General features: G+C 35.6%; 13 protein-coding genes across 25 annotated transcripts; 6 read left to right on the top strand and 7 right to left on the bottom strand.

Annotated features, from left to right (window-relative positions):
* The first annotated feature begins 28,706 nt into the window (after window positions 1-28,706).
* Window positions 28,707-30,935, top strand: LOC113492409 (V-type proton ATPase subunit e-like). Its single transcript, XM_026869888.1, has 4 exons — window positions 28,707-29,029; window positions 29,596-29,643; window positions 30,062-30,149; window positions 30,822-30,935. Exons 1-4 carry the CDS (start codon window positions 28,851-28,853, stop codon window positions 30,855-30,857), a joined length of 351 nt encoding a protein of 116 aa, XP_026725689.1. The 5' UTR covers window positions 28,707-28,850; the 3' UTR covers window positions 30,858-30,935.
* A 9,854-nt stretch (window positions 30,936-40,789) lies between these two features.
* LOC113492087 (Usher syndrome type-1G protein homolog) lies at window positions 40,790-55,836 on the top strand. Its single transcript, XM_026869384.1, has 9 exons — window positions 40,790-41,152; window positions 45,989-46,132; window positions 50,420-50,641; window positions 51,216-51,442; window positions 52,562-52,722; window positions 53,245-53,423; window positions 53,601-53,720; window positions 54,053-54,183; window positions 54,615-55,836. Exons 1-9 carry the CDS (start codon window positions 41,130-41,132, stop codon window positions 54,884-54,886), a joined length of 1,479 nt encoding a protein of 492 aa, XP_026725185.1. The 5' UTR covers window positions 40,790-41,129; the 3' UTR covers window positions 54,887-55,836.
* Window positions 55,837-55,961: 125 nt separating this feature from the next.
* LOC113492088 lies at window positions 55,962-104,776 on the bottom strand. 2 transcript variants are annotated; one of them, XM_026869386.1, is made up of 7 exons: window positions 104,293-104,776; window positions 84,606-84,735; window positions 62,077-62,182; window positions 60,582-60,724; window positions 60,121-60,218; window positions 59,469-59,634; window positions 55,962-57,737 (listed from the first exon to the last, which is right to left on the bottom strand). In XM_026869386.1, exons 1-7 carry the CDS (start codon window positions 104,416-104,418, stop codon window positions 57,634-57,636), a joined length of 873 nt encoding a protein of 290 aa, XP_026725187.1. In that variant the 5' UTR covers window positions 104,419-104,776; the 3' UTR covers window positions 55,962-57,633. The 2 variants fall into 2 exon arrangements, with proteins under 2 accessions (XP_026725187.1, XP_026725186.1); XM_026869385.1 differs by lacking the exon at window positions 59,469-59,634 and adding an exon at window positions 58,481-58,646 and having other exon boundaries at window positions 104,293-104,718.
* A 184-nt stretch (window positions 104,777-104,960) lies between these two features.
* Window positions 104,961-107,977, top strand: LOC113492086 (nudC domain-containing protein 3). Its single transcript, XM_026869382.1, has 5 exons — window positions 104,961-105,205; window positions 105,378-105,802; window positions 106,506-106,691; window positions 107,116-107,231; window positions 107,774-107,977. The coding sequence occupies exons 1-5, from the start codon at window positions 105,093-105,095 to the stop codon at window positions 107,948-107,950; spliced, it is 1,017 nt and encodes a 338-aa protein (XP_026725183.1). The 5' UTR covers window positions 104,961-105,092; the 3' UTR covers window positions 107,951-107,977.
* Window positions 107,978-108,937: 960 nt separating this feature from the next.
* Window positions 108,938-110,311, bottom strand: LOC113492085 (zinc-type alcohol dehydrogenase-like protein SE_1777). The gene has a single exon (XM_026869381.1). The coding sequence runs from the start codon at window positions 110,080-110,082 to the stop codon at window positions 109,051-109,053; it is 1,032 nt and encodes a 343-aa protein (XP_026725182.1). The 5' UTR covers window positions 110,083-110,311; the 3' UTR covers window positions 108,938-109,050.
* A 1,670-nt stretch (window positions 110,312-111,981) lies between these two features.
* On the bottom strand, window positions 111,982-114,272 carry LOC113492084 (zinc-type alcohol dehydrogenase-like protein SE_1777). The gene is made up of 2 exons (XM_026869380.1): window positions 114,040-114,272; window positions 111,982-113,162 (listed from the first exon to the last, which is right to left on the bottom strand). The coding sequence occupies exon 2, from the start codon at window positions 113,113-113,115 to the stop codon at window positions 112,084-112,086; it is 1,032 nt and encodes a 343-aa protein (XP_026725181.1). The 5' UTR covers window positions 113,116-113,162; window positions 114,040-114,272; the 3' UTR covers window positions 111,982-112,083.
* A 394-nt stretch (window positions 114,273-114,666) lies between these two features.
* Window positions 114,667-127,877, bottom strand: LOC113492082 (TBC1 domain family member 16). Of its 2 annotated transcripts, none has more exons than XM_026869378.1 (7): window positions 126,443-127,877; window positions 121,977-122,173; window positions 121,393-121,909; window positions 120,862-121,006; window positions 120,281-120,387; window positions 118,928-119,109; window positions 114,667-118,527 (listed from the first exon to the last, which is right to left on the bottom strand). In XM_026869378.1, exons 1-7 carry the CDS (start codon window positions 127,318-127,320, stop codon window positions 118,334-118,336), a joined length of 2,220 nt encoding a protein of 739 aa, XP_026725179.1. In that variant the 5' UTR covers window positions 127,321-127,877; the 3' UTR covers window positions 114,667-118,333. The 2 variants fall into 2 exon arrangements, with proteins under 2 accessions (XP_026725179.1, XP_026725180.1); XM_026869379.1 differs by having other exon boundaries at window positions 121,393-121,894.
* A 551-nt stretch (window positions 127,878-128,428) lies between these two features.
* On the top strand, window positions 128,429-148,448 carry LOC113508721 ((E3-independent) E2 ubiquitin-conjugating enzyme). The gene is made up of 26 exons (XM_026891806.1): window positions 128,429-128,776; window positions 129,916-130,143; window positions 130,981-131,223; window positions 133,024-133,138; window positions 133,745-133,876; window positions 134,320-134,453; window positions 135,064-135,221; window positions 136,235-136,357; window positions 136,832-137,033; window positions 137,470-137,595; window positions 138,057-138,157; window positions 138,755-138,890; window positions 139,212-139,298; window positions 139,784-139,937; window positions 140,455-140,621; window positions 141,089-141,178; window positions 141,560-141,799; window positions 142,137-142,242; window positions 142,323-142,431; window positions 143,038-143,127; window positions 144,718-144,821; window positions 145,188-145,423; window positions 146,245-146,442; window positions 146,647-146,797; window positions 146,995-147,353; window positions 148,365-148,448. The coding sequence occupies exons 1-26, from the start codon at window positions 128,552-128,554 to the stop codon at window positions 148,446-148,448; spliced, it is 4,098 nt and encodes a 1,365-aa protein (XP_026747607.1). The 5' UTR covers window positions 128,429-128,551.
* Window positions 148,449-149,240: 792 nt separating this feature from the next.
* LOC113492081 (transmembrane protein 104 homolog) lies at window positions 149,241-158,574 on the bottom strand. The gene is made up of 5 exons (XM_026869377.1): window positions 158,295-158,574; window positions 157,679-157,891; window positions 155,690-155,949; window positions 153,256-153,467; window positions 149,241-151,548 (listed from the first exon to the last, which is right to left on the bottom strand). The coding sequence occupies exons 1-5, from the start codon at window positions 158,370-158,372 to the stop codon at window positions 150,788-150,790; spliced, it is 1,524 nt and encodes a 507-aa protein (XP_026725178.1). The 5' UTR covers window positions 158,373-158,574; the 3' UTR covers window positions 149,241-150,787.
* Window positions 158,575-160,589: 2,015 nt separating this feature from the next.
* On the top strand, window positions 160,590-176,947 carry LOC113492080 (protein Gawky). Of its 8 annotated transcripts, XM_026869369.1 has the most exons (17): window positions 160,595-160,867; window positions 161,026-161,057; window positions 161,788-161,889; window positions 162,426-163,437; window positions 163,619-163,723; window positions 163,882-164,010; window positions 164,103-164,287; window positions 164,375-165,387; window positions 165,466-165,729; window positions 165,975-166,131; window positions 166,362-166,484; window positions 166,835-166,972; window positions 167,146-167,306; window positions 167,575-167,734; window positions 167,859-168,206; window positions 168,283-168,402; window positions 168,480-176,947. In XM_026869369.1, exons 4-17 carry the CDS (start codon window positions 162,651-162,653, stop codon window positions 168,735-168,737), a joined length of 3,948 nt encoding a protein of 1,315 aa, XP_026725170.1. In that variant the 5' UTR covers window positions 160,595-160,867; window positions 161,026-161,057; window positions 161,788-161,889; window positions 162,426-162,650; the 3' UTR covers window positions 168,738-176,947. The 8 variants fall into 8 exon arrangements, with proteins under 8 accessions (XP_026725176.1, XP_026725177.1, XP_026725170.1 ...); XM_026869376.1 differs by lacking the exon at window positions 161,026-161,057 and having other exon boundaries at window positions 160,593-160,867; window positions 163,063-163,437; XM_026869373.1 differs by lacking the exon at window positions 161,026-161,057 and having other exon boundaries at window positions 167,868-168,206.
* Window positions 176,948-181,208: 4,261 nt separating this feature from the next.
* On the bottom strand, window positions 181,209-211,051 carry LOC113492079 (cytoglobin). Of its 3 annotated transcripts, none has more exons than XM_026869367.1 (4): window positions 210,987-211,051; window positions 195,334-195,494; window positions 184,325-184,550; window positions 181,209-182,199 (listed from the first exon to the last, which is right to left on the bottom strand). In XM_026869367.1, the coding sequence occupies exons 2-4, from the start codon at window positions 195,486-195,488 to the stop codon at window positions 182,059-182,061; spliced, it is 522 nt and encodes a 173-aa protein (XP_026725168.1). In that variant the 5' UTR covers window positions 195,489-195,494; window positions 210,987-211,051; the 3' UTR covers window positions 181,209-182,058. The 3 variants fall into 3 exon arrangements, with proteins under 3 accessions (XP_026725168.1, XP_026725167.1, XP_026725166.1); XM_026869366.1 differs by lacking the exon at window positions 210,987-211,051 and adding an exon at window positions 209,941-210,095; XM_026869365.1 differs by lacking the exon at window positions 210,987-211,051 and adding an exon at window positions 198,070-198,226.
* A 6,286-nt stretch (window positions 211,052-217,337) lies between these two features.
* On the bottom strand, window positions 217,338-221,762 carry LOC113492077. 2 transcript variants are annotated; one of them, XM_026869363.1, is made up of 5 exons: window positions 221,682-221,762; window positions 220,861-220,894; window positions 219,147-219,461; window positions 218,385-218,610; window positions 217,338-217,640 (listed from the first exon to the last, which is right to left on the bottom strand). In XM_026869363.1, the coding sequence occupies exons 1-5, from the start codon at window positions 221,737-221,739 to the stop codon at window positions 217,515-217,517; spliced, it is 759 nt and encodes a 252-aa protein (XP_026725164.1). In that variant the 5' UTR covers window positions 221,740-221,762; the 3' UTR covers window positions 217,338-217,514. The 2 variants fall into 2 exon arrangements, 1 of the variants encoding a protein (XP_026725164.1); XR_003400475.1 differs by lacking the exons at window positions 217,338-217,640; window positions 218,385-218,610; window positions 220,861-220,894; window positions 221,682-221,762 and adding an exon at window positions 220,062-220,351 and having other exon boundaries at window positions 219,393-219,461.
* A 10-nt stretch (window positions 221,763-221,772) lies between these two features.
* LOC113492078 (deoxyhypusine hydroxylase) lies at window positions 221,773-226,777 on the top strand. Its single transcript, XM_026869364.1, has 4 exons — window positions 221,773-222,127; window positions 224,409-224,726; window positions 225,248-225,437; window positions 226,233-226,777. The coding sequence occupies exons 1-4, from the start codon at window positions 221,848-221,850 to the stop codon at window positions 226,351-226,353; spliced, it is 909 nt and encodes a 302-aa protein (XP_026725165.1). The 5' UTR covers window positions 221,773-221,847; the 3' UTR covers window positions 226,354-226,777.
* Window positions 226,778-243,072: the final 16,295 nt, after the last annotated feature.

Below are 243,072 nucleotides of genomic sequence, written 5' to 3'. Positions count from 1 at the left end.
AAAGTTACAGTAGAGTAAAGGAGTGGTGAAGGATGGGCCTGGATGCTATTTAATGCCAAAGCAAAAATAATTAAGAAAATCGGTTAATCCAGTCGGAAGGTCTGAACAAGCATAAGAAAAATACCGTCAAATTCAGAACCTCCTGGTTTGAAAGTCGGTCGAAAATTGTCACTATCGTGAAGGCAACTAAAGGCTTGCCACCAACTATAGAACTAGAAATTCTAATATTTTAGAAAGATGACGGATAGTTCTATGAAGCAGTCTGAGATAGTGCCGGTGAAATAGATACCTATAGACTGAGCTCAGGCTAACTGTAGAGACCATGTCAAACAAATGACTGCGCACACGGCGAAGAGAGGTGTCTCCTGCACGAATACTTACAACGGTCTTATTCAATGTGTACTAACAGGCCTCCAATTCTGCTATTTTACAATTATTTTATTTATTTATCATTATTACATAATAGTGCTTAACCCTGGTGTAATATATATGTTCTAAACAGTTTGTCTGCGGACTCAGGTGAGGTAATGGCTGATGAATGAATGAAAATCCTACACAATAATCCAAGCAGAATTGGGGCTCTGGTAGCTTCAATGAGATGGAAGAAGTCAAGTTTCTCCTCTGTGAAGTCCAGGTAGGGCTGATGATACCAGGCCAGATGATAAAGGCAGCCCCGGAACAGAAAGTGACTAAAGAAAGAACATGATTGAGTCTTAGTCAGTAAAAGTCTGACATTATCTTCCGGTCAATCCAAAGTTGAAGACGTCATATGATGATTTTTTCTCCGAAAAAAAGGTGATACTAACGGCTAGTACCTACTAAATATATATTAATAGACAATGACTAGCTGAACAAGAAACGTGTAGGTATGGTATTAAGTCAAAAATAATATAATCAATACATTTATGGCAATTAAGTTATCTGAACTTGTGACTGTTTCATTATATTAAATGTTTATATGACAGTCTAGCATATAATAAATGTTTATATATGCGTATATGTCAGACCACCCACGTTTGAATAAACAAGAATATGATTAGCCTAGAAAATGAAAGGTCAAGATTGAGAAGGTCGAGATTTATTGAAACTTAACTGTTGCCTCGCGGTTTTGGCCGCTTGAATGTCGGTTATAGCTACAAAACTTTAAGGCAGTCTAATACAAATAGCGGAATGTGGTAATTAAGGGAGTTAGCCAAGTTCATACAAAATTAAATCGAAGTCGGTTCATTCGGGATGTTTGAGCGTGAAGAGAACACACACATACACACGCTCACATACTTTCGCATTTACAATATTATTTTATTTTGCTAATATCAGTGTGACTAGATTTGGCTCACGGCTCTACACACGTAGATGTCGAAAATGTGTGAACCGTCCACTGGTAACAGTTAACTTATCCTATATGTTAACTTGATCTGGTTCTATTTATATTATTCCGGATCTTAGCTATCGTACATTTACCGTTTATCAAAATTAGTCCAGGATTTTAAGCGCCAACTAGTACTTAGTGATACACAATCACTCACTAACGAACTCCTATATTACGTACTTAGTGTGACTATTGTGTTATGTGATCATCACATCATAGTACCTAATATACATTTGATACTAATGGATAAAACCCAGATTAACAGGCTGCAATAACGTAACCACAGTCACCTACCTCCCGGTACGTAATAGGCAGCGGCCATAGACAAGTGCACCATAAATCACGTCTCACCCCTCCCCCCACGTGACAACTGATTGTGCACTTGAATTACAAACCAGTAATCAGATGTACGTGGAACAATGGGGCAGTTGACTTTTTTAAGTCTAAGGTGGTTCTTTGGTTTTCGATAATTCACACTAATAAGGATTAATGACAAATGTTGGCCATATTGTTACAAATAATTTTGTACATGTTCAGAAAGAATCTGTTTCATTATAAAGTTATATGTAATAAAAGCTTCAAAATTCCAAATTTCGCAACAAATAAAGTAACTTCCTAATTTCAGAAAGCCTAGCGCAAGTTATAAATATCACTTCCTAAAAACAATGCAACTAAAATCGTAACTATAACACACCCACACTTAAGTTTTTTTCGAGTAAAACGAGATATAATTGAAATTTCGTGCTTGTCACCCTATGATAAATTTTGAATCACACAGGTAGAGTAGGCACTAAAATGCCTCTACATTCCATTTCACAGCAGACACTTGCTTTGCTTTAGTCACAAATACGGTTTATTGATAAGTTATTTACTACATAAGCTTCACACCCAGAGTTCATGCATTAGTCCATGAAGGACCGTTTTAAAGTTCTTTTCCCAACGGGTAAAAACGGAACCCTTATGCAGAGGCTCTTCTTCCTTCCTGACAGTTGAAATTTTCTCACATGATGCACTCCACTTGGCGCTATAAACAAGAAAGACTAAATAAACTTCGACGTTTTGGTTCAGACATAAGTACATTTCCTGGAGATTGTCAAATAATTTGAGAGTGAGTTAGAAACATTTTTTTTGTCATCAAACCGATTCGTTTATCTTTAGCCTAATTTTATGGAAGCGTCAACTAACAACTATAGCAACATTTGTATGGGGCTCTCAGTATCGCAAATACGAGTCGCACTTGACTGTTTTTAAAGGTATAGGTAATAGTCAGGTGCGTCATCGTTGACACTAGAGCTGGGGTGATGATCGATGTTCGGCTCCCCCGTGTTTAACATTTGTCGTGTTAATGGTGACCATTGTTATGCCCTTTTAAACAGTGAACTTACTTTGCACTATAGATTAGACGGTTCAATATTATTTTGTCCATTAAGTTACATGTTTTTCTTTTATATACATATATGTTATTCTTTATTAACCTAGATGCGATCTGTTTTCCATATAAGTTTGCTAATTCAATGGTTATAAATGTAGGTACTTTTTTTGTGAAAATATATTCATAATCTAAGTTATAACTGTATTTCGTGTTTATTAAAATAAATGAAGTGACTTTTATCAAAAAACATCTCTACAAACGCAACTAATTGCATCATGTGTCACAATCAGATATATTGATCGACAAAAGTAGCGACAAAAATCATAAAAGAGATTCATTTTCAGTATGCCTCCATGAATGACCCTAATTGCGCGGTTTCGAAATGCCATTCATACGAAGAAAAATAAACGCAAGAAGTAAATCTCAATGACCAATCATAACAAATCTAAGATTTAACACGAAGGGTGAATAAAATAAAGAAACAAATGACAGCCAAATCGAAGTCGTCCAATCTGCACAACTCCTTCAAATTTCCGTCCGTCAAACGAACGTTTTATAAATATTGATAAAACAAGATGGATGGAGGCCACGCGCGACTCCAATTGATTTAAAATTAAATACACAATGTTTGTTACGAGTATGATTGATGTTCAGGCCTGGGAACGGGTTAGGGTGACCTGCTAAATGGATTTTTTGCACATTTCCATCACGGTCCGGTTGAAACTGTTGAAAGTCATTAGAAAAGGGTTTGAGGGATTCTCGTCTCGTTAAGTTGCGTTTGCTGTATGAGATTCAGATTTGTTTTTGATAATGTAATGAAGGTTTCCCTCATACATTTTCAAAAAGATGAAAGGTTTTTTTGCTTCCGAATAGACCTGCGTTATGAATGTGTGCAAACAAATTAACATACAAAATTTGTAATGAATGACCGAAAGATAGGACACTTTTGCCAAAAATATTTTTTCATTTACGAAAAGACCGGAGTATATATTGTGGAGACGAATTTACAGAAACACCACTACATCGGTAAAAACGAAAGGTAAATAATAAATAAATATATAGAAAATGGAACCTAAGACGTACTCGAACCCGAACTACGCAGAAGTTTCAAGAAAACCATACCCCCAAACCCTTTAAACTTCACAATCCACACAATAAGTCAATACAACACTCAAAGATGTTACTAAACCCCTCAAAATCATACATACATAATTAGCCAACACAGGCACTGAACACTGTACTCGACTCTCAAAAAGCGGCAGATTCATAATCTTGTTAGCACTCAAATTTGCATTAATTAAGGCGTTGAGGCCTCATAGTTGTGTCTAAACTCTGTGGGTGGGGGGTGTAGGGTGGGGATGGGGGGAGTTAGATAATATTCAAATGGTACATGTAACGACGCGGCTGCCGCTTGAGCCTTGCCGCCCGCAAGCAATATAGATGGTACACTCGTTGACGTAACTGTTTTATACATGTTTTAATGTGTAATTGTAGAGTTTTGTCTTTGTTTTGTTAAAGGTACTCTAATACATGTTGAATGTCAAAGTTTACAATAGAATGAAGTTTAAATTGACGGGCTAGTTTATTAAATTCTAAGTCTTAATGTAGATATAGTTCATTCCAAAATACGCATTGTGGAGTTAAATAGTAATGAAACAAAGTCATAGTCGACTAAGTTCCTAGAAGTTGTAAAACTGTAAAAATATAAAAAAGACAAGAATTTAATTTAATTCTTACCTCACCATTCCCGTCACTTTTTCTTAGTTTCAGCAACAAATGCCTATCCATTGCTTAAAGCAACATTGTGCAAAGAAGTACAAATTAAAACAAGCACGATACTCCATTACAAATACCTTACAAGCATCTAGTTCTATCACCTTCATTGCAAAACAGTAAAATCTGCCAACACTTGTGTGCTCACCAGTACTCGAGAGAGAGCACCGAGGGTGCGCTCGACAATTTCCTCGTCGGGTAATTCACTAGGATTTAATTTAAATTAGTTTTGGCTTGGCTTAATAGCTTCCCCCCATGCCCGGGCGTGGACGCGGAGGAGGGGAAACAGGGGAGTGGGGTTGCTGGAACGTGGCGCCGCTCCAAACGAGGTATTCTGGCGCTGATCGACTGCTCTCGAGCTTGCTGGTGACTCTATTGATAGGGTTATGTCAATTATCTCTAGTTGTATTAATTATCTCAATAATTAATGTGCTTGCAGATGCATATAAGATTCTGAGTAGACAGATTACCCTTTCAAGGAGTCTTTACAGTTTTAATTACAAAAAAAGTTAAAGGAAAGATAGAGTTGATTGTTTTGAAATACAGGAGGGACACCAAATACCATTATGAATGCAATTATAAACTATTTCCGTTCCCATTTACAAATACTAAAACAAAATTCATTTCAAAATCAATTCCAGATTAAAGTACAGAACAAATTATCTAAGTGTAAGTACAATTTTGTAGAAGGCTATCAGATTCCACTGCGGGGCAAAGGCTCTATCCATCCTCTATTATACGACATTGACAGTTTACATTAAACCCTCTTTATACATTGAACATGTAAATAAAAGCCAATAACAATAATACATTCTTCAAAACGTTCCTATTACAATCGAGGTAGGTATTCAGAATAGGGCCGCGACGTCCTCCGACTGCCTCTGAGAGGCTGTGGCGCGCCCACCTAATTATTTGTGTCGACTTTAAAACGCCGCCAATTATATTAACGCCCTGTTACACACTGATAATAACTGCTGCCAAAAGTTTTCACTGTAAATAACTTATTTAATCTCTAAATCTTGTTTCGGAATATGTTTAAGGTGATATGAATAATTGTTGTAAAGATACCTATACCGTCAAGGTAAATGGTCATCTAAATTAATATGAGTAAGAAAAAAAAAGTAATAGAAAAAAAATCATAACTTTTACGTGTTGTAACTACTTAAAATATTTAAATAGAGTCGCTATTTCATGATATTGAAACCAGTAGGATACAACCTCACGTTTTTGCTCGAAGGATTCAGCTAGTTTCGGGGCAATATGGTGCTGAAATATAAACTCATGACATTCAAAATAAAATAAACTAACAGATATTAAAAACGTAATTATTCCAATTATATTGTTTAAGGACCTATTCCAGAGGACCACTGCACTTACTATGACCTTTTAACTAGTATTAAACAACGACAGTTAACCACTAAAGATAGAGACAGCGCTATGCACTGTGAAATACCCTGTCTTAATCACACCTCGCCAACAGTTTCCGTCGAGCACTCACAGTACCGGCACAGCTCTCAAAACATGAGCAAACATTAAAACACCAATTATTATTATTTTAAGTGTTGTACTCATTTTACTTTAAATGTTGCGCTTTTGAAACTTTGAGCTCGTGAACAAATTAACTTAAAAGGACGTTTGTAATTTAGTCCCTTGTCGATATACCAGCAGTAAAGTCGCAGTTAAGTGTTATGAGTGGAATTAGAATGATTATGTTAGACTATTTCATTTAGAATTAAGAGAAACTACATTACATTTGTGTTTCATGATTCGGTACCTATGATATATGATAAGCTATGTTTCTGTTACGTGTTGCGGGTTCGATACCCGCGTAGGTCTAGAATTTTGTATTGCAAGCCATCCACAAATATTGGTCCTTTGTGCATGTGACTTGAATGTATGTGAAATCCCCCGCGGCATAAGGATAAAATTTATTATAACCAAATATTGAAAAAAAAAAAGATATCCTACACCTGTAAAATTAAATTTACCTCTGGACATGTGCACTACATGTCCGGACGTAAATGTTAACTACTACAGGATCCAAACAAGGATAAAATTAAACAAATGCCGAAAAAATCGTTGCTTAAATAGAAAACAAGATACTTCTATCACAATATCGCAACATATTCTAAACTTAAAATCCGAACCCATCTTAACAGTTAACCCCGCGTCCGCCGCCGGGTCCACATGGTCCCTAGTCCCGACAGATGCGATCCACGTTACGACACGTTTGGGACGACATCTCGCGAGACCGACCTTATCACCGCACTGTGATTATACCATTCAATAAGTGATGGTGATGTATTTTCAAATTAATTATTTAAGAATTGCTGGGTTAGGTGACATCTGGTGAGGTTTTTAAGTTTGATGCGGTTTCTGTTTTGCTGCATCATGAGATTCACGAATGAAAATAAAGTTAGTTTTCACATTTTCCGTGGCATTATGTCTTTAAAATTTTGTATATCAATAGTCTTATATACTTTACTGATAAACGAATTTCATTAACAGTGTCTCGGTGAGACTAAAATTACTGACCCCTAATTGATAAAAGCTTTTGATAAAGCAGAACTCATTGTTGTGAAAGCGAAACAGAGTGCTTCCGTTGTTTTTAAAACCTAACTTAAGTAGCAACTTATACCTTATCAATTTACAAACCATGCTCTATCATAAAAATGACATTACAGTTTATAAAAATGAAGTAGAAGCGGAACTTCATTTAGGCTATGAACTCACAATCGTCCAATATATTTTTACGAGCCATCCATCAGTGTTTACTGTCGCCTCATTGTGATGCGACGCTCGTAACCCTAAACGTTAAAGACGTTACATGTTGTGAAAAGATTCAAAAGAAATGAACTTATAACTAGACCATTTTATTATTCATTTACGAGTTTTATGAATTGAGATATGTCGTTAAGTTGTAATTTAATAAACAGTTTCGTTGTTAATCAAATAGCTGAAGATGTTCTGAAGAGGTTGTATCTAACCTTGTTGCGTTTTCGAATAATTTTGATGAATTGACTGGAAACCGACTCCAGCATAGTTGGGAGAAGGCTAGGCCGATGATGAATTGCTATAGTAAGATGCATGTCTAATATTAAAGAATAGACAATTATGTATGTATTAGGTTTTAAAATATAAAATGACATCTGCCTATGAATATCCCAATGCTGAAGAAGGATTGAGCTTTTACCCAAGTTTACCCAAGTTTTGAAATTCCAGATTCTTAAATATTGATATGAATGTTATACACCTATTTCTAAACTAACCTAAAAGTGCTAAGTGAAAAACACTATTAATCGGGTCACAAAAAAATTAACAGTGTGTACACAACTTGAGCAACAACATACATTGAAAAACATATGCGTAAAATATCCAATATGTATTCCATGATAACATTAAATGAATAAAAATACTCAGAAACGTGTTTAAACAATTTATTACTACAACAATATTAACTAACCCTTTCTACATTTTGATAACCAAAATAACCGAATAACGTGAATGACAGGTGTCGTGTTAACAGCTTTTATTACGTTAAATAAAGATATACATAGATAACATTTCGGTAACCGCTAAAAGAACCATAAACAATAGTGTTGCCAGTCACCGCGACACCGCGACACATGTTTCAATTATTCTTATCAGTTATCTCTTTTCGGGCCCATTTAGCCCATCTCTATTTATAAATATCAAACACCATTACCGTACAACACTTGAAACGTCTAAATAACTCCTGTTACAAACGCCAATGGAATGTAAAACAAGGGTCGATGAACGTAATTTCAATAGCGTACCGTTTAAAAGATTATCTGTTCGTATTCAGCCGCAATCGACACCAACTTTTGTTGTAATTGTCACATCTGCCAAAATAGTCGGCCCCTGTTGCTGTGGGGTCGGTCCGATCGACCCGGCCGCCGCGAGTCAAGGGTTATGCTGACATTTGTCACAGTCCTGTTCAAATTAAGAATGGTTTTGCTCATCATTGCGGTCTTCAAATGTTTTGTTATTACGCTACATTGGTCTGAAGCGCGAGGTTGTGTATAATTAAAAAATAATAATAAGAAAAAGTCACGAAACTATTGTAGCATTTTCACACTCAGAAGATCGCATAAAGAAAGTACGTTGAAAAATACGATCATTCACGATTTGCACAGAAAATATAGCAGAAAGCTAACATATATACTCGTCGCACTATTCTCTAGTAAGTAAATCTCGTACAACTAACCCCGCTTAGAGGAATAAGTACAAAATCCAACCCTTTAGTACATACATAGTGGTTACGTCGTATTTATATTCAAGGCATGACTCTGCCTTACAAGCAGCGACGAAGTAGAAGCGTAAAAAAATAATAAATTGTCGGGAGCGCGGGAAAGCGCGGGAAATGATGAAATATGGCGGCCGCAGCCGGTCGACCGACGTCATTAACGCCCGTAAATTTTATCTTTGAAGAAAAACAATGTAGGAAAAAGTAGGTAGCTATGTAGGTTTACATAAAGTAGTATTTATTGGAGCTAGTATTTTTATGGACTATGTATATTTACGGTTACGTTAACTGTTGTCATTAATAGGTTTTTTAAAGCTAGGTAATTAACGAATGCGATAATAACGTGAAAAGTTCCGCGTATCTCCTTAGACACGACTAAGAATTGACAATACCATTTTGTCATATTCTATCACAAGAATTATTATTGCTTAAAAACTTCACATTGAATCCAATTAGGTACCTATAATCAAAACTCACCATTCAAATGATATTTAACATACATATTTACTACGACATAGCGCACCCTATTTACTATAATATACATTTTCCGCTAGGGAGCCACAAGCTTTAAGTTTGTGAAAAATCCCGCCAGAGGGCGTTCCGTAGCTAAGTAGGCTTTTCATGTCCCCCGTACACCGCGTTTTATTTATTTTTCATCGCCTCCGGCACCCCGATATAATATCAACCATTTTGTTTATTTATATTGCATGCACACAAATGCAGCTATTATTTTTTTATAGAATAAGTAATGGAATTGTGCATAGGTAATGTTTTATAGGTATTTTTGAAACTCTGGCTGATTTATCACTTTTTAAAATATGTGTTGAGTGTGTAGACTGATGACTAATACGTGAGTAAATTGATCGCGAGTAACTCGCTTTTCTGTTTTTAATGGTTTTGTTACAAGTAGGTTAACGATGTCGGCGTTTAAATAAAAATATTTACATATATTATAATCAAATTAGTAGAAATCTCTATCTCTACTCATATTGTGAATGTTAATGTAAGTTTGTTTGTAACGAAACAATACTTAAACGATCATCATGAAACTTTGCACACAATATACTCTTAGAGTTTTAATCAACTTAAAAAAAAACTGTCAACTTTATTCTTTTCTTCTCTACGCTGAAATTTTATACCGAGAAAAACGGGTAAGAAACTTCTAAATTTAAAGAAGACACGTTGTACCAGGCTAGTAAAGTTCCGGTCTATAATAGTAGGAAAACATCAAAACTAGTTCACAGATCACACGCGAACGTAAAACCGTATTGAACCCACGTTCCGCTTACATCACTAGTGTTTTAGTAAACAGATCTCTGTAGCGATGACTCTCAGGATGTGGTTATGTTGCAGTGAACTAGTCAAGTAATTACACAAAAAATGTACTTAAACCTATAGAGGTTTAAGTACATTTTTTGTCTAATTACACATATATATCTATATGTCTATAGAGATATACAGTGAAATGAGAACGATTACTCAACAAATTTATGACCGTATCAACATTGATTACCTTCTATCTTTATTTGTGGTAATAAAGGAAGCAGAAATCCATCATCTGTGAAAATTGAATCTGTCTTCCTGTTACGATTCATAAAATACAGGCTGGTGACAGAAAACAGACGAACAGCGATGATTTCCCTCCGTGACTTTTCCCACTTTTTTTATAAGCTCACTTTTTTTGTTTACCGCTTGGATTTTTGCAACTCAATTTTGAGGTATTTGCCGATAACCTAGCAGGCTGAAATTTTCAGGGTAGCTTCAAACCCGATGACAATGCAATTTACAACTATAAAAACGGCTGACCAATTTTAATACAATTTGAATGAAATTACATATAAAAACGTGGGTTTTTAGATTTTTTAAATCTATTAACCCTTAACCCTTTGAGTACAGAACACTAAAAAAACGCACGCAATAATTTACATCTTAATATGTACAGGACACATGCTACACGGTTGATATCTACTATTTTCATATCGCTCTAGGTTCTAACTTCTGACTATCCTGACCCACTATTGCATATCGCCCTCCGCTATTTCGTTTGGTCATTGACTATCAGCTCGTGTCCAATCTGTCTCCGTTTGATACGCAATCCTTTGAGGCCACAAACTATCTCACATACGACACATACACACTTACATGTGTATATGTAGGTATGTTTCATTTGAATGTTTGAGTAAAACGCTTTCATTTCCTTGATAAGTTTTTTGGAATTTGGATGAGTTGGGTAGGTACGTACGCAAAACATGTAAATAAAATAAAAACCAGGAGAGTAAAATCTTTCACCCTTACAACTTTTGTACCAATTTTTGTCAAGCATTTTTAGGAGCATTCGCAAATAATTCAGCTTAAGTACAATTTTTTTTTTATTGAAATCGCTCAATGCGTTTGGGAATTCAAACTTCGACACTCCTCTTTTTGCGTCAGAGGTTGCAATTGCACACAAGATACATTCTTTCAAGAGCTATCTATGGCGTATCCCTCAAATTTATTGAACTGAAAATCCAAAATCACATCACTTATGTAAAATACACATAGTGCCTGGTTGGAAGAGTGGTAAACGCCGCCAAAAATGTGATCCAAAAATGTTTTTCTGAGTCTGGGTGTCTTTTTGCATGTGACTAACATTTTGACTTTTTCTATTCGTATTTTTGTTTTCTAATACGTCAACACTTTTGTTTTAGATAGTCCAGATCTTATCAACATCTTAGTATCGTACTACCACTACAAGGGATGTTAAGGAAACGAATACATGAAACAGAAATTTCAAGTCTTAGGAGACTAACTTATGAACCACCTAACAAAGAACCAATTTGATTACAAACACAAAACACGAAATATTACAAATCATTGCGCAAGCTCAACAAATCATTGTCAATAATTGTTATTTAACACCACAACACAACGCAAGCTGTGTCTAATCCTTTTGTCTAATTTACGAGTCTCCGATACCAACAAACGTATCTTTAGGATCAATCAGTAATTAAAAGGGGGGTTGTACAGTCGCCGGCTAAAGTGCTAAGGCTGGTTCATCCCCGCCACGCGGCCGCCACGCGCCGTGCCATTACATACACATTAAGGAGATATTTGGACTATTACCGGACTGTTATCGAGTTATCTTTGGGATCGGATCATCCCGGATTATGCGGAGTCTGGGAAACTTACACACTACCGTGAACCGTGTCGGGTTACTTCGATAAAAGTGTACGTTACATTTAAATTCAATCTGTTTAACCAATAAAGTGTGGGTTTTTGCAACCATTTGTGGAGCACTAAGTTTTTCAGCAGCTATTTGATTTTATTAATGTTTCGCTGGTGTAAATAGCGAAGAAAAACGAGTAAGGAAGATTCGCTAAGAATTAAAAAAAGTGTCACTGTGAGAATGACAATCGAGGTTTTTAGGAATGATTAGGTAGAATATATAACTACAGAATAGCATTCTATAAATTACCAAGAAAGCCATATAATACAATAAAAACGACAGTCATAACACCACTTTAATAAGAAACATTGCTTCCGATCCCTGACACCATCAAATTACAAACGGCGAAGGGGAGGACTCACTTAAATATGAATCATTTCATTATAATGCCGTATTCAATCCGAGTAAACCTCACTTCATGTTGTTATTACAACAAGGGGAGCGTACAAACATAAAAATGTATTATACTCGTGCGCATAAGCCCCGTGGAGACGATAACTGACACTTAATACCATAGAGCGTGACCGCATTACTCTGTGATCTATGGTCCGCGGAATCTGTGCGCGCTACTTTATCTATGAATCGCCAACGTCGAACTGTCAAAAATTGGAGGGAAACGAAATCGGTTTTGTGCAAAAGTGTACTTCCAAATTATATAGGCCACTTTGTTCCTTAACACTTTGAGTTAAAACGCATTTTTGGGAACAGGGAATTATTTTTTTTCTGTTTGTTTACATGCGGATGTAATATCTACATGTAGAGACGTAAGACAGAAAGTTGAATGAATTGTTGTGCTTTTGGCTGGGTATGCGAGGGGAGGCCGAGGTTTTATGAGAACAGCAAATTCGGCACGTGTCAACCGATGGAATTAGCCGTAATACTTGCATTAATAAAGTGTGAAATTGCCACCGGCGGTCGGTGTTTATTATAATTCTCTATTAGGCGTTTTTTGAGCTCCGTCCCCCGGGAACGACTTGCAATAAGCCGAATTGGATTGTTCTTTTGCGGATTAAGTGTATTTAAAGAATTTCGTCTCCCCTAACACTTGGTGACGTTCATTCATTCGTTATAATTAAACAAATTATCGTGTAAACTGAAGGCGAGTGCACCCACTTCGGAATTTCCACTTAATTCTTGGTGTTTTTATTTGTATTTTTTAATTACGTCAGCGGTGCCCGGTTGCGTGACGGGAGATACCTGCCTACAATGGACGAAGCGTTGTATTTAATTCCGGCGTGGTTTTACGGTCACAGCATTTTATTGATTGCTCCGGCCAGTGAGCCGCGACGCCCCGGACTGGATAAACAAGGGCTAAAAAAAATAATAAAAATAAAGATGGCGAACAGGCACCGCCTCCTGCTGCGACTGTGGCTACCGTTTCCAAATGTCATTCTCAACTGTATCGAGTGGTGATGCAGGGAAGTGAAGATATCGATTATCTATCGATGCAACTAAGAAGGTTTTATATCAATATCTTCAACTACATACTCCAGTCGCAGTTCATATTGCAAAGTCAAGTCAGCATTCTCAATAGACAACAATGCAACTACCGTGATATTTATATCGATTTTGAATAATACATAACATAACCATTCAGGTTGAAATACAATATTAGATTTATATACGATTGAAATCGATAGTTTAATAGCTCCGACCTCAAAGGCACACGTAATAGCATAACATAAACTTCCATGCCACTATAAAGCTTCATAATTCACAATATAATCGACTATCGATAAACGTCAAGCCCTTCAATTTTCCACGGCCAGCCGAACCAGTAAATCGAACGTAGTTTTTTTCAGTCAATCGTCTTTCAATTCTAACTTTGGTGATATCGTATCGACTTATTCAATTTCGAGGGGCATTCGCATTTGTCGTGGTTCGATCGTTTCCGATGATTTTTTTATCGATTTCGATAGTAGCATCGTCCGATTGGTCACGCGCATTCCTTCGGTTTGAAAAGATGGTGATAGAATTTCCTCGACCGTTGTCAGGTGCACTGTATAGTCACGTTCTCGAGTTTTGACTTACCGAAGTACCAAGTAATGGCGGTAATAGTCAAAAACGACAAGTGTGTCACATTGTTATTTCGGTCTACCAACTTGAGGTATTGACGACTCCGTTAGTTTAATGGATTTTCTATGCTCATTAAAACTTTATGTTTCACGTAAACAGTTCTAATAGTTTCTTACCGACATAGTTAGGTATTCGTAAATGTATATTTTTAGTTAGAGCAGCTATTGCTCTCGGCTTATTTAATTTATTATATGTTGTACCTATTTCTAAACATACCAGGTTCAGAATTATTTAAAACATTCTGATAACGTCATCAGACACTCATCGTTTAATAAAATGGAGTATCATTTCAAGCTTACTTACTAAAGCTATTTATAAACACATAACCTCAAAAACCAACAAACAACTGCAGTCAATCAACAACAAAATAAATGTCAACATAAAAAACCAAATTAATGTAAAAAAATATATAATCATTGGCGTACAATTAAGGTAGTTACCGTCACACCGAGGGGCATATCAATTCCATGTATTTAGCGGTACCGGCGTTGTGTTGTGTTGAAAACTATTAATTAATGTGCGCAAGAGTCTGTCCCCCGCCGCGGCGGATCCTGCGCGCGGCAGGGGGCACGTCCTTCATTGTAGGAACACCATGTATACGCTTGAGTTATGAACTTCACACCTGCTAAGGATTTTGATTATAAATGTTTTAATACTTACGATAATGTCTTTATACGTCGGCTCTACAATATTTTCTTTTAATGTTCGCTTGACATGCTCGTTTCAACAGACGAGATTGCTTTTGATTCTTATTTGTACGAGGACATGTTTTCGGTAATTCGTAACTTGTTTCGATGAAATATATTTAATGTAAAAATGTTGTTAGTCATTCGATTATATTTTTACTTGACGCTCTCTCAAATTTATTTTTCTAAACTTTAGTGTTTTTTAGTACTATTTTTCACAAGCCTGGTGTTAACTTAAAAACCATTAACAAATTTGGATTATTTAAATACAGACCGCATGGTAACACTACCAGTCACAAAACCAAATCTTCCCAATTCCACAAATTGATTTGAAACTTATTTAGTCCGTATCAAATGGGTCGGTATGTCAGGATGAATGCTGGCCTACCTTTGTCATTCCACATCAGACGAAGGAACATTGACAAGGTTAAAAGAAAAAAAAATAGCTTTCACACATTAACATGTTTAATTAATTGGTTACAAATGATTTCAAAATACTTTGAATTGGCAGCTTTTTCTAAAGTTTCAAGAAAAAAAAAACCTTTTTTTTTCGTTGTCGTTTATTGTGAAACAAAACTTTTGCAAGGACACATAAGCTTAGTTGTAAGAGCAGTAAAGGGTATCATTACGAGTAAACGTGCCTTTAACTGCCTTATCGGGGACTTAATCAAGTCCTCCGTAATCTACAATGCTTGGTGTTTGTTTGTTTGTTGTAACATCATCATAATCGGCAGCCTAGCTTTTCCAACTATTTTGGGTCGGCCTCCAGGCTAACTACCATTAGGATATAGCTAATTACCAGTGTTTTACAAGAAACGACTGCCTATCTGACTTTCTCAACCCAGTTACCTGGGTACGACACGAAGATATCTTAATAAGTTTTAAAAATAACCTTCATTAACACTTCAAAAACTAAAATTAAATACATCTCGTGATCTAAGTCGATAACAAATCGATACACATCGTAAATTAGACTCGTATTACCAAAACAGTAATGCAAAGGGCAACGAATCAGCTAAAGTCATTGGAACGGAAGCCGCAAGCCTCTAAAATAGGACTCGATAAAACACAACAAACTAAAACTAACCTTATACACTAAGAATTAAAGTTTCATTTCAATTGGTAAGTTTGAAGACCAAGTATTGATTCATAGGAAGTTATGTCTATCAAAGAATCATAATGATAGTAATATATATTTAATTGAATGTGTTAACTTGATTTATGTGACGTTTTAATTTACAGTTATTAACTATAAAGTTCTTTAACGTCGTTTTGTGCTTACTCCGTTCCACGGAACAAGTATAATATAGAGTTAGTTTATTGCTTGTCCGTTGTAAAAACTGGCGAGTTTAAATTACTCGTAAAATTGAATTCTGTGCTTGTTTTTTTTTTATAAATGCGGACAACATCACATACATTGTTCTGAACCCAAAGTAAGTTGCTGAAGCACTTGTGTTATGGAATTCAGATACAACGAAGGTACCACAAACACCCAGACCCGAGCCAATGTAGAAATGTGATTTGGAAGAGTCTAAATAAAGGAAATCTATTTATTTAATGTCTATAAACAATTTAACTCTTCAGTCAAAAGATATTAAGTGTACGCCCGATATTTTTATCTGTAAATTTTGCAAAAACATAAATAACGCATTTCCGCATCTGCTTTTCAGACAAGATACAAGTGTAAGCTAAATAGTTATAGCAGTTAAAAAAATGATTCGATCAGTACCAACGTTGCAGAAACAGGTTTTGGGGGAAACTTGCTATTATCACTACGAACCTGCAAAAACAATAGTAGTATGAAAAAATCTAATTGGTTTCTGTACTTGACAATGACAAATGAATCTCTATGACATTTAACCATAATTTTCTTTGTAACAGTTAGGTACTACAATGCAAAAATTAATATAAAAAATAACCAAACGTATTGGTGTATTGCGGTAAATGAAGATGATGACTTTTTTTTGTTTTCAATGTCTGACTTACAGTTTAATGCATAACAATGGCTATCTATTTATTTTTTTGGTTCCAAAAAAAAACATATATTATAGTGACCAAATTACAGCGACACAACGACGAGTGACGTCACAATTGTGTATATAATTAACAAAGCCCTTACGTTACAAGCCCTCTCAACTTTAAAGCAGTTTGTCATGGTCAATTTTTGCTGTTCAAAAAAGGATAAAAATACGTGTCTCATTTTTAAATTTTGAAACTGTGGACCTAAATAGATTATTACTTATTATATCCAGTTATCATCCCTATTTCTTCGCCTAATTTTAATTCATAGATCGATACATCGTTGTTATAATGGCCGGTAGCGGGAATCATTAATCAATCGATAATTAACACGAGTACGCATAACATTCACACTCCTCTCAATTAACTAAAAGATCAAGAGAGATAAAATGTAAATTTTTCAACTCCACACGCATCTTTCAAATCTTACATCCCTTTCTCACACACAACTTCAACCATATCCCCGTCTCCCTTTTCAATACAAATGTTTGACACTTCTTGATCGTTTTCAGTTGTTTCTGATATCCTTTTTTATTTACATCATCCATCCTTTTTACTCGTGTTAATTTGGGAATATGTCCATCTCCATTTTTTTATAACAAACGAGCTTGAATAAATAAAACATGAAGAAAGTTTTTAATATTTATTCGAGAACGCAATGAAGTTATATTTCGGCATTTATTAATCGTGTTGATGACTTTTTTCTCTTAAAGGGCATCGCGTTGTTAAACTGCCTGATAGAATGTAATTATTTCATTATTTAGCACTTCAGGCGGCAGCTTAATTAAAATAAAGTTTATTTTTATTTCTTTTTCTTTAATTTATCAACCTTTTTGTGTAGCTCACGGTAATTGGGTACAATATAAGGTTTGTAGTTGAAGTCTTAATTAACGTCATGTTTTACACAATTGCGAACAATAATTACTGGTAAATAATTGAAACGTAAAATGTGGATAGCTGTAAATTCCAAATAAAAATAAAAGTGCTATTTTGGTATTAAGTTTTTTATAGAATCTTAGCTCTCTTTCTGCATCGCATAGTGCAGAGGATACAGTAGGTACAATAATCTATATTTAATTGCTTTCTAGCGGTTTGTCCCAAATTACACGCATCAGTTATCATTCCCGCAATACCAAAGCGCTTTTACGGGTCCAAACTTGCAAGAAACCTAATAGATCTAGCAAAATATAGACAATCACATAATCTACTAAGAGATAGATAGTCCAAACTTGCAAAAACTCCTTAGATCTAGCAGAGTCGAGACATATACTAATACATATACATAAGTAGTCTAGCAGCTAGACTAGAAACGTGTAGGCCACCACGACGATCACCTATCTCCCTAATCAAAACACCATTCATCATTGACATATCTTAACAGACTGTTTACGCGATCGCAGCGATCGCACAATATTTAGGTCGCATTGAATGAACAACTGAATGAACGAGATAACACAGCTGTGATTCAATGAACATGAATAATAATTAACATTATGTTATCGATTTACTGCACAAATCATTAAGTGTACTGTTTTATTGTCCAATTAAATTTGTCGGGATCGCTTTATGCGGTAGGGAGGAAAATATTTGTATGAAGGATTGCAACGCATTGCATATACCGACACAAAAACGCGGATGACGTAGCACGGCGGTTCAGGTTTAGTCATGTAAAAGTCTGACACTATCCATGCTGACCCATGAGTGGGTGTCCATGAGGATTCCCCTACCTTACCAAAAAAGGGACGTAAATATGTATTTTCAAAATTTTAATTTCTGATTAAAAATCAAGGTATTTTTAAGTACTGCCTCACTGCAATTGGAATTGCATTTAACCATATACTAAATTACTGATGTAAAATTTATTTGATTTATATTAGTCATAAAACATTTTCAAAGAAACCTATGTGTACATTATACGTGTAGGTAATGTAACTGTGACTTGTGTCTTGTTTATAATGTAAACAGTTTTCCAATGCTAAAAAAATGATATTTTTTATATTTCTTAGCTCCATCCTTCATAAACCCATCATGCGCGGGCGCATCGATGTCAAAGGAGCTGTTGGTTACTGCCAAGTTATCGTAATTTCGTATTCGACATCTCGCAATAGGTTATCAGCTGTGAGATCCATTCGGAGCGCTGCATCCGCTCCTATTGATAACGCTATCTACAAATAAACGCAACTCGAAGTATTCTGTGCTTAGAGTTTGTATATGCAATGTGGTTCAGGCGAAATACTGCATGATTGTATGTAACCGTTATAATATTTGATACTAATTTATAGGTGTTCCTGCAACAGGCTTTTTCCATTTACGGAATTTCGAATCAGAATTTTTCCTCAATTGGAAAAAAAAATTCTCATGCATTTTTCATTTGCCGTCTGCAGTGGTATTTTAGAATAATCAAGCAACAAAATGTACCTTGTTTTGTATAATGACGTTCCATGTATCGAATTGTACGAGCGTGATGTAGATTTCATCCCAACGTAGACTGTAACTATGTATACCATCTGAGAAAAGAAAGTCTATTCCTGAAAACTCCAATACTTTTAGAAGTTTTCAAATTTAGAAAGTAAAACTCTTTTTACAGACTACTTAGTTGTGAAGTAGTATAAGGCACGTAATTACACCACATTAAATGGCATCCCGCAAAAAAAAAACAATAGTCAAGTTCTACTAAATTCTAAATTCAAATCAAGCTACACCAACTTCGACAATTGCATAGTAATACAGGCATACCCGCAGGTAACATCGAATAAGCAATGATAAAGGCAACACTTTGAATATTTCCACTCTTACATTTCAATTTTAACGACATCATTAATTCAGCGGTAAATAGTCGCGGCGCGAGTAACTAGCGGTTTAACAGCGCTGTGTGTCCTACAAAAGGCAACATTTTACGACAAAACCTTTAAAACTTAGTTACAACTTAATAAGTTAGAGGTTATTGCCTTCTCTTATACAACTCCGTGTGTCAGACTGAAGCCGCTGGTTTTGACGCCCCACCGCAGTGCAACGTTTTAACATAACACTGATCTTGAAGTTGTCATGTTACTCCTTAATACTAGACGCATTTCCGCGGTACCCCCTGCGTTGATACTTCATTTTGATGCAGTCGATGTTGTACAGTTTGCTGGTCAAGAAAACTAGATATAAAATTATGGCCTATAATTATGTCTGATGCTTCATATCCGTAAATCTAACCTAGGTAGCAAGTTATTGCAAAGACGAGCCTCAGTGGGGGTGCTTAAAAAATAAGTTTTAAAAAAGACTTCATAAAGATGTTCAATCAAAACAACAGAAGGTTAGCTAAAATCACTTGAAAAAGGAGCCATGTAGGAGTATTACCGAAAACTTATAGTAAAGGGCGAAAGCCTGCAAGTAGCCCCTAGTTGTTGGTTGAAAAGGTAGGGGCTAGTCTACCTACCAACGTGCAGTATAAATCAGCTGTCGTTACCAAAAACAACTCTATACCTGCTAAAAATTGCGCCCATAGCTACAAAAGGGCCGAAAAACAATAGCTACAAAAGCCAGACTATCAAAACACTGCAGACTACATCTTCCGCTGACTGCCCAGCCATACTCCAGCATAAATCGAACTACACGAGTTTGTCGGGCCCGCGGGCTTTTTGATCTGGCGCACTCGCTTAAGTTATGTGTCCCCAGTGAGCGCGGCCCATGATACATGCGTGTGTGCGTGTGTGTGTGTAAACATGAAAATTAAATCGTTGTATGTGCGATCAATTATTTCCAACAGTCATTTGTTTTGGCTGGCACTTGTTTGTGATTTGGACTGTACTTGTTTTTTTTTGTTTATTATTTCGGATGTAGGTGAGTGAGATTTTTGGATTTAATTAGTTTCAACTAAAGTGGTTAGGGGCTCTGTAATTAAACGATCCAATGATAATGAAAGCTTTATTACTATAGCTAAATGTCTTAGTTTCCTGATCGCATGAACTTTTAGTTTTTTTTTGTGGTTACCACGATTCCTGCCATCAGTTTTGTATATATCTTCACTGGTGAATGGAGTAAACTTTTGTAATGCTTAATGGAGTGCAATTTTAAACAAAAAATTGATTGGCTAAAAACTTAATTGTTCAGTAAAGTAGTAAACATTAAAGACCGCTGTATTTCACTTCAATATAGCTGAACCCTGACTTAACTACTTCATAACATTGAGATGTAAAGAATATGTTGAAACGAAGAACCATTTTAATAGCCTGTGTCAGAGTAAACAGCTGGGCGAAGGCCTCCCTCTTTTTCTTCTCAATCTTTCGTGATTTCTGGCCACATGTGCCTTGTATATCTTAATTAAATAAAGTTAATAAAATTATATTTTTCAACACACAACTTCCACAGAAACAGTTTGGCATCAACAAAAGAAAAGAGCAAACCTAATGCAGTTACAAATGATTTAGTTACGTTACGAATAAAATAGAAGCGGTGCAATAATACGATAAAACTATTGGTATATTTCTTGGTCATATATCATGTTTATGGGCCATTCCGCTCGTACATTTCGGCAATTGCCTGAATTATTGTACGCCGTAGTAGCGACGCAGCCGAACGTTGTCTATTGCTCTTCACTGATCTATACTTGTTATTTTTCGTAAATAACTGACTTATTTGTTTCCTTACAAGTTTGCTTTTGTATTTTATATAGAATTTAAGGTTTTTGACCTAGAAGATAAAATATAATAAAATAAAATCTTGACGTTAAAAACTTTCACGACCACATCTTTTAAACGGCTCGACCAATTTAGATGAAACTTTTTGTCTAAGAACACTTGCACGTAATTCACATTTAATACAACACAAACTAAATTAAAATCGCTCAATCCGTCCGGGAGCTATGATGCCATAGACAGGCAGACAGACACTTCTAACTTATAGCAACATTCCTTTTGCGTCGGGGGCTAAAAAATAAATTTCAGAACATGTACTTTCTTTAAATGTATTGTAAAGTAAGGGAAACTTTGATCTATGGTAAGTCTGACTTAAACAACTGCATGAAGCATTCGTGTAGGCACTGTAAAATTCAAATGTAACGATACAAAGACGAATCAAAAAATATGTACGCAAAGAAAATTGATAATACTTTAACTTGTTGTTACTTTTTACAGTTACTTAAAAACGATGCTAGAATAGATTCCCCTTAGACCTTCGAAAAAAAAATCTATTGTGCCTATAATCTATTGCTTTGTAAAGTTACATAATTAAGCCAGCTGTAATGTTTTGCCTACAACCTAGGACTTTCACTTACATTTCGAATAAGTAATTGATAAAATAGGTACCTAATTTGTATGCATCTATATATATTTTTCTGTACATTTACTTATTTTGTTGTTTTTCTTTTTTAAACAAAATCCAGCGTCCCAGACAATGACAAAACGTTTATCGGCAAAGTAAATAAATGTTTATTAGGGTTGTCTCATCAACAATTTGTTTCAGTCATAAATACACATTATGATTACTAAGCTTAAAAAATCGAAAAAAAACATGAACGTTCTTAAATAAGTCTTATTTTATAGTAATCAATATGCAATGGCTACTGCCGATTTCGTTGATTAATTTTGATAACTATTTATTCAATAACAGTTTTGGGTACTCACACGTAATTATCGAGATAGCTGTTATGAGTAAACCGTTATTAAATAAATATTCAAGTGACGTCCACAAAGACACCCAGATTTAGAACCAACATTTCTGGATCACACAAACGCTTGTCCAGCGCAAGGATCGAACCCGCGACATGTCGCACATTGGGCTTAGCGTGATGACCTCAACTTCCAGCCATCGTGCTATCACAACATGTAAAACGACATACAAATCAAAGAAAATTTCCTCCTAAGTAAAGCACAACCCTAGCGAAATCAATAACAATATTCTTCTGTTAATTCATTATAATAATTAGGCAACTGGCGACAGAGTAGTGATAAACACGATGTTCCACTAATGCGGAGCACAACAAGCTGAGGTCAGAGGTGCCCAGATAAAAACACTGTATTAATTTGCTGTCTTTACCGTGACAATGTGACCGAATATTCGTTATTTTTTGTTGATTTTTTTGGTGTTTTTGATGACGATTCCCGAATTACGGCATTAAATCTTTGTGTCGCAGGGAGTTGGACAACTCCCCGCGGTCGGTGTATGAAGGATTCCAACGCATTGCAATACACCGACACAAAAGCGCGGAAGACGTAGCACGGCGGTTCAGGCTTATTCAGTAAAAGTCTGACACTCACTCACTTCCTCGTCTTAACAAAAAAACGGAGTTGGCCAAACATTTAAGTCCCATGTAGGTACTAAGGCACCCAGACGCAGAACAAGCACAAAATTAAATGCTTGTCTTAAACCTGCGACACCGGGGGTTTGCCCCACTGAGGTTTGGTGTGGTGACCTCAACCACTCAGCTTTCTGTGCTTTACATATATTTTAAAAGACAATCAATCTCTCTTGAATTTTCGAAAACTATAGGAAAATCTTCTTCCTGTCTTGGCGCTAACATTTTCTGGGTATTAAATAAGATGAAACCCTTATCATTAATTGCAGCTATCTCAATTTTAATAAAATTTTGAGTGATGATGCAACTTGAATTCTTAAAGTGAAGTCACGTTTTAGTTGAGGTTTAGTGTTTATTGCATTTCGTGTAATCTTCCGAGTAATTCGAGTAAACATATTTAAAAATAAATGTTGAAGTAAACATGAATATCACGAGCTCCAAACAGATTTTTTCATGCTAAAGAAAGCTGTCAGAATCTGAATTTTTAAGATGTATCATTGGTAGAAAAAGTTTATTACGGACAGACTAAAAGACACAAAGAAATGGATTTTTACCTAAGTTTTTAATAATTAAAATAAAATGCGGACAACATCACATACATTGTTCTGAACCCAAAGTAATTTTGCTAAAGCACTTGTGTTATGGAATTCAGATACAACGAAGGTACCACAAACACCCAGACCCGAGACAATGTAGAAATGTGAATTTTTACATTGACCTGACCGGGGATCGAACCCGGGACCTCAGATCTAACGACACCTTGAAACCGGTGCGTACGCCACTCGACCACGGAGGTCGTCATTTCAATTCTTGATCATGTATTTCCAAAACTAGTTAAAGTCCGCGAAAGTCACTTTAGGTAAAGTTCGTCTAATTATAATTGCAATTATCTTGATTTTTTATTAAATATTAAAACAGAACGAAACTAGTATTGTTAGAAAGCCTGCTTTACAATAAACGTCACTTTCGGGTAGAGTTCGTCTTCTTGCAATTATCTTGAGTATAAAACTGTGGTCTTCAATGTAAAACGATTTGCCGGGAAAAAATAAGAGAGGATGAAAGTAACAAATTATATGACTCATGTAAATTAGTCATATCTGAAAGATAACACAAAAAATGTCTTCCAAAAAAATATCATCTGATATTTTGCAGTTTTCTGGCACACAGTTTCAATTGTCTTCCGCGTCAATTCGTAACCGATTGCCCTCTACAAAGGAGTGAACCGTCTTTGTAACGCCGGTCCCTACGATAAGCTATCAAACTAATAAATTATTGAACTTGTCTTTTTTCAAGTAACCGACGCTGATAACATGTTTATTGAATATTAACGCTTTCGGCGCAATTATAATTTGAGGTTGGACAGTTTTTTAGGTCGCTCTCAGGTCAGCTGTTAATCTTATGTTAGGAACTTATTGAGTCATTGCCTCAATTTTTGCTATGATAATATCGTTATTTAGGTTTGGTGTTAGGGCAATGAACTTTTGTTTATTAGGTCTGGTGATGTCAGCTGATTGGAGTTGTATGCGAACTCTTTGGAAGGCGGCTCGTGGTTGGTGACTGTTCAAATGTATTTTGTTTCTAGTAAACGAAGAAAGAGAAGGACTTTGTTAGTTTGTAATTAGTACTGAAGGGAAGTCGCTTTGTATAAGCAAAGGGTACAGAAGAGAAAATCCTTTTTGTTGGTAAATCAACTACAAATCGCAAATATTTCCAGTTCCAATCTTCTCAGTAACTATTGACAGTACGTAAGTGATTTCACTATCTACCATCACCAATCACCAGTTGGTACACTTGAGGTAAGCCGAATAGTACTTTTAGTGATCAAGTGATTATCTAATAAAGCTTTCTCAAGTAAAAGTCGATTGCTAACGAGGAACTATGAGGAACGAGCTGAAGACGGCTACGGCTATCAGAATATAATGACTTCCTTTTAGGTTATATAAGCAACCTGACATATGTACTACTTGGTTGGTACAGACTCTTGTCAAATGGTGAGTAAATCTTTTTTTAGAAAATGAGGAAACTCTTGAAACGAATTTTTAAACTGATTATTCTTAATGAAAGAGCTAAATTCTGTAAGACATTTGTAAATACGCGATATTTAATTTTGATATATAATAGGTATGTCTTGTCTTCCCTGAGATGGATCTTCCCTTGTCTTTGTTACAAAATATAATCGTGCATGTAAGTATATGAACGTTGGTATTTGGACCATAAAGGCGTTGTGTGAAAATGTTTGAAGTTTTGTGGATACAAGTTCTTACCTTCGGTACCCTACGCGAGCCGTAGGTTGTCAGTATTTAAAAAAAAGGTTTTTACATGAGCAAAAGTTATTTTGGTGTACGAACCCTCTTCATTCTTATAAAATTAAAGTGTGACACAATGAGAGTTGCGGTAAAGAATCCTTAGCTTTGAAACTTATATATTTTTATAACAAGAACCTAACTTTAACTGACAAAAACCTGCATCAAATAAAAAGTACTGAAACACGAATTGCATCAATACAAACTTAATAAAATTATGGGACAATATTACAGCTTAAAGCTTAAGCTTACACGTTAAAACTTACAGTCCAAAGTTCTGAAGTAATGAACTAAAAAAAAATCAATTAAGAACCTCCTCTTTTGCAGTTGGTTGAAAATGGCATAATGTCTGAAACCGAAATGCACTTTAAATTGTGTCAACTTCAAAACAACTACTAGTTGGGCAATTCCCATAAACCATTCTTAATAACAAATGAAAGCTCTACTAGGACACTTAAAATATTTCACATCACATACATATAAACTGAAGACATACAACCAGCAACAATCCTTCACCATAGACTTTCTCCAGGAAAACTCAATCCAACGTTATCTTTGCGTTGCGGTTTCAAGGCGTGAAATTCTAAATAAGACGCGGGTGCAAGCGGGCGCGAGGCTGGCTATGATTTGTGGCCACCGTTGTTCTATTGTTTACCATTGTGCTTCCGACGTTACAACGTTGCTTAATATATGCTCTTTCCTGATTTGTTCGTTATTTTATTGTCTCTTTTGTTGAGTTAATATGCTATTTTTTTAATTTTTTGAGTGCTTTTTTTAGGGGATGGGCTATTTTTTTACCATATAATTGATTGGAGATGTCCTGGTGGGTGACGTCAATGAGCATTCAATAAAAAAAAACACATCAGTAGAAACAGTGTTTTCCTCTGCGATTCCATTTCTAAAGAAACCCGGATCACGACATCAACTTGCGAATACCTACAGAACTTTCGCAAAAATCATCACTTTTTTAAAACCACACCCTTTAGCTTACACAACAAACCTATTTCCAATGCAATAAATAAACGAGTGCAAACGGACATAAATAAAACAATTTAAATAAATTCCGTTCATAAACGGTCATTCGAGTTAATACTGATAAAAAATACGCTAGGCACGTCCTGGCCAAATACCAGCGAAAATAATTTAAATAAAGAATGGTAACGGCATTGCAGGGCGGGAATGTATGCGCCGCTCAGTGTTGCCAACCGAATAAAAATAAATCACACGTGATTTATTCTAGCTGCGAAGTCACATGCTATGTTCCGGGCCGTTGCAGCTACCGAGCGCTATGTATGACAACTCTCTTGCATATGTTACCGCATAGAATTTTGTATTCAAGGAAATGTTGGCGACTTTTGTTTTATTTACATTTGTGGAGCAGCTTGCAAGTCGACGATATTGCATATTTAACTCGTAGCTAAAGTATCATTGTAGAATAAATCCATGTTCTTAACATTGTGTTAGTGTTACGAAATTATAATAACAATGCTTTAATTTCCGAAACTTTTGAGTGCCTTAAATTATGTTATAAAATGAGTAGGTACAAAAGTGCCCTAACGATGGATGACGGAGCTATTCCAAAATTAAATTCAAATCATGCAACATCGCCACACCCTCCGGAAATTGAAGCTAGCGACGTCGCTTGACCCGCTCTGTCAAACTGACAGCTGTCAAAACGCCCGCCAGCCTACGAAATCTTCGTCAGGCAAAGGCAAAGGCGTCCTCTGACCGTGAAGATTTTCGATAAAATGGAAATTATTATGAAACGAGAATGGAGAACTTTGGCAGTTTGAATTTTCATTTAGAAATAATACATTCATGCTTCTATAACTTTAAAGTATTGAAATATTTTTATTACATTGGTGAACTTATGTACGACGTTTATGGTCATATTATGTCACAACAGTACCTTTTTCCTTTCGCAACATGTACATTTTATCGAATAATAGATATTAACAAAAGTAACATCGGAAATTGCTATTAATTAATTGAACCGGCTATAAAGCAATAAAGAAACAAAGTCTAGATGCAATCTCAGTACCATCATATAAATTCCCAACCACTTTGGAACAATATCAAACAAGCCATTAGTCCAATCTGTCTTAAATCTAACAAATAACTGTACAAGTACTACATAAAATAGAAACTTAAAAATCAATTCATGACCTTTGAGGTCAACTGGCGGAGATCTGGCTGATATGGTCTGTGGTACGGGGAAATGCACCATAAATGGCCATCAGTGCGCATCGATATTACCAATAAATTCTTTGCTATATTTCCCCGTACCAATAGATAAGGTTCTATGATGCTGTGCGCACACGACTCTTCCTTGAGCCGGCAGAATATAGAGATGGCTTCTCGCGTTAGCTACAAAAAGAAAGAAAAAAGACATGACTAGTTACAACTTGTAGTATCGGGCTTTAAGTTTAGTAAGATCGATAACAAAACAGAAAGAATATGTTTTTTATGGAGAAAATTTTACATTTTCATGTTTGGATAAAAATCTTTTTAGAGTTTCAGTACATTTATCACCCATAACTCAAACATTCTGGAAGTTAAAATTGTTATGTTTTTGATTCCTTACAAGTTTATTGATGAAATTTCATATTTCTTTGACAATTGATAAAAGCTTACACAAAACCCCGCTCCATACTTAGTTCGCTGGTCCGAAGTAATGAAGACATACTGTTTTGGGCCCCGCCCTCGCTAAGCGGATAATTGAGTCATTATAGGTGCGCTCGCGCATACCCGCTCTCGTGCTATCTGCGATCGGCGATAGCGATTCCGATCCAGCCTCGGGTACCGCCGTGACGTAAGCTAAAGCTGTCTTACTTGTGTATCATGTAATCATGTTTTTTCGTAACGCGATGGGTAGAGTAAGATGTGTTTTTTTGGTGAACTACTGGTTTACTTTCCGGTTTCGTGTCGTCAAAATTTTCAGTCTTACGTTTGTCATGTGTATTTTCATAACTCTTTCATTTGCCGTTGCCATTGAGTATGTATTTTTTTTTCTAGACATCAGATTGCCATGTGCCTTTTCCAAAGCGCAAGACCATCACTTACTTATACCATATTTTTAAAACTGCCTGCATTTTTGTCTAATTATCTACGAAACGTAAATAAGAAAACTCTTTCAACAATTGTTGTGGTAAAACTTGCGTGTTTTAATCTTTAACCCTCGTAAATGTATGTGAGATAGTAAATCCTCAAGCCAGCCCCTGTTACAACAATTTTACAATAGTCAGTCTTAACATCTAACGAAATAGAAAAGATGTCGTTTAAAAAGTATTTACTCTGCAGTTGACACACAATTATTTTCATACATCATTTTCTTCTTTGTGAACGAAAAAAAAGTAATAAAATAACTCGACAGATCTGTCATATATCACATTTTCAAGCGTCAGAAACTTGTCTGTGAGGAAAGATTCAAATAATACGCAAAACTTAACCTCGTGATTACATTTTTTATCGTTGGCTGAATTTGAAATAGTTAAGTAAAAATGAGTTACACGCCGAATTACCCGACGGTCAGTGTGAGTCCGCAAATGCCTGAACCAGGGGCGAAAACCATCACCAAGGAGCAGAAGACGTACTACAGCCCAATATACATGATCAGTGCCCTCTTCATCGCTATATTTGTTATAGGACCGCTGTTCGTGCGTCAAGGACCAAACACGGCGTAAGATATGTTATTAGATATTGATTTTTGTTGCGTGCGGTACTCTGAAAAGCTCATGTTTCTTTGCTCAGGCTAGTAGGGATGCTACTTTTTCAAAATTACATGTTCGAGTATGTACCTAAGTTCAGTCTTTTCTTAATTATTGTAAGACTACTCTCAAAGTCGAATGCACAAATAGCCGAGTGGTTTATGTCACCACGCCAAACCCCCAGAGCACGACGTGTCGCGGATTCAATCTAGCAGGACAAGCATTTGAAAGATTCACGAATGCTTGTCTTGAGTCTGGGTTTCTTTGTGCATGTTAATTGAATGTTTGTGAAACCCCCGCGACACAAGGTCAAAATTCCTGAGTGAGAGAGTAGTTTAAAAAAAAAACTAGGTTGAAATCGCCAACTAAAGATTACCGAGCTAACCGGCTGTGAACTAGATTGATAGATGATAAACTTTCAAGTGGCAAGAGAGACATACTGCATGCGAAAATATTACCTGTCTACGTATCACTTTTCATGAGATGCAGGCTAGTGACGGACAGCAGCCGAGTACTCAATTATTTCCTTTCTTTTCAGCGTGACCAGATGTTGCATCATGTTATCTGCGGTCATGTTATGGTTATTGTAAGTTTAATCCAATTAGTATTTCGTTCAATTTACTTCACTATTCTCAAGATTAGATGCTAGCCGGTATAGGTCACCATGAACCCTAGTTTTGCGTGTTTGATCGCGATATAGGACAGACCTTTGAACAATCTACAAATGCTTGTCCTGAGTCGTGTCTTTGTACATATGACTTGAATGTTTGTGAAACCCCCTTGAAAAAAATAATATGAATATGAATTCCGAGAGTTCTGTAGGTATATGTAATTAAATGTACAACCTGTTGTCAACAATTTGTTCATAAGTACGATTTTGTTAGCTTTTGCTGCTCATGACATAAATTAATCTAGAGCAGCAATGGTCAGTAACAGTTTTCACCTACCTCCCAATTAAATTATATTGCCCCTGTATTAAGCATGTGTTAATGTTCTGGTTGCAGCTGGGTCACCATGTACATAGCTCAGATGAATCCCATGATGGGGCCGCGTCTCGAGAACGTGACGGCCGCCTGGCTTGGACATGTGTGGGTGAGTAACTTTATACATTTACAATAAAATAAAAATAATGACTTTTTACTTCATACAGGATTTGAAACTGCGACTCCTGGCTAAACACACCAGTCGCTTTGCCGAATAAGCTAATGAGGTCGCTGACAAAAAGTTTGAATTTGATTGATGATTGGCGATAGTTTATACATTAGACTCATCACTCAAGTATATCATGATTAGCCTATCCTTTTCCCAACTGTTGCGGTCGGGAAAGTTAGAGAGGTCTGCAAAGAAGTTGGATTTCTTAGCCTAGCAGTGAGATCTGAAACAGGCTTTATATATAATACTAGCTGTTGCCCGCGACTTCGTCCCCGTGGGTAGAAGATATAAGTTATGATTTATACCCGCCCTGTTTTTTCACATTTTCCATTGTATCTTCGCTCCTATAAGTCGCAGCGTGATGGTTTATAGCCTAAAGCCTTCCTCGATGAATGGTCTATTCAACACAAAAATAATTTTTCAATTTGGACCGGTAGTTCCTGAGATTAGCGCGTTCAAACAAACAAACAAACTCTTCAGCTTTATATATTAGTATAGATAGATATTATGTAGACACCCACACCTCGACTGAAGTCTGTTAAGTGCGAAGTACTAAAAACATTTTTTGCCACTAATATTATTATGATTTAAACCATGAATATTCTGTTCCAGGGAAAACATCCCAAGAGTATAGATAATGAACTGTAAATGAGGATGAGTTTTGGTTTGTTCTATCCATATTCTTATACGTAGCCTTACTTAGATATTATTATTAATATACCTTCCTTAAAATAAAATATTTATAATTTATTTTGGTGTTTTATTTTAAGGACTATCGCTATGGACAGACTTATATAGTTAAATATTAGAGTTAAGATTTTAATTATGTAACTTCATAGGTTTACTCATGCTCATATTAATTTAATATTTTAGCTAAAAATCTAATTTAACTAAGACATGTTGCCTATCTATCTATCTAATTCAATGACATGTTGTCATTTGGCAGGCCTGTTGGTCTAGTGGTTAGTGACCCTGACTGCTATACCGGAGGTCGTGGGTTCGATTCCCGCCTAGGACAACTGTTGTGTGATGAGCATGATCATTTGTTCTGGTGTCTGGGTGTAATTTATCTACACTATGTATGTATTTAGAAATATAGAAATATGTGAGTTGTCCCAGGATATATTATATTATTATAAGGTCCTTCTTGGAACAGCCCACTTAATTTTGGGTATCCGCTGCAACATTTTTTACGAGAAAAGTAAAAAGGCCGGTTTTCAGCTATAACAAATTGTGTGTTGTGTCAAAAACTCCCCAAGTACACTATAGTGCAACAAAACATACATACATACACACATCGTACGATAGGTATACAGTAAACAAAACGCAATCAAAAAGTGGAAACACCAAACGAATTGTAATCGCACACGCCCCCGAAACAAATCTGTGGGTATCGCGAAAGATCAAAATAACATTTGTACCGAAATCATTTATCAGCGCTGATTCTCTTTCCATTTGGCGTCCCCCTGCCCACACTGCCGCCTCGTTGTGTCATTACGTGGTGAGGACACACTGATAGGAATAGCGGGTAATAGTTGCTAAGTAAGGTGGTTGAGCAAAGAAAGGTCGCATTTTAGTGCCAGAAAACGGTAGAAAAAAAATTGTTAATACACGTAATGAGAAATAATGTTTATTGGCAGCATTTTTGTAATTTTTGTAAGTGTATCAATTTTGGCACTACTTTGGTTACTTTTCCCATCGAGCTTTTTGTGGTATCGTCACATACCTACTATTGATTATTAATGATTCAACCTCAGACCGTGTATCTTGGTGAATAGATTGATGAAGTGAAAACTAATTCTAAGTTCGTATCCGCACTGGTAGTGGCAACTAGGCTCATAATATTTCAATGGGATTGTTTTTACGAAATCTCTTTCGCGTCACAGTCGCCGTACAAGTGCAGCCGCAGTTGCAAATCGCTACCGCCTATGCGTGCAGTCTTACCCGGGCCCTAACGTGCTCAGACTAATGTGTTTCAGGGGAATAACATCTTTGTGGGGACTTAGTCATTAATACTTGTTGGCGACGACATTTAGATTAAATTTTAATATTTGTATTAACTCTCAATCCTTGTTATGAATATCTAAATATGAAATGAATTGATAGATTTCAGAGAACACGCTACGAGTAGGTCATAATGAACTGAATAGAACGGGACATTGTAATGACTTCGAAAGATATTAGCTTATATACTGTAACGATGTATGTGCAACTGATTTCTTTAATAAATGTGTCTCATTCATATCTGTTGGAAACTCATTTATTGCAATAGAAATTGCAAACGAAAACTCTCAGTACAAAATACCTGTGCCCAATTTAGAGAATCCGAAGAAAAATAAAACGAAAGTCTTTACCACAACACAACACTCATCCATAAACAAAAGACCCTCGCCAATAAAATAGGTGCAATTACAAAAATCCCCGAAAATCCCTTTACAAGATCATCCCTAACAGTAACTCAATTGTCGCGTTCGCTGTTTGTCCGATCTATTTTTTGCTCGGCTCCAGAATTCACGCCATATTGCCAACCACCCCATCTAAATGATAATTCGAGGGCCCTTCTTACAATAAAAATTATTGCGGCCGGTTTATTTTATTACACTTTATATTGTGTTCGAATACCTACACAGGGGATTGCGCTTCAAAAAATAGTTTGCGCCGCAAAAATAGGCTTTACGGTGAAGCTATAAAGAATATAAACTTTTCAGGGTTTCCGAATGCTGGGAGTTTTGTTTGCATGTCCAAACTTGTCACAAATGTCGTATTCGGCAAATGGACAGTGATTTCCCGTTTACCCTTTGACCAATTCGGTTACGATTCGTCGTATTTACATTTCGTTGGGTGCGTTTCTATATAAATTGTGTTTTTTCAGTTTATAGCCGAATTGGATTCGGACGTATTTTGTGTATTGCGACTTGGAATAATAAAATACTTTTTTGTAAAGAAGGAAATTGGGAAATCTTGTACAAGACTTTCTAATCAAGCAGCTGTGCTCTACAAGTTTATTCATCTTAATAATATTTATTATAATTGCAAAAAGTGTTATAGAAATTAAATAGATCTTTATAGTTTCATACAAAAAATATACAATTATCTACAAGAGAGCCTCAACGTACAAAACGTATGAAAACATTCTTACATCGACAGATAGTTCCAATAACAATTATAATTATTGCCACTGGTACCTGATTAACTGCATGGCATGTTTATTAAACAAGATAAAGACAGCCACAACATTTTCACACATCTGCACTCCTCTATAATTAGTAGCAGATGTTTATATTTTAACGACGTACAGTCGTCCGCAGTGTTGACATTACAAACGGTTCGTGCGCCCCGCGAACACAACCCAACATAGCTGATGGGTGTACCATAATAGTAATCAAGCACAAGACAAAGCCACCCCACCTTATCTCCCTTTCAGATCGCAATCAGTGCCGCCATGTTTGATGCCATTATGAATCAAATTCCCGCCTTTTTACTTTTTTTCCATTCGCTAGGCACCGGCGTCAGATCTCACAGCCGATAAGTTCTTTATTATCCTGGATGATTTTTTAATCTGTGCACCTACTTGGCGGTTTCGCATTAACGTATTGTTAGTATTGTGTGGGGAAATTGCGAGGTTCGGAGAACAATGGCGTCGTCGTTCAAATGTGATGACAGACGCGCTTAATGTGCTGGGTGATTAACTACCTATGTCCTATGTAATTTACTAACGCCTGCTCTCAATGTGCGATCCTCCATCTTAGATGTATGATCAGCTGTCTCATTAACAACGTAACGTCGCTTTTATTACGTCCATTTTTTTTAAATTTGAATACGGACTTAATTATTTATCTGCTGAACTTCTAAGCTACCCTGAAGAATCCATGATTTCTTGCGTTTTCCGAATAGCACCGATGAGTATACTGGAATGCGATATATGCTGGAAATAAGTAATTAGTCAGTAATTATTATTTCGAAGCGACGTGTGATTACCTAGTTGTTTAGGTACCTGTGTAATTATAGTGTAAAAAGGTCTTAAGTCTAATAAGTAATATTTATTGATGTCCAAAATAATTGCCTTTCCTGTCAGTTCCAACATTAATTAAAACGTTTTTAAATTGATTATTGAAATTAAAATAGATTTATGTTGTCTATATTAACCAATTAATGATGATTCAGATTTTTTAAATTGACAGTTCTTCAACGAATAGTTAAAATTTATTTTCCTAAAATGAAAATCGTTACATCACTTACCATTTTGTGATTTGAAACAATCTCCAATGGCTAAAGTAACTATACTTTAAAGTAAAAACAAAAGAAAATACATAAAACAAGAGAAAGTCCACGTTCGTGAACCACCTTAGTTATGTGTAAGAGAAAATTAGAAAAACAACACTGACCGACACCTCTACCATGAGCCTTTAAACAAAAACTGTTTCAGTTTCAGAAGCGGGACAGCGCGCTACAAGGCGTAGAGCGATAACTCGCTTTCACAACGACGATAATTGACGTTTAGAGTTTCATAGTACGCAGGCAGGACTCACAAAGTTGGGACTAAGTAGATTTTCCAATTTGAAACTCGTTACTCGGGACTCGACTCTTTTTCACTTGGACTGCCCGCGATTTATTGTGAAACTTGTACGGACGAAGAAAGTTCAGACAAGGATGAAAATTGTCAGCGTTCGTTATTTATAACCTGGACTCTTATGGTTTGTTACATGTTGTTTTGGAAAGGAATGTCGTTTTAATTATATTTGGTTTGGTGAAAACGAAAATCTAATATGGTAATTTGCCTAGAGGCCAAAAACACGGAATTTAAGAATACAAGAGTGGTTGAAAGTAATTTTTTGCCACAACTTTTTGTCTACCTGCATTATTGTTTTTCCAATGAGCGTTTTCTAATTAATGTCGAATGTAGGTATGCATTTCATCCTTATATTTAATTTTAGATTTTCAAGGCACTGTATCAGTCCAAATAAATCACATTCACAAAACCAAGCGCTCTGTAACACAATATAAAAGTTACCATACCTCCCTTTATTTATCCAAAACTCACCGATATTGCAAAATAAACAGTCTATGTAATTATTTGAGCAGCACTAGCGGCGTAATGGCGGCGCTTCCTGTGGGCCGCCATTAGTGGCCATTTCCTGGCGACTTCCGGGCCGGCAGCGCCACCTCGCGGTACTTCCTAACAGTCGCAAAGGCGTTAAATGCTTACGTTACAATTTCATTGGGAACGTAATGACGATGTTATCGGCGCCAGTTATAAAGGCTGAATGCTGAATGCTTGGAATGTGAACACAAATTGATACGAACTGCCGAGCATTGTATTTATTTTAATCTGGAATTTAGTTTAATTCTTCTTTTGAAAGAGGTATAAGTAAATAGGATTTAAATGATACCTAATCATGTCTTTAAATTATGAATCTGAAGTAGTTTCTCAAATAACTCTCGCTCTCTTTTTGAGGTCTCTCCTCATACTACTTCCATTTGGAAAAAGATCATCGGTTTAAATAATAACAATTTTGCAGGTTAGTAACTCTTGTGATGAACACTAGATAATTCCGTATCAGATAAAAATCAACAAATGCGAGTCGCCTAAAGAACTAAAGATAAACAAGACAGGTAAAGTTACACCTAGACTAATTACCTACTATATCTTGTTAAAAGTGAATGGAAAATGGCCTATGTAAATAGGCTGTTACAAGATATTGATTTGACAAATTATTCTTCAAGTTATTTTCTTTAAACATTGTCTGCGAAAATTTCTACTGTCTCAATTTCTGAGATGCAGTCTGGTGGCGGACAGACGGACAGTCAGCGGAATCTCAATAATAAGGTCCTGCCTTTTCCCATTCGGTACGGAAACCAAAAAGGGTCTAACTAAGTGGTAATAGGTAAATAAGTATAAACGAATAGGGAATTATCAAAAAACTTAAAAGCACAGTCATTGGCTCGAAAAGTAACGAATTAATAGGCTTTATACAAAGTGTTAAGTGGCGGAAACGGCCTTGATTAGGAACAGGGCGATTCGTCATTCACTGATCACTCAGAAATTTAATGGAGACATGACAAACCAATACAAACTTAAGTCTATGTGTTACATTTACTAGCGACATAATTACTTAGCTTCAGTTGACCTTGTTAAATACTTGATTATATTTATTTGCAAAATCCAGTCGGTTTTGCTTATGCTTAATCTAGCTAAATTTATTATAGTAACGTGTTTGACGTATTGCGGTTTTATAAATAAATATTATTAAGTAAGTATATAACATAAAACTAAAGTAAAATTAATTACCAACATAAACGTCCCGCACTCGTCGGAACATTTTTTACCGTCAATACACAGCTTTTCCCGCCTTTTCACCTAAATCACGTGTTCAAGGCAAAAAAATCAAGATGTCTGCCACGAGCGGGACGCAATCACCCGATGGATCGGCGGGAGACGCGCGGAATTTTAAACGATCCTTATTTTTATTATATTATCTGTGCATTCTCGCCAAGTTTGAATTCGGAGGAGGTCGCTCGCTACCTATGTAGCGCTTAAACGCGAATCGATCATTTTGTTTGCTGTGTTATGACAACGATGAGTATGTGTTTTTTTATTATTGCTTTTAGGGTAAGAATAAAAGAACACTACTCATAAAACAGACAAAGAGCGCTGTTTTAATTACCACCTACTTCTACTACTTCCTACCTATCGCTTAATCATTTAGGGATAAATACACTCGTAGTATTGGTTTTATCCCTTTACCCTAACCACGAACCCGTGCCCGAACATATTGTAAAAAACAATATAGCACAGGTAAGCGATGTAACGACAGCATTCATTAGCGTAAGTGGCCACTACAACTGTTGAATCATGCTCAACGACGCTAAATGAGCAAAACCACAAAATGCGAAAATGGCGATGGCCGCTTCACCATTATATTGATTTCGACGCCATTAAAACGAACCGGAAATTAAAAAGAAATAAAAACATATTGCTTTCCCGCGCGCACCGAACTTTACCCAATTTGTACACGTTCTGTTTTCGAACAAGCGATTTTTTTATATCCCAAAATGACTTAACACCTCAGTGTTGCATGCAAAACTCAACTTAATGTTGCAAGTTATAAAAACGAATATTGTATGGTAGGAAATTCAACAGAGATCATTATAAAATTTGGCCAATACGTGTAATATAGGGTAGGTAGATTTTATTTGGCATGCCATTATTGTCAGCGTGATATGATTATTATATTATCGGGCGATAAACGGGCATAAAAAAGATATATCGTGGCGAGGCAATCATCTCGAACGAGGATTACGACGTTATTACAGTGTATCATGTGGATTTATTGAGAATGTTCCCGGCTAATTAGATTTGCGAAGGAATATGAGTTACGGATGCAGTAAATCACGGGATTTGTACAAACTATTCACAATGATTGTGTACATGCACATTGTTGTTTTACATCTAGTGTTGTATTATCTGTTTTTTGCGATGAACGCGATGATTATTGAATAATTATTGATAGATATTTGATCTTGGTCAAGCTTGATTAATTATTAACAACGTAGATTTCTTTTTCACCCACCGTAATATGTTTTTTCGTCCAAAATATTACTTAGGAAAGATTATCTTTTAATACTGGTGTAAATCTGAAAATTTTGGTAAAAGGACCTGTGTTATTGAGCCAAGCCAATCTTTGACCAATGAAATTAATAAACAAGACTCTCTTTAAAAAACGAATCCCAGACTAACTAAGTTTCGCGGGAGGATTCACAAACTTTCAAGTCACATACACAAAGATACCCATACTCATTCTTTCTCTTTTTCTCTTCCTTAACAGCAGATCAGAACATTCGACCCAAAATTGAAGGTTTATTTAGATTTAAATCCTTATTAAATAAAGTACAATTAATTCCGTAGCTCAATAGAAAGCTATTGAACGTCGAACAAAGCTCGCAAGTGGTTCATAATCAGTGTGATATGATTAGGTGAGTGTGATAGATTGCTTTCCAAAGTGCGTAATGGTGCAAGCAACGAGAGGTACATGCGAAACACATTATGAGATAACCACTAATGGATGGCAAATATTTGTCACCGAAGCAATCAAAGCTTTGGAAGAAACTTCGGAATATAATCCGGTACAATGACGACGGAAAATGAATAAGGTATTTGTGAGCAAAGAGGTTTAGGATTCAACGTATTGATAAAGTTGTTATACGACTAAAAAATAACCTCTATTTGAGACAAAGGATTAGAAAATAGAAAATAAGATTTTTTTTCGGAGTTAAAAGTTTGTATGTTTATGTAAATGTAGGTACAATGAATGAGGAGATTTCGGGTCTTGATTTAAAGTCGTTAACAAAAATAGACAGATGACAAATAGAAAAATAAATAAAAGCATTAAGTGGAAATCCAAAACCCACTCTAAAACACAGGGATTTCTTAAAATCGTCTCTAAATTATAAGAGTCAAATAAATCATTAAGAGCCATTTTCGATCCAATCTTTGTTCCATAATGTCACTATGATCACTATGGCTGCTATGATCTACTGAAAGTTAAATCTAGTTAAATGACCAGATGAAAAACCTCATTACGTTTAGAATGTAAAATAAATTTATGTTAATGACATTTATGTACATAATGTAGGCGGCAGACATTTACACCCACATTTCCTGAGTAATAGGGGCACCACGCCATCTATCGGGCACAAAACAAAACTCGTAACTAATGAGAATTTTCTAACGGAAAATTCCCATTCTACTGTAATTTTATGAGTAGAAATTTTTAAATAGAACGAGTAGGTACATATTCATGTGTCACAGTTAGTCGTCCGTATCATTTATTATACTAGACCGATTTTAGACTAATTGCGTTATTCAATAACTTAGTCAATACAAAGAATAATTAACATATTTTTCAGTTTCTTAGTAGCAATGGAGATTAACAAAAAAAAAATCGGATGTCTTACAGAAAACAGGCTGAACAGTGAAGTAAAATATTGTGCAATTGGGACACATACTCTCACTGATCAATATACATCCTCTATTTCTGACGTCAAATCGGTCAAAAATACCGATTTCGTCATATCGATTTCGATTTTCACTAATCTAGTGGAAATAGTTAAACGTTCCGTTAAGTAGATCGCTATGTTATTTTATCGGGCGTATGATAATTTTATCCGGCACTTGAGGTATACACACATTAATTCACTTTTAGGCGGGCTTTTTGCGGCCCTTTTTATGATAATGGATGACAATCTCCTACAGCGTATCAGTCGACTATTATTTTATCGAACTATGCTTTCAATGTACTTACGGGAACGCGATTTCGATGATACTGATTCACTTTATATCTGGCGTTTAATATCGTTCTAATCGCGGTGGCTTAGCGGTTACTTGATTGGGTTTTGTGGACCTATTAGTGACGATAATACCTAAGTACTTTCCAAAATATTCTTTCTTTGCGACTCCAGTCATTTTAGTGGGAGCGCATTTCTTCCTCACAAAGAGGAGCAAGTGCCTAAAGAGTCAGTCTTGCAAGATGAGTATACACCGGGGCTTGCAGAAGGTAGCTCTCCGTGGAGGAAAACGATTGTTTTTTTTCTCTACAGGTAAACCGATCAGTCGACTATCAGTCACCACCTCTGGAAGTGATACCGTCACCATAATGAAAGGAAGTAAACTCCCTAGGCATACACCGCCACTTGTTAACAAAGACAGTCATACTTTAAAATCGCCACCTTTTAAAGTCGCTTTCTGATGCCTAGAGCTCCAAGCCACATTCTCTGGTCCTCTCATATCCATCCATCTCATATCTACCCGCAGGCTCAGTCGTCATTTTCTCCGGTAAGGAAAGCAGAGGCCTTTCATCATGGCAGAGCAGTTCTCTTCGCTACTGGTATGCGCTCACATATCGGTCTATCCTTCTCGTAAATAGCAAGCAAAAATAAACAATTTTCTGATTTCTAGGAATACTTATTCCCTCTTGGGTTTTAATTTCCATCAATAATTCTATTAGGCAATTCTCAGTAAATGTTTGTGGTTTTAGATATTATATGCGATAACGGTGAGCTCGCCTTGGGCACGCTTATAGATTAGTAACTTTAAGAAAAAATACTATTATTAGACTCGGGGCTGCTAGGGTTTATCGACTCCAAAATAGGAGGTAAATTAATCAAAGAAAGTTTAGAATAAAACTTGGTTAAATCGTATGGCCTTGAGGATCACCATGACCATGTACGTTATGAAAATTAAAGTTACAATAAAATTATAAATTACTATTACACTAAAGTCAGAAAATCTATTTTGATAATTTAGTAACATGTCACAAAACTTAACATTTTTGTGTAGTGCTGCCATCTATTGCCGAGCAGAGTAACTGTATGCATTTTAAACACGAATTATTTACTCAATAACAGATGGCGCTTTAAACATTTCTTCATAAATGCGAGAGATGTCGCTATTCGTGGCCACTTGTACGTTTGTCATAAGGGTCATTGAACGTTTTGTGCGAAAAACAGCCTTCGCATTGTTACCTGTGCGTTCATTCACATCGTTCATTCAAACTTCAACAGTGTGGTCGTTTCAAGTTTGTATTGCATCTGTGTGTCTTGACAACAGTCAGTGTTTTACCTGAGTGAAACAGGTGTTTCTGTTATTATTGTACACGTATTGATAAAATAAAATAAATAAAACGAATCTGTAGCTATAAAAACTCATGGGAAGTTATTGCAATTCAATAAAGTTATAAAGAATGTTAAAATCTGTATTAAATCTAATTAACTAAGGTGTGAAGTGTGACAAAACAGAAAACTTTCTCAGCTTATCAATTTCGCGGTTCTGGACTGTGGCAAACTATTTAAAATGAGTTGAATAAACTTTCATGCTGTCGTTGTGAGGTGTTTGTGGTTCCTGCATTGTGTTAAACTAAAAAAATGACCACAGACAGGTTTCATAAGTAAGTAAAACTACTATCTCAACTAAAATATATCGATAAGATATCGATACTCTTTGGTATTTAGCACTGATAACGTTTAATAGGTATTCGGCGATGAATAATTAGCAAAATAATAAAAAAAAACGATATAATTAAAATTACACCAGTATTAAAATTACATAAGTTGGGATCTAACTAATTACAATAATTATTTGAAGAGTAATTGTTACTAATTACCTAATTGTAATGCATCTCCAAAGAAAGCTAGTAAGAAACGTATTAATGGAATTATAAAACATGTAATTAAAATAAAAACGTAATTAATATTACGTTTTGCTTAAAATAACTCTTTACGCTTTTCTAAACAATTATTAATTAAATATTTGAGTATGCATTAAGTGAATTTCAGGTTTTAGCGATAAATGCGTTCTACTCATCCTCTATTTACGAGCTCACTTAGTTGAATTCTAATAAGAAAGAATACGGTCTAGGTTTATGGATGTTTAAGATACATGACAGCAGAACTCTGCTATGTAAACATTGGTACGTAAATAACCTACATGTAAGCATTTAGATAAAATATTATTTTGTTATGACCATAGGTAACCATGGTTACGATAATTACTACAACTTGTTCATCTAAGCACTGGTAAAACCTTACTATGCCAATCATTGTTAATAATTGAGAATCAAATTTTAATAAATATAAACAAAACACTTTCATTAGCCGCCTAAGTATTTTGTATGTATTTTGTAATAACTATCTAACATACTCTTTCTATGATTCATAAGAATCTGACGCATGAAAACATATAAATATCACCTGTATACAGTATTTTATCTGCGGAAAATCAATATCGATATCGACTATCGCCCATATCACACGACACCCAGCTAGGAAAACAAAATAACTCATATATTACCGTCAACTAAAATAACTGCTACTATTTATACAAAGACGATAAAAGAACAATATTTTCACCCTTCAAGATCCATGTCAGAATAAACAAAAGATCTACTAACTCGAAAATTCAATGAAAAGACCTTCGGACTTTAAGGCACACAATCTATTTATGTACAAATTTGTATCTTTATCTGGCAATCATTAAAATATTTCACATTCTCGACTCCTTATGCACTATAGAGAACAATATTAATGAACGATGCATAATTAATGAGATTACGCGTTATCAGATGCGGCGATATCAATAGCTTAATTGATTTATTAATATGACGGGCAAAGCCGATACAGTGAGTTACACGTACCTACGTGAAAAGCGGAAGGCGATCGGAAATCAGTCCGAACTACGTCACTCACTATCCTAATCCAATATTTGTTAAATTGAATGTTTTTCCTCAATCCGCATTGTTTTATTTGCGATGTTTTTTTTTACATTTTACAATCACAAAGGATTTTAAACTAAAAGGACCGTCTTAGGATACATCGCATCTGATGGAGTTAAACCCAAAAAAAAAATGTATCTCAAAAAGGTCTAAAGTTCCTAAGCATCCTTAATTAACAGCCATAGTTGGTAGTACTCTTGACGCAGTTGCATTGCATTAACTGATATTCAGCAAATCTACTTAAATAGAAAACCCTTGCTTTAAAAATGTCTTCAGTTTCGAAAACGCTGGCTAAAGTGTATCGCTGACCCGATCCCTCTGAAAACCGGCTCTCGTTAAGCATTGTGCTCTCACGTTTGGTATTGCTATAGGCACAGAAAGCTTGAATTCCTTTCCCCAAATATGGCACATATACGAGACAAGCGGTCTGAATGTCTGCTGATATTGGTTCTCAGAAATACGAGGATAAGTATGGCTTTATAGTCCTGTTTTGTGATCAGGTTCAATACAGGATTGTTCTAGCCATATCGATAATATAAATTCAGTAATACGTAGTTCTTTATTTTGGGATCATTTTTCACCTTAATATTCCTTTTTTATTACCACTAATTAAAACTACTAACCTTTTGATTAATAAGTAAATTGAATATGATTACCTGTCACTTTCTTTTTGTGTCGAACGGCCTTCACTACCGTCAAAGAAAAATCTAAAGTTTGTTTTAAGAATAGCAATTTTAAACATCGTCTGCTATTCATAAGCCCTTTAAATAATTACAACTATCCCCTAACGCCTACAATAACATTAGCTTCGCCATGATCATGACAAACCACAAATTCGGCGGGACATTGAACTGTTAGCCACACATGCCTAATGTTTTGTATTTTAGCGGCAGGCGAAGCGTGTCTCCTGCTTGCTTCCTCGAAACACCGAATGGGGAAGTAACTGACACACGGTTCCACTAATCTAAGGCTAATAACACTGACATGTACCATATTGCATGTTGCGTGTCGACCTACTTGCTCGTATAGGACCAGTTGCAGGACTCCACATCTTGGAGGTGGTAAAGGAGTGTGTTAAAAAACCACACGATGATGCTGATATGTTCTCCCACAAGTAAGGGCGTTTATGCGTCAACACATAGCTTGTGGTACGTGGTAGTGTGTTAATCGCCATAACAATGTATGGCTCAATCTTGAAAGTCTGACACCAGTCAACTAAGAGATATCGTGTTGCCCAGGTAACTGGGTTGAGGAGGTGAGATAGGCAGTCGCTCCTTGTAAAACACTGGTACTTAGCTGAATTCGGTCAGACTGGAAGCCGACCACAACATAGGTGGGTAAAGGCTAGGCCGATGATAAATGTATAGCTCAGTCAATTATCTAAGCCTATCGCGGTCTAATGCTGGACTTGGGCCAGCCCCAAGTTGTGATACAACATCTGACCCTCCGCCTTCCGAATCCAGTATAAGCCATTTTCTTCTAGGTCATTTGACAAACGTCGCCACAACACCCGGTCTACCGCGTTCCCGATACAGTCCAAAAAAGCATTTTTTTTAGGTCAAACGAGTGTCCAATTCTATCTTAACATCGAAAAGACATTGTATCTTGTCTTAACACATAATTAACGCGGAACAAAAGCGATTTATAATAAGTTTGGTGATAAGATCTAACTAGAATTTCTACTAACTATTGTAAAGAAAAAATGTAGTAAAAAATGCTCTTTCTCAGGCTACAGCAGTAGTTTTTTCGTCTAAAGGAAGCAGCGACGACATTATTCGTACGATATTTACAAACAGCCAGGAACAAATCTGAAAAGCCTTGTTATCGATTACAATCATCGTTGCATCTACTTTAATAACTGGTAGGTCTGTATGAAAAGATTGAAGTCGATATGATATTTCTGGGTTGATAACAGATCTGAGAAAACACCGTTATATTAATTTTTCGTATCGGTATTTGTGTGACGTGAGTACGACTACGTACTAAAATATAAACGATCCTATTGTAACTGATACGGTTTACGAAAGAACCCAAAATTATTGAGTGGTAGAACACAAATAATACAGTGAGGAAACTATTTTACTGTTTTATTCATTTAAAAAGTATTTTAATGGCCAGGAATTCCTTAAAAAAAACAGATTCTATGCATTTTGGATTCTAATTTCAAACCAAACAGCCTCAAGTTGCCAGTGTGAAAATTTATAAAAGAAAAAAATAGAAAACGTTCATAATTCAAAATGTGGTTTGTCAAAACAATATTCCACGTCGCATATCCATTACTACCTGGCACCTTCACGGTCGCTTGCCCACCACTACCGAGGGTAGCCCATATTGTGCCAAAAATAAACACAGGATTTTGACCCTTAATTAATGGCTCACAAGGGTCATAATTATATGAAGGTTAATATAACGTAGTATTGATTATGGGTGACATGTGTAAGGTTGCTTGGTGACGACTCACTATGCTAGAGGTCACTGACATTTAAAAGCATTGTCAAAAGTCATACGATTAAAAAGTAATTATATAGTTGTATTATACTGAGATAAACACCAAAAAAAGTAAGCTGCGTGCAACCGACACTCATCGGTTTACCATTTATATAAAAAAGCCCTAATGTGTATGTTACATATGCATCTAGAAATACAGAAGGCTGCTCACATTTTGTTTTTTTTACAAAATATCGTGCCTATATAATTCGTTATCTTAATTTATAGCGGAACTATATTAAAATCCTTTTTATTACGTATATCGTTTCGATAATCTCGTAATATTGTAATTCACAATGTGAAGGTAGATAAAATAATTGTTTAATTTTAATTGGTCACACTGTTTAGAGATGATAATTCATTTTTGGCAGTTCCTTCATCACATTTTTCTTTAACTTATTGTCGACTGAAGATAGCATTAAAAAAACTAATGTCTCTGTCATCTTTTTTTTTCTAGAAAGCCTCTAGTACTTGTACGTAATTCCTTTAACACTATTTAAATTCAGAAGCCTAATCTCGCCTTTTCCAAGCAGCAGCACGTAGGCATAGGATCGACGTCACTTGTCACGTCAATGTTATAAAAAATTATGACGTAGAACGTCCAACATCCAACTATTTTAATCTATTTGACTTTATAAAATACCAGCTATAAAACTCCTTAGATTATTTTTCTTCCTGTACTTAGTAGTCACGTACGTCGTACTAATATCTAATCGGATTTTTCAGTTTTATTAATTCAAATCTTCGATTTGACGAAATGGGGAAATGGGTACTCCTACTATTTAATAAAAGAAGAATTGATACTTATATAAAAGTGTTTATGTAAAATTTCATAATTGCTCTGTTGCACGGGGATCCAGTACGGGTACTTTATAATACCTTATTTTGGACAGATGTGTAAGATTTTTTGGTTTCTGTTCGGAGAAAACATCACAAAAATTGTCTAGAAGTCAAAGAGCGCGTAATAAGAGGAGCTCCTTATCACTTTAAACCGCTGTATATTAATCACGTATTTATCATTTCCAGAGCGGCCAAGGATGGTCTGCTAGAAGTGCTCCGGGAGGCAACTCGTAAGGAATGCAACAACAAGGACGAGTCGGGCATGACGCCCACACTGTGGGCCGCCTTCGAGGGGCACATCGAGGCACTGCGACTACTCTGCGGGAGAGGGTAAGGTCACACTACTTTTTTGTAATGAGAAAGATAGCAATCGTAATCCCTGTAAATCAGGATACTGCCGTTGTAATTTTGGGTTGCCATTGTAGATTATAACATGGTGGTGGTCTGTAAAAGTAAAGATCGAAGACGAAGTAGTTGCTTTTCTTTATGCGGTTTTTACTATGTAAGCGTCCTTCATTTAGTTTTTCTCTTACTGATAAAGTACAGTCGTTTTAATTTAAACATCAACGAAAGCGAACGATTTTTCTTCTAAATATGAGCAAAGATACCCACCTACAACAATGTATGAATTTGGATATATTTTCGGTATTATTATCTTTAATCACTCAAGTCCCCAAATAACTAGTGTTGAAACTGTAAACTAATCCCGCAAATTTTGCTCTGCCGGGCTGATTTGTGACTATCTAAACCATCCAGGGCGCCAAAAAAATCATTCAAAGAGAGTTGAGGGGTAGGTAACTGGCATATACATGTACAGTAGAAATATAATTGTATATCGATACGACATAACTTTATATTGGGCAATAGAAGTAGCATATTACAGATTATTGTATAAGTCGAACGAAGATATCGTCATCACGCCACACTGCCACAAATTATATCTCTGTCATTGGCAAATCCTAAACTAATTTTAGTATGGGCCATAAAAGACGAAATATCAATGTACCACACCTGCTGTTGTCACTAATAGTTTTAAAGTTATATAGTTCTGATATTATCTAAATGCTAAGTCTGACGTATCATTATGGTACATTATATTGACGAAGATATTTTAGCTGTCTGTTGATAATCGTATGGATTTAGTAACTAACTAAATTAACTACGTTTTTAAGTAAATCGAGAATGAAAGACGACCTACCTGTCACTTTTCTGCGTGTAGGTAAGGCAGGTCCATTCCGAAAAATGTATGTTCGCTATATAAATATTTTATTCCGAAAAATATGGTGTTCGACATCATAACCAACAGACTGCTGCTGTTTCACGTCAAATAAAAAATGAATCAACAAAATCAGCGCATCCACTCCGAAATTGTGAGGTAACAAACAAAAAAAATCTAGGCACAGACAGATCTCAGGACCTCCTTTTTGCAGTCACCTGAACAGAAGCCTAATTTCATCAAATCTAACATGGTGGACTTCATATTATCCGCACTTAAAACCGTAGTAACATCATCGCGGTATCATGCACTTGATTAGAAGGTTACCTTGAGAACAATGCGGTATCACTCACTGTCGCTTTCACGTATTGTTTGTGCTTACTATACAATGGTACACAACGCTGTTACGTAAAGCAGTTACCTTTTATAAAGAATCAAGTCTTTGTATACATTAGCCATGGGACAAAAAGACGGGAAGTTATTTAAGAATTTATTAAGGAATTACTGCTGAAGGAATTGTAGGGATTGAAATAGGAGTTTTTTATTGAGCTGAAGAGAAAATATTTAGATGAAATACTATCATTTTTTTTGGCGGGGAATCCTCATGGACACCCGTTCGCTCCTACGGTATAATCAAAAGAGAAAAAAGAGGTTATAAATATAATTTGCGCACAAAAACTCCTTAGTCAGAAAAGTGTTTTGCAGTGTCATCAAACTTTTGCAATAGCCTCCATCTACAAAGAGTTCATGTCAAAGAATAGCACTAATTATTGTTCCAGTCACGAACCTCCTTTTGGTCATAGTTTCTTCGAAGTACTAAGTATGTAAATGTGACATACAGTGAAATAACGGAGTCCTAAACATTTCACTTGAAATGAGCTCAAATTCCACTCATATTCTGTTCACACTTCTGTTCGTTTCAAGTGTTTAGCTTATTTCTTAAAGATTTTGATTATAATATGAAATTGGACAATAGGTTAGTTTAAATAAGTCTGCCAGGTACATATTCAAAAGAAATTGCTAAGATAAACACATATAAGATCGCGAAACGTCTAGAAGTCGAGGCTTATAACGTCCCTTATCGGTAAAAGGTGGTAAATGACGTCACACTAGATTTCAACTTACCTACTGTATGATAGAATTTTTAGTGTCGAATTAAATTAAATCAAGCATCGGATTTTCTTTTTAATTAATTAAATTTTTAGTCATTTCTGATTTTATTTTAAGCCTGGTCAGTCATAGCGAAGCATTATTGCTTAAGCCTTGAAAGCACCAAAAATTAATTGATATACCTATTATCAACTGTCCCTCAGTACACTTATTACCTCAACATCATACACGGTTAACCAAATCCAAATACGAATAGGCTCATAAAACAGTATTTCCTATATAATTGACAATGAACCATCAATCACCTCGACACTTTCTCTCCACAGCTCTGCGGCGGCCATTACGATTAATTTGACAGTGAAAATACCCAAACAATATGTATTCCTAAACTATTGTTATTCGTTACACCGGAACCACAATTATTTATGTTGTAATAGCTGCAGTTTTTGTTATATCGGAAGTCCCTACTCATTTATCAAATGTTACACAACTCTCTCTACTTTTTTCATATAGTTATCATTACATTATTTGTAACAGACCTTGCTGCCATTTTGACTGTTGAGGTTCCGTACCAAAAGGGGAAAAATGGAACCCTATTTCTGAGGCACCGCTGTCTATTACTACTCCATCTCTTGAACTGTGATAGACTTGAAATTTTCATAGATTATATAATGCCGCTGCGTTATAACAACATATAAAATTTATGTGATTGAAATTAAACAATATGGATAAGCAATGATTAATATTGGTCGTAAATTTGTTGGTAGGAGCCCAACAAAATATCACTGCTAGTCTTTATTTTTTTTTCTAAAACATTATAGTCCCCAATACAACACCTAAATCTTACTTTAGTTTTTCTTTAACACTGTGTACTATTGCATCGTTAATTGGTAAATTAATTCTAAAGAGCATCGACAGTATCGACGTTGTCACAAGAATCACGTTTAGCGACCATGAAATCAACTAAACTGTTATTTTTGTTAGATAAAGTAGCTTAGCATTAAATTTTAAATTTATTTGTCGACGTTCAAGGGATTTCGTCGACCTTAGTTCTATATAAACTTATAGGTGTGTGAATACAGAACAATGTGACCAGTCTATGCATGGTTTAAGCTTAACGTGTGTGAGTCTTTAACTATTCTTCTTTTTTAATTAGACTTGAGATGCAAATGAGGGAATTTAGCTGCAGTTGATAAAAAACTTTAACTTTCGCTCGCGTCGCTGGCTGGTAAAATGGTGGCAATAGTAGCAGTAGGTAAACAAGTAACATTTATAGAAGTGTCAACGCTTAAAGAATCGTTCGATCGCTTGTCAATTAAATATTAGGACAATTCATTCAGCTTAGGCTAAGGTCACAAATACATATTACCTTCATTGCAACTAATAAAAACAGATAGCAAACTTCAAATGTCCTTTTGACGTGACTTTAACTTGTCACTCCAATACATTTTAATGATTCGTTATCGCTAGCGCATGAAATAACATAAAGTTTAGAAAAAATCCCACCAGTAAAAACCCTTTCTTCCCTTTCTACCCCAACACTTAGTGTAGTGTCTAAGAACGCATACTATTCGCCTTTAATACAAATTTAGCTTATTTTACATCGCTCGAACCGTTCAGGACCTATGATGCCACAGAGAGACAGACAGACATGTCAAACTTATAACAAGCCCTTTTTTGCGTCGGAGGTTAAAAATGTACCTTCTACTTATAGGCCCAGAGGCAATACTTTTTTTTGATGCAATTCTTGGAGTATCAGAGTTTTCAAATTACATTCATAATCATATTTGAACGATTCTCTAGTTCTATGTATAAAGCTAATTGGCAGAATATTTGATTAGGAGTTAATAGCGATGGATAAACTAATCAAGTGTTACCATTATCACTAACCGCGGATGGGGTGCTGTACTTATGTATATTAGTGCTATCTTATCTGAGGCATAATTGCGTTTGTGACGTAGACAAAGTATCTATTGATTTATACTTTGTTGTAAATAAATAAAAAATATGGCTGTTCGATTCTTAGATATAAGTTTGAAGCTGATAACTGCGACTAGTTTCAATGTTGTGCAATATTTAATGTAAATCTGTAACAAATAGTTCAATAGACAAGAGCAACGTCAATTTTTGGATTATTGGTTAATTACTCTTAAGGTCAATCCATACTGCCGAGACGCATTAAAGGAAAACGACGTCGTCCTGACGTAAAACGCAGCATTAAAAATGGCCATTTTTGGCCACTTATAGATGAAAGTATCTAAACAGTTTTAAATGATACCCTTCTTTTCCAGTGGCGAGCCAGACAAAGCCGACTACTTCGGTAACACAGCACTCCACTTGTCAGCGGCCCGAGGACACAAGGAATGCGTCACTTTCCTCGTCAACTTTGGAGCCAATGTCTTCGCTATGGATGTCGATGGGCACACAGCTCAGGAGCTGGCTGCTATCAACGGGAGGGACGATATCCTGAGATATTTGGACCAGACGACGGCTAAACTGGAGAATAATGACAAGTAAGTCGAGCATTTGATATTCATAGCAGTTATCTCTTCTAATGTATAAAATTCCCGTGTCACGATGTTAGTTAACGTACTCCTCCGAAACGGCTTTACCGATTTTTACCAAATTGTAGCTACTTTAGCATAGAAACTTAACTATTTTTATCACGTTGCGTAATAAAATTTCACACTAAAGTAATACATGACAGCGTTAATGATTTCCTTAATTTTTGTTAAGCTAACGGGTTTAACATAAGCATGTAACGCCGCGGTATAAACAAGTGCGTGATACAGTTTCTAATTGTCGTTGTATAAGACGTTCCCATAATTACGTCGATTACTTGTGAAATTGGGCTAATGATTATGACATGGTACGCGTAAAAAGATCGAGGTAGATTATGTTGGATTTAAGATGAAGTTTTGATCTTAATGTCGAAATAACCAAAGGTTTGGTGTCAAAAAATTCAGGAAAGATGCTAATGTCCATCTGACGTAGTCTGTTACTTAAAGCAAGAACCGACTTTATAAAAAGACAGTCAAAATTATTTGATTTCTTGACTAGATCTAAACATTTAACCTTAATTTGCAGGAAAAAAGCGAAATCTTTAAAAGAAAAAGCTAAGAAAGAATATGAGAAGTCTCATAAGCAGTACCAGAAGCGGCAGAGTAAGGCCGAAATCATGGCGGAGAAGGAACTGAAGAAACTGGCTAAAGAGTGGGACCAAGGCTACGCGGAGGAGGTGCACACGATGCCGCATCGTCCCAGTAACGTGCTGTGGGCCCTGAAGCAGAAGATGACCAGATCTACTAGCCATGGTATGTATTATAGATATGGGGATTTAGATTTATAAATGAAGATGGTGTGAAAAAAGAATGCTGGTGTATGAACGGCAGTGCGTGACATTAATTTCTTTTTCAAGGTTTCGTACGCATTGGCTCAGGTTTAAACGCAGGTTTAAAATTGTTCATAGATAGGTTGCCCATGTTTTCTCGAATACTACTTGATGCTTGAAAAATGAAACATTTTCTTTTCTGTATGATTCCTCATTGGCGCTTGAAGTAACTCGCATAAATGTTTGCGCATTACCTTTAACTGGTAACAAATGACAATATATCCTTTTCTGGTATACTAACTTACTTATTTTCTCTAGATATTCGTTAACTCTATGTCTATAAATATCTGAGGTCGTTTAACTTATTTAACTATTAAAACGTTGCTTCACACCTTTTTACCCGACATTCGTGACCACGCCAATTATGGTCCAATTCATCTACGTTGATATCGCTGACAAAAAATTGTTAAAATGGAATCATTACACACAAAGATTTCAGTAGCAAATATTTCAAAGCGACCTAAAACATAGCTTGCGTGCAGCTTCAGTAAGCTGAGTGATGTTCATAAAAAGCCTCGAATCCTATAAAAGGAGTCATCATCGGCCTAGCCTTTTCCCAACTATGTTGGGGTCGGCTACCAGTCTAACCAGTTTCAGCTAAGATCCAGTGTTTTACAAGGAGCGACTGCCTATCTGACCTCCTCAACCCAGTTACTTGGGAAACATGGTACCCCTTGGTTAGACTGGTTGTCAGACTTTCCAAGCTTCTGACTACCTGTAACGACTGTTAAAGATATAGGAATAACAGCCGGGACCCACAATTTAACGTGCCTTCCAAAACACGGAGGAACTCGTTATGACAAATATAGTCACCCATCTACGGACCAACCGCGTCAAGCATAGCTTAACCTGTGATCGTTTCACTTATGCGGTTATAGCTTAGCCACGAGCTCCTATCCATCCTATAAAAGGAGTCGAAAGCTTAAAAATCAATGACGTTTATTGTAATCAATGTTCTTTAGTTCAGTTTGTGGTACTACCACTTTCTTAACTGTTTTCTGACCAGCTAACTTAATAACAATAAAAATCGTTCGGTTTCCAGGCAATCTATTAGCAGACGAACAACCTCGTCCGACCTACAGTGCGTTAGTCGGTACTGTGAACTCAGGAGTGCGGGGTCGAGGTGCTGTGTACAAGAAGGCACTGGCCAGCAAGCTGAGGAACAATACTGTAGGCAGGAGTGGAACCAGTGATGATTTTAAGGTGGGTAAATAGAACGAAAGATAAAAAGAAAGATGGCACGAATAGCCGAGTGGTTGAGGTCATCACGCCAAACCTAGTGAGCGCGACGTGTCTTAGGTTCGATCCCCGCGTAGGACAAGATTTAAGTGATCCGCAAATTCTTGTCTGAGAGTCTTTATGAAATTTACCTTATTTTTACAGGAAAAGGTTTTTACCTAATAATTAGTATAATTTAATTAGTTAGTAATTAATTATTATTTACTACTCTACTCTGTTTTCATGTTTTTATGGATTCGCACGGATTAAAAATCCCCTATCCCATTCTTGCCAGCGCCACAGCATCCCTTGCTCATGATTTGCGCAGTTCCGAAAGTAACTTAAAGAAGCCTTACCCTTAAAGATTAGTGGTCCCTTAAACTCAACATAAAATACGTCCCAGGGTTGGCCAATTAGTTATTAACAACTTTTGTCTCACAAACGCTAGTAATCTCTAAGGAAATCAAGAACCCTTTCACAATATACACTCATTTATCAATTCATCAGGTAGGAGAGATAGAGACGACAGGCCGTCGTTCGGTTACATCTCTGAGTGGAGTGCGGCGTGACTCTGAAGTCATGTACGTGGGCACGTTTGGCGCGGGCCCGCAGCAGCGGCAGAATGTTACCGATGTCTTCTCTGAACAACCCCCAGAGCCGGCGCAGAAGAAAGCTACGCTTACAAGGTAATAAGGAGGATAAAGGCAAAAATTCCGATAGGATATGGGAATTCTTGTTTTATGTGGGAGAGTATGGAAAGGAGATTTTATTTGTTTTCTATGTATTCTTGATACCTATATCTCCTCCTCTTCGCCTTTTTCCTTGAACTCCACTCTATTTACACGGTATATAATTATGAACAGGTCGGCCAGTCAACCTGACTTCACAGCTGTAAACGAAGACAGCGGGATTGGTCAGGAGGTCATGCTGCAGGAGCCAGCCAGTATCTTCGAAAGGCCCGGGTTCGGTAGTGTAGCATTCAGGTTAGTAGTTACAAGTAAAAAGTAAGAGAAAACCCTCTATTACTTAATTGTTCACAGTAAGAGGTCCACTTTTGCTTAAGCTGCACAACAAGCATTCATCTGTATCGCCTTTTATAATTTTTCGACACTGTTTTTGATTCATAATCAAATTCGAACCAAAACAGAAAATTTACAACTCCACAGTTTCCACAAAAGCAAAGAGCACACGACTCATCATATTTTATACAAGCGCAATAACAACCGAACTATCCTTACAAATGAACACTTTTTAAAGACACATCAAATATAGTTGCAACAATAACAACAACCGACTCTCCAATATTCCTCTTCAGACGCTCAATAACAGCCACCCTGAGTGCGCTGGGCGGCGCGGCGCCGGGTGAGGACCTGTCCATCGGGTCTGCGGGCTCGCTGGCCGCGCGCCACGCGTACCAGCCTGCTGAGTGGACGTCTGCACAGTCAGGTAAGACATAGCTGTATTATGTACTTTATAGATGTACACAGTATTTATTTAACTAGTACTAGAAGTTGCCTAGTAATTCTCGCGATTAAGTCGTCATTCGAAACTTATCGGACGATCTATGCGATTAAAGAAAATAAATTGGCTCAAGAAATTCTTTTGCTCCGTATTAAGATTTATGTGTGTTCCAGCTTATTTAAATTATTGATGATACAAAGACCCTAATATTAAAATAATCCAAATGTTTACTTCCAAGACCTAAGTAAGTTAAACTAAATCAAATGTAAAACACATTTATATAAGTTATAAAATAAGCAGCTAGTAAAAAATGCATAGTTACACAAATCTTTTCATTCATACCTGCATAACTATGCATCCCAATACTTTGATCCGACTCATGTAATTAATAACTCCTTCTACTTTTAACATTACAGAGAGCTCTACAATAACATCAGATGAAGAAGGAGAGGGGGAAGAATCAGGATACGCCTCTTTAGAGCGATTCCTCACAGCGTGGGGCCTGTCCCAGTACGTCCAGAAGTTTAAGGACGAACAAATAGACCTTGATGCCCTCATGCTGCTCACCGAAAGTGACATGAAGTCTCTAGGACTACCCCTGGGACCTTATAGGAAACTTGTCACCGCTGTACAGGAAAGGAAACAAGCGCTATCACACCCAGGACCTATGATTGATACAGCCATATAAGGAGAGTTCATTGCAGCCATTACCTGCCACAGCATACTGTTTACCAAGTTCAGTTCAAATTTACAGGCAAACTGTTCGAATTTAGCCTGTAAAAATTCACAGTCTACAAAACACACTCCATTTTCCCTGTACAGTTGAAACTGTGGCTAGCTTAACACAATTATTTAGTGATCTATAGAAAAAATAGATTTGTTTATTAATTATACAAAATGTGCTCAATAGTTTTTACTGTCAGTTTAGAAAAAATCATGTAATTTTGTAGAAGTTTTTATAATACAACCAAATTCGGCCAATCTGTCATAATTCGCCTTTTTAGTGGAATAAGACAGTGAGTATTAAACCATTCAAATGTTCGATTCTTGATTGGTGGTGCAAGAAATAGACATTTCTCAAAAACACTTTTAACTTATCATGAAACATGAAATTGTTAAATATTTATCATGAAACTTGTAATTATTAAATATCTGATGAGTCCTAAATTATAACAAGACAAGGCATAAAGGAAGAACTTACTCTGAAATTTACCTAAATCAACATCGGGACTTTGTATTTCAAAGCTACAACAAAAAATTAACATTAGATTAAAAAAAAAGGGTTAGAGCTAAATCTAATCTATTGCTGACCGTACCCTTGTGTGATTTCAATTTTTTCTTATTGTAGTGTGTTTACTGTTAAGTTTCAGTGTTTATAAAATAATTCCAATTGTCTGTAAGATAGGTATTCGTATTTAGTATGGATTTTTTACTATACAACTCCTTAGACAAGTGACGTTTAAGAAAATCGGTATATCGGTTAATTTGTCTAAGGGAGCTATACAATATTGTTTCATATAATATATTGTGCCTCATAATTGTGATAATGTTCGAAATCATTCCATCCAATGTAACGTCCTATCGCCATATTAAATATTTTTGTACAGGTTTTTGAATATACAATTTGTAATAATAATATATTGATTTTTTTATTGCCCTTAGTTGTTCAAAGAATAATTGCTGTTGAAAGATTTAAGTACTTCACTATCACGTAATTTCATTTTTTATCATACCATGGATGAAGATAGAGTAAAAGAAACAGCACAATGTTTTTCATCTTTTATTAAGGAAGTTTTAAATACAATTTAAAAATAATCTATTAATTATTGTAATGAATCATTAACCTACTAATTAATTTACAAATAGTCCAGAGCTAACTAATTGGTTCAATACCTCCACGATTTTGACTAAGAGTCAACGCAAACCGGACTGATTAGTGCAATTTTGCACTTTATGTCATTTGCGATAAAGTTTATATTTCAGTCCTCAGTCTGCGCTGACCCTAAGAAATATACAAAATTCATAGAAATACCACATTATGCTAGACCATATATCCATAAGGACGGTTTTCACGATTTGACAATCAAAACATACATATAAAATACAAAAATTGATCTAAACAAAGAAATGAAGATATATCGAAGAGATATAAATATTTCTTTCACTATCCAGAACTATCTACCTTGCATTATTCAATTGTTTGTGTACAAAAATATCGTTAACTTACCGCGTTACCTACAATTAAATTAGTTTAAGATATGTTTAAACAGTACGAATGAGCAATATTTATAAGATAGAAGGCACAATACTTTCGGATATATTTGTTCAGAGTAAATAAGTCGAATTTTAATATAAAAATCACTATATAATAATAATAATCAATCCAAAAATCTTTAAATTCTTAGATTTTAACTTAGGTACTAAAAGATTTTGTTTCATTTCTGTATATTATGGCGGAGTCTTTACTAACTTACTCCTAATTACAGCGTCTCTCCCAATACAATGTTACAATACGCGTTATTTATCTAAAATTCGTAGCAGAGATTGTTCGTGAATGATCGCATGGAAACGTTAAGGTTCAGTGGTGTCAGAGTTTCGTACAGCCGTGCGCAGAGCCGCGGCGAGAGCGGACACTAGCGCCGCGGTCAATATGGAAAGTGCCAATAGTTCGAAGGATTCTATTCTTTCAACCAGATTCGGGCCACCCATTTTAACAGTGTATGGAATACTAACAGACAAGTCGATAAGGGAGAACAATTTCAAAATGAAATCATGGGTTGTGGCGACATACACTGTACGGCAATAATATCGAAACTCGTAACCATTGCTATCAATGATTCGTGATACACCCGCGCGTTAATACATGAATGCTAAATACAAATTACTAGTTTTGGGGTTTTTCTTGGGTTTCTTGTTGTACTGCATGTAGCGAGCCAGGCGGCAGCTGTCGTCGCGGTAGTAGGTGTACTCGGGCAGCGGGATGTAGGCGCCCGTGGCGGGGTCGCGCGGCACAGCCAGCGGCAGGTCCGACATGCTGGCGCGCGGCGAGCCCGACGCCGAGCCCGCCTCGTACTGCGGGCTGGCGCTGTCGCGGCGCGCCACGTCCTGGCTCTGGTTGCACACGGGCACGCTGCGGCTCGTGTCGGCCGACATGTTGGAGCGCGAGCGCCGCGCGGCGCGCGTGGACGAGAACTCGCCCGAGTGCTGCAGGCTGTGGCTCTCGTCGATGCGCGACAGCGTGTGGCGGCGCGCGGGCCGGTACACGCGGCGCGACTGCAGGCGCGGCCGCCGCGCGCGCCGGTGCGAGTCGAACGTGTGCAGCGGGGAGGGGGCGCGGCCGGCCGCCGGGGGGGAGGGGGAGGGGTTGCGCGCGGGTGCCTGCGGGGCGGCCGCGTTACCGAGCGGCGCCACGAGGTCCCTCATCTGGTCACATGATCAGTAGTTGTAGGGCCCGTACTGCGAGCCGTGGTAGTACGGCCCCGGGTATGCCTGGGGAGGAGGGTACCCGGCGTACGCGTACTGCTGCTTCTGCGGGTACACTGCAGACACAACATAATAAATATATTAGTCGTAATTTACAAAAAAATACGAAAGATGAATTAAATTTGTTATCCTTAATCATTCCCCTTTTTATGGATTATCTTTTTAACAATAAATATCCACAATCCCCGACATGCATCAACAGCCACCTAAAATGTTATAAAAAAGAGAATATTTACACAAGTTTATAGGTATTCGATTTCGTGTTGCTATAAGCGATAATTTGAATGTGGCTATGACCGATGTTTTGAGTGCCTACATGCCAATTGTAAAATGGTTCTTAAAAGCTTGAATATAAAATTAGCAAGATTCTTTGATCATCTTACGAATTGATAGGATAAATATTCAATGGTATAACACCCAATTACTCACGCAGACAAAAAGTAAAAGCACAAAAAATGCGTGAAATGTGCATTAAATAACTAATTTACAACCTACTACTTTACACAAAATGTCTAATATTTTTCAAGCTGATTGTAGAAAAGTACCTTGCAATGCAGGCGTTCGTGTATCTATGTATACACATTGTCCACGGCAATTCTATGTAACCCCCCAGTGTAAAACAACCTAGCTCCCATTGTGAACAAACTAAACCCAAGTGTCAACAACTTAACCCCAAGCGTCAACTAACTAGCCCCCTGTGGCAACAACCTAGCCCCCAGTGTCAACTAGGCCCAAGTATCAAACATGTGACTCCCAGCGTCATCAAAGTAGCCCCCAATGATAGAGCGTGAAAGCATACCGGGCATAAGGTACTGCATGTTAAGAGCCTCCTCCCGCTCCCGCTCGCCGCGCAAGCAGATGGCGGCCGACGAGAACAAGATGGCCGACAGCAGCGACAGGCCGACGCCGCACCAAGCGACCATGTACGACCAGTCGTACCACATGCGCGAGTTCTCACGTAATATCTGGTTTATACCGCCCGATTGCATCGTAGGGGATGGGGTGTGTACGTGTGTGTTGATGTTTGATATGACAGGATTAAATTTAAGTGTGTGTTTGAAGTAACGGGTGTGTGTGAGCGAGTCGGTAAATTTTAAATTATTTAATTGATTTTTCAGGTTGCAGGCGTATCGGGAGGAGGGAGGAGGGTCATGATTTAATTGTTTGTTTAAATTTAAAATATTAATGGATGTTGATGCATGTGTATAGGTGTGTATTTTCGATTGTTTAGATTGATTGGGTGGGTGTAAGTATTTGAAGAATTATTTGTGTGTTACGGTCATTGAGATATTATGTACAGTCATATCAATCAGTCAATTTAGTTCGTCCAGATATAGTTATGTTCAATATGTACAGCACCAGTTAATAAATTCGTCCGTAAGCATGTTAGTATTGCGTTTGGCGTAAACCAGATATTATGAGATAGCCAGTTACATTGATATGCGTTAAACGACCGGTCGCAGTCGCGAAGTTATACGCAGTAGCCAAGTTTCATAGAAACATGAAAAAAAAGAGAAAAGCTTTTTGTTAGTATGATGTACTTACATGATTGGTCTTATAAACTAAGTTATTGATGACTTATTGTCTAGTGAATGATACTTATGTGGAAATAACTAAAATCGCCTTATTGACGCAAAAGTGCAGTATTATGAGCACAATTATGAAATACCACATAAATATCACTCAACACACATCAAAACTCCAACATCATCGAAGAATAGACATGAATATACAAAAGAGTTAGGTCGCCACATTCACCGCCAAGCGAAACAAGACGGCGGTCTAACCTGGCATAATGTACTGCACGTTATTCTGTTGTTCCCGCCTCTTTTCCTTGCTCAGGCAAATGGCGGCGGAGAAGAATAGAATGGAGCTCGCGAACGATACGCCGACGGCGAGCCAAGCGAGAATGTACGACCAGTCGTACCAGATTGATGAGTTGTCTTTTAACACCTGGTGTAGTGGGGGTTTAAGTATCGTGGTAACGGGGTTCTAGACTATGGGAATTATTGAAGACGTAGACTCCTTCAGGTTTGCAAAGAAACTTGGAGATATCTTCTTTGGAATACTAAAGTACACGAAAGTTCATATTAACACAATGCATCTAGTGCCAGTGCTTAATAATGCCTAAGAAGGCTACCTGCGGTTAGACTTGGATCTCTTAGCTCAAACTTCAACAAATTTTACAGTGAGGTTTGATCTCACCCGATTTTAAGCGGGAGGCAGTCTTCCCATTTTTAAATTGTGGTAGCTGTTTTAATGCCACCACATTGAGGTTATACCTATACTCCATCATCAGTTTCGGTACTTAAAAAAGTAAACAATCTGCGTGAAACTTTCTGTTCCAAAATTCAGTTTCAAAAACGTAGTTTCAGTAACGTTCTTCTTTCAATCCTAGTATTAAAGAATCTAAGTAGAGTTTGAAGAGATAGAACTTACGTTGGGCCACTGTTGGTAGTATTCCTCTCCTACAAGCTTTTCTTTTTCGTAGAATTCCACTCCATGCCATAATGCCATCGCGCCTGCTGCTAGTAGACCTGGAATAGAAATAAATTTGTTCAGATCGTGTAAGGCAATACCAAGAGAACGGCATTCTCTTGGAAGATAAATAGACAATTTATGAAAAAAGATAGCTTTCACGCTGTATCCCCATATGCCAAAGTCTGACTTTGAAATTTTAATAACTGATAACTAGTTGTACCAGTGCCTGTAATATTTGAGGCTTAAACCTCTCGTCACCCAAAATTAACATACAGCAACATGGCCATTGCGAAATACTAACGGGAAAGATATTCCAATTCCAAAAGTTGATGATTATGGACTAAAAGAATATTTCGAAGAGGGATATTTATTTTAATCGTTTACCCGGCAACTATAAGGTATATTAAACAAATACTCACAAGTAACCAGCATGAGTATGGCTGTGGCCGTGATGTTACCAGGGCTTCGCTTCCAGCAGCCCACCACGCCGGTCCAAAACGCGATGAAGAGGGACAGGAACGACACTATGAACAGAGCCACCGTTGATCTCGCCATGTGCAGCCTGGAAAAATTAACAATAATATATTAGAAACAAGAAATGTAGGTACGATAGTTTCTTGCCAGAACAAATGGATTGTCTGAAGGAGAATTCAAATAAACAGGGAAAATTGTACAAAACAGTCTGATTTAATTTTCATTGAAACAGCTAGAACCTGCATTGCTGCTATTTGGTTCGCATTTGAGATCGTGAAGATTTTCGCAAAAAAGAAAACAAATTTCGCATTCTGGTTTATGAGGTTCCGGTAACTGGTATAAGGGAACACACATCAGTAATCCTAAACTTCAAAAGAAAAATCACTTTTGTAATTGTTGATTATATCTTAAGGCAAACATTGCGGTATATAAGTTGACCACAATGGTATAATAACAGTTATTCTATTTCATACAGCGACTATTATTTACATTTTTTGAAGGTGAAACGTATGTTACGTAAGGCAAGAACATATATAGCTTTTGTTTTTATGCTAATCATAACTGTACGGCAATGAAACCTCCAAACGATTTTGGACGACTCCAGGACCTCCAAAAGATTTTAATTATTTTCTGTTACCTCTCCTTAGATTAGATTAGTATGAAGCCACTTATATTTCGACAAAGGAATTGTTCAATTTACCACACAACTATAAAACCAAAACTTAAGCCTGACACGAGTCTATATAAAGGCTACTTAAGTACTCAATCATATTAAAAGCTTCTATAAAGATACATTGCCTTAATGCCAAACAAAGAATTCCTTAATCTAATACCACAATCGCACAATCGGTTCTAGTGTTATAAGACCACAAATTACTTAAGCGACAAGCCTTCAAACGAGCCAAAAGATTAATCACTAGTTCTTATACAATATAATTTATTGTGGGCAAAGCAATAACGAGTTGCGAATGATTACAGACACCGATTGGAACAGGCTAAGACAATATATCGATTAGTTTCAATAAATGTTGACCCACTTGATTCGAGAACAAGGTCTGTGACCAGCGGAATACTTTTATTGGATAATAATCTTGTGGGACACCTTGTTTAAAGAGAAGTGAATAATTGGCGGATGACTGGGAAAGAGGGTTAAATGGGCTTTTGAGAGCATTGAGTTTATAAGCTTAGTCTCAATTTGCAGGGATTTGTCTGCATTCAACAATGCAAAATAAAAAGTGGGCGTTTAAAGACTCACTTAAAACCAATACATATGCCCGAAACATTCGAAGGAAATGGCTGGAGTTCCTAGAACTGATGCAGAAGCTAATCTATATGGAAGAACATTATATCATATTGAAGGAAGCCTTTTGATACCTAGGTATCTAATAAAAGTATTGAAATATAATTTGTCAGTTTCTTCGGTGGGAAGTATACATTTACCTGTTCATGGCGTCGTCTGACAGGCCTTTCGTCTCGTTGTTCTCGTCGGGGATGAAGTAGTCCACATTGCTGCAGTGGGTCTCTACAGGCGACAGGTAGATCTCAACTGGAAACAAAAGAAAAAAACAGGTTAGTTTTATGAGGAAAACTTTATCAGAAGACTACTACTTAAGAGGCAAAAATTACTAAGTGATGATACAGTTAACGTGACGCTTTAAATCCACTTTCACATCCCCGAAGATTCGATTTTGCTTTTGCTTCTGAACGAATCTTTATCTTAAATACCAAGTTGATATTTATTTGTCACGGAATAAATTATGAATAAACAGAATTCCAATACAATCATGTCAAATATTCAAGCGAATACCGATTGCTTGAATCATCGGTCATTTAAGGCAAATGTGACGAAACTTCGGAATGTAGTATTTGCATCCTTCCTTTCACACCCACGATGCTGCATTCATGTATAATGTAAAAAGAAATTGTATGAATGGATGTTGTGAGGTTTTCACGAAGGTAAAGGTTTAAAAATATAGCGGTATCTTTCCCATACTGTCTCATAGTAATTTAATAGTAATTTAATTTAGCACAGGACAGCCAAGTAGAAATGGAGAGATGAGTCTGACTCCTTAACTGAATTGACAAAAATGGAGGAATTGGAGAAACCCTTGTTCTGTTATAGACTAAAACAATTATTGAGAAGATACAACGGTTTATAACTTTATGCGGAAGTGGTATAATTTTATTCGGTATTTAAATGAATACTGTTAGATTTAAAGCTGACCTAAACAACGCTTGGGAAATTTGTCTATGGAATAAACTTGCTATAGATTATCAGATAAATGAATGTATTAGGTCTAACTATTAATTTGAAAACTATAATTGGTTTATTGCCTTTCAAATTACCTAACAACTAACACAGTTAACGACAAATAAGATACCTATGAAACAAACGACGTAATGATTGCGTCTTCCATCACTCACCACTTATAACAAGCTTAATAACCCCTAAAGTTATAACAATAGAGTTTAAAATCGCGTGTAATACGTGTAAGTATTGAACCGGGAAGCGATGATCTCGTGGTTAATGCTCGTGCGCCGCTCGCATTTCACAACGTATTGTCACACACGCATGCAGACTAAATAAACAATAGCTTCTAATAACAATTTATAAGTTTGCGTAACGGTTGTGTAATTTTTAAACGGCACTTTTAGTGTTGTATTTGTTATTCTAATTAGATTAATATAACGATTATAACGAATAAAAGTTATTAGGATTGCGATTGAGCCTTAACCATCACACTTGCTCAGTACGAGTTGGCGATTCCAGATTCTAATTGTATCTGCCAACGGCATAGCCATAGCAAAAGTAGCATATTGGGCAAAAAATTGTCCTGTTCAATAGAAAACCTTACTGTTTGAGAGCACCACATTTATATTGTACATAAATTAAGAATCAGTTGTCCACAGACTCCATTCGCCAAAAAGTTTGATTGTATCCCAGAAACCTACTTTATTAGCACCTGTAATTAAGAGATAACGCAGCAAAAATTACTCTATTGTAATCGTCACCAGTTCTCACAGCATTCTCTTAACGAGATCTATCGCTAGCTCTTTCTAACTTCACTTTTTTAGGTATGAGAGATAGAGATAGGAGTACAGTTGCGTAGAAATCCGACCGCATTTCGATTTCAGTAGAAAATATGCTTATTTTGTAACCGCTCATGTCATGAACGTGCTCATTTCGAAGCTGCACTAGATTAAGGTGTAAAAACTTGATGAACTAACTGTCGATACAATGTTAAATATGATCACGTTTAAAACCTCATTTAGCAATGTGCGCATGCAAGTATTCAAAGAAAAACGAGAGAAGATCAAAACTGCCGTGATCAATTTCAGCAGAACACATCCAGTTAACGTCACCTGTCATATAATAGCATCTCCCATCTCCAAGTAGCGGTATAAAAGAGAAGCAAAATGATTTTCGATGTTTTTCTTTTCGTTGTATCTTTTATGTACAGATAGCTGTTGCCCGCGACTTCGTCCGCGTGGTTAGAAGAAATTGCGACTACAACTTGAGATTTAAACTATCCTATCTCTCAAGTTGGATCGAACTGCACATGGTGTGCGAATTTTATTATAATCGGTTTAGTTGTTTAGGAGTCCATTGAGGACAAACATTGTGACACGAGATTTATATATATTAAGATTTAGTGGCAGAATTTAAACCTGAAGTGGTTATACAAAAGCTGTTTTTCTCCTAAAAACTCTCAGGTATGCCTTACGATGGTTTCCTTCACCGATTTTACCAATGAAAATTACTTTTCAATACACAGTGAATTCGAAAACCATTGGGAAATGCAACGATTCGAACCTACAACTTTTGACGTAGCAGTTCAGCGCTAGTATCACCAAGCTTTCAGTGTAATTATCATTTCATGCATTTTAACGCTGAAATGCGTTATCAAACTAACCTCCGAATAACGAATTAACGTAAAGGTGACATAAAATGAATTGAGGTTATATTTTGTCCACCAGGTATTGAAGTTGTTTTTTGACCAAGACAGCAGTGTACCTCATTCCTACAGCAACATTTGCAAGCAAATACTAAATACTAGAACAAATATCCTATCCAGACGTGATCACATCCAATATTTGACAGAATACGCCTCAAGGTCGGCAACAAACTAGTAGATACGATACATAGCTGCCATTGTAGTTCTCATGTATATAGCTTTGCATATTCAATGGGCATCAATATTAATGGTGCGGCAATCGGAGGCACATTGTTCTACCTACATGACGATGGTATGCGATGCACTCGCCTTACAGACTGGCTTTGTGTAGTACAAGGTATCGGAGATAGCGTCGTAGGTACCTTCGGTGTACCCGCGTTCAGGGCCCCAATTCTGATATTTACAATGGCCGATGAATTAATGAAAATTGGTATAATATGACACTTTAGGATTTCTCCTACACAATAATGAGAAATTAAGTACGGCACGGTACACTCAAGATCAGTACAATGAATTTTCAATTATTTTGTTGGCAAAATTCCTAAGACGGTTGGAATAATTACAAATTTAATCCAATAGCCATTTGATAATCGGCCATTGTACATAGCAAAATCGGGGCCCAGATTGTAAAAATACTAGTCTGTTTGTATTCAACTATATGATATGAGTATTAGCGATTGTTATCACTGTATTTTATCCTTTAGTTGAGTGTTGTGGGCTGCAAAATTGTCTATAGGTTTTGTGTTTGTCTTGTTCCTTTTCGAATATTAGCTGTTGTTGTACCTCTTGAGTAAAATGGAATAAGATGATTCAAGAATCATTTAAGGAGTTCACAAAGAAAACTGTCTGTCTGAACACGGGCGTTATGCCTAAAATCAATTTGGAATTTAAAAAAGTAAAAATTGGAGGGCTTTTTATACATTTTAATAATTTTAGAAAAGCCACTCTTGCAACGTCTCATTTCTATTTTATAACCCCTCCCACAATATGTTATAATTAATTGTTCCGTCACTTTCGCTTGTAACTTGGGCCACACCCAAACATGATAAGTGCGATTGAAATAGGTGACCGGGTTCGTGTGACATTTGGTGGCGAATAGCAATCCGTAGGCGAACCGCTTGAAAAGGAGAAAGTCAACTCACATGTCCTTCTTACGCCGTTAGTCAGGTGCCTGCTAATGACTAGGAATATGTTACACACAATGTGGGCGACAAAAATTATACCTACAATTTTTTTCGTCTAAAATTGGCAATCATCGCATGTACGACGCCAAAATAAATTAAAATATAATTGATTTCAAATTTGAAATAAAACAATAATCATGTCTATTTAAATTTGTTAGTTTTAAATTATTGCTCCGTCAATATTAATCAGAATATCGGAAACATTGCTGAAGTATTTAATTAATGAAAGGATATAGATAATTGGAAGTTGGTAAATGTTAAACAATTGCAAACGTTACATACAAATTTCGTGTTCCTACGCCTTTTTCAAGTCTAGTTTTGCAATAAGTACAAAAATTATTATGTATAATATTAAGTATAGTATCTACAAAAAAGCCTGTATACGCTCGAATTGAGTAAAGAATAATATTTCTTGAAATCTTTAAAGATAAAAATATGGCCGCTATTGTTTCGGCTTTCTTTTAATTTATAAGATGTTTTATGATAATGGCAATATGGTTAAGTCACTGTTAGCTAAAATCATTCGCACAATCCACCATCTAATACAATTAGCCTTTCAGAATACACTCAAAAATGTATTAACTTCCTTATTTACAGATTGTGTAACTATTACATAAAGTTCACATTTAACAATGGAGAATCATAAAAACGAGCCTGCTTATACTAAAAAGCTTTCGCACTTATATAAAATTGTGGCTGTATAAGTGTAATATCTGTGCCTAAAGCCTTAAACAAATATTCAATTGTGGTGTTGTTTATGGAAAGCTAAAAATGCAAAAGATATAAAGTTCATGTTAATTGTAAACACTTATTACAGACACTAATGTAACCTAATTTAAAGTAATGCTCCTAATTCAGTTAATTAGAGTTATCGCTAGTCCCTAATAGCAATATACCTTAGTTTAAAATATGTTAAATTAATAATGAATTTACTGTGCTTCATTTTTGTAAAAAATATGACAATAAATACACATACATGCGAGGGGTCTGTATCTTTAAAAACCGCATAAGAAATTGACAGGAAAGAAAACAAGATGGCGGCCATTTTCCACTGTCAACTTTTCCCGCCAATCAGCATTGGCGTTTCACTTTCACATTTTCCAGTATACATAGAAAGGCCAATGATTGCTCATTTGCTGCTCATCTGCTTGGTATGTTAATTCTGACCTCCACAAACACTTGAGGTGTGGTCCGTAATATGTTTAAAGTATTGAATAGTGGGACAAAGAAAGTTGATTGTGTACTAAGCCTAAGCTATGCTATAACTTAGTTAAACTTAGCAATTTAAATGATAACTTCTTAAAAATGTGGAGGGACTAATTAAAATTTAAAACCTGGAGAAATATTTGAATAAGTTAAAAATCTTAATGCTATTTATGTCGTCTTTCAAAAAACTTTACGCAATTAAAAGAATCGGCAGACGTTACAATATGTATACGCAAGGTTACGACGCTGATAAATACAGAATTACAACTAAGTAGGTATTGCAAATGATTGACAAAATTATTCGGGGTACGCTTCACACGAACTTCGGCAAACCATTGGCAAATACTAAAAGGTAATAATCGTAGCACCGCATACAAAATACCTGATTTTAGGTAACAAGTTTGGTTTACGAAATATAGTGTTACAATGTACGATAAAATCGAATATAGATAAATAATTAATTACAACCTATACTAATATTATAAAGAGGTGAAATTCGAAGTTCTTGACGGGATCATCTGAGTTGTCTACAGCTCCTTAAAGATGACGTAACACAGACAAAAGGATACAAGAATTCATAATAATTTTTATTTAATTAAGCGACTTCATCATAAATAAGGTCGTGGGAAAATTCTTTTCAAAGATGTTTAAATTAAAAATACTTTTGCGGCTTATAAACATGTAACTTAAATTTTATGTTGATAAAATAAATTCTTATTAAATGTAATCTTGATAAGATTGATATTAAAGTCATATAAACTTTAATATCAATCTTAAAATACGTGCTCACGTCATGTTTTGCAACATTCCACAATAATAGTGCGTTTGCACTTGAAATAAAACATGAAATTACATTTTAAACATTGTTTATTTATAATTTCAGCACGTGTTTACACTGAACCTTGAGGAAGCGGTTAGCAGTTAGCATTTGAATGTTATTTAGTCCATAACCATTAGCTCAAACACGTCGAGAAAATCGTAAAATTCCATTTGTAGTGAAAACGTAGAATTTGCACGTAATGGTGTTGTATTGTAATTTTAATGACTTGGAGAAAGGCATGTTTTCTATTAGCAGTGTTTTAGTAAGAAAATATTCCAGAAAATATTTATCTTGCGAAAAATTTATCATTATCAGGGCAGTATTAAGATAAATATTCGAAAATGAGCCTTAAACATCTCAGTTTCGTAAATATATGAAAACAATAAGATTATTCCTAACCTGGGTCTATAGTAGTCTACACGAAGACTTCGATAACACCATCATAGCACCCATTGTTTTATTTAATAAACTTCGAACAGTAATCGAAAATTGTTTTCATATCTATCAGCTCAAAGGCCTTCACAAAGCCACTTAAGCTAGCTCAATGGACAATAATCCCATTGAATTTAAAGCAGTATTGACAAAAGTCCATAGTCACTTCTACTCCCGAAGTCGTTTGGTTCTCTTCTTAATTTAAATTTGAAAATGATTCTGTTTTGAAATGGTATCGAATCAAAATAATATTGAGTAGTGTAACCAATTGTTATCAGCATCGCTTTCGTTAACAGTTAATGGAACATGGTCCCCACTTGTACGACTGGACGAAATAACGCTAATTCGAGGTTCGAAAATGCCAGTTCGATTGAAATGGAATTTGATTCTTTAAAAAGAAAACTCTTCCGGAGTTAAGATTTCAATCCTTGTGCCGCGGGGGTTTCCATAAACATTTAAGTCACATGCATAGACACCCAGACTCAGGACGTTGATCACACAAACGCTAGTCCTGCGCGAGGATCGAAACCGCAACACTTCACGTGGTTGGCGATTGATTGGCGACCTCAACCACTCTTCTATCCGCGCCGTCATATTCTGTCGGGAATAAACCTACAGTTCCTAGGAACGTGTTAGAACAAGGCGCAAGTATCGTGATTCGTGAACATAATTGGTTGCCGACTATCGCCATCCGGCGTCACGCACACTTTGATACGTAATCGGGTTAGCATGATCACTCACGGACATGCAGATCTGGACAACTTATTTACATGGACTGTTGGCTTTTATGAATGTATAATTGGTCTCCGTCTGCTAAGCCGACACTTGTTGTTATCGGAAATAATAGATCGTAATGAGGGCAGCGAATCATTACTGTTTTTCTTGGTCACTATATGGGGCACCATAATTCTTAAACAGTTTTCTTACTTCCAGGGTCCCAGTAATTGCTAATACTATAACTATTTCTTACTTCTGCTGTCTTTTTCCTTCTGCATCTTAACATCGTTTGCGGTATTACTTCAGTAACAACAGTCCAAGTTTCAACATTATCATCAGCCCATATTTATCCACTGCAGGATATAGTTAAGCCTAAGTTTCCTACAATGGAATTCTCGACCCCTCCTCCTCCCCCCAAAAATATAGATGTTCTAGAAATCCTTGCTCAAGCACAGGTTGCACATTAGCTCCTCAATCCTATTCTTCAAATTGGTACTCCTCAAATACATCCTGTGTAAGCCTAACACACTAACCCTCATCAGCTACATCACACTGATTCGCCGGTAGCTGGCGTGCCGACGTGTACGGTCAACCAACGGTATTGAACGCCCGTACTCGGAATATGAAGCGATCGCAACTCCGAGACAACTGTACGAGTCCAGATCGTACGTACGTCGTAACGTGCGGTTGACCACTTGCTGCTGTTTTCCGTAATAAAACGAAGACTTCCTCATGCTAATGCTAAACAATTTGCATCTTAGTACAGTAATACTTAATGTATGCTTCTTGTATATATAATTTTTGTCGTAGATCACGAAATGTATCCATTTATGCATATGCATTAAAAAATGTTGCGATTTGATATGCATACATTAGCATCTACTTTTTAACCTAAATTGGCTTTGAAAAGCGAGTAACAGCAAGGAAAAGTAATAAAAATAAGATCAAGTTTCTATTTCTATTTTCTGAACTAATATTTAAGAGAAAACTTAACCACAAGTCTGTCAACCGCATCGAATGAAATAAAAACGTCACGAGCCCTTTCTCCTAAACACTTACGCATGCAAATATGCAGTCACTTAATTACATTCAGCATATACCGGCTCACATCTTCCCATATAATTAAATTCGAAATACATCACGGCAGTCTCTCACACTGTCCGTATGGACAGCCAAAGAAGGTCAAATGCTAGGAATTATAACAATTCATAGCCACACAACCTTAACTAGAGTTTGTATTTTTGTTTGGCATATTTCTGCACTTAGCCCAAGTGCAGGTATCTACCTACTTCAACGAACTATTGACTATAACAATGTGACTTTACAAACCTCACGCCAATGCCTAGATAAAGCTATATTCTTGAACAACGTAGAACATCCTCTGCGGTTTTGGAAAACGACTAAGAGACTACTTACACTCAGCTTATACCTACTTGGAGATACATATGAGGATGACTGAACGGATGTGTCTCCATAGTAAATCGTTGGTTTCTATGAACATTAGAAGAAAAGAGCTAAACAAAATCTTATTTAAGCAAACAGAAAGACCTTTTGAATATATCTATGTACTGTTATGACCGATCAAGTAATTATGACTTATAAATTATTTGGTTAACCGGACTTTCGTAAAACTTACTTTACTTTTTTATACGTGGTCCCAAAATACTACTCTAAAATAATTATTGAAAAATCAAAATCCAAAACTGTTGTCAATATCAGTCATAAAATCCAAGGCAATTACTATGACTAACTAAGTATGCTCATTAACTATGGTATTATAACAATAAACCTAAATGGAACCACTTGGAAATTTACTACAGACCCTACTAGATAAGGGGATATACAGTTTTAATGACTCATTACAGGTTTACCCTTCGGATACGATTATGACGCAATTACGAAATCTCTGAAAGATGAAGCAAGAATGTTATAAACTATTAATCGTTGAGTACAATTATAAAGAAAACTTAATTATACTGCAGCAGTGATAGCCCAGCGGTATGTCCAATGGACTGGTATTTCGTGTGTGTATTCCGAAGTAAATTCAAAAATCCTGAGATAATCAGCCCACCTTACAATTTTTCGTTAGTGTGTTTCGCCAGATCAGGAGCCAATAGGTGTTTAACCCTGCCACCCAGTTTTTCTACGACCATACGAAAGGGAGAAGACACTGTAAGAAGAGAGACGAGAAGACGTATTTCTCCATAATTAAAAGGTTTAGTTCTACGACGTGGATGCTTTAAGTAAGTAAAAACCTGCATATGAACAATAACGAAGGTTTTGCGCATCGTAAACGCGCATTCCTTCACGGTTCGGCGATCTCTTGCAACACTACTGATATGGGCTTAGATTTGCCAGCATTTGCGAAACACCAACTATTAGTTACGTATGGCCAGCGGTTTTCTACTTCGATTCATCGGAAGATTGTCAATCGTTACAAAATTATACGCACTCAATGATGGAACTAAATGGTGGTGTGATCAAATAGAAACACGGTAACAACGATAATTAAGTTCCTGTATTAGGTTTTGAAATGGGATTGCGTGCAAATGGGAAGTAATGGAACTCCTTGAGGAACTTCAACAAAACACCGAAGATGATCTAACATATTAGTCTAGAAGCAACTAGCAGTTTTCAATCCCTAGTAGGCAATGGAGATGAATTTTTTAAGATATATCATTTGAACAGCAGCAGCAGAAAAGGTTACAATGGGTATTTACTTTAAAACACTTTTTTAAACATCTATTATATTGAGTGTTTTAAATTTTGTCATACATTTATTTTGCTCAGAGTATGCATCATCATTCTTTGTGCATTATTTCAACAGGAAACGGTTCAATGATACCTCTCTTTTTGCTAAATCATTGCCGTTTTGCGGTTTTTCACCTTTGACTTTGACATCATAACAGTATTTTTTTTTACCAGCTCATCTGTGCTATGTAAGATAGGAATTTGAAGCATTTTTTTACTGTTTTGAAAATAATCGATATTTTTTTTTATTTTGACTAATCAACTAAGCGCAGGAATAGGTACCTACTATAGATTATCTCGATATATTACATGTATGCAAACCTAAATTTAATTAACTTCATGATGAAATATAATCACCAGCAGAAGAAAACAATAGCCACCACAATATGTTTACATGGACAAGGATAACCAACTGTTTTGATTCATACAGGTGCTGTTACAAAACAAGTGACTTCGAATATAATAAGGATAGATTAATATAAACATAGCATAACTTTGGTTTCGTAGAATTGAGTGGCACATTCAGATACTATGGATATTGTCACTTAGGCGTGGAGGCGAGGAGATTCAAAGTAATATTAAATTGTGGGCAATAATATTACTTTAGTAGCTGTTGGTAGTTCCTCAAATATTCAACATGTTACTGAGCTGAATCTAGGAAGAAAGGAAGAGAAAAATAATCTGATGAAAGGCTAGACAGAAGTGTACGACAAGCATATAGGCAGGCTACATGGAAGTGAAGTCAAGCGTATGACGAGTGTAGTTCAGGAAGAGGATATTATAACAAAGTATCTATCAAACAAATAACACCTTTTTCATAATAGAAGAGGTGGGAAAGTATAAACGTGTGTTCAAGTTGTTATGTATAGTCTAAAGACTACAGTTTGTTTCACAAGACGTTTTCCTGTTAATGGAAACTGTGATCAAAAACGTTTAAAATTAAAAATCTTTAAAGTAAAAAAAAGTAAGCGATGCAATCCAAAAGAGTTTTTTGAAAAATGAAATAAGAATCTATAAAAAACAAATGGCGAATTCAAATTATAGAGGCTTCGAAAAACCTGCAATTATAAAAAGGATATTTGGATCCTTCCACAAGAGTCTACGTGAACAGGAATTCCGTTTTAATATTTCACTCACGAAAACACCTCTAGCATCCTTAAGTCGGGGAAGCGTTTGTGACATTAATTACGAGGTATTAAAACTGTTTACAGCCATCACCTCGCCGTAATCAGGCAAACATAATGACATCATTGTATCGTCATGCGAATGATATTTGGTACGGTACTGCGTATTGGAGGTTATTTACTATAGGAATAAAGTATTGTAGTCTTAAAGCTAGTTTTTGTTTTTTATTGTGTCTTATTAAATTGGAAAACAACCAAGCTATATCGAATACTCCTCAAGACCGATGCATTGGGAAAGTCGAATTACTCCTTAAGCTCACTAGATGGCGTAGCAACTTGATGATCAATTGATGTATAATCCCATTTTTTGTGTGCAGCCTACATCCTTAAGATATCAAGTTTAAAACCAACAAATTTATGACAATAGTTGTTTATGTTTTGTATGCTATTAAAAAATGCTTTTGAATTAAAATAATAATAATAATAGAGCGAGTAGCTGTATCTACGTTTTTGTCAAATACTGACGGAGAACATTAATCTGGAGATATCCTCACCTTTTATATTTAACTTGAGTGTGAAGATGACGACGCAGATACCGTCACCCACATAACGCTACGTGAACAGTATTCAATACAATTATAATGACGGATAATTGATGATTTTACGGAGAACAAAGGACACGTAATAACATAATAACGCTACGGTGTCGACTTGCAGGCCTAACAAAGATGTTTTCATCTCTTCATGTTAATATTTCATTTATCAAATACAACAGAGTTTCTTTATATATTTCCTGTTATTCTTTGCTTGAAGCTTTATTTTTTTTTTGCTGGTTCCGATTTACCTGTAATTTGACGCCCCTATATATACCTCCCAAAAGCAGAGGACCAGCAGTCATGAGTTGCTAGAATGATACCTTCTTTTTCATTCAGAAAAAGATTGAGCATTGGTCACTAGACTTACAGCCGCTTGGTGTGTCAAGATTCCAATGTTTGTCAAAATAAACTAAAGAGTAACTTAACCGTTAATGAAATGTGTATGTAAAATTAAAAATTGCTGCTTCTTATCTCGATTCGGTATGCAGTTACAGTAACAGTTACTGAGACAGGACATTCATAAAAATTAGTATCATAACGGATACAAAACACGTTTTACGGTAAGCTTAAAAGTATTCAAGCGTTGTATGACAATACAAATGGATTAACTCTTTTTATGTGACTTCTGGCAACACATTTATGATATGAGAAATGTAAAAAAAAATAAAAGATTCTTTTTAGAGAATTAAGTATCTGACCTACAGATTAAGACTAGAGAAAGTGGATATTTCGTTTGCATTAAAAAAAAAGCCGAATTAAATCAAACTTATTCCCGAAAGAAATATATGCTTTAGAAATAAGAACACGCGGTCACATCAATGCGACAAAATGCGGTAAATATTTGAGTTACACAGGTTACACTACAGAATCATTCGTTAAAAACTTATTTCTCAGTTATCGTATAAGTTTACCTACCATCAGAATCGGCCGCAGGTGAAATCTTCGTTCCACAAAGGAACCGGTCCTACCTTAATGTGAGCGTCGCGTCGGCCGGGGAGATGCGCATGCGACGTTTTTTATCCCAAGATGGGAAGGTCGCGAGGGAACCGAACTCTCGAACAAAAAAAACTTGTACGAAGAACCACATAGAATGGACACAAGCAGTTAAGATAATCAACCTTATTACTATTGGTTAAAGTCGTTTTTTAGATCAATAGTTGTGACCAATGTGTGGTTAATTGTACCCGAAAAGAGGATGTTTATCTCACGAACTGGGTGAAGCTGTATTTGGGTTATGTTGAACCAGTTTGTGTCTGTCAGCCGTTCAAATTTTGTTATAATCGGTGTATGAAAGGTTGATAGCTGTTTTCGTTGTTTTTCTGGTAATTTAATTTTCTGACTGATTGCTTTTTAGCAGTGCAAGGCAAAATGTCAACTTGGCTGCGTTAATGTTCGATTTTTAAGAGTATGTTGTATGAGCAAATTTAAAATAAAAGTAAAATTACCTGCCAGTTCTATTTTAAAACTGATTAAAAACTTTTTACTAAGTTTCAAATTACATTTTTGCTGTAATCTATCATATTTTTCTTTACAAGTTCTTGCCTTCAAAACTTGTTTTGTTCATTAACTATTTTTACTGCTTTATTTCTTTCGGAGTCTATCTACAAAGCCTCCCACAGATTTCTATCTTCTTTTCCTTTAGAACAGTAGCTATTGTAGAGTCTGTTTTGCTGAGTAATTAAAGAAATATTCTAAAACTGTGTAGTGATAGGATCAGCGTGGTACCGGACAAAGCCGTTTCGCAATGGCCCAATGGGACGAGGAATGTTGTACCGGCCTTGTTTCCCTTCAGAACTGACCTGAGTCATTACACCTGTTGAGACCGATGTCTAGTAGGATAGTCAACTGTTTTTATGTTGTAAATTGTTTTAATATCTGGCCGGTATGAGAGTGGTTTGATAAAAACAATTATAGTAGCGAAAAAACGATTCTGATGGAATCCAAAAGTAATTAGGTGGAACAGCAGGTAATAATAATTTAATTTTGCCGTATAAACCTAGTTAGATATCTAGTTAGTCTAATATACGTGTATGTTTTCGTTAAATGTAAATGTATTATGCAATTTTGTACTTTTCTATTGTTAATATTAAGAACAAATACATTAATAAATATTACCACTTACGTTTGATTTATGCATACGATAAAAGTTTTTCTAACTATGGTTTAAACAGTTATCTTCCAAAACTTATCAACACGAGCAAAGCCAACAAAGCACAGTCAATGTTAATAACAGATAAAACATTCTATGGTAAATACGTTCTAAAAGTAATGTTAGGTTTGTAAAGGTCAGTGTACGATAACAACTGCCCTATTTCTCATTCCGGAATGGATAAGCGGATTTTTTTATTTGATGTCAAATTTCAATTTCAATTATTGAACTGGGTTAATTATTTTTGTTGCATGTTATATTTCTATATTTTTTTTTAATACATGAAAGCATGAATGCGAATGAAAGGATTTACTGAAGTTTATTTTATAAATAGTTTTTATTGTACTTTTCTACTACTAAATGTTTGCGGACCCGATTGCGGGTGAGTCTTTAATTATTATTGACACCATCGCAGCGGATTCGAAACTTGACAAACAAAGTAAGCATCCGAGGTTATTAATTAGTATGAATATTATGATTCGTACCAATTTTATGTTTATAGCTATAGGTAATTTACACCTAACCTAAACGTTATAACACAGTACAACGATACTTCGAATAACGTATCGAATGATTTCTAATAAACATCCGCAATGAATATTGATTTAATTACACAATTAAGTTTCATCATTTAATTTTAATAGGATTTTACTGAGAAAGCTCTATGACTCAGCAAACTCCATACAGGAATAGTCAAGTTTCACAGATAATATAGATATGATGAAAAGTTAACCATCTGAACAGCTTTCTGCAGTTTATTGATAGTCTATCTCAATCAAAACTTGTTTTGGCGCGACACGCGATCTAGTTTTGACAGTTATCAAATGTCCTAGATCTGCTGTGATTAATATTGATTGAGGATGCTGGTTACACATGCAACTAGTCATCTGAACTTGATTTATCATCATTGTAACTTTGCACTTGTAAGTAATCAAGTAATTAACGATAGTTATCATTACAACGTCTGGGATAATTAAAGTAAAATGAATCCTTTTTAGTAAGCAAAAGAAAATTCATCGAAATCGAATAAATTAGTTTTACAGTAACCAAAAAGTTTCAGTTGCGAGAATCCATAACCTCATTTCTATGAGGAAGCATTTGCAAGGAACCACATTCTTATTTCAAATTCTTGGCGCGTCAAATAATGATGCATTCCTGTACGACCAGTATTTCCCACACTAAAGTTCAAGTGCGGTAAATATTTATAGTTCCGCCCCTATTGCAGGGGCGTCATTGAATAACGATGTCGGGAAGTGTGTTTACGCCTACATTTCACCGATACCCCTGTACCAAAAGCTCTTAAAGCATTATGGTTCTCGATCTTAAAGCAAATTATTGTGGTAGACGCTCTACAGTATGAATAAAAACATTTTCAAATGTAAAATGATAAAGTTCACATGATTTTTAATTAAAAAAACAAAACTAAAGAAATTTCTTTGATCATTTGAACTAAGTTATAAATCAGTTTAAGTAGTAAAATTTTCCAAAATTCAAAGCAATATTCATCGTCAATGTTGTGCTAAAGAATTTGTTGTAAAGAATAAGACCTATGTTTATTTCAATATTTTTAGCATGTCTGGTTATGCTATTATTATTACAGGTCGGACACGGTTTTCCTACATACTGCATTGATCATAGTGCATCTCGCTTCTACAACGCCAACAGCCAATTGTTCCACCAATTTACGTTGACTTTAACACCAGTTTCACCTTATGTTCCTACAAAGGCCTTCTGAGAGGTTACTATAATAACGACCTTTGTTTTTGTAATGGTTTGTTTTTAATAACAGACAGTCAAATTGGACGCAGTTATCAAATCCAATGTTACTACACATAAACATAACGTAATTGTCTAAGTTTTACGAAATAAACAATTATTTGCTACAGTCGTTGAAAACAGATTTGTCGTTAACGCGACTGAAACAAATTATTATAAACATACGAATTATTTTGACCTACAAATAATTCTTCCTGGTGTATGTAAATGTCAGTTTGGTTTGCTTTAATAATAAATTGGACGAAAGTAGAGGGAGTATTACTGCTTTAGAGTGCAGATACGAAAGCATGTGATACCTTAGAAAAAAAGTCTGATCAGATCTTAACTGCTCCAAATAAAAAAAGAGGAAGCAAATATGAACAAAAATAGGTCATTAAATGACAGTCAATCAAAAAGTATTCAAGCTTTTTGAATGACTACTATTTAACGACCTGTAAGTCATACGAAGCCAGTGAATGAAATGAAAGCGACGGCAAAGAAGGTCGCAACGTAGCCTCACCCTCTTTGGAAGAGACAAATATTTGAAATGAAGACAAAAACAACAGTCAGCCAGCCAGCAGTTTAATTATTTCTCACACGTCGGACGGTTACCAAATTATTGTATCGCATGACTGGCGCGTATAAAACACTGTTGCTAATACGTGCATTCAGGTCGTTGCTTAACCGACTATTCAGGTTCCATTGTCACGGAACTTGATATTTGAGACAATAACGCGTTTGGTAACTATGTTTGGTTGATGATAGATATTAACTGTAGAATTGTAGATGGTTAACAAGCATATGCACTGGTTAAAGTTGCGATAGTCAACTTTACATTTTTTTAAACCGTCCATATGATGTGATGGGTTCCGAACCATTATATCTAGTATAAAAACTTTAGAAATCATATCTTTGTACGGGAGCTCTCAAATTATTCTTTATTCTCTATTTTAGCAGTTCTTGCACTAGTGCCAACTGAAATACATCTTCCGTTTTTATACCTTTCTTATTGTAATGGCTTATGAGTCACAGCCTTGTTACAGAAAGGTAGGAAACAAAAACTTATCTAAATATGATACCATTTTACCTGTTGAGTACGGAACCCCAAAAAGCAACAGTGTCACTACATTTATAACTGATTTGTGACCTACTACAGCCCCTACTTTTACTTTTGTGCGTATATCATATTTGTTCGATGAGGCAGCGACACTAAGCAGTGTCGTTTCGTGTTTGTATAGAAAAGACTTTCTACAGTTTTTATTGTTGAATTTACACGTATCAATGCGTTCGTAACTGCTTCTTTTCGGACGAAAAAAACTGTTTTGTTAAACGTTTCGTTAAATACGCGTGATCGAAGTTGTATAATGCAGGAATCCTTAAGCGATGATTCTTTTTGCAGTATGGGCTAAGGACATTGACTAGCAAGATTAACCATTCTTAATCCAAATCTGATGAAACAAGTAATGTAAGAGTAAACCACAATTGTCCTAAACGAGAACGTCGTGAAGCTGTTAATGTTAATCGAAAGTGAACACTAAAGGTTAAACACCAAGGTTGATAATTGCACGACCCTACAATTTACTGTGCAAACAATTTTAAAACACCAAAATTGTCTAAGAACCGTCAGATTAACTTCATAACTTGAATTGCATGAATACAATTATTTTTTATTTTATCTGACCTAGCTAAGGTCTATGTAGGAGTGGTATAAGAGGTCACTACAACTACCAATGCGTGACAATCTGCCGTTCAAAGACTTTAAACCTCACCAGGTGAAACCAACATTTGCAAACATTTGATCCAATATTGGACGTAAAATATCAACAATCCTATGTTCTCTATGTACTTATACTCTTCGCTTATGAAATACTTCCTGAAAGATTTTATTTTCCAGAATATCTCAGAATGATACTGGCTATGCTGCAAAAAACAAAACCTTCCAAATTAATTGTCTACTTAAGATCAGAAGCGTATTCAGCCAAATAACAAATCAGAAACAGATATTCCCGCTTCCTTCCACAGTTCCACCATTGTTTTATAACAAATAACCCATAGCAAATAGCATGGTTTGGTTGGAGTCAAGGTCGCGGGTCGTGGGCGCCGGGACCCATTGTGTATTGGACATGGACACACCGCACAATATCCACATTGACGGTTTCGACATTCACTTGTTTTGATTTGTTGGACGAGGGTATAGTGAGTGAATGTATTTGTCAGATAGATTTGCTGTACCTGCTTTTGCGGGATTTGATCGCGTGGGTTTGAGGACCAAAATGAACATATAATTTATTACTACTGAGATAGTACTGGATTCCGGCTATCTAGCCGGCCTGTTAGTGGCCCTGACTGCTATACCGGAGGTCGCGAGTTCGATTCCGTCCCAGAACAACAGGCTCTGTGGCGGGGTGTAATTTATCTATTTTTATAGGTATTTAGACAAATATGTTGTTTTATCAACTCATATGTGTAGGAAAGTTGTAGAATATTTTATTATGATACAATAATTGAATTAAAAACAGGTCAATATTTTATACCAAAACTTAATACATAGTTAATAATATTTGTACGTTTTACCTTACGTCATAGTAAGACGATATTTGATACCACACAGTGCATATAATGTGTAAGTCTCACATGATAAGGCCACAATCATAACAGTCTTTTAATGACTTGATATTAAAAAGCAATTAATAAGCATTCGTAGTTATAATCCTTTCAATTAACAAGCCCAGTTAATTCAAACAAACAAGATTTCGTTAAAAACGAATACTGAGAATAATATAAGAGTAACAGAATTATAAAGAAATCGTGGACCCAAATATTTAAGTAATAGCTGTTGCCCGTGGACCCAAACGCGACAATTCGAAAATAATCCCACCGGAAAATAAAACCGAGATAAGAACTATCCAATATTATAGTCCTGGCTATAAACTATCTGAGTACCAAGTTCCGTCGAAATCCGTTCAGTGGTTTAAACGTGAAAGAGGAACAAACATCTATACGTACAAACTATTTCGGCTACAATATTAGTACGACTTCGTACTGAATTCTCTTAGTACGCATTTTAGAAGCACGTATTATCAGTAAATTAAAAAAAATAATTGAGTTTTTAAATCTCTGCTACGTGCATGAATGTGTCCTCTCAATAGAATGCTAGTTACCGCATCAATTATCACTACAGTGTTAGTCTTAGAACGTGATGTTTCTATGAAGCCCAACCTTGGATGAGCATGCCAATCACCAATCACGTATCAGAACATCTAACTACTACGATAAAATACTTTCACATTATCTTACGAAATAGATCTCTGATAGATCATGCCACACCCGATAAATCAACATCTGAATATGATAATTGTTTCAAATTAAAGGTCATTAAACGAAAGTCGCCAAATCGTCAAATTCAAAATCAATCAAATTAAAAAGAAATCCAATCCGAACTTCACAATAACACTGGCAGGCCTATCATAATAAAAAATAATCGAAATAAATACTTTCACCTCTTTATAGTATTTACAAATTTAGTATCACTAAAAAAACATTATATTCCAAATTAAAACAATAATTTCATTTCATTCCAAATTTAAATACAGTCGAAATTTCACCCGCCAATCGACTCGAAAGTTATGATCAATTAGGAAAAGGAACAACAATATTCAGCCGATAGATATTAAAAAATATCGCCACGTTTGACCTAGACCATGGTGCTCGTTTGTCATACGAATGTACCCTAAATAGTTGCTAGGCAATGTTATTCTTATATGGTGGGTTGTACGTCAAGAATTTATAATGTAATTAAGTCTGCTTTCGAATAGGAAATGGCAGCGGAAGCGACAGAGGTCATCGAAAATCCTGATGCGAAGGTTCAAGGGTGTTTTTTAATTGTTGTAGTGACAATGACGACCGTATAAGTCTTGTTGGACATGATTGGGTTAAATATAGTTTTGCCTGTTGTTTTCGAAGACTGCTTTTGGAGTACATACAGGTTTTTGCCTTTCTGAAACTAATCTTCTTTTACTTAGATAGCTTGCCACCACATGTTTGAAAGAGTGCTAAATTCCATGGCACCTTACGACAGCAAAACATTTTTCATGCCATGATATTAAGGCCTTTGGCTGTCACTTGTCAGTTAAGTGGAAGTGATATGTCTATGAGTAGACGATACTGGAATTAAAGTAAAAACTCTTTACTATAACTTGTAATTAAGGCCTTTGTACCTGAGGCTGATATCGTCAATCATAAAGTATATTATACAAAGTATATACAGCAAGTTTGTCACTCAAAAGTCCCCCTTTGAGACAACAAGCTCTGTTTACAAGTTACATTTCTCCGACCACAAATGCTTCTTTAATCGTCTTCATATGGCATAATGACAAAACGTCAACGTCACGTCATTCGTCGAACGGGAATGTCATTTGAAATTTTGAATTCGTTTTCGATTCTAATGCGATGTTACATTATCTCAGTCCTCTTGGGTTCGTATTCTAGATGCTTGATCTGCAAATATTGATATAAGACTTGTTCGTGAGTGATATTTCTTAAAAAACATAAAATCAAACGCACATGATCCTCTACCATCACTGAATATGCACACCACAACAATAAAAAGTGCAAAAAACTAGAAAGTAACAAGAAGTTTGTATAGCCTATGTAATTAACGTAGATTCGACGATAAGCCTTGTAAATGCTAATGTTAGCTTTATTACGAGTTATAAAACATAATTATTGCATTCGAAAGAAACTGGACAGGTAACTAACAGCAACTAAAGTTAAATACGTTTGAAATGGTATTTATACAGCACGTATTAAAAACCCTGTCCGACCAATAACGGGCTTATAGTGTACTTGTGATTATTTATTGGATAGGAAACAAAAGAAGCTTCCCCGATTAATTTACTTAACTTTAAATCATAACAACAGAATAACAATGCGCTGACAAACAAAAATAGTTTTGGAAAATTAATTTGTGTTTATCATACAATTTCATAATAATGAAAATGTAAAGAAATAAACTGACATAATTCTATGATTGAATATTTTATTATCAGAGAAAATGAAAATAACAAACCACCTTTCTCTTGCTTTTTTCTTTTGTTTCCTACATCCCGTAAGCATCACCAGTGGTAAGATCAAAACAAAAATTTGTAAATCTAAATATCCAATCCAACAGAAACATTTACTGCATTTACCATTATATCTACATACGTGAATTGCTTATTCTGTTTTATAGAACAACTTAAGAAATATTGAAGAGCTAGCTCAGATTATGATGGTCAAATAAAATTCAATTACCTAATAGGGGTCTTAAGTGGTTTATGTCCTAAAATCTCAATTGTTTTTATGGCGTATAAAACGGTCAAATCTGTGGATGTCAGTGAACCCTGCACCTGCCCTACAAGTGACAATATACGAATATTTGAAGATTTTGTTTAAATTGATGGATTAGGACAAGTATTCATAACGCTTTGGTCACACACAACCCTAAGTCATTCTCTTAGCTCACTAGGCTTTCAGCGAATCATGACTAAGATTGACCAAGTAACGTGAAGAACAGTAAGTAACCCAGATGCTTTACTTCTAGTTTAAATGTAACGATTATTGTTCTTGTCCAACAGTTACTTACCACTCTGTACCGTAAACTGACCAGACACACATCACAAGCAATTACAAACCATGCACAAGTATCACAGAGTCTCAAATCGAATGCAACGATTAAAATCTTAACACGAACCCTAACAGCACAAGACATGCAATTGCAAATTTTATATCAGGTGCAATAAGATTTAAAATCGATTGAAAGGTATGGAATAATTTATTAAAGCGCCAGTAATAATCATGGTAAAGTATGAACAATTAGACAAAACATAAATTACCGTTCTATATGAATACCTCGGATGCTTCTGATCATTAATACTCATTAAACTGCTAATTAGTTCAGGGGGTCTACTACCACATCTTAGAGAAAGACGGGATTGACGACGTGCAAGCGAGTTGTCGCTCTACGAAGCATGTTGTTCCATCTCGCTTCCACACCTACAGCATTCTTACTTTAAAACAGGTGGTAGACCCCCAGTATTAAAAAAAAACCCCCATCCTTTATTAGATAGACAAAAGTATTTGTTAATGACTAATAAAGATCTTTGTTTATCTTTCCACGTGAGTTCTCAACTCGGTCCATTAGCGTGCATCTAATGGGTGTACATCTAAGTTATGTGGGAGATGCATCAAAAATGTTTAAGCGCTGATGTTATCAAAATTCTAAGTATTTTCTGCAGTTATAATCTACGGAATAACTACTTTAGCAGTAATAGAGCAGGAAACATACTGTTGCATTAACAGTAATTTTTAATGTTGTAATGACGTCACGAAAAGATTTGGTCCTTAGAGACAAAATGAAGTGAGTCAAAGGATTCAACTTATCAAATTATCAAAAAATAAATTCAGTTTTAGTATTTACTTTTAATTTCTTGTATCAATTAATAACGATTCGTTCAAGGTTCAATGATATTTCCATGACTAATATCAATAAGAAAACTGTGATTGGTGAATGGGCACATGAGCAACATGTTTGTAATATAAGTACGCAATATCCGAATACATTTAACATAATCGCTCTCCTGGGGTTTCGACCTTGCAATTCAATGTTTTAAGGTGTGTTTCTTAGATTGATTATGTTTTAGAAAAAAATACTCAAAGAGTATGATTTATAATATTTTATGTAATCCAGAGACATCTTTCAAAATTAAATGGAGAAACCCCGAATTTTGGGAAAATTAAGTGAATTTACGTGAAATTCTTTTTTAACTAGTATTTTATGTACAAAACACTTTTTTGGAGTATTTTGTAACATGTGATAATAAAAAAATCAGACAAGACCAGTTTACCTGAAGTGGATATGTAATAATGTGAGTAATATATAAATATCCAAGTTGACTCATTTAACCTTTAAAGACACTTTTTATAAGAATCAGATAATATCGTAACATTATCCTAGCCACAACTGGTTTAATTGTTAAACAATCATACGATATATTCTGTCACTTTAAAGTTGTTTACAACAATCAAAGGAGTCATATCTTATTCCTTGTGTTTTAATATTCATTTGAAAAAGGTTAAAGCTATTACTATTCCGTTCAAATTAAAAGTCTTTTGCATTGATTCCAAAGTTCCAATACGAGTACAAACGCCAGCTTATAATGCCTATTCCGAAGTTTCGTCACAAATAAAATAGAACTAACATATTGTCTATAGAAGGAGTGTCAAGTCCTAATTTCCTTACCTGAAGGCGGTCTCTCCTTAGGATAGCAGATGCGGAACAAGCCCCGCGTCCTCGTGTAGAAGAAGTATTTGTTGTTCAAACTGTCCAGGATTGACTGTGAGTTACCCGCTGAGTTCTCCGCTGCGTAGCCCTGGAGACAAGGAAAATGGGCCGTTAATCATTTGTACAATACAGTATTCGTATGACTCTTAACAAATACTACTGGTTCTACTTTGGGTATGCTCTATAAACTAAATATTGGGGAGAAGAGACAGCGTTTTTCGTCGAACCTGGGGCGAGGGGCGTAACTGTTCTGTTTCAGGGAGTGATGGTAGACCCCCAGTATACGGTAAACTTTGACCTGATTCTGTAAATAATAGCCACTATATATGATAAATACACACTATATATGAACCACTTTAATAGTCATAATTATCCTATATTAATCCGAAAAACTTCCACATAACGAACTCGTGGTGGCTAGTTTATATTATGTTTGCCCACAAGGACCGATGCATACCAAACATTGTAGGACCAGAGTCCATAACTAAAGCTGACAATGAGTTGTGGAGTGTAGGCGTTGCATTACTAGACAATGCTATAGATATGATAGTAAAAGGCGCATTGTAATACATTTGAATGGTTCAGCTGCATTCGAGTCAATATTTTTGTGTGACTCAATTTTGAGATAGGCTAAGTTTATAAGGAATTGTAAAATAGGCATTTGGGTTATAATTTACTACTACACTTAATTTTCATGTAAAACACCTCATAAAATACCTAGTACAAACAACATTTTTAGAAACAAGTCGAATTCCTTGTATCGTTAAGTCATTAAAACCTACCTATGTATAGTGTAATTAAAGTGCAATTATAAGCGGGGTCTAACGGCCACAATGCCCAATCGTCTAGAGACCGAGCGGTAGTCGTAGCGCGAGCCTTCGACCCGTAATTATGTGGAACTGGTCGAGAACCGCATTCCTCACGAGGCCTCCAGGACCGAAGGCCGGAACGGATTGATTGCCTTCAAGGGCATTCAAGGACCGCCCTCAGGAACGCTTTTGTTCGGGATCTTTTTGTCGTTTTTTGGCCTAGCATTGGACATTAATTGCTAGGCATGTTTTGGTATTTGGGTATTTTGTACGGGATAAACCTGAATGTTTGTGAAGCGCGTTACTAGGAATTTAAATGTTTAAAATTCAAAATTTCCTGTTCCTTTTCCTGTTCAATTTAAATTAAGTGAGTAATTCAGTATTTATCAAATCAATTTATTGTTAGAAAAAACAAAGCCAAAGCGAACGATCTTCGGCACAAATGATTATGGAAACATAAGATTTATTTAACGAGAGTGTATTGTTAGATGTTCAAATAATATATAATCACCTTAGCCACACCTTTGAGAACACATTGAGACTATTTAAGTCATTAGAAAGTAGATATGGGCGGTCAGTGGCGCCCTCGCCGGTAACACGGTTAAACGTACAAGTGTTCGAACCGAAGGCCCGTTTGTTTTAGATTACTACAAGACACTACATATACAATTGAAACAAGAACTCATCAACTATTGAACGATAAAAGCTCGAAAACGTTATTTATATTACGGTATGTGTACAAATTAAAATAAAACTGTCATTTGTTTTCTATGTTAGTTCAGAAAGTAAAAAACGGACTCATACAACGGAGTAATTTCTCGAAATCCTGGTCCTTTGAGTCAAATATTTGCAGAATTTAAGCGTCAATGGTATTGAGGTCTGTCCTCAATACAATGACAAATGACCTGAGTGTAACAAAAGACAGTATAAAATATACCATCTTTACGTTTTACGCATTCGTGAATCACACAAATGCTTGTCCTACGCGAGGTTCGAACTCGCGACATGTCGCGCTTAGTTCGATTGGCGACCTCAACCACTCGGATATCCGTGCAGTCAATTGGCAGTGAATTGCTACTTGAATACCTAAATTTTACCAATTCGTTCAACGTTAGCAACTAAATGTATCTCGTCCAGGTGAATTGGCAAACATCGTAAGTACACGTATAAGGGAACACAATAACAATAGAGCTGTCTATTATAATTTTATACCCATACGATAATAAATATCACATACATAATCAAAATGTCTAGACTAAGAATATAACAATAAGGTTGACACCTTTTTGTTTTGTCGTTTATTTAAAAACTGAATGCATTATACAATTTAGAGTAACATTCCTGCAAATCAAATTGTTATGTTGAAAGTAGTTAATATATAATCGTTTCTGCAGAAGTATTTGTATATTACTGGTATAAAAGAGAACTGTGACTACTACTGCCTATAATTGTCCAGTATTCATTAAAAATTATAGAGTAACCTAAACTTTATAGTAGAGTAAGTTGTAACTACCTAAATGGCTTTAAAAGAATGATATTTAATTACTGATATTGTTTCACTCAGAAATGCAGAAATAAGGAGATAATAAGAAGGTATACACTTTACAGTAGGGTCAAAGATCGAAAAGAACCTTGTAATCGACATTCAGAGAACAAAACGGATACCGATCGTGAGAAGTGTGAATAAAGTCACAATATGTCCTATTGTTATTGTATTTGAGCCTTGAGGACATGTCTAGAATACATTATCTTTGTATGGAATCCGTATTATCTTTGTCAGGGAGGCAATTACCAACTCTAAAGTAAGGTTGTAGTTGTGAGACGTCGCTCTATGCCGCATATCGCTCTGTCTCCCTTCCACATTTGGATTTACTCTAGGAGATGGTGATAGGTTCTCTGTAACCTCAACAAAATAAAATTTGTAGACTCGTTTAGCTGTTTTTTAGAGCTGTGTGGAAGTTCTTTAGTCCGGTTTAGCTCAAAAACCGGATTGTGCTGTTAGTCAAAGTTCCAAATGAGTCACTTGTTGTTATTCTTAAACAAGCCCGATGACTTGATAGAAGGAAAAATAGTATGATATATAATTATTTTAAAATGTTCTAATTTTAATTAACATTCAAAAAGTTTTTTTCCTTTTATAGTAACATACAGCTAAATACCATGTAAACTTACAATTATGGTAAAAACTTCAAAATTTAAAAGGAATTAACCATCTATTCTAAGCAAGCCGCTCTTTCTTTAACAACGAGATGCTTCACACAACCATTGTTACTCTCGATAAATCAAAACAAACGTCAGCCCCGCAAAAATACATAGTATTTACGTGCGTCGATAAATCAATTGACAATTGCATACAAACTATGCGGGTCGAGTTTCTTGAAAGACAATAAACAGTTGAAAAACGTCCAACAATGGATCAGACGTCGCCCGTCAATCTGATAGCGCATTCCATCAAACAAGACGTAATGGATAATTATTCATTACTTCCCTGAGGGAAAGGTCATGACGTCACGAGGGAAAATCTGTGGAAATACAGTGTACTGTGGGAATGTTAGTTATAGAATAAAAGTAATAGTTGACATAATGATATCTGCGTATTAAAAATGGGTTGCGGGTATAGAATAGATGCGATTGAGGCCCTGTAGGTAAGATTTGGATGCCAACTCAACAGTAAAATGCTTGGTAGACAATCTAAGATTTAACGGTGTATACGTGTCCTTTGAGCGACTTATCTTGCTCCTTCTATTAGCGTTTTGTTGTTCCTCACTGTACCTTGAATCAAACTTCTTAAACAAGGCGTAATAGTAACGGAAGCATAGTGAAGAATACCGTTAAAAAAATACAGGGAACATACGTTCTATTATACATAGCAAAACGTATATACGAGCATGTACAATATACATATAATTTGTCATTCACCTTCTTATACTCGCTCTTGAGGTCATTTGTTAAAATTTGGCTGATAGTTGAAAATAACACAGTATGGACAATAATATTTTTTCATACGTAAATTGTATGAATCGTCCGTTCACAAAAAATAAGTCGCACTACCCTGTGGAATCACCACATTTCACAAAACCTATTCTAAATTCTTTTCTATCCTGTTACCATTGCAATCAGGATTGATTTAATTAACTGCAGCAAGGTAAACTTATATCAAACGCACTTTACATAAACCATTTAACACTATCACGCAATTTAATTGCTTATTACGTTACAATGATCCAATTCGTACTCCCGGTACTGATAAAACAAGGTAAAGAAAAATATATTTTAAGGGCTTGAAAATAAAGCTTTATATCGTGTGTGTTCAATCTTTTACACAGTTTTCCTGACTTATAAAATAATTAAAATTGTACTCTTACACCTTAAGAATAAAGCTCTTTATTGTTTGATTTAATCGTGAATGTAATAGTGTAGGTAAATAGTCGAAACTTGAAAGTAGATAGTCGACTTTTTTCTCGATTGTGATTAGGTATTGAGTACAATCGATACGAAAAAATATATTTAAAAGTAGATCTTTTTGTATTTTAACTAACTCTTTATGATATGTTAAACTCGATAAATCTTAGTAATTAATTATGTCCAAAAAGATTGACATTAAAGATTTGTATGCCTTGAACATAATTAAATCTGTATTTTACATAATTATGTTATTTTCTCTCATTATTTAAACTATCCGTGATTTCAAACCAAATTTAATTAAAGCCAAATGTTTTGGATATGCACACTAAACGCCATCTAAACGCAATAATGAAACTAACCTACTTAAGAAAAGATATCTATCGACGACTGTACGTAACAAGTGACAATCGTATTCCCACGCTAGATACCTAAGTATGATCACCGCCTATGAATGAACCACCTATCATATATACATACATACATAGTCGTATAATACATGCATACGTCATAGTATTTCTCCATCTTTGCATCAAGGCATATAATGCAATACTCTACTTGATTTCCCACCCCTTAGGAATACAGTATTAATTATAATTATCAGAAAAAGTAAGGGCCAAAGATTATGACATGAATTTGATGATCTAACTTTTTAATAATAAGCAACGCTTTATACAGCCATCGTGATAGAGCAGTTTAATTGATAATAAATTATATTTTAATACGATTTTATAATTATTATTGAAGAATCGTTTCTTAGTATCGAATACTTATTCGCGTACATATAACGTAAAGCGTATAAACGTTAAAACCTTCTTTAATGATAGACAAGGATGAAATAATACAGATAAATATAACCATCCCTTTCGAAAAGTGACGGTAATATTTTTTTACAATTGACTTCATAATAGCTCTTGTTTTATATGAACAAAGCTGGTTTTGAGCAACAAATCTAAATAGTTTATCAATGAGAATGTAAACCTTAGATAATATCATATTTAAGTAAAGGCAAGCCGAGATAGAACTGGTTTCGTGGTACCAATATGGTACGCAGGAATTTTAATGATATCGAATTTACAACCTGATTAACTTAATGTAAAGTTTGTATGTATTTAGGCTCTTTCAACTTGGATATAATTAAAATAGAATCATTATTCTCAAAAATTTTAACCCAAATATTGATATTACCTTACATAACCGACAATTAAATATGCTAGTATGTTATTCCTTTAAAAAGTAAAAATAATTTACGTATAATCGAATAGATAACTAGAATTTATTCGACTAACCCACCCACTTTAAGTAATGAGGGCTTATTAGTTTTTTTGCTTAAAGACCATCAGAGCGATCAGCCAACGGAGCGAAACGATTCTTCAACTCGAGTAGAGTTCATCGATCGTCGTTTTTGTAGAATCGAGAGAATCGACTAAGCTATCGGATTACGATTATTGATGGGAAAGTGCAAAGAAAGTTTTATTTGATATCTCCATGCTGTTTAACGTGTGAGACGGAGAAACTTGATGTAATACACACATTCGTTTTGTTTATTTTTAATCCGGATGCAGATCTTTGAGAATGGAATTATTATTTTCGTTTGGCATTTGTTTTGTAAGAGATATTTAAAACTTGTCTCATTGTCATTTCTATATGGATTGAGAAATGAATGGAGATGACTGTTTTAAATATTTGGATAATTCGTTCTGCGTTTTGCACGTACATTACTCCCGAAAGAGTGAACTGGAGTTTAGTAGTAAATCTGAACCTGCATTAGTAAGACAATTGGACCTATAATGCAATATACAAATGTTTATTAATTTCATAGACATTCGACCTTGAACGTAAATAAACGTGACGTACTCAATTTATTGTATGTGTTAAGGTTTTAAAATATATTATGACGATCATATCTGATGTCATTTAAAACAATAAGCAACACAATAACTTCAGGAAATAAATAAAACAAGAACTGTAAATTGAACTAACAATATATGTTGACATAAAACACTTCTTTCATTAAAATATGATGAAAGAAAATAAATAATGGTATTTAAAGTTTAAGACTTGATTGGTTTGTTATAAAAACTTTTTGAATACACAAATATTTCAACATGTAACTGATCAAGTATGTATTTCAATTTTCGCACTCTTTTCACCTTACGTCATTTTGTAATTTAGTTTGACCACATTCTGCAAAGCCGACGTTTGCTAGAGAACAATAAAAACTGGTTTCCAGGCAATGCGATATTATTTGTATTATAATGCAAATATTGGTGTTCTATTAACTTAAGCATAGTTCCTTATAGTTAGTTGTAATTTAAGCACGTTCGTTGCGAATGGATAAATGTTCCGTTGTTTTTTTAGAAATTGACTTCGGCACGTTCTTAACCTACAGATTCTTTCCAATTATGCACTTCGTCATGCAATAATCTTATGTGGTCAATTAGTAGAAACTATTCAAAACATATAACTATTTACTCATTATTTTATATTGTAAACTAGACGTCTCAGATATCTCAGATAAATAAGTTCTAGAAAATAAAAAAGTAAGAATAGGAATATAAAAATAGTTATTATCAGACCTACAAAATAGGCACACACTGATTCACTGATATAAATGTACGAAAAACATATCAATATTAATACAAAATAACTTAGTTTAGAAGAATTTAATGAAGCATATTATTTCAGTTATTCATTAGCACCAATGCCGGTAAACATACATATCACACAAGTTATAAGGACAACCTGTGTCTAATAGTAGAACGTCAAACAGATAACATTACAAGAACATATAAATTAAACTCTGTTCATGTATTTTCCTGGTATTTTGTTATTTTTAGAGCACAATAAATCAGAACAAAGAGGTGTTTCTGATACTACGCTTTAGTAAGTATTGTACGTTATGAAGAACAATTAATCACCAACCAATAAATGAAAAAGAATGAAATTTTGGAACCATACACCTAAAGTCAATACTGTAACGTTTTAAAAGAGCCTGGAAAACAACCTACTTTAATTAAAAAATATATATTTTTCTTTTAATTCCAAAAACATATTTAAAGCACACATTACCCTGTTCTTTGTGTACCCGTTTTACACAATAACCCTGTTCTTTTCGATCCATTTTTTTACTGATACTAAAATTTCCAACCTACAATTAACAAATTCTTAATAACATTAGAGTAGTGCGAAACTCTACGACTCTTTGGCGTTGCCGCTCCCTCATGGTCATCGGTCACTTTCGCCTCTTTAAGACCGGACTACCGGAGCTCAATAATTATGACCCACGAAGCGACGAGCATTGTCTGCCAACTTTCGCTTAACAGCTTCCTTACTCCAAACTGATCATTACAAATCATAATTTTAGCGAGTTTCTTGCATAAAACAACATTAGAATGAACATTAAGTGAAAATTATACTTTGACGCTATCATGACGAAATCGTATCTTGTCAGATTCAATCAATCCACTTAGATTGATTGAATCTGACAAGATAAGATTTATGAAGATCGAAATTCCATTTTTCAGATTACAGTGTATTAAATATGACAGATTAATTATCGTCTAATTGTTCTTAAATACGCAGCTATTTCTTAGAAGACAGTTTATCATACGAAATCATTTTCCACCAACATTCGATGCTCGTTGATATCTTTTGTATTGCAAAACAGTTGTCTACCTGATACATGTAATCGTGTCATTATACGCACTAGTAATTTTCAATTAATATGAAGTGCGGACCTACGATTAGTATCAAAAAAGGTTGTCTAGTTTCGAATGCTAATGTATACAGTTTCGCTTGGCGAGGCGCGCAAACGAATGCGCGATGCATACGTCAATGTATGATCGGGCACGTACGGAATGTGGTACGATTGGCGTACCCAATGATTTCACGTAAAAACCGGTCAACTGTAAGCGGCTAGAGATGGTGGCGTGGATGTAGGCTTCCTCTTTTGAACGTTACCACTAATGAATAGTGAAAACCGAGTAAGCGAGACGAAACTTATATGACACTGAGTTTTTACGATGATTTTATGATACTCTTGATGTTTTGTTCATTTATCTCTATAATAAAATAATTGATGTGGCTTTTGTACGTTAAAAGACGTAAATGTGTATTTTTCTCATACATAGCGTGTTATAATGTCAGATAAACGTCATCAAAACTGAAACAAAGGAAACTGTTCTACCCTTTGTTCATAATCAAGCTAAAATTAACCTTAAAATAATACACACAGCATTGAAATTTCACTACCATCAAGAACAACTAATACTTATAGCTATAATACGTTCCCAGCTGGATCGGAGAGGTTTTTGCGCAGGACGCGGGTCATGTACCGCGCCCGGCTTGTTCACCTTGCAATGCCGAGCACCAGACGTACAAACATAGTTAGGTATAGCCCGTGCACCTTACGTACGTGCATACATAGCTAGGTAGGTGGTGGATTCACACTCGCGCCGGAGTCGAGTAGTGCATGCGAAGGCGATCCCGTGAATCTAAATTAAAATTGACTTATTTTGGCAATGAACAGTTTTGAAAACAGAATATGTGTCCTTTGCCAAAGTAAATTAGGATCTATTCGAATGATTTAAAAATCCTGTTTGTCGTAGACCAGGATAGAATGATCCCAGCAATGGAACACTTTGCTCAAAGGAAGATATCAACTTATCATGTGGAATAGAAACCAACGAAACACGTCCCGATCAGGTGTTCGCCGGAAGCATGGAATAACCTCAAATAACCTTGCTTAGATTATTTAAAGTTGATCATCTTTTATCATAAGCATTATAGCGTGACGAGGTCAAAAGCCGAATAGCAGCCGGGAAATACCGATGATGTTATGATTTCACGTTAATTAAATGATTTTCTTGATATATTGAAAACCAATGGTCATCGATGAAGAAGAAAATAAAATTTATTTCAAAAGATGCTAGAAAGAAAGACTACGATGCAGCTATATAAGCTACATCATGTCCAATTAACATTTAAAGCAAATTTACTAGTATGCGAGAAATAAATTAAATATTTTTTTTGTTTATTTTACACATTAGAAACAATAGCAACAGTACTAATTTACTTATGGAAACAGTCTAGAAATTTTAAGAACGTGTCTGGTATTCCGTAGACATAGTAACGAATTTCTGAGCTACGGGTCGTAAATTGAAAAAGTTTTTGATTAACTGTATTAACTGGCGCGATAGCGAAGTTGTAAGAAGCTCTACAGTACTTAAATCTTCTACATATTATAATGTATATTATAATTACATTCCCACGGCGAACAAAACATTGAATTTATTCGTCAGGGCAGATGCTACGTCGGCATCGAACTCGCTAACCTTGAGCAAACAACATTACTACACAAAGTACCAGCCGATATAATTGACGGTTTTTACTAACCACGTCTGCAATCAAAATGTATTTAAAATAAGATAGAAATATAAATGTAAGATATTTAAAATTCTTAGAGAAAAAATTGTTCTACCACAGTCGTATAAGACTAAACAATGCTGTAAAGATGATGTTCTAAATGTGTATTGACCAAAAACCTAAACACAACAAAGTTTACTAACTAAAGATTGTCAGCCTCCAAAAATCCTAGAAGAATTGGCAGTAAACAAACTCGCTACTAGATAATAAATATAAAAATACTTCATCAAAATGCAATAATCAGGAAAAACACATTCCATTATTACATAAAATTTGGTATCCTAGATCTTGAAAGACGAACTGCATAATAAGAGTATTCATACTTACTAGACCAGAAAATATGAATATGATTGTCTTAGTTTATATTATAATGTCTCTTGTATAATACAAATTGACCTAAGACTTCTAGACAGACAGACAGAAATACTTCCTGATCGAATGTTAATTGATATCACAATTTATTTAGATAATACATTACATCAAAGTTATATGATACCAAAATCATATTCTCAAATACCGGAAAATGCTTAATTTTGCATTTGTTATAATTTAAGCGAACACTCGTAAGAAGCTAAGCAAAAACACTGTAAATCATTAAATGAAAAACGAATACCAAGATAAGTATCATTAGAAAGAAGGATCTCGAGATATCACATCAAATAACATACAGTTTTACAATAAAAAGTCTGATCTAGAAGACTAGAACTACTTTTAATAGTTATGGAGAATATCTCTGTTTATTACTTTTCCAGTAAGTTGTGAGTACGTCGTGAGGCATCGCGTTACTAAAATAGATGGACACCTGTCCGGGATCCTATGTCGTTGTTACTGATATACTTACAATCTTTTTGTACTTATAAACGTTTTAACACGATTTTTTTTGAGTGAGTTATAATTAGATCATAATTTGAAACACTTATATGTATGTATTAGTTAAAACACATACCTTCATTTCCGTACCTACCACATACCTTTTCCACTAAGTAAGTGTATTTTTTTTTATACAAAGCCATTTTGTCGGATATTGGGAATCGCTTTCTCTTTTTGGTGACTAATGATTTTCTCCAATTATAGACATTTTTTAACTATACATTGTATTTATTATACTAGGATTGAAAGGCAAACCAAGCAAGTTAATCCGCGAGGTATCCCTAGTTATACGGTAAGTATTGATCTAACAGTTTCAACTGTAATATAAATTTGATTAAACAATTTACGCCGTCTTGTCCCTCCTCAAGCGATTACAAATCCTGTAACGTATTATCTCTGGTCTAGATTCTTAGTGCGTTCACTTTTCCTTGTTTTGCAACTAACTGGCCAGCTTTGTAAACGAGTAATGTTTATTATTAGCATAATGCGAATACCTTTTGTTTAATAACCTGGAAATTACTAGTTCTACGAATGACAATTAATTTTAAATAATATTTTTCTTTTATTAAAAAAAAATGAAAAGTCGGTGTATGTGAAAGAAGTTCGCAATACAGTGGAATGGAATGAAATTATTTATTCTGAAAGTAGAACTCTTCTATGTCTTTTTTTAAGAACTCTAAAGTGGAAACCGACGAAAACAATGAAATTATGGACGTAATAGAAAAGTATCACTCATGTCTTTTTGAGTCTTCGTTTTACTCATAATTACAATTACAATTTTATGTAGCGATGCTGGGTTTGCTTGCGGTATAAAAATGCCTTCAGATCCGATATTAAATGTTATGTATCAATTCTTTAATACCTCAACTTCCTTCTAAAAGTTGAAGTTTGAAAACATTTGTAAGGTATCTTCGAAGTGTAAAAACTATAAAATGACTGTTCATTACCCGTCTAAAGTTCAGACTTTATGTAAATTCTACATTTTACATAAATAAATTGAGAGTTATAACAAAATTTAATCATAAAACTTGTATTTCTGAATATTTTGAACATTATATTGTAAAAGTTGTTTCATATTAAAATCCGTAGACAATATACAATTTAGAAATCAAGTTACGTGAGTTATAAGAGAGGTTATATTAACATAAAAAAAATCATAATTTCAGTATTTTATAACCTAAAAAAACTTACAGTTAATTCAATTGCAGATTGAATTAAGTATACTAAACGAAAACATCACGCACTTATCTAATAAATACGAAATAATATCTCAATTGTAATGGATCTCGTTAGGTTGCGTGTGCGCATCGATCAACAAATGCAAGTTTCACTGAGGTGGACGCACTGGACAATGGCCATGCAAAATGTTGGGCCAGGAATACTTCTAACAGCGATAATATTCCCTTCCTTGATGTCCTTATACCTTAGCTAGTATTTTAATATGTAAGTAAGTATAGTTGCAATTATTTAAAATAAATCTAGTTGCTTTGGTTAAAGTTGGAGTGGTGCCTTTGTATGGTAAAGAGAATCTATGTATATTCTTTTGTTTTGTATTACAAGAATAGTAAAAACCATTGAAATTATTTCGCTACTTTCAATTTTTGTATGATTATCTATGGTAAATTATTGTATAAGACTACGCAAAATGGCCGAGATTAAAAAAGTACTCCATAAAATAAGAAAGACTCAATTTATGCGAAAACTACACCTATCAAATGTGACTTAAAAAGTATTTAATTGTTTATAAGCAATTCTAATTTAAAATTGACTTTAATGTTCGTTAACAATCAGATACATAATTTAAAGATACTATTATACCCATTAATTAAGCCATAACGTTCCAAACGTTAACTTCGAGTTCTATGATACTATTCGTTTAAGTTTTGCGCATTTTTTTATAGTTAAAATTGACTACTTTATTACTTAATTGCTTCCTTAAGATGTATGGACACTAAATGAATAGTTGTTGCTTTGACAATGTACATTAGCCTCTTTTTGGATAAAAGTAGCCGTTTTAATCCAAGGTGACAGTTATCAACTGTCATAGCAATTAAAAAAAACATCAAAATCGGTCCAGCACACATTCAGGTACATTCACACTCAGGTACTTTCACATTATAATATTAGTGTGATTTATCTAGTATGGACACTTTTTGCCAGTAAAAATAATCCATGACCTTTTAAAACTAAATCTGGAGACCATAAGTCTTACATTCGAAAAAATATTCCATTCAATTAATTAAGGATAAAAGGTTCATTAAATGAGTTCTCCGTAAGGCTCGTTACATTTAAGTTAAATAGGACAATTGCACGAACCGGTCACAGTTTACTTAAATTACCACACCGCATTATAAATTCGCGTAACCGAGGCCGAAGCAGTTCAATAATGAAATTAACTAAATCGGAAGTAGGGCAAGAAACAAATAAAATGGAGAAAATGGTCATAGTGCAATGTACGTAGTAAATAAACACTGTCAGAAAAAATAAAAACTTTTAAACTAGAATAAATTGACATAACTGAGGAAAGATCGGAAATATAAAATAAGAAAACCGTTATCACTATTCCTTTTTGGAGTACTTAATATTGGAAGATTTAAAATTAAAACAGATGGTTAAATATTTTTTTTATGTAACCTACTTTATACACAGGTATTCCACTGTTGACTTCAGACTGTTTTGTCTTTCTACAGATAACATTAATTAGCATTGAAAAATATGTATACTTACTTACAAATTATTCTTAAGTGGTAGGTACTTTTAATGGATACTTCCTTTTGTTACTTCGTTTACCCAAAGAAGTAACAATGGCAACAGAACAATAAGTGTCCTAAACAGGGCAGGCAAACGACATTCTAGTGCTAATAAGGGATAATTAGAAAGGAATCACAATAAAGGGATTAAACTGGGACTTATCGCCACTAATAATGCTAAAGGAAAGTCATTAGCAGTGATATGAAAACCTTAAGCACCTCGTTTGATAATTTGTTTACTTTTGCGATGCGAAATTTCGGTCCAAAATAGTTAGATGTATTTATTTTATTTCATCAATTGTTTGGAATATCAGCCATTATTTAAATACAAAGATTCAAAGTCAAGTTTGTTTTAAAAAACTTTGCTGTTACTTCAGGCACGGACTATTTCTGCTTCGATGGACATCCTTTGAGTCAATCAGTCAAGCAGAAAGGACTTCTTTAAAACTTGATGTATATTATGAAATTAGAAAGAGAAAAATGCAAGCACATGATCTATTTTTATATGAATACTTAAGTATCCTAATAAAGTGGAAAGGTTAACTCCAGCATGTTACTTTACTATGTAAAAAATGCATTCATTTAAAAAAAATGTAAACGTAAGTTATCGAGCCTATAAACAAAATATTAACTTTATAATATATTGCTGCTTTAGTACGGAAGACAGGCGTAAATAGCGTGACACACTCAGCGATGGAATGTGATCGTTGGGGCGTTTCCTGATGTTGCATCGTGTTAGGGTGTAACTGGACATGCGTATTATATCCGATCTTGGTCTGGATTCCATATTGTTTTCTGAATAATTATCTATTGCCACACATATTATAAAGACGAATTTTGGTTTTTAAGTTTCAACTACTGTTTTGACATAGCACGGGTTTGATAATTGATTGATCGCAGCTAATAAAGTATTAACTATCAATTTGTTTTTATTAATAGACAAATAACTTACCTAGAGATTTTTCACTTCAGTGCTGAACTCTCAAGAAACGCAAAAACTTGCGTAAGCCACGCATGATTGCATGCCAATAAGTACCTTCTACATAAAATTAGCGCACCGTGCCATACTTATGTCACTAATTAAAGCAAAAAATGTCTTTATGCCATAGTTATAGTTGCAAAATCAATGAACAAACCACCAGTGGCACAATATCTTAACAATTATGAGAGCATGGTGTGCGAAACAACGCAGTTTGACTGTGCAACAGACAACGTTCCAAATTTAATTATACTTACATTGCTTGCTTATAAGTTAGATTTTACCAGCTTATCATTGGCTTAAACAGCAAAAAAATATCTTAATGTGGGTACAACGGAAAAACAGGAATGAATTAGAAACTAATGTTTTCATAGAATACATATTCATATCTAAAGGTTGTTTCTTGATACAGCTTTCATTGCTGTAATTTTAATCGGATACAGTAAATAACTGTAATAAATATCACGCATACACCAGCAGCGATTCATCAAGGTTTATGATTACATTTATGTATTCCACGCTTTAAAGTTCATTGCTTTCATCATACACAAGATATTCATCAAATTAGCTTGTAATCTTTCAATGTACGTCAACATTGACCATTATGCATGATCATAAAAGTCTCAAGTTCAGTGAAAGGCCGGAAAATTATAAACCATGGAAAGAATTGTGAAAGGCGCTGTAATAACGATCTGAGAACCAGATGGATTATCAACACTTTCTTAGATACATATTTGTTTATTTTATAACATAATTTTGTATTTTACATAATATGCTTAAGAGGTCATACAAATAAGGAGGTATGTAATGAATTACCATCTTTTTTTAAGTATGCGGCAGTGGCAGTTTTCCGTGCAGCCATCCGTTCACAGGCTCTAGAATACTCTACATGTCATACGTAATATACCAGAAAATCAAGTGACATACAAATTACGTGACATAAGAGACAAGTTGACACAATCCGTTACGAATACTTTTAAATGGAAGCAATTAATTATGATTCCTGTTTTTAAATCGAGCTTATCTTCTTAGTCTTTGATTACGTATGTGCAATTTCTTAAGGGGAGGACCCTTAGCGCTAGGAAACTGCGATTATTGTTGATTAAACCGATTATTAGAAGCAGCAATCACGCCTGACTATGCAATATCCGTGCATGGCTTGAGCAAGTAGTTTCATAGCTTTCGTAAACAGATTAAAGTAACTAAAAACAGTGACAATAGTATTTTATTTTTAAGTTTTATTCAAGAAAAAATTGTTGATACTATCTGTATGGGCTGGGTTCGTTCTAGAAAATAACTATAATAGAGAACGTTTCCAATGGAAATTGTAAAGTTTCATCTAACCAATAGCTATCCAGGCAATAATAAGTATGCAAGAACATTGTAACGTCGATATTTATAGATAATTATGTTCATACAACAAACACGTAACTGAACACACATAAGTGAACTTTCAATTGACTTTTCTATGAAACCAAGAAAGCGGAATAGTATAAAAGAATTGTAGTCGGAAGTCGTGAGAAATGGGCGCCGTGCAGGAAAGCGGGTTGCCGCGATAATCACCCATTGTCGATGTTCTGTTGATACTAGTATTTACGAATTTTCGTCACCTTTTCAGCAGCTTTTGTTTGACAACGAAGTATCTGTTTTGTGCCTTTTAAACGTTATTTTTATAATTTTATTTTAACAGGATTTTGTTAGCATGGTCAAACGGTAATGAGTGATCGATTTGATTAATTCAGGGTTCATAAATAAATAATGACGTAAAAAGAGTTTTAATTTTTTTTATATTAATTAAATTTTCCTTGTAATATAATAATAAAAGCCAGCCGAATGGAATAATTATTCACAATGTTTTCCCATATAGCAAGTTCATTGGCTGCGTAACTCCTGCAGTGAAATAGAAACAGGCTGGTGTTATTAATAATAATTTCCAGTAAAGATGACTTCTGCTAGATGCACAGGTAAATATCATTAACAGGTTTTTACAGCGTGGTGTTTGACGGGATAAGCCCACCCAACATCCGGGCCCTCGCCAGGTAAAGCAATAAACAAACTCTCTATGGCCTCTTCCGGAAATGTACTTTTTTCTTGCATTAAAGCAACAGTTAGACAAGATTACAGATTTATTTGCTTGTTTTACTAGCCATTTAAAGTCAACGTGCTTTACTTAGTACGCACTAGACTTTTGATATAACTTCTTTTTTTCATTTCAATCATTTTTTAAAGTTACGTTGCTCACTAGTTTCAACATAATAAGTGTTATTAATTCCATAATTGAGCGCGTCATCTAATCAAATGCTAGAAAGTCTGTTTAATTTCTGAAAAACACTGCTATTACATAAAACCATCTCGCACCTCAATAGCAGAATATTAACATATTTACATAAACCACTTTCTTTGGCCTTGCATAACTTGTGTGCTGACAAGGTGGAGTATCGGCAAGTCTGCAAGAAAGTCTGCGCATATGACCATTTATGTTAAAGTTATGAACTCACGACTGAAGTAAAAATTCTCAGTAACTATAAGTTCTTATTCGTTCACACATTTACTTAAATCCAGCAGGTCGACGTTTTAGAATAGGTGTAAAAAAATTGCGTACTTCTTTCCAGTAGGTATTTCATTTGGTAACTTGAGGAGATAAGGGTGGGTTGCATATCTAGTAGCTTATATTGTTTAATGATAAGTACTGCTTTACATCTCGAATAATGCTCGCTCAGTCACTGAATAGTCGTAAAGAGTAGTAAAATCTAGACAGGAGTCTAAAAGCAATAGAAATTACTACACTACTATTCAGCCACGAAGAGTACTTGCGGACATAAAGATCGATTACAATTTATTCTCATCAGACACAATTTGTAGTAAATCGTTAAACTTTTCCCTCGTGACTTTAGATCACTATGCTAAGTACTAAATATTTTCTTTAGCAGTGCAACAACGTCACGAACATCGTATTTATGTACTTGTTTTCTATTTCGTGATAGTCGTATGGCTAACAACTTGTCACTTGTACACGACTTACTGGTTAAAAACTATTGACATCAAATCAAATGCATTTATTCAAGTAAGGCCACAAAGTAGCACAGTTTGAAGGTGAAATAATGATACTACATAGACAGCACCTTTTAAAGTCCACACTTTAGCGCTTCTTTAGTTCTCTCTAGTTGTGAAGAAGGAACGGTGCAACAATCTACAGCATAGCCCTCTGTCACTTCTTTTCGAATATAATACACACACTTGGATGAATTGATGTAGGTATGTATGATATGTGTGTAATAGGTACTTAAGAACTTTTACGCATAAATTATCTACAAGGATCCTAAATATGTACCTCATCAGCGATTATAATCGTTGGTTTTAATACTTAATCCGTGTGAACGTTATCCCTCTAATCACAGAGCTTAGTGGTCGTCTTATTCATGTTCAGAACTGAGATGTTCACATAGATTTCGTCACTTTCTCGATCGATTTCTCCCAAGCTTTCCACTGTTTGTCTTTACATCTAATAGACTTGTATATGTGGATAACGAATACATTCTGTACACGTGTTTAATATCACTAAGATACAATGGCATTATGGTCAATTAATCCCACTTCTAAAAGCTTCGATGATAGAGAGAAAAGTAGGTATCGGTGCTGTGTTGAACATTACATTTCCGCTGTTTACTACTCGTTTTAATTAAGTATACTTATAATGGTTTTATAAGTATTATACTTTAATTTATTAAGGTTTCTTATTTATCCTCTACAATTTATTTCCATATGTTCCAGGCAGTCATTTGATTGGCCGCATTGTATTATCAAATTGCACAATAACGAAAAATGTTTATTTAAAGAGGGGAAACAGTTGATAGGTTTTAAATCAGTATGATTGACGGTCAAATAGAAAATAAATAAAACAAATAAAGTTCCGTTTTGTCTTTTACGGTTGCACAATGCGATAAAACGTATGAGGAAACCATGTTCCAATGAATGCACACACTAGTGAAGTATCAAGAAAAACATAAATTACCGAGTTTTCAATGACAGGTTGGTACGGCTTGAAATGTGTATTTTTAACCAACGTAAGACTTGTTTAGCATTGAGCTTATAAGATGCTGAAGCAAAAAACATACAAAAACATCAGAGTAAGATAAAGTCAAATGGTAACCAGCAAATGGTCACGTACAAACCTGCCTAAGCGCATCGTTTGAACCCACCCCTATTACAGAAAAGAGGAGCAAAAAAATAAGCCGTCCTCTTCGGCAGGTAGAAGGCAGTGCAACGATACAAGTTGGTTCGGAATCGAGAAAAAAATGGCCCCGACTTGAGAAAAGAAACCAGAACTTGTCGACACAAAAACTCTGACGTACATAACAAGCAAATTAACCGTGAGATGTTCCAGTTTTTGCGAATTATGCGCTTTCTGAAAATGTTTGGACTCTACATAAGTTTTTGTATGTGTTGACGACTTTTTGACTACACTAATCAATTTATCAATGTAAACAGTATTTCTTCTAAGTACTCCATCTGTAAAGAATTTTGAGGTTTCGAGTCGACCTTTGAATCTGTCGACATAATTACTCTTTGAAAAAGTGTAGGTAAAGTCCATCAAAGGATAATTCAATTAAATTTCAATTCAAAAGGATAATAATGTAGATATATCCTCAAGCATATTCATATAATGACGGAATACCGTAACATAAATTAGTATTATAATTGTTATAAATTATGATACCTCGAAAAACTCTTTTTTGTACGTCCGTCGTGTCTGGTTATCGGTTGTGGTTTCTTTATCTCCACGTCTGGGTGCACAGGAGTAGCTCACGGAATAGTACAGTTACTTACACATTTGTTCGTGCCATTAATACGTGCATATTTATGCGTAACGTGTCTGATCTAACGGTGTATCGGCAAGGACTCGAAAGAATACGTGTCGCGGTTTTGAGTCCATTCTTTACGCTACTTAGTACCTACTACCGACATATTAAAGAATAAAACAAGGGAAATGTCGTAAGTTGAAAGATTTATTGATGATGAAGATTGTGTTTGCTGGAGCTCGGTGTTAAACAATCGACAGTAATAAAGTTCCAAGATGTTAATCAAATGTTTTGTTGAAGGTGTTAGTTGCAGCTGTTCTCGCAAGTTTCTTAAGTTTGACGTTTAGGTACGTTGCGATCGACCTTGCGACTTCGCCGTTGATACTAAAAACTTAACTTTGAAAGATTCGGTTTATTTCAAAACTACTTTTTTAACTACAGTTACTGATATGACTAAGAAAGCAACAACTTTTTCTTGGTTTTCAAATATCTATTTCTAAATACAAAATTAATAAAAAAAAAGAATTAAAGTAAACAAATAAAATAATTTACCTGGCTCATAAATATATTTTTATCTACTGAATATTAAGTATTGATATCTTGTCTTACCTGTATGCTCGCACGCTTTACTTCTATGTAAAGCCAGTTATCCGTCGAGAATGCTATAGCCATTAAAGCAGCAGCCACGATTGCTGTAATGGTCGCTATGGACAAAGTTACCGCTGAGCAAGGCATTTTTACAACCTTTTAAGAGACAGTAATAGATAGAAGAGGGTTAAAGAAATGTAATCACAATCACAACACTTTATATCCTAAAAGTTCACCTATACAGCATTTTCGTAAACACTTAACGGAACGGAGAACACGACAGCACACACACAATTTAATAAAAACTCATATGAATGCGGTCATCGCCTGCAGCGTACCGAGTTCGCGCGCGAGACTTCTTTGCCTACTTCACTTCGCCTTGCCTTGCCGCTCTCTTGCGGATGTGAAACTTTCGAAAGCGAACTAACTCCTCCAAGTGGCGGGAATGCAAATTAAAAAACAGGTTTTGTGATGCCAGTACTAAAAATTTACGCATTTCGTAATATTTAATGAAAGAATAGTAGAATTTTAAATAATTATGGGAAATGAAAATGAACGATGAAAATGTATTTATTAGGTTTATGTATTTTTCATGAATATAATTTATTAATCCTGAAAATAGTTTTATTTTTGTAGGAATACTGATGTCCAAATATTTTTTTTTCTTTCTAAACGAAACGTAACGTCAAACGGATAAATAAACGTCAAATACAAAATCAAAAGAAAGGAGAGCAAATCAAGCTATATTTTCGATACAAAATATGTTTTAGAAATCAAGTAATTATAAAAGAAGTTATTTAAATACCAAGTACTAAGCCAACATGTCTCAACCTTCGAATTTAACACAATACGACGAAGCTTTGACTTCAATATTAGTAAATGAAAAATCAATTCTAGGTTTTCTTTCAGCTATATTCAACTTTCTAGCGAGAAGGTGAGTTTTTCTTATAATTTTACTATTCAATTGATTTCGCATATTATATATTACTGTTCTATAGTTAAAAATTCTTACTACCTCTAAACTAATATATGAAAAATGCATATAAAAGTTACTTATAACATAGGGTAAGTAACTCATTATACATATCTGCATTATAAATTTCCAGAACTGACTTCTACTACGTGCCGAAAGGTCCGTATGAAAACATGGGGTTTCCTCCTGGAGTAGCAGAAGAGCTAGTAGTGAAAGTCCTTCGAAAATGTGACCCAAAGTCCTGGCATGATCCGGACCATACCAAGCACTTAGACTTAAACAATGAAATAATGTGCTCTACAGTAGCTCAGGAAGTAGAAGTTGTTGCTGAGAGTGATCCAAGCGAAGAAGCAGAAGCTACCAAATTAGTAGAAAATCTAAACATTAAACAGGAACCGGTCTCACAGACTCAGCCTGCCTCTAAAAATACAGGGAACAAGAGTAAGGTCATTCCAGATGATTACAAACCACCGGAGATACCAATACAAAAGAACAGTGAAACTTATAATGGAGCTCAAAGGGAAAACTACTCTTGGTCGCAGAATATTATGGAACTTGGTAAGTAACTAAAAAAGTTATTAAATGGATTATTAGACTGATTCATTATTAAATGATGTAACGGTATACTCACGCGTATTTATCGGGGTAGCCTGACTAGTTTCGGACCCAACCGGAGTCCCTAATCATGAGCAGACGCGGCGGGATCGCGAGTCGAACTGATTGAGGTTGACTGACTGAGCGATCCCACCGCGTCTGCTCATGATTAAGGACTCCGGTTGGGTCCGAAACTAGTCGGGCTACCCCGATAAATACGCGTGAGTAAACCGTTACATCATTTAATAATGAATCAGTCTCACGATAGTTATTATAAAAACTAAAAAAGTGTTGCTGCTTGCTTTATCTAACAAAGATAATAATAATAGGAAATGTAACAAAATTAAAATAGTTTTCAGCCTGACGAAACTTGAATTGACTGAGGAGTATTGTATTAGTTCTTTTTTATTTAAATGCATTAATAGTACTTGTTAACTTTTGTATAACTGTGCTTATAAATTAATGTGATTCCAACAACCGTAACAACTCTTAGCTAATTACATTCTGAAAAATATCTACATTCTAGTGAACAGTATTACAGACTGCATGGCATTTAAGGGCAACTCTACCCAGTATCGTCCTTGAATACAACTGGACAATAATACTCAACAGATATGGTTTCACGGTTTCAGCATTTCAAATACAGTTCTTCTTATTTCATTTACAGATGTTTGTGTAAGGCTTCCTCGTGACATAAGCTCGGCCAAGGAGTTGAGAGTGACCATCAATTCTGGAGATATATGTGTGGCCCGTAGGAACGGGGATGCTATTCTTAAGGACACACTGCCATACAGGATCAGACCAGCCGATAGTTTCTGGAGTATCAGTGAAGGGAAACTGCTGATGCATTTAGGTAGCCTCTTTTTAAATTTACTTTAAATAAATGACATAGGAATTCGTTATTTTTAAAGTTAAAACATAAGTTAGACAGTGTATTACACATTTCTACTATTTGTCTTTGCAATTACAGAGTAGATTTGTGTAAGTGTTTTTGTGCGTGTGACTTGAATGTTGGTGAAACGCACCACTAGGTTTAAATTCTTTAAAATAGGATTTGTTAAAAAAAGAATACAATTTTACTATGATACATAAATTACACCCAGGAAAATGAATGATCACACACATCATAAACATTTCGTTTATTTAAGCCTCGACAGCTAGTAAGTGCTAGACAAACAGGCAGTAGAAATCAGTTATACAAAAAAGAACATTATAAGCAAGCATGCATGACACAAAAGAAAATGAAGCTAACTAAAAAATTATTTAACAATTTACAGAAAAAGTTCAAGAAAGATGGTGGAACAGGTTCCTGAACAGTGAAGAAACCCTAGACCTGGATAAGATAGACTGCTCCCGGCCACTTGATGAGCTGCCTGAAGACCATGTTGCTAAGGTTATCCACAACACACGCATTAACAAGCAAACAATTCATAAATTTAATACAATACTTCACAAAAATTACTATATATGGTGTTATTTTTGCATTTCAATAGTAAGATGCATGAAAAAAATTAGATTGTGATGATATTTCATAACATATAATTGGTTTTAGCATTCAGACGTTATGATAAAACTAAGAAAACTTGCCCACATACATATGAAAAAATAAAATTATCTGTTTTGGGCAAAAAATAAATTTTTGGTAGTCTCTGTCCACCACCATGATGTGGGAACGGACCCAAAGGCTTTGTGTTGGCCCAACAGTAGAATACTTAGCAGCCAAAATTTATATAATTTAGTTTTTTATATAAAAAAGCGAAACTAAGTCTACACTTAAAATAGTTTAATGGGATTTCAATTGAAATTGGTATATGCAATTTTTCGACAAACCCTTGCACCATTATTTCGTCATTACCAAAGAAACAAACTTAACAAAATTTTCATTCTATACCAGTGATACTATGTGTCTGTTATATAACATTTAATCGTTAACAGGTGCGTGAACTACAGTGGAATCAAGAAAGAAAAATGCAGGGTTTGCCCACAAGTGATGAAATTCGTAACATGGATATTTTGAAGAAGGCTTGGAACGCTCCCGGATCTCCTTTCCAAGGCCAAGAATTCGACCCCAGCGTCATCAACTCTCCATCCACCTTCTCGAATCTAAAGTAATGCTTTATTAAATGATTTTTAACGTGACTGTGTTTTTTTCATAAAACAATTATCTTACTAATCCCTATCTGTTTTACCAAAAAATGAAGACACGATGATTAAGGTTTTTTTGTTATCGCGATGTATTTATTGATAACTTTGTGAACATCATTCTTACAAACCAAACCAATGACAATTAAAAAACGAGTTACTTTCAATTGTAGAAGCCCAAATAGTAATTAACTTACAATGATTTAAGCGTCATTCCTAGCTGTTTCGGTGTGAGTATTCGTCTTACCGGACTTATATGAATATCTTATTTTATGTGGAAAAAGTGAGTGTTGTGACATCCACAGCAAAATGTAATAGTTAACACAGTACCGCATAGTAACACTGATTGCAAGTATTGCAATATTTTAATGAGTTCCAAAGGTCAACTATTTGTTGATTAGGTAGCAGGAACGGAACGTCTATAAAAATATTCAATAAACTACGTGACGCGTCAAAGGATGAAACTTGCGGTAAAACTTTTAGTAACAAACTAAAAGGATATATTAATAAAAAAAGTCTGATAGCACCATAAAAGAGTACATAAATGACGAAGCAATAATTTCACCCTAATACAAAAGAACGGACACTAAAATAGTCATACCCGAAGTTGGTCAAAAATAAATTAGATTATTGTAATATAAAGTTTGAATATTTGTATCCTAAACCTAACTAATTTATTTTTATATATTTTTTAAGCACTAAAATAATTATCAAGAACAAAATTGTGAACATAGAATTAAGAATGTATTTTGTGAATGTGTGAAATTAGTCCATACTTATTTTAAATTTAATTTAATGTTTTCATATTTTTGCTCTGCCTTACAGGGTTCATAATTGTACCTACCTAGCTATAGGCTTATTATAAAATCTGTAAAACTTACATAATGGAATGCAAATAAAGATATGAATATGAACGGAGAATATTGAGAGAGGAAAACAGTATTTAAACAAGGTACATAAAATATAATGAATTATTTAATAATCGTCTACAAAAATATAACCGTAGAAAACGGTTTAAAACAAATGCATTACAAAATAGCTATGACTAGACTTAAAGGCGGTGGGCTATTCTAAAACCCAGTTAGCACCAACTTTCCAATCATTTTCTTTTCTTCGATGAGTCTATGAGCCTCTCGCAAGTTCGCCGCATTGATCGGGCTCACCGTCTTCGTCAATGCACTCTTCAACTTCCCCTCTTCCAGCCATTTTGACACCTCTCTCAAAATCTCGTACTGCCTGACTTTATCGTCTGTGTTAAACTTCTGCCTTGTGAACATCATCTCCCACACTAAAGTTGCGCTCTTAGGTTTCAAAGGAGTAATGTCCACTGGAGAAGAGCTCTCCGTAAGCAAACAAATCCTACCTTGAGGCTTAACAGCTGCCACCAAGGTGTCCCAGTACGGCTTGAGATCATAATTCACCAAGATAAAGTCAGCCTCTCCAACTAGACCATTAGCTTCCAGCTGTGGTATCAGATCTTTGCTGTGGTTAAGTACAATATCGGCGCCGTGTTCCCGAGTAAATGCTTCAGTTTCAGGGCGAGACGCTGTTCCGATCACCTTCAGTCCCAGGTTCCTGCCGACCTGCGTGGCTATGGACCCCACTCCTCCGGCGCTGTTGATAACCAGAAAAGATTTGCCTTTATCCTTCTCTGATATCAACAAACGGTCAAACATGGACTCGACGGCTGTAAGCGCAGTAAGTGGTACGGCCGCAGCTTGTTCAAACGACAAGTTCTTCGGTTTCTTGCCGACTAGGAACTGGTCTACTGCCATATATTGCGCGTTGGAGCCGCTCCTCATCACGTCGCCGGTAAAGAACACTTCGTCACCAACATTGAAGAGATCTGCGTTGTCTCCCTTCGCCACCACGACTCCAGCACCGTCCCATCCCAAAATACGAGGCGTATCTTCTACAGTCGGCTTCGGAGACCGTATTTTGGCATCAATAGGATTCACGGACGTCGCTTTAACTTCAACCAATACATCTGACTTGGTCAAGCTAGGTAGACTGACTTCTAAGTCTATGAGACTGTTCACGTCTGATATCGGCAAGTATTTCCGGAGGCCAACCGCTCTCATTAATTTCGGTAAGCTAGCCATTCTAGACGCGTCTATATCGTTAGCTGCGAGAAACGTTACTGAACTTTAATTCTCAATTAACGCACTTTATATCGCTTCGTGACGAGTCAAAATCACAATCTTATCTGAACACCATACAATATACACCTTTTGAGCATTACAAGTATTATTAACAAAATCCTGGTGGTCGCCCAACACACAGATACGCTTTAACCTACAAATAATGCTACACTACTGTGAACATATCAACCAGAAAACGCTGAACCAATAACAACGTCGCGGTCGTAGCAAGCAGCTAAGGCTGGGCCACAATCAGCGCAAAACACATGGCGTTAAACATTTAGATTATATTTACAATCGGAGGCCCCGCGAGCACTATAAATAGCGTATTCGATAGTTTTTTAAATTTTAATAAACGCTTGATTCCGTAGATACGTTACCATTTCTTAAAAATTGTTTGCAATAGACACGTTAAACACCCTTCTAGGCTAGTGCCCCGACTACGCGCTTATCTTGAGCATGCAACTGTTAAAACTCCCCTCGACAGGTGGCTTCTATAAGTGATAGATACTTTTGGGTCTAGCAATTTTATTTAAACGTAGCCAGTAAATTATTTTAAAGTAAAATTACGTTCTACTTTCAAATCACGTCTTATTAATTAAACCTACAGAACTTATTGACGTTCCGTAAAGTAGGTACTTCTTTATCCAGATAGGAATACGAATCAGTCCGCTTTGAGTAAATCAGAGAAGAGCCTCAGAATAACGGACTAAAATCCTCCCACTTTTATCCCCTTTGTGTACCGGGGTCGCAATAACCCTTTCGGACAATCCCGCTGAGCCGTGTAAAGTTATCATCGATCTACCAGCCTACCTATTAATATGTATTATCTATGCATCGATCTGACTTAAACAACGTGGTAGGTACGATTCCTGAAACAAACCTACTTTTTTATATTAAGGCATAACAATGCAATATGAATGAAAATTGCATCAGTTAACACTGTTTACAGTTATCACCATTAAACGAAAAATATAAACTGATAACTCGGTACACACCAAGCTTTATATCTAAATTCGGCGGTTGACCTTGACTTTCCGTGACGTTATCATTTTCGAATATTAAACAGTATAGATGATTCTACCATATTGCGTTATTATGTAATATACTTTTATCTTGCTTAGTGGTAAATATGTACAACGATACGGTTTTAACAAGTATAAGTATAACTCAGCATATAATTAAATAAATATCCAAAGTCCAAACAGAAGTTCCCGCGAAGTAAGACAGAGATAGGCTTCTTAATTCTCTATCTCTCGCTCGCCGGCTCGTGCCGGTCCGGTCCGCGTAAATATTTATATTGCGCCCGCGCCGCCAGCTATACCTATTATTTTAAACTTGGGTCTGCAATAATCATGAGAATGTCGCAATATCTCAGAGCATTTCTTTCTTCATTACTACTTACCTATACACTTAGGAACAAGCATTGTATATGGCTATTCGTTTATGCTTAACCAATAGTACCAATTTCTAATTAATATGCCTGTTTTGAATTTTGAGCTGTAGGTAAATGACTTTCAAATGTTTAACGAAACCTGCTCCGGGTCTGTGACTGTGACCCGTGAATTTAGATAGTTTAATCGTGGCCAGACGCTTGATACCCCTTTTGCCCCTGCGGCGTATCTTGGCCCCCTGTACACAATATTATGCGCTATCTTATTTTTTTAACGGCTCCCGAACTTTGGACTTTTACTCGTGTACCTACGCATAGAGGTTTCACCAATATACAAATCACATGCGCAGTATTCTATAGTGTAAATGTCCAAGTTCCTAACAAGGTCAGCTGCATATTGCAGCATCTTATCGTATGGTGGATTTATAACCAGGTAAAATTATTTCCAAGAAAAAAAAACTAACAAGTTGAGATTTCAATATTTAATCGTAAAACCTAGAATCTGCGTTATGTATTGCTTTACAAAGTATACTAATCAGAGTAATCAGGTTTAAGGACTACAGAACTTCCTAAAATCCTGATAAAACCAACTTTCCAATCATGTGTTTGTCTTCGATCAGTCTATGAGCCTCTAGCAAGTTCGCCGCATTGATCGGGCTCATCGTCTTCGTCAATGCACTCTTCAACTTCCCTTCTTCCAGCCATTCTGATACTTCTTTCAAAATCTCGTACTGCCTTCTCTTATCATCGGTATTATATTTCACCCTAGTCAACATCATTTCTGATACCAGAGTGATGCTTTTGTCTTTTAAGGGTCTTATATCTACTGGGGCACTGCTATCGACAATCAGACATATCGTACCCTGAGCTTTTATTGCGGCCATTAAAGTGTTCCAATATGGAGCAGGATCATAATTTACCAAAATAAAGTCAACTCCATCTTTTAAACCATGAGCTTCCAGCTGGGGTAACAGGTCTTTGCTGTGGTTAAGTACTACATCTGCTCCATGTTCTAGAGTAAATGCTTCAGTTTCGGGGCGTGACGCTGTTCCGATCACCTTCAGTCCCAGGTTCCGGCCGACCTGCGTGGCTATGGACCCGACTCCTCCGGCGCTGTTGATCACCAGAAAAGACTTGCCTTTGTCCTTCTCTGATATTAACATGCGGTCAAAAATGGTCTCGACTGCAGTCAGCGCAGTGAGCGGTACTGCTGCAGCTTGCTCAAACGACAAATTCTTAGGTTTCTTGCCGACTAGGAACTGGTCTACTGCCATATATTGCGCGTTGGAGCCGTTTCTTCTCACGTCACCGGTAAAAAACACTTCGTCGCCGACATTGAACAGGTCTGCGCTGTCGCCCTTCGCGACGACGACTCCAGCTCCGTCCCATCCCAATATACGAGGTGTAGCTTCTACAATCGGCTTCGGAGCGCGTTGCTTGGTATCAATAGGATTGACTGACGTCGCTTTGACTTCAACCAAAACGTCTGATTTCCCAACACTCGGTATTCCCACTTCAATGTCAAGGAGGCTGCTGGCATCAGTTATCGGTAAATATTTATAGAGGCCGACAGCTCGCATTGTTTTCGGTAAACTGCCCATGGTTAAGACATGGGTCGCGTCCGTAGTGAATGATGTAAACAAATATACTGCAAAGTAAATGAAAATCATCGAGTCACGTTGATAACAAAAAGTCTGTGTTGAAAACAGGTGTTGCCTACAATCTTATCTAACAAGATATATTATTTATAAATTTTCTACAAACACAAGTCGCCAAAATGTGTAATATCACGTTTGATAACTTCTATTCAATTACTTTGCACCGCATGGAATATAGACGTGAACACGATCGCACAATACGAACGTACAAGTTGAATGATACAACGTCGTTCTCACAAATCATTAAGAACTTAAAAAACTACGCCTTTTAAAACTTCTAAATTAGTAGGTATTCACTACATTCAAAAATTTATAAATATACTTTATATTAACTTTCTTATTGACTAAATTGTTTAAATATGTGATTATTGTGATTATTATGTCTTTTGGTACTGTTTATGGATTGTATTGAAATTTGAAATAAATGATTAATTAATTAAATTACCAGAAAAGCTAAACCTTGACTATATCCGAAATCCTTATTTAATCCTTTTTTTTCAAGATATGAATGTCGATACTCGACTGAGTATTCATTCAGTACGTTCTATAGCCAATTTTCCGGGCCAGATTAGTACTGGATGACCCGTACGTGGCAACTACTATTGTAGCCAGTGAGTGGTCAGTGGATCTAGGGATACCTGTTAAAATAAAACTGTTGCAGTTGTGGAAGCAAGACGACGCACTACGCCGTACAGTGACCTCTCTCATGTAACCTACACATGACAGCCACTTTCATTCAAATGTTAATAATCTGCACTGTCATCTTAAATCCACACTTATCATGTCACTATCTTTGATTAATTATCTATATAGCAATTTCATTCTTACAGGCTACGATAAAAATAAACCAATTATACCAATACCTACCTTCTTACTATATTTTATCAAACCGTGTAGGTATATGATGAAATTAAGTAATCTGTTCTGTAACTGAAATTAACTGTAACTGAAACTTATTTAAATGTTGGTTTCTGAATTTATATGAACTAAATACAATCGTGTCTTTAATATCCAGGAAGCCGATAAATGGGCTGTAAGTAGTACCCTTAAAAGAAAGGTTTTAATAAATTATCAAGTTGCGCCGAATCACAGTGTAAGATAATAATTTTTGTTATTCATTTTATATCATTTGGAAACAAGAACGCCGTTAGGAAGTTTTTAGGTTACGTAAACTGTCACGGTAGAGTCTACCGTGACAGTTTTCTACCGGGTAGACGTCAAAGTTGACATCACGTTCCGATGCATTTTATTGAAATATTTGTGATATTTTCTAATTACCTAACATTATTTGAATTATTGCCTAAATATATACATAATACATGTATTGTTTCGTGTTTCGGAAGACACGTTAAATTGTTGGTCCCGGCTGTAATTACATCATCATTATACATATACATCTTTGAAAGTCGTTACAGGTAACTGTAACGACGTGTAACAATCGTGTTGTCCAGGTAACTGGGTTGAGGAGTTCAGATAGGTAGTCGCTCCTTACTGGTACTTTACGGAATCGGCTTGACTGGAACCCGACCCCAATATAGTTGGGAAAAGGCTAGGCCCATGATGGACACATAATATTTGTAGGTTTGTAATAAACCTAAACAACACACATGCTGAATTACGAAATTACATTGACTACGCACGTTTTTTTTAAACGACCCCGCGACTTATTTCTATTCTTTGTGTCGCGGGGGGGGCAAGTCGCATACACAAGACTTCCAGGCTTAAGGCATACCTGGGTCACATAAACGCTTGTTCTTCATGGAGGTCGAACCCGCAACACGTTGCACACAGCGGGTTTGGTACAGAGACCAATGCCATTCCCTGCCATGCCTGGATATGTCATAAGCTTTCCACCCCTAACAAAATAGCACAGAAAGTTGATATTGTGTATATGCGGACAGAGCCAGGGAAAATACTATCGACTTAATAAAACACTATGGAATGCTTGTACATTTATTTCTAAATAGATATGATTCCTATTCCTCAATACATTAAGTTCATTACATCAATTTTATCAACATTTACACAATATAATACAAGCAGATCAATATTTATCACAGTACGCGTAACAATTCACAATATGCGAAAATAAAACATTTAAAATATTCTGTAGCCTCATATACATAAGTGGTAGGTATATTACTTTATTCTCAATAACATTATTTTTATTCTAAATATTACCTAGATATACATAATTTGCGGTCAAGTACAATTAAAAGAGAATACATAGAAACGATCTTTTTTGTAAAAGAGTGTCATTAGTGTCTTAATAAGCGTTAACCTAATGTTTTGTAGTACAAAAGAGATAGATCTGACAAAAAGTGGAATTGAGCCTTTAATTAGGCTGAAAAGAATATTAGTTATTGGCTGTCCAATCCATCCATCCTTTGACACTAACACCATCCTAACTATTAGCTACCTTAATGTATTACACCATATAACGCCATGATTGCTGATTTCAACAACGAAAGATGTCAAACCTAAATGGATGCCAAGTTCAACTGTCAGCCCTGAATTTTTGTTATAAAAACATAAATACCAATACTTCTCATAAATTTTTAAAATGTACATATTGTAGCCTAAGGTCTGACTTGGCTAATCCGTGTGTACAAGTCATATCTTTTACTTGAACTTGGCTCGACACGCCACCGCATCTTGATAGGCAAATAATAATATAGATTACCGGTATGCGTTACAGTCAAGCATCGAAACAGTGTAAACATATTTTACATTCTATAGTTTATGATATTATCAAGGACCTTTTTACAAGGGAGCCTGTATATCTATAGGGTGTAAATATATCTAATATATTAAACAAGTTTGTTAAGAATTAACATTCACTTTTGATATTGATTTTACGTATTAAGTTGCTTGCTATTTAACGTCCAACAAATTTAATAATACTCGAATTTGTACAATGTTTCTACTGACAATATAATATTATTTTGCGACCTTAAAACGTATGTGAAATTACTAGTCAACTATTTGTTTTAGGCTCTAGATTGGCGGACGGCATTTCAACTGTAATCTAACCGTAAATTGCAGTTTGAATGCAGCAGACTGCAATAGAACTGTAAATCAAACGTTCAATCCGATCGCACGCTGACTGCAATTTGCAGTTTGATTCCAGTTGAAATGCGGTCCGTCTGTCTAGATCCTTTAGCTAATTAAGCAAGTAGTCTGAAAATAAACGGAAAATTAAGTAGGATTTTTATTTGCCAGTAGGTAACTCAACAAACATTATCACGGAAAAAAAGCTGTCTTTTCACATTCATTCTTTATCTTGGAAGTGTAAAATATGAGATCGAATAGTTCATAATAAGACGTGCGTATTACTTACATATAAGAAGTATAGGTACAGGTACATACAACACTGCCAAAGAGATTGATATACATTTACAACAATAAGCATATATTTATAGTAACAATTTAATTTTACAATTAAACCTAGTTTAACTGGATATTATATTTTAGACTAATCAAACGCTGCCGGTAAATATTTAGCAAAATCGTAACGAATAAAGATGTCATCTATGTATACTATAAATAGGTAATAATGACATCTATAAATATACTCACATATTTATATTACAGAGTTTCTCAAACATTTTTGATCTTTATGTGTGACTGATATGAAATGGCCCTAGACAATCCAGGTACTATTTTATAAGTAAAACAGGTACAACGTTCACCTAATGTTAGTGATGACGGTAATAAGTAATTTTAATTTTGTTGATAATTTTATTAAGAACATATTTCGTTACCAATTTGATATGTTCTGGCCAAATCCGAAATACCCGACCATTTGTGAAAATCCAACCATTGACGCGTTCTTTTTAATTTTGTATCATAATACTGATTATAATTTGTACTTGTAAAATATTTGTACGATGTGCACTTGTTTAAATGCACTATTATACGTATACTTTTTTTAGTAATATGCAAAGCTTTTGTGTTTTTTGACCAGAGAATGAACAGCTATTGTTTTAAGGCAAGCGTAGCAAAGGTTGCTCATAGCACTCATATGCCTAGTAAGATTCATTTTTCTAAAGCATAATGTATTTGTGAATGTCATTTAAACACAATTTTCTTTTCTCATACAGCCTGTAAGTTACAAAAGACTGTTACCAGAGAACTAGAACAACAATACAGTTGTCATTTCAATAGGATTAGCATATTTGTACAAAAGCATGAATGACACATACACAGTTATTTTCACATTTACGCGAAAACCTTTTCGCATTACGTAAATAGGTCTTTAAAGAAAACGTGATTCTTTTATTTAATTTACGCATACTTTGCAACTTTCTAACAGGAATCATGCTATTTTACTTAGATACATTAGAAGACAACATATCGGTAAATATAGAAACGTTGTGTAAATAATTATTTGATAACGGTACTCACGCGTATTTTTCGACTAGTATTTTTCTGCCCCAACTGATCCTGATAAATCCTTAATTAATCATGAGCTGAGGCAGTTCGTGAGCAAAACTGGTCGAACAATCTCGATAAGACGCGTAAGTAAACTGTTATTAAAAAAGAAGCACTATTGTGTAAATAATTACTGTTCTATACTACACTTCTTAAAAGTAGAGCTTTTTTGCAATTCTTGTAAAACTAACTAGGTATTTCTATCTATCTTAACCATTTAAAAATAAATAACGAAACTATATGGCAAATTATATGGTACTGTGCCAAGTAAGCACAAAAATCAAAACCGAAACTTACTAAACTATTAAATACTGATTAGGGATTTTCTAGTAAGCCAATGACTCAAAAGCTCTACGCATTCGATTTCTTTGTTGATGTAAAATACCGTCCAGTTTAATTTTTGGATAGCAAAGTGCCTTACACCACCTCTTGAACTCTTGCAATTGAAGAAGAGAAACAACACTCTATATTTAGTGCTCCGTTTCGCTTCCACAGTTGCACAAGCTTACATCAAGCGGTGGTAGCAGGTCACCAGTATCCCTTTCATTTGCAATCAAAATAAATAACCTATCCTAGATCTATCTATAGGTAGATGCTATATCTACCCATGTTTTACCAGAGATATTTGTTTTCCTCATAAACGCATCCGAATATAATACCAGCACTTCGAAAACCAAATTTCTTGAAGCATTATTTCTGCTCACATAAACTGAAGATACTTTCCCCATTATTGTACCGCGTACTTGCAGAAGTCGTGGGCTCCGGTGCATTCGACGCTGGGCCTGTGGGTCGAGTCCCATATCCCTGGTCCACATCGCTGGCACATGCCGACGAGGGTGCAGGGGATCCGGACCAGTTGACGGAACTGATGGAGGAGACCTCTCGCTTTGCGCAGTATGAGCCGGCCGTCCATGTACATCGCTGAAACATTTTAGAAGGGTCTTTTTAGAAGTCTTCAGTTCATCATTTTCAGGAAAAAGGCTTATCTCTCTCTCGACTTCGTATGACCGAGGTAAGTTTAAATGGGCTCTTTACTTTCTCACTTACTACCATAAACTTACCTCGGTGATACGATACGACCATATCTCGCACTTTAAGTAGGACTAGTACAGGCACATTATATTCTTATTTCTTTTTTGCTAAGATATTTTTAGAAGTTTGATATAATTGTTCATCTTTTGCTAAGTTCCTCAGAACTTAGAGATAAAATATTAGCACATATGAAGACATATTAAAATCAACACTTCAAATTCCCTTTTCACCGAATCTATCTAAACGTATAATTGACTACGAGGGCTATTAGACAGTTATAAAAACTTACCTAAGGAGCTAAAATGCAGCAACATCTCGTCTGTATTGAGGTCTTGGGCTATGACGTCATCGGCGTACACAGCAATGATGGCCAAGCATAAGAACAGGTGGAAGTAGTCCGTCTGGTAGTTAGCCCAACAGGCCTCCCACATGCGAAGCGCTACTGCCTCGGTGAACTCCCGTTTGAAGCATCTGGAAAGATCGAGGTAAGCAATAAGATCGCGAACTTGTTAAAAAACTGAGCTGAAATAATTAGGTGGATAGTCGAGTCGTATTGGTACGCTAAAGCTAACGCACGCCGAGTCGCGGATTCGAACCCCTCCCAAGGAACGCATAAGAACTCCCCGAAATTTTGTCTAAATATGAGTGTCTTGTGCTTGTTACTTGAATGTTTGTAAAACCTCCCGCGGTCGTTTTAATAAAAGACAAAGACTGTCAAAGGACTGAAATGGGACAAGAAGTTGTTTTGTTTTATCGCTTGGATTTGTACCGTCGTCCTTTTATCATTAAGCGAGCGAAATACTTTGTCCAAACATTGGTATTTAGGATACGACGATTTTTCAATAACAAAATCTTCAGCTCTTTGCGGTCCATTACTAAAGAAAGTCCTCTTCTAAAGCCACAGAGCACGTTTCTATCATTCTATTTCATACGTTAAGATCTAGTTACGAATGAGTGAGTCAAGTAACAAGTCTTATTTGGTCAAGCAAGCTAAGGCATTGACGCTAATCACAACCTGTTTCGATTTGGTCCAGAATAATATTTCAAACTACAGCTCTATTTATTTATTCTGCCTACAAAATTAACCGGTTCATTAAATAAAACTTTGCTATATAAAATAGCTTTTCATTAAACTTATCGTTCCATGGGCAAAACAACCAATGTTTCACATAGAGAATATTTATGGCTGAAAGTTTTTTATTTACAAGGGATCGAACTTTTGGGACAATTCTATTACAATCAGTGGATTAAAGTTGTTTTGTAAAGGGGCTGTCCTACGATGTAATAAAAAGTTATAACGAGTGTTGAAACTGTCTTAATTGGATAAAGGTAGGAAAGAATAGGGATGACGACTGGGCTTAAAAGTAAAAATCTTTTTGTCCAACAGATAATTTTTTGTTTTTTAACTTGTAAATATTTAACAGATAAATAATTAAAACATACATTAGAATAATATTTTTTGCCTTTATCCCTTGAGTCGCATATTTGTCTTAAATAAGTATTAGATCTTTTTCGACAAATGCCTATGTCTAATTCATACAAGTGATTGCATTTATACGAATAAGATCTAGAATCAGGATCCAAATTTAAACTTATAGAACTAATTTTAAAAAATCACAATAATTCTCAATAAAAAACTTACAGTAATATCCAACGGTGACAGAAAAGCAATTCCATAGCATCAACATGTTTCTCCAATTGTTTGTAAAAATGTGGCAACATTATCCTAATCAATTCGCGTAGGTAGCTCTGAAAAAATAAACGTAGGTGTATCTGCGTCATGTCGTATTAGTATTGATTACACTTCTCTGATCCTTAATACAAGCTGATAAGATAAAAACACGGATTCATTATTGAAGCTTACACACAATTCAGCATTGTACTTGTCAATTTAATTAAATCCTGCTTTAAACCAGTCTTATTTATGTAAGTATCTAATATACACTGTGAAATGGCTAATAAACGGGACTAGATTTAATGGTACCCAACCACAATAAAGCCTGTACACCCATTATTGTGTATAAACGATGGGATTTATTGAATACCGTTATTACTTCAATATTATCTAACCAACCCTATTGTTTCATCACCCCAACCGATAAGTAGTTAAAGTCCCCGCTTAGAAACTTAGCATACTCAATTAGGTACCTAATGACATCACAGCAGTATCACTAAACTCGAAAGTTTTTGCGTAATCAATAACGAAACAAGGAGTGAACTTACTAGGTTATTATCCATGTCGTTGTCAGTAGGTGTGCATACAAATATAGCCCTTTGCATCAGACCAACGAAGCACCAAAAAGCTTCCGCCTCGCATTTGATCTCGCAAAGCACTGGAGCCAAGAGATCACTCATTCCTTGCGTATAGCTGAAAAATAAAACAATGGCCTTAGCGTATATCTGGGGATAGGCCATTAATACTCGAAATTTTCCCCATGACAGTTAATCTTCTTCTACTATTTTGATCCATGCCGATTCCATTACGTTTTTCAGGTCGGTATCAATCCGCCAAGAAATAAATTCTAGATTGTGTTAGATACTCTTGTAAGTAACTACTTCGGAAACAACACATGTGATTGTGAAGTTGATGAATGTGGATGGCAAATAACAAAACTGGCCGAACCGTAATTAATGCAGTGTGTAAACGCCTTTGGACGTAATTAAATTCCTAGCAGAATCGAACAATGGACGCTGAATTATAGCCTACAAAGGCGAGTACATATTAAACTGAAGGCCTTGCAAAATTAAACTTACCCTAAAACAGGATTGTAGACAGCATAATTTAATAAAATATTCTTCATAATTTCTACATTATAATTATTTTCGCCTGCGAAAAAAGGGTTGCCTCTGTCCGTCCTGACGACATCCTTCTCAATGACACACTGCACCGTCTTCCAAAACACTGCATGTTGTTCGGGCGTCATCTTTTCCAGTCTCCTTCTTGTTATTTCTTCATATTCTCGAGACCGAATCTGGAGTATTATTTCCCTCTCATCATAAGTTGAATTGTACGGGTAACAGTGTAAAAGGAACGGCCAGACTTCCCTCCTAAGCTCCCTGTCTAAACCTCCAAAAAATACACATTTCCTCAAAAAGAGATCATCTTCGATCACCCCTTTCCCGTTCATAATTTTCCCGTAAAACAATTCTGGAGATATCTTAGGGAGTTTCCCTTCTTCGGGATGTTGTTCGGATTTCTGAACTTCTGGACGGCATACCATAAAATGGCGATAGGGGAGATTCGGCTCTTCGGAACCTGCGGACAATGTGCCTACTTACGTAAGAAACTATTTCAGGCAAATATGCAAGCGATGAACATAATTGCAAGAAATTAATACCTGGAGTGAGTTTAATGTTGTGCAGCAAGGAGTGCCATCGATGGAGGACCTGCGCCAGATGGTCCAAACCTCCATGATGGAAGTGCAGTATTTTGTACTGCGATTCTCTCGATGCCACCACTAGCTGACCGCACGTGCAGTTGTCGTCGTTGAAGAATAACCGCAGCGACCGCATTTGGCTCAGATCCACTGAGAACCTGACACAGTAATTCCAACTTGAATTTAAGATTTAAACTTAAGTTAGAAAATAAAAACAAAAGAAAAATGTTTCCCATGAACTTTGATAATTGTATTTAGAAATCCAATAGTCTCCCTCAAAGAATATTGAATCTTATGCAAATATTGCGCGTTCTCACATTAGCATAAGCATGCTCCTATTCTGTCGTATATTAATTCTGTAAAAGGTTCTTTCAGCGAGGAACGCTATATGAAACGATCGTTACAGATTATGTAAATGATGTACTCGAAGATACGTCTGCCCACGCAGTTAGTACCAAAGGGTAGAGTTATGTGACGTGCCTGCGCAATGAACTTAAATAACTATCGGAGGAGTAAAATATAATATCCTTCGTTTATATAATTTTGCTCTGACTGGAGGGCCAAGATACATTAGAATAGAAAAAATATTGAAATTACATTCCTGTTCCACTATTGAGGTGACTTTGACTTGTCTGTTTGATAATTCAATACATTTGAGGGTTTGAATAGCGTTAGTGCTCGAAGAAATGTCATTTGTACTACAAGCTTGAACCTACATATACCTACCTATAATCGTATAGCCTTATCACAAAGGTATTAATGCACGAAAGATTTGTTCGTGAAAATAGTAACATTCTATGATTTTCTTTAATGATGTGAACAAGTTCAGTGAGTCTTTTATTAAGGGCCGATTTTTCAATCGCCAGATAACTTTTATTCAACGAATATGTTTGACGTTTTGACAGCTTTTGTATAGAATATAATATATGTCAAACTATCATATTTATTCCTCAGATAAAAGTTATTTGACGATTGAAAAATCGGGCCTAAATGAAATAAATGTCGTTCCAAGCTAGTTCTAACTTTTAGACAAAGTTGCGTAACATATTGAAGAAATTGCGCTACGGAATGATACAAGTATATGCTCCGCACTCGACACTCAAGTCCTTATATTCTAGTTTCTAAGTTCGTTGCCCTAAATGATTGCTATCGTATAAGTTCTTACTTCTGCTAAGTAATGTGACGTATTTCTAAATCAGGTCAAGATATAAACAAGTCGGCGAACTTTAGTTATGTAATAATTACTTACGTTGGTCCGCAAGTATCAATTTCCATCCTTATGGGACGTAAATCATGTTATAGGCTCTAGAAAGCTATTATTAGACTAGCAGACTTGATAGGCCGTTATACTGAACAATCCTATGGGAATTTTATCATGTTTCATGGTAACTGGCTTGTGTATTCGATTGTACCCGAGTATATTTCGGTCTTTCAGAATACTCGATCCGATTTTGATATCGGGCCTATCATTAGAACGCTTTCGGGTAGTATTGGCCATATACACTTTTTTCTAATTTAAAGACTTGGCTAGATAGAACATTGGTGTTCTAATTTTAAATGTTTTGCTTTTTAGACTATTGCATTACTAAAACCCTCCGAGTTGCCACTTTAATTTAGATCCCCACATGGATTTGACCATTTTAATTAGGTACTTAAGCATGACGTGTAATCATCACTCAACGCAATAAGCAGTTAACATTGCGAATTTACTTTTATATGGGATTCTCAGACATGCACATTCTCAATGGTAATGCGAATAGTCATTTCGCTACGGTAATGAAAACCCGCATAAAGTACGTACTTTTTGCTGCGGAACTGTTAACTTTTTACAGAGTGGAATATTACAACAACTGAACAACACATACACATAAATAGAGGATTTTGGACGTTTGCGGTGTTTTTGGAACATTTTAAGCGATTAGCAAAATTGGAGGGTCCTTGTTAAATAAATGTCACCTACAATATTATTATTACCTACCTATATTACCATTAGACTTACAGGAATAATATTTTAATTTATAAGTCTTAACAATCTTTACTTTCATTCGAGTAAAGAGCTTTGTTTCTGCTGAATTTCATATTGATGAAAGCTCTTCAAACCATTTTTTCCAGTGTTTTTATATAAAGTTTATTTTCATCATTGTACTCAATTTTTTCGTCTGTCTATTCCTAGGTAAAACTAAATAGCTCTTTTGTTACCTAACACGACGTTTTAATAACATTTTGACCTTTATAGACTGAAGAGGTCGTTTTCAGCGTTATTTCTTCATAATCGTTTCATAAAGCTTTCGCTTAATATTCCAGTATGCCTGGCTGAGACCATTAATGACATTCTTGGGGCTGAAGGAATGCAAGCTCAATCAGGATAGAAATGAACTGTAGGCAGGTAAGTAGTAATTAATCGACGCATTATGTAAGCACCTAATGAGTCATGAGGATAGTTTGAGTTCAAATAAAGTACCTACTGGGTTTTTCGCGATAGTACTTCTAGTATTTTATTAACGGGGGATATTTTTAACATTAAATTCCGCAATTTTTTTCTCTTCATCTCTTCAATTTTCTTTTTTTTTAATAACGTAAATATAATTTTCTCGTCAGCAAACAACCCGTCGAACGGCTCTAGAGCCCTTTACAAGAACTTTCACTTTACGTATAAATCAGAATTTAGTTACATCTATCTTCAAAGAGTTATAATTAGAAAAAGTTCTAATGAAATTACTTAATCTTTCAAAAGCTGTCCGTCCTTATCTCAATTCTTTTCAACTTGTGAAGGCATAATTAATAATCAAAAATGATTTATAGGTAAATCGAATCTATTAGAAAATTATTAACTTCGAATTTGCGTTACAATGGATTTGGGTCGTTTCGGTCCACTGTTGAAATTGGCGCCATGGACAGTTTGTGTATTTCAAAAATGTCTTTAATAATCTGGGGCCATGTTGTACTTCCTGAGGAAGGAAAATAAACAGTACAATTGTACGTTTTTTGCCCAAATATATTTAACATAATTATTCTGATACAAATTCTGGGCCAAAGTCTGTACCCTCTGGGTCCCATCAAACATAAAACGGCGACGAGGACGGCCTCGAATGAGATGGCGCGACGAACTGGATGCGTACCACAAACAGTGGATGGCAAAAGCAATAGACCGGACAGAGTGGAAGAACCTAAGGGAGGCCTTTGCCCTGCAGTGGGAAAGTAATGGCTGAAAAAAAAAAAAAAAAATTCTGATAAAAAATCGACCGTTCGTTTTTCTGAGAGGAAATGCAATATAATTAGTAAATTACCAACGCTAAAACAAAAACTACAAGCAATCGATATAAATCTACCTAAATCACTTCATGAATAGGTAATTAAAAACAATTAATAGTAATAACCCTTGTGGCGCAATTATCAGCGCAGTTTAAGTTAGATACAAATATTCTTTTGGAGCGACAATTCCCTCCCTAACCTATTGATATTTTCGGAAAGAAATTAATAATCTAAAGCAATTCTAATTCAACTGCACAATAAGTGCGTAATGTTAGTTTACAAGATCAGCGGAAAACCCAAGAAAATGACAAACCAAACTATCGGATAACAAGACTGCCAAGGCAATGTATCGCGTAGATCCGGTGATAACTAATAACATTGACCCATATTTTACTTAAGCCATTCTGATACTGGGGTTTCCAGAAACTTTTATTAACTTTCCTCTTTTGTTCTATATGTGTATATTTCGAAATCTTTGTTTAGATTGTGATAAAACAATTTGATGATGTGTTGATGGCACGACGCAAGATTTGTACCTTAAAAAAACTACTACATTGTGGCGTACACCCCACACGGGATACTTATGAGTCGTAATTACTGACTGCATTGCAGACAGATTATCTTTGCAATAATAATCGCCAAAAACAACATATCTAACCAGCAGAATTATTTCATTAAAACTAGTTACTTGTTATCGCAAACCATACCTAACCGTATATAATCGACTTCGCATTCAATTTGCATGATTTATAGAACTGCTTGCATATGTTTACACAACCATTAGTATAGGGCCCAGTATTGGTAGCAAACACAAGTTTATGTTTGCATTAAATGGGCCGTGTTCTGAGAAGAGCCAGCTGGCTGAAATACAATGCAACGTAAGCCACGCGACGCACAAAGTACATTTAAAGCCTAAACCAGATCCATAAGTACTTAGACCCTATAATTTATAGATTTGTGTGCCTGTTGCAAAAGAAAACTAAGTAATTTAATAGTGCGTATAGGTATGTTTTGCCAGGGCCCTGATTAGCCGATCTAAAAGTTTTCACCCCTTAAACGTTGTTATTTATGCCGAGAATAAAGCTATAACACTACACCATAGGCTTAATGTGTTACCAAAATAGCGTGTTTATAGAACTAGTTTTAGGCTAATTAATAATTTAAGAAGAACTCACCTTCGACATTTTAAAGGCGCCCGCCTCTGCGGTACTGGCGAGCTATGGACACTGTCAGGAAACACTAAATTGTGTTTAAGGGCCAAAAACTCCGGGGTACTCATCCAGTTCGGGTTGCCCTCGTCACACGAGCTCATTGACAGTGACCTAATAAATTTGTCTCCTGACACCGAGTCAGGGGTCAAGTCGACGTTCTCTATCGTCGGATTAGCGATCGTGATGTTTACAGACGTCATTGACTGAGATCGCACATGCTTGTCGTATACAAACACTTCGTCTCTAGACTCATCCTTTTCAAAACTACTGAAAACATTATCTTTCCCTGAATCCATGGACTTCACAGTCGGCTTAGAGCTAGAGGACAACTCGTCCTGCGTCACATCGTTGTGCGTATACCTCGTATCAGAAGACTTTATGCTCTGCTTATCGGAGTTCGAATTAATGCTAGTAGTTTCTGAGGAGTCGGAAAATGCGTGTTCGTTGTTAGCATCAACTTTTGCCGTGTTTGTATTAATGCGCGCCTTGGGTATTTCCTTTGGAATCGCCGGCTTGCCAGCGCACATCAATTCATCGCTTGGACTGGTTTCTACAGCTGAAGGACATTTACGCAGCGTAGAATTTGGAATCCAGTTCAAGAAAAGCGTCGGTCGCTTAGCGTTATTATGTTGATCAGTAAACACTTTGGTAGTGACCGTGAGGTAACCTGGATGGTGGACTATGTCCAGTTCGTGCCTGGCTACGGTCGGTGGATGCACACACACATTGTTCTTGCAAAACAATATTTCGTTGTCGACGTAATCCGGAGGTTCCTCATTATCGTCGAACTCCAAACCGAGGAAATAGCTAGAGGCTCGTTTTAATATTTCAGGCAGCGGCATTTCGCTGCGGGATATGTTCACATTTCCTTAATTATATCACCATTAACTTGTACTGCGAAGCGTTATCACTCGCGACAACCTCATTCAACCGGAGCTCTGTGTGTACTACGCGCATGTAAACACCTACACAGCTATGTTGATAACACTGTATTGATCGGTCAGCGAGAATAGAACCGGCGCTCGGGACTAACGTCACAGTTGTGTCACTTTGCAACTTGAGCGGTCAACACGTGTGACATCGTTATTTACTGATAATTTATCGAAGCAGGGTTATGATTAATTGATAGAATATTACTACAACTTTTTTATTATTATTTTTCGTGCTATAGTTGTGTGTCTTTCAGTCAAACTATAACACGAAGTAGGTATCCTTTATACAATTATTTTCAGCAGACTTACTTACTATACTATAGTCAAACTGCAGTACTTTCTAGTGCCTATTAACTTATTGGCTGATGAATAACTAGCCTCCCGTGGCCTGTAGGAATATGATTCAATAACACATATTTGGACATAGTCTCAAAGGTTACCTAATTGACATTGATCACTTTGACATATTGATTTATTACAGCAACAAGAAGTTTGACGAGTATCGTAAACCAAACTTTGCCGGCCATTGAGCCGGCTTGAATGTAAAGCCTGCAGGTACAATACTATACAAGGTTTGTACTGGATAAGAATACCGGATTTTGAAGAAAAACTCGTAAATTTATGAATTAATAGTATTTAAAGAAGCAACAAGGTGTGTACCGTGTTATTATGTTAAGTTAGAATGAGTGTTTTTACGATATTTAGCTTATAATTTCATAAACATGACCGGTATTTACATATACACATAGGTAATACTTATTAAGTGTTTAATTAACAGGGTCTAATTTTATTTGTTTGTTCTTAAATTCAAATTACAAACAGAACAACCACACTATATACATAATTTTAACGAGGCCACCAGTTTAAAAACAAATCGGTTAAAGAACTACTGAAAATATATCGGATACCATATATCAGTGATTTATCAGTAAACAATATCAAAATAAACAATTTAGATAACACTTTAAAAACAGTAACTAAGTAAGACGGAACGCAGTCAAATTTACCAAAAAGGCCGCAAGATGGCGTTTCCGTTGCATAATTTATTGACGCATGCGCCACACATTGCAATCAGCTGTCAGAAAGAACATAATCACGTAAAAAACAAAATTATTTGTGTCTTTAGATAATTCCCGTCAATATGGCGGGGCAAAATCCAGGTTCGCCGACTGACTTTCAATATTTTTACGAGGATGAAGTGTATAAACTCAACAATCGCGGTCAAGTGGTCTTCGGTCTGGTACTCGAGAACTATGAAGCCAACTCCAGCGATCAAGAGAGCGACATTGAAACACCTATACAAAAAGGCGAGATTCGTGTTGTCTGGCATCCTTCCGGCACCGAGCGAGTCATATCCGAGAAGTCGGTAAGCGAGGACGACATCCTAAATCATATTTGGTCTCACGCACTTGCGCACCTTTGTAGTTATCGGCAGATATATAAGTACCTCATTTGCGGGACAACAACCCCTGAGCCTTAGGCGGTAGCGGTTTTTCGTGAACACGATGTATGTACAAATGTATTTATGGAGGTAAAATTACACATAAACATAAATTTAATTAAGTCCACCCACAAAATTATTGAATGTATTTGCGTGTAGTGAAATATTTTCAGTACAAGGTGAAGTTATTGGCTGTGTCATAAGTTCCCAATACATAAGATTAAAACCAATATTCAGTGATTATGTTACCGGAACATGCTCATTGACCATGAACTATCTTTGTCTTTGTATAAAATTTATGCACATGTTCAAAATAAAATGCACTTGTTAGGCCTCTTAAACTATCAATGCTTAGTTAGTTTTAAATCAACAGTTGTAAGGGCAATAATTAATGTTAATTTAATTTATCTGATAGAGATTGGAACTAAGAAAAACCTTAAACATAAACACTTAATATTACTTTTAAATGAGATATAAAGCTTGTAAAGGAGCCACATGTTGTGACAAGTCCTTTTGCAACAAGTAAAGGAAAGGAGTAAAACATCTTCATATCATCTTAAAAGCTACTTTGAGTAATCTGAGATATTTATACAAGCATTACTTTTACCAAATTGATTTTTGTAACTTTAATTTTTGTTGGTAGCAATATTAATTTCTACCCTCCAATGAAATAAACTAGAATCTGAATAAATTATTTGCCATGTTACAAACAAATGCTTACTGCTGTTACTATAGCAAACTAAGTTAAAAAATATATTTTATGTATTTAAATTTATATTAATGTGACCACCAAATTATCAACTATTATTGTTAAATAGAATATAAATTAAAAGAAACCTTTAAATACACAATATTCCATTTAAAATGTTTTTCATCTACCTTCATTAAATATTTTCAATTACAAGCAAATGACGCAAAAAAAGAATTAAACAGCCAGCACATGAAAAGTGTCGAAAAAATATATTTGAGTTAATATTACAGTTAACTTTAGAGTCTAGCTAAAAGATCCAGACTCAAAACCTAGCTAAAATATTCGATTTAACAAGGATACTGTCATATCTCAGGTTGGCTTAGCGGATCGTTCATTGATGCCTGGTGATGTGGTTCGTCGCCTCATTGCCGGCAAGGATACGCAGAGGGGCTACTGCAGGGACATCATAATGACGGCAGCCCTGCAGATTGTTGGCACCAAGCATGTCATACCCAGTGTCGCTAGTGAGAGACTGCAGCCGTTGGAGGAGTTCACTCCAGATTTGGCCGTATGTCTGGATTCATGGGTTGGGACTTCCAAGGTAAGGAGTTTAACCATAAATGTCTAATATAAATTTGACTGCACGGATAGTTGAGTGGTTGAGGTCACCCCGCCAAACCCACTGTACGCGTCGTGTCGCGGAATCGACCCCCATGTAGGACAAGTATTTGTGTGATCCACGAATGCTTGTTCTGAGTCTGGGTGTGATTGTGCATGAGATTTGTATGTTTGTGAAACCCCCCGCGACACAAGTATTAAATTTGTTAGTGCGGGAGTTGTTAAAAAAAAACTGTAATTTTCCTTCTCGATACCTCATGGCTGAGGGTGGTGACTGTGTGAGGTTGCATTTTCCACCGCATTTCCCCTACATCCTATAGCTGAGTTGATATTCTTGGATAATTATGAATATTATTGAGAAGAGATTTCCTATAAATTTTGCATACATGTATCAGAATATTCTATCTTAATATATTAACTAGGATGTACAAATGTATTATGCTGTATAAACAAATGCATAATAATATATTTCATACAGATATAATTATAGTCTATTGATGTTGTTATCATGGTAATATGCATATTATTTATAGATTACACTGAGATATAATCCGAGTCAAATAGACAAAACAATTCTATTCTTTATATGACTATATTCTTATTTGTTGTTCTTAAAAAACGTTCAACCTACAAATTGCAAATGTTTAACTTATAAAACTAAAAAGCAATATTTTATCCGTCGCGACACCAATGCTTAATGAAAGATTTCGAACCAGTAAATGTTTGATCTAGTCTTTAGGAAAGTTATTATAATAAAGTCAACATGTCTGGAAAATTAGTGGTGTAGTCAACGCATCTGACTAGTCAATTTTGTCGTCAGGCTGTCCACAGCAAGCTCCGCCTAGTATCAGCCGAGGGCTCCCGGCTGGAGTACCCCGACCTGGACACGTGCCCGCTCGAGGACTACTCGATGCGCCGCCGCCGCTCCACGCCCTACTCCTCCTCAGAGTTCTACCCGGGGCAGGTTGTGTACGGCCCGCTGGGATCGCTCGACAACGCCAACTGGCTCCACGTCACCAAAGAAATGAAGGCCGCCAGGAAACATAAGATGCATGATCATAAGGTTGGTGATGTTTAACCGTTATTTGTTTTTTTAGCGTTCAGTACCGAGAAGGTCAATCCAGAACCCTTTTATTGTGGCTTTTGGTTTGTTTAGAGTTCAGTTCCAAAAAGGTCAAAACGGAACCCTATTATTGTGGCTCCGCTGTCTTTCTGCCCGTCCGTGCGTCACCAGGCTGTATCTCAAGAACCATGATAGTTTGACAGATGTGTATTATGTGAATCTAAACTTTTGGTCGTGTGTGTAAAAATTAAACTTTGTAATCGGAATCTCGAAGATTGTTGCGTGATGGGTGAAGTTATAGACACATTATTTTATGCAACTCTCAAAAAAAAAGTTCCTCTAAACACCTGGTTCTTCCTAACTAAAGATTATAAGTAATTAGTGAATTTTCTTCTGCGGATTACGGTAATCTCAATCTCAGTTTCGCAGAAGCTTTACAGACGCTCTATTCCTAACCAACAGTCGTTTCGTGTACCTTTTATGTTGTATGTTCTTTCTTGAATAGAATATTCTTTTCAGTGGTAGGCAAAAAACTAAATTTAACACACTAACGTATTGTTAGAAAACAATATCAACTGTTTTTAGCCGAGTGGCGACATTTTTGCTTAAAGTAACGTTGAAATCTCACAAGATTTTGATCGATTTTATTTGTCATAATTAAAAGATCTCGAAGCTCCGAGTGCCTTTAATATAGATGCGCCGAAATAATTTAATAGCTTGCCTATTGTCTTTTATTTCTTAAATTAAATCTACCCAATGGCATTCTTTAGCTCGCTTTATTAATTCTTGGAATAGACACTGGGTGTGTTAGCTTTTTTTCGTTTCGCTATTAGTTCTAAAGGCGGGTGCAGACTTGTGTTAAGAGCCTTAATATTATTTGTTATCCACTTTACACATTTCTCAATTCGTAAAGTGCAATCGATAGAGTTTAAAGGACTCTCATTCCCATACTTACATTAAAGTGATTCGTCATTCAACTAGTACTGCTTGTAAAAATATATCTTGTCTACTGACTGACCAGCAAGTTAGTGCAATAACTAAGTTAATACTGCACGGAATGCTCGCTTTGTAACATTAGTTTCGTGTGTCTATACCCGCCTTTACATGAATATTTTTTTTTCAGTGTTTGAGAGCCAAGTTAATCTTTAAGTGGGCTAGTTCGATCGCCGCTAAAGTAACACGGGTGTACGAGCAACAAGGTCACGACGTATTAACGTCGCTCCTATACATAATATGCTTCTACATTCTTAGTTTAACGCTAAATCTAGGCTTCGACTTCTTCACGTATTATGCACAAGTGACCTATCTAGTCTATAGAATATACTTTAATAAAAAATACTAATTTAATTTTAGATAGCAGAAGATAACAATTAAATTTAAATAAGTCGTGGTGATGGTGACGCATTCTTTATTTATATTGATATCTATTTAAAGCCATTTAATCTTATCTAAATTATTAGCTTTTTATTTTTATTGTTAATGTTAAATTAATTAAATTAGCACACACGTTTTCGTTCAGTTCGGTACTTCAACGGTCTTTATAGGATATAGTTCTGCGACATCGATTCATAACAATCACGTTTTCGTACCATATGGCACCCTGCAATTAATTTCGTTTACAATTTATAAGTATTTATTGTAATAACTTTATTTTATCTGAGTAGTATAAAATATTATCAAATATCCCATGAAGCTTTTACACTTTTTTAAGGTTGTTTAACCAATTATAAAACCATTATTATAAAAGGATGGTTTAGATTCGTTTTCTCCTAAATATAATTTCTGATGTCTTATATGCAGTTTACCGTGGAGGCAGTGGTGACGGAGAGCGTGAGCGTGCACTGGCAGTGCCGCGCGCTGTGCACCCACCCCGCCGACCCCGCGACGCCGCAACAGCCCAAGTTCTTAGTTGAAGGTATTTATATATTGTTCTAGAAGTTTCCTACAACGATACGCAATTCTGGCTTAGCATAGATTTTATCCCTCGGGTATAGATAGATATATTTTAGAAGCTAAGATGGTCGATACTTTAACAATAATCAGTAACCGTGTTGGACGGTTTGAAGAACAACTTTTCGCTAACCATTAAATGACCAAAAGCAACATTTTGCAACTTAACACCTGTATTTTTGTGCCCTACGCCGCACATAGGGCCCAAAAATACAGATGTTAAGTTAGGATATGCTTATAATGAATGAGCTTCCAATCTAACCTTTACGCCCAGATTTCTTTAAACTTACCATTCCGAGACTAAAATAAGAAAAAAAAAGCCTGCGAATAGAAACACTTAAAATGAATGCATCACTTGTATTGCACGCATAAAATAGGTCACTCTAGAGTAGAGTAACACCGTCCCACTGTCTTCTAGTATAATTGGAGTTATTTTAAATTACATTACACTAATTTCTATTGTGTCTACAAAATATTTAGCGAATTATTATTATTAATTCGTTGAACATTCAATACCGTGCTTTTATTTAATACGGCTGATCTAAAACCTGTTTGTTTTTTACACACATAGGTGAAGACCTTAAGAACTTGAAGTTGCTGAACGTGTTTGAGCCGTGCACCCTCCAAGTCGGTGACAGGAACTTTCTCACCATTGGCCCCGAAGATATATTTGTCAGTAAGAAGCAATGGAGGAAACAACAAAGTAAATATATTAATAATTGACAGTAAATTATGTTTTGGATGCTTTTATTGTCATTTCACAAATGAGATAAATAAGTCCTGTTTCTCATGACACGAAACTACCTACAAAATGAACAGAAAATATAATTCGTATAACTTATTTACAAGGACCTAAGGGCCGACTTGTCTTTTCCGTTTTTCGCAAAGTCTCAATACTTTACATAAAAATTTGCACATCTGCAACGTCATTTAATCAATGCTGTGCCCGACAGGGTCCATAATTGTGACTAAATATCTAGATATCAACAACCTGTAAACATTATGGTACGCAATAAAGAATTGAGAATGTCCGTAACGTTTTATATAAAAAGAAAGTGAAAGAATCTGTCAAGAAAAATAAGATTTTTTAAAGTATAATAGCATATTGCAATTAAAACTTTAATTTATTTTCTATTTTTCTCATAGGTAAATACTACAGGAGTCAACGCAAGCAGAGCCGACCATCAAAAAAGCCATCTAAAACCGAGACCAACTCGATAGATCACATGCCCTCCAGACCAAAGAAACGCGCCTCGTCACACCGCAAAATTAAACATGATGTAAGTTATATATCGATCTGTCTAGACTAGACTGTACTTACGGCACTTGGTTACTGAGTCCATCGTGCGTAGGGTGATTTTGGGAGGCGGTCCGTCGAGCCCTCCCAATTATCCCCAGAAGTACAGTAGTCGTGACACTTGTATGTAACCTCAAATAATTATATCTGATATACCAAGCATTATCATTAAATATTCATTTTTATTAAACTTCATAATCACAACAGAATGTCTCAAAAGATTTTCTTCTAAATATTTTTCTGTATAGACACATTGACACAATAGTGTTAAATGTTTTTTACACGTATAAAGTACATACTAACCTAGAAGACTAAGTCAAGGATCACACAAATGCTTGTCGCGTACGACAATCGAACCAGCGGGTCTCCATCTATTGTAGCCGTTTGATAAAATTTGAATGGAGTGACATTTAGAACATGGGTTTTTAGATTTTTAAATCTGTTCATTATTGCTATTGAACTCCTTTGAAAAACCTAGATAGTAATTATTTTTTTTATGTCCTAAATAATTATTTCAATGGCAAAACAAATTTTGCCAGCTCACTTATTGAGACTAACATGAATAAATCCAAGATACTTAAAATTCCCCACAGACTTTCTCCGACGAAATGGAAGTGGATCTCTTGATGGACGTGGTGAAGGACCCGGTGTGCCCCAGCATCAAGATCGAGCCCATCGGGGACGTGTCGCTGCCCATGGCCAGCAGTCAGGAGGACAACGCCGCCGAGGAGAAGAACGACTCCGGCATCAGGTGAGGGAAACTACAAGGCCGAGGTTATGATGCGATATGTTAAGTGAAGATAGGAATTAGTTGTAATGAATTAAAGTGATATATATGTGTAGATCTATGATCCATGGATTAAGATATAATTACCTTTTAATCAAATTGCGGATAGTACTTTTAAATGTAGTTCGGTTTTTGATAAAAGTGTTTGGGAAATTTAACTTTGTTGCTTTGAGATAAAGATGTTGATTTCATTGTCAGAGTTTCTGGTCTATTTTATATATTTTGTTCTTAGTCAAATTATTTTAAATGTGATATCTTAAAAGAAAAATACATTAAACTCGGCCTTAAACCTAACGCATATAAAATGATTTGCTTCATATTGTATTAAAATAATGCCTTTTTTGTGTGTCTCAAGTTTTCAGCCTAAGCTTTGCTGCTTTGAAGGTGTTGGACTAAAGTATATTCTCTTGGTGATGGATTTACGTAGTTAATTTAGTTTAATTAATAATACTAAGGAAGGCAAAAAATAATAAAAGGGAACAGTGTGTTCCATGTTCCTAACAAATGATGCTGGAGCTGGAAGATGGACGAGCTTCACAATGAAACGATAACTTTTTTATTTTTTTAATCAAGTACTTTGGATACGATAGAAAACAACATCCAAAGATTGTTTTTAACATTTTTTAAATTAACTCAATCTTAATCTCAAATACTCATGGCAAACCTCAACTTTAGAACGACCAGTATTCAGCCTCGGATGCTGTAAAACAATCTTAATAAGATGTTTTGATTCAAAAACCCACAATTATAATTTCTCATTTGTTTTCGCCTTTCTGCATTTCTACATTTAAGACCAATCCATTCACCTACTTTAAAAGCCTATATCAACGCATGTCTAGCATCAAAACACGCTTGTTAAATGCAAACCAGTTGCTACACATGATCGCTACGCTCGCTTCAGGCATATAGCTCGGAACACCCGTAACGGTCTGATCAGTGTGTCTAATGTCGGCGCTAACTAGATCGCACGTCCTCAGTCCTGAGCCGGCGCGCGAGGACACCTCGTTGCTCAACGGCGACAGCAAGTCGGAGGCCGCTCTCAACGACGACGATTCTGATAACTGGGAGAATACTAGCAGCGATGGTAGTGATACTGACAGGTAACTGACGTGGCTCAATAGTAAAAATGTTTTATTGCTCTTTCTTCAGTCTTTCGATTACACGGATAGCCGAGTGGTTGACATTACCACCTTTGTCGTGGGTTAGACCCCCGTGTAGGACGAACATTTGTGTGATCCTCGAATGCTTGGCCTAAGTCTAGGTGTCTTAGCGAATATTATTTGTATGTTTGTGAAATCTAGTCAAGACGGGTAGTAAATGCACCTTAGTGCGGGAGCTGATAGAATATATCATGGTAATCTTATTTTAGTGAACGTTACTTTTATTTACAAAATTGTTCTATGACTGGAAGATAATGGTTGTAGCCGCGCATGTCATAAGATTTTTAACCGTAAAGTGGAACTGGACCCCGGTAGTGTTCTATGTCCAGTGGATCGCGGTTAGCTGACTTGATTGATGGTATAGCACTCATTAACTGTCACATTATTTAATTTAATTGAAATTTCGTGGTATAGTGGCGCGACGTGGTCGTCCCGCTGCTCGTCGGCGGCGTCAGGCCGCGGCAAGCGCTCCCCGCAGCTGGCGGTGCGGCTGCTGCGCGGCAAGCGCCTCAAGCGCACCGTGCGCCGCGCGCCGCCCGCGCCGCCGCCGCGCCTCGGCGACCGCGTCGTCGTCGAGACGCTGCACACCACCAGCCGCGCCAACGTCGTCTGGCAGGTACGACACACTAAACAGTACCGGCTGTTGCGCACGACTTCCTGAATCAAAATAAGCAAATAATATTATCTTAAACGCACAATAAGAATCTGAATAATATAATAATTAATGACAAGTGAGACAAAATCACCATCAAACAACAAAAACTTAGAATAATGTGCATGTGACTTGAATGTAGGTATGTGAAACTTCCCGCGATGGAACATAAGGGCCGATTTTTCTATCGCAAGATAACTTTTATTCGACGAATATGTTTGACGTTTTGACAGCTTTTGTATAGAAAATATGTCAAACGGCCATATTTATTCCTCAAATAAAAGTTATCTGACGATTAAAAAATCGGGCCTTAATCATATAAATATATATATATAGTTACAGCCTTTGCCTAGCTAACAGGACATAAAAGTACACGATATAATAAGTTTGTTTCACGCAGGATGGTACAATAGAAATGGGCATACCGTCAACACAGCTATACCCAATCCATCACTTGGACGGGCAGGAGTGCTTCCCCGGCGACTTCGTGGTCAGCGGGGCGGCGAACATCGAAGAAAACCAACAGGTTACCTTTATTAATTTGTTTCCGTAACTTATTCGAATACGTCTTGATTGTCCACCTTGTATCTACTAAGTATTAACCGTAATCTCCCCATAGTTAGTGCTTTATCTAATATACTTAATAAGCATCTGAAGCAGTACGAATTGTTCGACCTACTCAACCCAAAAGATAATGTAATGTAGATTTTTTTATATTTTGCTTATGCAAATAACCTAATTAAATTAATTCACTTTTTCATATGCTCACCCTTTTTTCACTTAACACAACTAGGCACTAAATGAGAAAAACTAGATATTTGCGATCATTAAAAATAAGCTTAAAAAGTCCTTCATTCCTCCTCCATTTTGAGCATTGAGACAAAATCATAACATATTTTGAAATATTCTCCCGGTTGTAAAATTCCCTAATATACTAAACAGTAAACATCAATGTATGTTTAATTAAATGTTAATGTTTCTACGTAGCTGAAGCACAGAGAATACGGCGTGGTGCAGCGTGTGGACCATCACGGACGCACGGCCATCGTGCACTGGTACCGCACCTACACCAGTGCAGACGAACCTGTGTATGTTGAAATACATATTTTATATTATAACAATACTGTCACGAATAAAGAATAGTTTTGTGTAGAAAAAGTATGCTAAATAGTAGTGATCGCAGTTTAGTCTATGTTCAATTCAGGCTTTGAATGTATCTGAATTGGTTGGAAGACATCAAAATCTGTTATATCTATTTTCAAAAAAACTGTAAGCGACACTTATAGTGCGTTAATAGCCACTATCCTCATGTCGGGGTTGGCATCCAGTCCGGTGTTTTACAAGGACCCAACTGCCTTTCTGACCTTCTCAACCCAATTACCTGGGAAACCCAATAACCTTTAGTCCGCCTAGATGTCAGACTTTCTAGCTTCTAACTATCTGTAGCGACTGTCACACATATGTATAAACAACAGCCGAAACTCACAATTTAACCTGCCTTCCAAAACACGGAGGAACTAGTGATATATGATATGGTAATCACCTATTCACGGACAGATCAATCGCCGATTAGATCGTGCATAACAATACCATTAGTTTTCTGGTAGCTAGTATACCAAATAGAAGCTCCTAATCGTCTTCAAACGTCTTTAAACAAAACCTTAACCCGTGATTCTTTTCCACAGGCCACAGATGTTGAACGAAAGCGAAGTCAGCGTATACGACCTAAAGGACCACCCCGACTTCCAGTACCGGCCCGGGACGGTCGTCATCAGGGTCGCCAACTTCACCGGGGAAGACGCCAACTGTACTGCGGGACAGGTATGTAAAAAGACTTTGATTTCTATTAAAACAGAACACTCCTTTGTCGCCGTCACCACTCAATCTAAAACTGGGGCCTGCCTACATACACACTTCCTTAAATCAGTTAATTCTATTTCTTTGTAAAAGAGTCAGACTACTCGAAGTCCTATCGTGTGTCATTGTAAGTGCAAAAAATGGTGCAATCCTTTTTATGAGTATTAGTTTAACAGAGACTGCAGAGAGTATACTTAAAGAGAATGATTAGACCTGTCTTAATCTTTACTCTATTACGATGTTTTAAATGGCAACACTTGTAAATAAACTAATGTATTGTTTTAGGTGATCGACAACTTCCCGTCGGGTCGTGTTAAAGTATGGTGGGTGGACGGACACACAAGCATGTGCTGGCCTCAAGACTTGTATAAGGTATTTTAATATTTTTATTTTTAAATGCCAACACCTGAAAGCCTCGTTTATAATGTCCAATGCACAAAAATATCTTCATCAATTTAGAACTTCTAAATAAATTTGAGATACCTGTCCTGTATCTCAAGTGCCGTTAAATTGGTGGCCTAGGGAGCGCTGCAATGGCGCCATTGTGGAGCTAATAATAATTTTCATATGTAAATATAAAAAGCACAGAACCGCCACTACCGAATTATTATAGAATACTCGCCTTAAATTTATAGGCCTAAAGATTAAGACTGTATAAAGCGGTCGTCCGCGCTTGGCATAGACACTTAAATATTTCTAAAACGAGCTCTGATCTTTACTTCAAAATCCTCGCATAGCATTTCAATCGTCAACTATACAATGGAGTGTTGAAATCGGATCAGCCACACTGTGTTATCTAAAGTCCGACAGTCCATTTAACACAGGTTTTTTGAAACGTGTTGTTTTGTTGCCCTTAGGTGGGCGAGTACGACAGCGAGGAGGGCGAGCTGTGGGGCTCGGAGGGCTCGGGCTCGGAGGACTCGTGGGAGACGCAGAGCTCCGCGCACGACGCCGAGCCCCGCACGCCCGACCCGCTGCCGCCCACGCCGCCCGACCAGCCGCCGCATATAGGTACGCACTGTATACGTGTTTCATGGCTCTAACCAAAAAATGTGAACTACTACTACGTGCTTAGTCAAACAATTTGTTTTGAGACGCCACTGCTGCACTGATATATTGGATTGGAGAAAACCTGGATTTAAACACGGTGAACTAGTGTGATGATCAATGCTAAATCCTTTCATTTCTGGGAGGAGGCTTATGTTTTCTCAGGAATCTTAATTTAAATAAAATAATAATTAAAAAAACAAAAAATCCGCCTGCATGTATAACTACAATTAAAAATCAACTGAAAAGACTGAAACAAGATAAAAATTCAATGTGTACACTTAGGAATATCAGCACGGTAGTCTTTCAATTTTTTGCAACAGTATAAACAGAATTGCAGTCGGAGGCATGAAATTAAGTGCTTCTATATGATAAATTATTATCTCTTTGCGCGAACCACATCGTGCGAAGTTTTCCCCTTGTATTCATGATTTTTTTTTGTCTCAAATACGCATGGTTTTAACACTACCCTGTGTTACAGAGGCGGGCCTGGCGGGCGCGGTGGCGGCGGAGGCGGGCGAGGGCGCGGGCGCCGGCGTGCCGCGTCTGCTGGAGCCGCGCGTGGCCGCGCACATCGAGCGAGGACGCATCGCCATGAGGAAGCTCGAGGAGATGTTCGCCAAGCACCCCACCTTGCAGAGCCAAGAGGTAAACCTGCTGCCTCTGGCAAGGTGGCTTGTACACTTACAGCCGCAGCTGGCGGCCACGCTGCATACAGCCTTCGACAACTGTCGCGCACTCAACGACATCTTCGACAAAGATCCCGCAGCTGACTCGCATGAGGTACGTAGGCGGGCTAACGCAGGCCTAGACCCGGCGATCCAGCCAATTAACTGGATATAACTGGGCATATATTAGTGTACGCAAAACCACTGCAAAAGATTGTAATGCATGAATGAGTGCATGAGATGGTAATGGAAAACAATAAAAGATGTCAAACTGGTATCTTCTAGTCGCACATCGAGACTATTCAAATGGCTGCTAAATTGCAATGGAAGTTCACCACAGTCAATTTAAATGGATTCTGCTATTAGCGCATTATAATACAATTATAAATAAATGAGAACTAAGTTAAACCTCCATCTGTCTCTCCCAACATATGTTTTTGTTTGCAGATCATGCGCAAGTTGCTAAACCTGTACAAAGATTGCCGATTCTTAGACCGCCTGATGGGAACGTCGTTCTTCCATGAAGACCACTTTTTGGTAAGTTACTCAATACTAACTTTTGCCATCCTTGCTCACTCAATTGTCCGTTAATTTTACGTAGTCGTAAGGTTATGTGGATATGTTTACAAATCAAGGCCGATTAAATTATATTACTTAGTGGTTTATGAAAATCTTATTGTTTTTATTGAGGACCCACACCCTAACAAAGTTTGGGGAGGAATAGAATGAAAGACAAACAAACATTTACAAGTATGTGCGGGGGCTTTCGTAATATTCACTTTCGTAACCACCTACACCTGAACCTTGGTTTTCTTATCAAATATTTGAGGTGTATCGAATAAAGTAGCAAACGATCGACCTAAACTGCAGCGCTATCTCCCGGTCTTTTATAATAATGTGGTGTTCCGTACCCCGCAGGGTCTGCTGGAGCGTGTCCGCGAGCGCGGCGCCAGCACCCCGCGCGCGGGCGAGCGGCGCGTGCACGAGCAGCTGGCGCGGCTGTTCGCGCCCGCCGCGCCCACCGCGCCCGCCGCCGCGCCCGCCGAGCCCGCGCCCGACCCCGCGCCCTCCGAGCCCGACGCCATGCTCGTGGACGACGACCTCGACAAGCCCGCCAGGCCCATCATCACGGCTAATGTTACCGTCGAACCCATGCAGGTATATATGTATTGCTAACTGACTGCCGTACTCACAAAAGGCGAATAGCAACTTGGGGTTAAGCTTTGTTGGACCGTTACACTGCTAGACAAAGCTTCATAGTGCAGCGTAATCAGCCAATCAATAATAATATTATTTAATCAGTAATAATTGATTAACTCAACAAAGAGTCGCCTGAAGTGTCATGGAATCTTTCTCTGTTAAGTGAAATGTTGAAACAAACTTAGTTATTCTAAAATCCTCAGACTAATTTTTAATCAACAATTTATCAGTACAAAATGTAAGACAAAAAAAACAAGTCATCTAAGAGGCAATAAATAACACCATTGTTTTGTAGGTGGAAAACAGCACAATCAAGAAACCATTACATTTAAATATAGAACCGGCGCTGGCCACCGGCTCAGACACACTTGTCACACATGACAACGCTACCAGTGAAAATCGTAAGTTAGCTCTTAAAATATCGAGATTATTGGATATTACTTTCCAAACCGAGACTGTTCTAACACATTTCTGTTCGCAGCGTGCGCGGAGACGAATGACGGTGATCAAGGACCGGGCCGTAACGTCTGCTACAAATTATGCTCTCTTATACACGCGCAACTCATTAAAGCGCACGCTGAAGTTAGTCGGTAAGTGTATCCGACGCACATACTCATGGTTAATACGTACTTTAATTTCAGAGGCCGTATTATAAAGTTTTAAAACCACTATAGAGTAAGTCAGTCGCACCTTTTGCGATGCTAAAGTTTGGCAATATCGCTGTCGTAATAATATTTGCACAAAGAGGAAATTACAAATTCACAAGGATGTAAGTTTAAGATACCCTGCGACTGACCGGTGTCAGTATTTACAAGTAATTAAAACCAAGGTGCTGAAATGATTTGTTGTCTTTTGGTCAGCCGATCATAGTTGGAATCCTAGATTTGCCAGACAATCTGAACACCTTTAAAGACACCGAAGGTTAAGCTTATCCGGCTTAAACTTTAACGGGGGATAGAAAAACTTGCTTTTAATAGTTTTAATACTTTATAATATAGCGCCATGTACTCAAACAAAATAGGGTATGTTTAATCAAAATGAGTAAAATATCAATGTACAAAAACTAATTAGCAGATACTAACGTTTGTTGTAAAGTGTCTAGGATTAAATAACTTGGAGACTAAATATTACATAGTAATATATTTAATAAGAACTTTAAGTAAGTCTTATAACATAAAAGTATATTTATTCCGCAGGAGAAGGCCGCAAGAGTTGGCCGATTTCCTTAACAGCTTAATGAAAAAGCAAAACGCGTCTGAAGAGAACTTAGTCTACCACTTTTCAGTGTGAGCCTCCTTTATTGTTTTATTTCAATTTATGTTTTTATTTAAATTGGGCTTCTGTACATGTTTCTAGCTTATACACGTGTATATACTTACTCTTATGACATAATACTGCCTTCATGCGATATAATCCTCTTTGCTTTGAATGTTATTGTCTTGTGACGTTATGCACACGCTGATATGTTAACGATACCTGCAACTATACTTCAATATATGATCGTTATAGTAAGATACGTTTTTAGTATATATACGAATATATATACGTTTAAATTTGTTATTTTAATTTCAGTTATATTACGATAATGTACAGATTTCCAAATTGCTTTTGTAATTGTTTTGTTTTGTTTATTTATTCATTTATATTTTTTATTTTGCATCTCATTATATGTTGTACTGTGTTCGAGGGACCTACTAAACAAAACATATTAAGCTCTTATTGTGCTATAACATTTTTATGGACACAATCTAATTTGTTGTAAATAACACTTTTGTGTACTAAAAACCTAAGTGTCTGATCTTTTAAATCAAATAGATTATATGCATTTCTGGTAAATAGCCTAAACCCAATATCAAAAGTTCTAGGAAAAGATGATCCTTCCGATTCTTTAACAGAACTTAGTTTGATTTGGTATTAGATTCTAATTATTTACTCAAATTTCTTCTAGTTTCAACTTCACTTGAGTTTTTAATCATTTTTATGTTGTTTTGTTTCTTGAACCTTGTTTGAAGTAAGATTCTTCAGTTGCCTTATTTGTCTTCCTAATTCCAGTTATGTCGAAGTGCATGTATATCCTTCAGAAACGTAAACTACACTTTCTTTCTCCTAACTTTAGAATTTTAGTTTACAATGACTAATTCAAGTCGACTGCTATTCTGTTTCGTTGGTCATAAATTAATATTATTTCATTAACCCTGGTATTAAAAGCATTACCCATTGTTTTGTTAGTGTTCGTAATTTCGTGCATTTCTTTTATCTTTTGTTTCATTTTATGTTCGTTTCGTAGATGACTCGTAAAAAAAGTGGTAACTTAATTTCTCTGATTTCCGATATGCCCAATATTGTGACGATTGTATAGTAATGTTTAATGTAAGTCTTGCATCAGTTGAATGTACGATAGTCCCTTGTTGATTATGCATGGTACTGATGTATTGTCATCCAATTGGTTAGCTCCCGTCTCCTGTTGTATCATTTGTTATTGTATATTACTCTTGGTATATAGGTTAACAATATAAATATTAATTTTGATAACCTTTTTTTAAGTTCTTTCGATAGGTAAGCTTCAGATTCTATATATTATGCGCTTATTATTATGTCTTTATGCCACCTTGTAAATGTCTTATTAGACAATAAATCCCCAATAAGTAAATTTTCTATTCATTTAGTTAAAGAGAACAGTACAAAGTATTTTGAATCATGTACGTAATTTGAACATAGAAAGACTTCTTTAGCATTTAGTGAGGTTAGAACAAAACAATTCAAAACTGTCCTTCTATTTACTTGTTTGTATTATACATCAAAATAATGTTGATACCCTTTACATTTCAGGTGATTGTGTATTTAGCTGTTGTAATGATTTGTGTGTATGATTGTAGTCAGTACGGCGCCCTGGTGGTCAGCCTGGCGGAGGAGGACAAGGGCGAGGCTAAAGCTGCGGATGTCAAAGACGCTACCACAGCGACACAGGCTAAAACAGACGGTAATTGATTGATACTTTGAGATATTTTTTCTGTTTGATGCGTTAGTTAAGTGAGATCAAAAAAATAACATTAAATTGTGTTATATTCTCGTTATAACTCATAGGACACACCATCAATGCTTATGCTGTAAGGAAAATACAAATTGATGTTCCCAAACACAATGTACTATTACTTATCACAGCGAGTTTGATGTTTTATTTTTTAATAAATACGCCTGTAATTCCACAAGTTTCTGCTTGGTGGTTCTTTATTAAATATAGATTGATCAGTGAAGTTTAAAGTAGAAGTTACTGTTATCAAGTATCTCAGCTTATCGCGTCACATCATTTATTTCACCAGACTGAAAATACTTTATTCTCTACCAGGTGGATCAGACACAGCACCTCTCGCAACAGCAGAAGGCACAGAAGAGGCTGAAATGGAGACCATCCCCCCCATGATCGACGACCAGAAGGAGGCCGGCGAGGGCTTCTGTATATTGGAATCCGCGCCCGCCGGCCACAGGTTCCGTCTCTCTATGTTGCAGCCCTCCGAACCCAGGACCTTCTACTCCGCTGTCAAGAGGGAGATTAAACTGCTCAAAAGTGATCTGCCGCCCGGGGTGAGTTTATCATTTTTTTTTCTATAGTAGTCTCAGTCTTGTATAATTCAGTGGCTGTGTAGTTTGTAGAGATTTATGTTTGTGTATTGCAATCTTATCCATATTGATTATTTAAGTAAAACGGGGCAAATAGAGGCATTTTCAGGGTGTATAGAAACGAAAGTCTTTAGTGGTTTCTTAGGTTTACGCGAATGTTAGACATTGAAATGAAACTACTTTTACGGATTTTATCGCGGTTTAATTTTAGATTTTAGTTCCCGTGGTCACGGGCAGACTAAAAGATCCAAATTCCTACCTAGGATGTTTCGCGAGGCTATTGAGATTAAAAAACACCCTAATTTCAATAGAGAAGATGGCTGGAAGATATCACCTACTTGGGATCCAATAATAAATAAACTCAAGGCCAAACCCAAGAGCAGCGCTGCAAGACATCAAGACACAGTGAGCTCATACTGCGTAGGTCGGACCACAAATAATTAATTAAAATATGAAGGTAGAACGAGCAACATCTCCTGTCAAGACGAACGCCATCTCAGTCTGCCCGTGACCATGATACCTGCAAAGGTTTCGAAACGTCGGGAACTAAAATCTAAAACGAAAGTCTTTATTATGATTTGGACAAGACAACATGAAAATTGCAAACATTTCATAATGTAATTTTGATTAAACATTTTTATGTAAACTCAATTTTTTCTCCGTCTTATGGTACTGTTTATTTAATAATGTTTTATCTAATTTTATCTGTCCTGCGAGTATAAATTTTAAACTTTGTAATGTTTTTCTTCTGTTTAATATATGTAGTACCATTGTCCATGTCATAGGTATGGGTCCGCGGCTACGAGGACCGCATCGACTTACTGTCCGTGATGATCGCGGGCCCCACGAAGACGCCCTACGAGGGCGGGCTGTTCGTGTTCGACGTGCAGCTCGGCGGCGAGTACCCGCGCGCGCCGCCGCTCTGCCACTACCACTCCTACTGCACCGACCGTCTCAACCCCAACCTGTACGAAGATGGCAAGGTAAAGAACTACTGTCTTTAGACGGCTTCTTATGTTAAAAGTTTTGTTCATAACTAAAACGCGAGCTACATTTTCGAGAATATCACTGAATTTGTTTTTTGGACGGGTCAGCGCTAAACACAGCCAAGTTTAATGCTAGTTTGAGCTAGCTAGCTAGTGCTAATTATAATGGACGTCAGCAACTAAATCTGTTGAATATGTCAGGTGTGCGTGTCCCTACTGGGCACATGGTCAGGCCGGGGCGTAGAGGTGTGGGGCAAGGACAGCTCACTGCTGCAGGTCATCGTGTCGCTGCAGGGGCTCATCCTCAACGCCGAGCCCTACTTCAACGAAGCCGGCTATGAGAAACAGAAAGGTATGTTTAAATCCTATACATAGGATAACTTGGCAATAAATTAATTTTTAAGATTTATGACAGTGTGTCATGTAATTAAAATTGTAACTCGCTCCATATAAGGAGTTGTTAAATTGGTTCAGAATTTTCCAAGAAATCCGGTAAGTAGAGTTTGAATTATGAGTCACAATGTTAAAGCAATGTGTTTTTGTAATCAGGTACCCAGCAAGGCAAGGAGAACTCTCGCATGTACAACGAGATGGTGCTGCTGAAGCTGGTGCAGTCGATGACGAAGATGGCGACGCGGCCGCCGGAGCCGTTCCGCGAGGAGATCCTGGCGCACCTCCGCGGCTGCGCCGGCGCGCTCTGCTCGCGGCTGGAGGCGCTCGTGGCCGCCGCGCCCGCGCCCGCGCCCGACTACCCGCTGCTGCCCGCCTCGCGCGGCTTCTGCCTCACGCTGCGCTCCTCGCTGGCGGCCTTCCGCGCGGCGCTGCGGCGCGCGCTGCCGGGCTCGCCGCCGCCCGCCAGCCCGCTGCCCGCCGGCCCCGCGCCCGGGCCCGCCGCGCCCGCCGCGCCCGCCGCGCCCGCCGCGCCCGCGCCGCCCTTATAGCGCGCCGCGACCGGCGACACGCACCCGCACCCTACGCCACACACGAAAATTAATGATAATCAAATTCTAAATGAAATGTTCGATCTTATGCGAATGATATGATTATTAGATTTATTAATGCATAGATTAATATTATTTATTTGTTACAAAGTAATGTCTACTTTTAATTCAACATTCGTCGTTATAATGTTTAGATTATGAGTACTTATTGAAATTGCATACTTTTTACCGAGCAAAGCTTTTTGCTATCATTCGAATATTTGCTACACTATTATAATTAATAATACTATAATATGATACAATAAAGACAGGTAATTTTAGATGTAATGTCTAGATTTTGTTCCTGATTCCAATATAATTTAATATATACGATTGTAGCTCCTGTTTCATCAGTTCAGGGTATGATGTGCGAGTATTACGAGTATCTCATCAATGTTTATTTTATGTATGTGTAATGTTGTGTGTAAAAATGCATTCACTCATTTTTATGTAATTATAGTTTTGTTTTTATTTAATTTTTTGTTTTATAATGCGGGAAATATTATTTGTATGGTAATAATGAACTAGCAACATGTTTAAATTGGCGCAGTACCGACAGTACATACCACTTAGCATAGTCGATAGTCGCGGGGCTCCGAGTGCGAGTCGCGATGCTACTTACTTCACTGTGTGTGATACCTAATCAATGTTCTGTACTCTCGTTTCCAATGTTTCAAATTAATGAAAATCATTTACACTCTTAGGTTTAGTGTAAGTAGTAGTTCGGATCTTTCTGTTCCTTCACCAAATACTGAGCGTCACAAAAGTGATGTCACTTGTGGTGTGACACATATATTTATAGTATTACTTAAACATTTCCCGAAAATAAAGATCTTTGAAAAAAAATGCAAAGTGAAAATTGAAAGTGCTATCTGGTGATACGCACTTAATTAGTGATATTTTCGAAATTAGTTTTAATTTTCTATTCTCTTGTTTTAGAAAGAAAATTCCTCCTCGTTAGTGCTTATAGTATTATACCATACGGCCCACGCCGCCGCCGGCGGCAGCACAAATACAATGTAATTTCATGCCAAAGTCAATTGAGCTATGGAAGGCTTTTGTCGCTTGTGTACGCGAGATAAGTGACAACTATGTATAATGATAAAAAATAAATAATTCTTCAACATTATAATGGGATTTTATTTAACAGCACTCAACACAGCTTCAGTTCAAAATTAAATTTAAACTCAAAAGATACGACGGACTTTTAAGAAAATCGCTAATAGGATAGGACCTATATAAAGATACTGAACAATCTCATTCACTTATCCAATACCAATATTATATAATATATACAACAACATCATTTAACACGTGTCGGGCAGGGAATAAAACAAATACATTAAACATGAGTTAATTTATTTTTATAAAAATATTTTGTACTGCTAAAAATAATTCAGTCGGTACAAGTAAACTCCTTTTTACAAATATTTAATTCAAATGATTTTATCACAATAAAATAGTTTTTAACAATCATGCACATTTAAAAATAATATTAAAAACAAAAATTTAATATTAAATAAACAATTACATAATTTGGCACCAGGATTAAATTGTATAAAGTAAGATGGTGACTGGTAGCTAAAAAATATGGAGCAACTTTCAATATAAATCTATGATATATTGTTACGTTAAAACAACGAAAATGAAATAGAAAGATGGCTATCGCAGATAAAAAGGCCCTTACAATAAAAAAATAAAAAAGCGACACAGGAATAAAAATAAATTCATTTTATAATCTGAATAGTAGAGCAAAACCTTGTCATGCTAAAACTTTATCGTTAAAAATATGTAATAAATGTAAGTACAACAATAATACAATATGAAAGCAATATTATTATCAGTAATCACATCTTTTTATGCTATTGTACAGAACATTGACGATAGTAATCATTAACTTCATGAGGCCCGTAATCTCTGGAAACGTGATAAGCTACCGACAAACCTTACTTGCCTCCAGCAATGTGCAGGACACCGAAACATTTCGCTGTGATTTCTTTTACAAACCAAAGTCAGCCTGCACCTCATTTCTGTAGCAAATTGGCTTAGTCGGCGGCCTATATTTTTTATAGGAGACCTAGGTTAATTACAATAATAGGATGTATGTATCTATAAATATTTCACATGAAATACAATCATATATTTACTAAAGTATTCAACACAGACAGTCATAGTCATGTTCTGAAGAGAATACTTAATTGACATTATTTTGACATTATTCTGTTTTAATAAGACGGAATGTATAACTTTAGGGGTATATAAGTAGGACTGATTAAAAAATAACCGGACGATAAAGTAACAAAACATGAATTAATTATAAATTCCGTTTCGATTTGAAATTATTAAATTATTAACACAATACATTAAAATTATAATTTCTGAATGGTTCGTTTTTAAAATGGACAGCAAAGAAACCGGTTCTCATTTTAATCGTGATTTTATGCCATAAAAAAGCGACTTTATTTTGTGCGTTATCCAAATGGCTTACAGATAATATTATTTTACGTAATGTATTTAAACATTGGATTATAGTTGTTAATGAGATCTACCTGCGCAAGCAAAGGGTTTTAATAAAATATATCAGAATACACAGAGATCAAAGTAAAACTCACTATTATTAAAATATAAAGGCAGTATGGGCTAACATTTATGCATTTTATGTTAAATATATAGGTACATAATAAATAAAAATATATAAAACAAATGAAATCACTCTACAATCTAAGAAACAAAAATATTGACTACTTATAAATTTCCAAAGGTATCAATCACTGAGTGAATTTTAATTATTTTTGAATGGTTTAATTAACGCTATGTGATAAAAAGTTAGTTTAGAATGCAAACTGCTTTGCATGTCATTACTAATGTTAAATATTCATTATTTTGATTGAATTTAACATCAACAAGTGACATTTCGGCCAGCGAAGATAACAGAATCACATAAATGGAAACACACACCATTTCTTTCAATCTGTTGATGTGACCAAGACTTGTGGGGTCTAAGAAACTGGTTTTGATTCTTATTTAATATTAATAGCATTTCTCCTGAATACAAAAATACAAACGGTTAAATTGAATCGAGATTGAGACAAATAACTACATGGATTTATTATGAATAATATATTAAGTATTAAGATTTCAATTTATATACAATGTAAACGGGATACAAACTTATTAATTATTATATTGTCTTTTTGAACGCGCATATATTTCTATACAGCTATTTGATTCAATATTAATTAGTCATGTAAATGCAATAAGCTTATATTTTTTGTTATAACATCTGAACTTGACATATCGATTAGCGGTACCGCCATATTGAATTTTTTGCCTGACGTCATAACGTCATCTTAGAACTAACGTCATGATTTCTTTTCGAATATATTTACTGAAACCAGGATAATGCACATGAAAGACCACAGTAGGACAAATATAGCCCACGCAACGTGAGAAAATGGACTTTTATACTTATTTACTACCCCTAACCCTAGTAAGTTTGAGCAATGGCGCCTCGCGGACACAACTAAGAACGTAGGTATGAAGTACTGGATGCCAGTGCCGGCGTACGAACCGGTAAACTCTATGAGTATGCTAATATCCTCTAAATAATACGTAAGCAGTACTGGTGGGAACACCGTTACTATCGGAAATACAAGTTTTCTTAAAATAAAATTGTACGATTCCAGTCTGGTAGTGTCTAGGAACAGGCTTTGCAGGTTGTTTCTTAGTGTTATAGCGATGATTGGGAAGCTGGTTGACAGGGTGAATACTGGGAATAAAGCGAGGAAGTATTCGACGACTTCTAAAAATATGTTGTCGCTGTCTGTTGGTATAAAGTTGAGAGTGTACAAGTCGCTTAGCTGCGCAAAGGCAAAGGCTCCTGTGAACGCTAGAAGGAGATAGAAGATGGCTATGAGAGCGTAATCGAAGAAGAGGTGTAGTCCGAGCCTTGTCTTGCCTCTGATGGGAGCTATGAGGCCTGGCAGCGAGTGGTGGCACATGAAGGAGTAGACGCAGGCGCCGAACAGGGTCGGCATGCCGGTGACGTCGAACGCAGGCGGCCGGCCTTGTGGGCCGCGACCGATCAGCAAGTGTATTGCCATCGATATCATTATTGTGAATGCTGAAAATAATAAAATCAAAACTTAACATCGTCAAAAACAAGTTCTAACCCTTATTTAAAACCAAGAAAGAAAATGTTTTCCAGAGCGTTTAAATAGTCTATTAAATTGTTACCCTATGTTCACGATTCTAAAATGTTTATAATCAATTTTATTGCTTACTTAAATAGGTACCTACAACAAGTCTTGACTTTCAAAACCGTAATGCTTTAACCACTATACGACTTAGGTACGTAATATTACCTACAAATCCGCTCGATAAGCATAAAATTGATGGCAATATAAGTAAGTGTAATTAATGAAGATTGCTGATTAAATACATTTCCGCAATCAATATTTTGAATTGCTTTGCCTATTCGGCACGGATATTCAATACGATCTAATGCAATTTGCGTGTTGTACTGTAATCTGATTTGAATAAACTGTTTATCATCGTAATTTATCTTTGCCCTACACATTATTGATTTATAAGCAATATAATGTTTAGGAGGCCGTGGCTAATCTATAACTGCATAAGTGAATCAATCACAGGTTATGCTATGCTAGACGCGGTCGGTTCGTAGATTCGGTCGGTTCTTTGACAGTCGTTACAGGTAGTCAGAAGCTTGAAAGACTGTAAAACAAGGGGTATCGTGTTGCCCAGGTAACTGGGTTGAGGAGGTCAGAAATATAGTCGCTCCTTGTAAAATATTAGTACTTAGCTGAATCCGGTTAGACTGGAAGCCGACCCCAAACGCTAGGACGATGATAAAGCAATATAATGTACCTAGACGCTCAGAAGCTAGAGTTTAAGTTTTTACTGTGAATAACAATAATTAAAATCGCTTTGCAAATTGTCGTCCATGAACACAATTATAAATAATTTAAAACCAAACTAAAATGACGCAAATATAACATTTTTATATCCACTTTTTCTGCACACATTATTAAAAAAAAACCGTTATCGTTTAACTCATTACGTAGTTATCACGTTCCAGTCTAATAACTTAAACTAAAGTTCTCACGTGTGAGCTATAAAAGTGCTATATCCATGTCCCTAGTATGTAGTCAGTAAACATTAAATTGCACGCCAATCTTTATTTATTCAATGGGGCGAGTGCAGTGGTCCCCACTTGCGACAATCACGACAATTGGATGTGAATAAGAGGGAAGTGCACGATTTTTAACTTCCCTTAGCTTAACTGACTGGGGATTATGATGTATAACGGCCATTTAGTCAGTGAGATACAAAATACCCTTGAAGATTGAAAAGGGTGTGCTTTATTATTCGAGGGAGATTGAAGGTTTTTTTTTTAAGTAACATAGCTTCTAAAACTTTTTGGTAAAGCGGGGGAATCCTCTGTGACACACACCTCTGTGGGGGAGGAAATAGTTTGTAAGACTTCTTAAATCTCAATCTTTTGTGTTCTCAAATTTTAAAACTTAACTGATACATAGGCATCAATCAAGTAAGTGATGTCAGTTAGACGTCTATTAACTGTAGAACTTAAGTGATGCTTGTGTATTCCACCAACGACTTCAAAAGGGACCTCTTTACTCAGTATCTTTTTTGTTACCCGATAGCTGGTTCTAAGATTAAACGGATAAACTCCAACAAGACATTCGATAGATTAGTTGGAAGAGCGGTGGACTGTAGTGTAGCAAGCATCATATTAATAATTTTTTTCCGAACAAAAACTGATTAAAGTAATATAAAAAGGTACACTTACCCAGCCACCGCATGCCAGACGTAAACAGCTGTAAATACTTTGTCTTCTGTACGTTGAAGAAAACGAAGGGCCCCATCGCCCCTACGAAGGTCAACAATGCGACCCTGTAGGTGTCCAGACGAGTGTAGCCTGGGTGTTCAGGGGACGAGGAGTTGAAGCACGGCAGTTCGTCCCATAGTCTGGAGTCAGTTACGTTGGCAGGTACTGGGGTGCTGGTAAGAAAAAAAGGTTTTTTTTTAGGACTTGATATTATTTGATTTTTTTCTCTCTTTCACTCTGGGGTCGGTGTTTCATGTCTGATAATCGTGGTCAGAGGGGTGGAATCTATACTGATATTAAATGTATGTTTTGTCCAATCTCTGCGCAGCGCGACTCTATTAGTAAATTTTGACAATTTTAAATTAACTTTTGACTTCAATATCGTTATTTTAGAAACTTATTCCGCAATGATTTTGTTATTTATGAGATCGAAGATAACCAATGTCGGTTACAAAACTTTCGTAATCTGATGCTTCGTGTCATAATTTACTGATAACGAATAACAACACAAATGTCCTCGTAACCGAATTCCAAGTACTATCTAAGAGACTAGACAACACAAAAAATGTACATATAATAATACCAAGTCTGGATGAAAACATGCAAAGGTGCATAGAATTCCGTCAATTGTAAAGTACCTACAATGGGATCGCAATTCAGGTAAATTCGGGCTGATATCCTGACGGCCCAATTGAATGACAAAAAAACTTGTTTCATCTGAGAAGGGTCTTTACATTAAACTTTCTTTCCCAGCTTAACGAAACAAGAAATAAAAGCCAGTCACGGTACTATAAAGTGTTCCACAAAAGCATGTGGATGTTACGATCCGATTATTTTGTGTGCTAAACATGAAACATGATTCTGTATTTTTATAAATGCAGTCAAGTTTCGTGTATGACAAGTTTCTGTTTCAAAATTGAGTTGTTAAAATGCTCATGTGAAATAAAATGCAAGCAGAATAAAAATATTAATATTATCCCTTTCAAAATTACACTTTTCGTCAGTTTGATAGTTAGGTACTTCTTATAACTGAAAATAATGAACTAGGTTTTTAAATATTTTGAGCATATTTGCAAATTGCCATTTTCTCATTTGAATAAATATTTAAAAGAGAACTAGTTCCATAGGTTGATGCAGCGGGATTGTCGGAAAGGGTTACCGTGGCATCGGTACACGAAGGGCAAAGGAAGGGTGAGTGGATTTAGTCAGTAGAAGTCTAACACTAATGGAAGTCATTTGATGATTTTCAAACCGAAAAAAGGGTCTTACAGAAATACTGCGAAACATATATATTTCCTATGTAATATGTACTTATAAAGGACATAATATACAATATGTTACCGTTTTATACAACTTATTGAACAAGGTTTTAGCGGCACCTGAATCAATATCAAGCAACTATCAACATCTCTACAATGTACGTCAGGAATATATTATTTTTGTTCATTCAATTACTTGATAACACACTTTAAATTTTATCTTTTTAAAATGTGTCTCGATATTTTTTTAATAATTGGTTATATTTTGAGCACAAAAGTAGTGAAAGACAAAGACTTGAAAGATACCCTTTGACAAACTTTGATCTCTAACAGCCTACAAAAAATGTTTCCCTTAGTTCTATAACATTAATTATCAAAAGCTTTCTTTGAAATCGATAAAACAAAAATTATTCATGCGAATTGACAGCAGTTTATTCTTGTCAAAGTTGTAATATTCCCAGACTAGGTCGGTAGGGCGGCTAATAAAGCTTGGCGGTAGTCAAGGGCCGGAGCTGATCGATATTACGAGCGTTTTGATTCGAAGACACGTTGCTGTATTGATTGGCAAAAATAATAGGTCAAACCGTGTAAAGTCGACATACAAATGTTACAGAACTTATTTGATTAGTTGTAGTCGCGTGACAAAGAAAAAGTCTTAGACATTTTAGTCGCGAATTTTCGATAAGGAAAACTCTTAACATAATGATTGAAACAAAGAAAGAAAACAAACGTTTATAAAGTCTTCATGAACGAAGCTAGTTCTTTTTGGTGAAATTTCGTATTCACAATAAAATAATATACTAATAATACAATAGCCGCATTATGTATTGTCTTATAATTTCTCTTGACCTACAGCAATCTACGCACGAAAATATGAATATGTAACTTCTATTATTATAACTACGATTGCAACTCTCCTTCTCATACTAAACCGTAGATACGATTATAAAAACATATTTTTAGAAGCTTGGACTTCGAGATAGGGCTTATGCTGCTATTTACTAAGTTTAGCGAATAGCATGTTCTATAAATGTTCCACTTCTACAGGATAAAAAAACCTATAGAGAAGGATAAAGGACTTAGAAGTCAGGAAGGTCATGAAATAAAAAGTTTATTAAAAATAAGGTTCTACTCACCACACTACATCCATGACAGATTTCGCAACAGCGGCGGAGTAGATAGAAAGGTCACCGTACAAGTAAATACAGAGAGTGCAATAGAACGTCGTCCTGCCCAATTTGTTGAAGAATAGGTTGGCCATCTCTCCGAGTTCGACGCGTCTATCGAGACTGTAGTAACGTGAGGGTATGGTCTCCCCGCAGACCAGAGGCTCTTCGAGGTCGCCATGGCTGTTCCTTGAGGTGGCCTGGTCTTCATCCGATTCATGGTCTTGTATCTGAGAATAGGTTATAATTTTTGAACAGAACTATAGAGTGAACCTGAAGTAGTTTTATTGGCGAGATGGGTAACGAGCTCCAGCCAGAGCCAAAAATAACTAACTACAATAGCAACCTTTACGAAGAGCAGCCCCTGAGGGGTTCAGGACTCAGTAGCTCAAGTACTTTGAAAGGAGGCATAGCAAAAGAGAACTGGATCAAAATCTAGTTAACATGAGTTATTATATTATAACAAGATCTTTGAAATGCTAGTTCGTATATTATGTATTGATCATAAAGTAACTTATAAGTAATGGCTTAATAAGCTTATATGTATAATGCTAAAGAGTTTTATAGAATAACCCAGTGGTTTCTAGTCTTGACTCAAAAAAATCTATGCATTGGTTTGAAGAACTGTGCAACACTAGAATTATCGTGACTTTTTGAACAGTTCACCTTACATAAATGGATTTCCCTACTAAATCTTTAGGTTAATGTTATTGTAATCAGTTCATTAAACAATAATCAGTGTTTCAAATTCTGCCTGATTAGGTTACATGCAACTCAATATTGCATTGCTTCACACTTGTTAAGATAAACAAGAATTAATGGCATAAGCAAAAATTTTATTTTTAAATTTAGAATGGGGTGTTCTTTTTTCTTTCTTTTTTTATAAATAAATAAATGCGGACAACATCACAGACATTGTTCTGAACCCTAAGTAAGTTGCTAAAGCTTGTGTTATGGAATTCAGATACAACAAAGGTACCACAAACACCCAGACCCGAGACATTGCAGAAATGTGAATTTTTACATTGACCTGACCGGGGATAGAACCCGGGACCTCAGAGATAGCGACACCTTGAAACCGGTGCGTACGCCACTCGACCACGGAGGTCGTCAAACGTCGTCGTGTTTATATTGACCAAGGGCCTGTTTCACCATCGCCACATAAGTTCCCTATAAATTACTTGACAGATTTTTCCATACAAAGAATGTCAAATTTTTCAATTTTTCTGCCAGATAGCGACTAATCAGTGATTGTGAAACAGGCGCTAAATCAGAAAATATAAATCAAATAAATGAAAAAAAAATATTGAATACATATTTTTCATTTTATCACATCATTAAAAAGTAAGGAAGATTAAAAGTACTTAAGTTGATGAAATGTATGGTAGTGATGGCTAACAACATCACTTGATAGTAAAAAGTGCACTAGTAATCATTCACCAGTATGCTTTTTAAAAATGCAAGATGTTAAAACACCCCTATTTTAAGACATAAAATAAAAACTATGTATCCAATGTTTTTTGTGTATCAGTTCAGTGATGGACTGTTTTTTTTTTTCCAAATATACTAATGCTTATTGGGAAATAAAAAAGCAAAAACTTCCAGAAGTTTAGTAAGAGTACTTAGTATGATGAAAATAAAGAAGTAACCAGAAATTATACCATAACTGTTAATTATGAGATTTCTCTAATTATAAGGACCATTATTTATGAGTGACTTGAGTGACAAAGAGTTGGAAAATTATAAAGATAAAATTACACTCGAAGACAAATGATACAGTCAGTAATTCAACACTTAGTCTATAAATATTAAATAACAACTTAAAATTTCCTCATAACCATCCTAATTCAATAACTATATTTTTAATTTTGACATCTAAAACAAGATTTCGCTTTTTTTCTTTTCTGTAGTCAGAACTTATTTCGGCAAATACTCTGGCAACTAAAAAAAAATACTTACACTCTCTCTTTTAATTGTTTGCAGCCTCTTCCATTTAAACACAGCATTAGCGCATGCCATTGTCTCAATGACATAAGTGGCGTTCAGGAAGCTCATGAAGGCCAGGAACATCAAGGATATGGTACTGAGACCCCATCCTGCCCTAGCAAACGCAGCCGGCAGGGTCAGAGCCCCTGTGCCCACAATCAAGTTGAAAATGTAAATTAACCCCACCTGACAAAAAAAGTTTTATACGTTTAAACCATCAAATAGCCACTGATTTAACACATCTCTAGAAAGGTATAAACTAGGTAATAAATAGGTAAGATTTTTGGAATCCAGTTAAAACTCTGAAAAGAGAAAAGTTTTGCATCAATTTATATTGACCTATTGCAGAATATAAAACAAAAAATTAAATACGTTTTTTATTTAGCAAGCACTGAAAGTAGGTAAGGGACAGAAAACATTGGTATTGCGGGGGAGCGAGAGACAACAGATCATCATGTAAACAATATGGAACAAAAGAGTTTACAAGACAATAAGTTAACTTCACTATTAACTAATCTCTTCGTACTTGAATTACATTGAATAATACTTCGCAATAATTATTTATATATTTATTTATTAATGCACTTACCCAGACAGAATACTGGTCCCCAGACTCTGTAACAGGCATTCTTAACAGTCTCAGTACACCCCAGAAACGGCGAAGCATAGTAATCCGTATCCATACGACATTGCTGCCGGATATCTGACACAGCAATGAGCGAAAATTTTCCAATCGATGAAATAATCAGTACCTGACGATAAAAAAATATGGAAACGATAATGAATAAACACTAGATCACAAAACACTTTGGCTATGACAGTTCCGACGTTTTTGACAGTTCCAATGTCATCGCACATTTCACAAAAAAATGTACCACTGTGTTCCACTCCGCAAAAATTCAATATCTGTTGATACGATAACAACGTGAACATTTAAATACTACGGTTTCAGGTCATTTCACGTAAATAATTAAATTTTCGTAATCAGGTGCACGTTTTAGTCTCTTAAAAATCTAATGAAAATAAATTAAACCTTATTAAATGATGTAACGGTTTACTCACTCGTATTCATCGGGGGTGCCCGACTAGTTTCGGACCCAACCGGAGTCCTTAATCATGAGCAGACATATACATACATACATATATATGTATGTATGTATATCATTTAATAATGAATCAGTCTCACGATAGTTTTTATAAAAATTAAACCTTTCTCGAAATTATGTGTCAAATATGTGAAACATGGTCTTTGCTTATAGTTCTAATAAACATCAGAAATAGGCTAACCGGATTCGGGTTCGGAACAATATACTGCGCTATTTATATTACTGCAACTATTTATATTTTATAATGCATGGTGGAACCAAAAAAATGAAATCTTATTGTATCATGGCAATTAAAAAACTTGTGAGACTCATTTAAATACATTTTTAGTTTAATAGAAACTTACTTTTACTATAACCTTCGTACATAAATAAAAGTTTGAGATTCATGGTTTTTGAGGCTGTAACCATTCCTGCTATCTTTGTCGGAATTTGTAAATAAATAAGATGACCTGTGTATTATTTCTTTCTAAAATTAAGTTCTATAATATAAAAAAGCAATTAAGCTTATACATTTTACAGTGAAGTAAAAATTTTAATGTTATTTTCACTGATGATTCGAAAAATGTTTTTTTAGCAATTTATTATCACTTTTAATAACTTTAAATATTCACATCATCGAATTTATACTGATGCCAATAGATTTGCTTGACAAAGCAGTTAACTTTAAGGTACCAAAAACAAACTAAAGAAAGCTGAAATTGTGGACTAACTAAATCAAAGTGTTAAATTCTAGAATATATTTATTGTACATTTTGGTAGTTTTATGATATAACTGTGCAGCTTAATTGGTGAATTTCCCTTTACCTCTATTTCAAATTTAGATAATCCGCCTAATATTTTTTCGGTTGTCATTTTCTTAGTCCCTTATCATGTCCATTTTTTTGGCAGCCCATATCTTTTAGATGAAGAATAATCAAACCCAAATTATTACAAGCGCATAAAACTGTCAGTTAAAAAAATTGAATCGTGAAAATAACTTCGTAATATATAATTACTCTGTACATTTACAAAGTTCATCAGTTTAATTCATTTAGAAAGAGTACATATCAAACAAAGTCAAAAAATATACTTACTAAGTACAATACTCTTAAATTCGTGATATTTTGGCTTTACCAGTGTTGCTATTATTCAATGATAGGCTGAAAACCAAACCCTAAGCCTTTTACTATATATATTTATTTATATCTTGCTCATGTTAAAGAGCAAGGTATAAATTCTGTTAATGTAAATAAATAACTTTTAGCGAATATGAAGTTGACTTTCTTAATTATTGAAAGTTTATTTAAACAGCGACGCAATTACAATCCACAACAAAATTACGAGTTATATTAATGTATGTAGGTAGACAGTCTTCGTACTACTTCGTGGAATATAATACCTATCTGACTATAATATCAATAGTCGTATAATACTGATCTGCCGTTCTAAAATGCCCTTCTATTAGTTTTAACGATTTATAACAATTATTATAGTAAATGCTACCGAGAATGAGACGCGAGTTGCCCTACTTTGTTACTATGGTAGGCTATGTAAATAGCGATCACGAGTGATTAAAAAATTGTCACTTGTGAAGGCTTTATTTTCTTGCAGTCACTTTTTATTAGGTAGGTATATCTTTCATACTGTTATTTATATCCATTTGTTATAAAATTATTGATGTCTATCACTCTACAATACAGTTTACAAGAGCATCCAGTCAATTGAATGCCTATATAGCTATAGAGATACACAACAGTATAAAAATAGGTATGTATTCGTACGGTATTATTATAGGTACATATTTATAGATAGATACTATAGATAATACCTCGCATATTGAATGTTATAGGTATGTATAGTAAATTGCTATTACCCGACCATGGTAAGAATACGTAAATTCGTAGTCGAGACTGAGGCGCTAATGTTCAACTTGCATTAGTAGCGTGTTGTAGCTCTTCGTGCGAACCCCGACGACGAAATCATTCCATCCAGCCGTCGAAGCCGTGTTCTCGGGGGTTTGGGATTGTGATTTTGTATAAATCTTTAAGTTATGTGCCAACAATATTACAAAACAGAGGTAAGAGCTAAAATACGATCGTTTTTAGAAATAGTTCATAATGTCGTCGTTGTTCGTTCTGAGCATTTATGGCATCGCTTTCTCAGGCGTATGTTTGTTCTCCCTCTAACAAACGGGATGTCAGCGACATGTTTAATTTTCTGTCTCATTCCTTCTAGTAATATAACACCGTTGTGCTCGGTCGTGTCACGTAAGATTTTTTGTATTTTTGCCTGATTAGAGTGTGATTTTTGAGGAAGTTTTGCAATATTCATGTCAATCAAGTGTTTGTGTATATGGAGTACTAATTTGTTTCAAAAATATTTGCGCTATTTGTTTGATATGGGTCGTGCTAACTTTCACTCTAGATATAGATAGGTACCGTGGATGATATAGCATAGATAGATACATGTATAGGACTGTAGATATTCAACATCGAGTCGTCGAGTCTCAAGGCCGAAACATACAAATACATAAGTATATATTGTAAGAAAAGAATATTGGTTTTTATTGGAATGTGGAAATTGAAATGGAAATTGTGATACTTTAACATTTTACTCTTTACAATAATTTTGGTGTGACCGTAAGTACTTGCGTCGTAACGTATCACATCGTATAGGTACATTTTGGAATGGCGTATTGTGAAACACCATCATGATTTTTGATGTAAAGATTTCTTTTATCGCATCATTGCGACGTAAATTGTGGAATTTGGTTGTTTACATGTAGCTATTCTTCGTGATGTACGGTACCTTTCAACTTATGCTGTGCCATAGAGCTACTGTTGCGAAGCCCTATTTTTTTATCCTTTAGATAACCTCAAAACTTTATTCATTTAATTGAATGTGATATGTATGACTTTTGTGATGAGATTTATTGATTGTGCTTGTTAATATTGCCAATAAGAAAATTTAAGTAATGGATTATTCTTTGTTGCACAGATAATCTGAAACTTTACGAGCTGACTGCAAAGCTGCTCTGAAGGATCTGCCGAGCCCGCATTATCTGTGATATACAGCTCAGCCTCTCGTCCGTCCTATAAGGTAAGCGTCGCATTAATAAATCTCCCCCAAGTACTTGTTTCCTATGTGTATTTCTACCTTTCTAAGACAATGGTACTTCAAATATAACTTTTATCTCCTAATTCTGCTGGTACAGCTATACCAACTTTAGATATAGCATAATATAGCCTTTTTTGTTTTTTTATTGAACAGTAATTGTTGGAAAGGCATATAAAAGTTTATTGGCTGTTTGCATATCTACTGTTCTGAACCTAGTAACAATATGCAGTATAAATTTCACCTAGTATTATAAAAGTTGCAGGACTTGCTTATTTTATAGTAATAGTCAAAAGCAGGTAATATTATGTTAGTGATGCAAAGAAATATAAGGCCTAAAATCAATTTTCCCTATTCTTCAGTAAGGAATCAATGATTGTAAAAAATTAGCATGATTAAAACGAAATTCCTTTCAGTAGTAATAGCTGATTAGCTTGGCTTGTCACATTTCTAAAATAAAATTAACATGAGGCACAAGTTAGCTGTATGCTGATACAATACTTTTGTGTACTTATTTATAGGGCTGGGCCAAACGGGGCTAGGAGGCGAGTCCGCAGCAGCTTCCAGCGGTGATCTCACCTTGTCCTCTGCCATAGAGGCACTAAACACTGCTACCTGCTTTATTGACTGCATCACTACGAACCATTGTTACTTAGTCTATAATTGAAACAATATGCTATCTGTGAACATAAGTATAATGTTAGGTGAAAACTGTAGAAAATTATTCTATTTATAATAATTGTCTGATGTCTAATGTTTCTGTAATATTATGTGTTCGACATCTAATTAAGGATAATTGTTACTCCAATATTAATACTGTTACCGAACCAATGCAATGTAATATCTCCACCTCGATGTCGGTGGTGAACACAAATAATTTTGGTGCTTTTAAGCGAGTCGAGAAGAATGAAAGTCATGAAGCTAGTGTAAAGATGGTAGATATAAATATTTATAATGTAGAATTTGTTGATAGTGTCCAACAAAACCAAATGATTGGCGATACGCCTAACTACTGCATTCCTTTAACGATTAACGCCATAACAGTCCAGGGTATCTCATACAGTGACCCATATTTCAGTAGCTTTAACTTAACGTATAAGATGGCGTTCGGAGCGCCGGAGCATATGAACAAGTCTGATTACGCTTTTAAATCCTCAGTTTGTATTATACGAGATGAGCCTTGCGATACGCAACTACTAAACGACAAGTCTGCTCATAATATGATATCCAAAACGAAAACTCGAATCATAACTAATGAAGACAAGTCTGTGAAGACATACCATGACAATAATGAAATGGAAGTTGGTTACGAAAAACCCGCCAATAAGACGGCTTTGCGAACGTTCGCAAACGGTGATCTCACCTTCGACGCTATGTTGGAACTCACGAAAAACGAGCATCGAATTATCAAGGAAATGAAAACCCACGAGCTGGATAGTTGGGGCGTTCCGCGGCGCCTGCGACTTTGTGGAGGTGGCGAGAGCTCACTGAATGCTGCCACCGGCTGGGGCAGCCCGCCCGCTTCTAATAACAGTAAGTCTCTCTCCACAGCTTATAACTAACCCTTCAAGAAATAGCCTGTAGTTGTAGATGGTCCCTGTAAATTTATATCGACAATAAACAATTTGGCAGTTACATACGTGGCCGAGAATACTTATATTTTATTCGACGTCAGTGATAAGAGAGTATAAATAGACATTTTTTTCTTTGCCAGCTGGGAATTGGGGCGGTAATTCCAGTGGCCAAACAAATAATGGGACAAACAATACTCAACAATGGAATAATACGGCTCAGCGCCCGCCCACTTCTCAAGCAGACAGTAAGTTGTTTTAAAATCGTCATTAATGATGAAGTCATCAAAATAAAATTTGCTTCTATTGTTGGCAAATGATTATTACAGCGATTAGAAAATACGACTAACATAATGAATTTTTACGCCTTGTGTTGGTGTTCATAAGTTGGTCTTCTTTCTTGCAGTGAACAGCAACAAGGGGAATGGGAATCAAATGCCGCCGACCAGTGGCGCATCCGCGCAGAATTGGCAAAGTTCCCCACCAAACATGCCAAATTCACAGCCCAACAACAATGGTGCACCCACGAGCAATGGTCAGTTGAGTCTCAAAATACAAATGCATTTAGCACAATTTCAGCTTTATTAAAAGAAATTGATTTTATTTTCTTGTCTTTATTTTACCAAGGTACGAACAACGGGGGTAACGGGAACAATGGCGGTACTAATCCACCCAATCCTGCTGCAAATACGAATGGTCCCACTGCGGCCAATGGAAACAATGGCAATAATGCCAACAGCACTTCCTCTGCTAAGATTGAGCAATTGAATTCAATGAGAGAGGCTTTATTCAGTCAGGATGGTTGGGGAGGCGTAAGTAGTCCACGGTGTTATGTACACAAACATTAAAATTTGTTCATGATAAACCAAAGTTTTCTTATGGGTAATTTGTTTTTTTAGCAACATGTCAACCAAGACACTAACTGGGACGTGCCTGGCTCTCCCGAGCCTGGTTCAAAGGTTGAACAACCTGCTGGGGGGCCACCAGCTTGGAAACCAAACATTAACAATGGTGCATTTCTTGGTACCGATCTGTGGGAAGCTAACCTTAGGAACGGCGGACAGCCGCCACCACAGCCTGCTGCAAAGACACCATGGGGCCATACACCAACCACTAATATTGGTGGCACATGGGGTGAAGATGACGATGTAGCCGATTCTGCTAATGTATGGACGGGACCACCTCCCCCGCAGCAATGGCCCGCAGGTCCGCCGCAACATGCTCAGCAATGGGGCGTACCCAAGAAGGACGACTGGAATGCATGGGGTGAACCACACCGACCCGTTGATCCTCGCATTGATCCTCACCGCTCTTCTGACCCGCGCCAGCAGTCCGCCGACCCGCGCCATGACTTGCGCGGTGGAATATCTGGACGCCTCAACGGTGATATGTGGAGTCAGCATCACCAACATGCAGCTGGTCCCAACAAAATGATGCCTGGAGGTGTTAATCAGTGGGGTGCTCAAGGCCCTAAAGACCCAATTAAAGGATCTGGTTGGGAAGAACCATCGCCTCCTGCTGCACGCCGTGCTCCAGGTGGTTTTGATGACGGTACATCACTGTGGGCGCAGCGTGGTATGGGTGGCATGGCAGCTCGCGGACCTCAAGGCCCGCCCGGCCCTCAGCGAATGCCTCCTACTCCAACTAAGCCCGACGCCGTTTGGGGTGCTCATGGTCAACGCAATGGTTCCTGGGAAGAACCACATACCCCAGCTTGGCCCGATAGGGATGCGCCTGCCTGGCCCGATGCTTCTGGACCAGCTCTATGGCCTGTGCCTAAGCCAAAACCAAGTGGCCCCGGAACAGCTTGGCCCGAAGATATTGGGGAATGGGGTGGACCGAAGCCACCGCAGGCTGGTCCTTTAGGCAAACAATTGCCTAAAGAGATGGTGTGGAACAGCAAGCAGTTCAGGTAACTATAGCAAATAGCAAAAAAAAAGTAACTTTGCTCATGTTTATATTTTTATGACACATTTTATTTACATGTCAGGTTCCTGGTTGAAATGGGTTTCAAGAAGGAGGAAGCCGAGGCCGCACTTCGTAGCCGCGACATGAACGCAGAAGAAGCTCTAGAGATGCTAGCAAATGCCCGCGGAGGCGATGGGTGGCGCCGTGATGACCACTTCGGTCACCACGGAGGGCCTTTCCAGCCGCCGCCGTCAGTACCGGCGGTTTCGCCTGCTGTTGTGCAGAAGATACTCAACCAGCCACCGCCCCCAACCCCACAACATCACCAGTCCTACAACCCGAACAGGTAAGACCTAACGAATTCCATTGTCACCTCTCTGCATTGTGACCATATTGTAATACAAAACCTTGACACAAAAGTTACAATTCTACGAAACTATGATTTGAGGAAAATGTTTATTATTCATGAAGTTTGTATATCTCATGGTGTTTACAAATAAAAACTGCAACTTATGTAATTTTTATTTGTAAACACATGATGACTCACAACTGATCTAGTGAGTATGTATTACAACAACTTTGAAATGTCAGTGGTACGGGTAATGGCGGGCAGCCGAGCGCCGCGCAACTGCGCATGCTTGTGCAGCAGATACAAATGGCGGTGTCTGCTGGGTACCTCAACCATCAGATCCTGAACCAGCCTTTGGCACCTCAAACCCTCGTTCTTCTGAACCAACTGCTCCAGCAGGTAATTGCTAAAGAAATCATTACACAGTCTCCTAAATACTCATAAATATAAATAATTTTTTAATAAGTTTATAAATTTTAAGTCTTACATTTTGTGTTATTACTTGTAAAAGTGTATTTGGTTTTCTTTTTGGTTCTGAAATTTCATTTAACACTTAAGTACACTTTAGATAGTAGATTTTTATATTATTGTTTTTACAGTATTTTCTCTAATATATAATCCTCTTTCAGATCAAAGTACTGCAGCAATTGATGCAACAGAACTCGCTTGCGATGACAAAAGGTCATTCCAATCTCGCCTTGCAGTACTCTGTACAAATTACCAAAGCCAAACAGCAGATTACAGCTTTACAAGTGAGTTTATTAACTTCATGGTAAATATGTTTTGTTTATAAACAAAAAAAATTGCCATGACTAATAACTTCTGTTTCAATTTAGTCTATCTATTAAAAATACTTATATTTTCAATTTGAGATATTTATTAGTTTAAAACAATGAATTACCATTAATTCCAATATGAACATAAATTAATGCACTTTGTACTAACACTTGCTGTTATTAATGATAATTTTCAAATTCTTCAGCAGATATTTAGGGTTTCTAGTGTTTTTTAGTGATTATAATGTCTTATTTTTATAGTTTAGGATAAATTTATATAAATTATGTTAATTTTGTTCTTATAACTTTACTTTTTGTGTGTTTAGAATCAAATAACAGCGCAGCAAGCTCTGTATATGAAGCAACAAGCTGGCAGCTCAGATTTGTTCAAACAGGGACATGATCCTATTGCCCAGTTACAGAACAACTTCAGTGATATGTCCATTCCAAAAGATACTCAAGGAGTAAGTTGTTTTCATATACTTTTTTTATAATTCACAGAAATTTTAAAATATAATAAAGACAGTTTGAATAAAAAATGTGTGAATAATTCTTATGTCTGTTGTTATTGTAAGTATTGGGTTTGAAAGGTAATAATTAAAATGGTACACATATAAAGTTTATGATGACTGTTCAGGGCTACGGCGGCAGCAGCGGCAACCAGCAGTCCCGCCTGAATCAGTGGAAGTTGCCGTCTCTCGACAAAGACGTCGAAGGGTCGGAGTTCAGCCGCGCGCCCGGCACTGCCAAGTCCACAACGAGCCCGCAACTCAACCAACTTGGCTTGCAGCCAGACTCGTATGTTTACCACTTGTTAACTTTATTATGTAACCGAATTAGACAACACAGGCTGACCATGCACTCAATAAATGTCTTTGCAACTTTGCTGATATAAAAGAATAGTAACTATTCTTTTGCTGTTAGTTTCATTGCACAAGTAACGGAGACATTTTAACACAGCCAGTAGAAAACTTTTATTTATTATTTTTCCGTTTTATCCTTGGTTTTGTTTTGTTTAACATGCTGGGAGATAGAACAGGAAGTTAACTACTTCCTAATTCACAAGCTCGTATTGCTCTAGTACTTGGGGAGTGGGTCGCGGAGCGGAAGGATGGGGTGACAGCGGCGCTGACGTCGCCGATGGCAAGGACGCCTGGCCCTCACACCCATCGCATCAGCCGGTGTACGATCTCGTACCCGAGTTCGAACCCGGCAAGCCCTGGAAGGTATGTGTATTCACATATATAAACAGTCTCTAAAGTGAAATATGTTCTAATAACATTTATGTAAAACTATATACTAAAAAATAATATTTATTCTATTATCTTAATTAACATATGTTTGTCTTAGGGTAATCAGATGAAGAATGTCGAGGATGACCCAGCTATGACGCCTGGATCGGTCGTACGCTCACCGTTGTCACTGGCCGTCATTAAGGACGCAGACATGCTAGGCGGCAAGACGTCCCCACCGGGTGGCGAACGCTCGCTGTCCTCGTCAACGTGGAGCTACGCGCCGCCTGTAGGCGCGGGCGCGGGAGCCGGCGGGCTGAAGGCCGACGCGTGGGGCGCCAAGCCGCGCCCCGCTCCGCCCGGCCTCAACAAGGCCTGGCCGCAGCACCACAACAACTCGCAGCAGCGCGCCGTGCCTTCCTGGCAGGCCTCTACTTGGCTGCTGCTCAAGAACCTCACTGCTCAAGTATGCTATCCAACATTAACTTAGGAATATGTTCATTTTCCATAAACAAAATGTTAAAACTATTTATTTCCTATAGATTGACGGGTCCACCTTAAAGACGCTTTGCGTCCAGCACGGCCCTCTGCAGAACTTCCACCTGTACTTGAACCAGGGTCTCGCCCTCGCCCGCTACTCAACGCGCGAGGAGGCCGCTAAGGTAAGTGCTTAATGCCTCTTTGCGTTCAGTAAGGGTTCTATGTGAAGACGTGAGTGCTGACGGGCGGTGTGTTGCAGGCCCAGATGGCCCTGAACAACTGCGTGCTGAGCAACACGACGATCTTCGCGGAGTCCCCCGCCGAGTCGGAGGTGCAGATGATCCTGCAGCACCTGGGCTCGGGCGGCGGCGGCGCGTGGCGCGGCGGCGGCAACAAGCAGCAGGACGGCTGGGGCGGCTTCGCGGGGCTGTGGCCTGACTCGCACGAGCAGCGCGCCACGCCCTCCTCGCTCAACTCCTTCCTGCCGCCTGACTTGCTCGGCGGCGAGTCCATCTAAGCGCCGTGAGGACCTGTACAGATGCATTTGTCCGTGTCGAACGGGTTTCGCTCCTCATCTCTCGTCGTTCCCGATCGTTTGCTAATGTCGCCTAGGTCATTCCTGAGGTGCAAATTTTTTATGGTTAGCGTAAAATCTTCGATTTGGATAGTATAAATAGTATTTATCGATCGGTCGGCATGTCGCTCGATCGTCGACGACGCGAGCTTAGGATCGAAGCCCTAGGTGTCTAGTTGTAATTACGCTTTACCGTCCCCCGTACGGGGATCGACTAATTTAATTCGCCTAGTCAGATCATGTCGAACGCGTCACGTCGCGTCAGAGAACGCGGTGCGACGCGGTCGCGGTAGCCAACTGTCCACAATACTATATTATCTTACTGTGTTTTAAGTGTTCATGTAGAATATTTAGTGTATATAAGAATTATACATATACAATGGCAAATGAAACTGTATCGAGGTTTATAAGGAAGAGTCCGGTCGCGGCGGGCGCGGGCCACAGTGCGGTGAGACCGCGCGCGGCCCGCTCCTGCAAATCTACCAAATAATCGTAGGTATCAGATAGCGTAGTGCGTCGCGGGCTACCTCAGTCACACGTCCCGTGGCCTTATTTTATAGCGTATATTTATTTTGTTGTGCTCGAGGGCTGTTGCTGTTTCGCCCGTCGAGCTGTTGCGTTCCGAGTTTCTTTCGTGTTCGTTTTTATTTTCTCGTTTTATCTGTATTTGTCGTATTTTAATTATTTATTTCTGTTTTGAATTCTCACTCGCATCGAGCCCTCGTTTTCCAGTAGTGATATTTTTATTCAGCAATAAACGTGTAAGTGCATTTCGCCCACTAACAAAACTTGTACGATTAGTTGTAATTTTTATAAAAATAACAAAATTTGAAAATTATGAGATTTGAAGTGCATTCTTGTAGCGGTAAATTCCTTTTAAGCCGTATAGTCTGATGCAAACGAGTATATAGTTATATGCGTTAGGAGCGAGCGGTCGCTAGCGCGGCAGCCGCGGCAGTCGCCAGCAAGTACAAGTGGGACGCGCGCTCCCTTGCAATCCAGTAATCCTGTGATGTAAAGTATCTTGCCTAATGTAAGGATAATCTATTTTGTTGGAGAGTATCATAGTAGCGCGAGTCGCCGGCGGTCGGCCTCCGCCGAAGCTGACGTTTCCCCAAATTTTTTCCAGTATTTGTGATTGAAGTGCCACTTTATGTTTAATATAATGAGACGATTATCTAGATTATACGATTAACGTAAGGGTAACCTAATATAATAAATTGAAAATTGTTTTATCATTTTATATTACACATACATTTGTGAGAAATGTTATTAAAGTACTATAATTGAACAGTAATTAAATATTACACTTTTGTGTATAGGTAAGAATAAAGTTCTAACTTAAATTTAGCCATATCAATATCTATTTAAATAAAAGATTTGTGGTATTTTCTATAGGCTCAATTTGAACGTTATTCAAAGTGACATATGCTTTAGATATTCTGTTAATAATATACTTGTAGCCGTAGGTTTGTCGGTATTACATAACTGTAGGTGTAAGTTTATATTGTAAGTCCTATCGTAGAGTTCAATAAGCATACTATTGATATTTAACGGCAACGATTGCACGTGTAAGTTAAAGTTCGTTATCATAAAGTTTATTTACACTTTTATTTACTTTTTAATTTATTGATGGTGTGCCACAGAGATACTCTGCCAAAATATAAAATTACCAATAATCGCGGGATGAGAGTAGTAGAGCGGCGAGCGAGCGCCCGGCAACGCGGACGCCGGCGCCGCCTCGGACCCACCTCGCTCTACGATCCCGGCCGAATAATAATGTAAATTGTAACTCTATTTCGAACATCTTCCAGTGTTTTTATGATAAAACGATTTTAGCCTTAAGTTAGTTTTAAGCGATTCGCTGTACCTTGTCGAGCCTCGGCTCGCGTACTCTTCACAAATTAATTAATTAAGTTAGTTAAACGCGAATTTAGACGTGTACGTGCGTTTGAACTCTGTTCGCTTCGGACCTGTAGTAGTCTAGTGTTAAATGTTTCGATGTGTGATGTGTTCATTTAGAAACAATATTAGCATTCGTCATTACTACCGTATTATCTTACTATAGGGACCGACGGCAGTTTTGCGTTTAGATCATTGCATATTCTTCGTTGCCTTTCGCGATTTGTATCAGATACAGATTTAGTTTGAACGCGGAGCACTATTCTCTTACAAATGACGTCCGCATTGTTTGCCGCATTGTTCGCGTCGCATCACAACGGGTTGTTGATACAAAGGCACGGTATATGCAACCGAACCATTTGATTCGCCTTCCAAGGGGCCATAATCGAGATTGTCACGGAGTTTAAAGTTAGGTGCCAAAGAGTGATTATCAAAGATGTCCGGAACAACTGATTGCATTTCTCAGCTTGATAAAGATACTTCCAAATTTGAAATTATATTCGCGGTACGGGTTAATGATCTGATGTTCCTATAACATTTCGTGTTACGTCTATTCAACAATAGTGCACGTATAAACAGACAAATGTCAATTCTATGTATTGTTAAAGCTCAATTTAAGTGATGAGGGTGTTTCTTTTACCGATTGATAGAATAAATAAAGAGTATAGGTATTATTTTTAACTGATATTGTTCTGTCCAAATCTACACCAATATTTGATAACGCCTAAATCTCAGTTGTTTACTCTGGTGCAAATTTAAATTTTAATATTACAGCAATAAATATTTAATTTTTATAAAGTTTTTTCCATTTTGAGGTTAGAAAGCCGATCAAACGGAGAGTATAATGAACCAGTGCCCTTTAGAATACGTCATCCATAGATTAAAGACGAAAGAAGTTTATGCCTTGAAATTTTTTAGTCAGTTAATCAGTACTTAATAATGGATATACATATTGTAAAGTGGACGTATTTTAAATGTGTAGACGTGTCGGTATAGCGGTAGATAGTGGTGTTAGAGGTGTATCGGTAGAGGCGCGCGCGAGCCTCGCGAGTCGCGCCGCCACAAGGTTGTGAGTAGCGGCATCGCGCCGCGCTAACTGAATCTCCTCTCGGTTCAATGACTGCATCATTATTTCCTGCACACAATTATTGCGCCATGTGCAATTTAGTCTGTGTTATTATTATGTTGTTGTGTATTTATATGATACATCTATACTGTAATATGTATATATTGTGAAATTTTATTCGTAAAAATTTAATACGCTTCACGCTTCTCTTTTAATAACATTTTTCGTGATTTGTTTCTGTTATTTAGAATAAATTTACGTACCTACAAGTAATTATAATACGATCATAAATGTAAATATAAGTAAAATAATAAAAAAAAATAAAAAAGCAAAAAAAAAAGAAAAAATATATAAAGAAAAGCAATTAAAAGAAACCAATGATTGTGCCTCAATGAACTGTGGTACGTTACCGTAACCGATGGCAGGTGTAATCGTTCCCTTCAAAAATGTATTATAATGAATTGTGCGCCTAGGCACCGCTCTGTGACTAGCTGTAGACAATATAAGGCTGCGAGCAGCGGGGCCCGCGCCCACGCCTTGTGTAATCATTAATGAGCTTAGCTATGTTTTACTTTTATTGTAATAAGTGTTATTTCATCAATCGACATTTTATATATATACATACCTACGTATATGTAAATATTTTTATCTATTTATTTATTGGTTTTCATGAAGTTTACCCGAATTAACGTGTAACCTTAAAATTTGTTGGTTATTTTTGAGTCAGATTGCGCGGGTTTCGTGCGTTTCAAACAATCGCTATTCCATAACACTTGAATGCCAAAGTCGATGTCTGTAAGCCATTGGACGAACGCTTGTGTTGTTTACATAAATTGCGTGGATCTCTGACATCACAACAAACTATTGATCGTACAAATAGGAGCCATTAATATTGACAACCGACGCATAGGTCGCCGTTGTCCATCCAAGCTGCTCTGGTGTTATTTTAGCTCAACTATTCAAGTAGTTTGCTCATAATTGTTGTTAATTTTAATTTTTTTTATCTTAATTTTTAACTTCCCTTAGTGAGGAATAAAATTCTAAAGTTATTTTGTAATCTCCAAATTAGTTTTTAATGTACTGGACCGTGTATGGCTTAGGACTCATGCCGCCTAAACGCGTTGCGCGTTTCTAATTTTATTTTATAGCTTCCCTTCGCTTGTCACTCTACCGTCCCTTTAACCTTGTGTAAAATTGTATGGTAGCTTTATTAGATTAGCCTCAGTATCGAATCGAAGCGTGTTTACTTTGAATTGAGCGTATATTTGTTACTAAGTTTTTATCGTGTTTATGATTGGTCGCCAACGCACAGAATTGCCAATAGATATCGTACGGAATATTGAATAGCGTGGTTCAAGGGCGACGGGTCGGTGGCGTGACAACGTTCGGCTTAGTAGTAGCTTGACATCAGTCGGCGCTGCGACTAGCCCATTGTCAGGAGCCACTCACTCGTTTAACTATGTACGCCATAGGGACCAAGATATCTTTGATTATTTTGTGCAGTTTCATTTACGCTGAAAATGCTCCACTCATAAATAAGCTGATCATTGACTCGATGCATACTAAAAGACATTCTCATTTTCCATTGTTAATAGTTGCGCGCGCGTTTGGCGTCGCTTATAACGACGGATGTTACTTATACGACAATTGTACCTAGTGATAGTGTGTACGATATTCAGGAGGGCCTTTTAATTTAAATAAGGTTAAAGTTTTGCTTGTTGTCTTTATTTATATATATTTTTGTACGTTACGACGTTGACGTCCTAATACAATAGAGAACACATTAGGTGATATCTACAAAGAAACTAGTCTTCCTTATTTACGAGGGATCGTGTTGAGATGGAGGGACGCGTGACGTCGACACAAGAGGCAATCATTCCTCTAGTCTTGTTATGTGGTGCGAATAAGTGAATACCAAATATAAAATAACGAAGGCTTTGACGTTAGTGTGTAGAGGTTACGATAGCTCGGCCCGAGCAGCTTGGACCCTGTCAAACTTTACAAGGGAATGGTTGGGTAGTATTATTATAATGCATTTATTTCTCTTTTCATAGTCACTCAATCATATATTTAATTAATTGAGCTAATGCCTAAAAATTGGAATATCAGAGTTTATTTAGGATGTTCATATTTTACATTTTAGTGTTTAAATATCTAAAATTTACCTTAATTATAGTGAATGGATTTTTGTATTATTGGAATATATAGCTGTAAGACAAAGGGTGTTCTTGATAAAACACAAACAACTGATTATAAACAAAATAATAAAAAAAATTGTACTGAGTGACTTTACGTGTAAACAGAGGGCCATTGATAAAAAAATGTTGAACTAAGCTAAAATTGTCTATGTGGTAACTTAACTAAATGTGATTGCTGAGAATATTTTAACTGCTATTATGTATAGTTGTAATAGAGCAGTAAGCCGCCATTTATCTGTTAGCTCTGTGAGCGTACAAACGACATGCACTCCGTATAAACGTTGACGCGCGTTCTTAATATTTCAGTAAGTTGCATTTGATTCGACGAGTACGTATGTAGCGTTTATGTATATATGTATGTGTATCAAGGCCAACCCCCCACCAACAGTTAATTGATGCAGTAGACTCGAGACTGCTGCTCGCTAACTACACAAGACACTGCTTCTCTAGTCTCTCTCGCATTCAAGCATCGCACGTGGCGACGTGCGGGCGATTATAATCGAGCATAATTTAACGATCATATCCTATATGAAACTAGTTTATATTCGTATTATTCTTTCATTAGATCTCTGTTGTACCTGTGTGAAATTGTTTATATTCAATGTTCATTTGTACTGTAAGAGAACTTTACTGGTCTCGACGACACCGTGCTTGACATATACGTAATCGCGTAGTTCGAACGACCAAATTCATGTTCCACTAAAGTACTAAAAACCTCTCAATATTTAGATATTTCTATTGGCGTCAAAAATGAATACTCTGCGGTCTTAAATTAGTCACTTTTGTACCTTGATTGTACTTGTACTTGAATAATATCCTATGTAAGTGAGGAACGACTAATCCAATTCTGAAATATACTTAATTTAAATTTTGACAGACTGATATCTGTGATTAAGAAAATATTTTTAATATTGTCCAGTGAGTCGGATGAGAATATTTATTTTATTAGAGGTCTCCTACTGCCAGCGGCACATTCTTATGTGACGAGACATAATATTTAACTGCTTCGTATATTTTTTTACTTTAGTGATGTATCGAGCTGATACATTTAAAAGACCATTATACGAGTGGGATACTACCGTCGACGGTTTATGTTGTACAAAACGAACAAGCTTAATTAGTAATTAAAAACCCCACCATACAGATGTAGTGTACCGATCCCAATGATTTATAAAGTAAATGTAACAGTCAATATCATGACATCACCGCCACGTCGTGCGGACCGTGCAGACCGTGCGGGTCGCGCGCGTCGCTCGTGGCGCAGACTGATCACAAAAAATTACTATTGAGTACCACCGATGTCATCTGAAATTTGTTTCCTTAAAATGATTGATCTTTGAACGTTGCATATCGTCTACATTTCTAATTCGAATTATTTTGTTATATTCATATCCATGATTCCCGTGATGTGCGTTAAGTTTGGATATTTGTAAAACCTTAAGTTATCATAATAATGAATACTAAATTGATTGCCTTTAGTATTGTAGTGAGTGACATCTCTTTAAAATAATGAACGATTGGCGTTGTTTTATAATAAAAAATAATATTTTTCGGTACCACCTTTGAGTTAAAGTACAATGTAGTTATATAAAGCATGTTTCAGCGACGTATTTCATTATAACAATATCAACATAACTAATTGATAAGTTTAGCGTAGACTTAGGCTGTCTCGTCTCACGTTACACCAATATTATTAATAATAATTAATTCTCCTCGATATCTGTATTGGAACACTTAATAAATAAGCAGATACTAAATTATGTCATAATTATATCAATAGGCTAAATATATTAAACAAATAAAAACTAAAAGATTTTTCTGTGCAAATCTCTGTGATGGGAAAATTTATTCTAAAGATCTAGTATTAACTGAAAGTGACACAAGGGTCGTACTATGAAGCATTTTCCTTGCGTTTGCGGGAGATACATGTACGCTAACTCATAAGCACATCTTTATCGAACGCACGGAATATTAGTCTGTATTGCATTTCATGCTAGGGCCCGAGTTTCATGGTGACTTAAAAAGTTGAACTTTTCAGTCTTTTCGCGCAAAGGGTTGTGTATTATTTTTTATGTAGTACAAAATGTGTTCGCAATTTGATTGCTGCTGTAGTGTTCCTTATGTTCTTATTCAAATTAACTTTGTTGGGTATTTATTTGAAACTTTGTATTCTCAATGTCTAAAGTAATGTTTAATAATATAATTATGGTCGTAATAATTATGAGGCATGCGTAAGTAATTTCACGTAGTAAGTTTATGAACGGCTGCCTTAATAGTAATATGAATTTGTATCGATCTGTACACCATCCTCTACGTATGTTCCGTCGACGACTCGCTGCGCCGAGTCGTTAGTGTTCCGTCACGTACCAAATAATAGCGTAGCGGGGCGCTGGATCGGTGGCAGCGCCGCGCCTCGGTCTCGCCTACCACACCTCATATATTCTAGATCTATTTTTGCAACTGCCGTGTTTTTAGACATGGCCATCTCCATTTACTAAAGGTGTGTGGTGCGACAGAAGCCGGCGTCCGGCATCGTCCCGGCCGCCCTCGGCAGCGGTTCCATGTTCTTTGTCTGTATTACCTCATTCAATAACCTCACATAGTATGTCCTATATCAAACTATTTATATATCGATTCCCAGTACTTATCAAACGCACTGCACTGTTATTTGGTACACAAACATTTTAACAATTTCTTTAAGTTAATTTAAGAATTTATCGTGAATTTTATCAGTGTATCAAATAGTCCATATATTTTACTGTTATTTTTCTGATACTACCTTAATAAAAGCAATGTATATTAACAAACAAAGCAGGAGAACAATAATTATTATGTAAGTGTAACAGTTAGTGAATTTAAGTGTGCTATTTTCCATTCCAGAACTCAACGATATCATTGTTCTTGTAATACTTATGTTCGGGTTATAAAAATGTTATTATTGTATTTAAACTAAACCTTATGTGATTGAAATGCAATGTTTAGAAGTATTTTTATTCTTTATTTTTTACCATTAATTAATAATAGTTAGTAGAGATCTATTTGAGAGTCTAATGTATCAATTATTTGTAAAGTTGGCTGTAACTAATTAGAAGTTACAATAAGTAGACATATTTTAATATAAACATTTGGAGCAAATTTTATGTAGATGACAAATAGTTGTTTTGATCATTATGTGAAATGTTGTCTCGTATTGTTAGCGCAATGTGTACGCACAACGGTGAGGCGGGTGGGGCGGCGCGCGCGCACTGCAGCCTCGCCGTCTGGCCGGCCAAGCGGCCTCGCTCTCGCGGAGCGGGCGCCGGGCGGCCGGCGGCCGGCGGGCGAGCGGCCGCGCGGCTGCTCGCGGCGGGGCACAGTGCGCGCGCGCCGCCCAGCCATCGGAGGACCCTCGACACTCACTGCACAGCACTGCTAGACTAATTCAGTTATTGCGTAAGGATATTTTTCTTACATTTCGATAAGAGTAATGTTTATAGAATAGGCAATAAATAATGTTTAACAAAAAGTCCCTATATAATCGAACTGACGACAGAAACGCATGTTATATTTGTGGCCTCTTTATGAAGTAAGATCTAAGTTACATGTTAAAAGAAAATTAATTTTGCTATGCACATAAATGATACTCAATTAATTGCCAAAAAGTAATATATATTCATAGTTCAACAATATTTCTTTTGGGCATATTTACTTTGAATTTATGCAAAACTTAGATTATGAGTAAGTAGGTTGTAGACTATATGTAGAGTGAACGCATATTATATTATTATAATATATCTATATATATTAAAGTAAGGTGAATTTGAGAGGTATCAATTTCTTGTATTGTTCGTAAGTTTAGATAATAAATGGGTTTAGCCATAATTCGGCTGGTTTGATATGTATGTTATCTGATTAATTGTAAAAAAAAAATAAAAAAAATCATTAAAAGATTGTGTTTCATTTCTATCCTTTCTCCCAAGTCCAAAAATCCTATAAAAATATTATTAAACTATTTATTTACAAGATGGTGATGGCCACCGACATCTAATTTGCAAGTCATATGAACATTGTTAGTGTCTTATTCGTACCAATTAGGTACCTTAATACTTACTTATTACTCGTTATATGATCTTGAGTTGACTGGTAGCGGGTTAAAGTTCGTATCAATTGATTAAATACATAAACAAAACACTTAAATCAATTCTCCGAACTTTACCATCGATCAATATGATGAATATAAGAACCTGCTTGTTTGTGTTGAACTATTTTTAACCGACTTCAAAAAAAGGAGGAGGTTCTCAATTCGACTGTTTTTTTTTTTTTTTGTTTGTTACCTCGTAACTTGCGATTGGGTGAACCGATTTTCATGATTCTTTTTTTATTTGAAAGCTTGTGCTTCCCGTGTGGTCCCATTATCACCATTTCAATATCTGATGAAGGGATCTTGAAGAAATCGGGGGAACTCTTCAATAAATAACAGCAGATTAACCGCAATTGTTGCTATAGCATATCTAAGCATTGTTTACGCCATCACACAACATATTATCACGCCTATACTCACTACAAAGGTTATAAAAACTATTTCGAAAAAAAATAATGTTCAAGGTCACTTACAAAGTTTTACAAAAAACGCAATACTGAAACTAAAATAACATAATTAGATGTTTGTTCTGATGAGATATTCGGTTATTCAAAATAACCTCCATAATTAACATCACTCTCAAATGGTAACAGACTGGGTGGAGGCTTTCGAACAAATATCACTGGGAATTCTGGGCAGTATCACGGGGGCAAAGAACTCATTTGGGCAGCGCGTTTAGTAGGCCTACCCATACTAAAAATCACTAACTTTCCACTAAAAAGTGAAAAATAAAATTAATTTTGGAAAAAAATAAAAACCGACTTCAAGACTACACTAACAATATATACAATTGAACTAAAAAGTATAAAATAATATTTTAATTACAAGCCAAAGAACACTAAAGGAAAATCAACGAAATTATTGATACTTATGCATACTATTTACATTTTATAATCAGTTATTTTTGGAGTCGGTGCCAGCCAAAACAAAAACAATATATTAATGACACAAAAAGAAATTATACAAATAATTGAAAAACAATCGATAATTGAAAAGAAGACAATAAAATAATTTATCTATTAATAACACAAAACAGCGTCTTCTGCCCTCACGCGTCTGCCCGCATTTGGCACCGACCTCAAAAATAACTGATTTTAAAATGTAAATAGTATGCATAAGTATCAATAATTTCGTTGATTTTCCTTTAGTGTTCTTTGGCTTGTAATTAAAATATTATTTTATACTTTTTAGTTCAATTGTATATATTGTTAGTGTAGTCTTGAAGTCGGTTTTTATTTTTTTCCAAAATTAATTTTATTTTACTTTGATTTATACTAGGAAATTATTTCTTGGCTAATTAAACGTGTTTTTTATTTATTTTTAGCATGTATTTAATAAATTTCAATTAATGGCAAGACAATGTTGGGTGTCGCCAATTCAAAAAACGGATTGATATCCATTAAGAAAAATCATTAGAAGTATTAATATCGTTCATTTTTTTTACCATTGCCTAATTAATTAAAGTTAGTAGAGATACTAACTAAAACTAATTAGCATTTTAGATTGCTTTGTTTTTGTTTATATGATCAATAGTTCTTTGCAATCTAAGTTCAAATTGGTATAAATCATTGTATTAACTCAACATTTCTTTTGCTTCTAACCTGTAAGAACGCAAGGAGAGTCAGGAAAGCGGCGACTGTCGCGTTAAATATGCATCAGGCTGAATAATGCAAGCACTTGAGTCCGTGCCGTACTCTACGGACGTTTGCTAGACTAGGGAATTTTATTATACAGCCACGTACTTAAAACAACGGCCGAATATAGGTGTAGTTTGCCTTGTTTACTCAGAATTATTAGGTTTTATCAGAATGTATAAATTAACTTTGATAACAATGACCTTGTCCTTTAAGTGTTGTAATTAAACGCATGAAAAACATTCTACACACTTCTAAAAAATACTTACCTACTTAGCACCTTTATTTAAGTATATTAAGATAAAAAAAGTTAACAGACACTTGTTGTAAGGGCCTTTATTTCAATGTCCTTGTGATTTTTTACTATTTATCTATTACTTGTACCAGAAAATAGTTAAAATAAGCATTGCACGAAGAACTGACTTAAAAAAACATAGAAACAACACAAGCTACCTATTGTGGTGTATCATTCAGTTGGAGACTTGGAGCACCCAATCGATACACATAATTGCGCCATTTGGTTCTAAATGCTACTGTAAAAGTCGTGCCCGATATTATCGATTGGTAGCTTTCTTCAGACGCGGTAAACTCAAGTAATACAGCAGTGTTTTCATATAAAATTTAATGAATCAATAATTAAAATCGTTGACAATATTGAATATGTATTTACATAATATATTTTTGGTTTAACAAGTGTACAATGTACAAAAATCGACAGCTTTATTTACAACATTTAGCTATTTACACTATGCAATAAAATGGAAGATGTTTAAGCATTTTAATCTAACCTACAATATTATTAAATGCATCTTATAATTTAATAAAAATAGACAACATACATTCTATATCAAATTAATTAAGTGTAAGTAAAAACACTTAAAAGTCACTTTATAAATATTACATTATTATTTCATTACTACTAAAAATGCTACGAGTAAAGTGAAATTGTTGATCCCAACAAAAATACAAATTGTTTCAAAATGGGTCGCAACAGCGAAAAGCGGTAATTTCTTAAATCATTATAACAGAGTTTTCATAATTTCTTGCACGAATTCGGTCTGGTAGAATCATGAAAAATAGTCATAGCCTACCTACTAATATAGGTCCAAATAGAATTAATTAAATACCTAACAGAATTTTTTCTAGTTATAACGGAATAAATGTCAAAAGTAATACATTTTATTAACGAGTATGCTTACACTTTTGGTCACTGACAATGAAGATTACTAGATAAAATTTACACTGACTTTGGTTCCTACATACGTAGAAAGAACCCTGAATGGCTTTGAGAAAAGGATGGCTATATTCATATGCGTTAATCAAAAAAGAGAGAAGAGAGATTTAAAGAAGCTTCATAATAACATCAAATGATTACCAGCTCTTTAAATTGTCTAAGCGAGACGGTGCTATATTGTGCATAATGGCGCCTCAAATCGCTGACAAAAATAGTCCTTTATGGAACAGAGAAAAAGCAAGTAACTAAAAAAAAAACAATGGAAAAATATCAATTTTATGTTAAAAACAATCTCAATTATGGAGGCAATAAATCGATTCTTGTTCGACAGAGCGATAGCGAACATAAATTATGCAATATGAATTATTCAGATTGCTTTTATACGGTGAAAAGCAAACTCTTTGAGTAACTAATTCATAACCCTTACAAGGAAAGAAAAATGTAAAGCGAGATTGATTTGCCTTACAAGTTAGTTTGCATTTGCTATTTTTGTAAACGGCAGGCAATAAAATGAAATATTGATATCCAACACTCGGTATGTGTCTACAACCACCTTCAAGGACGACATTTGATGCTACAAAAACTCCTTTAACGCAGATTAATTATATTAATCCAAGGATTCGGTTACCACCATAACTTTTTATCGAAATTGAAGTCCAGCCGTTTAAGCGTGAGGTCACATACTTTCGCATTTGTCATATTAGTTTGATTCTACTGTACGTGGTCACTGAACTCCTAAAGGATTAGACCGACACTGAATGTTTTTTTTTTTGCATTCCTGTTGTTTGAACGAAATTTGCCGGAGAAGCTACTTTTCAAAATCGTCTATTTATTTCTGCGTTTTAAGCGCAATAAAACATGTCACCGAAAGGGGCGTTTGTAATTGGAATCGTCCTTAAATAAGTCCGTATGTTCGTTCAGCTGCAATTGTCCGATCAGTTTCCAACCTTCTCTATTATTGATTAAGAAATATCTACTATAAAGAATCTGTAGCGGTCCATCTGAGCCATTTCCCTATCATCACAAAGTCAATTTGGGTTTGCCTTCCACAGTATGTATGCCATTGTACTAAACTACAGTTTATACTGTAAGTGGTTCACAATGTGTATGTTATCTGGCCTCTTCCGGCGTATTGAGGGTCTCGAATATGTGTTTGTACCAGAAGGTGACGGTCTTGCCCCAGGCGCCGAGCGTCGCGTCGTCGAGTTTCAGAACTTCGATGAACATCTTCACGATTACGTCTTTCAGTTGCTGGAAAAGAAATAATATACCGATTAGTACTGATTTCATTAAAACATCTCTCTTTTTGGAGTTAATAAAATAACAGAGTTAGTGAATGACGAACAATTTGCAACGGATTTTGGAGGTGCACCGCTGTGGTATCAATAATGTAGTACCTAATACCGTCCGGTAATGCATTGCACCTCACATATTTCTTTTGAGATCTGTAAACTAAAACGTGGTAATAACATTTTCAGGTGCAGGGGCAATTTGGGCAAGTTAGTAAATCGTAATTTGGTCTGGGTACCAGATCCGCAACGAGTATCGAGGAACGCAGACTCTCCCCTTTTTCGTCAAGTTCTGTGCAGTGGCCCAAATAGGGTTCGCAATCTGAGGACGGTTTTCCTAACGAGCTACTGTAAGCCTGAAGGTACCTAGATTGAGGTAGTAAGTAATATTATAGTTTCAGTACAGTTGATTTCAGGAACTACATATGAAAGTAAAAGCCTCAAATCTTCTATATATAAAATCTATATATAAAACTCAAAGGTGACTGACTGACATAGCGATGCAACAAGGCACAGCCGAAACCACTGGACGGATCAGACTCAAATTTGGCATGCAGGTAGATGTTATGTTGTAGGCATCCGCTAAGAAATGATTTTGATAAATTCCACCCCTAAGGGGAAAAATAGGGGATGAAAGTTTGTATTTGAAAAATTATGTTAGTGTTAGATAGTATCTTCATTGAGAAAGGCTGTATATATATATACCTATAATCACGCTATGATTAATTGGAGCAGAGCTGTAATGATAAATCTTACAAATACGAGGCATATTGAATGAACTAAAAAAAATAGTTTTTAAAAATGATTTCTTATATCTTTTAACCTCATGGATGAAGTCGCGGGCAACACAATATTAATGATTTTGGTTTATTTTTAATCTCTATCCTTTTCTGAGTCTGAAAACAAAGGTGAACTTCGATGCATTTTTTTAATAACACCTAATAATGAAAAGGCGCGAAATGGCATAATATAAAAATAGAGAGACGCGCTCTAAATTAATTAACTGAATCTGGGCCGACTCAAAACCACAGCAAGTATGAAATAGGTTAGGCGATAGACATGCTTATAAAATATCTACACACCCCTTAACAATGTTGAATACATGGGAAATATGGCGTGACGTTCACATATTTCACAATCCACACATTAACTCTATCCACGTAGGTATTGTATTTGTCCAAATGAAAAAAAAAAAACAAATGAAGCTCCGTCACTAACCACACCTTACATTAGTCTAATACATATGACATGGAAATGACCTTATCGCCAGAGCGGCGCCCGCAAATTGAATTGAGTTTTTGTATTGGTTAAATAACATCACTTCAATTGTGCTTCATGAATAATGTAAGCTTAACATTCTCACAGTATAATAAGTGTGTTTGAACAATCAAAATGTTCTGGTCTATGAAAAGAGCAAATCGGCCAGTAATAAGGTTTCACCCGAGAGGCTGAATTAAAAAAAATATAAAGACGCAGTTTCCTTGAACCATTAATTTACTTTTTGAACTACGCCCGACACTTCACATGACACGTAGACAAAAGAGGCTTATTAACTATGTCACCTTTTTTTGATGTTATAAGGTTTGAATTCTCGGAGCATTAAAAACTGATCATATTAAGGACGACTGTTATAAACTGTCTTGTTATCCGATTATGCCGTCATCGTTATATTCTTCAAGAAAATAACCGTGTATAGAACCTACAAACTTGTTCATTGCGGATTTAAAACCCTTTTTTTATAAAAAGACCCAGTGGTCAGCAGTGGAGCCCAGCGAACTGAGCAGGTTGATGCTAAAGAATTTATCTTTATAATTCGATATTTCGATAAAGAATCTAATTTGTTTACTCATATTATTATCTGATAACTCTTACGGTTTAGTTTTCGCGTTTTTATCTTGATAATTTCGTTCTTAATCATAAACAGAAACGGCTGTGATGAAGAGTCAGAACTCTTCAGGGTGGAAAGATTGATTCGTTGTTTCGTTCAAGAAGCGATCAATCCTTACATTTCAAATCGAATACTTCTACTACAATTTAATACCAATATTTGTAGGACAAAAGCATCTATTCAAAATATTTCTACTTACATCAAAGTTCTTTTCTTGAATCTTTCTTCTGGCGTGCGACGCCCCGAGTTTATTCATCATGGCTGCGACCACCTCCGGCTGGTTGAGGTTCTCCACGGCCAAGTTCAGTGACGTCATCAGGTTGATGACGTGAGCCTTGAACTGCATGTTCGATAAGTATTCTTCCTCAGGTAAGTTCTTTATCATTTTAAAGAATTCCTTCGATTCTGGGTAAGTGGTGAAAAATCTGTAAGAAGAGGAAATTTAATGAAATGGTTTGCCATTTTATGTAAATTTTCTTTTGGGTACAATTCTTGGTTGGTATTTTTCCGTATGGACGAAAATTTCATTTTTTTAATATCATTATGAGATTTCTCTTCATTATAAAATATGAATTTATGCGTTATTGTCTTGTGTCTACAATTTTTAGAGCTATTGGGGAGTTATACACATTTAAATTGTTCGGGCCACTTTAGTAAAATGCATATATAAAAGTACAGTTGATCCTGTAATAGTTAATTGTCAATAGTATGTCTATCTAGTATCAGTCTTGTGGTTGCGGTAAACCACAAGTTGAAAGATATATATACATATTTCTGTATGCACATACGGTCTGACTAAATTGCTATTTTTTTTCATGCGCTAACCAAGAAATATATTTTTTTTTAACTAGAATCACTTACAAACTACTTAGACACCTCTACCTACATTCATTCATGATTTACTAATTTACTCAATATTAGTATCATTTCGTGTCAATAAATCTTTGATCAGGCAAAGGAGAATAGTCAAATGCACTTTCAAATCAGCCACACCTCAAATTACTCTACAACAATATGAGGAAAACTGATCCTATTTTTAAATAGCGAATAAAAAATGCAATAACCCCGTAGTTTGCTATCTCATTCACAAGTCTCTACATTTGACTGGCATTTAATTACCTACAAAAGCTGTACAAATATCGCTTTAGCGCCGGCCACAAAAAAGGATATGTCAAACACTGGCACATGCCTGGCATAGGTACCTACGTTTATTAAGTTGTCTGGCAAACCACAACTGTTCGTTCTCTGTGAGAACTATAAAATTTGACATTTACGCTTTCTGTTCATGTTTTATTAGACGTGCAAAATTTCGTTGTTATTGCCACTGGTATTGAAGGTACAAGGTTGTTATTATTAAGTATATAGAAAAGATTTTTATTGGGTATATCTGATAGTTAACTAATGAACTTATTATTATTTTATTATGACATTGTGAACAAAATCAAAATGGAAGAAAAGCAAAATAAAACAAGACAGTTTTATTAATTTTTATAGTTGAATGAATGATTCAATTAAATGATTGTTGCAAATTAAATGCATTGAAATGAATTAACATTTGTCGTTAACTTTTAAGGTTGGCTTTTGCACTGTTTGCTTCCCGCCATTTTATCTTTATGGCATTAGCTAGACGTTTGCACACTTGGATATTTACTTAACATTAAACTCGACTAAAGAAACATTATTACTGATGGTCACCTAAACGTTAACTTCGTAATGGAGTTTACTTATCATAAAATATTGGAATGTGCACTATGCGAGGCAGAGTTTATGTCATGAGCGTATTGTGTCAGTCATAGATCGATATCTAGCCTCTTTGCTGAATAAGTGGTGCTCTACCACCACCCTTTTTAGGGTTACGTATCGAAAGGTAGAAAACTGAACTTTATTGCTAAGACTCTTCTGTTTGGCCGTCTGTCCATCTATACATCCGTCTGTCATCAGCTAGACAATTGCAATGTTTACAGATGGCGAATTTCTTTTGTAGAAGTAAGAGCTAGTAGAAATCAAAATCTAGGTTCGGTGATCATTTTGTTGCAAATTTGTTTCTCGTGAGCCTATAGGTATGTACGGAACTCTCAGTGTCGTGGGCCCAAATTATATTTGTTCGGTTTATAAAGTTAGAGTATTGGAATTGTGCAAAAGAGACGGCGCACTCAACGGTGTAGAGCAGTGTCACCATTCTACAACTGCATGTGATTTTCCAGATAGAATATCAACTGAGCTTTGAGCTTTGCGAGTCCCTAATAAGTGTTCAAGTGCGAGACTTACGAATCTAAGGGATCCTTATAAATTGGCTGCAGAATAAAATCGGATGGGTGACTAAAAAATAAAATTTCACCTGCCACTGAAGCAAAAAAAAATGCATTTGTTGCAGACAAGGTTCATAACATGTGTAAGTATACAAAAACAATTTATAACAGAAATACTTAAAATAAATAAAAGAGAAACCACACAGGGAAATCAATGCAATAATAATTTACTGTAAGTAATATGCCTATGTGATATTTCTTTACATTATTTAAAGGATCGAACATATTTTCCTACTTTTATACGTACTCAATGTAAAAAGTTCTAGAAAGTTGTAGGCGCTGGAGCTTAAAAGAGATTCTATTTGCAAAAAGGATGGTCTGTCGAGTTTGGTTGATAGTGATCATGTAATAATTTAAACGGAATATCTTATATTACATGATATTAAATTACAATATAGAGCTAAGCTATAATTGCACAAGTTGATCCATCAGAGGTTAAGCTACGCTTGACACGGTCGGTCCGTAGACGGGTGACCATCTTTTTCATAACAAATTCCTCCGTGTTTCTGAAGGCATGTTCAAATGTGGGTCTCGGCTGTTATTAAGACATCTTTGACAGGCGTTACAGAGTCAGAAGGTTAGCCTGGAAGCCGACCCCAACATAGTTGGGAAAAGGCTAGATAAAGATAGATCATGATAAAGTTAGTCCTACTTACACTAGTCTGGTTATTTTTTCATTTCTTCGAGTATAACTTAAACCTACTTACTATACACAGTCTGTATTATTACAACCTTGTATTACTTAATGAGAGCAATGTTAACATGCTAAATATAATTATAAATAGTTTTCAACAATATTTAACTGGGTCATTCTGAACTTTGTATGAAGGATTGCAACGCATTACCATACACCGACACAAAAACGCGGATGACGTAGCACGGCGGTTCAGGTTTAGTTAGTAAAAGTCTGACACTACCCATTTCCTCCACCGAGGGAGTGGGTGTCCATGACAATTCCCTCGCCTTACTAACAAAAAAAAAGGGTCGTTCTGAACTTGTTGAGGTTTTTGTGACAGTTAAAACCTTCTTTTAAAATTGATAAGTACAATGTTTAGATTATTATTCTAACCACAAATTATGATTTGATCAGGTAAGCACTTGTGGTGTGGAGAGCACCGCTGGAGAGCCATTCAACGTGCGAATGACCTATTGTTGTAAACGCTTGAACTAATATTAATTTATTATAATATTATGTATCTATTAGTACATCACAGTGACACTTGGTTTCCAAAAGACGTTTCTAAAATCTCTAGCGATAACAGAAGATATGAAAATTACACCTTGTATATTACATGATTTAGATACGTGATATTCAACTTACTTTAAAAAAGAGTTTTTAAGTAGTCTGTATTTTGTTCTTTTTTATGTTTTCTTTTCTGTTTATCAGAACATTGTTCTGGATGTTTGTTTGAACGCGCTAATCTCAGGAACTACTGGTCCAAATTGAAAAAATATTTTTGTGTTGAATAGACCATTCATCGAGGAAGGCTTTAGGCTATAAACCATCACGCTGCGACTAATAGGAGCTAAGATATAATGGAAAGTGTGAAAAAAAACCGGGCAGGTATACCTAAATCATAACTCATATCTTCTACCCACGGGGACGAAGTCGCGGGCAACAGCTAGTTTAACATAAAATGTTCTTGGTCTCTTGGTCACATGAAATATACACAAGTTTAGTTTAGTTCTGCAGTTTTTATTTAAAGTCGGAGGTATGGTTTTGTTGTTAAAAATATAAATTAGAACGTCTTCTAATGGCGGTTGTCAAAATATTATTTGGCTAAGGAGGCTGATAAATCCGTAAAAGCTTGCTTGCTTAGGAAACTACTAAATCTACTAGGTAATAAATATTTTATAAAAATATTTACAAACGTTAACTTTATTATTTATGTTGAACAATATAATATTATTATATTCGTCATAATATCTTTGATATGATTTGATTTTATAGTTTATAGCGAACGAGCTATTAAAATATTGAACTCTATACAATATTTATATCGCCATTAATTTGTTATGATCAAATCCTGACTTTAAATAAATTTGTTTTCGTAACATCTTACATTCAAATCATTCAAACAAAACTTACGAAAAGGTTCATTTTTCTGAAAAACGTGGTAAACATCATGTGGAAATGATTTACCAAACGACTTTCCGCTTTGAATGAAATTTATTGATCGCAAAAAGCTTTTAAACTCTTATATATCATGATTATATGATACACACAATTATCTATTCTTAATTCAGTTTGTATTCTTTAAACAATACACTATTACCTTAGCCATATATTAAAAAAAAAAATTATTCGCTAAAGCTCGATTTTGCATACGATTCGTCTACGCAATAACCTCAAGAATAAATCGAAACAATCGTACAATACATATCACGTTTTGTAGTTCAGAAATCACATTTGCGTATTAATAGGCACGTAGATTTTATATCGGTGCGCAAAATCGATATGTCTATCCAATTAGGCCGTTGATAGTTTCCTAACGTGGCTTGGAGTTGAGGAAGTAACTTCCCATTTCCTAGGCGCCGTTATTTGTGTGTCAACTTGTAAGTGGTTTATATAAGGCAGGAGAATGTACTTAAACTATTAGGATACTGCTTTGTATTAGAAATTAATGACTTCCACACATTTCATTTATAACATAAACCTCCTTTCTAATCTTTCCCCTCTTTTTGATGCTTGGAGATGTCTTTACGCATATTAGGTCTCCTGGTCCTCAGGTTTCAAGGCTTGAAATTTTTGTTCTTGTGTGTTGTAGTTAGGAACTAAATTTTTGAACAATGTAAACAATCTAAAACTCATACATTTTAATTATAAACTTACACTTACGATTATACACTTAGGTAGGATAATTCTGACAGTAGCGTGACTACCTACACAGCGTAGAGCGACATATCTCTGAAACAATTGCAATATCCTACCTTTAAAGATTATGGTAGATCTTTAGAACTTAATACAATTAAATTAATGGTCATGGCACGAGATGGATGATAATACCAGACTATATACGTCCTACTGCAGGGCACATGCCTCTTCTCAGGTTTGAAAATTGATCACCACGCTGCCTCAACGCGGGTTGGTGATAAAATATACACAATTTGATTATTATTACTGACATAACATTTTAAATCCATCATTAAATGCCTCATCAGGTCAACTTTTTGTTAAATCGCTAGTAAAATAAAATTTGGCATTTAATATGACGTCACGAACAAGATTTCAAACTGGTTTTCTCATCAGAACCGCAAATACTTTTTAACTAATACCTATATGTGAATGACTGACCCTGCTACTTATATTATTTATGAATGTGTTGTGTTATTAATTAAGTAGTAGGTATATTGGATTTAGACTTTAAAATGCAGACACTGTTCCGGTGTCTAGTGAAGTTTCGTCTTAATTAATTTAGACTGGTATATAGACATTCTTTTTTTATTACAGACGTTTTTAGGCATTCTTTGCAACCGCAAAAGTCCATATATTTTTTTCAACTCTGAGCTTCACATTTTTCTTATGAAATCCATAAGAAAGAATGGAAGAAGGATAGTTAAGCTTTGATGATACCTAGTATACCTTCTTCGAATTATAATAACAGCGAAGTGTAAACTTCCACAGCCCATTTAATGAGAAATGAAATAAGCTTGTTTGCTAGGTTACATGCTGCTTTGAAATCAATGTCAATGTCATCTTAATGTTAAAATTACGCGAGCGGATCTTCAAAGCAAAATGTATTTATTTAAGACTTTTCTTTATTACGATTTTTCGAAAATTCACAAGGTTTCTCATGACAGTTTTCCCTTAAAATATGCATGTTTTTGATACTTTCTATGAACGTCGTGGTTAAATGCTTCGTGTGACATTTATACTATTAGGTTACTGTCTCACTGCGACACACCTCCGTTCGTGTAGTCCAAGGTTAAGGGCGTGGCGTTAAGGCGTGAACATACATGGATTAAGTTATTAAACATTTTATTTTCATTTTCGTTCGAGAATTGTACGATTAGCCCGTCTAGCATTAGTGACAATAGGAAACCCTCTCAAACGTAAAGTCACGACTTTGACAGCGTGTGTACTTCGAGTTATAGAGAGAGTTGTTATTTTCACAATACAGATGACGCAGTTAGTGCTTACGCCAAAACTAACTGCAATATTTTTCTAATTCCTATTTATGAATTAACTGTTATTCTAGTCTGCGAATAGAATTGCTTCGTCCAATACTGTCGTTTGATCCATATTTAGCATAATAATATATCGAAAGAACGTGTATTTGTCGTTAAATTTAAATAAAAAGAGGCTCTAAGTTTATAAACGACGCAATTTTTTTAATTAATCAAGTCCAAAATAAGGTTTCTGTTTATAATGATGAGTAACGTAAGCGTTATTGTGGTTTTATAGAAATCCTTGATCTGAAGGTTAATAATCTGACTGGTATTGGAGCCTTATAGCCAAAAACGGCAATGTGCGAGTGAAAATGCCTTGATAAGTATTTTTTATCCTTCACGAGACCTTAGTTAATGAGTATTTTAATAGCCATTATTCGTAAAAAAATCATTAACTGATTATCAGGATACGGATTTGAACTTAAGTTTTTATTTTCCTTGAATTATGTTAATTTGTGTAAAAAATAAGGAAACAAATTCACGATACTACATATTTATTTCTATTTTAGTCTCCACCTAAACCAAATTATTGTAAACTACGCTTACTAACATTGTACCTAACACTAATACGTCATGCAAATACAACACTAAAAAGAGGTAGATGAAACAGGCAGTGAGATTGAGCCTCTGAAGTTCCCGGCGATATTGTTGCAAAACTGCGAGCTGTTTACCCAATCCCCCGGGGTATATCCCCAAAGAGACACATACTCAATTGAATAGCAAACGAGACAAAATCCCTGTAATGCATATATAATAGGGGCGAATCAGTCGCTAATAAATATGTATGGGTTAAGGCGCTTCATATTGTACGCCCGTTCAATATACGAGAGCATTATTTATGAAACACCGGTGAAATGGAATGGAAATTTGTTTTGTTAATTTTTAGTCATGTCTTTGGAGTTAGATTGAATTGTCTAGACTCTAAATGAGCAATACATAGATTTTTTTGTTGTGATTTTAAGCTCGAATGATTTGCATTTATACCGCAAATAGTTATGCAGAAACCGAGGTTTAGACGACATCATTTTTGAAAAATTAGTAAACCGTTTTCGGTATTAAACGACCATTTGAAAGATACATTCTTGGTTACAAGGTACGGATTTCTCTATTTCTATCTCCCATGATTATATGGCACTTTTTTCTTTAAGATAATTTCTAACTCAAGTAGCATACTTGCTATAATTATGTACTCGCAACTTTGTAGCTTTATTTTTATAACCTATATTATCTTATCTCCATAAGAATTACATTTTGGAACCACGCATCTAGAATCATGAATATTAACGCTTCTAAGTGCCCGAAAAAACCAACTACCTCCATATGAAAATATTTTAATAATTTTTTTTTTTTTTTTAATTACTTGTAGTATCCGATTCTCGTAGCTCATAGCAGAGCTAGGTTTAGATACGTATTAAATATGTTCTCGCACATACTAAATGTAGCCACACAGATATATACAGATTAGTCTGAAGTCACGTTTGCCCAAACAGGCCCTTATTCCTAATACGGAATACTAAGTACCGCGTGCGGAAGGGAATGCCTGCCCTTAAGGTGCGCCTACACCGGGCTTTACTTATTCAAATAAGGTTACTCTCTGAATTAAGTGATCCTGGACGAATGGATACTGTTTACCTGAGAGTTAAGTTGTAAATAATCATGGATAGAGATTGAAATCAGAATGGGATTAAGGCCGTTTTTAATATTTTAAGTATTGATGTAATTCGACTACTTGAGATAGAATCTTGAGACAATCTCCGAAAAAAAATTTAACTTTACGTACCTAACCTTAAACGTCATCTTTTGCCTGGCTTTGGTTTGTGTTCTTACTTTCTTCTTCCTTTCTTTTTACGTTCTCTTTTAAGGACTGTTTTTTCATTTTACTTTTTCTGGAACATGCCCAAGGACTTCTTATGGATAAGAAACTATTAGGGTTATCCAGATAAATATATTATAGGGAGTAAACCTTATAAAATAAAACAAATATTTTAAGTATTTCGGTTTTGTGTCCAAGTATTCACCGTAAAAGTATTCATAGAGCATAATGTAGAGCATTATTCTATTAAAGTTTCATTATGAATATAGTTGTTATTTAGTTACAAGCTTACATTGTTATTTTATTGTACCATTAGCCGCTAAATGCACATGTTGCCGCACGCACTAACAAGAAATATTTAAATTCATTGTGTATTTGACCTTCACGTCTAAAATTAGGAAATGATTGATTCGAGAATAATAATAAAAATAATAGTTTACCGGATAATTTAAGGAACTGGTCCACGTAACAATGTCTCATATAATATATAATAGTCTAATTGATTTTACACGCATACTTGCAATAGTTCTGCATCTACTTTGGATTCTTCATGTCTGTTCTCCCATAGAGCAGAGGTGAATGATCCCTAGTAGATGCCCCATCACTTTGTAGATTAAAGTTCTCAAGAAGGCCTCTGCACGTTGGACCTGTGTCCCCGTTCACGCCTTTAAAAAGGACCGGGTCTCTTCGCATGAAGTTAACCCGTGAATGAAAAGAGATACAAAATAATAGCTAGATTTGTGCTAAATAAATGTATACTAAAAATTTCAACATACATTTAATATAGAGATAAATTATTTATTTGGTATAAATAGAATTATTTAGAAAATTTGAATCGACTTCATTCCAATATTTGTTCAGGTGGTAAGGTAACGTTTACTGACATTTTCAATATTTTCCGTCTTTTTAGATTATGTTTTCATACACAGTGATAATTTAACGTTAACAGAGAAATATTTCAGAATAGTTAGAACGGCCCTAGTAGAGAAAAAAATCCATCCAATCTTGGGAGTCAAAACAAAACAGAAATAGAGAAATCCGTACCTTGTAACCAAAGATATAAATTTCAAAGGGTCTTCAAATAGATACTGAAAACGATCTATTTACTTGTAAAAATGCCCTTTTCATATCGATTTCTGCTCACCCTAGTCACAAGTATCTGTATTTGTTTATATCATCTACATAAAAAGATATCTTAAATAAATAAATAAATAAAAAGTATTAATCGTATACGATTTCTTAACGATTAAAACTACGAGTAAGCTTTGCGAGCTGTCCTGCAGTGGACTGCCATAAAAATGGCGCTTAAAAGGAATCGCTACTAAAAACCAAATCATGAGAATAAATTTCTAGTGACAATAGGTTGGCTATCCTGAGAAATGTATCCCACATATTTAATATATCTATACTAATATTATAAAGAGGAAACCTTTGTATTTTTGTATGTTTGTATTGAATAGGCTCAAAAACTGTTGGACCGATTTCAAACTTTCTTTTACCATTACTTAGAGGGATTCTTCCGAATCTGTATAGGCCATATTTTATCCCGGAAAATAAGCTTAAAAAATAAATGTCCACCCGTGCGAAGCCGGGGCAGGTCGCTAGTGTTTGTATAAAAAAGGTTAAATTGTTTACCTCTTTAATAACTAACTCAATAGCGTAACTTAAATCTAATTATGTAGACCAAAACCAACGAAGCCTCTATTTAACAAACATTTCAGTATTTTCCCCGTAAGTGTGAAAGAAGCTTTGTCATAAGGGTCGGCAGTAGACGACAGGTGGTATTCCAGCTATGTGGGGCGTCGAAATGATGGCATGACAGTGGAAGCAATAAAAATATATGTATTGTCTAGCCAGGGATTGCTCCAAGGTTGTATAAGGCTGTGTATGTGCTATGTCACAGTTTAAAACTTAACGTTGGTGTGTAGGTAAATGTTTTGATACCGGTATAACGTGGTTAGAAATGGGTTAGATTTCTTCGTTCAGAATATTGTGTAGGTTTTTGACTAAATCAGACTTAGATCGATTTGAAATGACGCATGGCGTGATGCTGTGATGATTTTATCGGATTCATATATTTTTCTAAATAAATGTGTCAAGTTTATTGTAAAGTAAAAAAAAAGAGTTCAAAAAAGCCAATGATGGTATAAGACTTTTTGGTAAATAAGTAATCATTCGTAGAAACATAATACTTGCTCTACCTTTTCACTCAGCCCTACATTTAAGAGTCCTAAGGGATTTAGTGTATCTGGAACACAGCCAACAACTACAAACCGTGACCCATAAATCAAAGTAGGTAGGCATTAAGAGAAGTGGGCATTGATGTCCGTTGGTTTAACGGTAACTCGCGTAAACCCGCGAGAACCCGCGTAAATTCTCGTACACTCGCGTCAAAGCGGGCAAGAGCGGTCACTTATCCGTGATTGATTTATTGACTAACACACACAGACGTACCGTGTAGCTACGGAGTCCGCTGTGCATGTGTGAGTGGGAATTGTACGCGTGCACGATAGATTGATTGAATTTTTTGACAATTCGATTTCGTTTGTTTTTGTTTGCGTTTTTAATGGTTTGTTTACAGTTTGTGTTATAAAGCTGTGGCGGTTAGATAAGGAAAATTAGACAGTACAAAATAGTAATTTCGTAATAACGTTTTTGGTGAGAGAAAGGTAAGAGAAAATTTATTTGCAAATATTCTTTCATAGTTCGTACCTATTTGTCTTGCAGTAAGGTAGTTGTAACTATTTTTCATTACACGCATATGCATACCTAGTACATTAATCGTAAAACATCAATCATTTATAGTCGCGCTGTCTCTTTCAATTTAAGATATACGACACGATAGACAAATTTTTAAAAACGTCTACGTTCTTCAGTTGTTATTCATTTCTAGGGTTATGGAAGTACGGAACCAACCTTCGGAGTAGTTCAGCACCATTAGCGACGGAGTTAGCGTAGACTGGTGCCCAGGACTTCTGTACAGCGTTGACCTCGCGCCGGGTGAGACCAGACACCGGGCTCACCTCGTCCGGGTCGCCGCCCCACCAGAAGTAGCTCAGCCAGCTGCCCATGGCCTCCTGGAGAAAAGTATTATCAGTATTGAGGGCACTCGTTAGGTTACAAAAAGTTGAAGGGATCTGTCGGTTCCTTTCTCCTAAAGTGCCATGCGGTTGGTGCTTGATGAGCAGTGCAACAATACAGTCTAGAATATCATCATAATTATGAAGGAGCTTTTTTCGAACGGTTTTTACTTTTTTCGACTAGATAATCAAATATCGGTATTTTGAACAACAGCGCATGCAAATGTTTATTATACATTTGATTATAATTATGTCAAATACACAATACTTATGCGTCTAATTCTTAAGGATGGTGCTTTACATGTTAGGTACGTATTTTGTATTTATGTAACCTTTTCTAATTAACAAATATTATAAGTGTATCTACCAATTTAGAAGTAGAGTATGCAAAGATGACCTTCGAAATTAAAGAGCCACTAAAAGTAAAATATATTTATTTAAAAAGGGAACTTTCAAGGCACTGAACTTTCAACTCTATTTTTATTGTTCAGTTAATTTGGATTGATCTAGATTAGACGTTGGCACACTACCGATAGTTCAATTGAATCTTATTTGCATTTGCATACGATGGAGTCATTATATCAATGAGTTGAAGAGACCTTGACATAATAAGCTAATTGTTTCATTGTCATAATAACTATTCATTGCGCTGTGCATTTTGTTGAGCAGTTTCTTCTTCACGGCTGGAGCACTTAGGAAGCGGTGAAGGGTGGGCGAATTAAAGTGCTGTTTTAAATAGACTTTGACATTCGAGAGTCTTACTTAGTAGCTTAATCCGAAAAAATTGAGATATTGGTATCTTTGTATACAGTTAGTAACGTAGCAGAAGCAGAGATCTAGCATAAGCTTTTAAAGTTGTGTTAGTCGACGCCTTGTACAGGTCTGCTATACTTCGGCAACTAGGTACAATAATATGACTTGAAACAACTGGTCCGCGGACTTAAACACTACTCGCTTTTTTGATCTCTGAGGTCTCTCTCTCTAGGAAGAAGAAAAAGACCCCTAACCCTGCTGCAAGTTTCGATAAAAACGAATCTTTCAGTTTTATATTTTTGCCGTGTATGTTTTGCGGTACTTTGATAAAGTTACTATCGCAATTATTATATTAGTGAGATAATTAGTGTCTTATATGAATGAAAAAGTAAATACGTTTACTTAATCAATATTCAGTTATTTGATATTTATCCACGAGCTTTTGTATTAGCCGTGAATAGTATTTAAATTAACACAATAACCGGCAATCTATTCTCTTGAAACCGGTTTTCTTATTTAACAGAACATTAAAAATATTTATGAGTCATCGATATAATTATATGTAAATTGTTTTAAATAAAAAATAAAGGCTTCGCAAAAAGTCTTGATAATGTAACACCATCGTAAAAATAATTGATTCAAGTACTTAATTTAATTATTTTAGCGAGAGTTCATAATTTAATGAACGAAAAAATATTATCGTTTTGCATTAGACTAATTATAACGCAAAAACTATCAAAAGATCCGATTCCAGCCGTTATAAATACATTTATTAAGACTAGGTATAGCTAATATGCGTTTCAATTGAGAAGATAATCGTGATCGCGGTAGCAAAAAAGTGTACTATTTCTTTTTGAGTCTTAATGTTAGTAAGACATTATCTATATCTATCAACTCATTGGAAACTTACCTACAGTATATGACATGGAACATATTGAATAAGCTAAGTTACAGTATTTAAAAGAGCACTTAGATACTTAAAAGACTTGACTAGACTAAAAGACGCCCTTAATTGTCAGGAAATCTCTGTTTTTCTTATTGTCAAATAGAATATAGGCACAAACATACATTTCAGAACGACCCTAATTCCAATTGCGTTTGTGAACAGTCTCGTTATCCACACGATATCACAATGGATCTCTATGCATATCTCACACAGGAATTCGATTATTTAGCTACAATCGCACACTTGTCATATATCCGGTTCAATAAATACTACTTGGAAGATGTTCTATCGCTTCCTGGCATAATATACTTACACAAGAAACAAGCTTTGATCATAATACATTGTCGTGCAAGGACATAAAAAAAGCAAATTAAAAAAAAAGGAAAAAAAAGTTGCGAAGTGTCAATTAATGATGGAGTGCAAACATAAGAACTGTTCATCTTTTTAAAGTTAAATTCTTGATACTTTAAGTCAAAGTTTATTAATATAAATTTGTTCTTACAAATGAACAAATTTATAGGATTATAGAGTCGTTATGTTTTTATTCGATGACCTTTGCAAAGCAGAGAAATTACGGGCCGGTATTTAATAATGTTAAGAATTGAACATAAGATGTTTTGCTTCAATATATTGTATGTTTTTTTGAGGCTTCTTTTATTAAGTAGTCTCTTATAATGATTTGACTTAGTTGTAATAAAGATGAAGTTCACTGAGTACATTAATACTAGTTTATATGCTAATGTCTAAATGGGTTCACGAAAGGCACAACTCTAAAATTTAAAATACTTTAAATGTTTACTAATAATAATATCACCATTTAACATAAACCTAGTTTTAAAAGAAATATTAAAAATATTACAAAAATTTAAATACCTTTTCACTTTTATCCTTTTTCATAAAAGATATGACAGTAAATAAAACAAATACCAAAGTTAGGAACACGTAAAACATTTTAAAACTTCACAACCGAATAACGAACGTCTGTTCGTTAAGAATATACGATGACAACTAAACCAGTCTTGTGATAGCACCACGTTTTACTTAAAAGTTGTTTATATAAAAGTGAAATTTATCGCGGTCACAAGACTCTATGCAAATATGAATATTTGGGGATTAATTAGGTAGGTATCTATAGCGCATGCGCAGCCCGTGATTCGAATGTAGTCATGACATCAATTGACAGAGGGTTTGAAAAAAGAATTTATGGAATAAATACTTATTTATTATTCGACTCCATTCATTTATGCATTTTTAAATTCTATATTCGAATTTGTCTTTTTTTTAATACTGATTAATTTAAGTAACGTTAAAAAAAAATAGTTTTAAACTTTAAAAGCAACTAAAATATTAAGTTTCATAAGAATAAGCCCGTAATTGGATTATCGGGAAAAATTCAAACTTTGAAGTGAGTGCTTAAGTTGAAAAAGTTTCTCAAGTAATTGGGTCATTATTTGGATAAGAGACTTTTCACTTATTTTTTACGTCGATTGGACTTTAGCTTCCGAAGTTAAGTGGGACTTATACTTAAGCTTTAAATTGATCGAAAAAAAGGGACCACTTAGAAACTATTGAAAGCAAGTTTAGACCAAATTTTTTACTTAACGATCATTTTAAAAACATATTTTTTAATTGCAATTAACATTAAATTAGCCGTTTATCTCATGAATACTTAATTCGTTTAGAGTTTGTATTTGAGTTAAACTAAGGTCTGATTTGATCCAGATTGTTACTCACTCGGTGTTACTTTCACGTTATGATTAATAAGGGTAATAGTGTTAAAAACCGGGGCAAAGATGCGTGAAATTTAAATTTATTTTTCTCATTGTGAAAAAATTACACTGAAAAATTCATAACCACGTGAACGAATTCGCGCACAACAGCCAGTTTATTAAAAACTTAACAGAAAATTATCTTTCTATAAAGGTTTGAAACGAAACTCCTGCTATCACGGTTCATGAGATACAGCTTGACAACAGACCGATGAACAGACAGCGGTGCCTTAGAAATAGTGTACCAATTTTACCCTTTCTTTACGGAACCCTAAAAAACTATCATACTCATCAAACTATCGCTAACACCTGCCGGAACAAAAAGCCAAGTATCCAAACAATCTCGTAAGTATTTTCTAAGAAAAATCATTGAAGTTACCAGAAAGCTCCACACGGCACACATTGTTTTTTGCGTGACGTAGCAGAGTGTAGCGTACGTCATCGTTCATAAAACCGGACTAAATATGTAGAATCAATGCAGAGAAAAACGAAATAATTGTGAGTCATGATATCATGATCCGGTTGAACTTAATCAATATTTCGTCAATGGCGGTGACGAAAAGCCAAATTATCACGAAATTATTGCAAAAGTTATGCATAAAAGTAACTACTTAAAAATCTATCAACTTTTGAAGGCTCTTTTTAGTTTATTAGCTGTGGAACCTGGGCCCACCCACGCTACAAATAATAGGAACATAAAATCGGAATAAACACTATCATATATCCTGGTTGTAAAGTATCTGTGTGCCAAGTTTCGTCGAAATCCTTTTAGTGGTTTATGCGTGAACGAGGAGCATTCATACATATAAACTTTCTTATAAATTAGTAGGATGAGTGTTAAAACTTGGTCACGCCTACTAGAGACATCATTGATAATTAATAAACGAAAACATTGAGTGGAAACCTGGATTATTGAGAAGGAAATCCTGAATTATCACAAGTGAATTTCTTACTATTTGTTCCTTTTCTTTAGGAGAAGACCAAAAAGGGGCGACAGAAAAGTATAGAGTATTTATAGTTCACTACAGTTTTTTTTCACAAACATTCAGGCCGGACACATAAAGACACCCGGACTCAGGACAAGCATTTGTGGATTACGCAAATGCTTGTCTCACGCACGGATCGAAACCGCGACACGTCGCACTCAGGGGGTTTCGCAAGTTGACCCCTCAGCTGTCAGTGCAGTCTAAAATTTTCATAGCTGATTGTAATTACATACAGAGTAGGTTAGAACTAAAGGGAAAAAATAATTAGGTCACTAATATTTTATTGTTCTACCGTTCCTCTATTAGTGGCTGATTCACCTTAAATAATATGTAGAGCCATTTTTCCTACACACTTTGTATGGAGTATTTTGATACAAATTAATACGAATAGTTTCTGGAATGGTTATAGCTTTCCTCAAGCGGTAAGGTTCTCATGATGGAATCACCGACATTTCTGAAAGTGACTCTAAATCAAGTGATTGAAAAAATACGCTCTCGGTCTCTTCTAATTCAATATATATAAATATCAATGTTTTACGAGGCTATTCAATACAAAACGAACTCAATCCTTTCGGACTATTTGGGAGTCACTATACAGCATAGAACTATAGACAAAGAGGGCCAAAGTCCCCAGTAACAAGTCCCTAGCGAACAATGATTACATTAACGTTAGTACTGTTAGCTCGTGCCATGTGATTTCCACCTACACAAATATTGACACAGTGTTATACGCCTGTGTGCCCAACGCTTTGTAAATCGTACACAATCATCATAATTTTATTGCACTGTGTTTGTTTGAGACAGTTTGCAGTAGCGTTTTACAAATATGATAAGCTTGTTATGTTTTTGTTTGTCTGTCTACGGTCTTATGTGTTGTACTTAGTTAGATAAGGTAATTTTAACTTAAAGAGGTCATCATGATTAAGATTCCTATCCTTTTTACTAGTTCGTCTGGTTTGAGAGGACCTACAAGTTTTGGGGTTTTTATTAAATGGGAAGTTTATCATCTTAGCATATTAAAAGCATGAGAATAGGTGAACTAAAAAAAAAGCAAAAGCTAAAATGCTGACGTCATCGGAAACATGTTTGCAACACAGCAACGAGTTCCGTCAAAAATATCGGTGTGTTTAGGGACTATTTACATTAGTTGTAGTCGGGACATCTCTTAGTCACAATAACCTGTTTCCTTTGCCCACAACGGCGAATATTTCCCACAATTGACTTTTACGAGCGCTACACTGATTGGAGCGTTATTATAGACGCTGTAGGTTCTCGATCGGGTTTGGACTGGTCGAATGCAATTGAATAAATTATTCGGTGGAATACTAATTTGGTGAAAATGCAAACATCCCGATCTTATTAGTCAGCATGCGGTTTGGAGACTTCCCCGGGAAAAATAAAACAAACGTAGAGATATTAAGACACGGCATGACATCCTATTCGATTCTCATAGGCATTCTTTGGTAGATAGAGTTGTGAGATAGAAGGTGACTCCATTTAAATACGATATTCAGCTAAAACAGATTAGAGTGGATGCCAATCTAAACATTGCTTAGGATATAGTCTAAAGATGAAGAGTTTTTTGAGCTATTAGTAAAATAAACAATTTTGTCTAGGAGTCTTAGTAGCGAATTAAAATTGAAACATTATGTGACGTGGATGAAAGATCGGAGGACGCTTTTTATATCATAGAGGATATCTTTCGACGATTTCTTTGCGGATGAGCGGACATATTGGCGAGACTTTCCAGGCTTTTAAACCGATGATCGGAACATTGATGCAGCTACATAGTAATAACAATTAACAATTTGTTCACTATTGTATATATTGCATATTTAAAAAAAAACAGTAATTAATTCAGTTTCAGTGCCGGTTCTTCTCCATAGGAATGACGTTTTGGAACCGTGCACCATGAGCTATCACTGTAAAACTTTAAACTTCTAAATATAACTTTTGTTTTTCATTGGTGTCGTAGTCTTGTAGTAATATTGACGTCTGTTTGTTCAGTGTCAAAAAATAACAAATAAGTAATTCAAATAAAAAAGGAGAGCTAATAGAATTATCACGCGTAGGTGATAATAAAATCAGACACTTCTTTATATAGAAGGTAAACTTTAAATCAATACATATTTACTGTTACACGAAAATGTGTTGACGACGTGTTTAAAGAAACTGACAAATCGTGAGCGGATTAATTTGTATCGTTTTTTGAAAATAGGTTTTTCTTATTATATTACCAGCTATTGCTCACGGCTTTGCCCGAGTGGATGACCGTTATAATAGCTCCATAAACATTACCTTCCTTTAAGGGAGTCGGATAAAATTTGTAAAAGTATGCGTTAGTCGAAGGTGTCTGCTACCTTCATACCAAATTTCATCGACATCGGTCCCACCGTTTTTGCGTGAAGAGGTAACGAACATACAAACTCAAGGACATAATTTCGCATTTATAATATTAGCGTGATTGTGTCAAGTTATTTTCCTACATTTTTACGTTGCAGTTCGTGGAATTAAAATATTTACTTGTCGACTTTAGAATTATAAATGTTAACTTTTTAACTGTCATATTAGACCATATTAGGATAATTGCTGACGACGCAGCAATAAACAAAATTATGAGTATTAACAAAACACTATATATTTGTCGTCAGTGACAACCACAAACAAACACGCACACTTCATTCTACGTAAATACTGTACAAAGACAAACAAACAGACCATGTATAGTAATCTTTATAACGTACATTAACTATACAACGAATGTTATGAGTCACCCAGCTTATCTTAGCGACCAAGGAAAAGTATAAACATAGAAAAGTTGCAGGAATAACAATATAATATTCCACAACTTTCACATAAAGCCATCTAGTCTCAAACTAAGAAAAGCTTGTATTATGAGTATTAGACAACTGATAAACATACTTATATATTTCTAAATACATACAGAATATAGATAAAAAAAAAGATATTTGAAAAAAAGAAATGGTGACGTTACTATTAAAGTTGGCCAATTTTTCAAATGTGGTATTCCCCATCTCAATTGTTTTGAAAAAAGAGTTTGTAGTCGTATAATTATCTTTTTTTACGTAAGGCTTCTAAGAATGCCTGATATCGAAATTTTGGCATTCAGAAGTTACTGAATTAGCTTCTTACTGTGACTTCGTCCGCGTGGGTGTCTATTATAGCTGCAAAATAATTTTCCTATTCCTCACATAGTCGGGTAAAAAGCCTAGGCGTCACCAAACAGGTTTCATTAAAATTGGCCGCGAAGTGGTGAAAAACATACGTACATTGTTACTTTCGCATTTATTATATTAATGCGAAATAAACTCATGTATGTACACTAATATATCAACCTTTAAAAACACAGCCCTCTTTGGGGTCGTCATTTAAAAAGTACACGACCTAATCAACTAATAACAATGTCCCTAATCCAATAAATTGGCTTATAAGTTAATTAAAGTAAGTTGTGAGCTGACAAGTGGCGTGAATGTATAACTGAGTAACATTTCATATTTTGGAAGCATTAATTAAGCGAAAGCCACACTTTTGAGTAATGGTGTCGTGTTTTCCGCTTGGAGTCCGTGCTCAATATTAGGGGGACCACGCTTTTGAAATTGGGTATTTCAGGTAAAAAAATCGAATTAGTACCTTTCCAAAAATATCGGGTATCTTCACGATGTTGAAATCTCTTGTGACGTCACTTACTAGTACAAACAAGTGACGCTACTAGCCCAAACTTCTAAACGTATCACCGTCTTTGATGTGCAACAAACACATCAATTCAATTAAATTTATTTCATTAACAAAAAAAAAACAATTTCCTAGAGGACTAATAAGATCTTTTCAGACAACCTTACCTGTTTAATATTAAGAAAGTACGTTTTTATAATAATTTCTTTGAGCTTGTTTTAAAAGGGTTTATACCAGTATAAAAAAAGATTAATACAACAGAATGCTATTGTTTAGTCATGTAGCTTGATCATTTTTATTCTTGCTTCACAAAACAAATGAAAAATTATGACCTATTTTTCTCCAGAAGCTTACCTAACTTGCCCAGTTTTCTTTATTTTCCTTTTGATCCAATATTTACGCTTACCACGTAATTCGAAGTTTTACTTTTAAACTAATTTTTATTCGAAAAACGAAACAAAATTTCCTCGAAACAGAACTGATGTTATTGTGGAGTTTCCTGACATGACTGAATTTTATCAAGTTTACGAACGTGATTTTTCTGTTCGAAAAAGATTTGGGAAATATTGGTGGTCAATTGTTTGGTATGTTTTATTAAAAGTTTATCTTTACGGCAATAGAGAATGTTTTTTCTTGGTTGCTAATGGCACCGAAGGGCTGAAGGAATTTCCTTACGGCATTTTAAAATCAAATTAAGCATTACTTACTTTTCAGGCCAACAATACTAAGCCCGTATAAACCTGAAACGTAAAAAAGCTCGAAATTATGTTATCAAAAAACATTGTCCAAAATTGTTTAACCCCATGGCGATCCTACCGGTAATTAATTGGACTGTGGCGGGTGGCTCCACTCATGCCGCGTCAAACCAATTGAACTTCAATAATTGCATTAACCCAGAATCGACCGCGACTCTGTGCCAATTGAAACATTATTCATCGCCCAGCCCATTAATTGATCAAGGCTGCCAATTGAATATTTAAAGTAGATTGATTGATTTTAATGGGTAGGTTGGTCCTAGCACCGCTATCTCTGATTAACAAGGCATAAGGGTGGCGGGAATGTGTGTTCAATGATATTGAATTCATACTATTCCATGCCTTTTGTGTAAAATACAATTGATATAGGTTTTTGATCGTATTGTCGTAGATCTATGAATCTTTGATGAATAGTTCTACAATAGTAGTTTTTAAAGTGAGATAGTAGTTTAATATAACCTTGCCAATGTAAAATAGTAATAAGTGCATCGCATTTATTCCGAAGCAATTTTAAATAAACAACGTTTAGCCGCACATTGCGTGTTCTTTTTTGGTCCAAGCACAGTGAATTACATTCTCTTTGCAAGCACATTAAAGTAGAGGTCCAATGGAAAGTTCATAATCTGGTCAATATAAACCATAAACTATAGAGATCAAACATCCAAATAGTTTTTAATGTGAATAGTTATGTCGATTACTCGAAATATTTGTGCTTTTTTACAGGTTCATTATTTGAAGCGGAAAATTAGGCAGTAAAATTGAATATACTTAGATATCAACTCAATACATAAGATTAAATTGACTAAGATTAGTGTTATATTTGCAAATATAGCTCATCGTTTGTGTGGATACCGTCTTTATAACCGTAAGTATATTTGATATACTTGTGTGTACTCACAATACAGCTTGTTCTTGTTTTCTTACTAAACGTTTTCGAGTTGATTTAAGATTTGATGCGCGATGAGTAAGACGCGAATTCCTGTAAGATTATGAATATTAGCAAAGAGAGGATGTTTTTTGCTACATATTATTAAGTGTTTTATCGGTAAAATCCAATCTTATAATCCGCTGCAGGCAACAGTATGTATTTCAATCAATATAGCGTATGTATTAAACATCTGTCCGAAGTACTTGTGTTTATTTATTGAAAAATAAACAAAATAAAATTTTGTGATAAGAAATATATTTTGAAGTTATAACGAAAACTAGATATTATTTTGGCACGTCTGTCAAGTCAGTTATCTGTCATTTAAAGATCGGATCGGGTTTTTCATGCATAGGTACTGCATATAAATCTCTAATGTATTCAATAAATAAATAGTGTAAGGAGTCCGTGTAGCTGTAACTATTTGTTGTGTGATGTATTTGACGAAAAAGAATTTTAATGTATTTTAAATTGAACTATCGGCAAACTATCTCTCCTTAGATACAAAGCTTATAATTAATCATATTGCTATCCGGATACACATTTCAAGACAGATAATATATCGGAATAACGAATACAGAACGAACAAAATAGTAATAGATATATATATAGACAGTATTATCAGAAACTATCGGATAAATCATAAGTAAATATATCTTATTAAATGTGGTACTCATTAAATAATAAATAATCTAATCAGTGAATGATGTAAGTAAATATAAAACGAGTTAACAAGTTATTCGTAAACATACAATCTGATCATATGACGGACGGTCATGTGAGTCAAACAGGGAGCATAGGTCTCACTTATCAGCTAAACATTCAGGAAAATCCTACCTACGAACATGTTTATTCAAATTTGACGCATAAACCACAGAACGATATTAGATGAAATTCTACCAACGAGTAGGTCAACTTGGATTCGTGCGAAATACCTAGTTATATCTTGGTTAAGTGGCGGCAACGTTAACTTACGTTTTTTATGTGACTTAGAAATCTTCTTTTTGAGAAAACCTAACATTCCCACTTTAAAAAAAGTTTAACAACCTCTTTAGTGCTATTAGTTTGCAAAGGAAAATGTGTTTCCTAAAAAAAGTAGATTACATATTTGAGCCGACATTATTTTAAGTCGATCACAGTTTTCTTAGATAAAGTCTTAATAAGTGTTTGTTTGTTTAACGTAACGGTCCATACCCGATGATCAACTACGAAAATAGATTCATCGTCTGCCATCAATATACTATAAACAGGCTTGTAATAAGGTGTGGACACTTTTGGCGTATAAGTTATATTTAGCGTATAATAAGCCAACCGTTTCTAATAAACCGTGTAAGGAGTTATAAAGATAACATCCTGATTCCGTGACCAATATGGCGGGCGTAAATTGGCGCCATATTCAACAATGAAGTTACAAGGCGCCATTTGTAAAAAAATGTGATTGATTCTACGGCGCATTCATAAATTGAATATGGAATTGATTAAATGCCCATAAAGTGTTGGCTGATTGTTTTCGAGTTCTGATTACCTCTTTCTAATTATTTTTTTAAGTAGCTCTTTGGCAGGTCATAGTTTACGACATGTAGGTGCGGTTGTTATAGGGATTTAATTTTAATTGTTACACTAAAATGCAGATAATAGTAGCAAGCAACATAAACTACGTAATTGATTAGGTGTTCTATGTTTAATTGTTATTTTATTACAATTGATTTAAATGTAGTAGGAACGAATCTGTCCTTTTACGATTGTAGAATTAGAATATTCTTAATTGTACACCATGGAATGTTTTAACGACAATTTAACATTAGATTAACATTAAAAAAGTCTGTAGTAGTAATTGAAACAGAATTAATACTAACCCAATAAACTTTTAACGTCAAACAAAATGGTTTAATATTGTTTATGGCGTTATTTTTTTATTGCTCATTATGTAATGGCGGCTTGAGCGCAACGAATTCGAATTTTAATTTTCCATACTTATGTATTGCGTTCTAAAATGAACAAAGTATTATGTTGGCAAATTAATCAATTGTTTCTTTTTTATCAAGTTATGCTAGCATGGTTCTATTGTTGAATGTCATTTATTAAATGGAAATTATAAAATTACATTAAAGAGCCTACCATTTTTTATTGCGTTTTGTCATTAATATATTTGCAGATTTGAATACAATTCACTCAAACGTATAGGTGTGACTAAATAGATTTGATAGTTTCGATACGGTAGGGGCAAATTAGACGCAGTTTATAAATTGAAACGCGAATGTAGCTGGCTTCAGGCTTTATGAATGACATCCTTTGCTCCCAAAATACAATATACTAAGAAGATAGCGATCTATTTATTTCCGTACCTTTCACGTTACAAATTTTATTCTATAATTTTAGGTGAGGAATGGGAATTGTGATAATTGAACCACGTGTCACCGTTGCAACGTTAACATATGCAACAATTAGAATGTTTCTCATTATTTAATTAGCATTTGTCATTTACCATTATTAGTCATTTTCTAAACATATTTTCCGGCCCCTTTTACCTGTCCGTTTGTCTGGCGGTTCGTCTTTCTGTCACTTGACCGGTTATTTTAGCTGTAGTTACTGAATTAGCAATTACAAATCAGAAATCTAAGCATTGCTTTTAAGTATACTATGCTCTTTGCTTTTGCACAATGTATTCTCGAATAGCGTATCAAATTAAATAAGAAAACAATGAAGTTATAACCATTTTATAATGTATTATAAAATACCTACATAGATAAAAATAAATGAGGATTATCAAATAGTTCGATTTGAGTTCGAGACGTTTCAGTAATAATCACGTACGAATGTAATAAACTATTGAATTGAACATTTGTTTTTGATAATAGAGTCAAATATATTTCTGGTTGTTGATATTTGATACTGGCCAGATAACAGACATTTTGGATAATAAGAAATATAATCAGACAAAACAATTATATGTCATTTGTTTCTTCGAAGTGTGATGCAAAGGTGTATAGACTTGTGTCATAATATATGTCAATTTTCCTTGATAAATGGAATTCCAATGCGGTAACTCAATTTCTAAATATCTAGTATGGAATTTACTACAAGTATCCTACTAATATTTTAAACGCGAAAGTTTTTATATGGATGTTTGTTCCTCTTTTACGTAAAAACCACTGAACGGATTTAGATGAAACTTGGTACACAGGTAGTTTATCTCCAGGATTAACATGTAAGACGATAAAAACTACTAAGTCAAATTTGACGAATATTCATGGAAACAAACAACTACTAATTGAGGCTAAATTATGATAGCATTAACAAAATCCGTTCATCCGATCCAGAAATTCTGAATTAAAAATTGATCGTCATTTATTTTTTTGTATTCATTATTTGGAGAAAAGAATATTTCATAATCTATACTATATCTATAAAATCTCAGTCACTCGTTTAGAATAGTTAACATAATCTTGCTTCCATGTGAGAAAAGAATTATTAAACGATAATTGTAACATGTCTTTGTAGAGCCTTTGCTATGAACGAATAATTAAAAAAATATATAAAAATTATGTCCATTAAGACCATACTTTGTTGCAAGTATCTTGTAATGATGAACTCTATTTAAGAGAAGTGCTTACAAGTACATCTGCTTGAATCGCTACCATATGACGGTCACAGACCTCAACTGCTCCATAAAGAGCATAACACATGAGGAGAAGATATCAATGACTTGACTTTACTTCTAGTGTAATTGTTTAGTATTTAATTAATTATCTTTACAAGCGAATCGCTATTGAGAGCTAAATAATCTATAACACACATTACCACAATGTAGAGTTTTAAATGTTGTTTAAATTCAACTAGAAAATGAGCAAGCGATTGCAGTGATAAATGTTGTTTCCTTATCTATAAGATAAGAGCGCTTTGCCCAACAGTGGGATAGTTTGCCACCGATTATAAGGATTACTTTAGTGTTAAATATTATTATCATATGTTTAGATAATAATCATTTACATCTTCTTTGCGTTTCGATTTCATATCGACGGTAATTTTGATAAGAAGTTAATGTTTGAAACGTTAGATTATCTTCAAATTGTTTGTTCTTAATATAAAACGTGTTATCGTTGATTTTATTATAATTATATAATTTGTTGGTAATATGTTAATAATATATTTATATATGACAGGTGCGCAATAATTACTTCAGATTAATGAAATAATAATAATATCAAAACTAGCTTACCAATTGTTATTTTTTGTTGTTTTTAAGAGTTATTTATTTAAACCTTTACATACAACTAACATTGTACCTTTCGTTCATTAGTAATCAGTTAAAAAAATCAACTGCTTCGACGATAAACTAAATATAAACAAACGACTGTCAAGAGCGACTACGACGCTATAATTTCAACACTTTTCTGAATAACTTTCCAAACAACATAATAAATTAACTAAATCCCTTTAAAAACAAAAACAAACTTACGAAAACAATATTAATTTCTATTTATACATTGTCGTTTAAATACCAAACAGCGACGAGCGGACCAAATCCACTTGCCAGAAAATTTAAAAAGATTCGTTTTAAAAACATTATAAAAAAAAAATATCCGAGTACCTAAACACTGAAAAACGTAACTTACCAGTCACAATATCAATGAACGTTTTAACTTTTACGCGCGCGTTTCTCGTAGGTAATATGTAGCGGTGTCGATTTGCGGTTACGTTCGACGCGTGCTACGCGCGCCGTGTCCGAGTGGGTACTGAGTGGTAGTGGCTGGCCGCATATATTTTGTTTACCCGCCGCCCGCCCGCCCAACGAAACCCTATCAAAATAATAGTGCTCGTTATGAGAGTAATCACATTTAACCGATGGCTTTCCGAATTATTTTAGTTGAGGTGTGTTTCATGACATTTGTTAACCTAGTTTGTTGACTACGAATTAAATTGATAGCAGTTGATATTTTCTGAGGATTAATTTACGTTTTGTATTATTTTATGTAAAAAAAATGGCTAGATGATTTTCTACCTAGATTCAAGAAAAGGTTAATAAGCAACGAAAGATTCTGATTAATGACAGATGAATTAATTCACATTAATGTGTAATTAGAAAAAAAAAAACGATTCAATGAAAAGTATGGCAATATAATTATGTACATATACAAAGTTGACATTGAAAATATCCTCACTTTCATGATTGAATCTTTATCAAGAAGTTCCTTTGCAATTTTCAGCCATGTGTCTATATTTATTTTGGTGATTGCTCTACACAACAGGCTTCAGTGCACCTTTTGTGTATCTTAAGCTCTAGTGAAAGTTAATCGATACTATTGCTTCGACGAGCATTGACCCCTGATGTTAATTCAAGTAACAGACTAGACTAGACTGAGCTTTGCAAGTCAAGCTGCCGGCAGATAAGCAAAAAATATATTCAAGCAGTGATGGATAAGGTGCTGTATATGAAGATCTCTAGATAGATGTTTTGAATAATATCCGCGAGTGCTTGTCCTGGCTCTGGATGTATTTGTGCTTGTGAATGTTTGTGAAAAACGTAGTTAAACGAGTATTTTTTTAAGAAAAATCATGAAGAGAAAGATTAATGCGAAAACCGTACATGCGGGAATACCACTTCCTTTTAACACCAAACACTAAAAATAGAACATATTATATCTTCCACTTATATACCTACAGGCTTTTACGGTACCCGACTTGCGCTTGGTCGAATTTTACCCTATACTATTAATTAATGCTCTATTGCATAAACACACACATTTATCAACGAGTACACTATTCGTCTCACGGTCTTGAATTGGACTCAGTGACAAACCGTCCCAAGAGACTCTAAGCGGAATGATTCTATTATTAACATCTTGTTATCAAAATTTATCGCTTCAGGTCAAAAGCCAGATACTCAGATATTCACATATCCGAGTATATTAGATACTGCGATGTGTTTACAAAACAACCTTAACTCAAAGGTGGTCTATAAAAGGTTATGACAGAATTGAATTAAATCATTATATTATCTTTTTCTCTTTTTTTCTGTCGCGCTATAATTTCCTTTTAAAGACGGGGACATAGGTCCAGCATGCAGAGGAATTGTTGAAAACGTTAATCTAAAATGTGATGGGGTATCTACCAGGGGCCATCCACCCCTGCTCTACAAAAGAACAAATATGGACGGATCAAAGTAGCTGCAAAACTATGCAAATTGTATATGAATAATCTGTACTAATATATAAAGCTGAAAAGTTTGATTGTTTGTTCTCGATCTCAGGAATTACTGGTTCGAATTGAAAAATTCTTTTTGTATTGAATATACAGGTAGATAGGTCGCCTATACGTTCATCACTTTCAGTACTTAACACTGTTCTAAATTCCAGACCAAATTTTGAGATAATTTTGCATGTTTTTTATGAATTGAACGAATGTTTTTTTTAAAATAAGTAACTTACCTGAGTCATAACAGCATAAGATTTAAACAGTTAAACTAATTTGTATGACGTTATTTTCGGTATATTTTTCACAACTGAAAAGAGCTGGTTTAATAAAATAAATGTTTGTTTATTACGGCACTTTTAAAAAATGGTAGTCTATCATAAAATGGTAATAAAACAATACAAATATCAAAAGGTCAATAAATTTTATTGCAATCTGTTCAGATGAAAACACTTTTATAATAAGACTAGCTGACCCAGCAAACGTTGTTTTGCCGATTTTTTTTTTCTAGTTGTATGTATTTTTAATGCTACATTATAAAAAAATAAAATCAAACAATTTCGTCCAAAAAATAAAATATTTTTTTTTTGTGTGAGCTACCCTTAACACTTAAGGGTATGAAAAATGGATGTTGTTCTTTTCTCAGACTTACCCAATATGTATACAATATTTCATAGAAATCGGTAAAGCCCTTTCGGATGAGTACGGTAACTAACATCGTGACGCGGGAATTTTATATATTGAGAAGAAGAAGATAATATTTTTCAAATGTTTCAGTTGTTTAACTTTTTTTTATTTTATTCCAATCATTTGAATTGTACATGAAACTGAATGAATTGTTATTTTTTTAATTTATCAAGCCTTTCCCAACTGTTTTGCAGTCGGGTTCAGTGTAACCGGTACCAGTACCAGTGTTTTATAAGGAGCGACTGCCTATCTGACCCTCTCATCCCAGTTACCTGGACCACATGATAGCCCCACTAAGACTGGTTGTTAGGCTTTCTAGCTTTCTGCCTACCCATAAGGGAACTATGATTAACGTTCCTTTCAATACACGGAGGATAAACATGGTAGAGCGTAGCTTTACCTTTCGACGAGTTCTTGTCCAGTTTTTATAACTATATCCACATGACAATTGTATTTAAAAATACCTCCTATTACACCGCGCGTTATCTGTACTAGAAATATTAATTCGTTAAGTGAATACAAAAATGTAGAGTCATACACCTATTGTGTGTTTTGCTATGCGTATTTTTTACTAAGTTAAGGAAAACGAGTCGTATGAAATTTGTAATATTTTCCATAATTTTCCTTATCCTCCATTACGTATAGTAAGTAGTAGATACTAATATTTTGAAAAGTTTTACTATAAAAAATTTTTCTACAGAAACTTTTCACCTAAAAAAAATTACCTCCGTATGGGTAACAAAAGGCTTAAAATGGAAAAAAATATTTGCTTGACTTTATTTGTTTTAATATGCATTCCGCTTGCTGGCACAGGCTTGCTCAGATTGCTAGATCAGATCATTGGCCTAGCCTTTTCCCAACTATGTTGGGGTCGGCTACCAGTCCAAACGGTTTCAGCTAAGTACCAGTGTTTTACAAGGAGCGACTGATTGAGATTGCTAGATCAGATCTTTCCATGAAAGGCCAGCTCAAGAATTAATCTGCATAGTAAAATATTTCAAAATTGTCGGGACTTGATAAAAGAACGCGAACCTTGAGCTTGTTTTGACGATTCTTCTCAGGGTAGTCAGATAGAAAATGTTGCACCAGCGCGAGCGTTAAAAAAAAGAAGACCTGTAACTAATAGTAATGTTATAACATCACTATTACAGGTCTTACAGAAATTAATGATTTAATTTCATCCTTCTAATATCATAAGAAGTTCGTATGTATGGATTTATGGATGTTTGTTTCTCTTTCACGCAAAAAGCACTGTTCCGATGTAGACAAAACTTGATACACAGATAGTTTATAACCAGCTCGGAGGAGCTCGTGGCTAAGCTATAACCGCATAAGTGATTCGATCACAGGTTAAGCTATGCTTGACGCGGTTGGTCCGTAGATGGGTGACCATCTTTGTCATAACGAGTTCCTCCGTGTTTCGGAAGGCACGTTAAATTGTGGGTCCCGGCTGTTATTCCTACATCTTTGACAGTCGTTACAGGTAGTCAGAAGCTTGAAAAAGTCTGACAGCCAGTCTAACCAAGGGGTTTCGTGTTGCCCAGGTAACTGGGTTAAGGAGGTCAGATAGGCAGTCGCTCCTTGTAAAACACTGGTACTTAGCTGAAACCGGTTGGACTGGTAGCCGACCCCAACATAGTTGGGAAAAGGCTAGGCCAATGAAATCATAGTTTATAACCAGAACTAACACATAGCACAGTTTTCATCCCAATTTTATGTTCCGGTAGGATCATTTTTTATTTGTACCGAGTGGGCTCGCGGGCTTCAGCTATTAGTATATTACATATCCAATGTTACTTGTAATGTATATGTTACACTGGATATGACAACTTACCAACAGTCTATGAAATCAGAACAATAGACCTATAAAACAAATGCAACGACAATACCTTGTAAAATAAAACATGAAGTACCATTTCAGTTGCAACGAACTGCATTCTTAAAGTAATTGATGATAATGATTGTCTATTGCAGTATTGTTCTCGTTCTAACGTTATGGTACGTCGTATGTGTTGAATACTGATGTTAATCGATAGAAATGTGAGTTATTGGAAAACTGACGAAATATATATCTACTGTTAACGAAACCTCCTTCAAGATCCTTAGTGAAACCTCTTTCGAACCTGGGATTTGACAAGCAGTCCCCTATAAAAGACGGAGCGCCTTTATCAACGCTCTCTCTCCGCTGTCAGCTGGCTTCGCTGGAACATCTCCGTGACCTTCGTTGTATTTATTCAGCATAGCAGCCGTATTGTTATTTCGATAATTGACACTGCCTTTGCTGTAATTAGAGTTTGATGTATTGACTTTAAGTTATCTTTGTAATGATTTGGTTATTTTTTTTGTGACTTATCGTGCTTTCTTTTAAAAACCTGTCCTCACTTCTGGTTTCTAAGACTACTTAAATTAAGAACCTACTTAGATTACTTCTTTTTTAAGGAAATTGATCCTTATGTCGCGGTGGGTTTCGCAAACATTAAAATCACATTCACAAAGACACCTAGACTCAGGACAAGCATTCATGGACCCCACAAATGCTTGTTATCGGGAATCGAAACCGCGAAAGGTAGCACGTAGTGGCGACCTCAACCAGTCGGCTATCCGTCAGATGGACGTCTTTGCTCAAAGATTTTCGGTCATATTGTTGTACACTTATTTTTATGTTACTTTTGCTTTCAATATATAATATTTCTTTGTTTTCTTAATTTTTTTACATGTATTCATACATCACCTGTTTGATTCAGATACTAATATTTTATTTAAATCGTCCAGACATCCGTCCTACATCGTATGCAAAAAAATGATGTTTGTACACATGTTCATGTATTGTAATACCTTCCATATTTTCAATAAATCACAAAATAACCGTGTTATCCTTTTTTTATTAAGGTGCCATACCTTGCTGACCTTTCGCTTCAAGGCAATGATCTTCCGATTGATTTTGTATGAGCAGGTAGCTATTTCAATGAGATCTAAAGAATTATACCCAATAACATATTTTCTTGTCCCGAAATCGGGATAAAACTTTCCTATATGTCAATCCAAGTTACAAACTACCTTTGTACACAGTTTCATCTAAATCCGTTCAGTGGTTTTTGCGTGAAAGAGTAACAAACCTCCATACTATTTAACTTTTGCGTTTATGATATTAGTAGGATTACTATCTGGGGAATATCGCGTGATAGAGGTGCGTCTACGATTCAACTAAGCATTCAGTAATTGAATTAATATTTGTTTGCAAACTGTATGAGTCATTTGCATATTAAATATTGACGAGGCTAATGCGACATGTGCGTGTGGTTAGACTGTAGAGCTGGACTCCCCGCGGGCGTCATGACGATCGTCGTGACGGTCTGAAACTGGGGAAAGGCTTGGCGATGTCGTAGGATAGAATTTTCTGAAGGCTAATGTTTAGTTGGAATGTTCTAGTCTGTAATTCTATTTTGGCTTCGTGAGAAGTTGGGTAACAATTCTTCTTCCAAGTCACTTCTGAAACTATGTTTGAAGTCGGATTTCGGGTCACGGGTGCTTAGCTGCGTCGATGTAGAGTAAATCGTCTTAAGCCAATAAGAAGAAGTTAATATTTTAAGTAATTACGTCCAATTAATTCGTTTTTTTTTTTATTTATTTCAAAGCAGTATTTCATTAAATGCTTAAGTATCTTAATCTTAAAAAAAACGCGATCGTTTTTCAAAGCCTCATTCGTTCGACTCAAGAATTGAGTAAATATGGTTTTCTGTACTTTTCTATACATTAACCAAATTGGTTCGTTTAGTAATTAGATGATTATTTTTATTATCACAACAATTTATCACTACTAATGGGTATCAAGTGGATTGATACCCATTTTATGTGTTCCAAATAATTTGACAGGAAATTAATTATGAACTTAGACATACATCGCTTAAAAAGCAATTTCAGAGTTCCCATCCACCCGTTAACGATGACAGAAATATGATGATAACATGTCTTTTAGACTAATTAAATTAGACTTTATTTACTTGTTAATAGAAACTAATCATTAAAAGACATGGGCGACGTTTTATTTACGTTATATGGAGTCAGTCTCCTGAACATATCTATAGGACAAGCATTTGAACAAAGTTCAGGATTATTTCGACGGCAGCATTCACCAAAAAAGCAGCTACATGGGTACTTTATAAGTTAAGTTATGTAAGATTTCCCGATAACGATTTACAGAACATTGATTCTTATCAATAGGTGATTTAGTCAAAGAGTTGTATTCATATTTGTAGTAAACTGAAATGGTAATGAAGTCATAATTAGATTTAGATTGCTGATATTGTGATGAAATGAGTAGGATGCCTACTCGCTGTACAACCGTGTCTTGCTTCCACTACTGCTACTCTCTTTTAAGGTGGTGGTAGGCTCCTCGCCTTAGAATCCTTGTGGGATGCGGAGTCGGGGCATCGGCCTTTTTTGACTAGTTTAAGTCGGTCCTACAACTGCCTGAGCTAGAGCCACAGGCTCTTTCGCATGCTTTGCGCGTCTCAAAATGGGGGAGGGTTCAAGCACAGGTCGAGGGTCGAGTCCTCGGCTCGCGCCAACCCCCAATATTATTGTTTACAATTATGTATTTTAAATTGGTTAACTCACGCATATTTATGGGGATTGCCCGACTAGTTTCGGAATCAACCGGAGTCCTTAATCGTGAGCTGAGCGGTGACGGGGTTGAGATTCGAACTCATCATTTAATTATGGGTGTTGTAAAAAATAGAGCACATTTCAATGTCAATGATTTATTTGATAAAAAATAGAATACTGTTGTATGAAACAAAAAAAATATTTTGTCATGTGAAAATCTGAAGCTTTAACAAAAGAGAAAATAGGTACTTGTGGACAATATTTGGTAAGATTGACATAATCCTTAACAAATTAATCGTCAAAAACTAGGTACTACCTAGTCAAAGATAAATACTTATATTATCTTATAGAAAACTGACTGCAATAAGATTTCAAACATTGGAGTGTAATAAGATAGCGACTCCTGAGCTTGCTTTGACAATCCTTCTCATAGGGCATTTTTACTTGAGCTAGGTCAAAATACTTGTAAAAGTGATGATAAATCTTACTTACAGAATAAATTATTTCACATTGTTTTTGCATCATAAATATTACATCAATATTCAATAAGGTCTAAAATAATAAAAAGCCGTATTGTATTTTCAAAAATAGGGATGAAGAAGAATATTACATTCAAGCTACTCGTAACAAACTTTCCCTTGCGCAGAAGAATACACTTGTCAAAAATACATTATACAATTGCTTGTATGAAATCTATCACAGATTTTTACGATTCCAGTCTCGGTAGTATATGATCGTATATAAAGGTGATGTATCTGTCCCATGATACTACGACAGCATCTGATAATTTGAGGTCGTTCTTAAGGATGTTCATCAGGACATCTTTGAAAACCTGAAACGGAGGAGGATTTGTTAAAAAGAATATAACTTTAGTTCAAAGTTTTTGACATAATTTGGTCTTTGTTGAATAAATTAACATAATTTTTCTTCTCGTAATTCACAAACCACAAAGTATTGAAGAATAGCCTTACTCTTTTATGTCAAATAGTGCTGTACCTATTATTTATTTCAAAGTGGAACGTGTCTTTAAGAAGACATCATTTCCATACGTTTGAGCGATTTATATCATAGTTTTAGCTGCATGTCAATTGCTATGCATTGGAATACACCGACGTTAGGTACACGGCGGTTCAGGTTTAGTCAGTAAGAGTCTGACACTACCCGCTTCCTCCCTGTCCATGAGGACTCCCCCGCCGAACGAAAAAACAGGCACATTTAGTTATCAATAAGACATGAGATCTATTTTTAGTCAAATCTTCGATATTTATAGGTTAACCCTCCGTGGGGACCTCATTACTCAAAATATCGCTACTAAAGCCCGAGGAAATTTGACTCAAGAAAGTAGAGATAGCTATGTAGTATGTATAAGACATGTTTTTTTTTTATAAATTGGTGACAATTCCGGTTTCGGTAACGGAATATTTTAATAACACAACGCCAGTCCTAGACCTCCTTTTTCTTCCACATTCTATTTCGATGATGATCCGCTGGCCCATTAGGCAAAAAGCAAATCATCCATAATTGTCTAGAAGAACAATAAATAACCTTTGACATACAAGAAGACGGTCATACGCACCCAAAACTGTCTCTTTTCAATTTTTAACCTCCGATGCGCGTCTCCAAGTTTGTGCATCAATAGTTTAACCATTTCAGGTTTGTCCAAGTTCTGTATTGACGTGTTGAGTGACGCCATTATGTTGATTAAATGTGCTCTGAAATACATGTTGGAAGCCATTTCGGCTTCTGATGATCGTGCTATATTCTTGAAGAAAGTTTTCGATATAGGGTCTGCCTCGAATAGCCTGTCAATGTGAATTTGTGTATTAGGAAATTATAATGTTTATTTGTTTCTTGGCGACGAGATCTTATTCGGTGTGCAAACTTCCTCGATGGAAGATGAAAACAGTTGTCATGGTATGAGAATTAAATTAATTAAAAATAATAAAACAAGAGCTACCTATATAGTTAACATTTAATGGTTGAAATATTTGGGTTAGAGTAAAGCTGCAACAAGGCATTATAGAGCATATTAATTAGAGATTTAAAATTATGTATTACTTACGATGTGAATGAAATAACGAAAAGCGAAAAACCCGAAAATGAATCAGCTGTCATTTGCAACCGTAATAATGTGATAATTGGAAATGATCTTGGAAAAACACCGTCTAATGCAACGAATTCGACCGTACCTGTCATGCCTTTGCAAATTAATACGAATAACAATTAAGCTTCCACTGAACACATTTAAAACACCACCCCATGGGTATCCCACTGTAAAGTCCACTTAGAATACAGACATCTTTACCGCAAGGAGAGCTTTGGGCAAAAGAACACATACCTCTTAAACACGAGGAATCCGTTGCCAGTAGCATTAGCATAAATGGGCGTCCAGGACTTCTGTACATTGTATATATCTCTTCGGGACATCCCAGATAGTTCGTCCCTTTCGTCAGGGTCCCCGCCCCACCACCACTTGCTGATCATATCTCCCATATTACCGGAACCCTCGTGCAGGAGTCTTTGTTTCACTTCTTTGTTATGCCGTTTTGACTCCTTCAGAATATATTTGTCGAAGGGATAGATTGTCGGTTTTCGGTCCAGCGTGACTTTTGTAAAAACGGATGCAAGAATTGCGAGATGGTTGAGGTTGTGTCTGGGGAATAAAAATGCTTCTCATTAAAAAACTGTACAACTATGTAGATTTATTAATTGAAAGTTTATAAAGAGCGGGAAAGGGTTATTCGAAATTGAACATTCTTAGTTTCTTTTTTGTATTAGGTTGAAGTCATGTTATGTTGATTTAGTGAGGTTTTATGCGCGCTATTTTTTACTTAACGTTTAATTTGGCTGTTTGTTCAGTGATGACGAGCTAAATCATGGTCCCATTTCGGTATTTCTATAATACATCGGTGTTAACGTATTTTAAGCAACAAGCTATTGATATTTTTTTACTCTTATATGCCTGTGTCTAAATTGGTATGGCAGAAAAACTTAACATATCGTACACAAATTGAAATTTTGGCCTTTTTAATCCTTACAGTTACTTAACAATTTAACAGGACGTACGGAATTTAGAATCAACGTATTTCACTATGCCGTAAGATTACAAACCACATACATATACATAGACTCATTCATTCAAAAGAACTAAAAAATATCTATTTATAGGCAAGAAAATAATAAAACAATTAAAAACGATATTTTTTTCTGCTTATATCATAACCAAAGCAACGTATTAACGTATTTCTCGTACCTGTTAAAACGAAAATAGTTTTATTATTTGACACAACAGCTGTTGAACTTCGCACTTTGTTGTTAATTTGATAAAAAAAACACTGTCGCACAGTTCGTAAACAATTTAACGTATAGGTCTGATAAGACTAAATGATTTACTTTAAAATCGTTGTAAGGTAGAGAACTTGACTGTTTTTCACGACACACGAGGATCGATTGAATGACCGCGAAAGACTGATAGATTAACATGATTTAAGGTAATAGCAAACAGATTTCATTGTATTTTACGATCGTGCCGTTCTGCCAGAGATTAGCAGAACAATCTTTGCATTAAAATCGCAACAAGATTTGCAAAGGTTACGTTTAAGGTCAAATATTTCGGGGTCAAAAACTACGAATGAGTTTTTTAAGTAAATTAATGTTTTTTTTGCATTTTTATGTGTATTGCATTGCAGCTGACCCATCAAACGTTGTTTTATCTTATACGTAAATTATTTGTGGTGTTAGAAATAATATGTAAATACTTATGTAAACAAATTGTTTTCTTTTTTAAGTGGGCTGCATTGCGTTTAAGGCGACGGCATTAACCATTTGAAAGGTAAGCACACGACTTAGGATAAATTACACATAAATTAACGTAAAGACATCATTAATATCTGTAAAAATCAACACAAGAACCACAAAACCGATTTTGATGAAACATAACTAGGTGTGTAGTAGATAGGTGAAATCGAAATAACATTTCGTAAAGACGAAAAGGCAAATATATCGGTCATAAATAAAGCAATCAAAAACATGAATGAAAATAAATAACTTACATGAAATTATATTTCTGTGATTCGCAGTGACGGCCTATTTATTAAAAGAAATGTATTATTGCTACATACAGCAACATTGAATAATTATCCTCAATTAAACTAAATACCTATATTCCTACGTATTTAATTATAGTAAACAGTTCTTGAAAATACACAGCTTGATATCTACCTACTGTTTAAGGGCCAATGTCGTTATAGATAGAACTGCTAAGATACCATATACTTAGAATATGCGTAAAATATGAACATGAATGAACGACAGCTGATAAGGATGCTGTGCAAAGTTAAGGATATAATAATTATGGCAAAATCGTAGTAGACGCTTGTGCACTATTTTGTACAATCTTCGTTTATTGTAGGTAAACATATTGTAATAATATTTGAATAGATGTTGGGAAGAAGTGCAACCACAAAAAACAAAACTTTTTCCTCATACTCTTAATCATTGTTAACTGTTTCTAGTGTTCAGATAAATTTCAAAACCGCGAAGACTCTTGATCATGAATTTTTATTTTAGTTGTATAAATAGTATTCCGAAGATAGGCCGCGGTGTTAATTCTTTCGGATGATATTTTGAATGACTTAACGAAACTTGTTAATTTTCCGTCCGTCTTTAATCCAACAGACGTTAGAGTCAATATTGTAACTTTTTGAAAGTGCCTGGAAAGCGGCCTTCTTTTGATTATTATATTAAGAAGAAAATTGTATTAATTTAACATTGTCACAAGTCAAAACAATATTAAAAAGTCATTCTAAAGCAAAGACATTATATACTAGTAGAGTATATAATGTCTTTGTTCTAAAGCTTGTTTACCACAGACCCATAAGACCACACAGCACCCAAAATGTTTCTGAACGAAATAGTTCTGTCAGTGTCATGTGTCAGTGTCACATTATCGTATTGCATTTGTCAAAGCCGCATGTTGTTTGCTTATAAGTCGTCGCCTGCATACACGCCGTTCTATAATAATTCTTCACTGCTCGAGAATGGCAAACACTAGTGAAACAGCTGTGAAAAACATTGGCAAGGTTCTAAATGATCCTTCCAGGCCAATGAAAGAGCGTTTTCGAGCTTTATTTACTCTTAAAAACTTAGGTGGAGAAACCGCCATCGAGTGCATTAGTCAATGTTTTGTAGACGAATCTGTTTTACTGAAACATGAGTTAGCTTACTGTTTAGGTCAAATGCAAGATGAACGAGCGATTCCCGTGCTTCAAAAAGTCTTGGAGGACGTTAACCAGGACCCTATAGTGCGACACGAAGCAGGTTAGTTTTATCTCTTACATACTTTGTTTTTATAGAATTTTCTGATAACAAGTACGTGGGGTTGATCAGGTAATGACTCATTGTTTAACTGAGCTTCATTTACCTGCTATAATGCATTCAGCCAGTGAATTAAATGCAAATCAAAACAGTAAAATATTAAAATCAATGATTAAGTAAGGCCTGATTTTTAAATCGCCAGATAACTTTTATTCGACGAATATGTTTGACGTTTTGACAGCTTTTGTATAGAAAATATATCAAATGGACATATTTATTCCTCAAATAAAAGTTATCTGATGATTGAAAAATCGGGCCTAAATCAAGTTGAGAATAAAATTATACCATGTTTCATCTTAATATTTAAAACTCCACAGTATACGTCTCTGTCCTTGATCGCGCACCAAAAAGCCTGGCTTGATTTAGATGAATTTGACAGATCTGACAGGCAGAACAAAGTTCTCAAGCTAGTATAGTTTATTTTTTAACTTTTAGGTTCACTTACAACTTTATCTAATTTAAATAAAATAATTATGTAACTTAAAAAATATGTAACATTCTATATAAGTTAAGCACTTAATAAGAAAATGTAACATATGGTTAAGCCGAGGATTCTACTAGCTAATTTTATTTTATTTTTTATTTTTATTTTATTAGGGAAACAAACAGATATTATAGTTACTACACTTCGTTATTGTATTTTCTTAGGCTGTGTTGGAGTTCATTTCCTCTCTAATTAGAATTTGGTGGCTACCACAGTAATTTGATGCATAGGATCTGTTTATATATTCTCCAAAGATGATTATACTGCCTTAGTGACCTAAGGGCCGACTATCCTGTCTTAAAGTATTTATTTATTTAAATACTTACAACTATCATTACAGAAATTATATCCCAATACGATAGTTTAGATACATCTCTATTCATATTACTTAACAGTCTTACATATTATCCTTACAGTTAAAGTAGTATTATTATGATTGTTGGAAGCCACAGTACACTAAAAACATCCCCAATAATACTACTGTACAATGTGGCCATAATAAATTAGTGATGAATATCAGAGTTGTTGAGGTTACTACACCAATCCCACTATTTGTGACAATTCTGATCCTGGCATAAGACAAGTGTTCGATAAAACAAATGCTTGTCATAAGTCTGGAGTCTGAAGTTGCAAAAAAAAAAAATAAGGATTAAAGTATTACAAACCAACATTGTAGCAAGCTTACCAATTTTCTAAGGGTGTTCCCTCTATTAACATCTGAAGACTGTTTAAAACTATTACTCCACATTTTATTTATTGGTTTTGGTGAAACTTACCTCCAAGCATTACATATAAAATGGCTACATTTCCATTAAAATTTTGCCATAACTTACTTCTTTAACTAATGTCTAGTTCTTTCTTACCTTTTATCTGAGATAAAGATTTAATAAAGAAATAAAAGTAAAAACTCATAAGAATAAAACAAAAAGCAATATAAGCTCACTATTTGATATAATCCCGTACATTGTTGTCATAAACAATTGTTAATTAGTCTGCATTCATAACACGCAGGTTTCCATAAACTGCACAATGGGTGCTATCACATTTCTTGTTAGCATTTCTCATTATAAACCCTGTTTGGATCATTTATTCTTGGCACGACTCTGGTATCAACATTGTAATCAGTGGAATTCCTGATAAACTTTGCAATTAACGTTAAAGCTATTGAAAATTTAATGAACAAATTTAAGAATGAATTTTTGTTTCCAGTTTTATTGCATGGTTTACTAATTTTAAATCTCAAGTTCCAATACACTTGTTGTTCTAAAATTAAATTCAAGAACACTTAGAAGTAAAGAACACTACTGAACTAGAAAATGCAATAGATAAGATTAAGTGACATATTATTACTGCAGTAAATTAAATACAAACATTGTGAAATTTTACAAACCTTGTGAAACACTGGGAAAAGGCTAGGCCAATGATGATTGTGAAATTTTAATTCATTTATTAGAAGAGAAGAATTAGTAAGAATATTACATTATAAGAAGATTTGGATAAATACACAACAAATACATAATAAATATTAAATAAATGAACTCTTTGATTTTTGTGGTTTGCCTACTTCATGCGATCACACTTAACATATTGAAGTTAATATGTCCAAGGTTTCTTTACGCGACGTTGCGGATGTCAGACGACTCCTGGACTGACATCCTCACATTATCCCTGAATATATGAACTGTTGAAATGTTATCTTAAATGAATGTGTTATAATAATTTATTTAAACCTTTTTTCAGGTGAAGCATTAGGTGCCATTGGAGACCCGAAACTTCGTGAACTTCTAGAGAAATACCAGCATGATCCTGCTGTGGAGGTAGCAGAGACTTGCCAAATAGCACTGCAGAGGCTAAACTGGGTAGCCAAGGATGAAAAAGAGAAATTATCAAAGAGTTTGTATACATCTGTGGACCCAGCCCCGCCGAGCGGCGAGAGTGATGTGGAGAACTTGAAGAATACACTCATTGATGAAAGTAAACCACTCTTTGAGAGATACAGAGCTATGTTCAGTTTGAGGAACTTGGGCACTACTGAGAGTATTCATGCTTTGGGTGAAGGTCAGTTTAACTGTTTGGTTTTTTGAAATGTAGAAAAAATATATTTTGTGTCATAATATACTCTTGTGCATGAACAGTTCGGGGAAAGTATCGTTCGAAATTAATTAATTAGAAAAAAACATTTATCCCTACTTAACACGTTGAACGCCGCAATAAAAATCTTGTTTGTCATGTCAGACACACGGTGTCCGTCACGGCGTTTAACGTGTATCTTATAAATGCGAAAGTAACTCTGTCTGTCTGTTACGCTTTCACGTCTAAACCACAGAATTAATTTTAATAAATTTTGGTACAGAGATAGAGTTGACCTTGAGAAAGAACATTGGATAGGTTTTATCCCTGACTTTTGAAGAGTTCTCTTGGAAACGCGATATAACCGACCTTGACGCGGGCGAAAAGCTAGTAATTATATATTTTATTATACCTAGATGATTACTTGATATACCTCAAGTTCACGCAAAGCAATTTAAAATATTTTGTACTTTTCATCATATTTACTTACACACTAAACAACATTACAGGTTTCAAAGCAAGCAGTGCGTTATTCCGTCACGAGGTCGCTTTTGTCTTCGGCCAGATGCAAGATGAGCGCAGCGTGCCATTCTTAAAGAAGACTCTAGAAGACACCAGTGAACATGAGATGGTGCGCCACGAGGCCGCCGAGGCACTCGGGTCTATAGCCACTGATGAATGCACTGAAGTGCTGCAAAGGTACATCTAAATGCTAGTGTAAATAGCGTATTTCACTTTTCCTTGAGGCGTATCCAGAATAAACAAGGGCTACTTTGTTAAAATTTGATCTTTATTATCACGTTGCTTCTGTCACTGTCATTTTGCGTTACCAAGTAGATATTTTAAAGCGACACTGAATTAGTTTGTGTATACGGTTTTAAGACATGTGTTACGAGCTTTTTGAGAAAGACTATCGGCCCGTACCTAATAAAAAAGTAATTGAAATTATGTGTGGTGTCGGTCATAAATAATAGCACCACCTTATCTCTTCCCATGGGTGCTGTAAAAGGCGCCTAAAGGATTGACTAGAGAATGGGCAGCAGCGTCTCTGACTACTTTAACAACCATACTGCGATCGCCAACCCACCTGCCATGCGTGGCGATTATGGCAAACTAACCCCTTCCTGGGCGAGGCCTATGTCCAGCAGTGCACGTCTTTCGGCTGAATGATGAAATTATTATACAGCGTATTGGCTATTTCTAAGAAGCCGTTAACCAGTGTGTGGATTACATGAGATGCTAAAACTAAGTAAACCAAGGAACTTACTAGTTGGTGCTTGCGGTATCGTCCGCCTGGATGTCCGTTATAGCTTAAAGAACATACCCCTTGTCTACCACGGATCCTAGTAGCCTACATATGTGTTAATACAAAGTGTCAGCTAACTCTATACCAAATCCCATCGACATCCTTAACAAACACACATTCACACACAACCCCCCATACTTTCGCATTTATAATATCAATGAGATTAATGTGCTGTTTTCATGTTCCAGGTACTTACAAGACCCTCGCCGCGTAGTCCGCGAGAGCTGTGAGGTCGCTCTCGATATGTCAGAGTATGAGAACAGCCCCGAGTTCCAGTACGCCAACACGTTGCTCGCTGTCGAAGGCTGATGTCATAAACAACTTATTTATTTGATTTAACATCATTATTATTATTATTTCATTGGTCTTTCGTTTATCTTTGTTTTTTCGTGGTCTATTTTTTAGTGTATGTTTAAATTCAGTGTTTAATTATGCATTTTACTTCATTGCTTAGTATTTTATGAAAATTTTCGTATTATTTACAAGTTTTTATAAGGAGGATATGTAATCAGAATTTTAGTTAATGATTCTTTCTCTAACATGTAAAGAAGGTTTTGCTCTGAATCACTGTCACTTACTTATGTGGCCTGCTAATTTGTTGTCCGTGTAACGTATACTTTACTTGTCAACGCTGAGTAAATAATACCTAATATGTTCATTCTGTTGCCCGAATTAGCTCTAGAATTGTCTCTAGATAACACTTTTCTCATTAAAGGTTTTTCTTACTACAAGATACTTCTTTGGAGTGTGGTGTTACATTTTTTTTACAACGAAAATATGAAGGGACCACTCATATAGCACTATATTGACATTTAATTACATTATATTATTTACATTACAATTTAAGTTATATTTTGGCACTGATAAACATATGGAAAAATATGAAACATAAAGCGTATTTAATTCATGTATTTTTGTAAATAAATTCTAGTTACAAGTATTTTATCTTTTGTTTTCTAACCCAGGAAGGAGCTTGGCTAAACTACAACTGTACACTTTGTTCAGTTACAGGTTTAAGCTGCACTTGATACGGTCGGTCTGTGGATGGGTGACCATCTATGTCTCAAAGATTTCCTTAGAGTTTCGGAAGGCACGTTAATTTATGGGACACCGCTGTTATTAACACATCTTTGACAATCGTTACGGGAATCCGAAGCTAGAAAGCCTGACAACCAGTCTAAGGGGTATCGTGTTGCCCAGGTAACTGGATCGAGGAGGTCAGATAGGCAGTCACTCCTTGAAAAACACTGGTACTTAGCTGCATCCGATTAGACTAGCAGCTGACCCCATGATCATGTTTTTCTCACGGGAACTTTGAATATAGATTTTTATTGCTAGGTATAGATCACTAGCATCTTTTCATTAAAATTTATCAACGGACACATTTCTGATGGGTAAATTAACTGCCTCTTTAACATTTACCGCATCCCACTAAAGGCCATAAATGTTCTTCAAATAAAGGCATTTTCTTTTCATTAATAACTTATTCTCTTACGTCACTGTTATTGGATCTGTTTTAGCATTATTTTACTTTTACACTTCCTACAATTGATTGCAAAACTTTCGAGATATTTATTGAGTTTCAATAATCATAAAAATTTACGACGATTTTATTGTTTTGGCACATTTTGACTTATAAAGATTGTTTCCTATTTGTTCTTGAATAACTGTGTCGTTTGATTATAGTATTTTTTTTAGTTTTCAGTACATTTCTATAGAAATAATGTTATTTTATACGATTCATGTGCAATGATTAACGTGCTGAAGTATAATATAGTATTTTTTGTACAATTTTTAATAGCAATGGCGGTAAGTAAAGTCAATTGCTAGGATATAAATAGTATTATCTGTACGTGCTAAGTTATGGCGGTTTTAAGTCCGGGCAACACGAAAGTGAAACGGAATTCGAGTTTAAAACGGTATTCAGAAACGTCTTTCTCGTCTCTTTTGGAAACTTATCTGCCAAGAGGTTCTTCTCAAAGTGAATAAAGTACTCAATGTGCTTAAACAGACCGGACATATTTTTAATACAGCTTCGGTGTATGAAACACAATTATTAAATAGGAAGGAGTCTTCCTAATTTCTAGTCATTTTCCGGTCTCACTGGTTTCTGCTGCATATAATATAGGACATGGAATATGGAGGTGACCCTTTTCAGGCTTTTACTGACTAAAACCTACCCACGATTCTCCTTCACGGAGTTCCTTGCCGGTTCTTCTTCATAGGAATGACATTTTGGAACCGCGCATCTAGTCAAAACTGTAACGTTTAGAAAAGCCTAGCCTGGATCTGGAAAATGGCCAATTTGAAATAGAAACTCTTGATTTTGAACCTTGTTTTGTCCTTTGGACCAATTACCTACTGAGTGATACAGTTTCTTGTGAGAAAGTAGTCAGAATAAGAAGGACTAAAAGTTCCTTAATGTGGGAGTCGTTTTTTTTGCAAGTGAACTATTCGACTGTTCTTCTGTCTAGATAGACCCAAAATTTTCTTAGTGGCACTCCAAATCCTCTCATACCATATTTTTGTTAAAGACCTCAGATCTGCTCGAGACGGAACGCTCATCATTCCTCGGCTTCACACACGAGATCACCATGAGCAGTAGTACCATGGAACTAGTAGAACAGTTGTCTGCGGCGATATACGAGAGCGGTCTTGGGGATCGTAAGGTGCGACGGTACTTCGAACATTACGACACGCCGTTCGTAGGCGAACGAAGAGGTGGGGCTTTACTATGATATAGTTTATTAAATGTTTTTTTTGTTTATGGCGTTTCTTTAATTCTTTTACGGCTAGTTGTTGGGAAAAATTCGTTACGAGTAAGTCAGGAGCGTTTAAAATGAAATATTCTAAAAACCCAATTTTTTACCGTATCCATAAACAAGGCCCAGACGTTTTTATGGTTGAAAATTGCATTTTCATCGGGTTTGAAACTACTTTGAAAATTTCAGCCTGCTGGCTTATCGGGAAGTGCCTCAAAATTGAGTTGCAAACATCGAACCGGAACGACAAACAAACAAGAAAGGGAGTGTGTAAAAACATGGGAATAATAAAAATCTTACAAAGTGTATAACAAAGGCTAGGTCAAGCAATCCAATATCGTGAGCGATTGATGTTTCAAGCGTACATAATAGCATATCATATTTAATGTTATAAAATAAAAATTACTCTTAGTATAGACATATCCTCAAAGATTGAAACAATACCTACAATCTCCAATAAATATTTTATGATACCTAGTCTCCCCAAGCAGGTCACGCCATTTATTTTTAACCCTCTTTTGTCACGAGTTTCGCCGAAAGCTCTAGCGAAATGGGAATTGTGACGTCACTTGTCAGTGTAGAGACAGTTATTAGAAAATGGCGTCTCCAAGTAAAAATTGCGACTGGGGACTAACGAGAAGAGGGCAACATGTCGTCGAAACTCTCGAACGAAGAACTAAAGAATTTTCCTTGACATTTCTATGGCATCTTATGTAATTGCTTGAACCCTTTTATTGCCGACTGTTACGTGTAAAATGGGTACCTACAAAAAAGAAACAGACGTTCATTATTTTTTAAAAGAAAAATATATTTATTTACTTTGAAAATAAATGGTTACATGTCTAAATGGTTATGGTTACCTACATATTGTGTTTTAATGTGTGTCCTGTTTCCCGATTTAATAAGTAAAAAATCGGAGGATACCGTTCATCGATTCATCATGAATAATATTAAAAGATGGCATTAATACTTTAATAGTTGGCTTTTAAATTCCATTTAGTATCTCAAAAGATACCGTTCAACGCGGGGATTAGAAGAACAAGGTATCGATAGAGTTGGCTAATAGATATTATATTGATTCTTATTATTAAATAAGAAAAAAAAAGTGTGATTTCTATAGTCAAGTTTTACATTCTAAGTCACAAAATATTTTTTGAAACTAGCTGACCCAGCAAACGTAGTAGTTGTGTGTATTTCTAATGCCACATTGTAAAAAAAAACAAACAATTTCGTACAAAAAATAAAATATTTTTTTTTAGTGTTAGCAACCAGGGGTATGAAAAATAGATGTTAGTCGATTCTCAGACCTACTGAATACACATATAGAATTTGGTATTAATCGGTTAAGTCGTTTCGGAGGAGTACGGTAACTAACATCGTGACACGGGAATTTTATATATTAGAAGATAAATAGAGCGGTTCGACAGTACCGACAATTTCTCTAAGTGCTCCAATTATAGAATGGAAAATATGTCAACGAAGCTGCTTTGACAGCATTTGTACCACACTCAAATGCTAAAACAGAGATTTTTTGCAAGAAATGCGTATATAAAATAGACCAATCAGATGACGAAACGTTGCTTATTATTTAAAATCACATATTTTTCTATTCCATACTAAGGTTTGTTTTTAACTTTAACTTTACAGCGAGTAGTAAGTTAGCTTCTAACACTATAATTATTGTCTAAAAATTAATTATTGTCTAAGAGCTTATTAACCTTATCATACTATACTTTAATAGTAATATAATAAGATACTATAATTGGTATCTACCAATTATATTTGAGACATCTAAAATACATTACTAACAGACTATATATTACCTTAATAAACTGAAATGGCAACAAGACACACCATTTTCGTCACTTCAGGCATTCAAAGAAACTATGCTTTTATACGTAAATTGTCCATCATTCCTTACGCAACGATCCGTATAGAAACGTGTTACGTATATACCTCGTCGCCCTAAATATTAATAAGGGAAGCCAAGGTCCATCTGTCCGTTGCTCCGGAAACGGAATATGAGTGACGTATATTGTGCCCAATAATATTGTGTTGGGCCACCTATGGACGGAATACCGTCAGAGAAATGTTTGCGGAAGATTATTTTGTTATAATTAACGGCTTTCTTGCATGAAACTGACAGAAAAATATAGGGAATAAAACTCCTGAAGTCAAGAGGAAAATTGTGGAAAAGGATTTTCGCTATTTGTGGTGATTGGATAACATTCATCTATTCGCCAAAGGTACTGTACTAATAGGGTTTTAAAATCTGTTTGGTCCGTCAGACAGATTTCCAAAACATTGGACAAGTATTTGTCTTTTAGCTAATAAACTAAAAATAAAGGAGATACAGTGATTTAAAATCTCGTGTGACGTCACCTAACAGTGCGCTTTTTACAAGCAAGTGATGTTTTTAGCCCCCATTACCATACATGTCACCACCACCTTTTAATCTGCCTTACTTTTTAATCATGTGATAAAATGAAAAACACCTGTTAAATATTTTTGATTTTTTTTCTAACGGACCTAAAATATTTACATTACTAAATCTAGTCAAATACTCTACTTATATCTAAAAATAAAACAACCTCTTATGCGTTAAGTTTTGTAATGACACTGACTCAAAAGTGTTTGTTTCCATAAAACTGAAGACTGAATACTGACTCTTAAATTAGTTTTAAGACGCTCAGTCAGGCATTAAAGAGCGGCTTGAAGATGCATTTTACGGATAGTACTGTAGCCTTACTTGGGAGAACCCTATATCCAACAGTGGACCAGTATATCCTTAGTTACAGCACTTTTTAAAAATTCATAACGTTCTAGGTCAGCAATACTTATAAGTCCATTAGGTTTGCTACCAATATTTGTTCAAATAGTTGGCTATTTGAAAACAAATGTTTGTTGTATTGGTCAAAGCAAATAGTAATAGTATTTGATGGTTGTTTGCGACCCACATATTTTCATCTGTTTCGTTTTACGATGAGTATTTGCTTTTTAGAAGAAAAAAAAACAAATCGGTTTATCATAAATAAGTGTTTAGAACGTAGTAGGCTGTATAAATTGTAATAATATTGTAAGTTGTGATATTTTCATCAATAAGTTACTATTTCTACAAGCATAGTAAAAATTAAATATGGGTTGTTATATTTGACCTTAGACAGTAATTCAACCAAAGAAGATACAAATAGGATACTTAGGTGTTACTCTATCAAGCAATAATCACTAGACGAATTGAGACGAAACTTGGCACAGTGATAGTTTATAGCCAGGATTAACACATGGGATAGTTTTTATGTTAATGTGGGATCATTTTCGATTTATAGCGGTCGGGCTCGCGGGCAACAACTGGTAGGAAATATGTTTATGTCGTGATCAACAATCGTCTCTTAATTAATTGCTCAGAGACCCGAAATTCTACAAGTTGTTTCATTAACCGTCATTTAGAATATATCTGATCTTCATCATACTACTGATAAGTTCATTGTTTCGACCCCAAAAGTTGTACAATATTACTTACGTTGTGGTTCCTATCTTATGTATTTGAGTTTCGATATCAGATTATTATCAAAATTGAACTACATCACTGCGACTGTTTAGTCACGTGTTTGCGAAGGCTTTCGGAACGTGAGGGTATTTGCGTGCTAATCCATTGATCTATTCAGGAGCGGATTTGATACGTCGGCTGCTAGGCGTACGAAAGATTTTCGTCACCTGCCGTTAAGCGTGGTAAAGTATTTGACTTAATATTATAATGAATATATCCTTCACGTAGGCGCGTGGGTTTAGAGAAAAACTAAGCTACCTGACGGACATTTAAAAGCCAAATTGTCATCATCGGAGAAAAAAGAGTGTTTTTAAAATTTGACCTGTATGATTGATTTCTGATTTCTTGTATCGAGAAAAGAGGAATAATCATGGGACTTTGAGTCTTAACTGTGAGTTCTTGAAGTGTATGAGAATTTAGGAGATTAATATTAGTTTCGAATAATACCTTTAAAACTAAATTACTATGATACTAGCAATATTCTCAAGAGCGGTATCCTTGGAAGCCTTATCTGAGGCTTGTAACATAATTTGATACGAAGGGACATTTTCTGCAGGAACCTTCGTCGTATGTAGCTTATATTATAAGGGTAGTTTAGTTAATCAACGAGATTAGACGTAGTCATAGGTTACGTAGAACTTACTAAACGTTATCTATACTCTATACAAATATATAAAGCTGAAGAGTTTGTTTGTTTGTTTGTTTGAACGCGCTAATCTCAGGAACTACTGGTCCAAATTGAAAAATACTTTTTGTGTTGAATAGACCATTCATCGAGGAAGGCTTTAGGCTATGAACCATCACGCTGCGACTAATAGGAGCTAAGATATAATGGAAAATGTGAAAAAAAAACCGGGCAGGTATACCTAAATCATAATTTATATCTTCTACCCACGGGGACGAAGTCGCGGGCAACAGCTAGTAATAATATATGAAAAGCCTTTTCCTTAGTCTAAATCATTTGGCTAAAGAAAGCAATCAAAAGCTTCGTATGTCTTGACGGTGTGTAATTTTAGCACTAGATAAATGTAAATAAATAATAATAATAATAAATAAATGCGGACAGCATCACAGACATTGTTCTGAACCCAAAGTAAGTTGCTGAAGCACTTGTGTTATGGAATTCAGATACAACGAAGGTACCACAAACACCCAGACCCGAGACAATGTAGAAATGTGAATTTTTACATTGACCCGACCGGAGATCGAACCCGGGACCTCAGAGCTAGCGACACCTTGAAACCGGTGCGTACGCCACTCGACCACGGAGGTCGACAAAAAAACTAATTACTCTTTTCTTGATAATTGAGCCTAACTCGGGTTTGTCTCTATTTTTTGCTATAACTAGCTATTTCTCCTTTTGTTTCCCGCTTTATAGAAAATCAAAATATAAATTAATATTATAACACTCGGTCCAAGATATTATAAATACCTTAATTTAATTCATAACAATTAAAATACGTTTCACAAAGTTTAAGAAAGTGACAAAAAGATGAATATTTTAATTAAATTCCGTATACATTTCTGCGTTCTCAACTCGTTACGATTTAATTATTCTAGGATCCATTTACTAACTGTGTTGCAACCGTTTTATACAAAGTCAAGACTAGTATTACAAAGTAAATGTCTATTTAGTTTTGTACAGCAATCCTTCGGGTCAAATTAAAAAGTTTTCCAGTATCCCCTTTAAAACTATAAAAATGTTTTGGTTTTCGAACGACTTTCTAGGGACGTGACGTCAGTCAAATTTAATATTAATCCTCTTTTTTGTAATGGCCGCTAGAGATTAAGAAAAAAGAAAAATGAAACGTTTCTTTTTAATAAATTTTAAATGTCAAAATGCAATGCCAATAAATGAGGCAATTATTGGTATTTTTTATTTTATCAACTTAATTTTTTTTTAGTATCGTGGAGCTTCAACCAGTATCGTTATTTTGCAGGTAAGATTTGTTTCGATCTCGATTAATAGAACATTAAAATATTTCTTGGGGACAACCTTCTCTCGTGCGTAAAACCGAGAAGCTCGGCTAGTCGCTAATAGATAGCTCCTTCTTTTTAAATAAACCCGTCAAATGCGAGTCGGACTCGCGACTCTTAACGTTTCTTTCAAATAGGCTCAAGAAAAACGAATCCGTTTTTGTAGCTTACCTATAGACAGCTAAAGTGGTGCTTTAATAATAGGGTACAGTTTTACCCTTTACCCACGAACTTCCAAAAACTGTTATGCGTGGACTTTTAACAATCATTTTATGCACAATTATATAAGTTAGATGAGATTTAAAGAGATAAAGAGTAAAGGAGAAAATTGGAATTTTGAAGTAAATATATCGTAAGTAAATTGTAAATCAAAATAAACACGTTTACCATAGTAATTTATCATAGTAGTTTATTTGAATGACCTTCTGTGGGTGAAGCCATGTCGCATAAAACACAACTCGGACGATGTAATAAGGCGCATGTAAACAAAGCTAAAAGATATCGCCGTCTCAGTCTCACCTACCTTGCCATCATACTTTCGTCTCACAAAAAATATATTCCAGCTCTGTTCAGCGCGTCTATTCACGGAATTCGTACTACATACATCGTCGATCAGAAAGAGATGGTCGTCTGTCTTCGAATTTGTAAGACGTTATCTCTTTCGCACGAATGGATTATACAGTTGGGGATATCTATAGAGCTGTTAAAACTACTTTTTGTGTATTTCAATGTTCTATTATTTAAAACGTTTTTATTTTATACTATTTATTACAAGTAACAATATATAGTACGTGTTTGTCAATTATACTCATAAAAACTCAAAATTTCGTAACAACATTGTCAACATTTTAAAACTTTATTGCACATCACGAAGTTTTCGAAAATCCGACGCTAGTTTCATCGACTTCTATTTTGACTTTTATAGTATCGAAGTTTTCTTCTAAATTCTGGACAGTTTCTTGAGGTGTTTTCTCAGATTTTATTGGTACATATTGAATTGGTTTGAAAAAATTACTTTCCGTCTTTACTGGTGTTTTTGTATTATTAGCTGCAATTTTCTTGCGTTTGGATTCTTTGTTAGCCGCTTTTTTTGGTCTTCCTTTTGTCGGAGTAGTAAAGCTAATTAAATTTGTATGTCTTTGAGCATCGACTTCATTTAATATCCGAAGCAAAGTCTGCCTTGAAACTCCAGTAGCTTTCACAACGCGCTCTTGGACTTTATTAAAATATTTAGAGCCGTCATCATCCAATACTCTTTTAAACTTGTTAGATTCTTTTAGAAAATACCTATACACGTTGTAAATGATCTCACGCGACTGACCTTGTATTGCAATGCCTCTTCTCAGTTGCGAATCCATTTTATAGAATTTCTTTTGATGGTGGTTTCAACAGCTTCATGTGATTATTGTAAGCACGAAGTCGACGCAACCTCGCTTCACAGCTATATTGAAGCAACTGACACCAACGGCCGGAGTGAATGGGACGACGCTCTACATTGTCGAAAATAGCCGATCTCTTTCTAAAAGCCGATGTGTGAAGTATAAAGCCGGTCGGAGTCGGTGAATTAGACGCGTTTGACACAAGATATCGCTTTATTCTTTCACCCACCGTTCAGAAGTGTTTGCATCTCGCTCTATCTTGTAACACGGTCTACAATTTTATAAGGAGCATCGGCAATGGTCGCTTGCGCAGACGGTGATATAAATCAATTTGTTATATTAAAGCTGATGAAATTTATATTTTTATACCTACTAATTAATTACGAGTAGTCCTATAATTTTACCATAATAAAGAAGGCTGGTTTCAAATTAATTTCTATATCTGACTGAAGAAGCATGTATCAGTAATTTATAACATCCATAATTTAAAATTCTAAATAAACAAAAAACCTCCTTGATTACGACGGCCAATAAAAAAAAACTATGACATATAAGTAAGTTCCATTTTTAAATCCATGAACACAAGCACATTGTCCATAGAATATTTAAAAACCGATCGGATACACAATCAAAACTCGAACAGTCATGTATAATTCACTGATTTTAAACTCGGTATCGTACGAAAACGTCGATTTTATTGCTTGTTTATCGATACAGAGAGGTGTTTTAGGTGTTCGCCGCTCTGTAATCCAATCTTTTATTTATTATAAAGGGGAACAGACCGTCACTACTGGCTAGACAGATAAAGCTGTGTGTAACACCGAAGCTATTTTACGAATAATACGTTATTGCTTTATTGAGTAAAGAGGTATTAAAAGTGTGAGCGATGGCAAGGAATCAGCCTTTCGGTAATCCCACAATCTCAATATAATACATTTTTTGGACTCAATTAGGAAAGCGATGCATATTCTTTTTAGTTACGGCTTAGCTGCCTTACATAATGGCAGTAAATATTATAACACTACTTTTTTATTTACTCCTAAGGAATTTACTATTTGTATGTTAGACTCAGAACAAACATTCGTGAATCGTGAATCGTGGATCGTACAAAAAATTGTACTAGGCGGGGATTAAACTCGCGAAACTTCGCGGTCAGTGGGTTTGGGCGTGGTGACTAATACCCTCGGCTATTCTATAGCAGAACTTAGGCATTCTAATAATTATGTCATTGATACAAATGTTAAATTCACTTGTTACAATTCGGTGTAACACTCACCCACATGTTACCAGCATACAATAAGAGGGGATGTTGCCAATTGGTACTCGATGTAAAATGCAGCCTCAATAAACAGGCAACACCTAACATTGCCTGCCGAACTCTTTTGGGATAACCTATGTAGGAGATATCGTAAATGTATAAGAGTATTGTGGCTTTCAAAAATAGTCTCAACTAATAAAATGACAAAAAAATTCACAAATTTCGATGAAAAACTTGTTTACTGAATTTTATTCGAATAGCTTCAAAAAACGGAAAAGTTTAATGCTTATTTTGAACCCCCGCCTTAGAGGGCGAATTTTCAAAAGTCCTTTCTTACTCCCGCTTACTTCTCCCTACACTATAAAACGAACCCTTGTGCGAGATTTTAACCCTTATAGGCTCTGCGTTGACCGGGATGGTTGGCGCTCTTTGGGGGAGGCCTACGTTCAGCAGTGGACGGCGATAGGCTGAGATGATGATGAGGCTCTGCGTTATTAGATCAGTCAGTCAGCTTTCGCTTATATAGGTCAATTATGAACCTATAGTTAGATTAGCGGTTATCAAACCTTAACATATTGGGACTAAAAACTTAAATGACTTAATCACATGCTGCCGATATAAATGATTTAGGTCCTTTATAAATAGTGTCTGGCAATATTACAAAGGTTGCACTTACTTCATTTTCTAATAACATCTAATCGTTTATTCATTTCATACAGACATAAACAGTAAATCACTTGCACCTTGCAATTACTTTCAATTTTCAATTTAAGTGACGTTTATTGCACATAATAATAAAACTATGTAACGCAGGACTTTATTAAAATCTGACATTAACAGCGAATCTTCACACATTTTAATGCCTGTATTAAATATTTAATTTCGACCGGCTATTATTTTAAGTTATACACTGGCGGCCAAAGAAAAATGAGTTCATACGTTTAAAACCATATTCAAAAGTTAAATCAGTTTCAGGGTTCTTTACAAAAAGAATAAAACGGGAACCTTTTACTCTGCTGTATGTTCGTCAGTCTGTGGTTAAGCTTTGTGTGTATCAATAGCCATGATAATTGTTGCTGGAACAACAATAAAATGAGTATTTAAGGCGTCTTCCATACAGTCAACATATTATGTAGGTATTCATTTTGCCGTCTTATGCCTAAAAGAGGTGGCTGGCTTGAACGTGGAAGGCAGAGGACCGTGTGTTGTTGCGTAACTTGAGGAATCCTGTGCCCAAATGTGGACTTTGTTAGGGTAATCTGAGTGATATATAAGACTAGCTGTTGCCCGTGACTTCGTCTGCGTGGTTAGAAGATATAAGTTATGATTTATACCTGCCCTATTTTTCCCCCATTTTCCAATGTATCTTCGCTCCTATTAGTCGCAGCGTGATGGTATGTAGCCTGTAACCTTCCTTGATGAATGGTCTATTCAACACAAAAAAATTTAGATTAGTTAATTTTTTTATTAATTAGATTTAGATTATTAATTTTAGATATTTTCAATTTGGACCAGTAGTTCCTGAGATTAGTGCGTTCAAACAAACAAACTCTTCAGCTTAATATATTAGTATAGATATAAATCGAGGCATGAATTGGTATAATGAGTACTTATTTAAAAATATGTAAAAAGTATGGCGCCAAAATGGCAAAAAGAACCATAAAAGTTCAAAAAACGATATTCTTTAATGTTTTTTTTTACCAATTGTCGTACGAGTTCCATGAACTCTTTTCACGTTTGAAAAGAATCAAAAATTTCCTTTGAAATTAATATACTTCTCGTATTGAATAAAAATGTGAATTAACACACTTTTTGTCCTGTTCTCAACATATTTCTTTAAATTTTTGGTGAATTATTTAACGACGTATATATCTTACAAATTGGCTATGTTCAATTTAATATTTTACATTTCAAAAATGTCAAAGGAAAATTTTGATTCTTTTACTAACGTAAAGGTTTCATGGAATTTGTCAAAGAAAAATCGTTCCTGTGAGCTTTCATGGATCCCTTTTGCCATTTACCATTTATTGATAAATTGGTGTTAATCACAAACAACGCCGGTTAAAACCCTCTAGCAATTCAGTAAATACCTTTTTTATTGAACAATTTATTAAAACACCAAATGATCTAAAGAATGTGAAGTTACTGCACGTTTGGGTAGTATGTAGCCTTTTGATGAAGCTGAAACTAGTGTAAGGCTTTTACTGAGCACAACCTACCCATTTTTCTTCTATGGCCCTTGATGTACTCGGTGTGCCTGGAGCCGCGGTAACACTTTTATTTTATTTTTTCTCATGTTTAAAAAATGGCTCCGCATTAGGAAATTTAATCCTTGAGTTTCATAAACATTCAAGTCCAAAATACCCAGACTCAAGACGAGCATTCGTGGATCACACAAATGCGTATGCTACGCGGGAATCGAGATCGCGAGACGTCGCGTTCAGCGGGGTTTGGCGTGGTGACCTCAACCATTTGACTATCTGTGCAGTCCCTTTCGGATAATCCCGCTAGCTCGGCAGGCATCAGCCCTCATAGGCTCCACTGCCCTAGCTAACATATCTAGTAGTTTAGCCATCTCATCATCATCATCTGAAGGAAAGCTTTTCTGCACCAGCATATGAATAATATGAAGTGTCTCAGTAATATTGTTCACTGGACCAACCATTAATATTGGATCCATTATATTGTAATTATGGTTCATAGTGACCACAAGACAGATGTGATTACATTGACCGGCGACCACTAATGAACAAATGATAGTACATGGACTTCGACCCTTGCTAGAGGTTGTATATGATTGTCTTAATGACCATCAGAGATAATGTTAATTTGACATTTATACTATTGGAAACATAAAATTCTGGATTCTAAAAGGAAGTCTTTATTGCATATCAGGTAAGCACAGAGTTTAAAAATGACTGCCGAATTGAGCTAACATTTAAGTCACATCACAAAGACATCTATCTGGACTCAGAACAATAAATAGTTACAGAATGGGCAGTCTTTTCAGTCAGACCGATCTTTTACAGATTTTTTTTTGATTTTATAATAATAATTTATTCAGATATCAAATATACTTATGACTGTGGTTTCTTAGGTTTACGCGAATGTTAGACATTGAAATGAAACTACTTTTACGGATTTTATCGCGGTTTAATTTTTGATTTTAGTTCCCGACGTTTCGACACCTTATACTTATGACTGGTTTTATTTTACCAAAGGATGAAAATTAATAGAAGTACATTTTCTATACTGCAGAATATTCTGAGGTGATGAGATTTTCGTATTAAGTCACTTAACTGTAATTAAATTAAACTTCCAATTCCGCAAATAACATGACTGAAAGTAAACTAATCATGGAATTAACAATTTTAAATTAAATTTAACAAATCGTAGAAGAGGCAAATAAAACAGTTCTTTAGGTCCATAACAAGATATTTCATGCTCATTCAAGCCAAGTGCTACAAAACCATATCCTTACGAAACTCCAAACTTTATCAATAAATATCGCAGTGTACTAGGATCACAGCAGCAACAAATGAACTGCTATCCGAGACTATAACGCAAGATAAGACACATTTGCATTCGGTCTGACTTCCACTTCACTAAGTTGTGACTTACTGCTGGCTCATTGTTACTCCTGTAATCTAGCAGCTTAGTCTGGCTTCTAGTAGGTATTCGCGAAATTAACCATAAATCGTTTTGGAATTAGTGGGTTAAGTTCCAAAACTTGTTTGGTTTTGATTCAGTCTCATCTCGAATCAAATCAAGACAAAGTACATCATTTTCTGAAGCTGTTGACCGACCGCAGTACAAACTTTTGGCACTGCACGCAATGGCGCTAGTGGACCCAGAGTACCAAGTGAATCTGGATTCAATTGAAACAGGACTATATTGTGTATGGGGTAAGCCTATAGTTATTTTTATCAAGAGATGCAATTTGACCCATTAATCTAATAAGTTAGGCTGAATGTAAAAGCAAATATTGTATTGGCTACATACGACTGGACTCGTAATGGTCAATGGTTTAACTATAAGCTGAAATTGTCTACACTGCAAATGCTGTAATATCATAGCGAGCATAGGGATTCATAACCTATTTAGCTTACCCACAATATTCATAAAAAGCAAAACGACATAAAAAAATATTTCACAACTTTATGATACATGTCCGAAAGAGTATTGCCTAGATTTAATACGAAGACGTGCTTACGATCTCAATATATTATATTTGATATAAAAACTGTAGCCACAATTTGGTCGCAAGTGTAATATACTCGGAGGCCTACTATCATCTCCTAAAATATAACGGCTGAAGTGTGTCAACGTGCATTGCGCCATCTTGATTTTTTAAATGCAACGACATTTTTTTAGGGGTGGTGATAGTGGTCTTGTAATAACAAAAAGGTTTTCTATTGTGCGACTGCAGGCAGAATTTTTAAAAAGATAATTATGCTATTATCAATTTAAGAGTTATGTAATAATATTTAATTCCTATCTAAATACACACTAGGTCAATAAGGTATTTTGTTTAATAGGCGTTGTCAAGTCCGAAATGTTTCATTTTGTTAAATATTTCGTTCTATTCCCAATCAATTATTACTGCTTCTATGTTTACCAAGAATCGTTAACACAGTCTTGTAGATCACTTGACTTTATAAAATGAAATATATCTTCATAAATAGAAAACCTTCGATCAAAAAATATTAAGGTAGAAAACCTTTTCAACGGTGAGACAAATGAATGCCTAAAAAAGGGAAAGCGCAATGCAATGCGAATGTCTGTTTTAAAATTATGAGAAAAAATCGACTTTGAAAATGAGCTCGCTGTGAAAGCTTTTAAGACAAAGGCTTTTTAAAAATCGCTTAGCGCTAGTAACAAGAAGAGGCATACTTAGGAAGACTAACGTTCAGATGGTTTTATGATTCTGTGTGTTTATATTCTATACTAGCTGTTGGACGCAGGCCCGTCCGCTACGTATCGAAAATGATCTCACGGAACAAAAACTATCTTATGCCTTAATCCTGATTATAAACTATCTGTGTACCAAGTTTCGTCTAAATCCGTTCAGTGGTTTTTGCGTGAAAGACGAACAAACATCCAACATCCATATATACAAACGCGTGTATAATATTAGTAGGACTAAATTCTTCTTTGTCCGGCTGCCAACCGCTAGGGGTCGGTTACGTGTTGTTCTATCATTTATCTCAAGTACTCGTTTCTCAGTAGGTATTCACCTATCCAACCTTTTTATTAAATTGCAGATATCCTCTCATCCCTCAGAGGTATCTTACAGTTGACCAAGGTTTATCAAACATTTGCCTTAGTGCAATGATTTGTAACTCTCTAGGTTCTATAAGTTCTTAATTATGACTTTCCCTAACTGATTACCATTAGCACTGTGGAATTGCAATACATGATTGTATGTTAAGCATTGTCAGGGATGGTATTTAAAATTAGGGGTTTTGAGACATGGGGAAAAGCGACATGTATTTACGTCCAACATTTAAAATTAAAGTATATGGCATAAAAGAATTTGGATAGATCTCAAAATTATCTCAAATAGAGGCGACATGTATTTACGTCAAACATTTGAAATTAAAGTATCAGAAAGATGGCATAAAAGAATTTGGATAGATCTCAAAATTAATAGGATGTAATCTTACAATATTCGTTAAAATAGCGATGCAGATAGATCTCCTTAAGCCTCATGAGATCAAGGAGTCAATAAAATTGTAGTGTCAGTAAATCATTGTATCACTTTCACTTTTAATTTGAGCAATAAAAACCCGAATTAAAATATTTTTGACGGTGTAATTATAATTTTAATCAAACACTCTATTACTAAATAACTTAAAATGATAAGGTCGACACTTAAACCCATTATTCCCTTCGTCATCCAATTCCAGAAGATTACTATGTGAAGTACTTAATTACACAAATTATTGCGATCCCTTTGGCCTAAGGCGTACAATACAACGTCTTATTTGGTCCCTATGAAAATTTCAGAAATTCAGAATATTACGATACAATTATGAAAGGTTTATAACAGTAATATCTATATTAAAATGAGAATTGAATGTGTTATTCGAGAAATATCTCTGT

Source organism: Trichoplusia ni, chromosome 3 (genome assembly GCF_003590095.1).
Source record: "Trichoplusia ni isolate ovarian cell line Hi5 chromosome 3, tn1, whole genome shotgun sequence".
Taxonomy (NCBI): Eukaryota; Metazoa; Arthropoda; class Insecta; order Lepidoptera; family Noctuidae; genus Trichoplusia; species Trichoplusia ni.
The sequence above is the reverse complement of the archived record's forward strand: the minus strand, read 5'-3'. Positions and strand labels throughout refer to the sequence as shown.

Coding starts and splice junctions, on each gene's coding strand:
- LOC113492084 (XM_026869380.1), bottom strand. CDS start 113,115: ATGGGCAGTTTACCGAAAACAATGCGAGCTGTCGGCCTCTATAAATAT.
- LOC113492078 (XM_026869364.1), top strand. CDS start 221,848: ATGGCAAACACTAGTGAAACAGCTGTGAAAAACATTGGCAAGGTTCTA. Junction 222,128..224,408: donor TATAGTGCGACACGAAGCAG/GTTAGTTTTATC, acceptor ACCTTTTTTCAG/GTGAAGCATTAGGTGCCATT. Junction 224,727..225,247: donor TATTCATGCTTTGGGTGAAG/GTCAGTTTAACT, acceptor ACAACATTACAG/GTTTCAAAGCAAGCAGTGCG.
- LOC113492080 (XM_026869369.1), top strand. CDS start 162,651: ATGTCTAATGTTTCTGTAATATTATGTGTTCGACATCTAATTAAGGAT. Junction 163,724..163,881: donor GCCCACTTCTCAAGCAGACA/GTAAGTTGTTTT, acceptor TCTTTCTTGCAG/TGAACAGCAACAAGGGGAAT. Junction 165,730..165,974: donor CAGTCCTACAACCCGAACAG/GTAAGACCTAAC, acceptor TTGAAATGTCAG/TGGTACGGGTAATGGCGGGC.
- LOC113492409 (XM_026869888.1), top strand. CDS start 28,851: ATGAGTTACACGCCGAATTACCCGACGGTCAGTGTGAGTCCGCAAATG. Junction 29,030..29,595: donor CGTCAAGGACCAAACACGGC/GTAAGATATGTT, acceptor CTTTCTTTTCAG/CGTGACCAGATGTTGCATCA. Junction 30,150..30,821: donor CCTGGCTTGGACATGTGTGG/GTGAGTAACTTT, acceptor ATTCTGTTCCAG/GGAAAACATCCCAAGAGTAT.
- LOC113492077 (XM_026869363.1), bottom strand. CDS start 221,739: ATGACACTGACAGAACTATTTCGTTCAGAAACATTTTGGGTGCTGTGT. Junction 218,611..219,146: donor GGATTCCTCGTGTTTAAGAG/GTATGTGTTCTT, acceptor TCACATTGACAG/GCTATTCGAGGCAGACCCTA. Junction 217,641..218,384: donor TTGAAAAGAGACAGTTTTGG/GTGCGTATGACC, acceptor CCTCCGTTTCAG/GTTTTCAAAGATGTCCTGAT.
- LOC113492085 (XM_026869381.1), bottom strand. CDS start 110,082: ATGGCTAGCTTACCGAAATTAATGAGAGCGGTTGGCCTCCGGAAATAC.
- LOC113492082 (XM_026869378.1), bottom strand. CDS start 127,320: ATGCCGCTGCCTGAAATATTAAAACGAGCCTCTAGCTATTTCCTCGGT. Junction 121,007..121,392: donor GTCTACAATCCTGTTTTAGG/GTAAGTTTAATT, acceptor TTTATTTTTCAG/CTATACGCAAGGAATGAGTG. Junction 120,388..120,861: donor ACGACATGGATAATAACCTA/GTAAGTTCACTC, acceptor TTATTTTTTCAG/AGCTACCTACGCGAATTGAT.
- LOC113492088 (XM_026869386.1), bottom strand. CDS start 104,418: ATGCCTTGCTCAGCGGTAACTTTGTCCATAGCGACCATTACAGCAATC. Junction 62,183..84,605: donor TAAGGAGAGACCGCCTTCAG/GTAAGGAAATTA, acceptor TTTTGTTTCCAG/TTGAGATCTACCTGTCGCCT. Junction 60,725..62,076: donor TCAGACGACGCCATGAACAG/GTAAATGTATAC, acceptor TAATTTTTCCAG/GCTGCACATGGCGAGATCAA.
- LOC113492079 (XM_026869365.1), bottom strand. CDS start 198,147: ATGTTTTACGTGTTCCTAACTTTGGTATTTGTTTTATTTACTGTCATA. Junction 184,551..195,333: donor GGTGCTGAACTACTCCGAAG/GTTGGTTCCGTA, acceptor CTCTTCTTACAG/ATTTTTCACCACTTACCCAG. Junction 182,200..184,324: donor TTCAAGAAAAGAACTTTGAT/GTAAGTAGAAAT, acceptor TTTCTTTTCCAG/CAACTGAAAGACGTAATCGT.
- LOC113508721 (XM_026891806.1), top strand. CDS start 128,552: ATGGCGGGGCAAAATCCAGGTTCGCCGACTGACTTTCAATATTTTTAC. Junction 134,454..135,063: donor ACCGCAAAATTAAACATGAT/GTAAGTTATATA, acceptor AATTCCCCACAG/ACTTTCTCCGACGAAATGGA. Junction 139,938..140,454: donor CGACCAGCCGCCGCATATAG/GTACGCACTGTA, acceptor CCTGTGTTACAG/AGGCGGGCCTGGCGGGCGCG.
- LOC113492081 (XM_026869377.1), bottom strand. CDS start 158,372: ATGCTTCGCCGTTTCTGGGGTGTACTGAGACTGTTAAGAATGCCTGTT. Junction 155,950..157,678: donor AAACAATTAAAAGAGAGAGT/GTAAGTATTTTT, acceptor ACCTATTCTCAG/ATACAAGACCATGAATCGGA. Junction 151,549..153,255: donor GTCTGGCATGCGGTGGCTGG/GTAAGTGTACCT, acceptor TATTATTTTCAG/CATTCACAATAATGATATCG.
- LOC113492086 (XM_026869382.1), top strand. CDS start 105,093: ATGTCTCAACCTTCGAATTTAACACAATACGACGAAGCTTTGACTTCA. Junction 105,206..105,377: donor TTCAACTTTCTAGCGAGAAG/GTGAGTTTTTCT, acceptor ATAAATTTCCAG/AACTGACTTCTACTACGTGC. Junction 106,692..107,115: donor GAAACTGCTGATGCATTTAG/GTAGCCTCTTTT, acceptor AACAATTTACAG/AAAAAGTTCAAGAAAGATGG.
- LOC113492087 (XM_026869384.1), top strand. CDS start 41,130: ATGACCACAGACAGGTTTCATAA. Junction 41,153..45,988: donor ACCACAGACAGGTTTCATAA/GTAAGTAAAACT, acceptor TATCATTTCCAG/AGCGGCCAAGGATGGTCTGC. Junction 53,721..54,052: donor TTCGGTAGTGTAGCATTCAG/GTTAGTAGTTAC, acceptor ATTCCTCTTCAG/ACGCTCAATAACAGCCACCC.